Below are 288,358 nucleotides of genomic sequence, written 5' to 3' on the forward strand. Positions count from 1 at the left end.
GCATCACCCACGTCGTAAGGAATAGGTGTTACTGGTGTAAAGGAAAACTCACAAAACCAGGGTCAAGCTGCTGGACATGGTATGTTTTCTGTTTCTAGAGGAGAAAGCTTTCTGCCTCCTCCCTTAGACCTCCTCCCTGCAATGGATCTCCTTTCTTGTAGGGCAAGTGTGAGAAAGTGGCCTTGGCCCTGTTTGTAGTGACATAAGCATATTTCTTAATGCCAGGTAGTTTGGGAAGGGAGGGAGGATTGAGGGAGAGAGAGAGAGAGAGAGAGAGAGAGAGAGAGAGAGAGAGAGAGGTGAGAGAGACACATTGATTGGTTGCCTCCCGCACACACCCCTGAAGCAGGGGGTCCCTCGGGGGTGAGGACGACGGAGCCCCAATGCGCTAGGGCGTCTGCATGCACGACCCCGAGACCAGGTTCAGTGATGCAGATCCGTTTTACTGTGGAACTACAGGGGTATATATAGCATGAGGGGACCAATCAGAGGGAGACACGTTGCTACAGGCGACCAATGGCTGAAAGGCTGGGGTACTGTGCACGTGGCTCTAGGAGTTCGTTCAGGTGGGCGTTGCTACTTCCTGGTGTGTCGAGGAAGCATGTCATGGTGGAGTGTGCTCACACCATTGCATCAGCCGCAGCGCTGAGACATACTTCCCGAGCTCTACGTACACACCCCGACCAGGGACAGGGATCAAAACTGCAACCCAGGTACAAGCCCTTGATCAGGAGTCAGACCTGTGACCCTTCGATGCACAGGCTGGCACTGTAACCACTGAGCAACACCAGCCAGGCCTAGGGTGTTGATTCTTCATAGAGGTTGATCAGGAATGCCAGCTGCCCTATACCTGGGGGCCTTGGGGAGGTAAGGAAGGCTGAGAGGAAGTCACCAGTCCCTTGGGAATCTGAGTGTCTGTGCTGCTTCTGCTGAAAGAATGACAGGGCCGTGGGGTCCCAGACAGTGCCAGGTGAACACCCAGAGCAGTTCTTGGACAACAGAGAATGTTCTATGGCTGGTTATTCACTTCATTTTTTCTCTGGGGAAAAATGTGTTAGAACTTTCTAGAATTCTCTTACCATTACTGAAATTTTCAAAAGATTATATCCCTTTTTGTTGTTGTTAATCCTTACCTGAGAATGTTTTTCCATTGATTTTTAGGGAGCGTGGAAGAGAGAGGGAAAGACAAAGAGAAAGACATCGATTAGTTGTGCCCTTGACCAGAATCAAACCCAGGACTCTTTGGTCCGCAGGTCGATGCTCCATCCACTGAGCCAAACCAGCTAGGGCTGTCTGTCCTTGACAACCACCAATCAGTTTTATGTCTCCAAGGATTTACTTACTCTGGACATCTTACAATACGGGACCGTTTCTGTCTGTCTTCTTTCACTTAGCATACTATTTCCAAGTTCCATCCAAGTTGTAGCACGCATCAGTACTTCACTCCTTTCTATGGCTGTTTTATTGTATGTATACACCATATTTTGTTTTTTCATTCATGGGCTGATAGACATTTGGGTTGTTTCCATCTCTGGCTATTGTGAATAATATTGTTGTGAACGTTTGAGTACAAATATTTGTTTAAATATCTCTTTTCAGTCATTTTGTGTCTATACCTGGGAGTGGGATTTCTGGAAGGTAGGGTAAGTCTATGTGTAACTTTTTGAAGGCCGTGATTGCTATCTTCGTCTCTTCTGGTTTAATTACAAATGCTGCTCAAGCTAGTTGGCACTGCAATGGAAGCAATCACTTGTCATAAATATTCTGAAGTATTCTTCATTAAGGCTGAAAAGAGACAGTGTTTGTTGTTTATCAGAGAACTGGAAATGTTTCTAACCCAACAATTGTAAGATTAACTGAATACCTATCTTCTTTGAAGTTGGATCCACTTCAGGATAATCCTTTCAAAGAGGTTCAGGGCAGGAGGTCAGGGTGATTCGTGGCCAAGAGTCCTGTGGGCACTAAGTCAGAGGTGAGGTGCAGGTCTGATCTCACCCTTTCCACAGTCCACGCCTTCACCCCCAGCCCTAACCCTTGCCTCATTCCCAGCCATCTGCTCTTCACTCATGGCTGACAAGGATTCTCCTGACCCTCAGGCAGCTCTTCTTCATCATTCATTGCCCCTTCCTCCCCACCAGAGATAGATACCGAGTAAATTTGACCTTCTCATTTAAAGCAAACTCTACCCAAGCAAAATCATTAACGAATAACTGTAAGCTCTTATGTTGTTTAGTTAGCCCTGATTTCATAATGTGCAGGAATCATGATCTGCAGGAATCAGACTGCCCTGGTATTTCATAATACACTGTCGTTGCCACACTGAGTTAAATGGCTATCTAAACACTCTACTCAAGCCCTGGGCTCTGTGGCTCCATTGGTTGGACATCATCCTGCGCACCAGGAGGTTGCTGGTTTGATTCCAGGTCAAGGGCCTATGCCTGGGATGCAGGCTCAATCCTTGCTAGGGGCATGCAGGAGGCAGCCAATTGATGTTGTGCTCTCACATCGATGTCTCTCTCTCTCTCTCTCTCTCTCTCTCTCTCTCTCTCTCTCTCTCTCTAAAAATAGCAATAAACTATTTAAAAAAATAATAAACACTACTCAAGCTTCATTTGCTTCTAGAAAGTACCATCAAACTACCTCAAGTGAGAACAGACAAGAATACTGTTCATATCAGAGCATGCATTGGGAATTAAACTTTTAGCACCTTGAGGTGGAGGGGCACCTGCAGCTTATCTTATCCCTGGCTCACCATTCTAGTCCAAGATTAAGACCAGAAGTATCCCTTCTCTCAAACAACTAATGCCAATCCCACTGCCCTTCTTGGTCACCCATGTCACCAAGAATGTTGGTCCTGAACAGCTTTTCCATCAATGTTCACTCCTTTTTCCTTTTTTTTTTTTTTTAAAAAAAATATATTTTATTGATTTTTTTACAGAGAGGAAGGGAGAGAGATAGAGAGTTAGAAACATCGATGGGAGAGAAACATCGATCAGCCGCCTCCTGCACATCTCCCACTGGGGATGTGCCCGCAGCCCAGGTACATGCCCTTGACCGGAATCGAACCTGGGACCCCTCAGTCTGCAGGCCGACGCTCTATCCACTGAGCCAAACCGGTTTCAGCACTCCTTTTTCCTTTTGCTCTCAGAAAGCACAAGGCCAGAAGCCCGAAGAGGTGGTTGAGAGTCTGAACCTGGCTAAGTGTCTAATGGGCTTGGGTTTCTTTCAGTCCTAGCTTTCCTCCTCCTCCTCCTCCTCCTCCTCCTCCTCCTCCTCCTCCTCCTCCTCCTCCCTTTTTATTTTAATATTTTTATTGATTTCAGAGAGGAAGGGGGAGGGAGAGAGAGAGAGAAACATCAATGATGAGAGAGAATCATTGATTGGCTGCCTCCTGCACTCCCCCTACTGGGGATTGAGCCTGGGCATGTGCCCTTGACCAGAATTGAACCTGGGTCCTTACAGTCCGCAGGCCGATGCTCTATCCACTGAGCCAAACAGGCCAGGGCTAGCTTTGCTTCTTACTGGCCATGCGACTTTGGATTACTTTGTCAACCTCTGTGCCTCAGTTTCCTCATCCTTAAAACAGAGGTAGAGCCTCTACTCCAGAGGGCACTGCGAAGGTTAAGTGAAGTCATGTGGGTCCAGCGTCCAGCACAGTGTTGGGCACAGGTACCGGCAGCAGAGGATATTGTTGACACACTAACCACAGGGCCCACCATTTCTTCTCTCCTCCTTGCTCCTCTGTCTCCCCTCCCGCCTCCCCCTATTCTGTCAGTTAGAAGAGACTATGCTCATGGCTTCAGGGAAGGGAGAAGAAGAAGAAGAATAGGTTATTTCTTCCTACTTGTGTTTTAAAAGCTCTGCATCTTCAGAGGAACAAAAAGAGAGAAGGATTTGAAGAGAGGGTTCTCGTTTTCCTACAACCCCAACAAAATAAAACCAAAACCAACCACACTGATCATATATCCCCCTAGCTTGGGGTACAAAGATAATAACGGGGAAGCCATAGGGTTTCCTGGTTGGAGGAGGCAGGAGACAGGGTCACGGACAACGTCACAGCCTCCCTCTGCCCTGGCACGCTGGGAGTGTGGTATCATGTACATGAGAAAGAAGCTCTAGTCCAGAGAGCTGTAACTTGTGTCATGAAAAAGTTCTGTAAACGCAAGAAGTTTGGGGTGACTGGTAAGGTCAGAAGGGAGAAGACAGAAAGTTTTTCTTATGGATCCTGCATTGCTCAGGGTTAGGAATGCTCCACACACATTTAGAAATAACAAATATCAAGTCACTCGGGTGTGATGGTACCTTTTATAGATCACCTACAAACAATAGTACAAAAGCCAGGATATTTAGAAACCTCTTAGAGTCTGGCCGATCACAAAGTAAGCAAGACCCAGGCCACTTCCATTCATTTCTAGGCCCCTGGAATATTAAAATAATTAATAAATAACAAAACACCGTGTTTCGGTTCTCGATCCTGGTGTAACAAACCACTCCAAAACTTAGTCATGAATACACATTCATTCATTTGCTCCCAGTTCTTCAGTTGGGCGGGGCTCAGTAGGGAGGGCTTCTCATCTCTGTGCCATGAGCATATGAGCATATTCATCTGGGAGTTAGATGGGCTGTGACATCCTCCAGTTATCCTCTAACCAGTGGTGCAATCTGAGCTTCTACATGGCGGGATCCCAAGAAGGTAAAGGGAAAAGCTGCCAGGCCCCTTAAGGCCTCGCCCTGGAACTGGCCACTCCATCAGTTCCGTCACACTCTCTTGGTTGGAGCAGGGCACAGGGCCAGCCCAGACCTGAGGGGAGGAGGATGAACACCTCTGACTGGAGGCGCAGCCAGAGCCTGCAGAGATCGGAGGGGTTGCTGGCGGTCATACCTGGAGACTGCCTCCCACACAGGGTTGTAAAAATTGTGGTGTTTACGTTGAACACATGAACACTTTTAACATAAAAGTGCACTATGACTATATGATGAACCTTCTTTAAGTATAATATCAATATTCTACATGTAAGGTGGGGCCCAAAGAACCCTCTTGCTCCCCGCTGTCTTAGAGTCTGTGAAGGAAGGCCTCTCTCGGTCCGAGTCCTGTATGATTGTGTAATTGGTAACAGGCCCAACAGGCACTCATGCCTAAGGGCATGTACCCCTCACAGTCTTGTCCTTCTGATTGTAGGTATAGCGAAGCCATAGGCCAAGCATGTCAAACTCATGGCCCGCGGGCCGCATGCATCCCACAATGAATATTTTTGCAGCCCAGCCAATATAACAGCATGTAAGAAACGTTTTAATAAAAATGTCATAACTTAACTTTTACAATATCCTGTTATACATAATTATTAATAACGAACTACATCGTTCTCTAATGACTGATAACTATAATCATGTTGCGTTCATTTCCCTTACACACCTTATGTGCAGGCATACCACTTCCCTCCACTAATACTAGCAGCGAATATTTTAGCAGCCGATTGCCACGTCATTAGTCTTGGACTGACTTGTTTGGTGTGCGCAAAAGGAATTGGCAACAGTTCTCTGCTTTCTTAAGTGAACTAGACAGCGAATATTCCAGCTTGTCCTACTTTACTGAGGTGCGTTGGCTGTCCGGCTCCAAGGTTCTTAAACAATTCTGGGACTTGAAAGAAGAAATATGTCAGTTCTTAATAACTAAAAATCAAGACACAAGCCTGTTTTTTGACACAATATGGTTGCAAGATGTATCCTTCATGGTTGATATAACAAAACACTTCTACGATTTAAACTTAAAACTGCAAAAAAAAAAAAAAGATCAGATTATTACAAACATGTGTGACCAAGTCAACGCATTCAAATGTAAGCTCGTTCTTTGGGAAAAGCAGTTGAAAATGAAGATCTAATGTACTTTCTGACATGCAGCATGAACAAATCAAGTTTGGGTGAAACTGCATTGTATCAAAAATATGCAGAAAAAGTTTTAAGCCTTAGAACTGAATTTAAAACAAGGTTTGCAGATTTTAAATTTTTGGAAGGCAAGTTTTCTTCGACTTTTTCAATAAATATAGAATTAGTACCTAATCAAATGCAAATGGGGGTAATTGAGATCCAGTGTGATTCAGATTTGAAGGCAAAATTCAGTGAAGTTGGCGTGCCTGAATTTTACAAATATTTACCTGCCAGGTTTGAAAATACTCGAAAATTCGCATGTGAAATTATTTCCATGTTTGGAAGTACTTATCGGTGTGAGCAGTTGTTTACAATTATAGAAGGAAATAAGTCTCCTGTCAGATCCAGAATTACTGACATTCACCTTGGGTCAGTTTTGAAAGTAATCACTGTGAACAAGATTTCCCCCGAAGTAGGAAAGATAGAAGAGAAGAGATGCCAAGTGTCAGGAAGAAAACATTGATTTTATCATGGCTCGTGTTCTTTTTTTAAAAAAACTATATTTTTCTAAATCTACGTTTCTATGAAATTAAAGCTTTTGGGTTTTTTTGCGGCCCACATAAACTTAAATCTTGGTTATTTGGCCCGTGTTAGCCTTTGAGTTTGACATGCTTGCCATAGGCAAAGCTCCTGATTGCCTCCCTGCCAGGGTGTTAGCCTCCCCATCTACCTAGTAGAAGCACTAATCTCCTCCCACACAGCCCGCCCTGCAGAGTCATTAGTCTGTGCCTGCCATGCAGCAGCCACGCCCTGTATGGAGAGGTGGAGTGTCACCTGCAGGGTGAGCTGATCCTGTGGCATGCCAGCATGCACACACACACACATACACACACAGACACACACACATACACACAGAGAGACACACACAGACACACACACACATACACAACTTCATAGTCACACACAACTTCATAGTCAGTCTCACACACACACACACACACACACACACACACACACGACTTCATAGTGCCGTGTCCTGTGGATCAGAAATGAGGAGGGGCTTTGGGAAGCTTGTCTGAGAATTTGGGGGCTCAGGGTAAAGTCCCTGTCAGTAGCTGCCCTGGGGTCGGGGAGAAAATGGACAGGAAGACAGCCAGGCCAGGCCTGCTCCTCACAATGAGACAGAAGTTACTGTGGGATCACACAGACGGCTATTTTGGGGACATAAAGTTGTTGTGTATCAAGTTGTTTGGATTTTCTGTAATTAGGTCCTTTCTGTTCTCTCTTATTGTTTAATACGTTTTTAAAATGCTAGTCTGGTCAGCTGTGCTAAGAGGAACCAAGAAAGAGGTTTTTGTCGTTTGAACCAGAGTTTTAAAGGGGAAGCAGCTTCCCAGCTGCCTGACAGTGGGGTCGACAGAGTGGTGTTGCCCAAGTGAGGGAACCTCAGGGGGCAGGTAAACGGAGGGCCACTGGGTTGGAAACTCTCCCCACGCAGAGATGAGTTTAGTAAATCTGAGTCTCTCCCTCTATCCCAAGGTCTGTTACTCCCTCGTGGACCAGACAAGAGGCCAAAAGGGACCTCAATACTCAATGAGAAGGAAAACTGAACAGGGATTGGTGGTCCGGGGCTGGCGCAGGTGGGTAATGATGGAGTTTGCTCCCAAGAGTGGAGCCAGCAAACAGAAAACCTGGTCTTAGTTGGGAGAGGGGGTTCAACTGGAGCCTGAACTGCTAGGTGCTGCATACGCAGGCTGGCAGGTTACCAAATCATCCTTCTCCTCGTTAATGAAGGAGAGAGGACACACAGAGACTGCAGAGGACACCTAGGAAGGGGATGAGTGAGGATGAGTGGGCGAGCATGGCCGGTAGGCACACTGGGGCACAGGGCAGAGCTTAGCTAGATAGCCGGGACCTACAGCAGAGATGGGGCAGGGGCAGGGGTCAGGAAGGGCTGCCGCTTGTGGATATGAGAGGTCGGGGAACTACCCAGACACTGTGGCCATGACACTTGGAAGATTTGCGTCATTCCAGACCCCACCCAGGTCTGGTTCTCTGGGGCTGCTGCTCAGCTGGGCAGAGCTGGGAGTGGGCAGCCACTGTCCCTGTCAACGTCCCAGGCTCAGCCCTCCCCTCACAATCTGTTCCAATTACCTAAAACTGAGTAACCCACTACGCCAAAAACAACAATCCTTCATTTTGCATTTCAGGCAGGGCAAGGAGGGATCGCTCTGCTCCATGTGTCTACGGCCCATGACTCAAATGGCTGGGTCACTGGAGGGCCAACCAGGCATCTCTCCTCCTGCTGGCTGGAGGCATCTCTCTGCGGTCCTTCCCGGGTCCTCTCCAGCACGGAAGTCGCAGAGTACCTGACTTTGTAGTGGCTCAGAGCTCCAAGAGCAACAAGTTCCAGAGGCCCAGGCTAAAAGCTGCAGGACATTTGTCACCCAGCTTCAGAAGTGCCAGGATATGGTGATTTCAACCATATTCTATTGATTTAACAAATCACTAAATCCAGCACAAATTCCAAGGAAGAAGCTACAGATCTCACCTCTCCACAGGAGTGTCCAAGAACTTGCCACCATTTTTTAAAAAAATATATTTTATTGATTTTTTACAGAGAAGAAGGGAGAGGGATAGAGAGTTAGAAACATCGATGAGAGAGAAACATCGATCAGCTGCCTCCTGCACACCCCCTACTGGGGATGTGCCCGCAACCAAGGTACATACCCTTGACCGGAATCGAACCTGGGACCCTTCAGTCCGCAGGCCGATGCTCTATCCACTGAGCCAAACCGGTTAGGGCTTTGCCACCATTTTTAATGCATCACAGCATCTCACCGAGTCCTTAGCAGAGTCCCCCAGGTGAGTTCCCTGTCCCCAGACTCTCCTTGATGGCAGCTGGGAGGCAGCAATGCCCATGGGAGATGATGGGAGGGTTTCCGAGGCCACTAGGCCTGCATTCTGGTCCAGGCAGGATCCACCACTCAGCAACTGGTTGGGCTTGTCAGGCTACTACTTATCTGGTGGAGCTGTGGTTTCCTGGTGTGTAAAATGGGAATGCTACTACTATGGTGGCCAAGGAAATGCACTGCTCAGATTTTCCAGTGCAGAGCATAACTGCCCAGATGCTGAGCTCTGAAATCTGTCCTCTGATATTCATCGCTTGGTGCCCAGGCCAGTTTCCTAGGACTGCTCCTAGCCCACGACTAAGTACTAGAGGCCTGGAAAGTGCTGGGCTCCTGAGATAGGCCAGTTTGGCGCATGGACCCTCCAGGGCCTTGCTGAACTTTCTTAGAGTTGCACTGCCGTACAAGATGCTTCCTTCCATCCAGCCTTCCTTCCTTGCCTCTCTCCTTCACAAGGATCACATCTGCATCCCAGGTCCGGCTCTCTGTCCTTTGCCCTCCTAAGTCCCTTGCACAGTGCTCCTGGCTGGCACTGCTTTTGAGGGACGGGGACAAACAGCTACAAGTTCACAGGGCTGCTGTGGATATTAAATATGTGGGTGTATGTAAGCACCTAGCCAAGGCCTGGCATATAGTTGACATTCATTCCACTAATATTTATTGAGTCCCTGCAGTGTGCAGACTTTAGCCCAGGTGCCTGGGAGATAATGGTGAGCAAAGCTGATGTCAACGTCAGGGCCACCTGCTTGAAACTTCTTGCTGACTCCCACAGTTGAGAGATAAAGTCCCAACTCTTCTATGGGACACAAAGAGCCCTTCAAAGTCTGACCCCGAGGCTTCTCAACACCTCCCACGCCACCTGCTGCTCCCCTGGGCCTATCATCAAAAGGACCTTCTTTCTTTCCTCCTACAATCTTGCCCTTTCACCCTCAATGTCTTGGCACATCTTTTCCTTCTCATTGGAATGCCTCTTCCTTCGTTTGCACCCACCCCTCAGGTGACAACCCTGACACATCCCCAAACCCAGTTCAACTGTGGGGCCCCAGGTCACAGGACAGAACGTGCTTGTTGCACGGGCCTCAGCCCTCACCTGTGAAAGCACGGTTACACTGGGCCACAACGGTGTAACAGTGTCCCGCCACCCTGTGAGCTTGCCTAGAGCAGGGGCAAGGTTGTATCCATCCTGAATGCCCAGTGCTTGGCACTTGGTGGGCCTGCAGCACATATGCGCAGAGTGGGTGTGTGGATGAGCCCAGGAGGACTTTTAAAAAATATATATATATATTATTGATTTTAGAGAGGAAGAGAGAAAGAGAGAAACATCAATGATGAGAGAGAATCACGCCCCCTCCTGGGGTTCGAGCCCGCAACCCAGGCATGTGCCCTTGGCCAGAATCAAACCTGGGACCCTTCCGTCTGCAGACCCACGCTCTATCCATTGAGCCAAGCCAGCGAGGGCAGGACAGGCGACGTTTGGAGGACACCGCGGGGCCTGCAGCGAGCGGAGGGGGCGCGGCGGGGCCTGGAGGGGTCAGGGAGCCGCAGGCGCCGGGGGGCCGCCCGGGACAAGCGCGGGCCGAATCGCGGCCGGCGCCGCGGGGCACATGACTGTGGGCTCAGCCTCCGCCCCGCCCGCCGCCCGCTCGCCGCCCGCGCAGCTGCTGGCAGTGCTCTGCCGAGTGTGCGGCGAGCCGGCTGCTGAGCCACGGCCTGCGAGCTCCCTCTCCGGCTCCGGAGCAGCGCCGGGCGGCGCCGAGGCTGCCCCAGGGAGGGAAATCGAAACCGAAGCGGCTCATTCCCTCCCGGGCCGCCGGCATCCGAGGGTGCCCGGTCTCCCCTCCTTCCGGCGGGTCGCGGGCGTGCGCCGCCCGGCCCGTGAGCCGCGCGCAGAATGGGCAGGTGCTGCTTCTACGCGGTGGGGACGCTGTCCCTCCTCCTGCTGGTGACCAGCGTCACGCTGCTCGTGGCCCGGGTCTTCCAGAAGGCCGTGGACCAGGCGATCGAGAAGGTGAGGGGGGCTGCGTGTGTCCGCGCCGGGCGGAGGGCGGGGGGCCGCTTCCAGCCGACCCCCGACTGCTGAGCCTTGTGCAGGGAAGAGCTGCGCCTCTGCAAACCCTCCGATTACAGCCCTCCTTTCTTCCTTGTCTTCCCAGGGTTGGGAGGTAGGGCTTAAAGAAGGATGGAGAGGCATGGAAATGACTGTGTTCCCTTTATAACAATAAGTAAGACTGTGGATCTAGACGTTTAAAAAAGCTTTCACTTATATTCTATCATTTGCATCCCCCGCCCTGCCCTCCCTTCACCCTCATCTCTGTTGAGCCCAAACTCATTTCCCTCCCACTTGATGAAAAAAACAAAACAAAACTAAATGAAAGTCACCACAAAAGAGGCAAGTTTGTTGGCTGCCTGCGGTGGCCTTTGAAGTGGTGTGGGGCCGCGGTGAGAAGCGGGTGTGTAGCCATTGTGTTCTGGCCTCCTTGGGCCGGGCAGGGCAGCTGGTCGCCAGGCCAGGCCTCTGGGCTGGGTGACATTTCAGTCCATCCAAGTCTGTACTACCCACCTGCTTAGCAGCGCGGTGTCTCGTACGACAGTCTGTGTTGCTTTGTCTCATCATTGATTCTTGCTCTTCTCAAACAGCCGTAAGCTGCAGGCAAAGATGCATTTATTGATTCTTCAAAGAACCTGAATCTGTCTCTTCCCCTAGATGAGTGGACTGGAGAGAGTCATTTCAGAAGACTTCTCCAACATTTGACTTCTCCAGCGGTCATTTCTTCTGCCCTTCCACCCACACCCACCAATCTATGTGGAAAGAGGAACAAGAGAGAGTTACTGCGATCACTTTTTCCTTAAAAAAACACACACACAAAAAAAAATCGTTGGAGTGGCCTTTCTTGTTAGCACCCATAACTGCGTGCTTAATTTCCCCCACCGGTTGGCACTTGCTGCTGGCTGGATAAACATGCCAGGCACCATTTAGTTTGATCACTGCATTTACTCCCTCTTAGTAAAGTTGTCACATTTTAGGTGGCAAATCCTTTAATCGTGGATTCCAAAAGCCATCAATTACTTAAAATCTGGCAGTAAAGGGACACATAATTTAATTTTTTCTAGGTTCACATTGCCAAGGGGGGTAGGAAGCCCATGGTCTGAGCTTAAAGATCATTGTTTTCCTGAGCATCCAAGTTCCAGGGAAAAACTGAATGGAATGTTCTTCACTCCTGTCCACCTGAAAACCCATGGCCAGATTGTGTAAGGATGTACACTCTTGCTTGGGTGACTAGAGTTAAGCAATCCAATTATAGTCAATATATGAATTTTCTTATGTGGCTGTTTCAGGAGACCCTGTGAGACCAGTGACCTCCCCAGTGCCTCAGGTCACCAGCCCTCAGATGCTCTGTGGGTCTATACTTCATAGGGCCAGGGGTCGCTGTAAGGCATCTTGGCTAGGGCTTGAGTTTGCATTGCTATTTGGTGATTGGCTTTTTGCATGGTTTTTCTCCATGGGGATTGGGCTCTGATCCAACTAATAAATTATAGCACAGGGCAAGTGGGATTGCCCAACTCAATTAAGGAATACTGCACAATATGGTGTGTGAAACCAAACGACAGGGCTGGTTCAGGGGGTCAGATATGGAGATATTCTAAGTCAACCAGAGGTTTCATGTTCCCATTAATACCTTTCTGCTCTCCTGGATCACCTGTAGGGTGGTAGCATGGGATAGTGGGAAAGGGTAAGGAGTCTGCAGGTCAACATCCTGGGCATGAAGCCAGTGTTCGAGCTGACAATCTTCTGGTAGGTCGGTGCTTAACCTTTCTTGATTCTTGATGTCAGCATCTATAAATGGGGCTAGTAATGATCTGCCTAAATAGAAAGGTTATAATAATTCTTAAGGAGCATTAGTATAATTTTCATGGGCTAGAGTTAGTGCTTTGTGCATGATAACAGCTTTATCTTTTGTTGGCAGCTGCATAATGCAAAGAAAAAATACCTGAGATTTCAAGTCAGACACCTGTGTTCAAATCCTAGCCTTGCCACTTACAAGTTTTTTGTCTTTGGGCAAGTTACTTAACTTCCCTGAGCTTCAGTGTCGTTACTTGGAAAAGCAAAAGATGTTAGCTTTTCCTTAGGAAGGGCCTCCTCACATTGATAAGCTACCCACGGACCGTGGACCGGCCACTGTGCTTGCTGTGAGGCCGAGTGAGGCCATCTGTGCAGAGCACCCGGCAGAGTTTCTGGCACAGCACAGGTGCTCCGTTACGGCCGCGTCATTATTTCCAATAGTATTGCTATGGAACAGTTCATTCATAACTTGGCTTTAATGTAGTTGTAATATAATCCACCCTGACAGTCCCAACTCTTAATGGTTTCATTTGAAAACTCTCCATGCCTTGGCTTGTCTACATCAAAAGAGAAGAGAGGCAAGGGATGAAGTTCTAATAAGTAGGTTTGTTTGACTAATTGTGAGAAGCTGAGTAACATCATTCCTATCAGGAGAATTTGCCTTACGTGGTCATTTTCCTCCAGTCCTTTGGTGACCAGAGACTACTGAATGGGATTTTCACTTTGGCAGTGCATGGAATGGAAGGAACCAAAACTAGTTGACCTCATTGGCTTGTATTGGGCAAACCCTCTAGCTGTTTCTGCTTCACTTCTCTCATTTGCAGAAGAGGCAGACTGAGGCTTTCCTCCTTGTCTGCCCACTCTCGCTTCCTGGGGGATATTCTGAGCATTAAGCAGGCCTCTATCAAGCGTTTTTACCCCCCCCCCCCCCGAGACAGTTTTGCACACACCTGGCAATCTCTTTTCCTCTGTAGAACCTAGAAGGGCAGGGCGTTATGTAACATTTCATTTCATTTGCTAACCCCACTGATTGTCCTGGCACCCAACACAGTACCTGGTATAGGGTAGGTGCATAATGAATGCCTGTTGCCTCCCTATTGATTGTTTTAGTTGAAAGAACAGTGTCCCGAGAATCAGCAGAACATGGTTAAAATTCCTTTTTCTGTCACTAACAAACACTTGGATTAAATTGAACAAGCCAAAGTGTAAATGATCAACCCCTCAAAACCTCTGTTTCCTCATTTTGAACATTGGGGTAATAAGAATAGCTCCCTTAGGGTTGTTGTAAGAAGGAAATAAAGTAATTGATAGAAAGCATCTAGCATAGTCCCTTCCACAGTGCCTGAATATTAACAACTATTATTGTTTCTGGTTATTTTTTTCTCATCTAGAAACTGAAGCTTATATAGTAGATAAGGTTCCTTCTTGCTCCAAAACTCTGAGATTCTATGAGATGGGCATGTGACCTTTGCTTGATTGCAGCTCAGAATATTAAATTTGGCCTTGGACCGGCTGACCATTTAAACATTTCCTAGAAATGAGGGTGCAGAGCCAGCCAAAGTCAGGGCTGTCCAATAGGAGATGGTCTGGCAAGGAAACCAATGAGAGGCAAAGAGATGGTTCACGTTTTGCTTCCTACAGGCCAAGGAAGGAAGGCAGCATTAGGTCTCGGGGATAAGATGAGCAGGACAAATGCACTTACCCTTTGCCCAAACCTGAGTCTCTGGGCAAGTGAGTCACACCTGGCCTCTTGGGAACCATAGCAACTGTGGAGCTTCTGCTGATGGCAAACTGCAGCTCGTGAGCCACATGTGGCTCTTTGGCCCCTTGAATGTGGCTCTTCCACAAAATACCACGTGCAGGCGCGCACGTACAGTGCGACTGAAACTTCGTGGCCCATGTGCAGAAGTCGGTATTTTGTGGAAGAGCCAGTATTTTGTGGAAGAGCCACACTCAAGGGGCCAAAGAGCCGCATGTGGCTCGCGAGCCGTGGTTTGCCGAGCCGCAGTTTGCCAACCGCTGATTTAACCAAATAGCATCAACTGGTGAATACATACAGGTCTTCTTTTTAAAAGTCAAATTAGTAAAATAGCTTCATTGTTGTTTGTGTAAAGACAGTCAACTAAATGTAATCCTAAAGGGCTCTCGCATATCTACCGCATCACCCAAGTGGCCTTTTCACAGAGTTACACAGACTTAGAATCTTAGAATAAGAAAAAACCTTTAGATATCACTTAATCTGTTATGTTATAGTCAAAGAAACTGTGTTCATTTTTAAATGGATGGTAGTAGGCATCCAGTTGCCTTTACATTTATATGACACTAGAAACATAGAGAAATGACTTGTGGAAGGCCACATGGAACGGAAGGGGTAGGGTTAGGTGTGCAAGCTGGGTCTTCTAATTCACATTCCCCTTCCCGAGGATGACCACACACCTCACACCTCACTGCCAGCGACAGTCCTGGTTTATTTACACCTGTTGTCCTGGCGTGATTACCAGCACCTCTTTCCTTACAAAAGATTCCTGGTTTGGCCTGCTGGTGTGGCTCAGAGGTTGAGTGTTTCCCTATGAACCAGGAGGTCAAGTGCTGGGGTTCTTGTTCCAGCATCTGGAAGGGTTCAGGAATCTGGAGAAGGCTGTGCGTAGATTAAATAAGAGTCCGGAGACGAAGCATAATTTTGAAAGGCATTAGGGGGTGAGAGGGGAGCCTAGCTGAAGGAGCTAAGTTCTCAGATCAAAGGTCTTAAGGTCTAAGGTCTTCTTGTCCCAGGACCCCATGCTTTTTATTAACACAACTTGTCCTGAGGCGAGGCAGAGATATACACTTCAAAGAGTCAGGGTTTCCTACAGAGTCCATTGTCAGAATGGGGAGAATTAGCCTACAGCTGTTCGGGTATTTGGCCAGTAGGAGGCAATAACATGTAGATTAAGATGCCCTTTAGCTGTCTGGCAGCCAAGAAATCAATTTAATGTATCCTATTCAGGTTCGATTGCGGAGGGGGGGGGGGGGGTGAGCACATGCCCTGGTCACAGTGGGCTTGATCCCCAATGGGGGGCATGCAGGGGGCAGCCGATCAATGATTCTCATCATTGATGTTTCTATCTCTCCCTCTCCCTTCTTCTCTGAAATCAAAAATATATTTTTAAACTGATTCCTGGTGTGGACAATAAAGTCTGTCCTCACACACCACACTGTCCTGCACTTCTTGGCCTTAAAGAGGAGTGTGGTCTCTAAGGAGCTGAGGCCCACTCCAGCTAGCTCAGGAAAGACGGGATTTCTTCTCCTAAAGCTGCAAGAGGAGGCTCATAGACATCTAAGTGTGAGAAGCACAGCACAGTGAGGCTTCCGTGAGGACAGTCGAAGCTGGAAAGTCAGCAGGCCCAGGCACACTGTCCCCCTCTCCTGCCACTGCTTCCCACCGGCCCGCTTCCTCTGTTTACTTGTTGGGCCCAGGCTGTTTGCTCATCTGGCGCTTCCTCATCCTCAGCCCTTGTGACCTTCCAGCTGCTAAGCCCACATGAACATGCTTCATTTCTTAGTTTCTCTTCCCTCAATTTTTAAAAAATGTTTTTATTGATTTTTAGAGAGACAGGGATAGAAAGATAGAAATATCGATGAGAGAGAAACATCATTGATCAGCTAGCTGCCTCCTGCATGCCTCCTACTGGGGATCGAGCCCACAACCCGGGCATATGCCTTGATGGGGAATCAATCCGGTGACCTCTTGGTTCCTGGGTCGACGCTCAACACTGAGCAATACTGGCCTGGCTCTTTCCCAAATTTGTCACAGAGCGATGTGATTGGCTTAGCAGAAGCCATAGATTTATAAACAGGTAATGTTAGGTTAGGTGGCTCAGGAGGCGGCGCAAGAAATAGAGTCCAGTGAATCAGAAAAGAAAGGAAAGGAAAAGGTTTATTCTGCATCCCCGGGAGACCCACGTACCCCCAGGACAGGGCACATGGATTCACGCCAACAGGGAGGGGGGCGCTTTTTTTTATACTGCAGTTGGGTGAGGGGCGGGGACATGAGCTGAGGGATTCTCTGCTGCAGGGGATGGGCGGGGGTATGTGGATTAAGGGAGAAGAAGCCTGTATCTGTGTCTGGCACCTTGATCTGTGAGAAATTCCAGGGCAAGTCCATTATCTTGTCATGTCTGCATATATCCGATCCTGGGCTCTCTCCGACCTAACAGTAATATCCTTGCAAGATTCCTTAACTTCAAAGCAAAATTGTGCAACTCCTCCCTAGCATTAGAAATGTGATCTTGTGATATCAAAATCATAGTATGGTTCTTTCAACATCGTACTAATTCATGGTGACCATGAGTGCATTCATTATTAATGATTAAGACAGGGGAGTAAGCCAGTACTTCTCAGTGTAGTTCCTAGACTCTAAGAACTGCATCCAAATCACTTACGGAAATTTAAAAAATACAGACTCCACCACCCTGCTGAATCAGGCTCCTTAGGACTGCCACCCGGGATTCAGAGCTAAGCATGAGCCGGTGAATGGTTTGGTTGGTGACTGTGTTAGCCTGTGTCTTCAATCCTTAAGGTGGCAATTCCTTTTTCGCACCTTTGTATTTTATTCTTTATTTTTGTTTATTTTGCTGGTTAGAAAAGAAAAGCATGTCATTATAAAAAGTCAGATACAACAAAAATTAATAAAGCAGAGATAACTACTGTTAACATATTATTGGCATTCACCTTTTTATTTATGCACATATAGTAACACATTACAAAAATGGGGTGCTTCTATTCCTACTCTTCATTTATAATTTCAGCTTTGCTGAGTTATGATTGACATATAAAAGAGATAGCAATTCTAGTTGAGTACATTACTACTACTAGTTACTATTATCCTGCAAGTTTACATTAAAAGGGAAGATTGGGGGGCGGGGCGTGTCTTGCCTGTGGAAACTGTTTTTGCTTTCTTGTTTAATAAAGTGCAAGATTTCATTCTGTCAAGCCTGGCAACAAGGCCATCTGTTCTGCCAGACATTCGCTCGTTCCCAGGGAGGAATCAGCAGGTGGGATGATCAGATCATTAATGAAAACACAGGATGTTGACCAAGTAACTAGTCATTTATGGCCTATATCATAAAGCTATATACTATGTATATACGTGATATACTAATAAAGGGTCCCCTTTAATCAAAGCTAGTAGCAGAGGCATATTTGCTTGTATCTGACGCTCTTTACCAAAAAAAGGAAAATGAAAGATAACCTGAGAGGGTCTGGTGTTTAACAAAAATGAGCAAGGGCATATTTCTATAGAAAGTAGAAGTGAATACTATTGCTATGATTTCACATGCAGCAAATGTACAAGCTTATGCCCACTTCGCTCATTTACCTTGCCCGCTTCGCCCCTCCAGCATCTGAGTTTTGAGAGAGAGAGAGAGAGAGAGAGAGAGAGAGAGAGAGAGAGAGAGGCAGAATGCCATTGTGAGACTAATGTACTCATTTTGGCAAGTCCCATTTTAAGGATATTTGCTTTAAACATTGTACTTCTAATAATCAAGAGTAATGGAAGCCTCAGCTGGTTTGGCTCAGTGGATAGAGCATTGGCCTGGGGACTGAAGGGTTCCAGGTTCAATTCTGGTCAAGGGCATATGCTCGGGTTGTGGGCTCGATCCCCAGGAGGCAGCCAATCAATGATTCTCTTTCATCATTGGTGTTTCTATCTCTCTCGCTCTCTTCCTCTCTGAAATCAATAAACATATATTTTAAAACAGAGTAATGGAAGAAAGAGGAGACATAGATAAATAAGCAATGAAAACATCACTTATTTCATCTTTGAGAGATACAATCACAGCCAAACAGGTTGTTAAACAAGACTGGCTCCAAGAGTTGCACATGGAACTCAGGCATTGTTTTCATGGCCGCACTTCTTATTTATTCACATCTTAAAATTCCTTTCTCTTCCACTCTTCAACCACTCCACACACACACACACACACACACACACACACACACACACTTTCCCAATTTTCACCTGATCCTCATGATAAAGGGTCCATCTGGTGGCTGCTTTTTCTCCCTTTGGGCCAGCAATTCTCAACCGTGGTTTCACATTTGTAAACACCTGGAAGCTTTTTAAAAGTATCCAAATAGGTGTTTTATAGCAGTTCATTCCGGATAGCTGTTTCATCATATCGTCCTGTATGGAATTTATAGACAGAGTAGCAGCTTACATATGAGCTGACATTTGAACCTCAACTGTCAGAGCACATTAGCTGAAATTATTACAGTTCCAATGAAAGCAAAACGAGTTCAACAACAGTGACACACAAAATAAAATGCCAATGCATTTTCTCCTGAGTTAAAATAAGGTCAGAGAATAAGGGTAAAACATTAATAGCAGTTAATTTTCTTTATTTCAACAGAGAATTTAAAAAGGTAAGTAGTGCAAGTATAGTACTATGAGAGTCTAGAATGGGTTTGCTTAATTTTAGGAAGAAATTTAAAAACAAAACAAAACAAAGCAAACCAACCAGTGTTTTGGTATCAGGTGAGTTTTATTAACCTGGAGCCCAGGGAGAATCATCCGCATGCTATGAGGCCAGGTTCTCAAAGTCGGTCTGCATTCTCTCTGGGTGAATTTAGATCCTGTAGATGGCAACATGGGCACTGAAGTTGTGTTTAATTATTAAGTAGCACTCTGTTGAACTGAAAGAACAATCAGCAGCACTCTTGAGTCCTGAATGTTTCCTTAAAAGTGTTGTTTATATTCACCAAAGCCTAATGCAAGTCCCCGAGTGCTTATTTTTATCATCTGCCAGGACAGCTGGTTCAGCAACCCTCCTAGAGTTGCCTTCCCAAACGAGCTCTACCAGGTTAACCTGGATGAAGTGTGTCTTGTGACTCACATCATGTCAGCTCTTGGCAGAAGCAGGTAATCCAGGGAACAGTGGTTGGTTGAATGTTGCTAGTGTATCAAGTGCCTATTAGGAAATGGCAGAGGATGACAGGTGACAGGCTGCCTCACATAATGGCCGGGCTGGTCAGGGACCTCGGACTTTATCCTGTGAGCACTGGGGAGTGTCTGCTCACATGGGCACTTTTTTATTTGACAGAGAGAGAAAGAGAGAGGGAAGGAGAGAAATAGAGAGACAGGAACATTGATAAGAGAGAAACATCACTGATTGGCTGCCTCCTGCATGCCCCCTCCACTAGGGATTGAGCCTGCAATCCAGGCATGTGCCCTGACTGGGAGTTAAACCAGTGACCTCTTGGTTCCTGGGTCAAGCTCAACCACTGAGCCCCCAGGCAGGGCCAGAAGGGCACTTTTGGTAGAACTCTCTAGAGACTGAAGTAGATAATGGATTTGAAAAGAACAAGCCTGGAGAGGAGACCTGTTAGGAGACTACCCGCAGTATTGCCACAGTACAAGCTGATGATGCAGTGAGCACATGAATAGAAATGGAGAAGAGAAGGAGATAAAAACCAGTGTTGATTAGGGGAGAAAATCATGAGTCCATTTCTTTTATCCCATTGACTTTGGGCAGCCTGTGAGATGGCCGGATGGGGATTTTATAGTGGATCCACACAATTGAAATGATCTGAATAACTTCAGGCATAAGCCTTTGGGCTGAATTACTGGGCCTGGCACACAGCTGGACATGTTACACGCATGTCCGTTTTGTGTCCTTAGCTAAATTTCCTCTTGAGAACACGGCCTATGCCTGCTTGGCATATAGAAAGCACTCAATATATACATATTGGCTAATTCACTGAAAAAGAAGTTTTTCAGTCCAAATGATTGTTTTGGTTGACACTGCAGATTCACCACATAACTGGATGCTCTTTTCAATACTTCTTTTGGTGCTGGTGCCCACAGTATCAAGCCTGGAAAAATTCATCTTGTTCTGCTTGGCTAATATGAATGAGCAATATTTAACATCACGCTGTAGACCTGGTTTAGGACCTTACGTTGATTTTTAATTCAGCACAGCTAGAAACTCAGCTGATGCCAGGGTTTGTCTGGTGGCTGTCCCACTGCAGCAGAATCCTCAGTGAGGAGGATCTGTTGTTTTCAAGCCACGGCTTTCTGTTCTGACTGGGCAAAGGGCTCCTGTGGACCAGGGAACTGGCTCCTTATACCCTGACGAATGAAAGACTTCCGTCCTTCCCGGGCTTGAGGTTAGGTTACTACTTGCTAGTTTCTGAATCCTTCCTTTGCAGAGCAAGCCCCTGGGAGGATATAATTGGAAGCCTCCAGGATCTGGGGGCGGAAATGAGAAGTTGAGGGTCCAAATGCAGCCCTTTTCTGGTCTATCTCGCGGCAGGAGTTTGAGGTGCTGTCTGGGCAGAGCAGCCACCTGGTAACTGCAGAGCTCAGTCCTCCTTTGTCACTTCCTCATGTCGGTTTCAGCAGGGAGCTCACCATGACCTCACAGCTGCTCCAGTTTCTTTTCCTCTGGATCGAGGGGCCGACTCCCATTCATGGTCTCTCTGGGGTAGGGCTGCCAGATAAAAGACGTGATGCCCATTAAATTTGGATTTCAGATAAACAGTGAATACTATTTTAAGTGACTGTCTCACGCGATGTTTTGATTCACTCCAATTTATCAGTTGTTGACATCCGCCATATTTACGTTCTTTCTCATTCTGATGTAGACTTTTTCTTTGAATTGTTTGAATGCAAATGCAGACATTATAACACTCTGCCCCCAAACCCTTCAGCATGTCTCCTAAGAGTGGAAGCATTTTTGACATCGCCAACGCAGTGTTCGGGAGAAACTTGGGCATCCGTATCTTTATTAGCTCCGTCTGGCAGCTCTACTCTGAGGGTTCAGTGGGTTCGCAGCTGCTGGAGAGGCCCAGCATGAGCTTGCAAACCCACAGACCTGGACTTGGTCAGAGTCCGCATGACTTACCGGCTCTGTGAGCTTGGGAACACCAGTGCCACTGTTTCCTTGTCTGCAAAATGGGGCCTTGCAGGCTCTGAGCTTAGGGCGTTATGAAGCTGTAGACACCATCTGACTCCTGGATACTCGCAGTAAGCAGTGGGTGGCTTCGGTCGGAATGACACTTGTCCTTCTCTGAGCTAAACCACAGGTGAAAGAGAAAAATAAAGAAGCAACTGTTTTAGAAATGTTGGCAGCTGTATGTACGTATGAGCTTCCCTCTGTTCTTTCATTTCACACACACACACACACACACACACACACACACACACACACACACACACCATGGTCTCCTGCAAGATTTACAGAGGGTTCCTTGACTAATGTCTGGTAGGTGGTGTGAGATGTGTGTGGGCGTTGACTCTAGATCTAGAGTGGCCAGGGGAAGGACTGGGAGGGGGGTGGAGACAGACAGCGGGGACAAGCCTGGCTTGTAAGGACATCTGCTATCAGTGTGACTCTGGCAGACTGCCAAGGTTCATTTTTCGTTAGTTTTTCATTTGCTTTTTTTAAGTTAAGGACTCAAGTCTGCTTCAGGTTTGTTTTTATCCCCAAACTTCCTGAATCAACTTGGAGGAACAGGTTCAAGTCAGACTGTTGTAAAAACAGCCAGTTTCGCCCTGGCCGGCATGCTCAGTGGTTAGAGGGTTGGCCTGCACACTGAAAAGCTGAGAGTTTGATTCAGGTCAAGGGCAGCTACCTGGGTTGCAGGGTTAATCTCCTGCCACCAATCGATGTGCCTCTTTCACATTGATGTTTCTCTCTCCCTCTCTCTTCCCTCTCTCCCTCTCTCTCTACCTGCCCTCTTTTCCACTCTCCCTGGAAATCAATGGAAAACAAAAAACAAACAAAAAGCCCAGCCAGTTTTACCTTCCCTTCTGGAAAGAATTTTGCCCTCCTTCCTGGAAACTCCTCCATTTGTCTTGGACTTCTGGTTGCCTAAGAGCTGGAGACAAACCAGGCAAGGTAACTCGGGCAGTTAACTGTCCATTCACTCCCTTACTGGCTCTTCCAGGGTTTATAATTCTGAGGTGATTTTATTTCACTAATAAACAAGATGGCGAGTCCTTTCTCACTCTAGAGTTCTCCACACACTGTGATGCTTGTCAGGAAAAGCTAGCCAGGAATCCAGAATGCAAAATCCATCCTCCTGACAATAATGAGAAAAGAAATACTGTGAAGCGCTCTGTGGGGGGTGGGGACTCTGGCAGCTTTTGTGGGAGAGCTGACCACAGCTGCGGAGGCGTGAGCCTCGCCTTTGTTTTGCAGGAACAGAGGGAAAGCCTAGAAGTTGGTTCTCTTTGTATCCCTCCTCCTTTCCCTTAGGGGCTATTAATAACATTTTCTGGAATCAGAGTTTCTGTCCTAGATTTTCACTTTAAAAGAAGAAAAGTGATAATGGGAGAATTATTTTTTTTTTACTGCTTATAGAAGTTATTTCAAACTATATGGAGAAACTTAATAGAATGGAAGACTTCTCATAATCATATTCCATGGAGCTAAGTGCTATTAGAAAGTTAGTATGGAAGCTTAGAGATTTAAGGGTAACTAAAAGACTGAACTTCTTAAATTATCTACATTTCACCCCCCTGTTTTCATGCCTGTGTTTTAAATATATTTTTTTAGTGATTTCAGAGAGGAAAGGAGAGAGAGACAGAAACATCAATGATGAGAGAGAATCATTGATTGGCTACCTCCTGCACACCCTCTACTGGGGATCGAGCCCACAATCCCAGCATGTGCCTTGACCCGAAATCCAACTGTGACCTCCTGGTTCATAGGTCGAATGCTCAACCCAGCCGTGCCGACCAGGCTCATATTTGTATTTCATCTGCCAATCTTGGCCACACCTACACATATTTTACATTCCCTGCTTTTCCCATTTAACATAGATCATAAGCATGTTTCTTATTTCTTTGTAGTGTTTATAATTTTAATGGTTGCTTTCTACTCCAACCTGTGAATGATCATGATTTGCTAAGTCATTCTTTTCCTGTTCAACATTTTGGTTATTTCTAATTTTATGCTAAGTCCTTGTTATTTCCTGAATTATATATAGGGCTGAAAGAGAGGATCATGACTAAAGACTGTTTGTTTTTCTCTTTTATTGTTTAACATTTGCTGGGTGGTCTACATTTGAGCAAACTAATGAGAGTGACAAGATTCCTTTTTTAGTTCAAACCAAGCCCTAGACCAGTGATGGCGAACCTTTTGAGCTCGGCGTGTCAGCATTTTGAAAAACCCTAACTTAACTCTGGTGCCGTGTCACATATAGAAATTTTTTGATATTTGCAACCATAGTAAAACAAAGATTTATATTTTTGATATTTATTTTATATATTTAAATGCCATTTAACAAAGAAAAATCAACCAAAAAATGAGTTCGCGTGTCACCTCTTACACGCGTGTCATAGGTTCGCCATCACTGCCCTAGACGCCTCTCATCCCCAACCTGAAGATGGCAGTCATGGAAATCACAGTCCCCGTCTACGGAGCCCTCTGCCAGTGGCCAGAGAGAAACAGCTGAGACCTCTCTTCACCCGTACAATGATTCCAGTCAAGCCCTCTGGTCCACTGTGCCGCAGTAACCTTCTGAATCACCTCTTGCTGTGTCAGTTCAAGTTGCACAGTAGATAGGGGTGTCCAATGAAAACACATCTGACTTGGGCAAGGAGAGACTGTTGGAAAGGATTACTGCAAAGGAGAAGGACATTGCAATAGGAAGGGGAGGTTACAACAGGGAGATCAGCTGGCTGTAGGATCTGCAGGAGCCTCAAGGGCTTTTCTTTTATAGGGAGGAGTAAACAGGTCTGGGAAGGAGAGAAACTTAACCAAAGTTTGGCTAACGAGCACTCCTCCCCCCACCCCCCCAGCCCCAGCTTTATTGAAGTATGGTTGACAAATAAAAATTGTGTATGTTTAAGATGTACACCATGAAGTTTGATACGCATATACATTGTGAAATGATTATCACAGTCAAGCTAATTAACACCTCCATCACCTCACAGAGCATTGAGTGTTGTGTTGTGACATTCTCTGAGCAACTTTCAAGTATACAGTACATCATTCTTAACTAGTCACCATGCTGTACATTGACAAATATTTTGTTCCCATTGATTGGTGGGAACAAGCAGTTCCGCTGGCCAATTATGAAGCAAAGAATAGGAGTCTGGCCTGGCCGGCATGGCTCAATGGTTGAGCATCCATCTATGAACCAGGAGGTCATGGTTCCATTTCCAGTCAGGGCACGTGCCCGGGTTGTGGGCTCGGTCCCCAGGGGGGCATGTGCAAGAGGCAGATGGTCAATGATTCTCTCTCATCATTGATGTTTCTCTCTCTCTCCCTCTCTGAAATCAATAAAAAATATATTTTAGAAAGGAGTGAGAGTCTAGAGGTGTCTGTCCTTGTCTTAGATAAGAAAGGGGACATCTGTGAAACGTATCTAACGCTATGAGGAGGGGTATTTCGAACACAGAGAGCCTTCTGAGCCGCTGCTCTTCTCCAGGAGCGTGTGGCTCGGTGACATTCACCTTTACCAGGAGCACAGGTTTGCAGCGAGTCCTGGGGAGGGAGGCTGGCTCTACCCCTGCTCGCAAACTTCAGGCATTCTCCTAAGCTTTTTGAGATTTGGTCTGAAAGGTAAAACTGGGGAGATGATTTTCACCTTGTAGAACATTAGGGGGATTAAATGAGATAAAGTGATAGCACAGAGCCTGGCTCTTGATAATATTCTGCAGCTCAAAAACCTTCCATGGCCCCCCATTGTATATCAGACAAAATCTAGACTCCTGTGACCTCAGCCTCCTTCTCTAAATGAATCTCCCTACTCCCTAGAAAACTCGCACCGAATACTGTCCCATCTCTCCGTCTTTTATTGTCTCATTCTTCACAGCCACTGTCTTTCTGATTAAGCAGAGGGCTCCAGGAAAGACAGATGAACATGGAGCAGGCAGGGAGGAAGGGCTCACTCTGTCCAACCAGACAGGACAGTTGAATCAACCCTGGTTGTCCATCAGGCACCCACCCCTGTGACCTCCTTCTACTTTGCCAAATGTTTGTTCATTCTTCCTGGCTCACTTTAAGCACCACCATTTTTCATCTCGGTTCATAGAATCCATTGTGTGAACACTGCCGAGACCATACACTCCTTGGCCATTTATCACGTGCTGCTTTATGTTGATGATCTTGCACGTGTGTATCAACATTCCCGTAAATAGAGGGTAAGCTCCTGGAACACAGAAACCACATTGATGTTGCTGGGTATCCCCTACAATGCCTCGCACATACACTGTGTTTTCATGATCTACATGCATAGTTCTGTACTTGGCAAGAAAACCATGGGTAGAGCACTGCTTTAAACAGCTTTAAACAGTAAAAGGGGTCACAGAGAGACACAGATTTTTCTTTCCACCCACAAAAGGAACTGGCTGCACTCAGCCCTTGAGAGTGCTGGATTACTGAGTAGATGCACAGACAGGTGTTAGATCTGCATGTTTCAGGGCTTCTAATGAAGCTATTGCTTCCTTCTTACCTGAGTGTGACGAGGATGGTCAGCAAACAGCCACTTCCTCTGGGCACTTTAAAGGCTCCTTGGGCGTGTAGCTGTCCAGCGGCTGTTACAAGGCCTGGCCCCGTGGCTTTGCCTTTGACCATCTGGTTTTCTGCTGCTCTTCTCCTAATGTCTCATATCAAGTTCTCTCCCAGCATCTTCTAAGCAAAGTTGATGGAAGCCGGTACGTTAGTGTTCAAGTGCTATATTCTGTTCATTAAACAGATATTTCTTCAGGAACTGCATTGTTCAGACACTGTGGGGAGGATCAAAGAAAAAAAATCACAGCTCTCTATTTGTAGGTCATTATCTTCTGTTTTGAGAAGCCAACAGTTAACCTAATATATAACCATATTGAGTACCTATACATTCCTTTTCACTTTTGATTGCCAATATCACCTGCTTCGTGTTGATTACTATTAACTTATATTTTTAGATTTTTTTTTTGTTTGACCACTTTTTTTTTTAATGCTCACCCAAGGATATGTTTTTATTGATTTTTAGAGAGAGGGGAATAGAGAGCGAGAAACATTGATCAGTTGCCTCCTGTGTACAACGCAAGTGGGGATCGAACCGCAACCTAGGTATGTGCTCTGAATGGGAATCGAACCCCCAACCTTTTGGTATAGGGACGACCCTCCAACCAAGCCACCTGGCCAGGGCTGTTTGACCCCTTTTTTTCTTAAGAAATTCCTATATATATAATATATTACAAGGTCGAAACGATCCATCCAGTTGAAGGGATTCATGAAGGAGGAAAAAAATTTGCCCTATCCTTTTCTGAACATTTATGGACAAGAAATAGAGGTCCTTATTTTAATGAAATCAGACAACTTTTAAAATATCTATGGGTCTTCAAACTCCTCTAGGAGACAAATTATTATTCACATGTTATCTTTCTCATAGTTATCATATTTGTTTTAGGAAGGTTAAATGCATGTTACGGAGCTGTTTTTAGGTCCTACATGTATACTTTATGGTGGAGAAAGTCTACCATGTAACTTGTGTAACTAAAGTGTGTGAAATGTTTATACCCATTTTATTAAAATGTCATGAGGTAAGGTGGGAGAGTGAGGAAGAGCAGCGCTGCGTTCCCGACCCAGCTCTGATACTAAGTCAGTCCCTTACCTTCCTCCCAGGGCCTCTGAATGGCCTCCCCGCAGCCTGAGGGCTTCCCCAGTTCTAGTCCCTCACTCTCCACCTGACTCGCTCCCTCACTCCTCCTCTTGTTTAGGAAATAAGATGAGAGGCCGTGAAGCTCTTTTTAAAAACTGCCTAAAATGACTGATGAGGCTCCTGGGTGACTGGGGCAGGGAGAGATCAAGGAGTTGCGGGGACAGCGCTGGACAGGGAGGGCCTCTCCCAGGAGAGAGTCCGCGCTGGCTTCCGAGGTTGGAGGGGAGGGGTTTCACGGTTTGTCTTGAAAGTTTTCTGTCTCATCCATCTGAGCTCAAATCAGGAAATCAGTTCTGAGAGCAAAGGCCAAGAATATTTTAATAATGTGCTGTTTGGATAGAAATCTGGTGAGCAGACGTTCTGAACTGATGCCAAACCACCAGCCATCCCCAGCTCTCGGACGGGCCAGCACCCCTCCCAGCCCTGCAGACGCCCAGCTTTGCTTTGACAAGCTTAGGTTTTCTGCATTCAGTGATCCCGGAGCCCCTTTGTTTTGTCCCTGCCGAGATTCTTGGGATGTTTTCTGTTTAATCATAAAGCCATATTATTATTATTCCTTGCAGCCTTGTTTCCATTAAATCGCAGGCCTGGTCGGCTAACATGTGATATCCTGTATTGTGCTGTCGCAGCACATTTTAGCCTGTGGTTTCTTACACGCTTTGAAAGCCAGTCCCTTTGTTTACTGTCACTCAAGTCCTCACTGCCGGACGAATGGCAGGTGGCATCAGGGAAGCTTCCCTGGGAAGCTACTATTTTCACTCGGGGCCTCGCATCGTCTGTATTGGTAGATCCCATTTTCCTTTTTTGATTTTCTTTTTAAACTTTTCCTCAATGTTAATTATTTTATTCAGTATAAACGTTTGGAAAATACAAAGTCAAATCAAGGAGAAAATAGCAATGACCTAGAGTTGATCACTGTTCACATTTTGGTTTGTTTACTTGCAGTCTATGCTATTACCTCTCTTGTGTATGTCAGTAATTTTTACTGTGAAAAGGTAGTTTTTCTGCATTAACACGTTGAGGACTGTTAGGACTACTAGGTCTTAGGCTTCAGCCTGTTCCCCTTGGGTGTGGCATTGGTCAGGCTTCTGGTGCAGTGTGGAGAACAGCCCCCACCCTCCGTGGCTTGTAGCAGAGACATTTATTCCGTACTCTGGTGTGCAGGATGGCTGCCATGGGAGCCTGGCTGGCTCCGCTGAACTAGGCTAGAGTTCGGGCTGCATGTCTGGTGCACACATCACCCTTTTAGGTCCTTGGCTAGAGGGTCCACTGCTACCTGGGGCAGGCTCTTCTTGACACGCCTCTTAAGACCTTAGCTTAAAATGGAGGCATTGCCATTTCACCCTCGTTCTGTTGATCAAATCAAGCCACTTGGCCAAGCCTGAAGTCAGTAAGGTGAAAAGAATACTCCTCTCCTGGGGGGAAGAGGCCATGGTGAATAAGTTTGGGTTTGCTAGGGCGGCCATAAAAAGTACCGCAGGCTGGGGGCTTGGACAGCAGGCATTTGTTGTGCCATAATTCTGGGTGCTCGTCGGCTAAGGTCAAGGTGTCAGTGAGGCTGGTTTCTTTTGGGGCCTCTCTGTCTTTGGCTTGTAGACAGCTGTCATCTTCCTTTGTTTTTATTTGTTCTAATATCCTCTCATTCTAATGGGACATTGGTCATAGTGGATTATAGTCCTGACCTCATTTAACCGTACCTTTCTCTTTAAAAACTCTACTTCCAAATATAGTCTCATTCTGAGGTTAGGACTTTAGTATACGAATTTTGGGGGGGATACAATTCCGCTTATAACACATGGTAAGAGTGGAAAACGAAGGAAGGGTTGTAGACAAAAAATACCCCAGCACTTCACCTCAAGAGCTCAGCTTCCTCATCTTTAAAACGGGGTCAGCATCTCTGTGCTATGGGTTTGTTGGGGATTGAAAGACCCTGGTGGTGCCCACCCTGTGTGGCTCAGTGGTTGAGTGTCAACCCAAGAGGTCACCTGTTTGATTTCCCGTCAGGGCACATGGCCGTAGTGTGGGCTCAATCCCCAGTAGGGGGTGTGCAGGAGGCAGCCGATGGATGTTTCTCTCTCGTCAGTGTTTCTATCTCTCTCCCTCTCCCTTCTTCTCTCTATAAAATCAATAAAAATATTTTTTAAATCCCTGGTGGTGATGTCGGGGTGTGTGTGGTTCTCCCGCAAATGGAAGGACAGTTAGCCTTCCTGGGTCCGCCTCCCTGTTCTTGTCTTTCGTGGGGAGGCTGGGAGTACACGGGCTTCTCAGAACGGCCTGCCTGCCACCGCAGCTGCAGGAAAGGGGGAATCTTTTTAACCTAGCCAATAGGCCCTTTTGGGCACTTTCCTTAGCAGAGTTCAAGCTGGTGTTAATTAATTAAAGAGAGAAATTGCTTTTCTGTCCACTTCAGTTTTGTTTTATGCCCATCTCATATTGTTGTCTTGTCAGGGCCAGCCTGACAGGTTGAGCCGGGCTGAGGTAGGGAGGTGGGAATTGAGAAAAGAAAGACAGGAGAGAGGGATCGGGAGAACTACAGGTCAATCGAGAGACTGCAGTAAGTTTATTAACCACACAATGCCTTTTATACACAAAACACTGAATAGGAGGTCTGTCAAGAGGAATGTATTCTTTTTTTTTTTTAAATATATTTTATTGATTTTTTTACAGAGAGGAAGGGAGAGAGATAGAGAGTTAGAAACATCGATGAGAGAGAAACATCGATCAGCTGCCTCCTGCACATCTCCTACTGGGGATATGCCCGTAACCCAGGTACATGCCCTTGACCGGAATCGAACCTGGGACCTTTCAGTCCGCAGGCCGACGCTCTGTCCACTGAGCCAAACCGGTTTTGGCAGGAATGTATTCTTTGTTCCTCTTAATCTCTAAGGGAGACACAGCGCAGAAGGACAAATTCTCGGTACAGCAAATCTCAGTAAATAGTTACAGACTTCTTGGTAAGCCATAAAAGGCTGTTCTCATTCTACAAAGGTTGCTCTCATTCTACTGATAACCGCCATCCAAACAGTCTGGGAAAACTGTGTGGGTAAGGGTCCCAGCCTTGCTAGCCCCTTCAGGTGCAAGGACCGTGTCAGATTACACCCCGTCTCCAACATTGTCTGTGTTGTAATTCCTACTTTTTGATCCCATTTCCAATGTGTAAAATTGGTTATCTTGTAAATATCTTTTATGACGAATTCAATTATCAGAAACTGTTGTGGTTGTTGAAAATAAAATTATGGCCTTCGTAACACATCCATGAGCCATGGCTCCAGCAACCTTTCCCACCAATATTTTTGAAGACCTTTTATGCTTTCACAGGGCTCTGAGCCTCCTATGGGCGTAAGGCATGATCCTGCTCTCCAGGGACTGCCTTTGAATGCCTGTGAGAAAAACAAGCAAGTCAGGAGGTCAGCGCCGGAGGGTCCCTCGCTCTGCCTCTGCGTTCACAGCCAGCGGCCTTGCACGCTGTCAATCTCCTTTTGGGTTTCTCTCCTAGAATATTGTGCTGAGGAATGGGTCCGAGGCCTTCGACTCCTGGAAGCAGCCCCCTGTGCCTGTGTACATCCAGTTCTATTTCTTCAACGTCACCAATCCAGAGGAGATCCTCAGAGGGGAGATCCCGCGGTTGGAAGAAGTGGGGCCGTACACCTACAGGTGAGTCCCGGCCGCCTCCCTGCTGTACTGGCAACACGGAGCACCCCCACCATGGCCGAGTCCTCGGCTTCTCCCCAGTGACCTCTGGGTGCTGCGCGGGAGTGCGGGCTTTGACCCCATCTGAGTGTGTGAGCCCCCACCTGTGTGAGCCCCCACCTGTGTGAGCCCCCACCTGTGTGAGCCGGCTTTGTGGCCTGGAGCCGTCCCAGCCTGTTATGTTTAAATGCAGCTGCCTCTTCCTGGGGTGGCAGCAGGAGGCTATTGAGCCCCGCAGTGCTGCTCCTCACCCCCACCCTTTAAGGTCACCATGTGATTGTCTTTGGTCACCCCTGGAGCCTCCCCCTATTTCCCTCCCCGCTTGTAGACCAGTTCCTAAAATGCGTGGTTCTGCAGAAAAGCCTACTAGTCTCCCACTCGCCCCTTTCCCCGCCCTCCTGGGTCCGGGAGACAACAGTGGCAGTGTGGGTTAGAGTCTCTGGGGATTAGGAGAATTGCTTTAACGTGGTTTTTTTGTTTGTTTGTTTGTTTTAATATATTTTTTATTGATTTTACAGAGGAAGGAAGAGAGAGAGAGAGAGAGAGAGAGAGAGAGAGAGAGAGAGAGAGAGAGAGATACATCAATGATGAGAGAGAATCATTGATCGGCTGCCTCCTGCGCGTCCCACACTGGGATTGAGCTCACAACCCGGGCATGGGCCCTGACCGGGAATCAAACTGTGATCTCCTGGTTCATGGGTCTACACTCAACCACTGAACCACACGGGCCAGGCTTTCATTGTTGTTGTTTTTTCCCCAAAAGTTAGTAGAGGGAGGCACTCGGGGGCCTTATGGTCAGAGCGTTTTTCCTACTGCAGTATTCCTCCTCCTACAAGACAGTAGCCCTTCCCCTCCCTCCCCCACCCCACAGTAATCTTTCCTGTAAAGTTCCTCCTTAACAAGTTTTAAAACAAAATAGCAGAGGGAAGTAGATGGCAAGATCTTTCTTCTTCTGCAAAATGGTAAAAATTCCTCACAATTCTGTCGTAATCGATTGCACAATAAATGTTTGTGACTGATTCCCTTAGTCTGAATGAGTCAGTCGGATTCTCAAGTGCCGGAATTCACAGATGAAAATCTCTGAATTGCCTGCTTTGGATCCGGCCTCTGCCACTTACTAGCTCTCTGTGCCTGGGTTTCCTTATCTATAAAGTGGAGATAAAGCTGGACCTCCACCACAGGGTTGTTAGGGTTCCATGGGGTAATGAGTCAGTATTTACAAAATGCTTAGACTAGTGCCAGCCCATAATCGGAGTTTGCTGTTATTGTCTTGGTCTGTGTACGTCAATGTACAGAATTGTAAAGATGAGCTCTGTTGTTATATAAAACAATTAAAAAAAAATAGGTCTTTATTTTATTTCTTTTTTAAAATCCTCACCTGAGGATATGTTTTTATTGATTTTTAAGAGAGAGAGAGAGAGAGAGAGAGAGAGAGAGAGAGAGAGAGAGAGAGAGAGAGAGATGGGTCTGTTGCCTCCAGAATGCAACCCGGCCGGGGATCAAACCTGCAACCTAGGTATGTGCCTGACCAGAATCAAACCCGCAACCTTTTGGTGCACGGGAGGATGCTCCAACCAACGGTGCCACCCAGCCAGGGCACAGATCTTTATTTTAAAAAGCATTTTTTAATGTGTTTTTTATGCCTCTGGTGTTTCTCCCACCCTGGTCTCTGCCCCCCCCCCCCCACCTCCCCTCCCCTTCTTTTCCTTTCCCTGGGTCCTAGTGACTCTCCCTGTGCCATGTCCCGGCCTGAGCATCTGGCTTCTTCTGTATATTTAGCCCCTTGATTTGATTTTATTTGATTATTTAATTTTAATTTATTTTTGGCACTTTCAGCCTAGAATTTTTTGCTCTAACTAGAGCTACCCAAGAGAAATGTAACATGAGCCAAGTATATTGTTTAACATCTTCTAGTAGCCACACTTATAAAAGTAAAAAGAGGTAGGTGAAATTAATTTTAATATTTTATTTACCCCAATACCACCCACCATAGTATCATTTCAACATGTAATCAATAGTCAGAATTATTACTATACAGTACATGCTTTTTTTCCTGGTACGTGTATTTTATAGCAAACCTGATTTTGAACTAGCCGCATTCAGGTGTGCAGCAGCCACGTGTGGCTTGTGGCCACCATATTGGACCCCGAGTTCTAACCAGACTCCACGTACTGTAAGGCCCACGCTCCCGGCCAGTGTGCACTCTATTCTCTCTGTCAGGAATGAACTCATCACTGCACCTCTCCACGCCAACGCGGCTTCCCCCTGCGACTTGCCCTGCCTTTGGATGCACTCTCCCTGGTGTGCGTCTATTAGACACAGACTAGGTGCATTTTAACCACGGTTTGTCTATCTGTCTTTCTTCCCAATATACTGGAAGCTCCGTGAGGGGCAGGAACCAAGTCCTTTAACTGAACATCGAGTGTAGTGAACATTGGTGGAATACTGAATGAAACGCCCTCCTCCATGGTTTAAATCATAGGAAATACAAGAGGAGAAATTGTTTCAATCCATAGCACACAGACAGCTCATCTGGAACCACAGGACTGCGCCAGGGGAACCCAGGCGCCAAGAGTAGGCTCAGGAAAGGGTCGGTTTAAAAGGGTCCTGAAAATGACCCCCTTTCTTGGGGAACGGACGCTCACATGTTCAGTACAAACTACAGTGTTCCTGCAGGTGTTGAGTGGGTTGTGAGACCTGGGATTTGTAGAAAAGTGTGGCTTTTTAGGGAGACTTACAGTCCCTCTGGCAGGCCTTTTACACTCATCTAGTGCAGGGGTATGGAACCATTTTTCTGCCAAGGGCCATTCCAGGCCCAAACAAAATTATCAGCCTAAAGATCAGCCTGCTATATTTGGTCAAAGATCTAATTAGCTCACCCCTAATGCCTCGGCAGGACCAGGCCAAGTGACCAAATGATTTCAGGGGCCTTATACAGCCCATGGGGCCAGACATTCCCCACCCCTGATCTAGTGGGTGTGATTTTTCTCACCCATGATCGAATTGTGCTATTGTTCAGCTAGATAGATCACACACAGAGTATTCCAGTGGCTCCTGCCCAGTGTTTAATAGTTCCATGGTGTCCCTCCCAGCTGAGTCAGCTGACACTGTCCATTGTGTGCAAAGAGTCCTGGGGCACAAAGAAGGGCAAGGTGCGCTGGGCCCTAATTGGGTAGCCCAGTGGTTGGCAAACCGCGACTCACGAGCCACATGCGGCTCTTTGGCCCCTTGAGTGTGGCTCTTCCACAAAATACCATGTGCGGCACGCGCACGTACAGTGCGACTGAAACTTCGTGGCCCATGTGCAGAAGTCGGTTTTCAGAAAGGAGATAGACGAAACAAGTATACAAGACGAGTGTGGATGGGAGAGTTGGAAGGGGTCGACCTCAGTGAATGTACCTCAATCAGATTGAGGACGTTTTTAGCAAAGGCCAGCTTAGGAGTACCCTAATTAAGTTACTAGCAATGTACCTACCTATATAGTTTAAGTTTAAAAAATTTGGCTCTCAAAAGAAATTTCAGTCGTCATACTGTTGGTATTTGGCTCTGTTGACTAATGAGTTTGCCGACCACTGGGGTAGTGGGTGGGCCTGGGGGGAGGGGGTGCAGTTTCTGAGAGAAGGGGAGCCACGCAGGCTGTGGGGGGAATGATTAATTTGACACACAATGTACAGTGGCATGTTTTACATATGGATGAGTTCAGAATATTAATGTTTTGCAAAAAGATGGTGGGACTTCCACATGTAGATAAAAACCAGTCAATCTGATTTAAGTAATGCAGTGTATAGTAAAGGTTTTGTTTAAAAAAAATTTTTAATGAAAGTATAGTTGGCATACAATGTTAATTAGTTTCAGGTGTACAACATAGTGATTTGACATTTATATACCTTATGATCTTTTCATCACACTAAGTCTAGTTACCACCCATCACCGTGCAAAGTCATGAGAGTATTATTGACTATATTCCCTATACGATGTACATTACATTCTGTGCCTTATTTATCTTATAGCTGGAATTTTGTACCTCTTCTTCCACGTCAACTTTTTTACCTGTCCCCCACTCCCCCTCCTCTGACAGCCATCAATTTGTTCTCTGTTTCTATAAGTCTGTTTCTGTTTGTTTACTTGTTTTTTCAGATCCCACATACAAGTGAAATCATACAGTATTTGTCTTTTTCTGTTTGACATATTTCACTTAGCTTAATACCCCCTAGATCCATCCATGTTGTCACAAATGGAAAAGATTTCATTCTTTTTATGGCTAACTAGTATTCCATTGTATATATATACCACTACTTCTTTTTTTAAAAATATTTTTATTGATTTCAGAGAGGAAGGGAGAGGGATGGCAACATCAATGATGAGAGAGAATCACTGATTAGCTGCCTCCTGCACGTCCCTCACAGGGGATTGAGCCTGCAACCCAGGCATATGCCCTTGACTGGAATCGAACCTGGGACCCTTCAGTCCGCAGGCCAACACTCCATCCACTGAGCCAAACCAGCTAGGGCATGTATCACTACTTTATCCATTCATTTACCAAGGGACAATAAGGTTGCTTCCAAATCTTGGCTATTGTAAGTAACTAGAGGCCCAGTGTATGAAATTCGAGCACTGGGGGTGGGGGGTCCCCTCGGCCCAGCCTGTGCCCTCTCACAGTCCAGGAGCCCTCGGGGGATGTCTGACTGACAGCTTAGTACTGCCACTGCATTCGCCAGCCATGAACCCAGCTTCTGGCTGAGTGGCGCTCCCCCCTGTAGAAGCGTACTGATCACCAGGGGGCAGCTCCTGCATTGAGCATCTGCCCCCTGGTGGTCAGTGCATGTCATAGTGACTAGTCATTCCGCCGTTTGGTTGATTTGCATATTACTCTTTTATTATGTAGGATGCTGCAGTGAACATAAGGGTACACCTGTCTTTTCCAGTTAGTGTTTTTGTTTTTTCAGATAAATACCCAAAGGTGGAATTGCTGGGTCTAGTGAAAGCTGCATTGAGTAGCCCTGGAATAAGCTTGTTGACACGAAGCTAGTTTGTCTCATGTTACTGTTGCTTAGTGAGATATTTGCTAAAACATGTGTATCCAACTTAAGATATTACAAGACTTCTGCATCCTTTTTGAGATTTATTTTCTATTTTGTCAGGTTTCTTTTCCTATTATTGAACATTTCAATAATTTTAAAAAATCAACTTATCTAAGGGCTCTTTCAGCTATTTTCCTATTTCTAAGACATATTTGCTAAATTCAGAATATCCCATTAAACATCTCCGCTTTTTCAGTTTCTGAGTTTTGTTGTTGGGATTGTTCATTTCTCTTGTAGGCTCCTATTACTGCTTTGACAGTAAGGAAAAAGATGTGAGGGATAAATATCTCCTAGTGTTTTATTATTATTCATTGAGCATTAAGTAATACTGGATTATGAAATAATCAAAATATACAATATCATATATAGCATTATCTTTTAAAGAAACTTGAAAATGCAGTTAGAAAACTACTACTACTATCCCCAGTTTCATGGATACCAAGATAACCAATGCTAATATTTGAGTGGATCTCTTCTTAGCCATTTCTCCATGGATTTTATTTTTATATGGTCTTCATACTGTCTTTACATATATTATACATGCACATGTACATAACACGTATATTCTGTTCCCTTAATATTACATCTTAGGTATCTTCCCATGTATGTCTTGGTTTTATACTAATACTAGGAGCCCAGTGCACGAATTCGTGCACCTGGAAAGGAACCATGGGCCACGAGGCTGCGGTAGGCACAGTGGTGGCCCATCCTCTGTGACCCTGCCCAGCCCCTCCCACCACGGCCCCCTGTCCCCTGTCTGCCAGCAGCCTCACTCCCACCACTGCTGCTCCCACATGCTGATGGCGCTGGCCCCACTCGCACCCACTGACACCACAGAGCGATTGGGGCTGGCACCAGCAGCGGGTGCAAGTGGGGCTGGCGCCGTCAGTGGGTATGAGCAGCGGCTGCTGCCCCAATCACCCCCCTCAGAAGCAGGGGGAGGTGGCGATCAGGGCTGGTAGCCACTTGCATCCGCTGATGGTGCCAAGTGATTGGGACCAGTGCCAGGCATTGGCAGCGGGTGCGAACGGCAGCTCTGGCGCTGGCAGCGGGTGCGAGTGCCAGGTGGGATCGTGGCGCACGGGAGCAAAGAATTTTCAGTAACCACCAGAGGCTCACCCCAATGACAGTGACCGGTGCCCCGGCTTGGTCTGGTGCCCCCGCTCACCTGCTCCACCATACTGTCGCGGCCAATGCCCGCCATGTTCCTCACATGCCCCCTGGTGGTCAGTGCACGTCATAGTGACCAATTGTTCGGTTGTTTGGTTGTTCTGCTGTTCGGTCTATTTGCATATTAGCCTTTTATTATATAGGATATTTTTTTAATGATAATATTCAAGAGGTAGCAGGAATAGTGGTAAAACACTTTATTTAACCGTTCCCTTTTTCGACATGTACCAGTTCTCATTTCATTCTTTGATTATCACATGGATTGAATGTTCTCCTCATGTTTGCCAACTGATTGTGTTTCCACTCTGAGTTCTTGTCCTTTGCCCATGTGCCCTTTTGGATTCTGGTTTGTCTGTGCCAGTCTGTAAACCTTTATATGCAACAATGTTAACCCTTCGTTACAGTTGTGGCAACTGTTTTTCTATCCTTTGCCTGTTTTATGTTTAAAATTTACATATAGTGAAATCCATTCCTGTATGAACTTTTCTATCATTTCTGAGCTGAAAGAGTCCTATTCCCTTCAAAGGTTTGCTGTTCAAGTCTATTTTCTTGTAGATCTATTTTTTTGCATTTAATTTCTTAAGGATTTAATTGTCTCCTTGCAATTTAGCAAAGGTAGGAACTTTGTTCAATCTTCCAAATTCTGAACGTTAGCCCTTCGATCCTTTACTCGTCTCAGAGCCAAGCCGAATCAATTTTTTTAATATCAAAGAGATGATAGAAAATTTAGAAATTCTATCGTTATTGTTTCCACTATTAAGATATTTTCTAAACCTGGCTCACTCTTCTCTGATACCACTTCTTTTTCAAAACAGAAACAGTGTCTTTAGATAAGTTTCTAAAAAAATCTTTGAACTGCTCAAAAGTAAGAACAGTAGAAAAAGATTCCCCCCACCTTGCCCGGCACCAAAGGTGAGGGCCAGGTACTTGTGAGTTCCAAATGCACTGGTTGTCCTGAGTGAGTTGCGGGCGCTGAAGGACCGTTTCTGGCTTCCGGAGTGAAGATGCTTCTTGCCCACACCCAACAGATGTGGGCACACCCTCCCCGCCCCACCTGCGCTTTTTCTCAGCACCCAGCTCTGAGCTCTCGGTGTTCAGCCCCTCACGCAGTGGCCCAGGCAGTGGTAATGGGAAGTTAAACCCTGTGCTGCTCAGCGCCCTCCCTGAGGCCTGCCTCCCGCCTCTGCCCTTGCGTCCTGGTCATGCATCCACCCTGTGACTTCACCTCGCCATCCACTCTCGGGTCAGCTCAGCCGTGCCCCGCGCTGCAGGCTACTCATCCTCCCCCAGGACCAGTTTCCTCACCCTCCACTGCCCAGCGGGCCTGTGCTCTCTGCTGTGCTGCCTGCCTGGCAGCCCCTCCAGCCTCCCAACCGGGGGGAGCCTGTTCCTTCCAGAACCCGCCCCACCGTGTCCCTGCACAGCACCTTCCTCAGGACTCCCATCCCAGTGGCCCCTCCTCTCTCCTCTGGGTGTCCCGCCGGCACCTGGAGGGCAGCTGTGGAACACGGTTCAGGTGTGAGGTAGCTGTTCCAGGTGTGAGGTAGCTGCTCCAGGTGTGAGGTAGCTGCTCCAGGTGTGAGGTAGCTGCTCCAGGTGTGAGGTAGCTGTTCCAGGTGTGAGGTAGCTGCTCCAGGTGTGAGGGAGACATTCCAGGTGTGAGGTAGCTGTTCCAGGTGTGAGGTAGCTGTTCCAGGTGTGAGGTAGCTGCTCCAGGTGTGAGGTAGCTGTTCCAGGTGTGAGGTAGCTACTCCAGGTGTGAGGTAGCTGCTCCAGGTGTGAGGTAGACGTTCCAGGTGTGAGGTAGCTGCTCCAGGTGTGAAGTAGCTGTTCCAGGTGTGAGGTAGCTGTTCCAGGTGTGAGGTAGCTGCTCCAGGTGTGAGGTAGCTGTTCCAGGTGTGAGGTAGCTACTCCAGGTGTGAGGTAGCTGCTCCAGGTGTGAGGTAGACGTTCCAGGTGTGAGGTAGCTGCTCCAGGTGTGAAGTAGCTGTTCCAGGTGTGAGGTAGCTGCTCCAGGTGTGAGGTAGCTGCTCCAGGTGTGAGGTAGACATTCCAGGTGTGAGGTAGCTGCTCCAGGTGTGAGGTAGCTGCTCCAGGTGTGAGGTAGCTGCTCCAGGTGTGAGGTAGCTGGTTAGGTGGAAGTCTCTGTGCTGCACCAGGTTCTTTGAGGACAGGAACCAGGTCTTAACATCTCTCCATCTCCAGAGCTTAGTGCAAGCCCTCACACATAATGTTACTAGCTACTTGTTTCCTAAGCTCTTAGTACGTCCCAGGTAGTGTTCTAAATGGATGACAAGCTTATGCGAATTTAATTCTCACCACAATCCTATAAGGAAGGTACATTCTTATCTCCACTTGTCTACAAGGAGGCCCCTCCACCCTCCACAAGCCTACAAGGACGGTACGTTATTGCCCCAGGAAACTGAGGCATGGAAGCAATGAGTAACTTCTCCTTAGTCACAGAGCTGGTAACGGGTGAAGCCAGAATGGAATGTGGAGCCTGGCAGTCAGATCTTAACCCACACTTTGCACACTGTTGCCAGTCACTTCTGAGTGATTCTCAGCAGAGAGCACTGGGTGAATGAAGAACTACAGTGACGGAAGATAATATGATAGTACTAGAGGCCCAGTGCATGAATTCGTGCACCAGTGGGGTCCTTCGGCCTGGCCTGCAGGATCGGGCTGAAACTGGCTCTCCAACATCCCTCGAGGGGTCCAGGATTGTGAGAGGGCACAGGCCAGGCCAAGGGACCCACCGGTGCATGATTGGGGCTGGGGAGGGACCGTGGGAGGGCTCCAGGGCATGTCCGGCCCATCTCCCTCAGTCCCGATCGGCCGGACCCCAGTAGCAAGCTAACTTACCAGTCAGAGCATCTACTCCCTGGTTGTCAGTGCACATCATACCGAGCAGTTGGGCAGCCTTAGCATATCATTACCATATTATGCTGTGATTGGTTGAATGGCCGACCAGTCGACCGGACACTTAGCATATTAGGTTTTTATTATATAGGATTGTATATACCTAACTAATCCAAAATCTCCAATGTATTGCATAGTTAGACGTTAATTTTCCAACTAATTAAAATGATTACTCAGGCTATGGTTTTCCTTCTGGGCTGATGAGACCTTACTGAAACATTCAGGAGTTTTAAAAATAATTTTTTTATTTAAAAAAGTTAAAGAACTTTAAAAAAATGATTTAAAATGAAATATCTCTAACATCACCCAGGTCTTTTCCTGCCTGATGGAGTGTAACCCAACCTTTTCTTAGTGACTGGGGCCACCAGGGTGAATAACAAATATTAAGCTGTCATCTGAGCCTGGGGTGTCCTGGGCCTTCAACACCAGGATTTATTGGCATCTGCTAAGTACCAGGGACCATACCAGGCACTTCGAAATATGGTTTCTTAATTAATTGTCTAGGCCAGGGGTCCTCAAACTTTTTAAACAGGGGGCCAGTTCACTGTCCCTCAGACCGTTGGAGGGCCGGACTATAGTTTAAAAAAAAACTATGAACATATTCCTATGCACACTGCACATACCTTATTTTGAAGTAAAAAAACAAAACGGGAACAAATACAATATTTGTATTTGCATGTGGCCCGCGGGCCGTAGGTTGAGGACCCCTGGTCTAGGCCAAAGATTTGCTTTGCCTTAAAAAAAACCCAAAAATGCTCTTGTTTCTATTTCTAGAAGCTTCTTTGGTCTTGGCAGACACTGTCAAGCAGTGATTGTTCACTTCTTGCTCTCAGTCCGTTGTTCTCTAGAAGGCCGCCCTGCTCTGGTGGACTCTGGCTGACCAGCTGGGTACCCAGACTTGCCGGCACTGTGGCCTCCCGAGGGGGCTGCGGTGACGGGAGTGCTTGGGTTTCCTCGGATGGTGCTCCTTGGACTACATGACTACCTGTTGTTCTGAGAGGGAGGCCCCTCACCACCTCTCTCCTTTGCTTCCTCGGCCTCTGCCGAGGGGGGGGGCACCTCTGACCACCGGGCACCGTCTCCTTCGGTTAGAGTCCAGCCATGGGCAAACTACTGCCCGAGGGCCGGATCCGGCCCATTTGAAATGAATAAAACTAAAAAAAAAAAGACCCATACCCTTTTATGTAATGATGTTTACTTTGAATTTATATTAGTTCACACAAACACTCCATCCATGCTTTTGGTTGGCCCTCCGGTCCAGTTTAAGAACCCATTGTGGCCCTCGAGTCAAAAAGTTTGCCCACCCCTGGGTTAAACCCCTCTGCAAAAGCCGAGAGTCGGGCATGCCTTCGGTGGCTGGAGGTTGAGGGGAAGTCCTGTGGTTAGTTGTGAGTGACCTGTCATGTTCCCTTGGTGCCTGCCAAGTGAATTCAATATTTTTGTGGTTTGGGAATCCATGGCTTTGACTTTTTAAAATGTACTGAGAAACCCAGTGAATGACAGCAAGGTTTACAGTGACTGGAGCCCCCACACTCAGGTTCCCTTTAAAACATCAGGTTCTCACAGGGTGAGCTGTAAAGAAAACCTTTCAAAGTCCCCCCAGAGTCAGTGCACATAAACAAACAAATGATGCAGGCTCTAGGGTTGGAATTGCTCAGGCCATGAGGTTCATGACCCAGGGCTCAGTGAAAAAAAATAAAGGCTTTAGCAAGGTCATCAGTTTTCGTCATTAGTTAGAAAACTCTGCGGAGTTGATCCCTGGGGTTTTGGCCGGACGTTGAATCCCAGCTCTTTGCTCCCTGGCCTGGCTTTCTTTGTGTGCAAACTGGTGTTCACCCTGGGGCTATTTTTTCTCCGTCTAGCTTCTTCGTGGTCAGCCAGGCCGGTGTGGGGTCCTCGGCCCTGGTTATTAGTGGTTGCGAAGTGCTTCCCTCTTCCCCTTGGCTGCAGGGAGGCTCTGGGATGGGAAGGAGTGGAGAGGAATCCCCTCTGCAGGCACCAGCCTTGGCAGAGGCAGCGATTTGCCTTTGAAATTTCCTCTTCGCCTCCAGCTGCTAACCAGTCCCTTTGCATTAACTTCTCTGTAGAGTCAAGGAAACCTGGGATGTGAAGTCAGGGGATCAGGATTCTCAGCCTTGTTCTGCCACCTCCTGGTTAATCCTGGGCTAGTTACTTTATCCCAATCTCCCTTTTCTGATCTACAGAAAGACTGGGTTATGCTTTCTCTGGGAGGGGGCTTTGGTTGCAAGCGAGAGAAACTGACTCTGGCCAATTTAACTGAAAGGAGAACTTATTTGAAGGCTCTGTAAAGTGGGTTACAGTTTCCCCGCTGCGGCTGGGGAGAAAGGCAGGGTCCAGGGCAGCTTTAAAGACCCGAATCTCTGGAGCACAAGGACCTTCGCTCATGTGCGCCCCCTGGAGGAAGCCGGTATTAAGACCGTGTTTTCCATCTGGAGGTTCTGGGCTCAGGAGTCAGAGGCCAAAGGGAAAAGAATTGGTTGAGCTCGGGTCCCACACCGCCGCCCAGTGCAGGAGAGGAAAGAAAATCAGGGTCTGGCCAGAAAAAAAAAGGGGGCAGTGAATGTCTAGCAATCAAAATCCCACTTAGCTACCCCTTAAGTGCAAATTGCACAAGTGTTTTAACAGGACGGCCGCTATCAGATTTTGTATGTATTCCTCGTGAATATATTTTGGGAACAAACCATAACCCAGAGTTCATTGGCTTTGATGCCCTCGTCAAGGTGACCCTGACCATTGCGTTTTCCAATTTGTGGAGGAAAAGAATGGGAATGACAGACTTTGGAGAAGACTCGATCCTGGGCCTCACTTCCTCACTTTATAAAGCTGGAGCTTTCATCTCCAGTTTTCGCGGTGTCAGTCCTGGCATGCAGCCTCTCTCTGTAATGGTTATACTGGAAATAGCTTTGATACTGAAAGAAGGGGGACTCACTGCGTTTTAAAGTAGTGACTGTTTTCAAACAAAATCTATTTCTTTCTTTTAGGGAAATCAGAAACAAAGCGGATATTCAGTTTGGCGAAAATGGAACAACCATATCTGCTGTTAGCAACAAGGCCTATGTTTTTGTACAAAACCTGTCTGTTGGAGACGCTAAAAGTGACTTAATTAGGACACTTAATATTCCTGCAGTGGTAAGTTAGCATTTTAAGTACCATTATTATGGATTTTAGAAGAAAGGTAAAAGCTAACTTAGGCTATTATGGCTTTATGTTTAGGAGCTAAGTTATGTTAAAAAATATATACATATATAAAAAGAAAAATATGTTTCCCTTGCCCTTCTTTAAAGTTTATCTTAGACAGTTTTCTGAGGTCTTTCAAACAAGGTCTTTTCAAATAGTGACGGAAGGCAAATTTTAGGATTTCTTTTCACAATTTCTTGCTGTGTGTTCAGGATCAGCACTTATATAATTATGTCTCTAGGGTTTTTTTAAAGTAGCTAATAATTTTTTTAAATGTATTTATTGATTTCAGAGAGAGGAAGGGTGAGAAAGAGATAGAAACATCAGTGAGAGAGAATCATTGATTGGCTGCCTCCTGCACGCCCCCTACTGGGGGTTGAGCCTGCAACCGGGGCATGTGCCCTGACCTGGAATCAAACTGTGACCTCTTGGTTCACAGGTTGATGCTCAACCACTGAGCCATACCTGCCAGGCGAGTAGCTAATAATTTTCAAAATATTTATTTGCCCCTTGTTTTGGTTCAGAAACTCTAGCCATAGAATTTGCATACCACTTCTTAATTTAGATTTCTGCCTAGGATTTTTAAGTTCTCAAAATACCTATTGGCTGTTTTTCCCCATTCCAAAGAATAGGGACTGGGCTGTTGATTACAGCCTGGAGTGATTTCAATGGGCTCTGATTATAATGGCAATTCCATCTCATAACAATACAGTTGACATCCAGGAAACGTTCCTGTTCACCTACACTAACCCCCTCTGAGGCTCCCACACTAACTTCTAGGTGACCACTCATGGTGGACCCAGGGCCTAGAAAACTGCATCCCAGATCTGGCCCTGCCCTCCCCCTAGTGGAGTTTATAATGAGGGCCCCAGCCTTTGTGCCCGAGCAGGAGGAAGATGGCGCCACCTAGTGGCCAAAGATGCCAATGTACTTCAAGAGCTTTTCCCTTCCCTCCCACTGTGTGGGGATAAGAGGGTGGCCATGGGGATGTTGAGATCACAGTTAGAAATGTTAACCCTGAGAAAGGGTAGTAACTGAGGAGTTTTATTCTTGTACACAGAGCCAGAGAGGAGCCCATTGGCTAGTTTTCCAGCTATTTAATTCCAGCCTTTAAGTTTCCAGCTCCCTTTGCTGAAGGCTCAGTAGGACAGTGGGTGGGTATGCTGTTCTCTGAATTCGCCTGTGCTTCTCAGACTGCCATGGAATGGGCGCAGGAAGGCATCATCCAGAGGATCATCCACGCCCTGATAAAGGCCTACCAGCAGAAGTTCTTCGTGACGCACACGGTCCACGATTTGCTCTGGGGCTACAAAGATGAGCTCATGTCCCTCATCCACCCTTTCAAACCTGAAGTCCCTCCCTATTTTGGCTTGTACTATGGGGTAAGTGGAATTTTTTTTCTGAGCCTCTTTGTTCAGCTGAGGGGGTACCCCAAGCCAGATTTCATCCTCACTCTGAGTTTCTCCTAGGAGACCAAAATTGCCTGGAATTCTAGATGTCTTGTACAGTATGTAAAAAATAAGAACGTGTTTTAGTCAGGGTGGGGGTGGGGAGAGGCGGGGAGGAGTGCTGATTGTGAATGAGTATAACTATGAAAATATAGGGTGTCTCCCCCAAATGTATGCACACTTTGAATAATTATTAATTTCAATATTTCTTTCTTTTTAGATTTAACCCATTGGAATTAATAATTATTCAAAGTGTGTATGCATTTTTTGGGACACCCTGTACATAGTGCGGCTGAGCCATCAGTCAGGGGCAATCTTTCAACCCATCGCACAATTCAGTGTTCAATGCCAAGTCTCATTTTGATGGTTTGGGCCTCTACAAGCCCTCTACCATCACCCAGATTCCGTGGAGTTCCCACATTCAGAAAAACACACACACACACACAAAAACAACTTAGAATCAGAGGGCCTAGATTTGCATTTTGACTTCTTCATTTAATAGGTATGGGACTTTTCTGAGCCTCAGTTTCATCATTCCTAACTTGAGACTAGCCGTACCCACACTTCAAAGGTTGGTTTGAAATGGCTTAGTAAGAAATCCATAAAAGTGCTTTTCAAACTATGAGTTCATTGCAATACATACTTCAGGAATCATTTATTTATTTGTTAATCCTCACCTTAGGATATTTTTTCCATTGCTTTTTCAGAGAGAGAGGAAGAGAGGCAGGAAGGGGAGAGAGAGAGAAAGAAACATCGATGTGAGACACATCGACTGGTTGCCTCCCGCATGCACCCCGACTGGGGTTGAGGGGGAGGGCTGGGAATGAATTGCAACCCAGGTACGTGCTCTTGACCAGGAATCGAACCTGTGACCATTCGGTGAATGGGCCAACACTCTAACCATCGAACACACCAGCCATGGCAGGAACCATTATTCTTTTTCCCCTTCATGACTGGCTCAAAAAAATGGCCCTGAATTAATATGAATGACTGGTATATGTTTTTTTTTTTGGAGCCAAATAAACTCTCTGTAGTGTTGTTGGAAAAATAAGTGAAAGAAAAGAAGAAAAAAGGACAAGTTTTTCATCTGCTCTGGCCAAATACTGACTCTTTAGCCAAAAGCACAAAAGTTCATTCAGTGACCTGGATAGTCTGTGAAGTTCTGCATCCGCCCAGTCCTGGCCTCAAGCCTTTCCTCAATCCCACAGTTTCTGCCAACATTTGCCTCTGATACCCTAGGCCAGTGATGGCAAACCTATGACACGCGTGTCAGAGGTGACACGCAAACTCATTTTTTTGGTTGATTTTTCTTTATTAAATGGCATTTAAATATATAAAATAAATATCAAAAATATAAATCTTTGTTTTACTATGGTTGCAAATATCAAAATTTTCTATATGTGACATGGCACCAGAGTTAAGTTAGGGTTTTTCAAAATGCGGACACGCCGAGCTCAAAAGGTTCGCCATCACTGCCCTAGGCCTGTATGTCTGTTCACCTGCTCACCCTTAGTTAACACCATCACTTTTCCTTCAAAGACTTTAATGCGGAAACAACAAACAATTAGTGGGGGGAGGTCTGGGAAGGGGGCGGGGTGTGAAAATGAATAGGATAAGGTGATTCACAGAACTCCTGAGAAACAGGGAAATGCTTAACTATCAGATACTCTTGTTTGCTTATTGCAAGGCCAATCAGCATCTCTGTACCTGCTGATTTTAGGGTACCTCTGTTCTTCTTGATATAAGAGAGTTCAGGCACCTCCCACTGAGTGTGTACTCTCTGATGCACAAAATTCTAGTTGCTGGAAAGTATCTTTGAGAAGTCAGGCAGCCTAGCCAGTTCCACCGGGAGGATGGATGTTGCTGTGGCATGCTGGTGGCATGAATGCTGTAGTGATATCCTCAGACCATTTCTCAACCTCCTGCAGTCATGTGTTCCTGACATCCAACTCACACCCCTACCACAGTAACACAAAACCTAGCTGTCCTTGCTTGTCCTCAGATAAAAGCCCTAGTGAGAGACAGGGAAGCATCACATTCACTGTGTGATTCTTGGGCAGGTAACAGCTGGGGAGAACCCTTGGTGAGTTACTCTGAAACATTTGACCACTTAACCACTTAGCCACATCTGAGTTAGGTGGAGGAGTTCAAGACCCAACATACATGCATTTTTTAAATTGGTAGTTCAGCATTTTTTGTACATGGGGTGTTGGAATTTTCAACCAAGTTATAATGTTCACACCGCTGCTCTTAAAGAAGAGTCCCGCCTCATTTCTTAAAGTCACGTAAAATTTCATATATGGAACATGACATGGCCCGGATGTATATGGACCATGTTGATATATTAACATAGTTGGCAAAATACAGTTAAGTGACAAAAAAGACCCCAAGTAGGCAAAACAAAACAAAAAGAAAAAAACATGAAAGGAGAATTCACAAAGGGTGTGCATGCTTTCTAAAGTATATAGCTGAAGGATAGGAAAAAAGAGTTCAACCTCAGTGAATACAGAAATGCAGAAAGAAGCAAGAAACCGTGGGGTGGAGGGGGGTTGTTCCTCTAGTTAGCAAAGTTTAACAAAAGCCATTTGGGGAACTAAACTGATTTATGCTGCTACTTCCACCACTTTCCAGCTGGGTGACCTTGAGCAACTTGATAATAAGTATCAAAAGGCTTAAAAATGTTCCTGTTCTTTTATCTAGTAATTTCACTTTTAGCGGTCTGTTTAGAAAACTAAAGTACGGAAAATTTTGTTAGGCATAAATATATTCATACGACATTATTTATAGTTGCAAAAAACCTCAAAACTAAATATCCAATACTAGGAGAGTGGTTAAGTAAATTATTTTCACAAAATGTCATGGAGTCATTAAATTATATCTATAAAGAATTTTGATAACATGGGAAATAAGTTTTATGCTTAAGTAAAAATATGCATATATATGTACAATTTTAGATATGTATAAAATTCTGTAAATATAAATGTACATATTACATATAAATATATCTTAGTTCTATAAACATATCTTGTGTAGAAAAAAGACTGAAAACAGACCAAATACTAATTGCAGTGCCTATTGACAAATAATAGAAACTATTATTCAATTTTTTTTATTATTATTCAATTTTTATTTAAAGTTGAGAGGATGATGAATAATTGGTATATTTTTATACATCATTCTGTATTTCCTAATAAGAATTATTACTTTTATAACCAGAATAGTCTATTATGTTTATAATCAGAACAAAACCCCATTTTAAAAAGAAAGCAGGACACGAGTACTAGGCCTCAATTTATTAACCCCAAAACTATCTGTGTTAAGACCCTAAAAATATATCTATGACAAAACTTGAAACATAGCTTAGGGCAATGGAAATAGAATAGTCTCGTTATTTTATTATTCTTGGTATACAATAAAGTGCCTGCCACATAATGAGCATTTAATAGTAAAAATTTAAAAGAACAAAACAATTATAATAATAATTTTAGGAGACGTGTACCATGAGGGCAGCGACTTCTGTGTTTTATTCACTGATCCAGCTCAAGCGCCTAGAATACTTCTACCATTTAAAGTGTACAATTTAGTGGTTATTAGTATATTCACAAGATTTTGCCATCATCACCACTTTCTAATTCTAGAACATTTTTATCATCCTCTCCACAAAAACCACATTCCCATTAGCAGTCACTTCCACTTCCCCTCCTACTAGCCCCTAGCAACCACTTTCTGTCTTTCTGGATTTGGCTATGAATCCATAGATTTTTTTTTTTTTAGAAGTCCAATGGTTGGCATCGTTTCTTGTTTCCTTTTTTGGTTTTGTAAAGAAAAATAAAGTTTTGTGGGGTTTGTTTTTGAAACAAAACATAAGCCCCCTCCCTGCCCAGCCTGCCTCCTACCCCTGTGAGGTGCTGGATCGCCTGGTCCTGAGTGAAGGGCAGGCTGGCCTGGGCCACAGAGGAGAGGAGAGGAGAGGAAAGGAGAGAGGGGAGAGGGGAGAGGAGAGAGGGGAGAGGAGGCTGGAGGGGAGGGGAGGGGAGGGGAGGGGAGGGGAGGAGAGTAGGTTCTCCACGTGGGAGCCTCCTCAGAGCCAGAGAGGAAGGGGATTTGGGACTGCAATGTGGCTTTATTAGGCAAAAAATAAAATTAAAATCTTGACACTCGTGTGCACTATACAAATGGAGGCCAAGGGGCACCACTTCTGAGTTGGAACCATCTCTGGCAGTTAGACATTCATATGCAGGTTGGACATTCATATAAATGGAGTGATACAATATAGGATCTTTGCTCTGGCTTCTTTTATTTAGTACTAGAGGCCCGGTGCACAAAAATTTGTGCACTCGGGGGGGTCCCTCAGCCCGGCCTATGCCCTCTTGCAGTCTGGGACCCCTCAGAGGATGTCCATCTGCTGGCTTAGGCCCGATCCCTGGGGGATCCGGCCCAAGCTGGCAGTCAGACATCCCTCTGGCAGCCCGGCAGCCCTCAGGGGATGTCCACTTGCCAGCGGGGAGCAGGCCTAAGCTGCAGTCGGACATCCTTAGCGCTGCTGAGGAGGTGGGAGAGGCTCCTGCCACCACCGCTGTGCTGGCAGCCATCAGCCTGGCTTGTGGCTGGGCAGAGCTCCCCCTGTGGGAGCGCACTGACCAGCAGGGGACAGCTCCTGCATTGAGCATCTGCCCCCTGGTGGTCAGTGTGTGTCATAGTGACCAGTCATTCCCAGTCGTTCTGCTCTTAGGGTCAATTTGCATATTACCCTTTTATTATATAGGATAGAGACCTGGTGCACAGGTGGGGGCCGGCTGGTTTGCCCTGAAGGGTGTCCCGGATCAGGGTGAGGGTCCCGCTGGGGTGCCTGGCCAGGCTGGGTGAGGGGCTGATGGCTGTTTGCAGGCTGGTCACACCCCCTTTAGGGTGGGGGGTCCCCACTGGGGTACCTGGCCAGCCTGGGTGAGGGGCTGAGGGCCGTTTTCAGGTTGGCCAAGCCCCCCGGTGACGGAAGCTCCCAGCCTCTCCTTTTTTTTTTTATTCTGGGATTTATTTACCTTCTATAATTGAAACGTTGTAGTCTTGAGTGGAGATCAGAGCCGGCCAGGGCGGGCAGGAAGCGTGGCTTCCTCCATCGCCAGGGGCAACCCAAGCTGCCTGCTTGCTCCAGCTCCGTGGCCACGGCAGGCTGAAAGCAGGTATCTGGGGTTTATTTATCTTCTATAATTGAAACTTTGTTGCCTTGAGTGGAGCTCAGAGCCAGCTGCGGCAGGCGGGAAGCTTGGCTTCCTCCATCACTGGGCAACCAAGCCTCCTGCTCGCTCCAGCTGCTGGCCGCCATTGTGGTTGGTTTAATTTGCATATAGTCGCTCTGATTGGCTGGTGGGCTTGGCTTAAGGTGTAGCAAAGGTATGGTCAATTTGCGTGTTTGTCTTTTATTAGTGTAGATAAAGTTTACAAGATCCATCCATGTTGTAACACGTATCAGTACTTCATTCCTTTTTATGGCCAAGTAACATTCTATTGTATGGATATACCACACTTTGTTTATCCATTCAGCAGTTAATGGATATTTGGGTTATTTTTACTTTTTGGCTATTGTGAATTATGCTGCTATGAACATTTGTATACAAGTTTTTTATGAACATTGAATATGTATCTTGGGTATATACACAGGAGTGGGATTTGGGGGGTCGTATAGTAATTCTGTGTTCGGTAGTTCCTCACTCTATTCTCTAGTTCTGGTTCAGTCTCATGTAGCAATTAGGCTCAACTAGGGCAGTTTCATGAAGATTAAATTTGTTAGTTACTGTATCAGTCAGGGTTCTCCAGAGAAAGAGAATCAAAGGGAGATACATATCTATTTTTATATCTATATTTAGAGAGATTTATTAATCCTCACCCAATATTTTCCCACAGATTTTTAGAGAGAGTGGAAGGGAGAGGAGGGGGAGAGAGAGAGAGAGAAACATCTATGTGAGAGAGACACATCGATTGGTTGCCTCCCTCACTTGCCCAGACTGGGGCCAGGGATCAAACCTGCAACCTAGGTACATGCCCTTGACGGGGAATTGAACCTGTAATCCTTCATCAAGACTAATGTTTAACAAAACAGCTGGGCACCATAGCCCATCCAAGTTGACACAAAGTTAACCATCGCGTTACTTTAAATGATCATATTCACTTATTTTCAGAAAAATGGGACTAATGATGGAGACTATGTTTTTCTAACTGGAGAAGACAGTTACCTTAACTTTTCAAAGATTGTGGAATGGAATGGAAAAACGTAAGTCTAATGATTCATCAGCGTAATTATTTTTCAATTTTTATTTAAACTGAATGTCCACTTCCATATTATTTCAAAAAAAATATTTTAACACTGTCATTTTGGGGATGAAAAACCTATAAGTATGTAAAATATACTTACAATTATTATTTTAAAAATCAAGACTGGGATAATGCACTTGACAAATTGAATGTTGATGGTTGAAGATCACTCTTCCACTTGGGAGTCATGTGCAGCTGCAGCGCTGATACTTTTCAAACTTGTTTTGTGGGGAATGGAAGACATTCTCTTTTTAATTTAATTTAATGATTGTGGATTGTTTCTGTTATTTTTTAAATTTTTATTAATTTTTAAAATCCTCACCTGAGGATATATTTATTGGTTTTAGAGAGAGAGGAATGAGGAGGAAGGGAGGGGGAGGGGAGGGGAGAGAGAGAGAGAGAGAGAGAGATCCATGGGAGAGAAACACATCAATAGGTTGCCTCCTGTACCCGCCCTGAATGGGGAGGGAATCCATAACCTAGGTATGTGCCCTGACCAGGAATCAGACCCACCACCTTTTGGTATACGGGACAATGCTCCAACCAGCTGAGCCATCTGACCAGGGCTGTGTTATTTTTTTAAAAGATGAAATACATTTGAGTTCAGGATGATAGTATTTCAAAATTATGTTTATTTTAATATTTATAACATAAATTACTTCCAAAAAGGAGCTAAAGCTACCTATAAAACAAGATAATTGTTTAAAGTTAGAGAAATTAGAAACCTTTGAAAGAAAACAAGGCAATTCTTCAGGGACTGAGGTAAGAGGGTTTCTGTTCTTGAACTCTAAATTTATTTCTAAGCTTCCCAGAAATACAGGCAAAAAAACTGGTGTGGAATATAGGAAAACTCTCGGTAGTATCTTCATAACTTTTCTGTAAATATCAAACTGTTTTTAAATAAAAAGTTAATTTAAATTTAAAAAATCACGTACATAAACATATTTGTAAGCATGTGCGCGCGCGCACACACACAAATATACAAGACCCCTTAAAGAATATACAAGAAACTGGCAATAGTGACTTACCGAGGGGAACTGGGCTTGAAGGGAAATTTACTAGTAAACAGGATATAGCTGGTTTTTGTTTTAAACCCATTCTGTATTTTTTTCAGTCTTATAATAAAATAGTTTAATCCTTTTATATGTGTGTTTTAATTACGGATACATATATGGTATAATGCTATCTTATTTTATATATTTGGACTTATTTTTTCTTGTTTATGACTATCCTATCCTTAGATTTTTACGATTCAGATAACAATATTTTTCTAACAAAATCTAAAGCTATGTATTGCCTTTTTTCTCCTTCCAAATAGGACAATAACTTTACTCATTTCTTAAACACACACACACACACACACACATTTTATTATTCTTGTCTATGACTTATTTTACCTTCTTAAGAAGGCAAATATAATTAAAAAGTTCATTTTTATGGTAAATACATAATTAATTGCCAACATCTTTTATTTGCCTCATTTTTTTTTCCTTCTCAAATATTCCTCTGGGTTTAGTTTTCTTGCTGAAGAGTATCCATTCATACAGTGGTGCCCAACCAGAGGCAGTTTTGCCCCCTCCGGGGACATTTGGTGATGTCTGGACACATGTTTGGTTGTCACAACTGGGAGGTACTACTGGAATCTACTGGTAGAAACCTGGGATGTTGCTAAACATCCTACAATGTACAGGCTCAAAACATCAATAGGGTTAATAGGTTGAGAAACCCTGCATCAGTAGTTCTTTACGAAAGGATCTGTGGGTGGTAAACTTTCTTAGACTTCACATATTTTAAAATGTCTAAATTTCACTCTCAGTTTTAAATGACTAGTTAGGTATAGAATTCTAGCTCGACAGTTCAAAATTATGAAGATATTACTCCATTGACTTTTGATTTGTCTTTCCTTGGTCTTTGCACTTTTATTACAACATATCCAGATCTAAATTTATTTGTATTCATCCTGTTTGGCCCTTGGGATATACTTTCAATCCAAGGCCTCATATCTTTCTTTCTTTTTTAAAAAAAAATATATTTTTTATTAATTTTTTTTATTTTTTTACAGAGAGGAAGGGAGAGGGATAGAGAGTTAGAAACATCGATGAGAGAGAAACATCCATCAGCTGCCTCCTGCACACCCCCTACTGGGGATGTGCCCGCAACCAAGGTACATGCCCTTGACCGGAATCCAACCTGGGACCTTTCAGTCCACAGGCCAACGCTCTATCCACTGAGCCCCCACACCCCTTTCCCCCCCAAGAATAGTCAGTCCATTCCCTTTCTATGTCCCTGATTCTATTATAATCACCAGTTCATACTGTTCATCAGATTATTTATTCACTTGATTTTTAGATTCACTTGTTGATAGATGCATATTTGTTGTTCATAATTTGTATCTTTACCTTTTTCTTCTTCTTCCTCTTCTTAAAGGATACCTTTCAGCATTTCATATAATCCTGGTTTGGTGGTGATGAACTCCTTTAGCTTTTTCTTATCTGTGAAGCTCTTTATCTGACCTTCACTTCTGAATGATAGCTTTGCTGGATAAAGTAATCTTGGTTGTAGGTTCTTGGTATTCATCACTTTGAACATTTCTTGCCACTCCCTTCTGGCCTGCAAAGTTTCCATTGAGAAATCAGCTGACAGCCATATGGGTACTCCCTTGTAGGTAACTGACTTTCTTTCTCTTGCTGCTTTTAGGATACTCTCTTTGTCTTTTGCTCTTGGCATTTTAATTATGATGTGTCTTGGTGTGGCCCTCTTTGGATTCCTTTTGTTTGGGGTTCTCTGCACTTCCTGGACTTGTAAGTCTATTTTTTTCACCAGGTAGGGGAAGTTTTCTGTCATTATTTCTTCAAATAGGTTTTCAATATCTTGCTCTCTCTCTTCTTCTGGCACCCCTATAATTCAGATGTTGGTACGCTTGAAGCTGTCCCAGAGGCTCCTTACACTATCTTCGTATTTTGGGACTCTTTTTTTCATTTTGCTTTTCCGATTGGGTGTTTTTTTGCTTCTTCGTATTTCAAATCTTTGACTTGATTCTTGAGATCCTCTGGTCTGCTGTTGGGAGTCTGTATAATATTCTTTATTTCAGTCGGTGTATGCTTAATTTCTAGTTGGTCCTTTATCACAACAACGAGGGTCTCACTAGATTTCTTGAGGATCTCACTACATTTATCGGCGGTTTCTAGAAAATTCTTGAAAAACCGAAAAAGTGTGGTTTTGAACTCTATATCCAGTAGTTTGCTTTCCTCCATTTCTGTCATTTGTGTCCTGTTTCTTTGTCTCGGCATTTTTTATGCTTTGCTGTGTTGATAGAGTGGCTTTCTGTGCTAAGTGTCCCAGTTACCTGAGGTAGACACTCTTGGTGCACCCCCTTGTGGTCTTTGTGCACAGTCTTGTTGTAGGTAAGCCTTGATTGTTGTAGGTAAAACTGGGAGGATTTGACCTCCAGGCCAATTGGCTGTGAGAATCAGCTGTGTCTATGGTGGGAGAACTTCTGTGCTGAAGACACCCTATGGGGCAAGACTTGCTTCAGTGGGGCTTTGGTGTTCACAGAGTCTGCCCCCTGAGTGTGTCCCTTATAGATCTGAGGAGTTGTAATTGGATGGTCCCACTCTGACCACTGGATACACTGGCTCTTGGATCTAAGGAGGTGCTAATCTAGCCTTTGCCTGAGGCCACCCAGCAGAAGCCAGCTATAAAGCAATGCAAGTTGCCCTGGGGCCTTGGGGCAGCTGCAGTTTGTTAAGTAATTTTCAGATTACAAAGGGCCAGGCCGTTCATATGCAAAAGCCTCTGTGCAGGGCTTGGGTGGGGCGGGGTCCCAGGGGATCAACAGGGCAGGCCGAGTGAGCCAGCAGTATGGCTGCTCTCAGTCCTGCCTTCAGAGGTCCTGGCAATCGCCGCGAGTGCCTCTGAGAGAAAGCTGCCCTCGAGTTCCGACTGATGCCAGACAGTCCCGTTTCTCCTGTATGAGTCTGGGCCCCCAGAGACTCGCCCGGAACTGTAGCTCAGAGCCTGAGACTCCCTCCCGATTGAAAAAGACAATCGTGTCCTCAGCCGCCAGCCCTCTCCGCATGCACCTCCACACCTTTGTATTTACTTCAGCACAGCACCTCCTCTGAGTCTCGGTATGCTTTTCTCTTTCCTTTTAGTTGTAGAAATTCCACTCATCCAGCCTTCCTGTGGTTCTGGATGATGTCCGTTCTGTCTTTTAGTTGTATTTTTGAAGTGGTTGTGAGAGGCAGCAATCTCCGGTGTTTACCTATGCCGCCATCTTGGTTTCTCTCCCAAGGCCTCATATCTTTCTTAAATTTTGAAAAACTTTCAGAAATTATCTCTTCATTTACTGCTTCTCTGTAATTTGCTCTATTTTCTCCCTCCCCCCAAAAGAAAAAAAACAACTATTAAACATTTATTGGAGCTTCTCCATCTATTCTCTGTATCTTAATCCTCTCATTTTTAACTTTTCTGAGCTTATCTATATATATAAAAGGTTAAGTGACCGACCGTACATACATCCGTACGTCAACCAACCGACTGACCAACCGGCCGGTACATATGACACACACTGGCAATTTAAAAATAAATGTTGACTTGTGCATGCGTGATACATATAAAGCTTTTGCTGGCACCAATTGCACGTGTGTTTTAATTTAAAATACTATATTATATAATTTTTTTTTGCAGTAACCTAACTACCGCACGAATCTTTCTTCTAATTAATTTCCTTTCAATGTGCACGAATCCGTGCACCGGGCCACTAGTATTTGTATAAATTCCTTAGAACTATCTTCCAATTAACTAATTATCTCTTGACACCCAAGAGAAGCTCCCCATTAATTTGGGACAGACACCTGTTCTGAGGGGCGACAGAGTTAATGCTCTGTCATGAATATTAAGAGATGAACATATCTGTCCAGAGCTTGTCTGTCAGGCTATTAATAATGCTAAATTAGATCATTGTCAATTACAATAAGTCTATGGCAATTTCTAAACTTCCATGTAGAATACCCTTTTTCAAAAAAGAAAGAGGGATTTTGGCTTTTGCCTCTATCAAAATTGACCTGAGGGTCAGGAGCCTATTTTCCCCATCTTGATTCAGTCCCTAACCAATATCACCCTTGTGTCACATGTGAATGAGATTCTGTGGATAGCCTGCTCCTCCTAGTTGAGTCTCAAGAAGTCCTGATCATTTGGGGGAAAAAAAACAACCCATTAAAATCAAATTTGATCCTCTTGTCTCTTTCTTGTGCTTATTAATTACAGGTCACTTGGCTGGTGGACAACAGACAAATGCAATATGATTAATGGAACAGACGGTGATACTTTTCACCCACTAATAACGAAAGACGAAGTCCTTTATGTCTTTCCATCTGATTTTTGCAGGTAAGAACTTTAAAAATACCTTTGACTGCAAGACCACCCAAAGTGTGAGGAATCTATGTAGCTATACTTATGAGGCATGGATATTCATGGTTAGTCCCTGATAAATGATGATGGCATATTGAGAGACGGTGCGGAGCAGTGGTTTGCAGCATGGGCCTCAGAGCCTGACTGCATTGGTTCAAATACCAGCTCTACCACTTACAGCTGTGTGGCCTTGGGAACGTTACTGAATGACTCTGCCTCACTTTCCTCATTTGTAAATGAGGCTACAAATAGTTGCCTACCTTGAGAGTTGTTATGAGGACAAATGAATTGCTGTTAGCAAAATACTTAGCCCAGAGCTTGTCACCCAGCAAATAAAATTAAGTGCTAGCTATTAGTTAATATGATATTCAAGCATGAAATTTGACCTGATCTTTTTCCAGTCAACAGATAATCTCTACATAAAAGATAAATAAATCGTACTGGTTCTCCATAATTTAGAGTTTATAGGTATTTGCTTAGCTATAACCTTGCCATTGATCATATCTATTCTCACTCGCCCTGTAATCTCTCCCTCTCTACCGCCAGCTCCTTCTCGACAAATAAACATGATTATGTCTTTGTGGGAAGAGGGGCACCCTGCTCCACACCCTGATCCCCATCTCCCACTGTGCTTTCCCACCCATCACCCTTGAACTACAGCCTCCAGTTCCTCCCCCACTCACTCTTTCAAGGCTTTTTATGAAACTCCTCTAAATCAGATGACCGGGTCACGCTTGACACGGTTGATTCAATATTCTCAAGAATTGCTGTTCTTTGAGTGTTTCATAGCTCACAGAATTGCACCACCTACCCAGTCAGCCCTGCCAGACACACTGGGGACACTGTAAATATCCCTCCTCTCTTGCATTTAGTTGGTCACCAAATGCTATCTGTTCCTCCTCAGAAATAGCTCTTGCATTCACCCTCACCTCTCCACCCCGCTATCTGTGCCATGGTTGAGACCAGCAATTTTCCAACCCTTTTCATCTCATGACACAAACTAATTACTAAAATTCTATGACACACACAAAATATATTTTTTTTGCCCATCTGACCAAAAAAAGGAAAGGTATAATTTTGATTCTTTCAAACCAGACGGCTACTGTGGTGTTGGATGTTGTCATTTTTTTTATTTGACAATCTAAGGGAAAAGAGGTCAGTGCCCCTGACTAAATAGTCAGGTATTACATGTTTTATAAATTCTTTCAGCACACCGGTTGAAAAATCACTGGTTTAGACCCTTTCCAGCTGGCTGCTCCATTTAATAAATATTTGTGGAAGCACCAAAGGAATTGAAAACGCACTGGTGTGCAATGAATGGAACAAGGGAACCTAGAAGGGCAGTAGGAGGCTTCTTTTAAAAAGATTTGGCACACAGAGGAAACACATTCTTATCTGGAAAAACCACTTTGAAGAACCATTTGGCAGTGTTTAGTAAAGCCAAAGACATGTTAAGTCCCTAATTCTGCACTTCTGTCCTACAGAGATTCCCCAGCTTGAATATATATATATATATATATATATATATATATATATATATATATATATATATATACATACATACACACACACACACACATATGCACACACGCGCACGCACACACACACAAAGAGAAATAGACAGAAAATTCATTGCAACATTGTAGTGGTGAAAAATTGAAGCAATCTAAGTGCTTATAAAAGTGAAAGTATAAATAAATTCTAGTATATTTTAAATGCTATATGGTATGATAGGATACCATATAGGATTTAGCATATACAAATCAGAGCTATCTACATTAATGTAAAAAATCTTAAAAATATAATGTTGAATGAAGAAGCAAATTACAGAAAGAGAACATGGCATTCTGTATATAATACTTTAAAACAGCCAACAGTGCCACATACTGTTTATGAATATGTCCATATGGAAAAGCATAAAGATCTCATGGGAAGAGTAAACCCCAGATTCAGGATAGTGGTTTCTTCTGGGGATACCGAGAAGGACTAGAATCAGGAGTGTTATACAGAGAGCTGCAGTTGTACCCATAACATATTTTTTATTTATCTGAGTAATATTTGTTATAAAAGGTATTTATTATAGCATTTTCTCAATTCTGTTTGCCTAAAATATTTCATTTTTAAAAATACTATTGGGGTGGGGGGATGTGAGTGGAAGGCAATTTCCATGTTATTCATAACCCTGCCAGAGGTGTATCTCATCTCTGGTTCAAAGATGAAAAAGTGAGGCCCAGAGAGCACTTCCTCTCAAATGAAGGGCTAAAGGATAGATCAAGACAAAGTGCTTTGTCTGTTACAGGTTTCCCCCACTATCAACAGTAGAATATTCCTATGAAACCTTTTGTAAGCTGATTTGTCATAAAGCAAAGCACTTATCATTAATTTATATGGAAAATATTTTGAGCATTCCAAGACAAAACATAAGCTACCAATAAATACCAAATATGCTTAATTATGTCCAGTTTTATACTAAGCATAAAACCTTTATGAGCTCTCTTAGTCTTTTCTGATACCTTAGGACACATCTTGCTAACAGATGCACAACATGAAATCGAGGTAAAGCACAGATGCTCATAGATGCAGTTCAGAGCTATGGGGCTGGGTGCTGAGATGCTGGGTGACTCCTGGGGGAGAAGCTTGGTGGGGTCACTCTCATTGCTTCCAGTACTTGCTGCCACTATAATGAATGCCTTGCTACAAGACAAATCCAATTTTCTTTTTAAAAAAATATATTTTTATTGATGTCAGAGAGGAAGGGAGAGGGAGAGAGAGATAGAAACATCAATGATGAGAGAGAATCATTGATCAGCTGCCTCCTCCACGCCCCCTACGGGGGGAGCCACAAGGTGGGGCGGGGGGGGGGGGGCTGGGGGGGGGGGTGGCGGCATGTGCCCTGACTGGCTCATGGGTTGACATTCAACCACTGAGTCACGCTGGCCAGGCAAAACAAATGCTATTTTCGCTTTTCACCTTTTCCCATAAAAGCAAAAATCCTCTTCAGATTTCTTTTGGTTAGCAAAAACAAGTACTAATGTAGGCCTTTGGTAGAAGTAAAGTTGCATAAAGCCAACTTCTGAAATTCGGGGTTATACCTGTACTCAGGTGCTATGCAAACATGAGGGTGGTTAGTATTTCAGGGGACCACTGAAACTCCATTCACAACAGAAGGCAGAAATGTGTTGACCTCCATTGAAATCGATGATGGGCAAAATGTGAAACTATTTTCATTTGGGTGAAATGCATATAAAAGCATGTATTCTAGTCAGGAATCTGTCTCACGGGGCACTTGTCCAGGCCAGGCTTTGGCTTTGCTTCTCTCACCCTTGCTTCCTGTTCCTTGCTTCTGCTTCCCCCACACTGGCATGTGTCCCTGCTGGTCTAAACTACTCATTTCCATTCTAAATGTCATCTCTAAAAAAATGTTTTTATTAATTTTAGAGAGAGAGGGGGGAAAGGAGAGGGGGAGAGAGAAAGAGAAACATCGATATGAGAGAGAAACATCCATCACTTGTTTCCCACATACACCCTGACTGGAGATTAAACCCTCAACCTGGGCATGTGCCTTAACTGGGAATTGAACCAGCAACCTTTCCGTGCACAGGATGACACTCAACCAACTGAGCCACACCGGCCAGGGCCTAAATGTCATCTTCTTAATTTTCTACCACGGATTTCTTTTCATGGCCTTGTTTGGATATTCCCACTGTTGCTACCTCTTAAACATCGTTCTCTACAGTTCATCTCCTCCTTTATTACAGGTTGAGTGGGTGGAGCTCCTTTCCAGCTTCGTTTGCATCTTCCCCTTTCGCTTCCCCTAAGCCTTAGCTGTGCTGTCCCTGAGAACTGTCGCTAACGTATTGATTCAGGCCAGATTGTGCTGCCTGCAGCCCACACTGACTTTTTGTTCTTCCTCCCTAACAGGTCAGTGCATATAACTTTCAGTGACTATGAGAGTGTACAGGGACTGCCCGCCTTTCGGTTTACGGTGCCTTACGAAGCATTAGCCAATACCTCCGACAATGCCGGCTTCTGTATACCCGCAGGAAACTGCCTGGGCTCAGGAGTTCTGAATGTCAGCATCTGCAAGAACGGTAAGAGGTGACATGATTCCGAGCGTCTGGGATGGAGGATTGGTGTTCTCCCGCCAAGAGCGTTGTCAGCCCCACAGTAAGGACGATTCTGACCTTGCGAGAACAGCATTTCATAGCCTGGCTATCGAATGGAAAAAAGATAAAATGATTGGCTTTCCTGCAATGGTTTTTATTGGCAGCAGTTTAGAAGTCTTAATAATAGCTCATGTCTACTAGCACTGACTAGGCCAGTGGTCGGCAAACTGCGGCTCACGAGCCACAGGCGGCTCTTTGGCTCCGTGAGTGTGGCTCTTCCACAAAATACCGACTTTTGTGCATGGGCCACGAAGTTTAAATTGCACTGTACATGCACGCCCGCACATGGTATTTTGTGGAAGAGCCACACTCAAGGGACCAAAGAGCCGCATGTGGCTCGCGAGCTGCAGTTTGCCGACCACTGGACTAGGCCCAGTCACTGCTTTACGTACTTTATGTACTTACATATAGTTAATACATGAGAAGCATGACCTGATATCACATTCAAAACAATGCCAAAGGAGGGAGTGGAGAGCTCAGTAATGAAAAAGTACCGATGTTGGTAAAGAGTCTCAATGACTTCAAAGCAAATTTCTCCGTTTTTCTCAATGTCTGAGCTACTCCGCTCCTTTCCATGAACGAGGCAGAATTATCAGTGGTGCAACTGACACAGTAATTGTCTTCATCTTGAGGACTACCTTTAGCAATCATATGCTGCATAATTACTTACAATACCTCTGCTAGAGAGAGAGCCAATGGCCTCTTTTTATAACTGTGGCAACCAGGGATCAGAGCGGGAACTTGATTTTTATCAAATCCTGTCTCCCAGCCAGTCCTTGTTAGAACGAGGGTCTGATATTCATGCTGTGATTCTTCTTAGGCAACAGTTCCTCTTTACAGTTTCTCTTGAGAAATGTGGTAACCCCTTTCTCCCAAATAAAGTTGTCCTTTTCTCCTGGATAAAGGAACATGCTAACTTTTGTCCTCCTGTCCGTTAGTTTGAAAATCTCCTTTTGGGATAAGCCTGAGGTCAGCAGAATCCTCCCTATCCTTGTCTGAGGGGGCAGCGCTTCCCAACCCTGGCCTTGCACCAGGGTTATCTGGAGAACCATTAATCATATCTGTCCAGGGCCCCAGAATCTGTATTTTAACATGAGCTGCTGGTGATCCTTGTGAAGGTGATGCCTGCGTGTTCGGGGAGCACAGTGCCAGGGATCGCGGCTCCCCTCTTCTGGAGATAAGACTAAAGATGAATGGGAACGAGTTTCTGCTCTGACCTGTCCTACTGTCTCACTGGCTGAATAGTGCCCTGTCCACTCAGCCCATGTGCCTCTGGCTCCAGGCATAAGTGTGGATGTATTTTTGTTTTGTTAATGTTCTGCTACCTCAAGAAGTTGATAGCTGAATAAACAGGAATATTCTACTTTGCAACAGTCAATTTTTTCCCTCTTGCCTCTTGTGTATTAATTAGCAAATGTGGACGGAATGTTACGTCTCCAGGATTGCCCTCTAGTGTTTTGAATCCTCGAGTAACAATTTGGATGGTGGGATGAGTGAGTGTTCTGGAGTTGGAGAGATGTGGGGTTGCATCCTATCCTGCTTTCTTGCAAATTGGCCCAGTTGGTTGAGAAGGGCTCTAGACAAATTTCTTCATTCATATAAAAGGGGATAATTATAACTTCCTTAAGCTTGTGTGAAGGTTAGAGATAATAGAGGTAAAACACACAGGACAGTGTCCGGCCCTTAGTAAACCCTCAATAGAGTTTTAAAAATATATTTTAAAGGTGACTATAGGCCACAAAGAAGGAAATGATGGCTTTGTGAAACCAGTAGTAAAGAGCAAAACACTTGTGTGTGTGTGTGTGTGTGACAGATGATGTGTATGTTGAGCTATGGAACTGGTGGATGTGTAAACAGAATGAAATTACTAGCCAATACGCTAATTTCTTCAAAAATATATTTACTAGAAGTAATTATAGGGTCCCTCTCTCCTCCTCAATAGGAAAATCTAGAATAGGTTTTCTTTAATAATTGTTTCCCTACTTCTTTTGTAAAATGAATAGGAAAGGCAAAACACACACACACACACACACACACACACACACACACAACAAACAAACAAACAAAACACAATCAGAGTCTTCATGTGGGCAGACCTTGATCTAGTCTGAGGCTGGGCAGATGTCAGAACCAAGCACAGTCTTAAAACATTCTGCACCAACATATGCTGGAGAACAAAGCCTATCTTAGATAAAGTAAAAACAGAAAAGCAAGCAAAAAAAAAAAAGTCATTTGCTGGTAGAGAATTGTAGTTGAAACGGGGTTTGAAGTGCTTTGAGCTAAAATAAAGCATCCATTATTCAATTAGAATTCTACCTCTGTCACCTGATAGCTGGATGTCCCTGGCTAAATTTTGTCTCTTCTCTGAACCACACTGTCCTCAAATGCAAAATGAATATTTCTAACTTCATAGGGCTGCTGGGAACATTAATTAAAATAATGTGTATAAAGCATTTCCTTTTATAGGTTGAATGTTTGTTAAAGAATAGTTTAGCTGGGACTTCAGTACATATTGTGGAATAAAATATTGAAATGTCAGAAAACGGTGTACGAACCCTGCATGAGGAGGGGTAGAATGGAATTTTAGCCTGCCCTCTCCAACCCAAGTTTACTTATCTGTAGCCTTTTCCCCCTTAGGAACCAGGCTTGTGGTCAGAAACTTTATATTTATCGTCGCCTTTTCAGAACCACATCATTCATTTCTGTTTTCCTTAAAACGCAGGTGCACCTATTATTTTATCCTTCCCACACTTCTACCAAGCAGATCAGCGTTTTGTGTCTGCCATAGATGGCATGCACCCAAATAAGGACCATCATGAGACGTTTGTGGACATTAATCCTGTGAGTAAACACCTCTTTCTGGTAAAAGACCATATGTTTCATTTTGTCTATTCAGTGGTCATAGTTTTGTCCTTAGCTCTCTTAAGTCTACTGTCTCCCTTTCATATACACGCAAATGTAGAAAAAGCTCAGTGCAATGTAATGTATAGCCTCCTATTCTTCCATTTGGAAGGCTGAACTCTGTTGACTTAATGTACAGAAACACCAGCAAACCTGCTTTAACAAAACAGCAACAGTGAACATTCCATCACTGAAAACAAGTGAGATTGGACCCAGGTAACCTGGTCAATCTTCTGTCCCTAGCCTTGGACCTCAACATACATACATTTCTCCCATGGGGGCACAGATCAGCAAGATTGAAGACATTCCTGTTTACTGCCAAAAATGTTTTGGTTAAAATTTAAATACAGGTGTCCCCCCAAACTGTATATAGGTAATGATTAATTCCAGTGGGTTAAATCTGAAAAAGAAGCATTGATTGAGCTATCAGCTGTTAGAATGTGCGTACATTTTTGGGGGACACCTTGTGTATATATTAGCTTCAGTCACTTTTGGCAAACCTCTTCCTTTAAGAGTTTATTATATACTAATCATTTAAAAGGCATCAAGTATGCATACACTTTAATCCTATATTCATAGAAGAGAAAAAAGAAAACCATAAAAGGATATGAGTATCATTTCACAGTGTGACAGTGTCACCAAAAACGCAGTTTGGGCTGCCTGCTGTAATGAAAGCCAAACTTGTGAGACAGGTGCTGATGCGAAAGGAAAGAGATTTATTCAAGTGCCATGACCTGGGAGAATGGTGGACTCCTGTCTCAAAGACCTCTCTCCTTCCAGCTCAAGTCTGTGGTTCTTATAGGGAAGGGGAGGGGAGGGCTTTTTTTCCACCCAATTATCTTTCTAGTTTTTGGCGAGATGGGCCCTGTTCATGCATCTTTCTAGCTTGTGGCGTGTTCAGTGTGAGAACCTCCCCGCTGTGTTGTCTGGGGGAGACTCCCTGGAGCTCCCTGACTGTCTACAGCAGGAATGGGGGATGTCCATCCCATGGGCCGTATAAGACCCACAAAATCACTTGGTCTGGCCCTGCCAAGGCAGTAGGGGTGAGTTAATTAAATGTCTGACCAAATATAGCAGGCTCATGTTTAAGTTGATAATTTTATGTGATGTTATAAATATCCAAATGGCCCTTAGCAGAAAAAAGGTTCCCCACCCCTGGTATACAGTAACAACAGCCTCTCACTATAGGAACTGAATTAAAGGCCAGATGTCTTCATTCTTGGGCTTTTGAACACATGGCACAATATGAGAAAAGCAAAACATTCTCTTAGCACAGCAATTCAGGGGGACTTCACTCTTTGCTACACTCAGTTCACGTGTATCTGAGAAGTCAGTATTCTTATTTTTGTGATTAAGATCAGGTGTGGTTTTCTCCCTTTTCTCTCTTAGCCATCAGTAGGTTCCTTTTCATCAGCCAGACTGTTAGCAGGTGCTTGTTACGAAGGCCGAGGCACAGTCCCATAACCTTAGATGACGGCAGCGGCTGCTCTGCCTGGGTGGGCCTGACCACACCTGGGCACTGTTCTCTGGCAGCGACAACCATCCTTCAGACAGGGTGTCTGTTAAGTCTCCCTTCTGCCGGGGTCCTCTAGGGCTTTGCTGTTCAAAGAGGCAGCATCCTGGGCGCTGGTTAGAAATGCCCAATCTTAGGCCCCACCCCAGACCTACTGAGTCAGAACCTTCATTTTAACAAGAACTCAGGCGCATACTAAACTTGAGAAACACTGGTCTGCCAGGCACCTAAAAATAATCCACATCTATCATCTTGTTCTGGGGTCAGGGTTCCCTGTGCCCCACTGTGCCTATCAATCACGGCAGTGGGCACCTCGTTTATCAGAGCCGCACAGAAATGGTGCGCTATTGGAAACAATTGTGTTTGTGGTTTTAATCATGTTTTCTTTCTACTTCTGTGGTTTGCAGTTGACTGGATTTATCCTAAGAGCAGCCAAGAGGTTCCAAATCAACGTTTATGTCAAAAAAATAGATGGCTTTAGGTAAATTTTGCTTTTTTATACAGAAGCAAAGGGTCGTTTCCCTGCAGTGACTTTCTGGTGGGGTTGATGCTGGGTGGGAGGCAGCCCCCTTCTAAGTCCACTCACCCTTACCCCTCAGGGATGAGGGGTGGCCAGTCTTGGTTTTGTAATTTACTTGTTTTATTTAACCTAATGCATATACAGTGCTTTCCATAAATCAAGCATTGTTCTAAGTACTTTACATATATGGACTCATTTATTTCTCACAATAACCTTATGTTATCCCCATTTCATAGATGAGGAAAACAAGGCACAGAGAAGTTAAATAACTTGCTAGAACTCACACAGCTAGTAAGGCTACAGAATTAGCTCCTGCCACTCCACAAAGCATTCCCCTCGCTTTGACTCTGGTTGCCTCCTTCCTTCCTTCCCCACCGCTCCCGCCCAGGGCCAGCCACAAGCTCCACTCGGTTAGTTAAAATGGCCTCTTGTGTCCAGCCTTTCCTCCCAACTAAAAACCACTACTTAATTAGGATCCCTAAGTACAGTTTCCTGCTCCAACTTTTCAATGGGAATTTTTTTGATATGAGAAAATGCTTATGATTTAATGTTGAATGGAAGAAAGAGGATACAAAACTATGCATAATATCATATATTTATCCTATTCTTTCTGTTGATAAAACTTGGTTGGTTCCCCCATCAAATTTACTAGATTTAAGCCCACAATCACAGATATTTCTAGGAAGCAAATGTGGGTTGCATGAATGCATTTGTCACTTTGTCACCCGTGTGTATTTCTGAGGCAGTATAGTTTAGTAGCTAAGGTCTGGTGCTTTAGATTCAAAGTGGAATTACCATCCTGGCTCTACCGTTTGCTCTGGTGGTCCTGGACAAATTACTCTGAGCCATAATTTACTCTCTTCAACCTGGGACATGGGCTCCTGTGAGAAGTAAATGACATAACGTCCCTGAAAACACTGGTGCGGAGCTGGTAAATGCACACTAAGTGATTTTCCTGGGCTCTTGTGAAGATGACACCTGGCAGCCTGGTCACAAAACATTCTGAGGACTGGCAGCGCTGTTCTGCCAGCCGTAGCCGCCCCTCTGGCTCTTGGGAGAAGTGTAATCATTTTGAGGAATTTGCTTTCAGCATCTTGTGTTTTGATAAACAGTGTACATGAATGTGCAACACTTGGAATTGCTACACTGATAGACTGGAATCGAACTTCTGAACAAGATGTGTTCTCAAAGATCACTAACAAGTCTCTTTAAATTCTGAGTAATTTAATGAAATAAGTGTGCTGGCATCTGCCTGTAAGCGTGTCTCTCCAGACCAGTGTGCCCTCACCATCAGGATGTCTCTAAAAGATCTCATCTTTTGTCCCTGCAGTGAAACGGGCAACATCCGAACCATGGTTTTCCCAGTGATGTATGTCAATGAGGTGAGTCCTGGGAGAGGGCCTCGGGCTGGCTTTACCTGTGGAAGCTGGGGAACGTTCCATGTCGAAGTCTACTGTTGTAGCTGTGTGTCATGCTAGATGTGAGGGGAAAGGTGATTTTTAAAAACCTGTCTGTCCTCTGAAAATTTCTTTCTGTGTTCACACGAATGCACTTGATGTCTGAGATTTGAAAATGAATGGAAAGAAGTTTCCCTTCTTGAGCACGTTGTTTGGGTAAAACTTCCTCCTGGGAAGCTGGCGGTGCAAGAAACAAAATGGAAAGGTCCCTGAAGCAATGCCAGCCACTGTTGAAACAATAAAGTCAACACGCAGAGAGATGTTCCAGTGAACCCTTCTGTGTGTCTCCTCCTTTGAAACCCCACCAGTTTGTAAAATGTCGTCAGCTTACTGTGCATTAGCTGAGGAGGAGGGAAGAGGGAACAATTAAAATGATTGGCAACATTAATAAAAATTGTGTGTGAGGTGGTTAAAGAAATGGTTCCATTGCTCTGGTGGTGCCTCCAGTGGTTAGCGTGTCAGCTGGAGCACCCCTGTCAGGTACCTGGGTTGCAGGTTTGATCCCTGGCCCTGGTCAGGAGTGTGCGGTGGGCAACCAGTCGATGTGTCTCTCTCACACCAATCCCTCTCACATCTCTCTCTCTCTCTTTCTTCCTCTCTCTCTCTCTCCCTGTCCCCACCCCTTCCTCCTTTCCACTCTCTCTGAAAAAATCAATGGGAAAACACTTTCCAGTGAAGATTAACCAAAAAATAAAATAAAATAAGAAATGGTTAAACAAATGTGATATATGCCCATTAAATTTCAGTGATACATGGTTGCCTCAGCCTTCATCGTAGCATAGAGTTTCTTCTACGTTCTGGTAAACAAATATGTAAGAAACAGATCCTGTCTTAGTTCAAACGAAAGGAGTTTCCCTGAAAAATACTTCTTTTGCAGTATACCCACAGAAATATTACCGCTGGGCCCTGGCTGGGTAGCTCAGTGGGTTAGACCAGAATCCCAATAGGCCAAGGTTTTGATTTCTTCCCGGGTCAGGCCACATACGAGAAGCAACCAATGAATGCATAAATGAATAGAACAACAAATCTATTTTTCTCTCTCCCTTTCTCTCTAAATAAATAGTAAATAAATAAATGAAATATTATCCTAAATGTTAGGTGTAAATTGAAGTTTTGTTAATAAAAGCATATTATGAAAGCTCAGAAAACACCCATTTAAGACACAATGATAATATTTTTCTGAATCACACATCACATTGACTATAGTTCTGCCTCCTCAGTTTCCCTCTCTCTTCAACCTGGTTTCGAGAGGGGAAATTGTGGGTTTCCCCCTTAATAAATCTCAATTGACTGGCTTTTGTTGTAAATAGCAGCATTTTTAAAAGTGTTTATTATTTTTTTCTTTTCCTTAAAAATACTTGTTCTTTCCAGAAAATTTCGTAACACAGATTAAAGCAAGAAAAGGGGGAAAAAGTAAAATAACTTTTCACAAAACCTGAGTCAGACTGATATATTGTCTTTAATTTGCTTCATTTTCCTTGCCAATGTGTTGTAAAATGTTTGCTGATAACAACTTTGTAAAAAATAACTGAGTGGTTTACATTTTGTAAAACTAATGTGTGCTCTTTAAAGAAAGAAAAGAGAAAAAGAAAAAGGGAGAAGGAAGGAAGGAAGGAAGGAAGGAAGGGAGTTAATGAATAATGTCCCCTCTGGTTATACTAATTTATAAATGGATTTTCAGGATCTCTGGTTTGCTAACAGGAGAACGTACCCAAATTGCATTTAATGATTTGGAAGAAAGATAGCAAGAAGAAGTTATACCCTGGATGTTTGGTAATCAAGGCAATACCATTCTCTTGTTCCTAGAGTGTTGTCATTGACAAAGAGAATGCAAGCCGCCTGAAGTCTGTGATTAACACTACTTCCATCATCAGCAACGTACCCTACATGGTCATGGCGCTGGGTGTGTTCTTCGGTTTGATCTTCACCTGGCTTGCCTGCCGAGGACAGGGATTCATGGATGAGGTGAGCAGAGGCTGGAGGAACTTCTCACTGGATAACTTTAAAATTCAGCTGGGCTTCCCTGACGGGCTGCCAGCTGGCTCATTAGGGTGGATTCTGAGCCTTTATGCCGGGCACAGCGATTTCATGCTTATATTACTGCTGGACAAAACAAGAAGCAAGGAGGAGAGATAGAATGGGACTGTCCAGTGTTTGGGGCTCCTGTGGAGGGAATGGAACCCCTGGGAGTAAGCTTTCCGTGTTCGGAAGTAGCCTGAAGGAAAAGGAAGACTGTATACTATATCACCGCTGAGTGCCTGGCATTTGCTGTCAGACTGCCTAGGTTCAAATCCCAGTGCTGCCGCTTAGTCCCTGTGTGTCCCTAGAAGCGGTGCCTCAGTTTCTCCACCTATAAAATGAGAGACTGTGCGAGCCTCCTTTAGGAGTTTTCCGTGAGGATTCGGTGACTCAAACATAAAGCACTTGGCCCAGTGCTAGTGTTTAGTAAGAGCTTAGTAAACATTAGCTACAGGATCAAAGAAAAACAGCTCAAACGTCGCAGGGCAAGGCAACCAGGACCTGCTTGGGAAGAATCTGTGATATCATCAAAGACCCACCTCTGAGTCGTCATTGCCTCATAAACGATTAGCACAGGGGTGGTAGCTCCTTTCCTGGAGGGACGGGAGCAACCCCAATGGATGGGATCCCACAGCGGGGTGGGCTTCCCACTGACCAGCAGGCCAACCCAGGGTCTAAATACCTTCAGTGAGCCTGTCTGTAGGAGCCTTTCTCAGATTCTCAGCAGCTTCCCGTTTAGCCATAAAGGCTGTTTATTTTTCCCCCTAGCCGCCTCAGCTCATTGTCTGAGCCCCATGTGAAGCAGGAAATGATAGGTTGAAACCACCTGAATAATAGTAACACAGATTTCCCCTTCTTCCACGTCCTTCCATTATGTTTCTTAACCCGTGCCCATCATGTTACACTGAATTAGGTGTGAGGCCATTTCTTTTTTTTTTTCTTCCAGTTTTTTAAAATTTTATTTTTCAGTTATAGTTTGCATTCAATATTATTTTGTATGAGTTTCAGGTGTATAGGATAGTGGTTACACAATCATACACTTTAAAAAGTGCCCCCCCTCCCCCTTTCCAGTACCCACTGGCACCATACTTAGTTATCACAATATGGTTGCCTATATTCCCTGTGCTGTACTTCATATTTTGCCATTTCTACCTGTGGATCTCACTTCCAGCCTGACCTTTCCATAAGCACAGATGAAAGCCCATGTAGATGTTATCACTGCTCCTACAATTAACCATCTCCACGTATTCAACAAGCAAGCAATGACTGAGCGAGACTTTCTTCTCTGGAAGATTTCCAATCAGGAAGGAGGCAAATTCAATTGAGTGTGATGAGGGTTACAGTCCGAATCAGTACAGGGAACGGGACTGACTGCTCTGGGATCTGGGGTGGGGTGGTCAGGACAGGCCTCCTCAAGAGGGTTAGGCCTGAATGTTAAAGAAAAATCAGGCTGAGAGAAGAGAGAGGTGAGGGGGACGACCCATGACCTACAGCCTTCCAATCAGTCTTTCCTCCTTCCGTCTCCCCTTCCCCCGCCCCCTACTTTTCACGTGGAAACATGTTTCTGACCTGGAGGCCTAACTTTGCTGTCCTCTCCTTTCTGCGTCGCAGGGAACTGCAGATGAAAGAGCACCCCTCATACGAACCTAACCCTGGCCTGAGCTTCGCGAAGGAACCGTGGTGAGCTGTCCTCATCTGGATCAGACGTGGAAACCATCGCGTTCTCACAGGCTCTTTGCCTGTTGAGAGAAGGAAGGGGACCAGAACTGGCAAGTGATGAGAGCATTTGGCCGGAGCTCAAAGAACAGGTTGATTTAGCCACTGGGCTCTCTCAGATCCGTGGTCCCTGGCAAAGGGTTTTGTTTTTCATGTGTCTAGCAAGTATTTAATAAACTCTTGTATAGTAATTTTATTGTTGTTGGGTGCTGGTAGCTCCAGAATTTTGTGACCACTGTTGTGGTTATAATGTCTGCATCACTTGTTAATGCTACTTGGTCTAACCTTATTCAGTATGCTTCATTCACTAAACTTTGTACTCCAAATACATAAATACCATTTTCTTGTTGTATTCCTCCATTCCTGTCATCCCAAAACCAGAATTAGAGTTCGGAGCCCAGGGTAAAATGGTAGCCTTGTTGAGTACATCATTCAAATGCACCCAATTTCCTCTTTTAAAAAAAGTTATATATTGCATTCTGTGTTATTTGTCAATTCATCATTCCTCCAGGAAAATAATTTGGTCTTCTACTTTCATACCTGGTAAGAACCTAGTGAGGAAGGGGGTGGGTGGAGTGAGGCACCTAATGAGTCCATAGTGATAAATACCTGAGGATTTTTTACTTGTACTTTTGTGAACTGAAAGAATGCAGAGATAATGTTGGTGGGGACAGTGCAGATATTTCCATATAGAGTAGAACTAAATGCTAGTTCTGAGATTTGTGGATAGCTTGTTATTTTAGTTAAAATGATCTTGATGTGGAAAGGTGCTCCTGGAAGAATGTAATCAATAACTGACACCCCCCCAATCACCCTTGCCAAATAAAACACTATCAATTACAGTACTGTTGATTATTTGTAAAATTATTTATGAGTATAGGAAGTCCATGCATCTACAGCCTAAGTGGCACATAAATTTCAGGAGGTCTGACTACACCGAAGAGATGTTTCTTTTGGGACAGTGTTTTTGGTTACTTTGAAATCGTTTTTATAAGTTGTTCTTTCCTCAGTTTCGGTTCCTTTTGTTGTTTTGGGGCTCACTGTCACTTACTGAAGAGAGAAAAATGTGCCCTACACTTCCTGTGACAATCATCTTGCTGACAGAATGACACTATTTTAAAATATTGCACAGTAAGTACTTTATAAAGTTCTGTTGGGACCAGAGCGAAGTCACCTCTCTTGATAAGACCTTTTGGTTTCCGGTGTGACCTAAATCAGAGGACTGGGAACCATCCTATGTTACAGAATTCAAGCTTATTTAAGGGCAATTTTTTTTTAATTCTCAAAATTTAATATTTTTGATTGAGAAATCTACACAGTTATCTGGCAAAGTGCACAGAGAATTTCTTAACAACTGAATAATTCTATAGGAGTTGTTTAAAACTGGATTTCAGTGTAAGCAAATTAAGAAAAAAAAGCTGTGGATTTCACAAATACAGCCTCTGATCCCTGTATAGAGTAATAAATCGCTTTAGCTTATTTGCCCCAACTCTCCCTCTGTACACTAAAGCAACATGTAATATGTTTCCCTTCTTGAAGGGGCAATTTGTTAAAATCTTAACATCTCTATTAAAGTAAGATAGAACCTATAGTTACCCCAAATCAACAAAATGTGAAAAACTAATTTGAAAATGTTTTATCTTCAATAATGCCAAACATCTAGATTTTTTTAAGTTTATCAATATGTAACTAGATAACTGACATATCTTATTCTTTTCCACACTAATAAACCTGATAAGCCAGTGTTTACTCATTAGTTCATCCTATTATCGGGATATAATCATCTGTGCGGAGGAAATTTTTAGTGTGAATGTTAACAGTTAATGATATCTACCTTTAGACTGAATCCACAGACAGGAAGACCAAAACCATATTATTCCTATATGATTCTTAAGTTACTTGGCTTAACATCACATTTGATATTTGCCCTCTGAGAAGTCTGTGGCAAACCCATAAACTGCAGTCAAGATTACAGATTGGTTAAGAAGCATGAATGTACTCCCTACTTGGTTTTAGATGAAAATAACAAATTATTCCTCACGCCCACTCTCTTGGAGGCATTTTCCAGGAAAGACCTCCAAAGTCTTTATGATTGTCACAGTCACAGAACCCCGGCGTCGCTGTATTATGATACTCAGCTTAGGGAGGAGCCAAACCGAGAAAGGTTACCTCACTCTCACAAGGAAAACTGGGAGTTGAACACAGGGCAGGGGAAGTAGGCATGGCCACTTTTAGCTCCAGGTCCCCCCTCTCCGCTCCAGGCTTTATTTCCTCACTTCTAGAAAGATCACGAATGGTCAAGTGGAGCAAGTACCATACAACTAACCCCTATTGGGGCTTTTACGTAAGGGAGGCTAATTTTTTATTTACATTGCTCAAGATATGAGTTCTGCAAAAGGTGACCTTCATCCTTGGCCCCCTGGGTGTTATTACTGGAGTTAATTGCTTGTGGCTGACCTGAATGCTCTTCATGTAGCTTGTATAGTTGGTTCATTTCATGTGATTCTTGACATGTTTATCTCTACCCTTAATGCAATGAAGTATTTCACTAATAAAAAACCATTTATATGAAATTGCACTGGAAATTGTATGTTATGTCATCAGACATACAGTTGTCTATGGAATTCTGTTTGAAAGACACTCTTTGCCCTCTTGTCCGATGCAGGCCTGAGTCCCACCCCTTGGGCCACCTCTGATTTCATCTCAACTGTGGTGGACAGTTGGTTGGGGTTGGGGGGTTGGGGTTAGGGTTAGGGTCAGGGTCAGGGTTAGGGTCAGGGTCTCAGGAGCATGGGGAATTCATACTCCCAGGGACATGCTCAAGCAAAGGGGGCAGGAGTGAGCTGATCACTGTCCCAGTCCTCGGAGGGACAGTGCTCAGGCTCATTCTACAAGGTTCCCCAATATGACTGCCCACAGCGGGGACTGCTTCCTGTGACCACCTCTGCATTCCTCGCCTCACACTCCTGGGCCCCTCACTGCTGCTTCCTTCCAAGTAGTCTGCCTGCACTCACACCTGACGCAGGCCTGCTTCCAGGAAATCTCGGATTCTGCTCTGGTTCTTCTCCTATCTCCTGCCACTTCTGCAGTCTGTCTCTTCTCTATACTCCCTCCCTGACAATCCTATTGACTTGCTCTGTTAACCTTCCGCCTCGCATTTCCAAACCACCTGATGGATATCCTCACCCAGCTTGTCTTCAAGTCCAGCAAGTAAAGAAAGGAACTCGTTTTCCCTTGTCTTCTCCCCCAGTTCCCATTGCTGGGGAATGGCATCTCAATTCACCCAGCTGTACACGCCAGGAACCAGGGGCTCCAGCTACATTCTCCGTCTCCTTCCCGCTGCATCCCATCCGTCAAGCGCTTTGCGTGCTTCCCGGTCTCTGTTCCTACTGTTAAGGGTTCACTCAGCGAGATAGACCACCGACTCAGAATTTAAATTTAAGAGCCTTTATTAAGCTGGCCAGCTGACTGCAGTTACAGCACCCTGCCGAAGCAGAGGCTGAACTGCAGCCCTGATTTCCATGGCCAGTGACTACAGTTACAGCACCCTGCCGGAGCAGGGGCCGAACTGCAGTGCTGACTGCAAGAGTTACATTTTATTATCAAATTTTTTCTGTGGAGGCCCAGAGAAAAATGTGTCTTTTAAATTCTGGGCCCCCCAGTATGGAGGAAACTCTCTTTATACTTTTTCCAATCCTTTGTCTCCCAAATTTGGAATGAGACTTCCGGGCCTTCTGGGAAAGAAGGCCTGCATGCTGGGAAGGGGCCATGAGACCATATCTCAAGGCCTGGCCTGATGTCAGTACCTTCCTATCTGTGTGTTTTAGGAACAGACAGCATAGCATGACCCGTCTGGCCAAAGCACCAGATATGTGGCCCAGCACACTACTGTCCTCACCCTAACACAGCAGAGCTCTCACTGGGACTCCTGCAATTGCCACTAGAAGCATCATTTAATATTTTGCATAGGTCATCCATTTACATTTTCAAAGACACAGAAGGGATTTATAATGGAAAGTCTCCCTCCACCCATCTCCTAGCCACTCAATGCATCTTTCCAAAAGCCACCAGATACTCATTTTTAAAAATACACCTTCCCAGGAATATTTTATACCAGTATGTGTATTATGTATTCTAGCTCACCCCCCCCCCCACTAAATTGCAGCATACCAATGCAACGCTCTAAATTGTCTTTCCTGTACTTTCAGTTCCAGTTTCACATCTGAAGAGTATTCCTTTGTATAAATTTAACTATTTAAGCCAACCGCTTGTTTCCAATAATTTGGTTTTATAAAGGATGCCGTCCCGAGTAACCTCGTATTCCATAATCTTGCCAAATCGTTTACAAGATAACGTGTGGAGGTCCAAGGACATTTGCAATTTTGATAGCTACCATGGCTTTTTGCTATTTTCATTTTTATTAAAGTTATACAAGCGCACAGATTTAAGAATCAAGTCATTCTACAAGGGTTGTTACATTAAAAAAGCTAGAGAGACATCGTTCTCAGAGGCACCCCATTAGCCCCCTACTTTTAAAAATACCCACTCCCGGGACTCTGCCGGACACACAGCGTCCTGAGTTTCCAGTTTCCGCTTTACCCACTGGCTCCGCTACGGAGGAGGATTCGGCTCTCTCCTGCCCTGTCTTCCTGACACACCCCTCTCTGCACATCTTCGCTGGAGACCTCCCTCGGCAGTCTGCAAGGGCTCCCAGGCGGCGCGCCTCTGACGGATCGGCGGCAGCTCACCCTGCTTGTGACGCTCACGCCACCGGAAGTCACGAAGCCCCCGGAAGCTACCCGGGCGGGGCGTCCCCCCCCCCCTCCAGGGTCCACCCGCCACGCCTCTCCGAGTTCCGGCCCATAGGCTAGGGCCGAAAAGGGGCGGAACTCCGTGAGCCGGAGGAAGTTTCCCCGCCGGACCAAAAAGCGGCGTGCACCGAGTGTCGCGGGAGCTGCTTCTAGGTCCCTTGCTCCCGCGACATGGCCTTCAACTTTGGGGCTCCCTCGGGCACCTCGGGCACCGCTGCAGCCACCGCAGCTCCCACGGGTGAGTAATTCCCCCGGACCTTCTCCTGGAGAGGTCTCGCGTCCGCTTCGGTCCGAGACTCTCCGGCTCGGGGATCCCGGGGTTTCCTGTCGGGGCGGAGACTTTAGGGCTTCGGCAAAGGGCGGGCGGCGCGGAGCTGGCCGAGCAGGCTCCGGAGGAGGCCGCGGGAGGATGGAGACCCACCCCGGCGCTGGCACGCTGAGCGTGGGTCTCGCCGGACCCTGCGCTCCTAGGGTTCGCTTCCTGCCGCCGGGGAGTTGGACAGACCGGAGGCGGCTCCCGTCTTTCCCCGCCGGAGAACCGCCCTGCCTCCTCCCCCAGCTTCGCGTCCCGGCGGGAACCCTCGCTGGGCCCCGGCTGCCGGCCCGGAGAGCTTAGGCGGGGGCTCCGGCGCTGCCTGCGGCTCCTTTGGTCCCAGCCCCCGGGAGGCGGGAGCCTTTGCCCCAGCCCCTTTGCTCCTCTCTCCTGTCCCCACCTCCGCTTTCTTAATTTATTTGGAGCAAAGTCAAGGTTTGTCTTTCGTTCACTTCTGGGAAACTTCCTACTGACGCTTCTAATCCTATCTTGCTTTCTTTTCTTGTGTTTCTTCCCCTCTCCCCTTTTAAATTTGTGTTTCTTTGCCTACACGCCTATCAGGATTTGGTGGGCTTGAGACTGCCAACTCCACCGCCAGTGGGTTTAATTTTGGGGGTTTCGGATTAGCTGCTAACCCTGCAGTGAACTTTAATATTGGGAATTTCGGTGTTCCTACTACCTCGGCGACTCCGTTCAATTTTGGTAACAGTCTGGCGAGTGCAGGTAGATACTCGGGTCGTATGTGTAACGAATGCCGGGAGCTGGAGTCCAAGAATGTGCTGTGATTCCTGGAGTTGGGGAAAGAACAGTAACTTGTCTGAGGAAAGGACATTTATCTCCTGATGTCCAATCAGTAACATTTGTATCAAGATTTAGTTTTGGGAAGTCTTGCAAGTCATAATGTTCCTTTGTTAAATTGGTATTCAATTGGACAGAATATAATTTCCAAGTAGTTTGGAATTACTATTTTTGAGTAGAGTATATCTTCCAAATTATTACATATTCCTTCCAAAGTATAAGCTCAGCAGTCAGGCCCATTTTCCTGGGATTCTTGGACTCCTGCAGTCACTTTTTTCATTTTTCCTGCATCTTTCATTGGAATTTCATTTTATTGTCCTTGTGTTTCCCAAGAGGACATTGTCTTATACGAACAGCAGTAACCTGTTTTGTTTCTTAACCTGTATAATAATGCGTTTCTTTGTTCAACTCAGCATATTAATAAACGTTTCTGTAAGATCTGTAATTATAGAAGGAATCTTCAGTTTTTTCCTAGAAAATTGTAAGAAATGATCAGAGAGGCAGTTTAATTTATTGTCAGCATTGAGTTCTAAAAGATAGGCTAGACATCTTTGCATTCAAAATGGTAATTATGAAGATTTTATTATCTAGATGGATTGTTTAAAGTTCATTGAAAAATTTGCAAGGAACAAACTATGTGTGTATATGTGTATAAATTTAAAATAGGTCTATGTATACTTACAATGACCCTATAGAAAAGACTTGTTCCTCAGCTGCTCGTATATGAATCTGTTGTCCATATTTTCTTACATTATGCCACTTATGCCCATGCCAATTATATGCATTTGCTAAACTTTATTTCCTGAAACGTTTTAGTTCTCTAAAACTATTTGGGAAGTTCTGGTATTTTGTGCAGTAACTTGTCAATGTGAGTATCACTTTGGTATTTGATTTGAAACGTTTTGAAGAATACTTGAAAATTCCAAAAATAAAATGATCTATTATCATAAAGATATATTTAAAGATCACATATTACTGTCATTTGGTATGTTTATTTTTTCCGTGTTTGCTTAAAATTGGCACTGGGTAAAACAAACATTTTTTTCAAATTTGTGTTTCCGGACAAAACCACCCAGTTGTAATTCACCAACAATAAATACATCTTTTGTTATGTGCTTGATTTTGTGTTCCTTTGGAGTTATCATTGTTAAGTTTTGAGTTGTGATAATATAATTGTGTTTTAACTACTTTTATATACATTATTCATTAACTTTGCCTTTACCAAAGGGCTGATAGAAATTTTTGTCTACTTTTTAATTTTGTATCTTTGCAGATTGATGTTAATAATAAACATTTTTGGTATGATAAGACCTGACTGATATTTTTATCATGTAGTCAATTCAGAGTATATCTTGGTTTTTCTATGGAAGGGAGAAGTAAGAAAAAAGATTGTTTCCAGTTTTGCAGTATTGCCCTAGCATACAAGTAAATAGAGTGGTTGTGCCTGCATGCAACAGAGAGTCTATTCTTTTATTATTTGATTTTTGTTGAGAGAGAGAGAGAGAGGAAGGGAGAGGGAGAGAATCATCTATGTGAGAGCAAAACATAAATTGTCTGCCTCCTACACGCCCCCTCCTGGGGATCCAGCCCACAACCCAGGCATGTGCCCTGACCGGGAATCGAAACAGCAGCTTTTTGGTGCATGGTACAACACTCAACCAACTGAGCCAAACTGGCCAGGGTGACATGCAGTCCACTCTTGAGTAATTTTCCATATCAGAATTATATGGTGAATATCAAAGGGTTGGGGTTTTTTTCTTATTATTTTCTATGTTACAGTATTGATGAATATTTGTCTTAAAAGTCTTTTTGGCACAACATTAGTATCAGGTAAAAACTGACAATAAAGGAAATACATAAAACAATTTTAGATTGGCTAGTATCCCATTCCATTCATATGTCAAGTTAGCTATAGTTAAGATTGATTTGTCTCTACACTTACCCAAGTGTAATTTGCATATCTGTCAGATTTGCCAAACTCTGATAGCTATCACAGAGGCCTGTGATAGCTCTGTTCACTTTCCCTGCCACTGCCTTCCACTTGTTCTTTTTCTCCCTCACTTCTTCCTCAGAGAAACACATTTTTGTTGTATAGAGGTCAATGCATTGGTATGTTTTGTTTGAGAAGTTGCGTAGTCTCAGTGGAGACTAAGTAGAAATATGAGCTAGACTATAAATTAATTGACCAAGCCAAGGTTGAAAGCTATCAACACACTCTGCCATTATAATCTGTTTGCACACTATTTTTAAAAAAAAATTTGAATTAGTTGCAAAAATTAGGGTTTAAAATTCTATAAATTTCACATAGAAAATCTAGATCTTCTGTTGATTTGGGGGGGGCGGGGGGAATGGGAATATATAACACTGCTAAACTACCATTCTCCTGCAGCAATAGTCTGCTGGAATTTAGGAACTGCTGCTATTTTTTAAAACTGTTCACATTGAATAGTTCCACCACGCATTAATGTTATCAGCCTAAATCTTCTAGGTGTTTGAATTTGCATTCCCTACTCTAAAAGTACATACATAGTCATTTTAGTGTTTGTTAAACATAATGGCTTAACATGTTTTCTCAGCTATAACTGTTAATCATCCCTTTAGTTGAAAGGTATATATTGCATTGAGGTATTCTAGTTTAAATACTTCTGTGGCTTATTTCTTACAACATACTGATTTCTTGATTAGTAGAATAGTTTTTTTTTAAATGAACTTGAAAGTAGAGAAAGGAAAATTAGATCAATATATTTTGTCTTTATGCATAGCAATTACTTATAAAATAATTTGAAAAAGAAATTACCTCTTATGTATACAAAAGAGTCTTTCTTTCTATTTTATCCCCTTGTAATTAGGTGGGTTCGGAGGATTTGGGACAACATCTACAACAGCAGGTTCTGCATTCAGCTTTTCTGCTCCAACTAACACAGGCACTACTGGTAAGAGGACAATCTTAAGTCACTTGTAGAAGTGAACTAGAGCTCAGATTTTTTTAACTTAATGCAATTTCAATTTTTCATTAAAAGGACTCTTCGGTGGTACTCAGAACAAAGGTTTTGGATTTGGTACTGGTTTTGGCACAACTGGAACTAGTACTGGTTTGGGTACTGGTTTGGGAACTGGATTGGGATTTGGAGGATTTAATACACAGCAGCAACAACAAACTAGTAAGTATGAGGTTTTCATCTTACTTCCAATATAAAATTATAACAATACTAGAGGCCTGGTGCACAAAAATTTGTGCATTCAGGGGGGTCCCTCAGCCTGGCCTGTGCCCTCTTGCAGTCTGGGACCCCTTGGGGGATGACCACCAGCTGGTTTAGGCCCGCTCCCTAGGGAATTGGGCTTAAGCTGGCAGTCAGACATTACTCTGGCAGCCTGGGAGCCCTCGGGGGATGTCCACTTGCCAGCGGGGAGCAGGCCTAAGTTGCAGTCGGACATCCTTTGCGCTGCTGAGGAGGCCAAAGAGGCTCCTACCACCACTACTGTACTGGCAGCCGTCAGCCTGGCTTGTGGCTAAACAGAGCTCCACCTGTGGGAGCGCACTGACCACCAGGGGGCAGCTCCTGCATTGAGCGTCTGCGCCCTGGTGGTCAGTGTGTGTCATAGTGACCAGTCATTCCCAGTCTTTTTGCTGTTAGGGACCATTTGCATATTGCCCTTTTATTATATAGGATAAGAGGCCTGGTGCACGGGTGGGGGCCGGCTGGTTTGCCCTGAATGGTGTCCCAGATCAGGGTGGGGGTCCTGCTGGGGTGCCTGGCCAGCCTGGGTGAGGGGCTGATGGCTGTTTGCAGCTGGTCACACCCCTTTCAGGGTGGGGGTCCCCACTGGGGTGCCTGGCCAGCCTGGGTGAGGGGCTGGTGGCTGTTTGCAGGCTGGCCACACCCCCTTCAGGGTGGGGGACCCTCTGGGGTGCCTGGCCAGCCTGGGTGAGGGGCTGAGGTCCGTTTTCAGGCTGGCCAAGCCCCGCCGACGACAGAAGCTCCTAGCCTCTCCTTTTTTTCTTTCTATTTTTTTTATTCTGGGATTTATTTGCCTTCTATAATTGAAACTTTGTAGCCTTGAGAGGAGCTCAGAGCCAGCCAGGGCGGGCGGGAAGGAAGCTTCCTGCTCTCTCCAGCTCCGTGTGGCTGGCTGAAAGCAGGTATCTGGGGTTTATTTCCCTTCTATAATTGAAACTTTGTTGCTTTGAGTGGAGCTTAGAGCCCGACACGGCAAGTGGGAAGCTTGGCTTTCTCCATCATTGGGGCAACAAAGCCTCCTGCTTGCTCCAGCTCCGTGGCTGCCGGCCGCCATCTTGGTTGGGTTAATTTGCATATAGTTGCTCTAATTGGTGGGGCGTGGCTTAAGGCGTAGCAAAGGTATAGTCAGTTTGCATGTTTGTCTTTTATTAGAATAGATAGCTAACATTATTGAATGCACTGTTCAAAACACATTAGTGGTTAACTTTTAAAAAAATTATAAATATGGCACAGGATTCCAAAAGCTCCTTCTCATGTTTATATATAACTAGGGGCCCGGTGCACGAAATTCGTGCACTGGGTGTGTGTGTGTGTGTGTGTGTGTGTGTGTCCCTCAGCCCAGCCTGCCCCCTCTCACATACTGGGAGCCCTCAGGCGTTGACCCCCATCACCCTCCAATCGCAGGATCGGCCCCTTGCCCAGGCCTGACGCCTCTGACAGAGGTGTCAGGCCTGGGCAGGGGACCCTCATTTCCCCCCATCACTGGTTCTGCCCCCATCCCAGGCCTGATGCCTCTGGCCCAGGCGTCAGGCCTGGGCAGGGGACCCCCAGACCCCTCCAATTGCTGGCTCTGCCCCTTGCCCAGGCCTGATGCCTCGGCCAGAGGCGTAGACCCCCATCACCCTCCGATTGCCTGATCGACCCCTTGCCCAGGCCTGACGCCTCCGCCAGAGGTGTCAGGCTTGGACAGGGGACCCCCATCTCCCCCCGATCACTGGCTCTGACCCCCGCCCAGGCCTGAGGTCTCTGGCCCAGGAATCATGCCTGGGCAGGGGACCCCCATCTCCCTCTGATCGCTTGCTCCACCCCCTGCCCAAGCCTGACGCCTCTGACCCAGGCTTCAGGCCTGGGCAAGGGGACCATCATATCCCTCCAATCCCCAGCTCCGCCCCCACCCAGGCCTGATGCCTCTGGTCCAGGCATCAGGCCTGGGTGGGGGACCCCCAGTCCCCCGCCCAGGCCTGATTCCTCGGCCAGAGGAGTTGACCCTCATCACCCTCCGATCACCAATCACCGGATCGGCCCCTTGACCAGGCCTGAGGCCTCCGGCAGAGGTGTCAGGCCTGGGCAGGGGATCCCCAGCTCCCCGCGGTTGCAGGCTCTGCCCCTGCCCAGGCCTAATGCCTCTGGCCGAGGCATTAGGCCTGGGCAGGGGACCCCCAGCTCCCCGCGGTTGCAGGCGCTGCCCCTGTCCAGGCCTAACGCCTCTCGCCAAGGCATTAGGCCTGGGCAGGGGACTCCCAGCTCCCCGCGATCTCCTGCTCTGCCCCTGCCAGGCCTAGCGCCTCTGGCCAAGGCATTAGGCCTGGGCAGGGGACTCCCAGCTCCCCACAATCTCCCGCTCTGCCCCTGCCAGGCCTAACACCTCTGGCCGAAGCATTAGGCCTGGGCAGGGGACCCCCAGCTCCCCGCGGTTGCAGGCTCCGCCCCTGCCCAGGCCTAACGCCTCTGGCCTAGGCGTCCGGCCCGGGCAGCGGGGACCCGCAGTGGCAGCAGGGGGCGCCGCGATCGCGTGGGCTCCGCCCCTGCCCCTGCAGGACGCCTCTGGCTGAGGCGTCCAACTCGGGCAGTGGGGACCCGCAGCTGCAGGGGCCCCGCGATCGTGGGCTCCGCTTTAGGCCCAGGCAAGGGACCCCTAGCTCCCGGGACTGCCAGCTTCGACCATGCCCAGCTCCCATCGCTGGCTGCACCCCTACTTCCTGCTATCACTGGCCAGGGCGGCAAAGGCACCTGATTCTCCGATCATGGGGCCGCCTTTGCCCTGCCCCCAGCTCTTAGCTCCCCCCTGGGTTTCTGATCACTGTCAGTGGCAGGGGGCTTCTTCCTGCTTTCCCTTTCGCCTCCCTGCATTGTGCCTACATATGCAAATTAGCCGCCATCTTTGTTGGCAGTTAACTGCCATCTCAGTTGACAGTTAATTTGCATATAGCCCTGATTAGCCAATGAAAGGGGTAGCGCCGTACGCCAGTTACCATTTTTCTCTTTTATTAGTGTAGACTAGAGGCCCAGTGCACAGATTCGTGCATCAGTGGGGTCCCTTGGCCTGGCCTGTGGGAATTGGGCCGAAACCGGCTCTCCCAACATCCCCCAAGGGGTCCTGGATTGCGAGAGGGCAGTTCTCAAGTGACACAACCCGGAATTGGGCTCCCTTCTCTCTGGTTCCAGGTGCATCACCCGAGAACCGCAGCTGCCATGTCACCGCAGCTCCTGGCGGTCAGTGCACATCACAACTACCAGTTGAAGCATCTGCCCCCTGGTGGTGATTGTGCATCATAGCTACCGGTTGGATGGTTGCTTTGGCTTTTATATATAGAAATGATAACTTGGGAGAAATCTGATTGACATGATTAGGATGTAAGTTTTCTGGGTTTAGTATCATTTTAATTTTTTGTTGCTAAAAATAAATAACAAAAATATAGGAAACTGCACAAAAGTACAGCTTAATGAATTATATATACAGTGAACACTTTGGTAACCACTGCCCATGTCAGAAGATGGACCTGGCCAGTCTATTCAGAAGCCCTCCACATTCCCCTCCTAATCATTTCCCCATGAAAGGAACTTAATAGACCTGTCGTTTACTATATTCACTTCCTTTTATAGTTTTGTCACTCAAGTGTGTGAACAATATTGCTTTATTTGTCTTAAATCTCTTTAAGTTCCTCTTTTAGCTCTCTTTTTTATTTTTCAATTAATTAAAGAAATCAGCTAATTTGTCCTATGGAGTTTTTCAGTCAGGACTTTACTGATTGCATTCCTGTAGTATAATTTAACATATTCTTTTGTCCATCCTCTGTATTTCTTGCTATAAAAGGAAAACCAGTGTAGTTTGCTATAAAGAAGAAATAATCAAAATTTAAGTACCAAGAAAATATAATAGTGTTAAATTCTAGCCAGACACCTTTGTGCCTTAAGCTCTGAGCCTTAGACATCTTCAACCCTTTGTCAAAAAGTGAGATAAGCTCAGTCATGTGGCTCAGTTGGTTGAACATCACCCCATGCACCAGTAGGTCACCGATCCCTGGTCAGGGCACATGCCCGGGTTTCAGGCTCAATCCCTAGTAGGGGGTGCGTGGGAGGCAACTGATAGATGTTTCTCATTGATGTTTCTGTTTCTCACTTCCTTTTCCACTAAAATCAATAAAAACATTTTTTAAAAAGTGAGATAAGCAAGTCATGAAACATTAAAGGCATAGTGGCACCAACCAAACTTTTCTAGAAAATATAACCAAATAATTAATTAAAAGATATTTATTTATTTATTATTTATTTATTTATTTTGGTAGAAAAGCAAGCAAGAATTTATTGACAACAGCAAAAACACACTTAGGACAGTGAAATAGGGAGGGCATACAAGAAGCAACAGGAGAACCTAGGCTGGGCTGCTTTGGCTTACAGGGAAGTCAGAGAAAAGGGGGCCTTGGAGACAGGTTCATGGGGTTAGCCTGGGATGAGTTGCCACTGCCCATTGCTCCCCTGGTTGCAAGTCTTGTGGAGTCCCTTGGAGTTTAGGAAATAAGTGCCTGTGGGGGAAGGGAGAGTGCCTAAAGAGACTTTTTTTTAACCCTCACCCACGGATATTTTTCCATTGATTTTTAGTGAGAATGGGAGAGAGAGGGAAAGACAGAGAAATATTGATGTGAGAGAAACACATTGATTGGTTACCTCCTGCATGTGCCCTGACAAGGGCCCGGGCTAGGGAGGAGCTTACAACCAAGGTATGTGCCCTTAACTGGAATCAAACCCAGAACCCTTCGGTCCTCAGGCCAACACTATCCACTGAGCCAAATGAGCTAGGATGAGACGTTTTCTTATAGGAATGAGTCCATTTAGTAACTCAGCTGTTGCTTGACAGCTATATCATACCAGGGGTACTTATTTATCTTGCATTTTGAAAATATTGATCTGATCTAACATCTTTACCCTTTTTACTATTGGAAAGTTGTAGCACATAGAGGTTAAGTAACTTTCCCAAAGCTACACAGCCAGCTAAAGTTTTATCCTACAATATTGATGGTTAGTCCATTTGTTCTTTTCACTATATTTTTCTTGTTAACAAGAGAAGGAAAAGTGTTTATTAAGCTGTTATTGATAAACATTGATATAATGATTCTTATTGCTTATTTTTTTTAATCTTCCAATTTGTATTATACAAATATAACAACAATAAAGGTTGTTTAAAAGATAATTTTGCAACTTCGCAAAATTAACTTTTCCATATCTATGTCCTTTTTTATTTTTTTGTTGTGGGTCTAATATGGATCCAAGTTTGTGTGCTAGTAATAGTGTTAATTGAACAAGTTTAACATTATAAGGATTGTCCTAGTATATTAGTTTCTTTTCTTTTTTTTAATATATATTTTTCCTTTATTGATTAAGCTATTTTCTTTTTTAAAAAATAATTTTTTATTAATTTCAGAGAGGAAGAGAGAGGGATAGAGAAATAGAAACATCGATGAGAGAGAAACATCATCGATTGGCTGCTTCCTACATGCCTCCTACTGGGGATCAAGCCTACAACTTGGGCATGTACCCTGACCAGGAATCAGCCTGGGACCTCCTGGTTCATAGGTAGATAGATGCTCAACCACTGAGCTATGTAACTGCCAGCCTGGCTATATTAATTTTTTATTGTTGCCATAACAAAAGTGTCAAAAATTTAGTGTCTTAAAAAAAACCCCAAACAACTTACTATCTTATAGTTCTGTGGATTAGAAATTCAGAAGTGGGTTTCACTGGGTTAAAATCAGTGTGTCAGCAGGGCTGTGTTACTTCTGGAGATTCTAGGAGAGAATCAAGTCGTTTGCCTTGTCCAGCTTCTAGAGTCTTTCTGGATTTCGTGGCTTATAGCTCCTTTATATTCAGATTTTACTTTGATGCTGACTTCCCTCTTCCCTTTATGATTTATGTTGAGTTCCTTCTGGTAATACAGGATAATCCCAGCTTAATCTCATAATCACATCTTCAAAGTCCATTTGCTGTGTGAGGTAACATATTTACAAATTATGGGGATTAGGATATGGACATCTTTGTGTATAGGGGTCACTATGCTGCCTACCATACTTAGGCTCTTAATTTTTTTTTTTAATACTAATTTTGGGATATATTTTTAGCATTAGGTGGTCTCTTTGGTCAGCCTACACAGGCTCCTGCCCAGTCCAACCAACTGATAAATACTGCAAGTGCTCTTTCTGCTCCAACGCTATTAGGAGATGAGAGAGATGCTATTTTGGCAAAATGGAATCAACTGCAGGCCTTTTGGGGAACCGGAAAAGGTTATTTCAACAATAACATACCACCAGTGGAATTCACACAAGAAAATCCCTTTTGCCGATTTAAGGTATTAATAATGCTTTTGATCTTCACTTGAAGGGTGTGTATAAGACAGATTATGATATTTGGGTTAAAATAATACCAAGGAAACAGTTGCTTGTTTTTTTCAGTAGTCCTTGAACATGGTACAATTATATTTTTGTTTTAAAAATGTAAAAATTATAAGATAGAAGTGATTTCATACATGTGTGTTTGAAGGTGCCCAGAATATGATTGAAAGGTGTGACTAGAATGTAATTTATAACTGAGGGAAAAAATGTTAACAAAAAGGGAATGGTCTGCTTGGCATCTATTAAAGGGAGATGTAAACGTAGAATTTAGTGGTATTTATCTAACATTTGTCCTGGAAAGTATACCCTAACCATACAAGAGTGTCCTATTGTCACTATTAATTGCTCGATGTCAAGGCCATTAAACAATGTAGTCCATTTTCATTGTTGATTCAATGCCTATCAAGCAACGTGCTCATATGAATTTGACTTCTCAGATTCTGTTCATCAGCCAGTTAGAGTATATAGATCAATTTGTAGTGTATTTTTTATAACAAATTAATAAATTACAATCCAGTTTACTTTAGCCTCTCTTGAGTTTTGTTGGCGTATATCAATCTCTTAAACCTAATCAATGTGTACATAAGCCTAGTGTTTAGAGCTACAAAGCTTAGAATCAGACCCTTGGACAACAAAAAGGAAGTAGTTTCTTTTAGTATGTTGAAATTTTAATACCTTTTTTTAATGACTAAGATTTATGCAGTAGATATACATAGATTGAATATAACAATTTGACTTTTTCCCTTTTTTTAAGTTGATAAATAACATACATATGGTAAAATACATAATGTACTAGAGTGAATTTAAGTTTTTCAAAAAGTTGCATTATAATTTGTGACAAACAAGAAAAGGCTTCTATCTAAAAGAGTAATTCTCTAGAAAGATAGAGTTTATCATATCTAAAACCTAAGATTCTGTGAGTCTAATATATAGTAAAAAGACTTACATTTTGGTCCATGACTTTTGCAGTCATTTTTATGACATTCAGAGTTGTTTCAAGTGTGTAGAACAGTGGTGGGCAAACTTTTTGACTTGAGGGCCACAATGGGTTCTTAAACTGGACCGGAGGGCCGGAACAAAGGCATGAATGGAGTGTTTGTGTGAACTAATATAAATTCAAAGTAAACATCATTACATAAAAGGGTACGGTCTTTTTTTTTTTTTTAGTTTTATTCATTTCAAAGGGGCCGAAAAGCCGGGCCGTAGTTTGCCCACGGCTGGTGTAGAAGGACCCAACAACAATGGATATCAACGTTTTTCAGAGGCAAAAGCTACTTAGTTACTCTTTTGAAAAGGAATTTTTAATTTCATTCTACAAGTTTGTTATTCTGGGTTAAAATAATTTCTTTAAAATGTGTAATGTCCTAGGGCACAAGGAGGTAAGAATCATTTCCTTCACTACCAAACATTAAACTGTTTCCCCATTTTAGCAGATATGAAGCTATTAATATTAAATACTGGATTTAAGATTTGTACATATTTCTGATATTGTTTATTTTGTCATTCCACAGGCAGTAGGTTATAGTTGTATGCCCAATAATAAAGATGAAGATGGGCTTGTGGTTTTAGTTTTTAACAAAAAAGAAACAGATATTCGAAGCCAACAACAGCAATTGGTAGAATCATTGCATAAAGTTTTGGGAGGAAACCAGACCCTTACAGTAACTGTAGAGGGTATTAAAACATTGCCAGATGATCAGTAAGTATACAATAGGTATTCTCTTTTTATCTGCATGCCTTGGTCCAGGGAGTGATCAAGTGATTTTGTTGCTAAAACCCCAGTTAAATCTCGGAGCAGAATGTTATTTCTCAAATAGTGATTTTTCAGTATTTATACAAAAACATTTAAAAGCTTTTTTCTTAATCTTGGATTTTGTAACTTACTGGATGGTAATAATTTTTTAGATTTTTCACTTAGAAACAGGAATAAACATTAATCTTGACTGTGCATATCAAGGGCCACAAAAATGTTAATGGAAAGTTTTGACTGATTACTGTTCATGTTCATTTATGGATAAATATGATTGATTAACTTCCCTTGTCTGATAATTTTCATACTTAGTGTCAAAACATTACTTTAGAATATAACTGAAGTCAGATTTTACTTCCTGGTCTTACTTGCAGTAAAACAATCTATAAGCTTCAACAGAATCTCCAAAGTACTTCTCAAATCTAGAAAAAAAATAATAGAACTTTGCAGCTAAGCAAACCTTTGACAAATATCTTATTTGCCTGTCTCATTTTAACTTTATCACTTAAGTTAATTTATAAGTGAATAGAACATTAAGTAAGAGTATCTTATTTTTCAAGATTTAAGCCCTGGCCTTAGCTCAGTTGGTTAGAGCGTCATCCCGATATGCCAAGGCTGTGCGTTCAATCTCCGGTCAGGGCACATATAAGAAGCAGCCACTGAATACATGAATAAGTGGAACAACAAATGATGTTTCTCTTTCTCCTATCCCCCTACGCCCTCCCTCATTCTCTTTAAAATCAATAATTTTTTAAAAAGATTTAAGAAAAAAATAGTTTAATTCCCTTCTAAAATAGCCATTTCTTAATTAGACTAGTGCCCTTTTAGAAATCACATGCTGCGTTGATATTTGTGGCTGTGAGTTATGTGTTCCATATTTTACAACTTGGTTGTTTTTTTCCTAGGACAGAAGTTGTCATTTATGTTATTGAGCGTTCTCCAAATGGTACTTCAAGAAGAGTCCCAGCTACAACACTATATGCCCATTTTGAACAAACCAACATAAAAACACAGCTGCAGCAACTTGGTGTAACTCTCTCTATGACTAGAACAGAACTTTCTCCTGCACAGGTCAAACAGCTTTTACAGAATCCCCCTGCTGGTATGTTTCTATATCATAGAGTTGAGGAAATGAAAGACTTCGAGATATATGCTTCCTCTGTTTTGGGAGGTGTTGGTTGATTATTAATGTTAATGAAGCCATTGTCAGCTCATCACATGTCTACTTATTCATATAGATGGAAATTTTTTTATTTCATTTATTCATTTGCCTAGTTTTTTATTTTTATTATATAGCTAATATGTTTGTTAGAAATAGCGAACTAAAGAAAAATCGTCTATAATCCATCTACCCAAAGATAATTTACTATTTTATTTTTTTCTAGTTTATCTCTTGTTTTAACTGAGTTGTCAAGTAAAACCTGAATGTGTTCTTATCATAAAAGGTCCTTTCATGTTCTTTCCCCATTTTCTATTAGATTTTTTTGTCTTCCTTTGTGATTTATAAGAGCTCTGTAATGTATTATCTTATAGTTTATAGGTGTTTCCTGTCCATTTACACCTTTTGTTTAGCTTTATCTTACAAAATTTTTATTTTTGTAGTGGTCATATTTAACAGTCATTTCTCCTTACAGTTTATGGGTTTTGTGTTTTATGTTGGGAATGCCTTTCATACAAATACCATAAAAATGGAAAATAGTTCTTTTAGAAAAAAATACCATAAAAATGGAAAATAGTTCTTTTAGAAAAAATGTTTTTTCTTTGTGGTAGGTGTTGATCCTATTATCTGGGAACAAGCCAAGGTGGATAACCCTGATTCTGAAAAGTAAGTGTATCTTGTTTTCGTATAAGAACTAATTGCTACTAGAGAAGCAAACAAATGCAAACTATTATAATTATAATCCTTATATTTTAGGTGAGCTTACTTTTATTTCTATTGCTTTTCTAAAAATGTTTTATTGATTGATTTTAGAGAAAGGGAGGAAGAGGAAGGGAGACAGAGAGAAACATCAATTTGTTCCACTTATGCATTCATTGGTTGATTCTTATATGTGTTCTAACTGGAGATCGAACCCGCAACCTTGGCATATAGGTAGCTCTAATCAACTGAGCTACCCAGCCAGGGCGATTTCTCTTGCTTTTTAAAGAATGTTGACTATGGTAAGGCAGCATTTTGTGGTGAAAACATTGAAATCTGAGTACCATTACCCTAATAATGTTTGTATTTAATAATGTAACTTTTTCCTGAACTATATTTCCTCATTTGTAAAATAGGGAGATTGAATTAAGTTTCTGTGGTGTGACATTATTGATTTCATAGTTGTAGATCTGCCTTTAAACTCTAGAAATTTAATGTGAAATTATATGGGTGTTATTATGAAAACCCTTTTTGAATTTTGTAATAGTAGACTTAAGGTTTGAAAATTGACCACTTGATTTCTTCAGGTTAATTCCTGTACCAATGGTGGGTTTCAAAGAACTTCTTCGAAGACTGAAGGTTCAAGATCAGATGACTAAGCAGCATCAGACCAGATTAGATGTAAGCATTTACCTTCATTCTCTGGCCTTGGGATCATAGAAATTTCTTTTCACCATGTGTGTTACTTATTAACTAATTTTATCTTATAGGGAACAATATAATGTATACTGCAAATTAGCAATTATAGTGCTATACAACTTTCTTTATTATAGTCTCCAAAATCATGTCAGTCTGATTTGGTATATTTCAACGATGAATTTAAAATTGTTGGCCTAGCAAATTAGACTTTCATTTTCAATTCCAGCCAAAAAATGCATATAATTTGCTCTATTATAAACACTTATTTATGGGGCTTTATAAAAATGAAGGTTATAATTATGATGATGTTATCAGTATTTTATAATTGTTGGTTAATGAAGCAAATTTAAGTTACTGAATGCTTAAATCTACATAATATTTTGTTTTATAAAGTTGATTTTTGTAATCAAATACCTAAAGGTCGCCTTCAAATTCTCTAAATGGAATTTTTGATGAGCTGTTCATTCAGATTGTTTGAGTAATGAAAACCTGCTGTTTTATGAAGCAACCCATTTTACTGTCAGCTAGCTCTGATTGATACAAATTCTCTTTTTACATTGATCCAGTATCTGCCTTGTTATGATTTACACCCATTTTCTCTGGCATGGCTTTGTAGGTACTTACTGTGCTTCCTATGACAGCTCTACAAATATTTGAACATCATAATCATTCATCCTTTCTAGGATTAGCTTCTCTGGATGAAAATTCCAGCATAGTTTTGCACGTGGCATGATTTCTGGACTTTTCATTACCTTGATTTTATTGATTTTTCATTGACTTTTTTCTGGTTTTGTTTATGATTTCATTAATTTCTACTCTTAACCATTTTCTTTATTCTGCTTGCTTTGGATTTATTTTTCTCTTTTTCTAGTTTCTTAAGGTAGCAGCTTAAGTTATTTATTTGAGACCTTTATCTTTTCTAATATGAGCATTTAGTGCTATTAATTTCCTTCTAAGCACTTTTTTACCTAAGGCCCACAAATTTTGATAATGTCCTATTTTCATATTTGACCCAGTCAGAATATTCTCTAATTTCCCTTGAGGGTTCTATTTATTGGATTTTTTTTTTTACTAATGGATTATTTAAATTAAACTTTTGATTACATTTTTTTGGGTGACATTGGTTAATAGGATCATATGAGTTTCAGGTGTACATTTCTATGATACATGATCTGTATACTGCATTGTGTCCACTACCAAAGTCAAATCATCTTCCATCACCAGGTATTTGGCTCTCTTTACTCCCCCTCCCCACGCCATCACCTTCCCTCTGGTAACCACCATACTATTGTCTGTGTCTATGAGTTTCACTTTTACATCCCGCATATGAGTGAAATCATATGGTTCTTAGCTTTTTCTGACTGACTTATTTCACTTAGCACAATATTCTCAAAGTCTATTCACAGTGTCTCAAATGGCAGTATTTCATATTTTCTTATGGCTAAATAGTATTCTATTATATATATGTACCACATATTCTTTATCCAAGCCTGGATTATTTAGAAGTATTTTCATTTCCAAGTGTTTGGAGATTTTCCTGTTATTCTCTTGTTGATTTCTAGTCTGATTCTTGATATGGTCAGATAACTTTGTATGACTTAAGTTCTTTTAAATTTGTTATCGTTTTTAACAAATCGTATTCTGGTGTTCTTGGGTGTAGTTTTCTGTTATCATGAGTGACATCCAGTTAGTAGATAGTTCAGTTCTTATATAATCTTGTTGGTTTTGCTGTTTAAGTATTTCTGCTATGAGAGGAGAGTTGAAGTTCCCAGCTACAATTGTTTTATCTTTTTTCTCTTTTTCTACCATTGGAGTTGAAGAAACCTGACAGGATTTTAATCTTCTTAAATTTACTGAGACTTATTTTGCCATCTAACATGTGGTCTTTCCTGGAATAGCATATTGTTTTACAGCAAACTTTTATAAGTAGAAAGAGAATACTGTAAATAATGATAAAAAGCATAATGTGGTAAATTCATAAACCAGTAACATAGTTGTTTATTATCAAGTATCATGTACTGTACGTAAGTGATACTTTTATGTTACTGGCAGCACAATAGGTTTGTTTACACCAGCATCACCACAAGCACAAGTAATGCATGAGCTATGACCTAGGTTGTGGATTCAGTCCTCTGTTGGGAGGCAACCAGTCGATGTTTCTCTATCTTTCTCTCTCTCTTTCCCCCTCCTTCCCCCTCTCTCTAAAATCAGTAAACATATTCTCGGGTGAGGGTAAAAAACAAATTTTAGATGTACAAAGGGTTAGAAATATAAAGACAAATTTAAAAGAAGGAGTTTATATTTTGAGAGATGAATCTCAGAAATTACACTTTGTATATTATATAGGTGAACCTGATAAACAGTTGTGATATATATACTTGATTTACCTTAAATTTTTAAAAAATACAGATTATATCTGAAGATATTGGTGAATTACAGAAGAATCAAACTACAACTATGGCCAAAATTGCACAATACAAGAGGAAACTCATGGACCTTTCCCATAGAACCTTACAGGTAGTAATCTGGATATTTTTTCAACATTTATAAGACTATATATGTAATAGAAGTGCTAAACATGAATTTTTTTGCAATAGAAAAAAGGTAATAATAATAGTCTGAAACTAAAAGTAGCAAACTTTCTCAGTAAAACCTGTCAGTTGGAGGAGTAGCATCACAAGATTGGGTGAAGAAAGTTAAAAATAGTCTAAAATTCACATCTTACTGAGAGGTTCAGGGGAAGCAGTAAAGAAAGAAGTCATCTTGCCCTGGCTAGTGTGGCTTGGTTGGTTGGAGCATTGTCCCATACACACCAAGATCCCTGGTATGGGTGCATGCGGGAGTCAAATTATAGAATAAATTACGGAATGTGGAAAGATGGATATATATAAGATAAATACTATTAATGGAAACAGGAAAATATTCTTTTCACTGATGAATAAACTAAAATACTTAGGAATAAATTCATGAGGAAAATATAAAATCTGAATTAATGTTTACAAATAGAAAGTATGACAGTGGGGTTTTAATTTAGTAGGTATATTTAACTTAAATAATGGAATAACTGGCTATCCATCTGGAAAAAATTAAAATTAGACCACTGTATCACACCATACACAAAAATAAGGTAGATTAAAGACTTAACTCTTAAGAAATTTATGAAGCTAGGGATTAGAGAGACTTTTGGCCAGAAAGCCAGAAACTATAAAACAAAATTTGCTACATAAGAATTAGAAAATTTTGTATAGCAAAAGATACCAGAAAGAAGCTATTTGTCAATAATTTAGTGATTTCAGAAAAAAACAAACTTGAATTTGGAAATAGTATAGATTTTAGCTATAGTATAAATATCCATATTATACAAAGAGATCATATAAATTGACAAGAAGAAAAAACAATTGAAATATAGGCAAAATATGTGAAAAAGCACTTCATAATGTGGAAATGATTAAAGAAAAGATGTGAGTTCCCCTTAAACTCATCAGGTTGGGGAAAATTTAATCATTACAACCAATAGCTGACAGGAATGTGGGGAAAAGCATACTCTCATGTGCCTTGTGAATTTAAATTTGTAGGATCTTTTGAGAAAGCAATGTAGCAGCTTCTTTTAGACAGAAAACATAAACTTTTATTTATTTCTAAATATATTTTTATTGATTTCAGAGAGGAAGGGAGAGAGAGAGAGAAACATCAATGATAAGGGAGAATCATTGATCAGCTGCCTCCTGCACGCTCCCCACTGGGGATCGAGCCTGCAACCCAGGCATGTGCCCTTGACTGGAATTGAACCTGGGCGTCCCCCCCCCCCCCCCCCCCCATCCGCTGGCCGATGCTCTATCCACTGTGCCAAACCAGCCAGGGCTGAAAATACATATTTAAATCCTACACATTCTTGGGGTCTATATCAGTAAATAAAGATATATACATACATAAGTGTTTATTATAGCATTGTTAACAGTGTCAAATCTAGAAACAAAATATATGCTCCTCAGTAGGGGAATTAAATTAATTATTGGTTAATGCATGAAAAATTATGGCCATTGAAAACAGTGTACTAATGTAACTTGACTAATATATATGGACAAGCATGATTCAAATCTTGAACTAAGATTTACACTATATTGTTAATATATTATTTGGCTGATTTCTTCCAACAACTGATTGTAATAAAATTACTTGCATAACTGAAAAGAGATGATTCCATTGGTATTAGTGGGTTTTCTTTGTATAGGTCCTAATCAAACAGGAAATTCAGAGGAAGAGTGGATATGCCATCCAAGCTGATGAAGAGCAGTTGCGAGTTCAGCTAGATACAATTCAGTGTGAACTAAATGCACCTACTCAGTTTAAGGTAAGCACTTATACAACTACTAGAGTCCCGATGCACGAAATTTGTGCACGGTGGGGGGGGGGGGGGGATGGGGGGATTCCATCAGCCCGGCCTGCACCCTCTCCCAATCTGGGACCCCTCTCGCAATCCAGGACCCCTGGCTCCTAACCACTCGCCTGCCTGATCGCCCCTAACCACCTCTGCCTTGGCCCCTGCTGCCAAGGCTTCGTCCATTGGAAGGTTGGAAGGTCGTTTGGCTGTCCAGTCTGATAAGCATATTATGCTTTTATTACCCTATATAATAAAGAGCTAATATGCAAATGGTCGTCATGCCTCATGCCAGGGTTGGGGGACCTGAGGCCGCACCCCCTCCCCTGGCACCGGGGGTCCTGAGGCTGTGCCCCCCCCCCGCCCTGCGGGACTTGACAGGGGTGGGGCTGGCTGGGTCTGGGTCTCACGTGATTTCGAGGTGCATGCGGGTGGGCGGGGACTTGACTCTGGGTCCCACAGCACACCCCAGACTCTGACAGGAGGGAGATTTTCATCTCTGACACTTCTATTATAAAGAAAGGGCAAATAGCAATATTAAAATATTTCCTCTAATTCCCTTTTAATGTGCACAAATTTCGGGAACCGGGCCACTATTATAAAGGTAGAATTTGTTTCAGGTGGATCTACAGAAAAATACTATTGGTCTTCAAAAATAGGACTTTTGTATACTTGTTTTTTTAAAAGTATTTGATCTCTTTAATCAAAATTTTCTTTCTAGAATAGACACTTAATCATGGTGTTTTTGGCTTGTGTTAACATTTCAAATAGTGTACAGAGGAAAATTAGACACCTTTAATAGAGTAGTAACCATCCTTTTAAAAGGAAACATTCTCTTTTAAAAGCAGCTGCTGCCGAAACCGGTTTGGCTCAGTGGATAGAGCGTCGGCCTGCGGACTAAAAGGTCCTGGGTTCGATTCCGGTCAGGGGCATGTACCTGGGTTGTGGGCACTTCCCCAGTGGGGGATGTGCAGGAGGCAGCTGATCGATGTTTCTCTCTCATCGATGTTTCTAACTCTCTCTCTCTCTTCCTCTCTGTAAAAAATCAATAAAATATATTTTAAAAAAAAATTAAAAAAAATAAAAGCAGCTGCTGTTGTTAGCAGTTTAATTTGACTTGTCTTATTTTTAGGGCCGACTAAATGAACTGATGTCCCAAATCAGGATGCAGAATCATTTTGGAGCAGTCAAATCTGAGGAAAGATATTACATAGATGCAGATCTGTTACGAGAAATCAAGCAGGTAAGTGTCACATTAGTGTGCACTTTTCTTTTTTAATCCTCACCTAAGGATATGCTTATTGGTTTTAGAAAGAGGGAAAGGGAGAGTGTGAGAGAGAACATTGATTGGTTGTGGTTGTCTTCTGTATGCGCCTGACAGGATTAAACCTGCAACCTAGGTATGTGCCCTGACTGGGAATCAAACCTGAGACCTTCCTGTGCAGTTCATGGGACAATGCTCCAAACAACTGAGCCACACCAACCAGGGCTAGTGTGTACTTTTTAAAAAGGTGATCAGTCACTACTTCATATCCATTGAGGTGGCTATTATTAAAAAACAAAATAAAAACAGCACAGAAATTAGTGTTGATAAGGATGTAAAGTAAGTGGGAAACTTGTGCATTGCTGGTGGCAATGTAAAATGATACAACCACTGTAAAAAACAGTTCCTTAAAAAATTAAACATGGAATTACCATATTATCCAGCAATTCTACTTTTGGGTGTAAACCTTAAAGAATTGAAACCAGAAACTCAAATATATGTATACTCATGTTCATAGTAGCATTAGTCACAGTAGCCAAAATGTGAAAGCAGCCCAAGTGTCCATAGATGGATGAATAGTTAAAATGTGGTCTATACATACAGTGGAATATTCAACCTTTAAAAAAGGACTCTACAAATAGATCAACCTTGAAGATATTATGCCAAGTGAAACAAGCCAGTTTAAAAGGACAGATATTTTATGATTCTACTTCAGTGAAGTACCTAGAGTACTCCATCCAATTCATTAGAGTAGAATGTTGGTTGACAGGGGCTTAGAGAGGGGAAATGGGGAATTAGTGTTTATTAATAGGTACAGAATTTCAGAAAAAGTTCTAGAGGTAGATGGTAGTGATTGTTTCATAATGTGAATGCTACTGAATTGTTACTTAAAAATGGTTAAAACGGGCATATTTTTGTTATGTATATTTTACCATAATAAAAATTAAGTAAATCATTCACTTCCCCAACCCCCCAAAAAATGAACAAGAGGTAATAGAGGCATCAAAGTTCCCTAGACCCTGCTACTCAGTGTGTTGGCAGCAGCAGCACCTGAGAGGTTATTAAAAATACAGAATCTGTCCTTAACGCCAGAACTACTTAATACATTAAATGTATTTGTATGTACATTAAAGTTTAAGAAATAACTGCTCTGTATCATACTTTCCCAACTGTATGCCACATAGAAAATATAAATGTGTAGAGTTATTGATCCCCTCAGCCCTCAAGGATCCTCAGTGAAGGTTGGGTTGGCCAGGACCTCCGTTTACCTAAGGCATACATTGTATGAACAAGTTGAAAAGTACTGTTCTAGCTTATTTTCAGTATAAATACAGATTGATTTAATGAAAACTGTCCAACCATTGACTGTCTAAAGAAAATGTATTCAGGCGGTAAACTTTGTGAAACACTATGTAAGGCTGTTAGCATGGCCCAGAGGATTTTAGATGTTTTTAAATGTCATCAACAATTCTGATTTTATTATGTGCTTTAGAATGGATATTTCCTTTTTTTTTTTTATTGTTTTATTGCTTAAAGTATTACAAAGGGTATTACATATGTGTCCTTTCCCCCCCGCCCTTGACAGTCCCCTGGCCTCCCCTACCCCCCAATGTCTTATGTCCATTGGTTGGATATTTCCATTTTATGCAATTAAAAACTAGTTTGATTCCTAGGTTCCTGGACAGTGTGCATACATTTTAGTTATTCCATTGTAAATATTTGCAATAAAATTAACTGAAAGATTCCAGCATATTCAAATAAAGAACTATATTGAAGAGTTCATGTATGCAATAAAACGGGGAATAATACAACCACCTACCTAAAATGATGAAAGCAGTATATTGTTTTGGGATTGAATTATGATTCATCACTACTTTATGACCTTGAGCAGGTTACTTCCCTGCACCTCATTTTCTTTATTTGTAGAGAAGAGTAATAATTGTACCCGAAAAAGTGCTCAGAAAGATTTTAAATGACTTAATACTTATGAAACTCCTCAAATTGCCTTAACCACTTAGGAAAGACTCTTAAAAACGTTAGCAATTGTAGTTATCACCATTATCATCACTATATACTTTGTACTTAAAAAATGTGAAAATTGTCAATTTTCAGAATGATTACTTTATTAGTCATCTATATTTGAGTACCTTGCATTGTTTTAATATACGTTTATCAAAGGTTGATAAAAAGAATCAAAAAAATCTGCTTCTGTAATGTTTCTGTTGAAGATATTGTTCATTACATGTTTGACTTTATTGTTTACAGTATGTATTTTATTGTAGGTCATATAAAAAATATTAGTAGAAGATAAATGTGCATGCCCACTATATTTAGAGCATCTACAGAGTGCTGTATTGCTAGTAAAATCATCCTTTTTCCTGTGAGTAGCTTGCAGTTTAATAAAGTAATGTATTAATATTTTCCTTAATTTCTTCTAGCATTTGAAACAACAACAAGAAGGCCTTAGCCACTTGATTAGCATCATAAAAGATGATCTAGAAGATATAAAGTTAGTAGAACATGGATTGAATGAAACCATCCACATCAGAGGTGGTGTATTTAGTTGACAGATCACAAACTTGTGCTAAAGGTTCATGAACTATATCTTCTTGCTACATCAGGCCTTCCCTAAGAATGAAACTGACCACATGGAGGAAAAGGAAAGAAAATTCTCTGCTGGCTTGGTTTTTGAGAAGGTTACTGACAAATTATTATTCTTCAGATTTGAAATAAGTCACTTCACAGCTCTTCAAAGACAGCCTTCGGAAGGTTTATATCTAAAAGCTGTTACTTACTTTAAGAAGTACATGATTACCAAAAACGTACGATTGTACATTTTTACAACAGCATTTTCTTAAAAATAATCAGTGTTTAATGATTATTCTCCATTCAGCCTGTACTCTAACTTTCCATAGCAAGTAAATATGCAATATCTACTTTGCACATAAAATGTATGACTACTTGGCTGTTGGAGATTAGTACTTCAGAAAATAAATGTACATCAGTTTTTATATTTGTGAATTCATCTGTAGAAGGAGTAAAGAAAATCCAAGAGTATTTAATGATTAATGTGGTTTTCATTTCATTCTATAAAGATTTGAAAATATATTTTTATATTATTTTGCTTATTTGAAATTTACAGAACACCTACGCAATTAGGATATAACAAAATTACATTTTATCATTTTTGCAACTTTTGTTTCTTTAAACATTTTTATTTCTAAAAATGATGAAAAATAAATTCTTGATTGTAATTACTTTTCTATTATTCTGTTTGGTGCTTTATTTAGCTCTGGGAGAATGACCATTCATGTCTATCACAATTCAAGAATTTTAATCTTTGCTTGTTTTAAAGTCTGATTTTTCCCTCCTAAGAAAAATATATCACTGCTGCTTATTTGACTTGGCAAAAAAACTTCAGATATCATTTAGGATACAGAATTACCTAACATATTAGTATCTAAAAATCCTCGAAAATCTGAATTAAACATCATAATGTGAAACAGTGAATCTTTCATAACCAGGTAACTAACTTTAAACAATTTTTTTTACTACAAATTGCATACCTGGCTGCATCATGTTGGCCCCCTCTTGGAAATACTTTAACTTTCATTTCTGTGTGATCCTTTGGTATGAATCTTGCCATTGTGTTTGTTACAGGGATAGAGAGGGATAGAGAGGAATGTATACCAAGAAGCCATCCTCTGAAATCCCATGATAGGAATTTCAGTCCAGCTGCAGATTAGGGTAACAATTGTATAGGAGACTGAGAACTTTAAAACTGATCGTTTTATTTCCAAGTTAGTCACTAGTAGTCTGCAGCCACTTTGCCAAGATTATGGCACGCAAACTTGTTACACTCTATATACCACCCTCTTTCATCATACTTTCCTAACTTGTTACAATCCAACAATGTTAGGAAATAAATTTTTTTCTCCTTGGACCAGAAGATAGGTACTTCCATCCTTCTCGTCCACGTAGCCATGTCCTCCTCATTAGAAGGTATCTGTCCCTTTGCACACCCTCTTACTGTAGGAAGAGTTGTTGATCTGATTAGAGTTGTTCCTCACTGAGCCACATTCCATGAAGAACAAATCACTACTCACACACACCAAGCTTACTTCTCTAGTCTTTCATTTTTTTTTTAAAATATATTTTATTGATTTTTACAGAGAGGAAGGAAGAGGGATAGAGAGTTAGAGACATCGATGAGAGAAACATCGATCAGCTGCCTCCTGCACACCCCCTACTGGGAATGTGCCCACAACCAAGGTACATGCCCTTGACCAGAATCGAACCTGGCACCTTTCAGTCCGCAGGCGGACGCTCTATCCACTGAGCCATATCGGTCAGGGCTAGTCTTTCATTTTTTTCGTGTTCTGATAGTTGGGTTCCTAATTTTGCAAAATCAGTACCCCTAGATGGGGCCTAGAGCCTGCCTTTTAAAGACAGACACACACACACACACAAAGGCAATTGACTTACTGGTTACATGCATGTGTAAGGCTGACCTGTGGTCCTTGTTCATGTAGCTGGTTAGATATGACTTGATCTGTACATAACCAAGTTCTAGATTTAGGTGAGTAGGAGGAGACAAGGCCCACTTTGGCCTCTGCTTGAAGTTGTGTTTTCCAACGCAATTTACAGAAGTTCTGTGTTTAGTCTGCAACTGGCTAATGGTTCTTGTGGGTAGACTAAAAATTCTGAACAGGAAGAGAGTTACATGGTGGGATTAAAGCACATTGAACCCCTAACAGTTTAAATTTTATGTAGTGTTTTTTTCTTTTGTATCTTGAAATCCTTTTTGAAACATTGGCAACATGTAAATAACTGTCAGTTACCAAAGCCCCTGGCCTAAATCCGTCTCTAGTAAACCACCACAATATCCTGAGGAAAATGGTAGTATACTGTACAACCTCATTTTCCTTTGCTTATTTAGCATACATAAGAAGTACTGTCTACCTTCCTGTTTTAATGAGATTCAAATTAGGCACTATGTATGTGAAATACTTGGTAAACTTGTGTTTACAGAAATATAAAGTTCATATTTTGAGGGATCATACCATTTGAAGTCAAAAGTCTAATCCTTCAAGGATGAGTAGAACATCTTTAAAATTCAGTTTTGCAACAGCATGATGACCTACAGTGCATTATGCTAAGTGAAATAAGTCAGAGAAAGGCATACCATCTGATTTTATGTAAGGGGCCAGGTGGATACTTGAATATGGAGGGGACCACTTTTTAAAGTATACTATTGTCTAACCACTATGCTGTACACCTGAAACGAACTATATATTGAATATAAACTATAATTGAAAATAAGAAAAAATCCACCTCACCCCCCCCGAAAAAATTCTTATTAATGGATTAAATTCATGTTAACCACTAACATTGGATATTTTAGTATTGGCAATTCTGAAATTATATCTAATAATCTTAAGTCTTTTATTGAATTCAACCAGAAATAAGGTTTTTGCAATAGATTAATATACAAATAAGTGAAAATGATTCTACAACGTAACTGGACAAACTTTCTGAATTTGAAAAGTGAATAACATATACAGTTCTAATTTTATCAACTGACTTTGGCCAACAAGTGAAAAATATAACATTCCTTTTGATCATTTCCTGTGGGATCCCTGTAGTGTACTTAACATAATAAAGAATATAGCTGACTAAAGACTAACAAAGAGATATATAGAAGCACTGATTAAAATGATGAATGCCCCAAACGATGGAAGGAGCATTTTGCCAGAGGATGCAGAGGGATGGGTTTTGGGACCTGGAGCTGGAGCTGGAGCTGGAGCTGGAGCTGTTAACGAGAACACATAGTCATTGACACGTGCCATCAAGTTCACCCACCTATTTCATATATCCTGAATATGTAAACAGACATTCAAGTTGAGTTAGAAACTAAGTTGAAATACTTCCAACCAGGAACAATTTTCAAATAAATATCACTCATTACAGATTTCAGGCTATATTTTCATATAAAGGGTGGGGCAAAAGTAGGTTTACAGTTGTACATATAGAATAATACCATAATAAATATAATATTTATATAGACAAGATAATTTTTATTCAAGTTCTCTAGAATTAGCAATTTTCTATTTTCATTTTTTGCATACATAGGTAAAGTTAGGTTAATTTTGTGTCTTTTCTATTTCAAGTAAAGCATATTTTATACGCATATACTGACAGCTACCAATATAAAATTTAATAAAGTTGCATTTTAAAATACTAAGGCCTGCAAGCTCATTAAAAAATTAAAAATGTCCCCCTCATACATACCAGTACAGTTTTCTGCTTTGGAGAAAACTGCTTCCCGTTCATCTACACTAGTGGAGAGGAACAGTGGAGTCCACCCATCTTAGGATCTGTTTGATACTACCCTTAGCTCAGATACCTGACTTCTGGCTGTGTTTTGGCTTAGACTGTACAAGTGAGGATTGACTAGAAGTATCCAAATGGAATCACCACTCAGGTTTTGTAAGTGAGGCAAGAAACAGTAAATTTTATAAAAGCTTTCAACTCATTTTGTCAATTGCCATAATTACAGATAAGCAGTTATATGTACACAGATGGGGAAGTGGGCAGGCAGATGAATTCATGCATTAGTTTGTTACTATAGAGCAGTGGTTTTCAAGGGGGCAGTACTGCCCTCTAAGAGACAGTTAGAAATTTGTCAGGGTGTTGTGTTTTGTTTTGTTTAATGTTATTTATTTATTTCACAGAGAGGAAGGATGAGAGAGAGAGGGGGATAAAAACATCAATGATGAGAGAGAATCATTGATTTGCCTCCTGCATTACCCCTATGGGGATCAAGTCCGAAATACAGGTAAATGCCCTGATGGGAATAGAACCATGACCTGGTTCATGGGTAGACTCGACCATTGAGCCACACCGGCTGGGCTGTCAGGATATTTTTTGATTGTCACAAGGGTGGAGAAGTAAAGGGCTAGTTTTGCACCAAGAAAAATCGACCTATACAAATTTCAAATGCACTGTTAGAAATATACATTAGTTAAAAACCTATTTATAATTAATTAAAAACCTATTAGTTAAAAAACCAGAACTTAAAGTCAGTTTTACATATAAACAAAATATTTTTTTCATAAACAGATCTATCCAGGACCCACTGTATTTCTTCACTTTCATCTTCTTATAGTCACAGAGTAGCTTCAGTCTTCTCTTAAATCCAAATTTATTCGCATAAGGAAATACAATCATCTGTCTACTGCATAATGTCTTCTAATCTAGGCATTTACATATTAAAATGCACGTAATTTTGTTATAAATTATAGTTAGGATATTATTTTTTAATGGGTAAAGATAGGTCTCCTTATCAATGAATCTTATTTCAGGATAGTATAAGGGCTTTATAAAATATCTGTCAGAAAATGAGATAATTGAGTTGACAGGTTGAGAACAACTGCTCTAAACAATATAGTCTCTACACACAGTAAAAACTGCTTGAGAATCGTCAAGGTGCCCCACCATACACACACACATAAGCATTTGGACATGACATTATATTGTTATGATGCCTTAAGTTCTTGAAACTGTCCCTTTAAGAAAAAAATAAATTTCTCACTTTTTCTGTATTATAGATTAAACATTTATCAGCTGAGGAAATGAGATATTTCTTACTAGGATTGTTGATGTCTTCTTGACTTTTATATTCTAAAATATAAACAGATTTTGAGTTAATTGCATTGTAAACCTATTTATCAAGAGAGAAAAAGCTGATTAAATGATTAAGCAAACTTGCTTATTCCTGGGAATGGGCCTGAGGAGCAGGGTATTAGGTTTAGAGATTTGTGTGAGCCTGGGGGAAGGGTTTAATAGTTACTTGCACTCTGGATTTTTTTTTTTTTTTTTTTTTTTTACCAAGGAAGTGTTTCCATTAAAAAGATTAAATTTTGATTATAAAAAGTGCTTTTTTTAATATACTGAATTTCAATTCCCAAATGCAATATTAATATTATATGTCACTCATTGTACAAATGCTTTATGTATATTGCCACCTTTATTTCTTATAGACCTAGAAGATAGATATAGTTTTCCATGTTATACTGATGTTCCTCAAAACAAAATCAGAGGTAATCAGTGGTAGTAATTTCAAAGCCTCTACTCCTCTTTACTATGCTATACTACCTCTAAGTGTGTGCCTAGCACTTAAATATGAATATTGCCATATTCTGAAAACTTTGAAGCCAATTCTAGAAGCCCAGGATAGATGAATATTTTTTATAACTAAATCTGGGTGAAAGGCAAGTGTTGTGTGACAGAAAGTGAACAAAACTTGAAAAGTTTGAGTCCTGGTTGTCTCTACCCTTTAAACGATTCCTTAACCTTCCTATATTTCATGTCCTCATCTCTGAAATGGCAAAAACAGTATTTATCTTAGATTAAATGAGATTCAGTGTAAAGGTTTTAACAACAAAAAAGCATGCACTACACACAGTCTTCCAGTAGAGGGCACGATACAAAACAGTCCCTGCAAACCTATTCCTTGTAGACTGGCATGTCAGAAGCTATACAGCTCAGGTGTTCCCCCCAGACTCCTTAAGATTAACCTAACTAAATGCTTACAGTAAAGGACTCAAAACCCCGTTGCTCCACTCCCAATAAAAAATGTATTATTAGTTTTTATCTTGTTTTACCACTTTTATTCCTAAATGAGAAAAGATTTTCAGATAATAAAGACAGCTACCATTTACTACTATTTAAAACTATTCATTTGTCAGTACTTTGTCTCATTAGGACTTTAATCAATCCTGGGAGACAGAAGTTTTCTTCATTGTACCGATTGTGGCAGGAGAGGTGCAGAAAAGTGAAATTATATAAAGTTCCCTAGAAGAGACTTCCGGTCCAGATGGCAGCATAGGCAATAAACACAGTGCTTGAATCCTCCCACAACCACATCAAAATTAGGACAAAACTACAGAACAACCATTATTCAGAACCGCCTGAAATCTGGCTGAATGGAAGTCCTACAACTAGGGAATTAAAGAAGAAGCCACTTTGACACTGATTGAAGGAGTGATGTGGAACAGGCTGGTCCCACAACCACATGTGGCAGATAAAAATTGGGAGGGTTATCTCTGGGCCTCTGTTTGTACGTTAGGTAATTAACTATGAATATTCTGGTTCTGTACACAGCATGAAGTTTCCACAGACAGCAAATATTAGGCAAGGCAGAGTGTAGATGGTGGATGCAATTCAGTGAATGCCAAAAAAACTGTTTTTTTAAAAAAATCCTTAATGGGTAGGGACTTAAACCCTGAGATTTTGTGTTTTTATAGTCTTTTCAGATAGCCCCATAAGGTAAATATGGCAAGTGTTAGCCAGATTTGACAATTCTGAGGCATAGAGAAGTGTTATTACTGTCCACAGCTCTCTGGTTACATGTTATGTCCATTTATGCTATTTACTTGTCTCAGGAAAATTTACTTTTTTATTTTTGCCTTCCCTGTAAGCCTACATTCTGAAGCTCTTCTCGGGAACCTGACAGGAGTCACTGTTAATTTTCTCTGGCCACAGAAACTGAAGGCCCCTTAATGGCCTTGCCCTCAGTGGCAGCCTCATACATTTTAAATACCTATGAAATGGTTATGTCTTCATGATAGGTTCAATCTTCCATGGTAAATATACCGGAAAAATATACTTAAAAAACGGCAAATCTTATGGAATGTGTACTTGGTCATAAGTTAAGAGACTTGGGGCCTTCACTCATTTGTGTGATCCTGTGCAAAGTACTTGGGTTTCCCTGCATGTCTAATGTTGACAGTTATGTCATCCCCCCATACCCAAATTGGCACATTCCTCTCTGGCATGCCTACCATTGCTTACCAGGTAATGGAAAAGGTTCTGACATTTTTATTCCTAAATGAAAAAGAAATATTCATTCCTAAATAAAAAAGAAACTTGCAGTTTGCTCCAGTGAATACAATTTCCAAAGTCTTGTCCAATGAGATACAAGTGTCAATAGTCTCACTGCACTGTAGTTCCTGGCTTCTTATTTAAAAGTTTTGGCTACATGAACCCTCACTGTGCAAATCCACACTAAGCCTAGAGGAGCCTTCTTCCATGGCACCTCACTGAGTCTATGAAAGGAGAGTATAAACAATCAGCTTTTGTGTGAAGTTCCTATTGAGTAACTTTAGCTATAGAACCTGGAAAATGCTAGACTGCATGCATCCAAGTCCCTGCAGCCTTGCCCTCCAGCTATCCCCCCAAGGGAGCTAAGATTCCTGCTCCAGGAACAGGGATAAAGGTATTTCTCTACTCTCTTCCCCAGCTAAGTCTTTGTAGAATGACTGGCAGATAGCGGTAAAGGAAATATTAATAAATAAAAATAGTCTCATGACAATATTCTCTTTAATGCCAAGGGGAATCCTGTCAGCTCATACTTGGCTCAGAGAGTGAAATCTGTCTTACCAGGCATTTGGATGGGTTCATGGTTCTTCACACCTAAAAATATCAATGAATATTGGTTACTGTTAATCAATGATCTTGCATTGTTAATGCTTCCTTTTTTCTATACGTCCCCCATCTCCAGCCCTTTAAAAAAGGGAAAAGAAAACAGTAACAACAAAAACACCTTTCAATGGCTCTTCATTCTCTAACTGGACAAAGCCCAAACTCCTTAACTTGAACTTCAAGAACTTCATGATCTGACTCGTATCTCTCCAACTTATCTTCATAAGGCAGTCCTAGTACATCAGCTTTAAAATGAAACAGTACTAGGTGTAAGAGTCTCCTTGGTTTGGTTCTATTGTCATTATAGTTATTAGCTCTATGATTGCTCAGCCTTCTTAATCCCTCTGACTGCTGGGGTCCAACCCCAGCAGGTCCAGGGGTCCCCAAAGGTGTGGATGGAGTCGGTGAAGAATGAATGACACGGAGGCTGAGTTCAGTTGATCATCATAGCCGTGTTCCCTTGTCAGGGTCTGGTCAGGATCTCTAGCCGAGTTCTGGTCAGGATCTCCAGCGAAGTTCTGGTTAGGATCTCCAGCCAGGTTCTGTGTCCATGTTCTCTTGCTAGGTTCTCCAGCCAGGTTCTGTCCAGGTTCTCCAGCCAGGTTCAGTCACCAGGTTCTAGTCAGGTTCTCTTGCCAATTTCTGTAGTCAGGTTCAGTCCAGGATCTTTTGCCATGATCTCTCCAGTGAAGTTCTTCTGTCTCTAGGTTCTGTGTAGGTTCTGTCTTCTAAGTTCTGTCTTCTAAGTTCTGTGTCTTGCTGTCTTGTTACATCTGTATTTATACCAGTTGATTCAATCCTATCAATCTCTATTACAAAGGTTAGGGCATTTCTTATCTCCATTCCAGGGAGTAAAGATTATGTAGCTTAAGCATGATTGTTCATAGTTAAAGTGATTAATTACCCGCCTGGCACTTAGTTGAGGGGTTTTATTCCCTCCCTAACTTCAGGGGAAAATCCCTACCTGGGGAAACAACCTTTCTCAGAGAGGAGACCTTGGTTAAAACACATAGTGCCAAGAAGGTGAGCAAACATATTAAGAACAGTATGCCATATATGCCAGGTCCTTTGAAACAGCAAGGATGGACCGGCTCCCAGCATCTGACCTTTAATTCCTATTTACGAAAAGGAAATCTTTACCTTGCAGGTTTGTAGTAAGTGATGATTAAAGGAAATATAGTGCTTAGTACACTGCATGAAATATAATAAGCACTCAATAAATGGAGTACCTCTGTTCTGGCTTAACTCATTTTCCAAACTCTCCAAGTCCATAATGCTCTTAGTCCTAGGAGTTCTTATGTCCGTTCCCACCCTTGTAGCTAGCCTCAAAAAGTAAGTAAAAAGTTTACCTACCAGGTAAGACAGTGGACTCCTGGCTTTTCATTCCTGAAGATGAGAATGGGAACCATTTAGTGGAAATGCACTTGGTTTGAAAATTAATTTAGCTTATATTTACATGGCTATTTATGGAAAGCTCTAAAAGATTTGAGAGATGGCAGGGGACAGAGTAAAGGAGAGAAGATTTAACCCACTGGAATATGACTGACTTCTGATCAGCATAAGGGCCAGTAAACCCAGGATCTCTCCCAGATTAAGCTCCTGTTGATTTTTTTTTTTTTTTTTTTTTTTAGATTCAGGCCAAAGACTTTCAACCTACATTTGTCATGATGTATTTTTAAAAAATAAAATTTATTGCCGAAACCGGTTTGGCTCAGCGGATAGAGCGTCGGCCTGCGGACTGAAAGGTCCCAGGTTCGATTCCGGTCAAGGGCATGTACCTGGGTTGCGGGCACATCCCCAGTAGGAGATGTGCAGGAGGCAGCTGATCGATGTTTCTCTCTCATCGATGTTTCTAACTCTCTATCTCTCTCCCTTCCTCTCTGCAAAAAATCAATAAAATATATTTTAAAAAAAATAAAAATAAAAAAAATAATAAAATTTATTGATTTATATAAGTCACACATTATAATTACAGATCATTTATAAAATATTAAAAATTACTCTTACTCCTATATCTCAGAGTTATTCATTCTTAACATTTTTTGGTATATTTCCTTTCAGTCTTTTTGCTATGTATACATCCCCCATCTTCAGCCCTTTAAAAGTATATATTTTTAGCATATTTTCCAGTGTTGAGATGTAACTGACACACAGCATTATATAAGTTTAAGGTAACATCATGATTTAACTTACATATATTGTACAATGATTACCACAATAAGCTTAATTAACATCTGTCATCTCATACAGAAAAAGAAAAAATCAGATACAAAAAAAGAAAACTTTTTTTCCCTTGTGGTGAGAACTTTTAGGATCCACTCCCTTGGAAACTGTCAAATACAGGAGTTGGACATTATATCCCCAGTACTTATTTATCTTATAATTGGAAATTTGTACTTTTTCACATTTTTTAATAAAACTGATATTAGACTCTACATGCCATTTTATATCCTACTAAAGGCCCGATGCACGAAAATTTGTGCAAGAGTTGGCTTCCTTCCCCCGGCTGCTGGCACCGTCTTCCCTCCGGCACCCAGGACCCAGGCAGCTTCCCTCCAGCCACCAGCAGGCAGGCACCCGGGACCCAGGCTTTGCTCTGGCCCTGGCTTCATCCGGAAGGACGTCCAGAATGATGGCCAGAAGGACGTCCGGTCTAATTAGCATATTACCCTTTTATTATAGATTTTTATTTGTCACTGTATATAAGCACTTTTTCATATTCTTAAAATATGTTTAAAAAGCAATTTTTAAGGTTAGTGTTTCATAATATGGGTATAATTGTATTTAATATTTACCCATCTGTTGGACACTAAGGTTATTTATAAATTTTGACTACCATAACACTATGTAAATATTTTTGTACATATTTTATAGACAAATCTTTATGACGATTTCCTTGGGACAAATATCTAAAAGTGTTATAACTAGGTTAAAAGGTATGAACATTTTTAAAGCTAGTAATACATACTATCAAACTGTCTTCCAGAAAAGTTCCAATTTATAATCTCACCAGTAATTTATGAGAGTGTTCCTATCTCAGCACTCTTGAGGACATTTGAATACTATCACTTAAAAAAAAACTTGGGAATATACTATATAATCAAACAGATATAGCTAACAGCACCTGTTAGGTTGCTGGAAGCAGAAATAAATATACAAAATCATAATTTTTACTTTAGAAAAAAACGCCATTTTTAATGCCCCTGCCCAACATCCTAGGTCATAAAGAGTTTGTGGAATAATTAGTCACACCTTCCTCTATCCATGTAACTGCTAGCATAAAGCAGAAAATAATATGTTCTCAACTACTTCTTCAACTTCTCTACTGGGATGATCTAAAGACTATTAGATAAGAGACATAAAGAGAGCTGCTGTGTCATCTTTGTAAAGAAGCCTATCTGAAACTCAGGAAGGTCTCTGATATACCAAACCAGTAAGCTAAATTAGTTCTCTTCCTACTGTTCCTTACCATGCCATGCCCATCTGCTCCCATCCGCTCCCAACCATAAGGAGATGTCTTGCAAATGTAAAACCCAGAGTTTATGAAAATGTCTTACCAGGGTCTTCAAGCTTCTGTTTTTTATCACCTAAGTTACAAAAAGAAACTTTCCATTTTAACAATAGAATAAAATCATTGGAAGTTACTATAGTTATAACAAAATTATTTTCAGGTAATATGGCCATAAAGAACCATTTGGTAAATCCAGTAAAGTAATGCTACTAAATTTAAGTGTCAAATCAGATCTAAATGCACCTTGGCTAATTGGACTGGAACCTTCCTCTGGCACCTCAAGAAAAGCCATCACACCTGAATGGTGCGGCTCAGTGGTTGAGCATAGACCCATGAACCAGGAAGCCAGGGTTCAATTCCTGGTCAGGGCACATGCCCAGGTTGCGGGCTCAATCCCCAGTAGGGGGCGTGCAGGAGGCAGCTGATTGATGATTCTCTCTCATTGATGTTTCTATTTCTCTCTCCTCTCTGCCTTCCTCTCTTTGAAATCAATAACAATGTTTTTTTTGTTTGTTTTTTTTTAAAGAAAATCCTGGGGATCTCAATGAGCTAGAAAAATGTCTGTCTGGAAAAGTTAACTAACGTCCCTTTGAAGTGACTAGTAAAATTTTGGCTGCAATGGGCAAGTCCTCCGGTGCATGATATGCTTCATATCATTACAGGAAATTATTTTCCAAAACATCAAGTAAATTGCATACCTAAGGAAAGGCCAGATACCTTTTTCTCTTCAATAAAGAAAATCTTATTGTAGCTACATGGGCCAAACACATAACAAAAAACTTAAATGCACAGAAGTGATTTGGGCTATATCACTAGGAAGCTCAGGGAGAAAAACATTTAATCACCCAGATATTTTAGTCAAATGATACCAACATTAGCATATTTGAAAGGTGCAAATGACTGACTTTTCTACTTTCACCTAAATGGTATCACAGGTTAATTTCAATGACTGAATACAGACCCTCAGATCTCTCAAGACTGACTAGCTCTTCAGGTCTCACCAACCTTATCCCCTAGAACAGTGGTCGGCAAACTGCGGCTCGCGAGCCACATGCGGTTCCTTGGCCCCTAGAGTGTGGCTCTTCCTAAGCCTTAGGAGTACCCTAATTAAGTTAATAACAGTGTACCTACCTATATAGTTTAAGTTTAAAAAATTTGGCTCTCAAGAGAAATTTCAATCGTTGTACTGTTGATATTTGGCTCTGTTGACTAATGAGTTTGCCGACCACTGCCCTGGCTTATTAACATGTTTGATTTCAATTATCATATTGTTGATATTTTGCTCTGTTGACTAATGAGTTTGCCGACCACTGCCCTAGAATGTTTCCATATTGTTCAGCTCTCCAGAGTGCCAACCCTCTCATTTATAGAGAGGCAAATTTCCCCAGAATAGAGTCTTTCTCTCTCTCCCCGCGCCACCCCCCCCCTCCCCGCCCCCGCCTTATATCTGCCAAGTTACTCCTTCATATCTGCAAAATACTCTTTTTCTTCAGCTAAGAATTGAATTTGTTCAATAAGAGCTACTAAATATCCATATAAAGATTATTTTTAAACATGAGAGCATACTTACCAGGGCTGGCAACATAGATGGGTAGAAAATATTCTGAAATACAAACATGTTTTCATTATATAGTACTTTGCTCAGACATTAATGTCAGGTTTATTAATGATAAAAATCTGAGTTGACTTACATTTTAAGATACATACAAAATATGGTGAGATGAGAAATATAAAAGTATCAGTCTCAAAAACAAATGGATGTGGATTCATTTTAATTACATGAAGAAGAATTCATAGAAAAACTAGACAGGAAGACAGCTGAAAACTTTCTAATAAGGAAATTTTCAAAAAATTCTACCCAATGCATGCATCAGCCCAAGGTATTTTCTGGCAACTTTGATTCAAATCTGTTGGGCCTATCTGATAATGCTATTCTTGAATATTCTTAGAATTCCTGTTTACCTGCCCAAAGCTTTCCCATGATCCTCTAAAGAGGATTATCTTTTGTTACATCTTTCCCTCAGGAAGCGGAGACAGACTGCATTGACATTCTGACCCTCCAGCTCTCACCTTGAGCCACAGTCACTCTATTCTTTCATTAGTATCCCAAAAGTTATTTCCTAAAATATCACAACATAGGGTTATAAGTCTAGCTCTGTCAAGTAGGAGTCAAGTAGGGACATTCAGGAGTCCTTACACTCCTGTAAGGATAGATTAGGGTGAGAGTGGAATGGTACTACATGCCCAAGATAAATGAAGTTTGACAGAACAGCCCCAGGCAAGGCTGTGGGTGTGGATAGGGGAGGGATGCCACCAGCAGAGACTCCTGGACTCCCCACTGCTAAAAGGTAGTAGCAGTAGCACAATTTTGCCTTGAGAAATGAAAGATGGCTGACAGCATGACAGTTTGGTCAGATGGCTCTGACCCGTACCTGTGAGAAATAACACTGATAAAATTCCCATTACAGAGATAATACTTTGAAGCATATCTTACCTATGTTCTCAACACAATTTTCCATTTTTAGACCTGAAACATAAAGATAAAGCTTTATTAGTTAGACACAATTTACCCTACAGAGCCACTGGTCTGTGGCTATTAGTAATTAATCTGTCAGCTCCTAGTCCATCAGACCCACACCTTAGTGGAATGCAAACTGTAGAACAATTACATATTTATATTCATATTATAGTCATAAACAGCAGTATGATCTTTGATAAAACATCTAACATTTCTGGAATTCAGCTTCCTTATCTGGATCTTTTAGTGGGAGATTGCTTCAAATGACTTCCAAAGGCCCATCCAAAGCTAACACTTAATAATTCTATTCTATGATTTGTCTACAAAAGTTAGGAGAAAATTTAAGTATTTGTTTAACTAATCCTCTCTTCAGATATTAAATGTCCTCAACAGCAAACCTATCCTTTTACTGTGACAGTTCCTATCCATTGAAGAAAAAGAATTTCAATCAGAGCTTCAAGATCCTTGAATATATGAACAAAGAGCCTTCAAATGCATATGGAGACATCAAGTTGGTTTGCTCCAGAACACTGAACTGTATGCAAGGAGATCCACAGTTATTTGGAGAGCAGGAACATGGCATCTAATAGTATACTTTTATACCTTCTTGCCAGCGATGCCCTGCAAAAAATCATCAGTGCAGCAGTGATTCCGCCGAGACTTGACATAAAGGGGAATCTGCAGGCATGCCCAACAGCAGTTAAGGCAAGAATATCAGTGAGAGGATGTTCAGATTTGGTGCCAGCATGAGCCATTGAGGGTTTCTCAGATGTCACAAGAAGGTCTAGATGTCCTATGGTCTATTCCCCATGCCGGGCTAACTCACTGATCTAATCAAGTTCAGTTATCAGTGGAGAAACTTCTCCAGCTAAGATGGGGGAGTTCTCCAGAGTCCTGGTTTCACTATGAGATGTGGTCTTCTATAATCTGCTATCCAATCCTGCTACATTTGTGGAGTCTGAACCAAGAACCAAGGTGACTTGCTGATCCAGGAATTAGTACAGATTTGTTAAAATCTGATGGTGCCCTGAGGCTAACCTTGGGTGTTTGGCTAGACTAGAAATTTAAAAAACAATTCTAGAGACAATTTAAAATGTTGCCTCAGCAGAAGATAAGTGTGCAAGTCTTATGCAGAGGCTTAGTTGAGGGTTAGGTGAAGGTGAGGGGAATTGTGGATGACAAACCTACAGATATGATAGATTCGGCCTGGGGACTAGGCATTGGAAGATTTTAAAAGTCTTTACCTTTTGACTGTAGTATAAATTAGAACATGTTTCTCAAAGTGTAATTTTCCAATCACATACTTCAGAATCAGTTGGATGCTTATTAAAATTGAAAAATGCGGGACTCGAAACTACTGATATAGAACTTCTGGTGGTGGTGCCTTATAATCTGCATTTTAAACAAGCACTCCAAGTGATTTTTATGCACAAAATTTTTGAGAGCTTCGTCAGTAGTATAGACTGGGTATCTTTTCTTATGCTTATGTATTTTATTGGAATTTCTGATAATTAAATTTTTTAAGTTTAAGGAGTACGGCATGATGGTTTGATTTACATATATTGTGAAATAATACCACATAGGTTCAGTTAACACCCCAGGATGAGGATCTTTTAATGTTAACACAGTTCCATTTATTCAAGACTTCATTTTTCCTCCCTATTTGACTCTGGATTTAATTTTTCATTAGTGTTTTTAGCAGCAGGAAAGTAATCAAACTATTCTGAGTTTCTAAAGAAGTAATAGGATTAAAAATGGATGAAATTGATCCAGAAATAAACAAGAGAAGGCATAAATATTATATATAAGAATGATAAAAGAATATAAGCATAGATTCAATAGGTGTGAAAATATATGAGTTACTGTGAATCAATTTGAAATATAAGACAAATAAGCAAATTCCTAAAAAAATAAAAAATATCTCAGGAATAAACAGAAAGAAAAAACCAAGATGGCGGCATAGGTAAACACTGGAGATTGCTGCCTCGCACAACCACTTCAAAAATACAACTAAAAGACAGAACAGACATCATCCAGAACCACAGAAAGGCTGGCTGAGTGGAAATTCTACAACTAGAAGGAAAGAGAAAAGCATACCGAGACTCAGAGGAGGTGCGGTGTGGAAGTAAAATACAGAGGTACAGAGGTGCATGCGGAGAGGGTTGGCGGCTGAGGACACGGTTGTGTTTTTCAATCAGAGGGAGTCTCAAGCTCTGAGCTCCGGTTCCGGGCAAGTCTATGGGGACCCAGACTCATACAGGAGAAACTGGGCTCTCTGGCATTGGTTGGAATTCGATGGCAGCTTTCTCTCGGAGGTGCTTGCAGCGATTGCCAGGACACTGAGAAGCAGGGCCTCTGAGGGCAGGAGTGAGAGCAGCCATAACTACTCGCTCCACCCTGTTGATCCCCTGAGACCCCGCCCCACCCAAGCCATGCATAGAGGCTTTTGCATATGAAAGGCCTGGCCCTTTGCAATCTGATAATTACCTAACAAACTGCAGCTGGCCCAAGGCCCCAGGGCAACTTGCATTGTGTCACAGCTGGCTCCTGCTGGGTAGCCTCAGGCAGAGGCTACCCAGAGGCTAGATTAGCACCTCCTTAGAGATCCAGGAGTCAGTGTGCCTGGTGATCAGAGTGGGACCATCCAGATTGCAGCTCCATGGAACCATAAAGGACACACTCAGGGGGCAGACTCAGTGAGCACCAAAGCCCCATTGAAGCAAGTCTTGCCCCGGAGGGGTGTCTCCAGCACAGAAGTTCTCCCACTGCAGACACAGCTGATTCTCACAGCCAATTGGCCTGGAGGTCAATTCCTCCCAGTGATACCTACAACAATCAAGGCTTAACTACAACAAGACTGCACACAAAGACCACAAGGGGTGCACCAAAAGTGTCCACCTCAGGTAATTGGGGAGGCTGAGCCACTGGGCCCTATAGGACACCTAGCACACAAAGCCACTCTATCAACACAGGGAAGCATAAAAAAATACGGAGACAAAAAAACAGGACACAAATGACAGAAATGGAGGAAAGCAAACTACTGGATATAGAGTTCAAAACCACACTTTTATGGTTTTTCAAGAATTTTCTAGAAACTGCCGATAAACTTAATGAGACCCTCAAGAAATCTAATGAGACCCTCGAGGTTGTGATAAAGGACCAACTAGAAATTAAGCATACACTGACTGAAATAAAGAATATTATACAGACTCCCAACAGCAGACTAGAGGATCGCAAGAATCAAGTCAAAGATTTGAAATATGAAGAAGCAAAAACACCCAGCCGGAAAAGCAAAATGAAAAAAGAATCCAAAAATACGAAGATAGTGTAAGGAGCCTCTGGGACAGCTTCAAGTGTACCAATATCCGAATTATAGGGGTGCCAGAAGAAGAGAGAGAGCAAGATATTGAAAACCTATTTGAAGAAATAATGACAGAAAACTTGCCCTACCTGGTGAAAGAAATAGACTTACAAGTCCAGGAAGCACAGAGAACCCCAAACAAAAGGAATCCAAAGGGGACCACACCAAGACATATCATAATTAAAATGCCAAGGACAAAAGACAAAGAAAGAATCTTAAAAGCAGCAAGAGAAAGACAGTCAGTTACCTACAAGGGAGTACGCATACGAATGCCAGCTGATTTCTCAACAGAAACTTTGCAGGCCAGAAGGGAATGGCAAGAAATATTCAAAGTGATAAATGCCAAGAACCTACAACCAAGATTACTTTATCCAGCAAAGCTATCATTCAGAATTGAAGGTCAGATAAAGAGCTTCACAGATAAGAAAAAGCTAAAGGAGTTCATCACCACTAAACCAGTATTATATGAAATGCTGAAAGGTATCCTTTAAGAAGAGGAAGAAGAAGAAAAAGGTAAAGATACAAACTATGAACAACAAATACACATCTATCAACAAGTGAATCTAAGAATCAAGTGAATAAATAATCTGATGAACAGAATGAACTGGTGAATATAATAGAATCAGGGACATAGAAAGGGAATGGACTGACTATTCTTGGGGGTCAAAGGGGGGTGGGGGATGCAGGAAGAGACTGAACAAAAATCATGCACCTATGGATGAGGACAGTGGGGGTGTGAGGGCGGAGGGTGGGGTGGGAAACGGGTGGAGGGGAGCTATGGGGGGAAAAAGAGGAACAACTGTAAAAATCTGAATAAATATTTAATTTAAAAAAAAGAATAAACAGAAAAATCGAATGATACAAGTAGTTTAAATTTTTTTCTAAAAAGAAAATAGCATGGTAATTTGGTTATTACATAGTACTAAAGAAGGGAGCTATTCAGAGCCAGAACCCTGGAGATCTTCAAAGGATTTCCCTTTGAAGTATTTGGCAAAATACTGATCAGCTTATATGTGTGAGGAAATTACCCAAAGACAGGGAAAGACCCCACAGGATCAAGAATAGTGCCTTTTCCCACAAAACACACTGAAAAACCTGTAAGTTGACATTTTAGCAGGGAACACTACAGTAAGAAGCCTGAAAATCAATAGTAAATTAAACCCTCCCAAGAGTTCCCTATTTCCTTCAGATCCTAAGAAATTACAGATGTCTGTGACCTAACTCATAGCTAAACTACAGCAGTATTGCCCTGCTGTGTTTCTCAGTAGTTAGAGCGTTGGCCCCTGGACAAAAGGGCCCTGGGCTCAATTTCTGGTCAAGGGCATATACCTCAGCTGGTTCCCCAGCCCCAATAGAGGCATGTGTAGGAGGCAACCAATCAATGTGTCTCTCTCATGTCGATGTTCCTCTCTCTCTCTCTCTCTCTCTCTCTCTCTCTCTCTCTCTCTCCTTTCCACTCTCTAAAAATCAATAGAAAAAATATCCTCGGGTGAGGATTAAAACTAATAATAAATAAAAATATTTTTTTAAATGATCCCTTGTCACATTAAAATTTTACCTCCAACTAAGGGCCAAACCTGGTTCCTAAGGCCTTAGCCACTTTCACAAACAGGTGGCTGCCCATCTATCAGACCTGCAGTTTCTAAACAGTAGTAGAAGTGTCCCTGAATGCTAAATCAAATTCACAAGATACCAAAGGATACTTTAAAATTTCAAGATAAACATAGTCATCATTGATATCTGTCAGATACTGCATGAACTGCTAGCTTGAGGTAGAATGCAGTTTCAAAGTTATACCATGTTACATTCTGTTTGATGATACATTTGCAAAGCTGGTTTTCTGTTTGATGATATATTTGCAAAGCTGGTTTTCAGCAATTGTTGTGATAAAAAGCAAATATATGTAAAAATTAACATGTATCAGGAAATAAGGTAGTGTCTAATCTAATTCCAAGGTTTAAGAAGCTGTGCAGTATCCAATAGGCATATACATCCCATTAGCAAATTATGATGGTTAGGAATGAAAGAATAGTAGTTTAAAAAAATTGTGTGGAGGTGGGCAAAGAGGAGAAAATGGGGATATCTGTAATAGTTTCTACAATAAAGATAAAGTTTAAAAATTTCTGTGTATTCTTTTTCAAACAGCTACTAAGATGTTAGGAAATAAATGCTTATTGAGTTGTTTGACTTTACCTAGTAAGTGGAACCTTACCCTAAAAAGAAAATAGCTCCCTTCTTTAGTACTAAGGACACTGAAATAAATTATGATAATACTAAGGAAAGGACCATGAACTGAGAAAGTCTGAAAACCTCTGCATTAGCCATTACAAAAGCCTTACCTACTACTTTACCCAAACTACTGGCCCATACATGACTGTAGGGGCCATACCTACAAGACTTCACAACTGAAAAGACAGCACAGTTCTCTAACAAAACAGCTTGTCCCCATGTTGGACAAATCCAATAGGAGGCTGCATCCATCCTATATAATAAAGAGGTAATATGCAAATTGACCATCACACCCTCACACAAGATGGCCACCCCCATGTGGTCAAAGGTGGCCACCCCCATGTGGTCACAAGATGGCTGGCAGGGGAGGGCAGTTGGGGGTGACTGAGCCTGCAGGGGAGGAAGGACAGTTAGGGGAGGCCAGGCCTGCAGGGGAGGGCAGTTAGGGGTGACTAGGCTGGCAGGGGAGGGCAGTTGGGGGCAACCCTGTGGGGTCGGGCCTAAACCGGCAGTTGGACATCCCCCAAGGGGTCCCAGATTGGAGAGGGTGCAGGCTGGGCTGAGGGACATTCCCCCCCCCCCGCCCCCCCCCCCAGTGCATGAATTTCGTGCACCGGGTCTCTAGACCATTATAATGATGGTAACTTGCCTTGGATGCTCTACGTGAAGAGCTGAACTTCAAATGATGACCCAGGCAAGGCGAACATCTACGTTTATTTACACTCATGTGCCAACACTACTGCCCTAGCTGTATGATCAGGCCATTGAGACACCCAGGATTCAATTACTAAAGATAAAGCCAATGCAGTCCTCTCTGTGGAAATAAATGCAACAAATACAACTCATGAACTCAACCTTTATGTTACACACAAATATACTCATATGAAGTGACTCCTTATAAAGAAAAGCCTCTGGAGACCAAAAAACAAATCAAGCATGTGCCTCCATTGTCTATAATCTACTACAGTAAGGGAATCATTATAAAGGACCAGGACTTCAAATGAAAAATTCTACCAGCCTCCCCAATGAAGATCTTACAGGACTGACAGGTCTGGCTGTCTTCAGCTATTTACAAATTGCCTATAATCTTGCTAACCTCTGTCTTGACTGAGTTCCCAAACACCAACAAATTAGGGGCTGGAGAATGAGAGGAATTGGAGGAAGAATATATTCCTCTCCTTTTTGCATGGGTGTGCTTATTCTGACTCATGTGGGTAGATATTCATAAAATACCAGCTTTTATTTTATATAAATGAACATATATTTCATATGACCTCAGTAAACAGACTGATCATATTAATCAGATAAAAAACACCAGTATATGAAACTGGTAGCTGATTTTGCTTCTAGTGGTTATGCAGCTACTCTCCTCTGTCTGCAGAAGTCACCATAGAACTCATCATTATGAAAAGGAGAGCTGATTTGGATCATTCCCTGGGGGAGGTGACAGACTATAATGGGCTGGGATTATGGCTCCCAAAGATCCTGTCTCCTGATATTCACACCTTTATGTAATCCTCTCCTCTTGAGACGTCACTTCCATGGTTAGGTTGCAAAAGACTGACTTGCTGGCACTGTTTCCTGCTTTCTTTTGCTCACTCTGGGGAAGCAAGCTGCGTCATGTTTAATGATAAAGAATGTAGCCTAATTACACAGCTACCACTCCACCTTTATCAATATTCTAGAAGAACAGTATAGAACAGTGGTCACCAACCGGAGGTCCTCAGACCACTGGTGGTCCATGAGGTCTGAAAGGTTGGTGACCGCTGGTTTAAGGAAACCTTTGGAGCAGTGGTCGCCAACTGGTGTTCTGCGGACTAGTGGTGGTCTGTAAGGTCTGAAAGGTTGACAACCGCTGGTATAGAAAATTAACCTGTGATGATTCTCATTCTCCTATGAGGAAGGATAAAGGCTTTTGTTACCACAATTCACTCCCTTAATTTTGAATGAATACCAAGTTTAGTATCTTTGACCACCAGGAATTGTATTATTTAGTGGGACATTGGTATTCTCTCCTCTTCCTAACCAACAGAACTAATTTTTTATTTTATTTTATTTATTTTTTAGCTAACTAGTTTCTGTAAGGCCCACAGCACATTTTTATCTTGGAAATCATAAGCAAGTTCAGAACAGTAACACAGGACTGTGTTAGCACTAAATTTAGTACAGTATAATTTTTTAATTCCTTTTAGAAATATTGTCTTTTTTCATCCAAAATTATAGTTAGTCACAATGGAACAAGGTTCTGATTATATCCTCCTGGCTTATTTCTAAGAAAGCTCTGGTGTCCTAGCTGGTTTGGCTCCATGGTTAGAGCATTGGCCTGCGGACTAAAGGGTCTTGGGTTCAATTCCAGTCAAGGGCACATACCTCTGTTGCACTCTCCAACCCCTGCCCTGGGTCAGGGTCCATGCAGGAGGCAATCAACCCAATGTACGTGTCTCTCTCACATCAATGTTTCTCTCTCCTCTCCTCTCCTCTCCTCTCCTCTCCTCTCCTCTCCTCTCCTCTCCTCTCCTCTCCTCTCCTCTCCCTCCTCCCTTCCTCCCTCCCTCTCTCCCTCCTTCCCTTCCACTCTCTCTAAAAATCAATGGAAAAAATATCCTTGGGTGAGGATTATTAACAAACAAACAAAAGCTCTGGTTATTGTCCTTCACAGTGTTTCAAAAAGCTTTGCTTCAATGATCTAGATTTGAGCCTAGGTTCCCAGTAGTTATCTCTTGATGGCAGCAGAAGACATTGGTTAGACTTCAGTTTGGAATTAAATCAACACAGTCAAGTGCAGTGGCCTGACTTTGTCAGAGCTCTCCAAATAGTACATGTGAGCCTCCACAAAGGTCTCCCCTTGTGGCTGGTTTGAACATTAACCTGCTGTGTAGCCTCTGCCTGAACTTGTGGGCTGGCCCACAGAGGTGTGCCCTCCACTTTCCCCTTCCTTACATGGAGCTCATAACCCACTAGCCCATGCAGGTCTGAGCCCTGGCTCATTCTGAATCCACCCAATGGTTCCACCCTTTTTGTTCATCATAATCCTATTCGCAAACATGGATTCTGTGGGCTTCATTGCCCACCTCTGTTAATCAACCAAATACCAGTGATTTATTTGGCCTGTAGCTACTGCAGCCAGGGTTTCTGTAGAACCAATGCCTCTACAAATGGCATGTGGCTAAATGCATCAGGAGCACCAAGAGTGGCATTGTTTTGACAGCCCAGATGCAACTGGATTTCTGGCTGTGATGTGCTGGTAAAGTTGAACAAGTTCTGCAGTGGGGGTAAGGGGGTCCTGATTTGTAGTATTTGTTGATTTCTATGGTATAACTCTCAACCATGGCCAATTTCAAGCTACTGTGATGTATGAGGAAATGGGAAGACATATATGCCCACAATCAGTTCCCATAAGCTGGTATGAGCTGTCTTCAACCTACTTGGCTTTTGGTCAGGTCTAATGTAGGGTTGATAAGGAGAATGAGCATCTTTCCTTTCTACACAAATTTACTCCAATCACCATCTGCCCTTCCAGGTGAACAATTAGTCTCATTTACTTGCAACTAAGGGCCAGGACTAGGGTGAGGCAAATGAGATACTGAGCGCAAACTTTAAGAGACACTCACTTTTAGGGTCATGAAAATGCAGATGCTGCAAGTGTACGACCCTCAAACTGAGGATCTCCTTAAATTTTGTGTCTCAGGCACCTCAATGGCTACATAGCTTCTGTCATTAAATCGTAAGTGGATCAGCCCTCCAACCAGGCAAGATGTCTCATTGGCACTTCCCCATCCTATTCTTTTTTATCTCATAGTGCTTTGGTCACGTGGAGTCAAATCTAAATGTCCATCCCACTTCTGAGGTCCTACTGAAATACTCACTCTGCATGACCAGCAGCCATGGTTTTGGGTTCAGAAAAATAATCACACTCTTAAGACCCCAAAAGGCCATCACCTCACCAGCTTTGCAGAAGAATGCAAGGCAAGGAACATGGCATACTGTTTAGCAACAGGACATCATGATATACATCTCTTCAATGCAAGTCCTTACAGAAGTCCAGGGAGATTAGCCCCCAGAATGATGCTCAGTTACAAGGAAGCAAGAGTACACAAATGGGTGCAGGAACTATCCTAACTTCATAGCCTCATGCCACAGATCTGTCACAGAAGACAGTATCTCTTATATCAGTCTATGAATGTACTTCCACAACTCAGCAAGAACACCTGGGTACGTCACAATACATTCAGGAATGCCCAATACTATAGCCTTCCCCAAAGTTTTTACAGTTCATTCATAATCCCAGCAGATAAGATTATGTTTACAATTAGGCAGTTTACCATTAGTCATTTCCACCTTTAGTAGATTTCAGAGAAAAAGTGCTAGAAGATCAACTGGAGGCCATTTTCATAGAAAAAAGTAGGAAGAGTTTTGTTAATCCTTTACTCACATACACCAAGGCACAACATCATAAAATTTCAGAATGTTATGGATATAGAAAACATCATAAAACCTTCCAGAGAAAAAAAGCAGGTCTCATTCAGATTTAGTACTCAGAATGGCTTCATACTTTCAATAGCAGCACCAGAAACTAGAAGCCAATGGAGGAAGATCTTTAAAATTCCTAGGAAAACAATTTCTGAAACAGAAATACCAATATACACATACTTTTATTCAAGCCTAAAAGTAGATTTTTCAGACATGCAGTCTTAGAACATTTGCCTCAATGTCCCTTTTCTCAGAAAATTTCCAGAGAACCCTTACCCCACTAAACAAAGGAGGCTTCAAGGAAGAAGAAGAAATCCAAGATATAGGCCACAGTGGTTCTCAACCTTCCTAATGCCGCGACCCTTTAATACAGTTCCTCATGTTGTGGTGACCCTCAACCATAAAATTATTTTCGTTGCTACTTCGTAACTGTAATTTTGCTACTGTTATGAATCATAATGTAAATATCTGATATGCAGGATGTATTTTCATTGTTCGCGACCCACAGGTTGAGAACTGCTGAAGGGGGTTCTTCATAGGGGAGAAGTAAAAGAAAGTCTCAGAATAGTAGTGAAGAGAGATGCCAGGATATTCAATAAGCCTAGAGAGCACAGCATATAGCAAGATGATGGAGGAATACAGACGAAGTATGTCCAGAAAAGAAAGAAAAAGAGAGTATCTGAATGTATTAAGAAGAGACTTATATTTCTAAGGATTTGGAGGTAAACTATTGATGGGATATAAAAAACTAAGGAAACAAAAAAAAAATCATACTACTAATAACCCTAGGGTAAAGAGGTACTTAAAAAGGTACCAGTCTTTACTACACAGAGAGAATGGGAAAAGGGAAATGCACGGATACTGAAGATGAAGGTGGTGATTATCACAAACTTTTAGTTTACTGACCTACCAGCTATTTCTAATTCCCTTCTCCCTTACCTCCCTGTAGTATAGAGGCTGGAAATGCTAATTAGCCCCTTTCCAAGCTTTTCTTATAAGTGGCTGTTACAGTCAATGATAATCAGAAATCTAAGAGTTTCTGGGAAAATGTTTACATTCCTGATTAAATAGGCAGATTTGGCTGCCATCCCTCTTCCCCTTCATTTTGTCTTGAACATGAATGGATGTCTACAGTTACAACAGTCACACTGTAAATATGAATCAACAAACCAACATGCTAAGATTGGTGGAATAGAAAGAGCCTAAGTTACTGATGAAATAGTTGAGACACTGTACCAACTCTGGACAGCCTACTGTAGACTTCTTATTAAAAGAGAGCTATCAGGTAGGTTCTCTGTTAAAGATGAATACAATAAAGAATTCCTAACTAATGTATGGAATATGAGAGCTAAATATTCATTCTCTATACTGTGAAGCAAACAGATAAAAATCAAGAATTAACATGCTGAAGCATTTTATTTACTTAGAACCATAACAATAAGTACCTGAAAAAAAATAGCTAAAAAACCAAAGAAATGGAGGCCACCAAGGAGTGGCAAATGGAAGTGGGAATGGGTGGGAAGGGGGCTGCTACTTTTCATTGTAAGCCTTATAGTAGTATTTTGGCCCAGGTACTTCTTTGTTGTGGGGGGCTGTTCAATGCAGTTTAGTGTGTCCTTGGACTCTACTCAGTAGATAGTAGTAGCAACTAGGGATAGTGTGACAACTAAAAATGTTTCCAGCCTTTGCCAAATGACCCTGAAGGGCACACTGCTCCTATTTGAAAATGATGGCCTCATAGTACTATTTTATTTTTTTAACTTTCAATAATACTGCAAATGTATTAGTTTGATAAAACTAATTTTGGGGGGGAACTGGGGGGTTGAAACTAACAGTATGAAAAGAGCTAGCCTAGAGACCACCAATGTCATTTCTTCTTTCAAACACCTCTTAATTTCCTCCCTAATCTCTCCCTGGTCCTAAGAATGCTTCTCCTCCCCTCCCAGACAAGCACAGACAGAACAGACACACATACCTCCTAGAAATGCACACTCGTAATGGCTGCAGGTCTTGTTTGTGCTTCGAAGGATAAGATTAATGCTAGCCCCATCCTGTGACACATAAAAAATCTCATTCAGAGGTATAATAATAATTCTTCCACTTTCATTTTCTTTATCAACAAATTTTCCAATGGCAACTCCAAAGCATGTGTGAATGGTTAACAGAATGTGTTGATCACTTGCTGCTTGAGGTTTGGCTGAATGTGCCAAGGTGAAATGGCCAAATCTGGCTCGGTTTAGCCCTCCCAAGGTAAACGAAGTACCCTGGCTTGTGCTATACACCACATTTTTATAGCTATCCTCACAAGGTCTTCTCAGCAATTGCAGGGCTTTGGTCAGGTAAAAATGAAAAGCTTTGAATTGGAAGCCATAGATATAATCTTTTCGAGATTGGCCAGCCATCTTCACAGCTTCATTGAACAGATGGTAAAAGGAAGTTTGTTCTTGAGCTTCAGAAATATATGCCATCAGGGCTATTCCATGGTTATCCTTAAAACTCATAGGGAGAGAGAGATGAGTCTTCCGAGCTTCCCATTTGGCTTTTGCATTTTCCCACACATCCTCAAAAAGCTGATGGCTTGCTTTTTCTTCCTTGAGCAGTTGGGGAACATATTTGATTTCCATCCTGTCAGTACATTTCTGGTATTCGTCATCAAATGCATTATCTGCCATGTCTAACATATTAGCCTTCACCTTCAAAAGAAAAGGAAATTAATATTCTTGAAACAAGATATTTGGCATGTCTTTTTCTCTCACATTACTACCTCCACACTCTCATACCCTGCCAAGAATCTATCCCTTGCTTACAACCAAATTTGGATTTTTTTTCTTTAAAAAAATGTTTTAAATTGATTTCAGAGAGAAAGGGAGAGGGAGAGAGAAATAGAAACATCAAAGATGAGAGAGAATCATTGATTGGCTGCCTCCTGCACGCCCCCTACTGGGGATCAAGCTCACAACCTGGGCATGTGCCCTGATGGGAAATTGAACTTTGATCTCCTGGTTCATAGGTCAGCACTCAACTACTGAGCCACACTGGCTGGGCTGGATATGTTTTTATGTAGAAAGTATATTCCATTGCTATTGATAACTTTTCTCAGCTATTACCTATTTGTGTGAAAGAGTAAATGTTAGTGGGTAAGATATGGGTATGATTATGCCTGTAACTCATTTATTTGAACCTTGTGGTACAGAGGGAAAAACCAGTGAGTATAAAGTTGAAGAAATGGGTGGCAATCCTGGCTTTGAAAATATTCTTAGCCAATTTCCTCAACCCCTCAAAACTGTTGAGTGAATATAAAATTATCATGCATGAAATACTATATATGATAAATACATAATAGTAAATATCACCCCTCTTCTTTTTAGGACACTCCCTTGTCTATGTGGTTTGGGTAGGACTGATTCGGCACACAGTAATAAGCAATAAATCAGGCTTAAAAACCAGAGCACTCTTTCTTTCTCTACAATCACAAGCTGTAAGGATAATATTGACTTGGGGAAGCCAATAGTTATCCTTTTAGTTCCATGGAAAGTCCTGTCTGTAAATAAAACCAATAAAGAAAGGCTTGCAGAGCCGAGGTGGAAAGAAAGGGATGAAGCCCGGATAACATTATGTAAGGCCCTGGGTCTAGCTACCTGAAGACTGTATTTTACCTTAATCATAAGAAGCAACAAATGCCCTATATGCTTGAGCACGTTTGCATTGTTTCTGCTATGTATAACTGAAAAAAGGCCTAATTCAACTTTAGATGATACATAAGAGAAACAGGGTGGTGTAATGTAATTAACACTAGCTTAGGGTCAGAAAGGTGTGAGTTTAAATTCCATTTCTGTTACTAACGAGGTACTAATTAAGTATGGGAAAGTTATTTGGCATTTTTGAGCTTCAATCTTTTCATCTAAACATGAGGCTAATGTAAGGAAACGTGTTAATTGTAATTCTTTTGTAAGGATTAAGTGATATAATGAATAAATGCAAAGTCTTAGCTCCATGCCTGACACATGTCAAGCCTTCAACAAACTGTGATTATTTTTAATTTCATTATAAAAATATATTTATTATACTGTAAATTAATCAATAGGATATGCATTATATTTATTTTTTGAAGTCCAAGCATCTACATACTGAAGTGAATTAAATAAAACCCTGTACTCTGACCTACTGATCAAAAAATAGGATGAGCGAATGCTGTAGAAGAGAACCAAGATGCGGAATAGGTAAACACCTGAACTTGCTGCCCGCTCAACCACATCAAAACTACAACTAACAGACAAAATGGATATCATCCAGAACCACGGGAAGGCTGGCTGAGTGGAAGTTATACAACTAGAAGGAAAGAGAAAAGCACACTGAGACTGGGAGGAGGTGTGGAGGTACGGAGGCGTGCAGAAACGGGCTGGCAACTGGGTGCGCTGTTGTCTTTTTCAATCGGAGGGAGATACAAGCTCCTGACTGCTCTGAATTCATTCCAGGCAAGACTCTGGGGACCCAGACTCATATGGGGAGAAACTGGATTGTCTGGCATCAGGCTGGAACACGAGGGCGGCTTTCTCTCAGAGGTACTTGCAGTGATCATTGTTCCTGCACAGTGCTGAGGGACACAGAGACCTGGGGACCTCTTCGGGGCAGGGCTGACAGGCAGCCATTGCTGTTTGTTCTGCCCTGGTGATTCCCTGAGACCCCACCCCACCCAATTTACAACCCCACTAAAGCTGTGCGCAGAGGCTTTTGCATATGAATGGCCTGGCCTTTTGCAATCTAAAACCTAACAAACTGCAGCTGGGTCAGAGAACCCCAGAGCTTCCAAAAGAAGGCCTAAGGCTTGGCAGAAGCCTGCATTGCTTCACAGCTGGGCCTCATCTGGGCACCTCCAAACCCCAAACAAAGAGGAGGGATATGGAGATCTCTCTGTAGCTCCTGCTGGGTAGCCTCAGGCAGTGGTTGACTTTGCACTTCCTTGGAGATCCAAGAGCCAATGTACCCAGTGGTCAGAGTGAGACCATATCAGAGTACAACTCTTTTTTTTTTTTAAATTAAATCTTTATTGTTCAGATTATTACATTTGTTCCTCTTTCCCCCCCCCATAACTCCCCTCCTCCCAGTTCCCGCCCCACCCTCCGCCCTCACTCCCCATCCACTGTCCTCATCCATAGGTGCACGATTTTTGTCCAGTCTCTTCCTGCATCTCCCACACCCCTTCCCCCCCCAAGAATAGTCAGTCCATTCCCTTTCTATGTCCCTGATTCTATTATAATCACCAGTTCATTCTGTTCATCGGATTATTTATTCACTTGATTCTTAGATTCACTTGTTGATAGATGCATATTTGTTGTTCATAATTTGTATCTTTACCTTTTTCTTCCTCTTCCTCTTCTTAAAGGATACCTTTCAGCATTTCATATAATCCTGGTTTGGTGGTGATGAACTCCTTTAGCTTTTCCTTATCTGTGAAGCTCTTTATCTGACCTTCAATTCTGAATGATAGCTTTGCTGGATAAAGTAATCTTGGTTGTAGGTTCTTGGTATTCATCACTTTGAATATTTCTTGCCACTCCCTTCTGGCGTGCAAAGTTTCTGTTGAGAAATCAGCTGACAGTCGTATGGGTATTCCCTTGTAGGTAACTGAGTTTCTTTCTCTTGCTGTTTTTAAGATTCTCTCTTTATCTTTTGCTCTTTGCATTTTAATTATGATGTGTCTTGGTGTGGTCCTCTTTGGATTCCTTTTGTTTGGGGTTCTCTGCGCTTCTTGGACCTGTAAGTCCATTTCTTTCACCAGGTGAGGGAAGTTTTCTGTCATTATTTCTTCAAATAGGTTTTCAATATCTTGCTCTCTCTCATCTTCTGGCACCCCTATAATTCTGATGTTGGTACACTTGAAGCTGTCCCAGAGGCTCCTTACACTATCCTCGCATTTTTGGATTCTTTTTTCATTTTGCTTTTCCGGCTGGGTGTTTTTTGCTTCCTCGCATTTCAAATCTTTGACTTGATTCTTGCGCTCCTCTGGTCTGCTGTCGGGAGTCTGTATAATATTCGTTATTTCAGTCCGTGTATGCTTAATTTCTAGTTGGTTCCCCAATATAACATCGAGGGTCTCATTAGTTTTCTTGTAGATCTCATTAAGTTTATCGGCAGCTTCTAAACAGTTCTTGAGAGACCTTAAAAGTGTGGTTCTGAACTCTATATCTTCCATTGACAATTTTGTCCTGTTTCTTTGTCTCTGCATTTTGTTATGCTTTCTTGGTGCACCCCCTAGTGGTCTTTGTGTGCAGTCTTGTAGTTAAGCCTTGATTGTTGTAGCTAATACCAGGGGAGGTTTGACCTCCAGGCCAAGTGGCTGTGAGAATCAGCTGTGTCTGCAGTGAGAGAACTTCTGTCCTCTAGGGCGGTGCTAATCTAGCCTTTGCCTGAGGCTATCCGGCAAATGCCTCTGTGCAGGGCTTGGGCAGGGCGGGTCACACAGGATCAACAGGGTGGGCCGGAGAGAACAGTTATGGCGGCTCTCAGTCCTGTCCCCAAGGGCTCTGCCTCTCTGAGTCCCAGCACCCGCTGCAAAGCTTGGAGTGAAAGCTGCACTTGCTCTGACCGAAGCCAGACAGTCCAGCTTCTCCCGTTTGAGTCTGGGTCCCTAAAGACTCGCCTGTATCTGGAGCTCAGAGTCTGTGACTCCCTCCCGATTGAAAACGCCAACCGCGCCTTCCGCCGCCAGCCTGCTCCGCGCACTCCGCACCTCAGAATTTGACTTCATCACTGCGCCTCCTCTGAGTGTCTGTATGCGTTTCTCTTTCCTCCTAGTTGTAGGACTTCCACTCAGCCAGCGTTCCTGTGGTTCTGGGTGATGTCCCTTCCGTCTTTTAGTTTCACTTTTGAAGTAGTTGTTCAAAGCAGCAAACTCCGGCGTTAACCTATGCCGCCATCTTGGTTCTCCTCCGGAGTACAACTCTTCACATCCATAAGAGACAAACTCAGGGGGCAGACTCAGTGAGCGCCAAAGCCCCACTGAAGCAAGTCCTGTCCCATAAGGGTGTCTCCAGCACAGAAGATCTCCCATTGTAGACACAACTGGTCCTCACAGCAAATTGGCCTGGAGGTCAATTCCTCCCAGTGATACCAATAGCAATCAAGGCTTAATTACAACAAGACTGTGCACACAGCCCACAAGGAGGTGCACCAAGACTGTCCAACTCAGGTAATTAGGGAGGCTGAGCCACTGGGCCCTATAGGACACTTAGCACACAAAACCACTCTATCTCCACAGGGAAGCAGTCAAAATTTGGAGACAAAGAAACACGTCACAAATGAAAGATATGGAGGAAAGCAAACTACTGCATATAGAGTTCAAAACCACAGTTATAAGGTTACTCAAGAATCTTCTAGAAACCTCTGAGAAATTTAGTGAGACCCTCAAGGATATGAAAAAGGACCAATTAGAATTAAGCATACACTGACTGAAATAAAGAAGAATATACAAAGATCCAACAGCAGACTAGAGGATCCCAAGAATCAAGTCAAAGATTTGAAATACGAAGAAGCAAAAACATCCAACCAGAATAGCAAAAAGAAAAAAGAATCCAAAAATATGAAGATAGTGTAAGGAGCTTCTGGGACAACTTCAGGCATACCAAAATCCGAATTATGGGGGTGCCAGAAGAAGAGAGAGAACAAGATATTGAAAACCTATTTGAAGAAATAATGACAGAAAACTTCCCCTACCTGGTGAAAGAAATAGACTTACAAGTCCAGGAAGTGCAGAGAACCCCAAACAAAAGGAATCCAAAGAGGACCACACCAAAACATATCATAATTAAAGTGCCAAGGGCAAAAGACAAAGAGAGAATCTTAAAAGCACAAGAGAAAGACAGTTAGTTACCTACAAGGGAGTACCCATACAATTGTCAGCTGATTTCTCAGTAGAAACTATGCAGGCCAGAAGGGAGTGGCAAGAAATATTCAAAGTGATAAATAGTAAGAACCTACAACCAAGATTACTCTACCCAGCAGAGCTATCATTCAGAATTGAAGGTCAGATAAAGAGCTTCACAGAGCTTGCACAACCACTTCAAAAATACAACTAAAAGACGGAACGGACATCATCCAAAACCACAGGAAGGCTGGCTGAGTGGAAATTCAACAACTAGAAGGAAAGAGAAAAGCATACTGAGACTCAGAGGAGGTGCGGTGCGGAAGTAAAATACAGAGGTACAGAGGCGCATGCGGAGAGGGCTGGCGGCTGAGGACACGGTTGTGTTTTTCAATCAGGAGGGAGTCTCAAGCTCTGAGCTCCAGTTTCAGGCGAGGGGACCCAGACTCATACAGGAGAAACTGTGCTCTTTGGCATCAGTCGGAACTCGAAGGCAGCTTTCTATCGGAGGTGCTTTCAGCGATTGCCAGAACACTGAGAAGCAGGGCCTCTGAGGGCAGGAGTGAGAGCAGCCATAACTGCTTGCTCCGCCCTGTTGATCCCTTGGGACCCCGCCCCGCCCAAGCCATGCATGGAGGCTTTTGCATATGAAAGGCCTGGCCCTTTGCAATCTGATAATTACCTAACAAACTGCAGCTGACCAAGGCCCCAGGGCAACTTGCATTGTGTCACAGCTGGCTCCTGCTGGGTAGCCTCAGGCAGAGGCTAGATTAGCACCTCCTTAGAGATCCAGGAGCCAGTGTGCCTGGTGGTTGGAGTAGGACCATCCAGATTGCAACTCCTCGGATCCATAAAGGACACACTCAGGGGGCAGACTCAGTGAGCACCAAAGCCCCATTGAAGCAAGTCTTGCCCCGGAGGGGTGTCTCCAGCACAGAAGTTCTCCCACTGCAGACACAGCTGATTCTCACAGCCAATTGGCCTGGAGGTCAATCCCTCCCAGAGTTACCTACGACAATCAAGGCTTAACTACAACAAGACTGTACATAAAGCCCACAAGGGGGTGCACCAAGAGTGTCTATAATTGGGGAGGCTGAGCCACTGGGTCCTATAGGAACCTAGCACAGAGAGCCACTCTATCGACACAGCGAAGCATAAAAAAAATGCGGAGACAAAGAAACAGGACACAAATGACAGAAATGGAGGAAAGAAAACTACTGGATATAGAGTTTAAAACCACACTTTTAAGGTTTTTCAAGAATTTTCTAGAAACTGCCGATAAACTTAATGAGACCCTCAAGAAATCTAATGAGACCCTTGAGGTTGTGATAAAGGACCAACTAGAAATTAAGCATACACTGACTGAAATAAAGAATATTATACAGACTCCCAACAGCAGACTAGAGGATCACAAGAAACAAGTCAAAGATTTGAAATATGAAGAAGCAAAAAACACCCAACCGGAAAAGCAAAATGAAAAAAAAATCCAAAAATACGAAGATAGTGTAAGGAGCCTCTGGGACAGCTTCAAGTGTACCAACATCCGGATTATAGGGGTGCCAGAAGAAGAGAGACAGCAAGATATTGAAAACCTATTTGAAGAAATAATGACAGAAAACTTGCCCTACCTGGTGAAAGAAATAGACTTACAAGTCCAGGAAACGCAGAGAACCCCAAACAAAAGGAATCCAAAGAGGACCACACCAAGACACATCATAATTAAAATGCCAAGAGCAAAAGACAAAGAGAGAATCTTAAAAGCAGCAAGAGAAAGACAGTTAGTTACCTACAAGGGAATACCCATACGACTGTCAGCTGACTTCTCAACAGAAACTTTGCTGGCCAGAAGGGAGTGGCAAAAAATATTCAAAGTAATGAATGCCAAGAACCTACAACCAAGATTACTTTATCCAGCAAAGCTATCACTCAGAATTGAAGGTCAGATAAAGAGCTTCACAGATAAGGAAAAGCTAAAGGAGTTCATCACCACCAAACCAGGATTATATGAAATGCTGAAAGGTATCCTTTAAGAAGAGGAAGAAGAAGAAAAAGGTAAAGATACAAACTATGAACAACAAATACACATCTATCAACAAGTAAATCTAAAAATCAAGTGAATAAATAATCTGATGAACAGAATAAACTGGTGATTATAATAGAAAAAAAAATTTAAAAAGAGGTTCACAGATAAGAAAACGCTAAAGGAGTTCATCACCACCAAACCAGCATTATATGAAATGCTGAAGGGTATTCTTTAAGAGGAGGAAGAATAAAAAGGTAAAGATAAAAATTATGAACAACTAAGTGACAACCAATACCTATCTATCAACAAGTGAATCTAAAAATCAAGTGAATAAAAAATCTGATAAACAGAATAAACTGGTGAATATAATAGAATCAGGGACATAGAAAGGGCGTGGACTGACAATTCTCAGGGGAAGGGAGTTTGGGGGGTGTGGGAAGAGACTGGACAAAAATCATACACCTATGGATAAGGACAGTAGGGGTGGTGGTAAGGGCATGGGGTGGGAACCAGGTGGAGGGGAGTTATGGGGTGAAGAATAGGAACAACTGTAATAATCTGAACAATAAAGATTTCTTTTAAAAAAAATAAGATGAGCAAATCTGCCCAGGGATACCATTTAAGGGTTTCTACAAATGAAAGGATAATGCCCTCCACATCATTCTCTCTTCCCACTATTCTATACTACTTTTATGGCACACTGGTTGCATAAGCTATACTCTCAGTTGGAGATCTTAGTTGGAGACTTTATAGACACAGATTGAGTAACTTGTCTGGAACTGAAATTTGAACCTGAGCAATCTAGTTCCAGAGTCTGTCCCTTAATTAAAATGTTATTTCCAGTGATGAAGACCATTGGAATTTATGTAGCACTTCTAAAAGGGTTTAATTTTGTTCTCATAACAACCCACATGAAGGGCTGAAAGGTCAATTCATAACATCATTTTACAAATGAAGCAATTATACCGGCATCAGAAACTATTTTTCTTTTTTTAAAAAAATATATTTTATTGATTTTTTACTGAGAGGAAAGGAGAGAGATAGAGAGTTAGAAACATCAATGAGAGAGAAACATCGATCAGCTGCCTCCTGCACACCTCCTACTAGGGATGTGCCCACAACCAAGGTACATGCCCTTGACCGGAATCGAACCTGGGACCTTTCAGTCCACAGGCTGACGCTCTATCCTCTGAGCCAAACCAGTCAGGGCAGAAACTATTTTTCTTGATTACCGGCCACAGAATATTCTTCTGTGAAAACCCCCTGTACTCCTGGTCTGTAGGTCAGTTTCTTGAAGTGAGAATTTGAGCTTCAGGAGACTAAATCACTGCTGTCTCCTAGCCAAGAAATTCACTTTCCTCTGCAGCACAGAATGTACCAGAGGATATCCTGGGCACCAATGCCTGATTTATCTTTAAGACTTCAACATATTACGAGACATCATACCCTGAAACTACCACCTCCCACATTCCTCGGTATCACATCAGAGTTGATCCAATGTGTTCCTGTCTGTTCTATGCCTCTAACCAGTCTCCACCAGTCTAATTTTAGACATCAACTCTTTCTGGACCAAGGCCACAGTTGATTGTGTGTTCTGTACAGTGAGTGCCTGGAACAGTGAAAAAGTTCACAAATGCCACCACTGTTCAAGGACCACTGGATGGACATTAAAGGGACAGGTACAAAAGGCTAGGTGAACACACTGCTTATATATTTTCTTCCTCTGATTTATCAATTGGAACAAAGGCCAATACTGATGAAATTAAATTACCAAAAATTTATTACAAAAATGTAGAAATGATCTAAGTGTTCAGAAAAGAAATTATAGAAATGCATAGAAAAACACTTTAAACTTTTGTTGCAAAAGAATATTAAAAATGTAAATCAAAACCACAGTGAGATACTACTTCATATAACTTAGGGTGGCTATTTTAATAAGAAAAAAAGGAAATTAAGTGTTGGCAAGGATATAGAGAAATTGAGGCCTCATACACTGCTGATGGGAATGTAAGATGCAGCCACTGTGGAAAACAGTTAAGCAGTTCCTCAAAATGTTACACAAAGAGTTACCATATGACCCAGCAATGCTACTCCTAGGTATATACACAAGATAATTAAAAATATATGTTCACACAAAAACACATACATGAAAGTTCATAGCAGCAGTACTCATTCATAGGAACAAAAAGTGGGAACAACCCAAATGTCCATAAATTGATTCACATGGATAAACAAAATGTGGAATAACCATACAATGGAATATTATTTAGCTATGAGAAGAATGCAGTACTAACATATGCTACAACATAGATGAACCTTAAAAACATTATGCTCAATGAAAGAGGCCATACAAAAGGATGGGTATTGCTTGATTCCATTCAGATGAAATGTCCAGAATGTCAAGAATAGGTAAATCCATAGACACAGAAAGCAGACAGGTGGGATAGCCAGGGGATGCAGGGAAGCAGGAATTAGAACTGACTGCTAATAGCCATAGGGCTTCTTTTTAGGTTGATGGAAGGTCTATAATGAGACAATAGTGAAACTATGCACAACATGGTGAATCTACAAAAACCACTGAATTGCGAATTTTTATATATGAATTATATCTCAATTAAAAGTCACACTACAGTACAGGCAACAGAATACATAATCGTTCTATAGAAAATGGATCAGAATATTAAATTAAAAAATAGATAATTTTTTAAGAATTCAAGATATTTTAAAGGAGGTACCTCAAGTCAATGGAAAAATAATCAGTGGTGACATGACAGCTAACAATGTGGGGGGAGGGGATTAAGTGAGATACCTGGCTCAAATTTTACATAAAAATATGTTATAGAGCCCTAGCTGGTTTAGCTCAGTAGATAGAGCATCGGCCCGGGGTCTGAAGGGTCCCAGGTTCGATTCCAGTCAAGGACACATGCCCGGGTTGTGGACTCAATCCCCAGTAGGGGGCGTGCAGGAGGCAGCCAATCAATGATTTTCTCTCATCGCTGATGTTTCTCTCTCTCCCTCTCCCTTCATCTCTGAAATCAATAAAGATATATTAAAAAATATGTTACAGAATGTGTAAAGATTCAACTTCAAAAAATAAAATGATAAAAGTTCTACCAGAAAAAAAAAATAATGCATGTGAGAAAATGGTCATTATATAGTAATTTAATAGAAAACATGTAACCAAATACTGCAGTGTCATCTTATTTGAATTTTAATTTTTTCAAACTTCTATAATTAACATGTATCAAGTATGTAAAATGAAAATATGAAAGCTTCTTGAAAAACTGATTTATATATTCTATCTGCTCTCATTTGCATTATGAACCACACAGATGCCTTAGGTAATGTTAAATCAAGAGTTCCTAGCCCAATGACCACGTACTTCCCGTTTCCAATATTACCTGGAAGATATTCATTAGAATCATAGCTGACAGCAGCATGGTGACCATTTTAAAATGTCCTGTCTTCATTTTTCTCTTCTAAATTAAAATGAAGAAATTCCAAATTAACAGACTTTAAAAAAAGAGACTTACCAAAGTAGAGCACTATCCACTATATACATTTTCATTTGGGTAGAAGTAGGTATCATGATGGTCAGGAAGTGATTACCAATAAATTCCAATGGCTGGAAGGGCCTGGATTTTGTCTGCTCGTCTAACACCCGCACTCTATAGATGAGGAAACAAAAACTCAGAGAACTTCAGCAATTTGCTCAAGATTAAATCTATCCATTTCCATTCTTCTCTAGATATGTGGTCTCTCCCACCATAGTCACTGGTGCTCATATTTTCTTGCTATCAATACATCTCTCCTCAGCATACTCAGGAAATTAACACCAACTAAAACAAAAACAAAAACGTTTCAAAATTGGTCTCCCAACTCCCAGTTTCTAAGAATTCTCCAGGAGTTAGAGACCATGCACATCATCCACTCTTCTATCCTCTTTGCAAGTCAAGTCACCCCCATTTGGGGATAATGGAGATGATAAAGCCAGTAGTGGTACAAAGCAGAAGGTTACCCTAGGGTACCTCCTTCTCCCCAATATTCACATTCAAGAGAAGCCCACGGATAAAGTGTCTTGCATAACTTTCTGAAGGCAGGAATGAGAATAGGAAGGAACTGGGTAGGCAGCAATTCTAATAAGATTATACAACTCTGCTGGCTGAATGCCCAATATTCATCACAGTGTTTACAAGACTAAAGGGGTAAGTAGGAGGGCAAGTGCCCTAAGGGCTGAAGCTGTCCCAGAGTCAATAAATGACCCATTAAAGGTGGTCTACAGTTCCTGCCACATACTTACAATACACTTAACATTACAGAACTGAACTAAAGTCTCTATTTTATTGTACCCATCACCATATCCTGGCATCTGAATATGGGGATGAAGGCAGAGAAAAGAAGATAGTCTTCCCTTTGGCCCTAGGTCCCTGCCTTTATTTAGGAGCTATCTGTTTCACTAAAGATATTAAAATATAATATCAAACATGCCACTTTTGTGTTAAACTTCCCTTTCCAAAAAAGATTCGGTCTGTAAGAGTTGGCAAATAACTGTCACAAAGCAGTATGTGCCAAGAAAGCTAGGAAACCAGGTTTTGTTTTAGTTTTAAATTCTTCACTGTTGTAATCTGAGTGTAAATAAGTAAAAATGTTTACCTGGCTTTTCTGCTTGTGGAGATATAAATGATGCTAGGTCTCAAACTGTTTCCCCACTCTCTGTTGTGAGCGTGTCTTCAGAATGGGAGGTTGTTGACAGTGAGAGCTGAGAAGGGAATGCTTTTCTTTTTATAAACACCCCCAGCAGTAGCTTGGCAGTGGCACATTACCCCATTTGTGTTCTGCTATTTATATCTGGCCCCCACACTATCCCTTGGAATCACTGCTGTTAACACATGAAATCTCCAAGAGGCTTGTAAAGCCACAGCAATTCCCTCTAACCACACAGCGTGTTCAGTTCTGAGCCCTTAGTGTTGGGCTTCTCAGAGAGTGATCACTTCCCATTCCTAACCCTTTGACCCTGAGATGTCAAACTAAAGCAAGACTTTACCCGAGCTAGATGGTTCACATAACTAAGGGGACTTGCTGTGTTAACTGCTGGCAATGACCATGGTTATCACCATTCATTCAACCAGCTTACTGCATTTCAGGTGCTGTACCAGATGCTGGGATACACAAGCAAGCAAAACAAAGTACTGAGAAGCATTCACAATCTAATAAAAGATGTGAGTATGTATACTTAATCAGAATACAAGTTAAGAATCTTAAGTATAGACAAAGTCTAGTGACAGCACTAAGAAGGGAAGGATTTGTAACAATACCTGCAACTGTAACTCTCATCTGAGTGAAGTACACATAGTGAATATATTGACAACATGCTGAAGAATATCAGAGTTCACTGACTGGATAAAAAAAAATCTGAGTGTCCTAGGAAAATCATGCATATATACATCAAAATACATTAATCGAATGTATTAGATAGTAGCTCTATTCATAACAGCCCCAAACTGTAAGTCATCCAGTCACCTATCAAAAGTAGAATGGATAAATTGTGGTATATTATACAACGGATTTTTTTTATAATATTAAAAGCAATAACCTCTAAGGATACATAACAAATGTGGATAAATCTCATAAAATTATGATTAAAAGACACACATGTGCATATACTACATGATTTAATTTACATGGAGTACAAAACCAGACAAACACATCTATGGCCTTAGATGTCAGAACAGTGGTTATTCTTAATGGGACGTAGTAACTGGAAGAGAAGAGGCACAAGGAAGAACCTGGGATGCTACTTAGGTTCTGTTTTTGGTTCTGGATATTGATTACATTGATATTCAGTTTGTGAAAATTCACTAACCTATATACTTATGTGTATTTTTCTGTGTGTGTGTGTGTGTATACACATATATATTACTCAATGAAACATTTTAAATTATCATAAAGTGCATCCACTTTTATAAAAACCCATCTCATCTCTACTCTTTAGACTCTTCAAAACCTCTAACCTCTTCTCACCTCACTGGCTAAGCAATTTAAAAGATTAAATACACTAAATAAAATCCCAGAAATAGTATCATTTTTTTAAAAATGGAGTTTGGTTAGAAGGAAAAAGAATGTATGCACAGGTTTTCAGGCCTATGCTCATGCTGACTTGCTTGTAAGTCCCAGGCATGTGGGCCTACAGGAAATGCGGTGGTGGGATTTCCCCATCTTTGGCCTTCTCAAATCTACTAGATTCATCTATCACCCAAAAGACTGAGTTCACCCGAAAGAACATAATAAACACTGTGTGAAGTTCAAAGCAAGTTTTGCCTTGTTTATTCCCAGTATGTCTTTGTTCCATTCCTGTTTTCTTCCATTTTAAAACTCTTGATATCATTCATTCAACAAATATTTGAGTCCTCCCAATGTTCCCAGCACTGTTTTTCCCAGGTACTGGGGGTATAACAGTGAACAAAATAAACATCTTCCCTTGTCAAATTTATATTCTCGTGGGAGGAGGCAGTCAAATAACAACTAAAATAAATAAGTAAATTACATAAGTATGTTAAAATATAGTAAGTACTCCTTTAAAAAAAATAGTAGTACAAGGAAGATTAGGAGTGCATGGGGAGTTTGCAATTTAAATTGGATGGTTAGGGATAACTCACTGAAAAGGTTACATTTTAGCAAAGTCTTGAAAGAAATGGGGGAGATCAGCCATGAAGACCGTGGTGGAAGAGTGGTCAGGCAGAGGGAATTCAAGCAGGCCAATATGGATGGAACAAATAGGTAAGAGAAGAATAGTAGGAGATATAGTCAGAGGGGTGTTGTAAGATGTCTTTGCAGGCCACTGGAAGAATGTTGGATTTTATTCTAAGAAAAAGGGAGCAAATTATAAGGTTCGAGTAGAGGAATGGCAGGATCTGACTTCTTTTTTAAGAGGATCATCCTGGATGTTATGCTGAGAATAATCTGTAGGGTAAAAGTAGGAAGACCAGTTTACAGGTTATTATAATAATGCTAGTAGAAATTGTGGTGGCTCAAACAATGATGGTAGCAGTAAAGGTGAGGAGGGTATATGTATGTGTGTGGTTGTCTTTGAGTTTGTTAAAAAATACTCCTTTTGAAGATTAAATTAACCATATTTTCAAATATGGTAAGGAAAAGTATTTGTGGGTTCTAAAAAGCTAATATATTTTTAAAAAGATAATTTATTAAAAAGTAAATGGAAATGACCAATAGTGATACCAATTTCTTACATAATGAAAATGTTTGGACTTAAATTCAGAATATAATTTTAATATGGAAGCGTTAGGATGCACTGACAGAGTGGATGTGGGCTGCAAGAGAGAGAGAGGTAAAGAATAATTCCAAGATTTTTAGCTTGAATAACTAGAAGGATAAAGATGTCAATGACTAAAATAGGGAAGACTCTGTGTAACGGATGTCCTAGAAGTCAGGTGAAGAAAACCCTTCCAAGAGAAAGAAAAGATCAAAAGTGTCAAATGCTTCTGCTAGGTCAAATAAGATCAGGACAGGGAAATGATAAGTGGATTTAACAATGTGGAAGATATTAACAGCCTTGATAAGAGCAATTTTAATGGAATGGTGGGAATGAAAGCCTGGTTGAAATGGCCTGAGAATAGAAAGAAAAGGAATTGGAGAAATACTGAACTCTTCCAAAAAGTGTTTCTTAAAGGAGAGAAAAACAATGTGGCAGTAGCTTAATGGAAGGGTTAGAGGAAAAAATAAAGAAGAGGACACAAGAGAAAACATTTTAAAGATGGTAAATAATAGCATGTTTGAATAATGATTAGGTGGAGAGGATGAAAATTGGTAATTTAGGAGAAGGAGGGGAGAATTGATAATGTAGGAAAGACAATAGAGAAATACTGGATCAATGTCCTTGACTAGGCAAAAGGGTGTAGGACCTAGAATACAAGTAGATAAGATGGCCTTAGATCAGAATAAGAGGGAAGGCACAGCATATTGACTGATGTTGGAAAGTAGTGATTGTGATAGTGAGGATTCTTTTCTAATTGTATCAAATTTCTCAGAAAAAAATTCAGAATAGCCTGGCCAATGGTTGGTTGAGCTCACGGTTTGATTCCTGGTCAAGGCACATGCCTCTGATTGTGGGCTCAGTCCCCAGTAGGGGGCATGCAGGAGGCAGCTGATTGATGATTCTCTCTCATCACTGATGTTTCTATCTCTCTCTCCCTCTCTCTTCTTCTCTGAAATCAATAAAATATATTTTAAAAATTAATAACAAAAGATGATAGTTAAACTGGTAGAGATTTGATATTGGAGAAGAATCAATTCTAGATTGATTCTGTTCTAGAATCGTCATCTAGAAAAGCAGAAGAGTAAATGAAGTATAATTGCTGGGCTACATTGAGGGCCTACTTGAGTTCAAAATGAAGCCAATGTATTTTTCTCCAGCTACATATAGTTCCATGAGTAAATGTGGCATAGGTAAAATTGAATTGAATCAACACTGTAGCGTTTCCAAGCAAGGGAAAGACTGATTTTTTAAAATATATTTTTACTGATTTCAGACAGGAAGGGAGAGGGAGAGAGAGATAGAAATATCAATGATGAGAGAGAAATTGATCAGCTGCCTTCTGCATGCCCCACACTGGGAATCGGCCCTCAACTGGGAATCAAACCATGATCTCCTGGTTCATAGGTGAATCGTTCAACCACTAAGCCATGCTGGCAGGGCTGGAAAAGACTGATTTTAATGACTGGTGTGGGCAAAAGATTTGACTTGACATTTCACCAAGGAAAATGTATGAGTGACAAAGCAAGAAAAGATGTTTAACATCATTAGGCATCCGTAAATGTAAATTAAAACCATGATATACCCATTAAAATGGCTACAATCTAAAAGACTGACAACATCAAATGCTGATGTGGATGTGAATGGAGCAACTGAAACTCTCACACACTGCTAGTGGAAGTGCAAAATAGTACAGTTACTTTTGAAAACAATTTGACAATTTTTATTGAGTTAAACATATATTTACAATAAGACCCAGCAATTCTACTCCTATATATTTACCCAAGAGAAATTAAAGCATATGCTCACACAGACTTATACTCAAATGTTCATAACAGTTTGATTCATAATAATCAAGATAGAAATAACTCAAATTTCCATCAACTGGTCAATGGAAAAACAAATAGAATCCTACTTAGCAATAAAAAGAAACAAACTTCCTTTTTTAGATCAGAAGTTCTAAAACTGACCGTAGTGGTTATTGCATAATTCAATAAGTATGCTAAAAAACACTAACTCATACACTTTAAATGGGTGAATCTTATGGTATCTGAATTATATCTCAATAATGCCATGTTTAGAAAGGAATGAACTACTGATACATGCAACATCATGGATGAATCTCAAAAGCATTATGCTAAAAATTCAGTCACAACAGGTTATATATTGTATGATAATATTTAAATTATATTTTAGTGACAGCAGATCAGTGATGGCCATGGCCTTGGGTTGAGGGAGGAGATTGACTACAAAGAGCATGAAGGAACTTTTTGGAATGTGATGTAATGCTTTATATCATAACTGTATGGTGGTTACATGATGTACGTTTGTCAAAAGTTACACTTAATTGTACACTTAAAATTGGTCGACTTTATTTATATAAATTATACCTAAAAACATATGATTTAAAGTAATAAAAAACAACAACCTTGTCCACATACTCCTTGGAATGTCTTGGTGTACCCCCAGAGTTATTTATATCTCAATTTAAAGACCACTACTGTAAGCATCTGAAATGTTGCAATGGCCCATGGAAGAGGCTGAAGGAGACATGAAAGAGCCAAAGGAGCTTATAGTTGTGATAAGGTAATGCAAAGTACATGTATCATGTATCACAGAGACAGAGGCTAAAGTAAGATATGACAGCAGTGAATATAAATTACCATCTTCCAAAGACCAAGCAGGTCCCTGGCTGGTTTGGCTCAGTGGTTAGAGTGGTTAGAGTGCTGGCCCCCAGACATGCACCTCGGTTTCTGTGTGCAGGAGGCAACCAATCAATGTCTGTCTATCTGTCTCTCTCTCTCTTCTGTTCTCCCTCTCCCCCTCCCTCCCTCCCTCATCCATTCTCTGAAAATCAATGGAAAAAATATCATCTGGTGAAGATTAAAAAAAAGATCAGGCAGAATCAGACATTTCACTGAAGGCAGTGGCCACTAGAGGTCAGCACCAGAACATGATACCTCTACAGATTGCTCTTTGGAAGGACAGAAGGGGGGAAAATGGAGAAAAGAATTATGCATTTAAATATTTACTTAGCTCTGGCCAGTGTGGCTCAGTTGGTTGAGCACCGACACCAAAAGGTTGCCAGTTTGATTCCCAATCAGGGTGCATGCCCAGGAATGGGTTCAAACAGGGAAGCAACAGATAGATGTTTCTCTCTCTGCCTCCCTTCCTCTCTCTCTAAAATCAATAAAAACATTTTTTTTAATTACTTAAAGAAGGCTGTTTCAACTCATAAGTGACTAAATTTTAATTGGCAAGATTAATGTATCTACCTTTAGTGCACATGAGGGTTTGTGAACTAAACTGATTTCCAATATAGAGAATTACAGTTTCCTTTTTGCATGTGGTTCTTCATCTACATTGTGGTATTCTGCTATTGGGGAAAATTGTGGTCTGTTTTCTGCTAGCTCTAGCTGTTAGTCTGGTCTCCAGCAATGGTGACATTTAATTACTGGTTCAGTAATTTAGTGTTCTCTACAGATTTTGAATGCTCAATTGGTAAATTCCCCCACCACAGTCTCCTGGCATAGGGTATTCTAAAGGATAATTTCTATGTCCTCCCCCCTTAGTAGGTGGCCCTCCCACAAATCCTAGATGAGCTTCCTTGGCCTTGCTGAACATCTTATAGATTAACTGGTTTGTACCCAGTTACCTTCATTAGGCCCAAAGCAAAACCTAGGAATTCCACCGCAACAACCTTGATTTTACAGAAAATTTTCTTGATTTTACAGAAAACTGGAGAGGGACCTATGTCTAGTCCCAGCTCATTCTGCTATTTTGCTATTTCCAACTTATTGCCTAGGTGGTCCCACACTAGACATGTTGCTTTTCTAAGAGACCTTGAATATGGTCCAAGGAGAGGCAAGAAAACAATTTCCACTGCTCAAGGATTTCCTGAAATATATTGGGTTGTTTCTAAACTGCTACATCAATTTTTTCCAGGGTTTCAGTCTATGGGAACCAGGACACAGGAGTCTAATCTTTCCCCCTTCTCCTTTTCTTTCTGTTCTGGAATCAATTCTTCTACTCCAAGTTCTTGTTTGGGGTACTTCCTGTATGTTATTTCCTTCTCCTCTATCCTATGGACCAACTTTCTCTGGCATAATCTAATTTTTCCTGCCCTTGGATTTACTCTGAAAAGTGATCAGCATAAAGACAGAACAGACTTTATAGCTGGGAATGAAAAGCATATCTATGAAGTACTTATACAGAATATTAGCCCTATAACATTCAATATATAATAAATGTAAGGTAATATATTATCATGCTTGTGAACATGTTTTTGTTGGTAGATTTTTAAAGCTCTAGGCTTTAATTCTCAACCTCTTTTTCTGTTGCAGTGAAAGAGACAAATACATTCTTATCAAGGAAAATGGGTCTCTATGGCAATGATTTCAAAGTGTAGATGTATATTTGTGGAGTGGGTTTATTAAAGTGTGGGAGGTATGGTATTTCAAAATATACTCCTTTAGAAATTTCTCATATGTCACTCATGATATATGTTACCATACTGTCACATCTCCTAGCATCATTAGTATGTCTTTCACACTATAGGCACTTCATAAATGTTTAGGAAAGAAGGAGAGGGGTGAAGAGAGGGAGGGAAGAAAGAAAGTCAGTAGCATTATTAAGCTTAAGGTTTCCTGGATAAACATTAGCAGGAACAGTATCAGCATGCTCAGGACCTAAGGGCAACAACTTGACATTTTAAGATCTAATGTCCACTTCCTTAGGAAGAAGCTTTACTTATAGGGACTTTCCAGTGACAGATAAGGTGTCCTGTTTCAGGGCACTGGAAATTATAATTTGGGCCTCACTGAACACTTAGAGGAACTATTACTTAAAAGTATACTAGCATACCTCTAGGTCTTAGCAAAAATGTAACAAACAGATCCTGTTACAAACAGATACACTCAGTCACAAGCTCACATACAACACGATGTGCCAGACCATAGTATTCAATGCCAATGCTTTAATATTTGTACATTAGCTTTATTTTCATCACCATGGTGACAGGATCACCTGTAAGTGGGAAGCACTAAGTTATCCAATCACTGTTTTCCTGTGTGCGATGGAAGCTAAAGCCAAGTGAATTGCAACCGTTCTTAGGTAACCTGCTATTGTCTTATAAATCTGTTTTGCAGCTCTAAATTTCACTCCAGAAAATTTTTTACTACATTGAAATCTGTAGTCAGCCTTTATGTTTGTTATTATTTAAATCAGATAACTTGATTGGTTCTCAAGAAATCTAAAGCAAAGCATCAGAGTCCAACCCACAAATATTCACCTCAGAAATAAAGTAACTGAGTCTACTGTGGAACAATTTTTTTAAAACTATTTAGAGAATCATTTTATTGAGCACCTAAAACGCTCTAGGCCAGTGATTTTCAATCTTTTTCATCTCAAGGCATTCATAAACTAAGTACTAAGAATCTGCAGCATACCAAAAATGTATTTTTTGGCTTATCTGACAAAAAATAGGTATAATTTTTATCCATTCCCATCAGACGGCTATTGTTGTGTTGGCTGTTTTTTATTTGACCATCTGGGAAAAGAGGTCAGTGCCCCTGACTAAACAGTCAGGTATTGCATGTTTCAAAAGTGTTTGTGGCACACCATTTGAAAATCGCTGTATGGTTTAAATCATTAAACCAAGTATGAATGACCCATGGAAAGTGCTGAAGATTTGGTTTCTCATACACTAGTCATTGATTTTGGATAATAAACCACCTCTGAAGAAAAGCAATCAGGGCATATTACATTCTATCCTTTCAGGAGACTTCCAAAACATGCAAAGCAAGATTTTGGTTCAGTGGATTACAAATAGAATTTCTGACTGAGAATAATGTTGACACCAATTAAGGTAGAAAACCAAGAACTGAAATATGGCATTAGTAAAATTAAAGGCCCCCTTGTGTTCATGAAGCACTTCAGAAGAAAAAAGCTATTTATTAATCTAGAAAAGATACTTTAAAGATATTCTCTAGAAAAAAGAGATACAAGAACCCAGCATACAGGAGTCAACAACCCCAGAATTCTCCGCAAAGGCCATTCTTGAATGACGGATTATACAGGTTACTCCAGATGTTAGATTTTTGTGGGATTCTCTGTATCCATATGATTCTGCAAAGGTAGTAATTCATTCATTCACTCAAATATTTACTCAAAAAAGTACTCGGGTTGTCCACTATGTGCCAGACCATAGAGTTTAATGTCAAATGCTCTGATATTTATAAGTTAACTTTATTCCTTCACCATTGTGAGAGGAACACTTGCAAGTGGGAAGCACTGTTATCAGTGGGTATTTTCCTAGGTGCTGGATGGAAACTAAAGCCAAGTGAATGTGATCTATACTTCATTCATCCTCTGGATATGGTAACCTGCACACAAGGTTTACACAAACAAGTAATTCACAAATATTGGCTGCTATGTGTTCCATGAGGTGAAAGACATTAAAATTTTTTAAGACAGAATTGTTAGCCTCAAGATACTGTCTGGTGATGGTAACAAATTTAAAATGAGAAAGCTGGGAATCATGATATTGCATTTCCCTGAGGACATATAATGTAGGGAATTTTTTTCATATACTTTATTTGCCATATGTATATCTTCTTCAGTGATGTGTCTGTTAAGGATATGGTCCATTTTAAATCAGGTTTTCTTTTGTTTCCTTATTGTTGATTTTTAAGAGTTCTTTGTATATTTTGGATAATAGTCCTTTATCAGATGTGCCTTTTCTCTCAGTCTGTGGCTTTTCTTTCTCATTCTCCTAATATTGTTTTCTTGCGGAGAAGTTTTTAATATTAGTGAAGTGCATCTTATCAATTATTTCTTTCATGGATAGTGCCTTTAGTATTATATCTAAGAAATCATAACCGCCCTGGCCACATAGCTCAGTTAGTTAGAGTCTAGTCCTCATATGCCAAGATTGAAGGTTCAATCCTCAGTCAGGGCACATGCAAGATCAACCAATGAATGCATAAATAAGTGGAATAACAAATCTCTCTCAATCTCTCTCTCTCTCTCTTTCATCAATAAGTAAAAAATAAAATAAAAAATCATAACCATACCCAAGGTCATGTAGGTTTTGTCTCATATTATCTTTTAGGAGTTTTATAGTTTTGCATTTTACTTTTAGGTCTATGATCCAATTTGAGTTAATTTTTGAAAAAGGTGTAAGGTCTATGACTAGATCCATGCTTTTGCATGTGGATGTCCACTTGTTCCACCACCATTTCTTAAAAAGACCATCTTAGCTAAATTTAATTTTTAGAACTGAAATGATTCTCCTTCATTGTAACTATTTTCAACTAGCTTTCCTTTTTTCATTCTTGTCACTATTATAGATGTCCCCATTTCCTCCCCACCTTTTGCCTACCTCCATCCAGATCACACCCTTCCCTCCCTCTAGCCCTCACCACACTGCTGTCTGTCCATGGGATATACATATTATGTTCCTTGCCTAATCTCTTTACCTTATTTCATCCAGTCTACCCCTTCCCCTCCCCTCTGACCTCTGTCAATATTTTCAGTTGTTTTTTTTTGTTCATTAGATTCCATATATCAACTAGTTTTCAATTATAGGTTTATAATACTATTAGTTTTCCTATTTCTCATGTTCCTCAAGTCTCTAGCAAATAGTTAATGATATATAAATACATAAGTACTTATTGGAAATTCTCAAAGGAATGCATGTAGTACAAGCAGAGGTACTATATTTTAAGCCAATTTTCTAGTTTTGCAACAGAATGCAACATTTTTTCATATTTTCTCTTTTTGTGAATCTTGCCTTCCTACCTAGCTTATAAGCTTCTTTTGTACTCATTTCTTTCTCCCTACTTCCACCTTAAAATAGCGTAAAGTACAAAAATATATCCAAGATGCATTTAACAAGCATTGGTTAATGATACTTTTAACTCTGAATTATATTAGAATCTAGTATGTAGATGTATACATATATTAATATTTTCAACAAGTTTTAATGATTCATTCATTTAATAACTTTTTGGTCAATCCTCATCCAAAGAGTTTTTCTATTGATTTTTTTTTTTTTAGAAAAAGAGTGGAAGGGTGAGGAGGGAGGGAGGGAAGGAGGAAAAGAGAGGGAGGGAGAGAGAGAGAGATACATCAATAGGTTGCCTCCCACACACGCCCAGGGCCAGGGATCAAATGGGCAACCCAGGTATATGTTCTTGACAGGGAGTTGAACCCAAAACCCTTTGGTCTGGGGACAGAAACAGGGCAGGAACTCAATATTTAATTGTACTTTATTTCATTTCATTTACATTTAAAAACTGTTATCTTGACTTATTTTTAAAAATTTAAGTATGTTTGGATCAACTCAGGTACATGAATCTACATCACAACTATGAATTTTGTAAAATCTAAATAAAGATCAAGTTACCTCTGATAAAATTCAGTGTCCAAATGTGATGTGCTGTCAGTGTAATACAGATTTCAAACCCCATAGTAAGGAGCAAAAAAGTAAAACATCTTCTTTAAATATATTGGGTTAAATACAATATATTAATAAAGTTAATTTCATTTGCTTCTTTTATCTTTTTAAATGTGGATACCAGAAATTTTAAAATTACATGTGTGGCTTAATGAGCTAGATAGAACACGGAGCCTTCCTATCATGTCTGAGGAAAACCAGGATGGCTCAGAGGTAAATGTGATTAAGGGTAAGTGAGTGAGTGAAGAGTATAGTAGCTAATGACGTCAGAGAGGTAAAAAGTCCTTCAAATACCATTTAAACCTTTCTGTGATAACAATGACAATGACTAAAATTGCAAGATTGGAGGTAGGATTAATACCTGAAACCTCTACCTTTTTTGTCAGAAATTTCTAGGAAAGCATTTGGCTATATATTTGTGTCCTTACCATGCTGATGTACTATAACATGCCACAAGGTACAGTGGAGGTAAGAAAGGATTTATAGCTAAGCTTCATTAAAGTCTTGGCAGTGAAAGGACTGGACAACATGTAGAGAGCAGGCTGATCTAATTCCTACGCTAGGCCCACAGATAGAGACTCTAATAGTGTCAAGCCAGAACCAGTCCACCACTCCTTCATTCATTTATTCTCCACACCCTTCTAGTTCATTACTTCCTTCCACCCAAGCTTGTTTCTCTTCAAGTAGTAAAAAAAAGCAGCTCTATGTATTTCCTTTTTTATACAATGGATAATTTAATTATCTTCATTATTTCTATATAATGGCCATATACATTTTTATTAAGATTTTATTTTTAAGAGTAGTTGAAGCAATAGCTATATTTTCATCTGCATTTTTTCTCCATACAACATAAAATTGATTAATCAATGTAGATTTAGGAAGAAAAAGGGCATTTAAAGGAGACAGAAAATAAGCAATTTTCATTTACTTAGCAGCTGTAAGATATCCAAAATTGCATGGACCTTGTGGATTAAGGACACTAAACAAGGGTAGAAAGGATCTGATAGGAAAGGCCCTGTGGAAGGGATGCCTTCCTAAGAAAGAGGGGAATAAAAGGAAGAATAATTTTTACTTGTAGCCCTGAACATTTCTTTTTTAAATACATAGAAGAACACTATGAAAAAGGTGAAATTTTGATATAACAAAATTCCCTGGGCATGGCCAATATAATCAAGAGTTTAGTTATTAACTCTTCCCAAAGCTGGAAACCCCCATGAAGTAACTATTGTTGGAACATCATTCAAACTTAAAAGGAAACTGAAGATAACTTCATGCCTTTTAATTTAATCCTACTCCCTTCTGGAACAGGAAATCTTTGCTTTTAAAAAAAAGGGAAGCAAAACTAGAAGGGGTAGTCCCTCTTATATGTAAGAAGAGCTGATTACATAAATGGGTCTGACACCTTTTTTTAATGCTTTGTTTTGCTATCTTCTTTTCTTTTAATTGAGGTAAATTTGTCTATAACATTATATTAGTTTCATGTGTACAACATAATGATTTGATATTTGTATACTCTACAAAGTGATCACCACCACAAGTCCAGTTAACCTCTTTCACCATACAGTGAATCCCCTTGACCCATTTGCCCACGTCCAATGCCCTTCCCCTTTGGTAACCACCAATCTGTTCTGTCTATGAGTCTGGTTTTGTCTTCTTTGTCTATTTGTTTCTTTTTTTATATTCCACTCATAAGTGAAATCATACAGTATTCATTTTCTCTGACTTATTTCACTGATAACAACAATAGCCACTGTTAACATTTACTGAATATGTACCAAGCACAGTTCTAAGCACATATATTGTCATTTGATCCTCAAAGCAACCTTATAAAGAATTATTTCCCTCACTTTATCATTTTAAGAGCTGAAGCAAGGTCATACATCCAGAAGTGACAGAGCTGGACCTTGAATCCTGGTCTTTTGGCTTGAGCCCATGTTCCCAAACACTAATCTATCTCTACTTTTTCAATAGCTGTAATGGAAAGGAAACAAGTAAGATAGCACCCATGTGAGAATGTAGAGATGAGAAAAGTATTTTGGTTTTGCTCTTTTTGTGTGTATCTTTTTTTTGTATAAGTCCAAAGGTAGAAATGGCCTGAACAAGTTAATACCTTAAATGGAAAAAAGTTCTCTGAGAGAGACTGAAAATTGATTCTATTGTTCCACTTTCAGCTTTTGCACTGATCTTGATGAAAACGGAAACAAGCTGCATTACACAGCTATTTCAGTCATTCTCTCTACAAATAATTCTTAACTACCTATTATGTGACAGGCACCATACAAGAAACTTATAATATGACAGAGAGCAAAAACCAGAAACTATCCTTGCCCTTATAAGACTATCTAGTGGGGGGTGGCAGCTATTAACTAAATAATCACAAAGGAGTACATAATAATAAACTGAGATGAGTTCTATGAAAGAAAAGAACACACGTCTATGAAAACATTTAATAAAGAAACCTGATCTAGATTGGAGGGGGTCAGGGAAAGCTACTCTAAAACAAAGATACTGCTGAGCTCAGAGCGGAAGTATGTACAATGGGAAGGGGACAGGAAATGTTCTAGGACTGGGAAGAACAAACCAAAGGCCTGTGGGATGTATTGGAGAAGTGAAAGGTTAGCATGTACTGATAATAAGACACAGAGTGGTGGAAGATGAAGCTCAAGAGACAAGAAGAACCACAATAATAAATTTGGTCTTTATCTTCTGAAAGGCTACTGGCATATTTTAAGAGTACCACAGAGACACAAGATTGGAGCTGTCTTTTAAAAAAGATACCTCTGGCTGTGTCCTTTTGTTTCGTTTTTTTTAGATTCCACTTATAAGTGAAATCCTACAGTATTCATTTTCCTCTGTTGCCCTGTGGAGACTAGATTAAAGGGAAAAACAGAATGGAGGCAGGGTGGTTAGTTAAGAGACTACTGCAGACTCCCAGGTTTCTGGCTTGCACAACTGGCTGAAACTGGTGGGTGATAGTACCAATACTCAGATTAAGTACACTGTACAGTGAAACATTTTGAGTTTTGTTTTAAATATGTTGAGTCTGAGGTGCCTCTTAAATACCCAAATGGAGACGTAGAGTAGGAAGTTATATATATGGGTCTAGAACTCAGAAAAGAGATTTGGGAATCACCAATGCTCCAAATTACTGAAGCATCATCATTAACTGACTACAGTGCCTCAAATATAGCTAGTGATATAGGATAGAAGATAGAGGATATAAAGTGATATAAAACTGCCTAGGTCTGAATCCTAAAGATATATGGAGATAGAGATAGAGATAGAGATAGAGATAGAGATAGAGATAGAGATAGAGATAGAGATAGAGATAGAGATAGAGATAGAAACAGAGATAGAGATAGAGATAGAGATGATAGAGATAGAGATAGAGACAGAGATAGAGACAGAGATAGAGATAGAGATAGAGATGATAGAGATAGAGATATACAGATACAGATATTTATTTATTTTAATTGACATGGAGGGGAAGATGGGCCTGCAAAGGAGCAGCAGCCATGGGCAGGAGGAAAACCATGAGTACAATATGACAGAAACCCAAGGACAAGAATTTCAAGGAGAGGTTTAACAGTCTGAATGACTGCCAATAGACACCAATGCACAGACTACTAGAATTTAAAGGGACCATAGAAATCATCTGATCCAGTGCCCTTTTATTCCCCAAAGTATGAAATTAAGATTCAGAGAATACCCTAGTTAGCTAGTAGAAATGAGATTAAACCCATAATTCCTAATGCATAGACCAATAAAGATTCTTTTTATAAACTCTTTTGCCTGATGACTAGTACTTAGCTAGACCTTTCCTTTTTAAATTAAATCAGCTCTATTCCTTTCGTTTTTCACAGCATTTCACCAAACCTCTGGCTATTTTAATGCCATACTCCTGAAGTTTCTCCAAGTCATAAATCATAATCCAACCTAAAAGAAACCTTCACCAAACTCTAAATTAGGATGCTAACTGATCTGAAGCTGCAGGAAATTAAGTTGCCACCTACTCACACACAATCTCACCATCCCCAACCAAAGCTGTAACACAATTACACATCAGGGTCTCAGAATAGCATCCTACACTTTCTGTATTCAAATGAAAGACTGCTTCACTGGGAAATAATTGGAAGAGAGACCTGGAACTTACTGTAAAGTTGGCATATTCAGTCATCCTCTCTTGCCAGGGTAAAATTAAAAGTTCAGCCCCAGGGAGAGATAAAGGAAGGGGAAGGTGGTAGGAAGGTAAAAACACGGGACAGTTTCTTTTCTTCTTCTATTCAGCGATGTTACATGGCAGAGTTAATTAGGGTAATTATTATGAGTACACTTTAGTCAATTCTAAAATTATCTTTTGAATGGTGGGCAACGTATTCCATAGTTAATCTAATGGTAGGCAATTTAAAAAATCATTTGTCTTTAGAATATATTTTAATTGTTAGGGTAGTCGTGGTGTTTTGAAAGTAATCTTATCTGAATTTGGTTTATGACTGATAATCTAGGAAGCCATAATATTTTAAAAATAAGGATTATCCTGTCAAGACATAGGCTGGAAAGATCTCTGTAGTCTCAGTCCCAAACCCTGCTCCTTACTCTGTGCTCCCAAAGAAAAACATCACTTTATTACACTGAACACTGGAAGGATGCCGAAAGACATGCTTTTTTGAAAAACTCAATATTGGAGCTGTGTCTACAATTAAAAGTGAAACATTTGGCATGTTTGTTATTCTAGTTTCATTTAATAACTTTTTAAAAATATATTTTATTGATTTTTTACAGAGAGGAAGGGAGATAGAGAGTCAGAAACATCGATGAGAGAGAAACATCGATCAGCTGCCTCCTGCACATCTCCCACTGGGGATGTGCCCGCAACCCAGGTACATGCCCTTGACCGGAATCGAACCTGGGACCTTTCAGTCCGCAGGCAGAGGCTCTATCCACTGAGCCAAACCGGTTTCGGCATCTTTTAATAACTTTTAAAGCAGTGATGGCGAACCTATGACACGCGTGTCAGAGGTGACACGCGAACTCATTTTTTTTGGTTAATTTTTCTTTGTTAAATGGCATTTAAATATATAAAATAAATATAAAAAATACACATCTTTGTTTTACTATGGTTGCAAATATCAAAAAATTTCTATATGTGACACGGCACCAGAGTTAAGTTAGGGTTTTTCAAAATGCTGGCATGTCGAGCTCAAAAGGTTCGCCATCACTGTTCTAAAGCATGTAAGTCTAAGTTTTTTGTTTTTTGGTGTGTTTTTTTAGTTAATAGGAAAAATTTGAGATGCAATACCAATACTTTAGGATTTTGGTCTTGGTGTTTATATGAAATTCTGAGGCCTTGACTTAAATCTTTCATTGTATTATGATTTCCTTTTAGGTGTATTGCACTAAGTGAAACTTGTTAAATAAACCTTCCTTTTAAAAAGGGAAACACTACCTTTCAAACGGATGCATTGTCTCAACACAGCTGCTTGGTGTGTTTGTTTTTACATTGATAGACATTCTAGCTGTTTCACACTGTCTATAGCAGTCTCTGGGGAAGATAGTTAATTAAGATTTTTTATTTAAGAGGCTTCCTTCCTAAACTTCTGTAGAATTAGAATGAGTGAAGACTTCTTATTTATCAATGAAAGTCTTAAGAAGACTATATGACAATACTAATTAAATTTGGAATTAAATATTTGACTCTATAACTCAAATTTCCTCCCTGATTTAATCCTACTGCACCATTTAGCATACTGATTATTATATACTAGTGTCCTGGTGCACGGATTCATGCACATTGAATTTTAGAGAGAATGGAAGGGAGGAGGAGAGACAGAAAAAGAGACACATTGATTGGTTGCCTCCTGCAGGCACCCCGACCAGGTCGAGCCTGCAACCCAGGTACACCTTGACTGGAATCGAACCCAAGATTCTTCAGTCTGCAGGTGGATGGCTCTATCCACTGAGCCAAACTGGCCAGAGCTAATGACAACAGTTTCTATTTGTGCCACTCTAAGCAAGTGACCCATGTCTGAGCTTCAGTGTCTTCATGTGTAAACGGATATCGGCCCTGCCTATTTCACAAAACTGTATTTTGAACATCAGATTGTATGATACATTGTAACCCATAAAGTCAAGGTGCTAAACCAGTGGTTGGCAAACTGCAGCTTGCGAGCCACATGCGGCTCTTTGGCCCCTTGAGTGTGGCCACAAAGTTTCAATCGCACTGTACGTGCGCGCCTACACATGGTATTTTGTGGAAGAGCCACACTCAAGGGGCCGCAGTTTGCCGACCACTGTGCTAAACAAATGTCAGGGACTGTTAATAAATCACTTCGTCTTTTTGTACCTGTTTTCTTTTTTCTTTCAAATTAGGATAATTAACTACTCAGTAATCACTTTGTGGCCTGTAGTAAGGATTGTAAAATAACCTAATTTGCTTCAAGCCTATGATTCTCCAAAACTTTAGAAGCACCTGAGAAGTGTTACAGAGAATGGAGAGCTTGGGATTGGAGGAAATAATGTGATGAATGACATTTCCAGAAAGGAAAAAGCAATGGCTAGAGTAGTTTTAGGAATGACTAATGGCTCTGAAGAAATCTTCAGGGTAACCTCAGATAATTATGCCCCTGATTGCCATGCCCAGAGTCACAGTTCAGAAGAACCAGGCTCTATTACACAGATTTTGTATCATACACTTGAAATCTAAATGATCCTATTACCAATGTCACCCCAATAAATTTAATAAAATTAAAAAATAATAATAATAAAAGAAAACCAGGCTCAGTATGTCCTTCTCCTTTAGTGTGAAGATAAATAAGTACTAAGAATAATGACAGTAAGTGAAGTAAAAAGAATATATTGCAGTTACAAATGCTAAAATTTTCTTAATGGATTTAACTATTATTGGGTGTTATTTGTTCTTTGATAAATGATTGCATTATGGGAGGATACAATTTAACCATAAATTTTAGTCAGTTGTAGCTTGAGATTTGTTTCAAACTACATACTTAATTGAAAATAGTCCATCAACATTTGGTTAAAATATTTTTAATTACTTGAAAGTAGTTTGTTCTTATTTACATTTGTATTTGTAAGTGAAAATTATGATATGTAGGGTAAATGCAACATTAATAAAGCATCAATAAAAGGAATGAAAGAAAAGGATGGAGAGAGAGAGAAAAAATAATAATAAAGAAAAAAAAAGCAAGAGAAAGGGAAGGGAAGACAGTAAGAAAACTAAAAGAACTTATGCCTTTGGACTTTCCAAAGCAAATACCTGTCTTTAGGTTCTTCCCCTGCACCATGAGTACAAAGGCAACAGAAAGAAAGCCACTTACAAATTTACAAATTTAAATCAAAACATAGGGGGAAATGCCCTAACTACAGAAAAAGACAAACATAAGTTTCTTTGGCAAAAAGACAACATGCTTACTGTGATTGTAGTGTGTGTGTGTGTGTGTGTGTGTGTGTGTGTAGGAGATTCCTGTTCTTTTTCTCACCTTTTAAATAATTAGTTTCTTTTCCTTTTTTCTCTTTTCTTGCCCAAGGTAAGAGAAAGATAGAAATGAATTTCTCTATATAAATTCATCAGCAATGATTGATTCCTAGAATTATAAAGTTTACTGAGTCATTAACTGTTAATACATGCATTTTATCAACTTTCTATATCACTCAAAGACGGAATCTTTCTTTAGAGCGACATAAATCTGGTGACAGTTATAGGAAGCTCAGGTTCAGTCTCTACATTATCTGGAAACTCATTCAGACTCCCAAAGCTCCTATCCACAGTATTTCACACATCATATCTTTCTTCAATTTTAAAGAATAACAAACCCAAATAATATTTAAACAATACAAAGCCATTGTTATAATGGCTATCAATTTGGGTTTTAAAAAATAAACAAACAGGTAATCTTGATAGTAAGATGAAAAAGGCATTCATGGTAATCAAAACATTCATGAAAGTGACCGCAGAACTTCTTGGTTAAATTCTAAATGAAGTCTGATTCTATTTAATCTTATTGTACAAACTGCACCTGGCAGTCATGAGCAATTAGCACTTCATAAAGAAAGGTTTCTTCTCTGACCAACTCAGTTGGGACTCCCTAGTTTCCAGCACAGCTATCTACAGCAGTCAGCGGGCCAAAAAATAAAAAATAAAAAAAAAAATGCGGCAGCAGAGCCTCGAATATTACGGATAAAAATCAAACTGGGTTGCTATCAATGTTCAAGAGTAAATTCTTTTTTAATGAATATCTGTAAGCCATGATAAGATCCCAAAGTTTGGCCAACTTTTATTCTAATTTACAGGTATTTCTCCACATATCAATGGGACCTAATTCAAAAGTTCATTTAAAGACCCATTATTTTCTACCAAGATGATCTTTTTCATGACAAAGCCTATAGTTCGAGCTCTCTCTGAGTTAACTCTATTTTAGCAGGCTAGCCTAGAAATTTAACCTAATACATATATATTTTCTATGGAGAAATGTATTATGGACCTCAACTTGAGATGTCAGAAATACATCTCTTTCGCTTATTGACTCTGTGCCCAACCAGACAGGAACTTTGCCTCTTTCCTGGTCTATTTAAACACATCCAACACCCCATTACTTTGTTAAACCATAATGTTGGTTCCTGTCAATTCCCAGGCCCACTCCCGTCTTACTCTAAAACTGCTTCTCTTGTCTTTTTCCCTAACTCCTGAATCCCTGACAATTTGAGAAGTGTTTATTTCTAAAGTCCCCACTTTTGATAATACATTTACATGTCTCTCTGGATTTCCTGACTCAGCTCTGGACTCAACACATTCTTCAGAATTTGGGAAGACATCACAGGTATAAGTAAAAGTCTCTCTCCACTAGCTTAACTCTCAGACTCCATCTACTAACTGGGCTGATCCCTGACATCCTCCCAAATATGTAAAATCAAATTTCAAGGGTTCTGGAAGGGAAGGGGCTTGGGATGAAGAGAGAGGAAGCAAGTAGGGCTACTGTTTATTTGTTTTGTTAATGTTCACCTAAGGATATTTTTTCTATTGCTTTTCAGAGAGTGGATAGGAGGAAGGGATGGAGGGAGGGAAGGTGAGAGAGGGTGATTGATGTGTCTTGAGAGAGACACATGGACCGGTTGCCTCTCACACGTGCCCCGATAGGGGGTAGGGAGCAAACCCACAAACCCAAGTATGTGCCCTTGCCCAGGAATCAAATTCGTGACCCTTTGGTGCACAGGTCAATGCTCTAGCCACTTAGAAACACCATCCAGGGCTAGGGCTATTGTTTAGAATGTAGAATGTACTGATTTAGATAGAATACAAACTAGAGAAAAGGAGGAGGCAGTAGGATGGAGGGATGGGAATAAGGGAGCAGGTGGAGGATGGGAATAAGGGAGCAGCACTGTCACTGATGTCCTCCAGCGGTTGCCTTTCCTCCTCCTCTATCCTTCCCAGTTTCCTCTGGGAGGACCACCCCTTATCCTATATAATAAAAGCCTAATATGCTAAGTGCCCAACTATTCGTTCAACCATTTGATCAGTTGCTATCATGCACACTGACCACCAGGGGGCCGAAACTCCAATCAGTAGGTTAGCTTGCTGCTGGGGTCCGGCTGATTGGGACTGGGCGAGATGGGCCAGACATGCCCTGGAGCCTTCCCATGGTCCGTTCCTGGCCCCGATCGTGCACCAGTGGGGTCCCTCAGCCTGGCCTGTGCCCTCTCACAATCTGGGACCCCTCGGGGAATATCAGAGAGCTGGTTCCAGCCCGATCCCCACAGTCAGGCCGAGGGACCCCACTGATGCATGAATCTGTGCACCAGGCCTCTAGTCTGGTATAAATTCCCAGGGACAGGATCAATGTGCTGGCTGCCTACTGTTGCCTCAGACCAAAGTTTCTGTCCACCCCACCGAATTGTAGAATTCTATCACTGGAATAAGCATCAGTTGTTCTTAAGTTTTCTATGGTTTGCTACGGTTAGTCATGATGGAAAACTAGAGGGTAAACGTTACTAAAAAAAGATTAAGTTTTAAGAAGTCTCACATTCATCATTCTCCTGATATTCAATGACATATAAATTAAACCGGGCTCTGGACTTTCTCAAGCTTTCCTAATTGCTTTCTCACCAGGACCCTCAGATTCTATTTATTCCAAGTTACTCCAATCTTTTTTTGAGTTTTCTATTTTCCAGGGAGCCATGGGTCTGGGCGTTATACAGTCAGACCTCTGAGGTGGCCTTCAGCCTACCATTTTCATCACAAAAAAACAGGAACGCCAGTGTGCTTTTTCTGCTGCTGTCCCCTGACTCTGCTACTTTACTAAATGATTTGGGGGAAGAGTTACATAATCTCTTAAAGCCCCATGCTCTTCTTTAAAAAGAGAACAGTGGTTCTCTTACTTACAGAATTATTATGAGAACCCGTGAGACACTATGCACAACACCTGGCACATGGCAAGCTTCCAAACAAACTATGACAATTACTATGGTCCTCATCACCCTTCCGGTTACCACGGTACACCCAGCCCCCACTGGTAAAGATGCAAGGTGAGAGATAGGAAACCAGAGCTGAGGAGCGAGCCACACGTTTCCCTGACCACACCTCTTACTGCTTACCTAGCCACACATTAAAGGCAGAATAAGGAAGCAAGAAATAGAGAAAGTAAGCTAGGTTTTATATGATTCTAAGGTGGAATCAGGAAGTTAGGAAAATCTTAGAAATAGGAAAATGAGAAGGATGTTTTGTTGGCTTTTTATTAATAATGAAAATAGCATTTATCATAATGTCCAAAATAATATACAGCCTATCTAAATATTCTTGTTTTGAATCCAAGAGAAAGTCATTATAAGTATCTAGATAATATTTGTAACCAAAAAATGTCTTTCCAATCCTATTTTTTCACATTCCTAATTATATCTCCTATTTAAAACATAGCATTTAGTTAACCCTTAGTTCATACTGGCAAGCCATGGGACTGAAATGTTCCATATAACTGGATGTTTTACTCATTCTATTAAAAAAAACATACAATGCAATGTAGCTTCATACCTTACATACATAGCTCCTCTAACAGTCATATGCAGCACACATCTCTCCAGGCAAGATCCTTTTGTGAATTACTCTTTCTCATTAGCCCTGAAATAATATCAGCCAGATCTATTTTCCCTTGTTTTCCAGCTTGAATAGCACTGGTAATAAACTAATAAATGAATCTAGCACACAATTTTCCCTCTTATTGAATCAAGCTTCCTTCAATTAGCTGTTTATAAAGTTGCTCACTGCTAATCTCTCACATGTTTTTATCCCCTAACAATAGGCATGCTGTTTCCCAACTTGGAAATTAACATTAACATCCACATTGACGGGGCAGTTGTCGATGGCAGTCATTTTCCGGGCGGCCAACTTAAGGCCATGCACAGAGCTGCCTTTGTTGTGAGAAAAAAGATTTCTCTGAAGTTTATGGTGATGTTGAAGCTGTTTTGTACAACCCACTGCTCCTGGCTCAAATACATGCAAATCACAGCAAATGTTCTGTGAAGAGCAGTCTAGAGAGCACTGAAAAGATGGTTAATCTAATCAAAGAGATAACAGACTTGATAGTTTCTTCTTCTGAGTTCTAAATTTTAACATGAAATTTTAAAATTTTACCAAAAATTCCAAAGGAAAGCAATTCATTTTCAAACCCAAGTTCTTTTCTTCCCCTCTGAATTATTGTGAAAAGAAATCAAGTAGCTTCTCTTTGACATTTGTTAATTGTACTTTTATAAAATCAACTTGGCAGTATTCACTTGGCAAACTGTAACATCCCAAGGCAAGCAAATTTAGTTCTAGATAAAAGAAATAGTATTTACATACTGTGTTTGTCCAACTTAAAGAAAGCATATGATGATTATTTGATAACACTCCTTCCAAAAAGGTAGCATTAAGTTTTCTTTTAAGAAAGCATAAATGATTTTCAAGAAAATTACGATAAAGAGTTGTAGTTCATACTTACCTGGCAGGGGAGATACCATGATCATAAAGAGTTGTAGTTCAGGAAATCACTGGCAGCTTAGCTTAGCTGCCCCAGAAAACCCTCTCCTTTGCAATAAATTAAGGCAACGGAAAGCTATCCAACTCCAGGAACAAGATACAGCCAGCCTGTATCTAATCAGCATGAACAGGCACAGTTTAAAAGACAAGTAAATTGAATCTTCAATCACTGGACACTAAAACCTTATTTCTTCTCTTTGTCTCATCTTTCAGAGTACAGATATCTATCTTTCCTTTAACATCAGAAATTTGGTACAGAGTTCAGTAATCATTCATCCAAGTGTGCCAAGGTTCTGATTTCATTCCTTCTGGCATTTTGACAAGGGGAGGAAAGGTAGATGGCTGGCAGTGGCTCTCTCAAGCATGGAAAGGTCAGTATAGTGATGGTGGCCACTGAAAATTGGCCTTTCTTTTGTGCATCCACTTGAGACTACAATGTTTGGAGTAGCACATAACAAGGATGAAATCATCCTTATGAAATGTGAGCTCTGGTACATCTCATTCTCAAGTACCAAATTGCATTAACAGGGTACAGCTTTCACAAATGTCTTCTTATGTTAAAGTACAAGAAACAGATCCAAGTATAGACTCAAACATCTTTATTCAAAATGCACTCGCTCTTTGGAGTGCTTTCAAATAGCAATGAAATATGCACAATTAATTAATGCCTTAATGGTTTTTTAAAATTGTTTTTACAACTTTTTCCAAGACTTTCTGGTGCCTAATGGCTTCCTTGTATATATCCTGCAGGATTTGTCTGATTTGGGAGAAGAGTATTTAAATAATGTTGTAAAAAAATCACAGAAATAGTATTCCATTAAAGGCTCCTAAAAATTTCCACTGGCAGCTCCCCAAATGTACTAATCTCTTTATGACAGAGCCTCAGGTACTATATTACTGCACTTTTAAGAGTTAAGGATTCTACCTCAATCTGTTCAGTCTATTTACATTATTTTAGGTGCTTATCACATGTATGACAACCTCTTCCCTAGGAGTGAGTCATCAGCCTTCTATAATAACAAAACAATAGGATTCTGTTAAGTAATAGTAATTTATAATAAATAGGAATGTTAGTTTCCATTTCTAACCCACTTTTTACTACTTTAACTAAACAAAATATCCTTGATATTACTTATTATTCTTGTAATAAATATATTTTATAGTCTTAGTGAATGGTGGGTTGGGAATTAAAACTTTAAATGTTTTGCATTAATCTCTTCCCACTTGAAAATATTTTAAACACTTGAAACATTTGAAAAGTCTATATTAATTGAATAACTTGAGATTATAACTAAAAGTTCAGATGATTCACAGAGTAGACGGTATTTAAGCTAGAAGAGTCTGTTGATTAATTATAGAAACTAGATTAGTTTCTTGAGATTCTCCTTTAAATTCAAGGGAAAAATTGGTTGAGTCTTTGAACCTGAAACAGTCCAACTCCAGAAACAACAAGAGATCTTGCAAATGCTACTAAAAAGACAGAGCAGTTTAATCTTTGTCCTGCTGAATCAGAGAAAGAACAATGAAGTATATATAATGACTTAGTGAAAAGAACAAAAGGATTAGGGAGACTTAGAAAAGTTTCTAAAGCAAAACAAAAAGCACAGTATCTCTCCTCTCCATCCCTTCTTTATTTAAAATTAAGTGTCAAGGCAGTATAATATGCTAAATGCCAAATGAATAACTAGACCTACACTATCCAATATGGTAGCCACTAACCATGTGACTACTGAGCATTTGAACATTTTTTCTTTTTTTTAATCCTCGCCCGAAGATAATTTTTTCTATAGATTTTCAGGGAGAGTGGAAAAAAGAAGGAAAGACAGAAATATCGATGTGAAAAAAACACATCAATTGCTTACCTTCTGCAAGCACCCTGACCAGGGAAGGAACCTGCAACCAAGGTATGTGTCCTTGACCAGAATCAAACCTGGGACCCTCTGGCCCGCAGACTGATGCTATATCCACTGAGCCATACCGGCTAGAGTGACACTGAGCATTTAAAATGTTGCTTGTCTAATTTGAAGACTTAAAACTAAAATAATCTTATTTAATATTTTTATATTGATTACACATTGGAATACTTTTTTCATGCTTTGGATTAAATAAAATATATTATCAAAATTAATTTCACCTGTTTCTTTTTAGTTTTTAAATGTGGATACTAGAATATTTAAAATTAAATATGTGGCTCACATTAGGCTCACATTATATTTTCTACTGGATAAAGCTATACGACAATAAGTGCTATGAAGCCAGGAGAAGAAATCTTTATGTCTTGAAGAAGGCTTCCTGAAGATATCACAACTTAAAGCAGCCGTGGGCAAACTATACGGCCCACGGGCCGAATCCGGCCCGTTTGAAATGAATAAAACTAAAAAAAAAAAAAAAAAAAAAGACCGTACCCTTTTATGTAATGATGTTTACTTTGAATTTATATTAGTTCACACAAACACTCCATCCATGCTTTTGTTCCGGCCCTCCGGTCCAGTTTAAGAACCCATTGTGGCCCTCGAGTCAAAAAGTTTGCCCAGCCCTCACTTAAAGGAATAGAAAACTAGAGGAACCAGATTATATGAACAGGAGGAAGAAGGATCCTCAAGTTCACTGGATGAGGGGATATTCTGAAAGAAGTTATTTCTTTGTACATGATATTAGAAAGTATTTAGTCCAGAACAACTCATAGTCCTGAAAACACACATCTACAGAAACAGCAAAAATCAGGCAGACTATCTTCTACAATGAGTTAGTTAGAAAGCTGCAAAATTTGCAAGACACAAAAAGGAAGCTCTATCTTCAATACTCAAGAGTGCCAAGCATGTAAGAGACACCTAAAATAAATATTTGTTAAGTGAATGAATGAGCAAATTACCTACTGTGGAAAAGAGTGGTGCTTTCCAGTAAACTTGAAGGCAGGACACGGGAGAAGACATTAAAGAAGGGGAGTGTTAAGGAAGAACAGAGCATCTGGCCATATTAGCAGCTGCCAGAGCCTAATTAGGCTCACTTTTTGTATTGTTCAAGAAAATGAGGTGAGCCTAACCAGTTTGGCTCAGTGGATAGAGCACTGGCCCACGATTGAAGAAGCGTCCTGGGTCCAATTCCAGTTAAGGGCACGTACCTCGGTTGCAGGCTCTATCCCCAATAGGGGACATGCAGGAGGCAGCTGATTGATGTTTCTAACTATCTATCCCTTTCTCTTCCTCTGTGTAAAAATCAATAAAATATATTTTTTTAAAAAGAAAATGAGATGAAAAGATTAAAATTCAAAACCAGTTCCTCTCCCAACTCTGCATAATTTTGGATCTATTACCTGAGGACTTGAAGTGAAGAACTAAATAAACCTTCCTCAGCATCCAAACTGCAATTCAGCTCTGAGGAAAAGCAGACGAGGCTGCATCCACATGGGTACAAAGAGCCGTCTTCTGGGGTCATACACAAGAAGCAGCAGCACCCTCCCTACAGACTGCTGGTGGTCTTCCTCACAGGAAGAAGAAGGACTTTTTCTTCTCCCTGTCTTCTCCCCTATTCCCTCCTAGAATATTTAGAAACACAGAAAAATTAGAGACCGCGAAGAGTCTGATATGGGAATGATTAGGTGAAAAATGTCTGTGTATGTCCAAAGGAGCCGGGGTGGGGAGGAACTAGTTTCTGATGTTTTAAAATATTATGTACCATATTATATACATGTACAATATTATGTAGTAATGGTTAGCAATAAAACAACATACTCAGAGTTCTGAAGGAGAAAATTATGGCCCACAAGTTTTCTACCCAGCCAAATAGTAATTCATGAAAGCAAAAGGAAGTCTGTTCATGTTTTATAAAATTTGAAGTAAGCCTACTTACTTATTTATGTATGTATTTATTTATTGTTTTTAATCCTCACCAGAGGATACTTTTTTGTTTCTTACTAATTTTAGAGAGCGGGGAAAGGAAGGAGGGAGGGAGGGAAGGAAGGAAAGAGGGAGGGAAGGAAGGAGGGAGAGAAAAGGGGGGAGAGAGAGAGAGAGAGAGAGAAACATCAATGTATGAGAGAAACACTGATTGGTTGCCTCTTGTATGTGCCTCCACTTGGAATTGAACCTGCAACCTACTAGTAGATATGTATCCTGATCGAGAATTGAACTGACAATCTTTCTGTGCATGGGAAAATGCTCTAACCCAGCCACCCCAGCTAAGTGAATTATGCCTATTTAAAACAGTATGACATAGAATCAAGTCCTAGTTTATACATAAAAAAATTAAAGATTACTAGCAAAACACAAAATTATGTATTTCTTTCAAATCACATAAAAATGTAAAAGGGAATATATTTAACATTAGTAAGAAAACATAAAGACAGAAAATAGCAATAAAGCATTTTAAAATCTTCTAATTATACAGTAAATACATTTACCTATTAAAATCCCTTGATTTGATTTTTTTTAAGTGTCTACAAGTGACACACTTAAATAGATTTAGAAAGCTTGAGAGGAAAAGGTAAAGATAAAAAGCAGGGGTTACATCAAAGTAGAACACAAGCCATAAAAACATTACATAAGAAAATAAGATGGGGTTTATTTTTAAATCCACAACTCATACAACTTTATGTGCTAAATAGCTGTGCTAAAATATATATAAAATAAAAACTGTTAAATATGCAAAAATAATAAATATCACTGGTATGTTCAGTGATTAGAGCATTGGCCAATGCGCCAAAGGGCTTCGGGTTCAATTCCCAGTCAAGGGCACATGCCTGGGTTGCAGGTTCACTCCCCAACTCTGGTCTGGGTAAGTGTGGGAGGCAACCAATCCATGCATCTCTCTCACATCAATGTTTCTCTCTCTTCCCCCGCCTCTCCCCCTCCCTCCCTCTCTCCCTGATTGGCCCTGCTCTGTGGGTGATAGAGAGCAGTGCCCCAACCCCCTGATGGGCCCTGCTCTGTGCATGACAGGGGGGAGCGCCCCAACTCCCCAATCGGCCCTGCTCTGACCCAGACCAGGGGCTGCACCTAGGGATTGGGCCTGCCCTCTGCCACCCGGGAGCAGGCCTAAACCAGCAGGTCGTTATCTCCTGAAGGGTCCCAGACTGCGAGAGGGCACAGGCCGGGCTGAGGGGCCCCCCTGCCCCCCAAGTCCACAAAGTTTTGTGCACCGGGCCTCTAGTATATATATATGTTTGTGTGTGTGTGTGTGTGTGTGTGTGTACATATATATATTTTTTTTTAAAATAGAGGAAGAAATAAACAAATGGAAGAATATACCATTTTCATGGATTGATAGAATCAACATTATTAAAATGGCCATACTACCCAAAGCAATCTACAAATGCAATCCCATTGAAATTCCAATGGCATACTTCAAAGACCTAGAACAAACTCTCCAAAAATTCATCTGGAATAAAAAAAGAGTCTGAATAGCTGTAGCAATCTTGAGAAAGAAGAACAAAGTTGGAGGGTTCACAATACCAGATATCAAACTATAGTACAAAGCCATTGTACTGGTACTGGCACAAGAACAGGCATATAGACCAGTGCAACAGAACAGAGAACCCAGAAGTCAACACAAGCCATTTTGCTCAATTAATATTTGATAAAGGAGGCAAAAATATACAATGGAGTCAAGACAGTCTCTTCAATAAATGGTGTTGGGAACATTGGACAGATACACGCAAAAAAAATGAAACTAGACTACCAACTTACACCATACACAAAAATAAACTCAAAATGGATAAAGGACTTTAAACAATAAAAAATAAATAAATGGGATACATTTAAACAGGAAAAAAGAAAGAAATGGCTATAAATTCAGAAGTATATAGGCAGACTTCTTTAGACATGCAATGATAGTTGACAAAAATATAAATAAGGTTAAATAAAAGTCATTTCATGTTAAATAATGTAGGATTTGTATAAATGATAAGAGTTTGGACTTAAAAGGAAAAGTAAAATGCTAAAAATTGTTTTTTTTAAAAAGATATTCTTTTGTATAGTTATATGAAGAATGAGAGTGAAAGAACTGAAAACAGGAAGACAATCTTCCTGAATTAAAAAAAAAAAAAAAGAATGGCAATCAGAATTCCACTGCCCAGGGATAATCCAATAATTAAATACATTTCTAGGAAATGACACCTTAAGAAGGCTGTTTCCTATCTGGATACACAGCTGTTTACTCTTTATAGTAAAAAGTGCTTTCATGCTAGTATTACTTTTGACACTGTAACAACTAGGAAGGGAGAGTGATATTTAGATGAGAACAAAACAGAAACTCTTGGAAGCAAGAAAGGAGCATGACTCAAGGAGGGAAATTCCTGTTGCCATTAAGGATTGCTAGTATATAAAATGCCCTCTCTATGTCAACTAAGAACTCCCTTCTATGTTCAGCTTTTCTACTCCCTCCAAGAAGAGATCAAATCTGAAGCAGCAGCAACAAACATGAATGTGAAGGGCATGGCTATAGTCTTGGCTGTGATAATCTGTGCTACAATTGCTCAAGGTATACAATACTTTTTATTTCTCAGCCTATAAATTTCTTTTCTAATTTTTCAAATGTTCTTTTCTTCCACTTTTATCCTAAAAGATATACTAAATTTTTACTTAACTTCACACATTAGAAATTATTACAGCTTTGACAGAGAATGTAAGAAATGTTTGAGGCATTAGAGATGATTATTGAAACTAGAGATGATAAATTTCACGAAATGTATTTGGCTACAAAATCTGACAAGAGCCTTCAGCAATAGTTTTAAATGTCTGTTAAAAAGATTTTTGTGAAATAATGTTACTAGCATCCTGGAAAAACTCTTGAGCATAAAAGCAAAAGGCAAATAAGCTTGATCTCCAAGATTTCTTTTATGCTTTCATCTATTCTTTAATGATTTGGTTACAAATTTAAAGAGAAAATCATTAATATATTACTTAAGCTCCTTTCCTAGTAACAGCAGTGTCAAGTGCTATTTGACAAATGACCATCTTTATCCTTAATGAAAACTTGGCTCACATTCTTCACCAGAATTATAAACCATAGTCCTCTTTTGCAATCAGATCCATTAGTAACTGATGCTATGATCTGTTTTAGGTTTCCCAATGTTCAAAGGAGGACGCTGTCTCTGCATCGGCCCTGGGGTAAAGGCAGTGAAAGTGGCAGATATTGAGAAAATCTCTGTAATTTACCCAAGTAACAACTGTGACAAAGTAGAAGTGATGTAAGTAATGGACTTGCTAAAGATGACAATGATAGAGGCATTTTGGGCTTTTATTTTGCTTATGCTTTTCCATTTAAAATTTAAGACTGTTTTGTATATTCCTTTAACAGTATCACCTTAAAAGCACATAAAGGACAAAGATGCCTAAATCCCAGATCAAAGCAAGCAAACATTATAATAAAGGTAGGTTACCAGATTACTTCCGTTTTATGTTTTATCCAAGACAGATCTCTTGGGGGGGGAAAATAAAGTAGACAACTTCAGAAAAGATTCTATGATCCTGTATGAAGTGTTTTGATAAGGGGTCTTTGGTTATAGTTACTTTTCTTTTTTGCTCTATGTTTTTGCATGTCAACTATCACTGGGAAACAAGAACAGCCCAAATTTATAAAACTCTCATTTTCTAATTACAGAAAGTTGAAAGAAGGAATTTTTCAAAACATCAAAACATCTGAAGTCCTGGAAAAAAAGGATATAAAAACTCAGAACAATTTTAACTGTGATGATGAAATGATAAGCATTCTGTAATAGGGAAATGACTTTCTGCTGCCTATTGCAATGTGCATTCATGCATTTGGAGAATTTGTAAGTTTGGAACCTTCTAGAAGACTGAATGTTTATAACTATTCTGCTGTGATGATGAAAACATTTCTAAGTTATCTGTCTGTACTTGATCTACATTCCATATTACAATCTGCAGTTAAAATGGAGACATTAATATTATTACTGGAGTCAAGATCTTATGAGTCAAAAGCATCCATGTATATAATAAACATCCCCCCCCAAATTTTTTAATGTAAATCCACATTTCTTTTCCCAAAAATCATATAGCACATATATACCTAGGAAAAAAGTTCTTACATGTCATCTTGTTTACAAAAAGGCAATAATTAATGAAATGTACTATGAAAAAATTATATGCTAAGGAAAACTGGTAAGAATGCAAATATTTCATAACTGAATTAGCAGCTCTGATCTTAATTTGATTTAAGCAACTTTTTCATTGATATGTTTTGAAACATTTAGGGCATGTGGGTTTACTGTGCGTTTTGGTTGTATCTATTTTTATAAATTATAGCAACATTTTGGACACATTTTAAATATAAAATGTTTTTTGTCTACCAAAGAAAATGTTGAAAATAAATATATATACATATCCGGCAATCACCTTTACTTTCTGTGATTCTTTTTCTTTGGAAAATATATAATCTTACCTTTGTAAGTCATGCCTATACTATACAATTTAGGGATATCTAAGATAGTTTTACTTTAAAAAGAATCAAAACCATTTTTCTCTAATAAAGTACCATAACTTCATTTATATTGGTAGGTATAGGATAGTTAACAATTAACTAATACAGCACACAGAGATGGTATCTGGACAATAAAATAATGAGGGGTTCATGGCGGTCTTGTGCTCTGGTGGGAGATTGTGACCTGAGGAGTCTGGAAAAGAAGATTACTCTGACATTCTAACAGTAGGTTACAAAAGGACAACAGAGAGGCTCCATTATGGTAAAGATTGTCAAGGAAGATTCAGTCCTAGGACATGACTACCTACCATGACATACTTTTAGTTAGGAAGTTTCAATCTCTGAGCATTCTATGTGGTTTAGTTTAGGTCTCCGAGTTTGTAAGGCCCTCTATGCAGGCCTCCCCTGAGCTTGTCAGATTTAGTATGTGGCCCCTTTTTTGTCCACACTTTGTAAAACAGAGACATTCATTTGTCTTCCAAAAATATGATATGCCTTTAACAATTTCACCTTGTATTTAAAAAAGCATAAAGCTACCTGTCAACACACAGAATTTTTTAGAAATATATTTTAATAGGTAGTTGTGAAGGAAAATTTGTCTCTCTTTTTAAGGGGTCTTCCTAAGTCCAAACCCCCTTTTTACTTGGGGGCAAATCCCTTCTTATGAGAGTTTTGGTGAGAGACCAAAAAGGAGAAGCCAAAGGAAGGAGATCCTTCCCTTCTTGGCAGCCAGAACAAGATCTCAGCCAAGCCACACCTACCCTAGACTTTGAACTCCAACTAGCACCTGTCAAATAAGCTACCAGTAAGTAAATTATTTAAACTGGCAGTAGAAACAGTGTAAGTCCTAACACATGTTTGTGCGGCATGGCTGGGTAGTATTCCTTGCCACCAAGCTCCCTTAGGTTTTTGTCAATTTTCCAAGAATCAAGCCTGATTCTTCAGTCTTCCTTTGGATTCTTCAATTAAATTCCTTTTCTGCTGAAGCTAGCCAGAGTTGATTTCTCTATCATGTAACAAAAAACCTTAGCTAATACAGCATTCTTTATATAGACACCTATACATCTGAAAAATAAAAATATTTGTTACAGAATTACCAAAATAGGACATTTCTGCTTATCTGAACAAAAGGACAATTTTACAATATAGACCAATCTTGAAAACATTATACTAAGCAAAAAAGGCAATTACAAAAGACATATTTATGATTCCATTAAACAAAATGTCCAGAATAGGCAAATCTATAGAGACAGACAGTAGGTTAATTATTGCCAAGGATAAGAGGTAACAAGAAGTGACTCTAACAGATACGGGGTTTCTTTTGGAGGTGATAAAAATGTTCTAGCTTTGGCCAAGTGGTTCAGTTGGTTGGAGCATCGTCCCGCCACCAAAAGGTTGCCAATTTAATTCCCAGTCAGGGTACATACCTAGGTTGTGGGTTGGATCCCCGATCAGGGTGCCTACAGGAGGCAACTAATCAATGTCTTTCTCTTTTATCAATGATTCTCTCTCGTGCTCTCTTTCTTTCTCCCTCTCTCTCTAAAAATCAATAAAAACATAAGATGAACATTAAAGAAACATATTTAAAATTGATTGTGGTAAAGGCTGTACAACTCTTTCAATCTACTGTACTAAAAACTATTGAATTGTATACCTTACACTGGTGAATAGTATAGTATATTAATTATATCTCAATAAAAAATTCAGAATGAAAAGAGAGAACAATTTTAATGTGTCCTTCCATTGATATCAAAGAGCCAACCATAAAGCTGATCAAAAAACTGACAAAAAAGTAAATAGCAAAGGAGGATGCCTAAAACCTAATATGCCTTCTTACTGACTGGCTTCTTGATGGGTGCCTACAAGCAATAATGAGAAGCCAAAATGTTACCCAGGGAATTTGTATATAAATCTATATAACCTGTATCATATATTTATACTGTGATATATAATATAGGTATATATTATAAGCATGATATATAATAGTATAAGTTTATAATAAAAAGTATAAATACATATTAAATATGTAGTATAAACACATCCTATCTAATAAAGAGGTAATATGCAAATTGACCATCACTCCAACACACAAGATGGCCGCCCCCATGTGGACACAAGATGGCCAGCAAGGGAGGGCAGTTGGAGGGACTAGGCCTGCAGGGGAGGGCAGTTGGGGGCGACCAGGCCTGCAGGGGAAGGGAGTTGGGGGGAACCCAGGCCTGCAGGGGAGGGCAGTTGGGGGTGACCAGGCCTGCAGGGGAGGAGAGTTGGGGGGGACCCAGGCCTGCAGGGGAGGGCAGTTGGTGGGGGGGGGGGACTAGGCCTGCAGGGGAAGGTAGTTGGGGGGACCAGGCCTGCAGGCGAGGCAGTTAGGGATTACCAGGCCTGCAGGGGAGGGCAGTTAAGGGCAATCAGTCCGGCAGGGGAGGGCAGTTAGGGGTGACCAGGCCAGCAGGGGAGGACAGTTAGGGGCAACCATGCTGGCAGGGGAGGGCAGTTAGGGGCAATTGGGCCAGCAGGGGAGCAGTTAGGCATTGATCAGGCTGGCAGGGGAGTGGTTAGGGGGTGATCAGGCTGGCAGGCAGAAGTGGTTAGGGGCAATGAGGCAGGCAGGTGAGCAGTTGGGTGACAGTGGTCCTGGATTGTGAGAGGGATCCCAGATTGGAGAGGGCGCAGGCTGGGCTAGGGGTCACACACCCCCGGTGCATGAATTTCATGCACCGGGCCTCTAGTATATCATAAATCTACATAAATTTCTATATAGAAACTAGAGGCGTGGTGCACAAAATCCATGCATGGGTGGGATCCCTAGGCCTGGCCAGCAATTAGGGCCAATCTACAGGGTGACCAGTGGGGAGATTGGGGGTCCCCTGCTAGCACCTGCCTTAGCCCTCCTGGCACCACCTGCTTGCCGGCCCCATCCCCTGCTGCCACTGCCGCTGGTCACCTCTCTCTGTGGGGCGACTAGTGGGGTGATCAGGGGGCCCCACTGGCAACTGCCTAGGCTGGCCTGGGGCCTGCAGGAAGGGGGCAGCTTCTGTATTCAGCATCTAACCCCTGGTGGTCAGTGTGCATCATAGTGACCAGTTGTTCTGCTGGTCATTCCACCGTTCAGTCAATTTGCATATTAGGCTTTTATTATATAGGATGGGACTTCTATATAAGTTCCCAAGATAGTTTCAAGACTTGGATCTAATACTTGACTAGTTACAGTGATTTTTTAAGTGTATCTTTAAAAATAAAAATTCTTTGAGTTAGGGCTACATGATAAAATTTTTAAAGTAATATAGTATAGACCAGGACATTATTATTGAGAAAACACCATATACTTAAATTTCTCCAGGCAAAATAAACATATTAAATAATTAACATAATACTTAAGCCATGATCCTTTTTACCTCAGTACTTTTGCACATTACTACTCCCTCTGTCCATTTCTTCACTAAGCTAATACCTACTAGTAACTTAGATCTCAGCTTAAATGATGTTTTCAACAAGAGGTCGTCTTTGAAACCATCCTTAAATCTCAACTAAAATAGGTGTCCTATTTGTTTTCCTAACACTCTACTTTTCCATCACACTATTTCAGTTGTCACTAAAGAATTATGCCTGTGCTTAATCTATGCTCTCCCATAAGTATAATCTCAATAAGTAAACCACTGCAGTAGTTCTAGCCCACAGTACAGTGCCTAGCACATATCAGAACTTCAATAAATATGTGAAAATAGAATGACTAAATGGCAATATAAACTAAGGAGAAAGGAACTTACTTATAGCAATGGCATGAGAATGCACAATGTTAGGAAAGTATAAGGTTAGTTAAAAATAATAATTAGACTGGTTTGGTTGGAGTAAATAATGAAGGACATCAAATGTCTAGCTAAACAACCTTGAATTTTACTCTATCCAATGGGGATTAAATGTTCAAGAATAAGAGAATGACCCTATCCAAGTTATTATAAATTATTCTAATAATGCCATAGAAAGTTAATTGGAAATGGCAAAGACTGAGAAGGGATATGTTTCCATAGCTCAAGTCTCTATTTCCCAAACTTGAAGTCATTTTCATATCACCTTTACGCATTTTTACCATATTTCTGATCAATCTTCATTATATTTTGCAAATTCTGTGTATCACTGTACTTTACATACATTTACATAAAAAGCAAACTTTCACTACTATACATGTGAAATCAGTTATCACTTGCTATAGAAATAAAATGTAACAATAAAGGAAATATAATGAAAAGTACTAAATTTCAACTATGCCAAAGGTTTGAAGCAATAGGCCTGCTCTGTATTTGTTAAAAGGGAAATTAACATAGTGAGATGTCTGAAAGTCATCTTGAGACTTTCCATGATTTAATCAGAAGGACTGAATGTAAACAGAAAATAACTGATATTAAATGTTTTATCAGTGAGCCCCCTAGCATTGTCCCACACTTTGGGAAATACTGATCTGAAAAGTAGTAAGGGCAGTATGTTAAAAGAATTACAAAATGACCCAGCAATTCCACTCCTAGATAAATACAATCCCAAAGAATTGAAAACAGTTGTCCAAAAAAATATGTACACAAATGTTTATACAACACTATTTTCAACAGCCAAAAGGTAGAAACAACCAAATGCCCACCAATAAATGAATGGATAAAGAAAATGTGGTATATATACTAATGGAATATTATTCAGCCTTAAAAAGGAATGAGCCCTGGCCAGTGTGGCTCAGTTGATTAGAGCACCATCCCGTATACCAAACGATTGTGGGTTCAATTCCTGGTCAGGGCACATACCTAGGTTGTTGGTTTGATACCTAATCAGGGCCTAACCAATCGATGTTTCTCTCTGTCTCTCACTCTCTCTCTCTTCCCCTCTAAAATCAATAAGCATAGTAATACCAATACATGCTATAACATAGATGAGTTTGGAAAACATTACACTAAGTAAAAAAGCCAGACACAAAAGGCAACATATTGTATAATTCCACTTACATGACATATCCAAAATAAGAAAACCCATAGAAACAGAAAGCAGATTAGTAGTTGTCAAGGGCTCTAGGGATGAGGTAATGAGGAGTGACTGCTTAATGATTACAAAATTTCTGTTCAGGATAGTGAACAAGTTCTGGAACTAGATAATGGTGATGATTATACAGCACTGTCAATGTGCTTGATGCCACTGAATTGTACACTTTTAAGTAGTTATAATGATAACTTTTATGTTATGTGTATTTTAGCACAACATAAAGTAACTGGAGGCCTGGTGCATGGATTCGTGCACCGGTGGGGTCCCTTGACCTGACCTGCAGGGATCGGGCTGAAACCAGCCCAGTGCACAGATTCATCCAGAGCGTGTCTGGCCCATCTCACCCAGTTCCGATCAGCCGGACAACAGCAGCAAGCTAACCTACTGGTCGGAGCATCTGACCCCTGGTGGTCAGTGTGCATCATAGCAACTGGTCAAATGGTCGAAGGAATGGTCGGACACTTAGCATATTAGGCTTTTATTATATAGGATAAGGACAGTGTGCCATGTCTCTCATAGCACAGTGATGGCTGCCTGGTATTTCCATTCCAGGAGGAAGGAGGAGGAAGGAACAAGAAGAGCTGCAGTCCACCATACCCAAAGCATTCCTGCTGCTGTATGCTGCCCTGGTGCTACTTGGGCCTATACATGGAGCCACACTGAGAAACAAAGAGAAATGGAAGCCACTCAGCAACCCCAGAAACCAAAACCTGTCAGAGCTCATCTCCTCTGCCTTTGCCAAGTATGAAGAGCAGAGAAACCCCTTTCCTGGTGACCTCAAAGGCTGAAGGCTTCTCCTGAGAACAGGTATCTGGCTATTTTTAAACTACAGATGAAGCTGCTCATTAGAAAAAGTCAATCATGGTCATTGTTAAACTCCCCCCCCCCGCCTCCACTTTTGTCAATTTGTAATGATATTATTCTATATTTCCAGATTTACATATAAACAGCTTGACTTGTGGTACCTATGTGCATACTTTTTGCTGTTTTTCCCACTTTATAACCATAAATATCAATGTAGAGCACTGCATATAATTGCAAGTTATCAAAACACTATAAAGTCAAGAGAAACGACTAAATTAAGTTTCCTTTCAGCTTATCTTATATGTATATATTGCTTTTAACAATCAAGACTTTCATTTGAAAGGGATGTTACTCATTTTTACTTTAGTTCACTATATGTACTAGGGATTTGGGTTTAAAATAGGTATTTTTCTGGGAGGAAGACACACTTGCACTTTCATCACATGTTGTTGAAAGACCTCCCAGTCTTAGTTTCATACCAAGGAAGATCAGTGATATCCACAATTAAGTTGAAATAGAAAGCAAAAGATAATGGGATTCTAGAATTGCTGGGGTTCCTGGGAGAGGCTCTCTGCCACTGTGCTTAGAGGCAGACATTGTGCTACACCAAGTATCCTAGCCCACCTCTGCCTCTCCTGCACACACCCCCTAAAGAAGGGAGGGCAGCAGGCCAGAAGGAAAGGGGGTGGGGTAGGTGGACATGGGCAAAGGGGGGGTAGAGTGAAAGAGACTGCTTAGGGTGATGGGCGCACCATGCTGTGTGCAGATGATGTTTTATTGAGTTGTACACTTGAAACCTGTTCTGTCTTGCAAACCAATAAACTCAATTTAAAAAATAACTAAATAAAGTAATAAGGACTAAACTAAGGTGGTAATGGTGAAAATAGAAATATAACAAGATTACACTGCAAAAAGATAATCAATAGACTTAGTGACAGATTGTATGTGAAAGTTGAACCTGAGGAAATGAATCATGAAAAATGCTAAGGATTTAAATCTGAAGTGGAGGCAGAGAAGGGAATCAAGAAAAGAAACTTAAGCTTTAAGGTTTAAAAGAATAGTACTGGGGCGGGCAAGAAGGGGTCAATGGGAGAAAAAGAGGACATATGTAATACTTTCAACAATAAAGATTTTTTAAAAATAAAAGAATAGTACTGCCACTAACAGATTCGAATAAGGAGATGGGGAAGATGTAGTTTAGCAAAACAAAACAAAAACAGAGCAAAAAAAAAAAAACCACATACAGAACCTGAGATGCCAAATATTCACGATGATTTAGAAATTCAGAGCTGTTTGTTCTAATTAACCAAGAGAAGCCTTCAAACAGGTGGAGGAGTTTTGGATAATATTACTAGAAAAGGAAAGATTTTGCTTAGCATAATGCTCTCTGGGTCCATCCATGCTGTTGCAAATGGTAAGAGTTCCTTCTTTTTTATATCAGCATAGTATTCCATTGTGTAGATGTAGCACAGTTTTTTAACCCACTCATCTGTTGATGGGCTCTTAGATTGTTTCCAAATCTTAGCTATTGTAAATTGGGCTGCTATGAACATAGGGGTGCACATATCCTTTTGGAGAAATATAAATATCACATGATCTCACTCATTTGTGGAATATAATGAACAACATAAACTGATGAACAAAAAGAGAGCCAGAGGAAAAAATATCTATAAATAATAATAGCCTAAACGACCAGATGGATGACTGGTCACCAGGAAGTACATGGAGGGACCGAGAGAGCAAGGCTTGTGACAAGTGGGTGGGCACGGTGGTGGTGGTGGGGGGGGGGGGGTGCGAGTGGGGCAAGGTAGGCGCAGCTAGGTCGTTAGGCTCTGGCCCAGGACAGGGCTGGGCCAGAGGCCTAATGATCTCGCCACTGCCGTGGCAGCTGTGGATCAGGCCCAGAGAGAGAGGTCAGGAGAGAGAGGCAGGGCCTGATCAGCAGCCTCCACAGCTGCTGGTGAGCCCGGGGAGAGAGAGAGGCAGGGCCTGATCCACAGCCACTGCGGAGATAGGTCAGGAGATAGGCCTGGAGAGAGAGACAGCTGTCAGCAGGGCCATTCTGGATTTCCCAGAAGAGTCAATGGCTGTCCAGGAGGCAGAGCTTTTGACGCTGACTGGCATAGATACTGACCAATCAGAACCAAATCTGGGTGAACTGTGAGGAGCCAATGGCTGCCTAGGAGGCAGAGCTTTTGACGCTGACTGGCATAGAAACCAACCAATCAGAACCTAATCTGAGTGAACTGCGAAGGCAGAACCTAAGGTGGGGGCTGAGGAGGGGTTTTAAGGGCAACAGCTCTTTGGTGTAAGGTGTAAGAAAGCGGTTCAATTTTTTAACACATTGTTTGCAGGTAGTTTTTATCGCGCACTAACAGGTGGCGCGGGCCATTTTTGCTAATTTTTTGCACAAATGGCAACGTTCAGTAAAATTATGATAACTTTAGTTTACGTATTTATATGTTACCCGCATTCTACCGCTGGTCTATAAAAAACGTACTAATACGTGTCCTGCGCTCTACTACCTCCAGTCAACGTAAAACGTATAAATACGTTTCCCGCATACAATGTGTTAATAACCAGTTTGGCAGTATAGCGCCTATGGCTGGCCATCAGTCCAGATATAGGGATTATGTATTTTTGTCTGCAAAGAGCATCTCCTCCTGCTGAAAAAGGCTTTTCCTCCCCATTTAAGCAATCCTATCCTATATAATCTATCTATACTCATAAAAGGGTAATATGCTAATTAAACCGGGTCAACCGGCCATCTTCCAGATGTCCAACTTTCTTCTAAACAAAGCCATGGTGGTGGGGGCCAAGGCAGAGGCAGTTAGGGAAAATCAGGCCGGCAGGGGAGGGCAGTTGGGGGCGAGATCAGGCCTGCAGGGGAGGGCAGCTGGGTGTGAGATCAGGCCTGCAGGGGAGGGCAGCTGAGGGGCGAGATCAGGCCTGCAGAGGAGGGCAGTTGGGGGTGAGATCAGGCCAGCAAGGGAGGGCAGTTGGGGGTGAGATCAGGCCGGCAAGGGAGGGCAGTTGGGAGTGATCAGGCAGGCAGAGGTGGTTAGGGGCAATCAGGCAGGCAGGCAGAGGCAGTTAGGGGTGATCATGCAGGCAAGCAGAGAGGTTAGGGGTGATCAGGCAAGCAGGCAGAGGGGTTAGGGGCAATCAAGCAGGCAGGCAGGTGAGCGGTTAGAAGCCAGCAGTCCCAGATTGCGAATGGGATGTCCGACTGCCGGTTTAGGCCCGTTCCCACAGGAATCGGGCCTAAACCGGTAGTTGGACACCCCCAAGGGGCCCCCAATTGGAGAGGGTACACGCTGGGCTGAGGGACACCCCCCATTCACGAATTTCATGCACTGGGCCACTAGTTTTAGAATATAATAGATGTAATCCTGTTATTTTCAGTTTTTTAATATCACCTACAACTTTTGTGATATTATACTATGTTAGTACAGTTTTGATAATATTATATTTAAAATCTTTTTTCTTGAAATATTAATGTTTATTGCATGTAAATGGCTAATTATTTTGTACCTACAATCTGGTAATAGATTTATATATTATAAAAATAAAATAAAGAGAAAAAAACCAAAAAGAAAAAAAAGGAAAGACTAAAATATTTAATTACTTTTGGCTGATGAGTATGGTACTTAATATATTTAATATACCCATACAAAATTAATATACCACTTCAGTATCTGTTTCTTTCTTTTTTTTCACTTTTTAAAAATTTTTCAGTGGCTCCCATGGCAGAGGCAGTGCACGCCTGCAGACCCACGCCTGCAGTCACCCGTGCCAAACCCTTAGCGCAAGCTGAAACCAGGGCCGCAGCCAAGGCCTATGGCACCAAAGGAAGAGGATAGTATCTGTTTCTTAAAGATTTCCAGAGCCAACAAATATATTTATGATGCAGTCAAATCATTCTGTGGATAATTAATAGTACACTCACACCCACAACTTTTGTATTATTGGGAGATAGATTGCGGGTGGGGAGTGTCAGGGCAATGTGAGTAGTTTCTCCTTGCCTTGTTTGCAAACTTTATTAGAGACTGACATCATTATGTACACTGCAACTATAAAACTATAAAACTTAAGTACCACAGAAGAATAACTACACTTCCTGGAAATCCTGGCACTAGGAATGCAGATGTAGTTGCTTGCTACAGCTCAGTAAACTGGTAGGATATAGGAAATAGCCTGAGGTGAGTTACTATAGACTTTACATAATTTTTTTCACTAATTTCTTTTGTTATTACTGTTCTTTTTTTATTTTGCATTAAGGGTTCCAATAAATATAACCACTGAATATCATTCACATGCTTTCTAGTAGTAGTCTTAAGTGTTCAGTATGTAACAAGTATGAAAGGATTGACTGTGCACAGAATACACTATATTAAATTATAGAACAGCAGTTCTCCAAGGGTGACACTTCTTCCTCCTCCCTCCTGTCCCCCGAGACTGAGGCATCTGGGTGCAGGTTCAGACGGGACAGAGATGCCTCCTCCGTGTGCCTCAGGGATGGCACAGGAGACCCCTCTGCCTGCCCTACCTGCCTCCTTCTGGGGCCACGGAGACTCTTTCTGGAAGGTTCCCAGGCTGCCCACCCCACCCCCCTGAGTCCATCCGACTCAGGGAGAAGCACTGATTCCCTGCAGAACTGGAGCAGTGAGGACATGTGCTAGGGGGTCGGTGAGGCCAGGGGAAGGTCAACGGAGGAAAAAGGGAGTCATATGTACTACTATTTGTAATACTTTAAACAATAAAATAAAATTCAAAGAAAAAGAAGAGAGAGAGAGAGAGAGAGAGAGAGAGAGAGAGAGAGAGAGAGAATGTGTGTGTGTGTGTGTGTGTGTGTGTGTGTGTGTGTGTGTGTGTGTGTAGGAAAGGAAACCAATTCCCACCTTCTTCCCTCTTCTCTGCCTATCTTCTGGCTTTATCTCCTACCACCTCATCTATTCAATTTAATTTACTAACCATAATCTTCCCATCTCTTTCTCCTTTCAGTTATTTGATCTCTGGATTAACAACTCAGTGACCCTCTCTGAAGAGTAGGCTGATTTAAACTTACCAATCACTCTGTTAAGCCAAAATATTGCTACAATTTAACAGAGATTTTGGAAACATCCAATATTTCTTATTAAAATAAAAACTGACTCAGAAAAGTAGAGGCATAATTATGCCACATTTCTTTGGCACCTCTCCAAGGAGAAAACAGGAAACTAAAACTAACTTTTTCTCAGAAGTGAGGATTTTATGGTAAATTAATTTTTAATGGACCTCAGGTGTACAGATTTGAGTTAATCATTATTTTAGTTGGTGATATATACACTGTAATCTCTGATACATTCATGCATATATTTATATATTTGTAATATAATGAAGACCCATGAACTCACCACCCAAAAAAATCAAGAACTGGAACATTAACAGTAATTTAAGATATAGCTATGTTCCTTCCCGATCCCATTTCATTGATCCTCCAACCCCAAGATAATTGTTATCCTGAATTCTGTGCTTATTATTTCCTTGCTTTTGTAAAATACACATAACCTAACATCTTACTATCTAAAATATTTTTTTATTTATTGATTTTAGAAAGAGAGAGGAGGGAGGGAGGGTGGGAGGGAAGGAGAGAAAGAGAGAGAACAAATTAATTTGTTGTTCCACTTATTTGTGCATTCATTGGTTGATTCTTGTATGTGTCCTGATTAGGGATCAAACTTGCAACCTAGGCATATTAGGACAACATTCTAACCAACTTAGCTACCCTGCAGGACCTATCTTAGCCATTTTTAAGTGTACAGTTCAGTGGCATTAAGTGCATTCACATTGTTGTGCAACCATCACTCCCTTGCTTCTTAAAAATAGTTTTATTTACATATACATACCTAAACAAAATATTTACCTTTCTGAGTTTTATCAAAGGGTTATCATTCTGTATTTAATCTGAACATTATTTTACTTGACATTAGTTTAGAAAAATTCATCTACATTTTCTGCAAACAAGCCTTGCTTGCCTTTTGTTACTTTTATTCCTAAGTATTTACATTTTTAAGTATTTGTCATTGCTATTGTAAAGATAATTTATATTTGTTACCGAGTAGAAAGTGTAATACATTAACCTTCTATCATTCCACTTTGATAAATTCTGCTATTATTTCTAAAACTTAGTAAATTCTTTTGGGTTTTCGATGCAACCTTTTCTGCAAAATTTTCTTTCTTTCCAATTCTTATGGCTTTAATTTCCTCTTTTTGTTTTATTTTTCCCTCTACAACCTACAGTACAATGGAAAGAAGTAAAAAATAGGTATCCTTGTCTTGTTTTATAAATTCACAGTCCAATTTGATTTATTGTAGACTAGAGGCCTGGTGCACGAAATTCATGCACAGAGGAGGAGGTGTCCGTCAACCCAGCCTACACCTTCTCCAATCTGGGATCCCTTTGGGGATCAGGCCTAAGCCAGCAGTCAGACATCCCTCTCACAACCTGGGACTGCTAGCTCCTAACCGCTCACATGCCTGCCTGCCTAACTGCCCCTAACTGCTTCTGCCTGCCAGCCTGATCACCCCCTAACCGCTCCCCTTCCGGCCTGATTGCCCCCAACTGCCCTCCCCTGCTGGCCTGATGGCCCACAACTGTCCTCCCCTGCCGCAACCTGCCTCCTCAGCCAGGACCTGCCTCCTCCACACAAGGCTGTGGAGATGCCAGGACCAGCCTCCTCCTTGCTACACAGAGCCACGGGACCCCAGGCCTCACCGCGTGGAGCAGCTGCCAGGCCCCACCTCTGCTGTGCATGTGGCCATCTTGTGGTGGCCATCTAATGACGTCGCATGAGGGCGCTGCGCGAGGATGTGATGCCAACTAGGCTTTTATTATATAGGATAAGCCAGGCTACTTAAATAAGTCCTTTCCTAAGAGTGAAAGCTGCATTCAATATTATTTTGTATTAGTTTCAGATGTACAGCATAGTGGTTAGACAATCATACACTTTACAAAGTAGTCCCACTGATATTTCAAGTACCCACCTGGCACCAAACATAGTAATTACAATATTATTGACTATATTCCCTGTGTTGTATTTTACATCCTCATGACTATTTTGTAACTACTAATTTGTACTTCTTTTTTTTTAATCCTCACCTAAGGATATGTTTTTATTTTATTTTATTGACTTTAGAGAGAGAAAGGGAGAGAGAAACATCAATGTGAGAGGGAAACACTGATCAGTTGCTTTCCATTTGCTCCCCAACAGGGGATTGAACCCAAAATCCTTTGGTGTAAAGGATGATGCTCTAACCAACTGAGCCACCCAGCCGGGGACCAATTTGTACTTCTTAATCCCATAACCTTGTTCACCCAGATTCCTAATCACTTACCTCTGGCAACCATCAGTCTGTTTTCTGTATCTATGAGTCTATTCCTATTTTATTTGTTTGTTTTGTTCTTTAGATTCCACTGTAATTAAAAAATTTGTTTTTAATTAAAAACATTTTAAGAGTAAATGCTGCATGATTCAACCCACAGTTCTGAGAGTCATGCCTTAGCTAGTGACTGCTATAAAATAAGAGATACATCTTACTACATGAATAACTGCATCATCTAGAATGAAAATATTATTTGTTGCACCTAGAAAATTAGCTGACGCTTGATCAGAAAGCTGGCTATATTTGTGAAATGTTAGCTAGTGGAAAATTCATTTAGACTTGTTAAAACACATTTTTATTGATTTCAGAGAGGAAGGGAGAGGGAGAGATAGAAACATCAATGGTGAGAGAGAATCACTGATTGGCTGTCTCCTGCACGCCCCCCACTGGGGATCGAGCCTGCAACTCAGGCATGTGTCCTTGACCAGAATTGAACCCGGGACCCTTCAGTATGCAGGTTAATGCTCTATCCACTGAGCCAAACCGGCTAGGGCTTAAACATATTTTTAATCTCCTGTTATCTTTAGATCAACCCAGCAGGTGGATGGGTTAGGCTTCATGATGCACATTTGCAAAGAAAAAAAAAATTGAAGCATAAACAGGCCAAAAAATATGTCCAAAATCACAGAGCAAGTAAGAGACAGAACTATCCTATCTAATAAAAGAGAAACATGGTAATTAGCGTACGACCGCTACCCTTCCCATTGGCTAATCAGGGTGATATGCAAATTAACTGCCAGCCAAGATGGCGGCCGGCAGCCAGGCAGCTTGAAACTAACATGAGGCTTGCTTGCTTCAGTGACAAGGAAACCAACGTTCCCCACCTGCCTTGCAGTCCTCTGAGCCTGCAGTTTGAAACATTGTAACAAATATAGAAGCTAAACAAAACCCCAGAAACCTGCTTTCAGTGAGCCGGGAACTCAGAGCTGGAGTTATACATTGTTTCGATTATAGAACCTCAACAAACCAGATACCTACTTTCAGCAGCAGAGGACACAGAGCTGGAGCCAGAGCTAAAGCTGGCCCAGAATAAAAGAAAAAGAAAAAAAGGAGCAATTGGGAGCTTCAGCCCTCAGCCCCTCACCCAGACTGGCCAGGCACCCCAGTGGGGACCCCTACCCTGAAGGGTGTGTGACCAGCTGCAAACAGCCATCATCCCCTCATCCAGGTTGGCCAGGCACCCCAGTGGGGACCCCCCACCCTGAAGGGTGTGTGACCAGCTGCAAACAGCCATCATCCCCTCATCCAGGCTGGCCAGGCACCCCAGTGGGGACCCCCACCCTGATCCAGGACACCCTTCAGGGCAAACCAGCTAGCCCTACCCATGCACCAGGCCTCTATCCTATATAGTAAAAGGGTAATATGCCTCCCAGCACCGGGATCAGCGGAGCCGCGAGGCCTCCCGGCACTGGGATCAGTGGAGCCGAGAGGCCTCCCGGCATTGGGATCAGCGTGACAGGGGGCAGCGCCCAAACCCCCTGATCGCCTTGCGGCTGTGTGTGACAGGGGCCGGGGCCACAACCTCCCTATCGGCCCTGCTCTGTTTGTGACAGGGGAAGGCGCCCCAACCTCCTGATCAGCCCTGCTCTGTGCCTGATACGGGGGAGCTCCCCAACCCCCTGATCACCCTGCGGCTCTGTGTGTGACAGGGTGCGGCGCCCCAACCCCCCCACCCCCACCACCACAGGCCCTGCTCTGTGTGTGAGAGGGGAGAGCTCCCCAAACCCCTGATCGACCCTGCTCTGTGCATGACAGGGTAAGGAGCCCCAACCCCCCTGATGGGCCCTGCTCTGTGCATGACAGGGGACAGCGCCCCAACCCCCAGATTGGCCCTGCTCTGTGCGTGACAGGGGGCAGTGCCCCAACCCCCCAATCAGCCCTACCCTGAGTGTGACTGAGGGTGGCATCGCAACCTCCCAATCCGCCCTGCTCTGTGCATGACGGGGCGGCGCCCCAACTCCCCAATCGGCCCTGCTCTGAGCCCGACCAGGGGCTGCACCTAGGGATTGGCCTGCCTTCTGCCACCCAGGAGCAGGCCTAAGCCAGCAGGTCGTTATCTCCCGAGGGGTCCCAGACTGCGAGAGGGCACAGGCCGGGCTGAAGGACCCCCCCCCTCCCCCCCAGGTACACAAATTTTTGTGCACTGGGCCTCTAGTATATATATAAAAGCCTAATATGCAAAGTGTCCCTCGGGAGTTCGACCAACTGGGAGTTCAATCGCTTGCTATGATGTGCACTGACCACCGGGGGGTGGGGGCACAGAATGAAGGCCCCAGCCAGCAGCCAGCAGCCATTAGGGACCCTACTCATGCATGAATTTTGTGCACTGGGCCTCTAGTATACTATATCTCTAGATTCCCAACCCATTTCATCATCCCCTCAAGTGTAAGGAAAACAAAGCATTGCAGGATCTAAAATCAGAAGCTAATCTCAGCTCTGCCAAGAATGACAACTGTAAGGGCCCATCTGCACTTTGGCTTTTGCTCAGGCTGGCTATGAAGGGTTAATTCAAAAGTATGTAACCAGTATTATAGGCATTGTGAGCTTAGGGAATCTTGTGGGAGCTCAGTGAAAACTATGAAAGGGAAAACTTTGCTCTCCTCTCCCATACTTTCTAAGGAGTATTATTGTATATTAGCTGAGGGGATTCCCAGTCTACGGAAATCATTGAATTCCTCCTACTGCTTTTTAGGAAATTTCTTCTAAGCACATTAGTTTCTCGGAAAGCATTTTTTTTTTTCTGGGTCTATAAGAAGTCTGCCGGAGCAGACTTTTTCTTTTGGACTGATGCCATAATGAAAAGCTTAATTATGGCATTGGAAACTGAAACTAAGATGGGATACTTCCTTAACTTCTATTTCCTTTCAAAACTAGACTCAGATCAGTGAATACTAAGAAACTTGTCAAAAGCAATATGTCTACTGATACATATCCTAGGACAAAGGAAACTAAGGAGAAAATAAACAAATGGGACTACATCAAAATAAAATGCTTCTGAACAGCAAAAGAAACCACCAACAAAATAAAAAGAGAGCCAACTAGGTGGGAGAACATATTTGCCAATGAACATCTGATAAGGGGTTAATTTAGAAAATATATAAGGCACTCATACAACTTAACAAAAGGATGACAAAGCAGACATCTATACTTTCAACAATAAATTTTTTTAAAAATGAGAGAGCCCTAACCAGTTTGGCTCAGTGGATAGAGCGTCGGCTTACGGACTGAAAGGTCCCAGGTTTGATTCTGGTCAAGGGCATGTACCTTGGTTGCGGGCACATCCCCAGTAGGGGGTGGGCAGGAGGCAGCTGATTGATGTTTTTAACTCTCTATCCCTCTTCTTCTCTGTAAAGAAATCAATAAAATATATTTTTTTAAAAAATGAGAGAGAAAAAATAAGCCTAGATCATCAGTACAGAGAACCACATGGGTAAATAGAAAAAATAGTATAATTGTATCTTTTAAGTCTTATTTGAAAGATAATTATATCCTATATAATAAAAGCCTAATATGCAAATTGGCCGAACGGCAGAACAACTGGCAGAATGACCAGTCACTATGATGCGCACTGACCACCAGGGGGCAGATGCTCAACACAGGAGCTGCCCCCTGATGGTCAGTGCGCTCCCACAGGAGGAGCACTGCTCATCCACAAACCGGGCTGATGGCTGGGGAGCAAAGCAGCAGTGGTGGGAGCCTCTCCCGCCTCCATGGCAGAGCTAAGGATGTCCAACTGTGGCTTAGGCACATCCCCTGAGGGCTCCCAGACTGCTAAAGGGCACAGGCCAGCACTAATGTCATGCACCAGGCCTCTAGCGTTTAATAAAAATCAACTAAATAAAAAAACTTTTCTCATTAATAACAGATATTTAGTCCACTTAGCCTCAACTTTCCTCTTTGCTTATACAGACAACATCTTAACTGAGAACTTAGATACTAAGAAAAGCAAAATTATCACCATGTATCTATTTTATTGTTCAATGTTGAACTGTTCAGAGCCTCTTTCATCCATGAGGTCAGACATTTCTCTGAATATTTTTGGCATTTTTACTCATAGTCCAACTTTTATTCTGCACAAGCAGCTAGTGGAATGGCTTGTCCATGTCACTGTTTCTTATAAGCTTTTCCCTCGTCAAAAGAAAGCCTCTTTGCTGGGTGAAAATCTTCTGGGTTGTATTAGTCACTGACTCATTTCCTTTCCTTTTGTCTTTTTAGTTTCCCACAGCTAAATTCACTGATTTACCCATTTAAAAGCTTAGTTTTGTTCCAACCCTTGGAACAAACTGACCTGGAATTCAGCAGTCTAGCAATTTCTGCCTGCCCTAAGCAATAATTCATTCACTGTTCTGATGACAGAGTTCCTGCATTTGAGGTTCCAAGTCTTATGTGTGCCCAGTTTGCAGATATGGGGTTTTATCTTGGCCTCTTCACCAAGTTTTGGGCCAGAACATGACAGATACATTTGCCTTATCCTACAGTAGCCTAAGCATTGCCTTTCCCTGGCCTAGCTCTACATTGTTTCGGCCTAGCTAACTATGAAAAGACCTCCCAGATATTTTCTGAGGTTCCAAGTATCACCTGCATCAGATTTCCCTGTAGAGTAATGCCTGCATTTGGAACAGTGTTTTTCATCTTGCATCTCCTGTTACCAATCCCTTGCAAAGAACACAACCAGACTTGGATACTGCTGAACATCGCTATCAGGCCCAACAAATTTTACTATATTGGTATCACCTGCTTCCTGCTGATATTATCTGCAGTGAATAATCAGACAAGTACTAATGCTAAGATAAGACACAAAGTTTTGCCCTGATCTGTCATCCAGTGGGAATAGTGCTAATTTCAGTTGTCACTGTTATCAGTTTAATGGTTAATACTTTTCCCCCTTTGCTTTGCACTTGACAGTCTTCTTAGAGATGTACCCACCTTAAATCAACCTCTGTTTCCATCCTGTTCTCCCAAGGTCTTTCTCTACTAATGCCCCTTTTATTTTTAAATATATTTTTATTGATTTCAGAGAGGAAGGGAGAGGGAGAGAGAAACATCAATGATGAGAGAGAATCATTTATCAGCTGCCACCTGCACGCTCCCCAGTGGGGAGGGAGCCCATAATCTGGGCATATGCCTTTGACCAGAATCCAGCCTGGGACCCTTCAGTCTGCAGGCCAATGCTCTATCCACTAAGTCAAATTGCTAGGGTATATTCCCCTCTTTTATATGTATTTCTTCAAAAAGCATCCTTTGTTTTTGCAACAATCCTATTGTAGCTATGAATCCTTTTCTTACTCCATTCTTAATGTTATGTTTTTATTCAAGGATTGACTGTAATACATGAAATTTTTTTACTAACACATCAGAAATCAATTATCCAAATGAGTATTGTTTTCCATCAAAATAGTTATGTTAGAGGCCATTCATTTATTTTAATGATGTTATGAATGGCCAAAACATTTCTGGAATTCTTCGACACTTGAGAGTTTCATATCTTTAACCTTCTTCAAGAAGACCAAACCTATTACTTTATATATTTTATCATAGAGGAATGCCTGGCTAACTTACTATCTCCAAATATTAGATTTACCTACAAAAGATGAAAAATTGCTATTACTGAGGAATTTTTAAAAGTTGATTAGAGTCATTTTTTAAAAATCACTTAGCCTTTGAAAGTAATTATAGAAGTTTAAAATAAATGTTGAGAAAAAACATCATAGTTAGAATAAATAGATGGCAACCTTTGTATGACTTAACACAATTATCTAACCTCTAAAATTATTCTTCCATATATAAAGTGAAGATAACTTCTTACAGGGTTATTATAGGAATAAAATGAGAAAATAAATGATATCTCTGAAATACATATAAGTGTATTTCAGTGAATAAATATAAAGTATTCCTAATCAGGCCTTATAACTACAAATTAAGATGGACTCAAAACACAATATTAAACCCTCCTACAAAGGAATGTCTGTGGTTTCCTATCTTTGGACACGTAAGAATTGGAGGCAAAGAAATGTGGACTTGGAGAAGTCTGGAACCAGCTTGCTCCCTGCAGGCTCAAGATCAACCATCCCACATAGAAAAAAAAAAAAAAAAAAAAGGAAACATCAATGATGAGAGAGAATCATTGGTTGGCTGCCTCCTGCACACCCCCCACTGGGGATCAAGCTCCCCAACCCAGGCATATGCCCTGACTGGGAATCAAATGGTGACCTCCTGGTTCACAGGTCAATACAACCACTGAGGCTGGCTGGGCAGGTTGTCATTTTTTAATTTGAAAAGTTAAGAAAAAAGAGGTCAGTGCTCCTGACTAAACAGTCAGGAATTGCATGTTTTAAAAATGCTTGTGGCACACCCTTTGAAAATCACTGTCATAGAACAAAGACCAAGTTTTTTTCATCTTCACATTCCAGGTGTAAAAATGGGACTAGATCAGAAGACTCCAGTTCTAGTTGTGGCTCTGCCACTTGGTAGCAAATTATGTAAATTTAAATTCTCCCATCTTCACTTAGCCTGTCTGTTAAAATGGAGTTAATAATGTTGATTGATACCTATGCCATATGAAAAAAGAAAAAAAGAAAAAGAAAAAAAAACACAAAAAAATCATGGTAAGACATTCATCCTAAAACTATATTCAGGCCTTTGACTTGAGGATTAAGTTGACATTTTTATTTTTCAGGAGGTTCAAGATGAAAATCAAAGATCCATTTAAAAATTACTTCTACATTCAATGAAGTTCTGTTTTTCCAGAAATAGTTCATGATTTGGAAAGTGAAACCTAACTCGCTTTCATGGAAAAGAGGGGATGGAGGGAAATTCCATAACTCAGAAGCCACAATCAATATAAATAAACTTTCAATTCTTTAACATGGGACTTCCCCAAGGAACAGAAGGCAGGTTTAGCTGAGTAAACAGTAATGTTATCCAATCAGAGTTAGGGAGGAAATGTGCCTGTACGAATAAATACTGCATCCTAGCCCCGTGTTTTCTGAGACATTCCTCAACTGCACAGACATTCTGAGCCTACTGCAGAGGAACCTCCAGTCACAGCACCATGAACCAAAGAGCTGTTCTCATTTTCTGCCTCATCCTTCTGACTCTGAGTGAAACTCAAGGTAAGGAACACCAAGGGATATTTAAAACAAAGTCAGAAATAGAACTAGTTGTAAATTCTACAAATATAGAAATAGTGTATTTGCAGTTTTACAGCCTGCCTATGAATGAAGGGTAAATGAACCGAGATTCCCTCTGGTCACAGAGTTAATAATCAGAGAAGCAAGTGGAATAAATGAAAGGAGGAGGAGGTGGGAGCAAAAGGGGAAGGGGAAAATAAAGATAGAAAATGTGAAGGAGTGAGGAGAAAGAAAATGACACAGATACCCCCTTAGTTAGCTTAATTAATCATATGAACTATGCTCAATGATATGATCTTAAAATCAATAAGTTGCAATTACATTCTTTCAGATAATTAACTAATTAATCATTCAGAGCTGTTTTATAATGGAATAACCCCTTCTCAGGTTGACTATGTGATGACAGGGGATTATAGTTTCTGCTAAGCACAACATCAGATGCCTAAGATGAAAGCTGTGCTAACCTCCCCTGCTGTACCTGTCTCTTTTTCTGCAGGAATACCGCTCAATAGAACTACACGCTGTAGCTGCATCAAGATTAGTAATCAGCCTGTTAATCGAAGGTCCTTAGAAAAACTTGAAATGATCCCTGCAAGTCCATCTTGTCCACGTGTTGAGATCATGTGAGTAGAATATCCCTGATGATAATTTCCCTGGCTGTAACCACATAAAAATATTTATTGATCACAAAAGCAGTAAAGGGTTTGTGATGATTCTAACACTTCTTTCTATATAGCAAAGGGGAACATATAGAGTGAAACTTAAATATCTTAAAAACTGTATATTCCATCTGTTTATTGGCCCAACATATTTTATATATTTTCACTCCTATTCACTTCCATAGTGCCACAATGAAAAAGAATGGGGAGAAAATATGTCTGAATCCAGAGTCTAAGATCATCAAGAATATACTGAAAGCAATTAACAAGAAAAGGTAGGTTTGCTGTTGCTTGCAGCATAACTGTCCTTTAAGAAATTTCAAATCCTGGGAAGTTAGAAATATTTGCACTGAGCTTTTCGGTGGGATCCTTGGCTTAAAAGTGTGTTATTATCATGCCCCCTCCTCTACCTCCAGTTATTTATATACCAAGGTGCCATCTCTGTGGTATCAAAAGTTACCCTGACTACCTGTCTAAAAGTGTCAAGACACTTCACCTTGAGGCAGAGCTATAACTATCCAAGCAAAGCTGCCAAACTTCCCCCAAGCCTTTCCTGGCCTTAAAAAGGAACACCTGAAATCCACAGAGATTGTGTAGCAGCAGGAAAGCTCACCACACACTTCACCTGAGGACTTGGGGTTATCTATGAAATCAGTAAGTTTCAAGTAGAACACAGATTGAAGCCAGAGTTAAGAGTGTCAAACTTTTACACCTTCTTTCTTTTCTTCCAGGTCTAAAAGATCTCAAACACAGAGAGAAGCGTAATCACTGCACTACTGATAAGGATGGACCATCAGTTCCTTACATACAGTATACATCAAGCCCAATTTGTCCCTGGATTGCAGTTCTCCTAAAAGGTGGCAAACCAGTCACCAAATTAGCTGCTATTATTCCTGCAGGGAGGTGGACGGTTCATCATCCTGAGCTGTTCAGTAGTAACTCTGCGCTGGTACTATATTATAAGCTATGCTTAGGTGCTACGTTCTTAGTGAATGTGCCAAATCCTAGCCCTGCTTTCTTCACCTTTCATACCTTTTAAATGTTATTAAGGGATCTTTCTGCCTCTGGGTTATCAAAGGTCTTAGAATCTCAAATAACTAAGAAGAATGCAATTGAAATGATAATTCAATATGCTTTTTAAAGAAAGATCTTCACTCCTTGGGCTTCTACTGCCATCCTTCAAAGGGGCTCAGATTCTTCTGGTGGTTGTATGCTCCTATATGTGTGTGTGTGTGTGTGTATGTATGTATGTACATATATAACAAAATACATAGAAACTAGAAATGTCTGAAAATGTATGTGGAAACAGTATTATTTAATGAAAGACTATACAAAGTAGAATTCTTAGATGTATATGTTTCTTACATTGTTTTCAGTGTTTATAAAATAACTTGTATAAATTCTACACATGAATGAGCAAAGGAAGAAATTTTAAAATCTAGGTATTTTCTTTGCATATTATGTAAGACAAATATGCTGGTTGTTTTTCAAAATAAAAATGATGTGCTCTCTGGAGAGACCAAAAAGGTAATAAACTAATTATAACTATGATGAAGTGTCTGGTGGGTCATTTGACTGGGACATTTATTTCATGAGATGCTGAAATTGGAGAATCCATAGCCTAGAGAAGCTGGGATGGGTAGAGGACAAATGAGTTTGAAAATTACCATATTCCTAAAAGAGAGAAAACATGGGCAACAGTGTGGTGACTGCGGGAGGGCAAGGATGGAAAAAGGCATACAGGGTATAAATGGTGATGGAAAAAAAAAATAATATTAAATAAATTTTTTAAATGAAATTACCATATTCCTAACTGTACTCTCCTGAAAGGCCCATCATACAAGGTTCCTTCAGAATTGATATGGCATAACTGACACGTCCTGAGCTTCAGACCTTTAAAGCCAACTTTCTATGAGACATCTCCACCAGGAGATCCCATAGGAACATCAAACTCCAAAATAAATTAAATTAATTCCCTTCTCCCCAAGATCTATTTCCCCTCCTCTATTACAGTCCCTAGTTTACTAGCACCATCATCCACTTAAAGTAGAGACTCCTTCTTTCCCTCCACCTCCCATATCCACTTAGTCACTAAGAAGATATTAAAATTCATTTAATTGGCAAATTATTAGTATCAAGAATATATTTTAAAAGCCCTATGAATAAAAGAGAAAAAGATAGATAGCATTTGAAAAATGAAAAACAGAAGTGAAACAGAAGGTTTGGGCTTCGATTCTGTTCAAGAGCACATGCCCAGGTTTTGGGCTCGATCCCCAGTAGGGAGAGTGCAGAAGGCAGCCACTCAATGATTCTCTCTCATCATTGATGTTTCTATCTCTCTCTCCCTCTCCCTTTCTCTCTGAAGTGAATAAAATATATTTAAAAAAAATATGTCCAACCTCATTAATAATTAGAGACACGTCCATTCAAATCATTATGGGATACCATTTCATATCACCAGCCTGGCAAAATTTTTTAAGTTGAATAATACCAAGTGTTAAGAAGGACTCAGAGCAATGAGGAATGGCCCCCTACACACACATACATACGCTATTGGTGAAAGAGAAAATAGCTATGACAACTTTGCAAAACAGTTTGGTATACCCTATAAAATTTCACATGTGTGCACGCTATGTCCTAGTTATTCTACTGCTATGTATCTACACAGATAAATTCTTGCACAGAACATATGTGAGAATGTTACAGCAGCACTGTTTATAACAGCAAACTCTTGACACAAGCCAAATGCCCATAAATAGAATGAATAAATAAATTACAGTGTGTTAATTCAATGGAATATTATGCAGCAGTGGAAATAAATGAAGTAAAACTGTACACCACATAGATGAATTTCAAAAATGATCTTGCACAAAACAAGCATGTCACAGAAAGGTACATGCAATATGACTCCATTTACTATAAAGTTTTAAAACAGACACACTTAACAAGGTAGTGTGGAGTTAAGACATATATGATGAAAACAAACAAAAAACAAAGGAATGATTTCCATAAAATTCAGGATGGCGATTACTTTAGGAGGTGATATGGTAATTCTATCAGGGAAGGGCACATAAGGGGCTTCTGGACTATGACAAAGTTCTATTATTGACCTAGGTAGTTGGTACATAAAAATTTGTTCTTTAATCTGTATCTACACATTTTAATTTTTTCTAACACAAAACAAACTAAGAAACAAAAAACTCTTGAAGACACCAACTGTGAGGTGTCTTCATGAATATCAAGCAACTTCACATAGAAAACTGGAGGAATAGGACTATTACTGGAGGTGTAATGTATAACATGGTGACTACAGTTAATAATGCTATATTTAATATTTAAAAGTCCCTAAGACAGTAGATCTTATAAGTTCTCCTCACACTCTGGCTGGGTGGCTCAGTTGATTGAAGTATCGTGCTGTACACCAAAACTTTGCAGTTTTGATTCCTGGTCAGGACACATACCTATATTGTGAATTCAATCCCCAGATAGGGCACGTATGGGAGGCAAATGATGAATGTTTCTCTCACATAGATATCCCCCCCCCCCCCATCCCGCTTCTTCTCTCTCTAAAAATATCAATAAAAACATATCCTCGGGCCCAGCTGGTGTGGCTCAATGGTTGAACGTCAACATATGAATCAGAGATCACAGTTAGATTCCTGGCGGGGTGCATGTCGGGTTATAGACTCGATCCCCAGTAGAAGGTGTGCAGGAGGCAGCTGATCAATGATTCTCTTTCATCATTGATGTTTCTATCTCTCTCTCCCTCTCCCTTCCTCTATGAAATCAATAAAAAATGTACATATTAAAAACATAGCCTTGGGTGAGGATTTTTAAAAAGTTCTCATCAGAAGGAGAAAACTTGTTACTATGCATGGTGACAGAGATTAATGAGTTACTGTGGTAATCATTTCACAATATATACAAATATTAAATCATTATGTTGTACACCTAAAACTAATACAATGTCATATATCAATTATATCTTAATGGGGGAAACTGGAAAAAATCTAATACAATATCAGAAGGAAAAAAAAGAGTGCAATATAACATTCTGGTATATGATAAACGAATACAGAATATGACTATTACTATGGAAGCCCTAACTGGATCACAGCAAAACTGTGACAGAATTTCTCTTTCCCATGTTCTCATTTTTTCTTCTTAACCTCCTAAATCTATACAGAAGGTCACCTATCTTACTCTCAGTTGACTATCAACTAATTTTCAGGACAGTATTAACCAATAAAGATTTAAACAGTTCTGTGTTAAAAAATAGGGGCATGGGTAGGGGCTGGGAGAAGGAAAGAAAAGGGGGGAGGGGAATGGGAGATACCAGTAATACTATCAACAATAAGAATATATACATTTAAAAATAGGGCATTCATTTAACAAATATTTACTTATATCCCCTATATACCGGGTTATAAGAAATAGCTATATTGCAAGTTTATAATTTACCATTAATGGCAGAAATAAAGCTAAATAAATTTGAACTGAAAAATTCCAAATGTATAAAGAAAATAGAGAAAATCAGGAAAACATTTCCTGGGAAAGTGATGGCAATTGGGAATTTGAAAGATGCACATCCTATATAAAACCCCAGTATGCAAATTGACCTAGTGGCAGAATGACCAGTCACTATGATGCACACTGACCACCAGGGGGCAGACACTCAATGCAGGAGCTGCCCCCAGAGGCCACCACCGGTGGCAATCGGGGTGGGGCAGGCCAGTGGGCAGTGCCAGGCTGCCAGCCAAGGCAGGTGACAGCGGGGGTCCCCCAATCGCCCTACCCACTGGTCACCCCACAGATTGGCCCTGATCGCTGGCCAGACCTAGGGGCCCTACCCTATATATTGGGAACAGCCCCTTAGATTTAAAAATTGAAACCTGGCAAGGCTACTCTTAACACTGAAGAAACACGATGATGCAGCGATGGCATGCATGGACTCTGGCTTGCACATTTTGTGGTCAGCCCTGATTCTGACACTTAAAACTGTGTGACAAAGCCAATTACTTAACTTCTCTCTGCTTCAGTTTTTCTACCCATAAGATGGGGAAAATGGTACTACTGCCTCAGAAGGATCATGTTATGTACTACTTTTTATAATCAGGGCAAAAAAAATGTAGCTATCCATACAAGATGCCTTTCACCTGTATGAAAAGTATGGTTCACTGGTGGATGCAGCGTCCCGGATTGCGAGAGGGATGTCCAAATGCCGATTTAGGTCTGACATCCCCCAAGGGGTCCCAGATTGCGAGAGGATGCAGGCCAGGCTGAGGGACCCCTCCATGCACTAATTTCATGCACTGGGCCTCTAGTGTATCTGATAAGTAGAAGGAGAAAAGTGAATTCAAGTGCAAAGACATAGGTGTGAGACAGCGTGTTGTGTTCAACCTGGAAAAATGTGAGTATAAAGTTAGAGATATGAATATTGTGGGAAATAATGTTGGACAGATAGGAATTAGATCATGAAAGCCTTTCTATGCTATGCTAAGTATGCTATCGCCACCATTATATAATTACTAAAGGCCCAGTGCACAACATTTGTGGGGGTCCCTCAGCCCGACCTGCACCCTCTCCAATCTGGGAGCCCTCAGGGAAGCCCTCTCCAATCCGGGAGTTTCTGTCTGTCTTTGCAATCATATAAGTGAATTGTCTGAGACCCCCAACCCAGTTTGGTTTGTTGCTCACAGAATAATAGAGGCATTTTTTTTTCTTTGCTTCATTGGTGGAGATTTCCTGGAAGTTTTAGGATATCTTCCCTTTAATTTTTCCTAGACACTCTGATTTTACTTATGTCTCTCACCTTTGTTTTCCCTCCATCCCCCACCACAACAGTAACTTGCTCCAGGCTCACTTTGCTCTAGTGCAGGGGTGGGCAAACTTTTTGACTCGAGGGCCACAATGGGTTCTTAAACTGGACCGGAGGGCTGGAACAAAAGCATGGATGGAGTGTTTGTGTGAACTAATATAAATTCAAAGTAAACATCATTACATAAAAGGGTACGGTCTTTTTTTTTTCAATAGTTTTATTCATTTCAAACGGGCCGGATCTGGCCCACGGGCTGTAGTTTGCCCACGGCTGCTCTAGTGTCTAAGAGAGCCATCTGCCACTAGAACTACGATTCCCACCATTCCTGGTGCTCCCCGCATTCTGGGCTTCTGCTTCTGGTCCTGGGGCTGCCATAAGAACTACTATTCCCAGAATTCCTGGTGCTCCCCGCACTGCTGGGAGTGACCAAGGGAGCCACGGCTCCCCAAGCCTCCAGCTCTCCTGCTCTGCTCTCCACCCAGCAGCTTGGGGGAGAGCGACTGAGGGAGCCACATCCCCCCAAGCTGCCGGCTCACCCACTCTTCTCTCCGCCTGGTGCCTATGTATGCAAATTAACCCACCATCTTTGTTGGTCAATTTGCATACTCACTCCTGATTGGCTGGTGAAAGTAACGGGGGGACAGTCAATTTACATGTTTCTCTTTTATTATAAAGGATAAGCTATATACATGTTATAAAATATACATAAAAAATAATGTAGAAGATTGGTAGACTATGCTATAGTAACAAAGCTCCCAAAAATATTAAAGACTTAACACAATAAAAGTTTACTTCTTTTTTAGTGTGTTTTTATTGATTTCAGAGAGGAAGGAAGAGGGAGAGATAGAAACATCAATGATGAGAAAGAATCATTGATCAGCTGCCTCCTGCACGCCCCCTACTGGGGATCAAGCCTGCAACCCAGGCATGTGCCCTTGACTGGAATTGAACCTGAGACCTTTCAGTTTGCAGGCTGAAGCTCTATCCATTGAGCCAAACCAGCTAGGACAAATAAGTTTACTTCTTGCTCACACAAAGTTCCATGTAAATTGGCAGGGCCTCTATGCTAACTCAGGAATATAGTCTCCCTCTACCTCAACTGAGGGCTGCCATGTCAGGAATGAGGAGGGTGGAAGTGGCTCTTAAATGCTTCTGTCCACATTACCTGGTCCAGAACAAAGTATTGTCTTATTTCATTATAATGCAGGATAGACACTGTAAAGTGTATTTGTCTCTACCACAAGTAGAAAAATTATAAAATGGTATTTTAAAAAATTAAAATAAAGCCAGAAAACAAGGTTCATACAGAAATCTAGCTCAGAAAAATAAGTCTAGGCAGATATTTAAAAAAATAAAAGATTATCTTCTTAGGGAAGTCAGATCAGAGGTGAAGAATTATTCCTTTTCTGGGCAGAAAGTTTACCATGTTCTATGTAAATAAAACTTGATGCCCACAGTGCTAAATGGAAACATCTACTGTTGTATGATTTGTTATAAATCTCAGGGGAATAATCTCTTTTCCTGGGTAAATATATGGCCCACAATGATCAAAATGTTGCAACCTGACCTAAGAACTCTGGCCTACAAAGAATGGAAAGGGGGAAAAGATTATATTTCTGTCTTGAAATTTTCTCTGTCATGCCATATTTAGTTAATTAACTGTTCTACGTCTGGAGCTTGATAATTATCAGACAATATTCTCCCTCTCTTTAAGGGCTGGCTGAAAACCTCAATAGAGCTGTAAGAATAGGACAATAACTACTCTGGTGATTCTCAACAAGTCATTAAAGTCCACTTGGGTCTCTGTCCTCATTTATAAACGAAAAGTAGAAATAGCAATCTTCCAGAAATGTTGCTAAGATAAATAACTGTCAAGAGTTAATTTTAAAAATATTTCTAATCCACTCATCTGCTGATGGGCATTTAGGCTGTTTCCAAATTTTAGCTATGGTAAATTGTGCTGCTATGAACATAGGGGTGCATATATCCATTCTGATGGGTGTTTCTAGTTTCTTGGGATATATTCCTAGAAGTGGGATCACTGGGTCAAATGGGAGATCCATTTTTATTTTTTGAGGAAACGCCATACTGTTCTCCACAGTGGCTGCACCAGACTGCATTCCCACCAGCAGTGTACAGGGTTCCTTTTCCTCCGCATCCTCACCAGCACTTGTCATTTGTTGATTTGTTGATGATAGCCATTCTGACAGGTGTGAGGTGGTACCTCATTGTTGTTTTGATTTGCATCTCTCGGATGATTAGTGACAGCATGTTTTCATATGTCTCTTGGCCTTCCTTATGTCCTCTTTTGAAAAGTATCTATTTAGATCCGTTGCCCATTTTTTGATTGGGTTGGTTATCTTTCTTTTGTTAAGCTGTCTGAGTTCCCTGTAAATGTTGGAGATTAAACCCTTATCGGTGGTAACATTGGCAAATATATTCTCCCATGCAGTGGGCTTTCTTGTTGTTTTGTTGATGGTTTCTTTTGCTGTACAGAAGCTTATTTTGATATAGTCCCATTTGTTTATTTTCTCTTTAGTTTCCATTGCCCTAGGAGCTGTATCGGTGAAGATATTGCTTCAGCATGTATCTGAGATTTTGCTGCCTGTGGATTCCTCTAATATTTTTATGGTTTCTCATCTTACATTTAAGTCCTTTACCCATTTTGAGTTTATGAGTGGATTAAAAAACTGTGGTACAGCTACACAATGGAATACTATGCTGTGGTAAAAAAGAAGGAATTCTTACCATTTGCAACAGCATGGATGGAACTGGAGAGCATTACGCTAAGCAAAATAAGCCAGAGAAAGATAAACATCACATGATCTCACTCATTTGTGGAATATAATGAACATAAACTGATGAACAAAAGCAGATCCAGAGACAGAGAAACATCAATCAGACAGTCAAATCTCAGAGGGAATGTAGGGGAGGGGAGGGGTCAGGGGGAGAGATCAACCAAAGGACTTGTATGCATGCATATAAGCCTAACCAATGGACACAGACACCAGGAGGGTGAGGGCATGAGGGGGGGGGCAAAAGGGGGATAAGGACCCATACATATGTAATACCTTAATCAACAAAGAAAAAAAATTTAAAAAAGAAAACTTAAAATGCCAGAAAACAAATTTCTGTATCATAGGATTATAAATGATTTTATTTCTTTTTTCTTCTCTTTATTTTCCAAATTTTCTACAAAGAACATTTTTACTCTTTTTAATCAGAAGGAAAAATTTTAAGCAAATGGAAAACAATTTTCAAAGACACTAAATTATGTTAATCTTAAAAAGCTACGACTTATGTTTTCACTGACCTTCATTAAATTATTCATCTCTGGGAAAGATTTATATACATACCAGACCTTCTCCATGCTAAGCTAAAAATGAGTGGCTTGTGTTAAACATCATTAAACTATTACTGGATATATTTCAAGTCATCAGATGATAGTGTTTGCTTTTACTAGTCTTCCTGCTTACCCTCTTGCTGGCTACCATTTATTCCATACACAACAGCCAAGATAATACTTCTAAAAATAAGATTGTGGCTATCTCCTGGTCTCATCCTTCCAATAATATACCATCACACTTTAAATAAAATCCAAAATCTTCCTCATAGTCTGTAAACCTCTATATAACTCTCCTACCTCACCCCTGCTACTCTCCCCCTCCACCTTTCTACTCTAGCCAAACTGGCCTCCTATTACTTCTCAAGCACAGCAAACATAATTTCCATAGCTCACTCCATATTATTCAGGTCTCTACTCAAATTACCTTCTTAGAGAATACTTTCCTCACCAATATGTTAAAAATAGCACCATTTCTGTTACTCAATCTCTTTACCCTCTTTTAATTTTTTTATAGCCTTTATCACTATCTGTAAATATATATATTTCTTTCCTTACTAGAGGCTCAGTGCATGGGATTCATGTACTGGTGGGGGGCGTGGCCTGCAGGGATTGGACTGCTGTGGTAGCACTGCTCATCCCGGTCAGCTGAGTGGCTGTGGACCCACCCTCTGAGCGGCTGAAGCAGCCACTCATACCAGTCAGACACTCCCACTGTGGGAGTGTCTGACCACCAGGAGGCAGCTCCTACGTTAAGCGTCTGCCCCCTGGTGGTCAGTGCGCATTATAGTGACTGGGTGACCAGTCGTTCTGCCATTTGGTTGCTGGGCTTTTATATATATAAATCTTTGTCTTCTCTATCCCCCACAAAGTTCTATAAGAGCAGTAACTACACCTGTCTTATTTACCACTGTATCCTTGGTATGTACAAGAGTAGTGGGTGCACAGTAATGCTCAATAAATACTTACTCAGTAAATGAATAAATGAGTTACTGACATTTGCCATAATTATATTCCTTTGGAAATTGGTGTTCCCTCCAAGGACAGACCTAAGATAGCCCTTCAACCTTAGGAGAAAGTAAACTTTAAAATAGAGAAGCTAATAAGTTTTGTTGAATCATCAGACAGGCAACAGAGGAATAGTGAGCTTCTCCCATTAAAATATCTAATATGAGTATTAGCAAACAGTTTACTAGATTACGAAAGCCCCTGTGTGAATTAAGGTTTTAGGCAGGAGCTTATATGATTTTCAAAAATAAAGCCTGTTTCAAATGAAATTTAATGCTTTAATAGCAGCAGCTGTTAAGAGGAGGGGAAATCCACAACCTCCAGGGTGCATCCCAAGAGACACTTTGTTCCAAAAAATGAAAAAATTGTCTCATTTTCACTTGTGAGAGACAAGTATGTTGTTTACATATTACCCAACATTTTCCCAGGGCACTCACATCTAACTAGTGACTGAATGGCTTGGCCATTTCATTTCCTAAACTCAGTGTAAGAAAGAAACTCCCTCAGTTAACTTCAGAATGGAAGGGTGGGGAAAATAAAAATAAATTGAAAAAGGTTAAAAATCAAACTGAACTTGAAAGTTAAAGATTCTCTGCAATTCCATCATTAGCAGAGCAGAAGGTATTATCCTGGGATGTGTGATTTTTTTAGGGTTCAATAACTTCCCTAAAACTATATGCAAAATGTGTAAATGTACATATATCAGGTTTTACCAGATTCTCACAGTTCTATAACCTCCAAATGTTAAAAGCCATGAATGTCTCTGTCCTAATTCATCACAGACCTTGAAAAGACCATATCGATTTGCAGAGCATTCACTTCAGGCCATAGGAACACCAATATACATGCTTTATGTCTGGGTAATCTCACATGCAAATGACACTAGACATAAATACCCGGCTAGTTTGGGCATTTATTTAAGAAACTTGGGCTGACTTCATGATCAGGGCCTCAAAGGAGATATTACTTGTTCTTATTTCCAAGGTATTTATACAATTTCAAGGACTACCTAGGCTATTTTATTAACCATAATAACACATTTTTTTTAACCTCTAGGCACAAACTTTCTCTGTTCTTAGAAATTAAAGACCTCCTTTACATTATTATATAAGATCAAAGAGAAAGATTTCTGGAATATTCTCAATTCAAATTCAACTTAATAAGTATTTACTGTACATCTATTATCTTTAAGATTCAATAAAGCAAACAAAAACAATCAATGCATGATACCTGACCTCAAAATTATTATAATCTAGCTGAGGAAGGAAAGCACATATATAAACTAAAGGTCACCAACAATTAAAGGTAGGCAATACTAATATTCAGATAAAATGGTGTTTGTAAGTAATGCTGATCAAAAAAGAAATCTATTATGTTGGAAGTGATAAATGTTTTAGATACATTTAGTAGAAGTATAATGTGTTAAATCAAGGGAACATGTAAATATCACTAACATGCTGTAGAGATACAAACAAGATAAAAATTTCAAACATAAAACAAAATATTCTCTGTATTCAGGGTAATGTGGGGATAAGGGCACATATGTAATAACTTAATCAATAAAGAAATTTTAAAAAATTATCTGTATTCTTGCAATAATGAGAGAAGAACAGAGATCAAAGTTATAATTTGTCTAGATGGAATCTACACTAATAAAAGAGAAAAATGGTAATTGGCGTATGGCGCTACCCTTTTCATTGGCTAATCAGGGCTATATGCAAATAAACTGCCAACTGAGATGGCAGTTAACTGCCAACAAAGATGGCGGCTAATTTGCATATGTAGGCACAATGCAGGGAGGCGAAAAAGAAAGCAGGAAGAAGCCCCCTGCCACTGACAGTGATCGGACACCCAGGGGGGAGCTAAGAGCTGGGGGGCCGCCTTTGCCCTGCCCCCCAGCCATGATCGGAGAATCAGGCGCCTTTGCCACCCTGGCCAGTGATAGCAGGAAGTAGGGGTAGAGCCAGCGATGGGAGCTGGGCACGGTCGAAGCTGGCAGTCCCAGGAGCTAGGGTTCTCTTGCCTGGGCCTAAAGCGGAGCCCACGATCGCGGGGCCGCTGCAGCTGCGGGTCCCCGCTGCCTGGGCCGGATGCCTAGGCCAGAGGCGTTAGGCCTGGGCTGAGGCGGAGCCTGCAACCGGGGGGAGCTGGGGGTCCCCTGCCCAGGCCTGACACCTCTGCCGGAGGCCTCAGGCCTGGTCAAGGGGCCGATCCGGTGATTGGTGATCGGAGGGTGATGAGGGTCAACTCCTATGGTCGAGGCGCCTGATGCCTGGGCCAGAGGCATCAGGCCTGGGTGGGGGGCGGAGCCGGGGATTGGAGGGATATGATGGTCCCCTTGCCCAGGCCTGAAGCCTGGGTCAGAGGCGTCAGGCTTGGGCGGGGGGTGGAGCAAGTGATCAGAGGGAGATGGGGGTCCCCTGCCCAGGCATGATTCCTGGGCCAGAGGCCTCAGGCCTGGGCGGGGGTCAGAGCCAGTGATCGGGGGGAGATGGGGGTCCCCTGTCCAAGCCTGACACCTCTGGTGTCAGGCCTGGGCAAGGGGCCGATCAGGCGATGGGAGGGTGATGGGGGTCTATGCCTCTGGCAGAGGCATCAGGCCTGGGCAAGGGGAAGAGCCAGCAATAGGAGGGGTCTGGGGGTCCCCTGCCCAGCCCTGACACCTGGGCCAGAGGCATCAGGCCTGGGCTGGGGGCAGAACCAGTGATGGGGGGAAATGAGGGTCCCCTGCCCAGGCCTGACGCCTCTGGCAGAGGCGTCAGGCCTGGGCAAGGGGCCGATCCTGCGATTGGAGGGTGATGGGGTCAACACCTGAGGGCTCCCAGTATGTGAGAGGGGGCAGGCTGGGCTGAGGGACACTCCCCCCCACACACACCCAGTGCACGAATTTCATGCACCGGGCCCCTAGTAAAGGATAAATTGAGACTAAACCATGAATGTGTCACTCTAAATTGTGTGGTAATAGGACTTCTCATCTTAAAGATGTTTTATTAAGAAAAGCTCATGTACTAACGAAGCAAAAAAATTAAAAATGGAACTGCCTTATGATCCTGCAACTCCACTTCTTAGAATATATCCAAAGAAACCTGAAACATTGATTCAAAAGAATATATGCACCCCTATGTACATTGCAGAACTATGTACAACAGCCAAGATTTGGAAGCAACCCAAGTGCCCTTCAATGAATAAGTGGATAAAAAAAGCTATGGTACATTTACCTAATGGAATACTACTCAGCCATAAAAAAGAAATCTTATCTTTTGTGACATCCTGGAAGGACCTGGAGAGTATTATGCTAAGTGAAATAAGCCAGTCAAAGAAAGACAAATACCATATGATTGCACTTATATGTGGAATCTAACAAGCCAAATAGACAAACAAGAAATGAACAGACTGGTAGATACAGAAAATAGACTGATAGCTACGGGGTAAGGGTGTTGGGAGCTAAGTAAAATATGTGAAGATATTAAGCAAAGCAAACAAACCCATAGACACAAACATCAGGATGATGATTATCAGAGGGAAAAGGTGGTGGAGACAGGTAGAAGAGGGTAAATAAGAGAAAAATGAGGACAGAAGGGGACTAGACTTTGGGTGGTGACCACATAATACAGTATACAGATAATGTATTATAGAATTGTACGTTTGAAATCTATATAATTTTATTAACCAATGTAGCCCCAATAAATTCAATTTAACAAAAAGGCAATTGGGAAAATGATATATAAACAAAATGAGAATATCAATAAAGAGAAATTAATAAAAGGAGCCAAAGAAATTCTGGAGCTTAAAAGTAAAAAAACAACAACAACAACAACAAAAAACCACTGAAATGAAACATTCATTAGAAGCCTTTACTAGCATTTTGGGGCCAAGAAGAAAGTATCACCAAATTTGAAGATAAGACCATTGAAATTATTGAGTCTGAGCTGAGGAGCAGAAAGAAATAATGAAGTGAATAAAGCCTTAAGGGACTTATGAGAAAGCACCAAGTAATAGTACTCATAATGTGAGCCCCAGAAGGAGAACAAAAAGAAAGGGGAAGAAAGAATATTCATAAAAATAATGGCCCCAAACTTCCAAAATCTGATGGAATATATGAATCTATACATTCAAGAAGCTCAATAAACTCCAAGCAAAATAAATTCAAAAAAGATCTACACTGAAATACATAGTAGTCAAACTGTGAAAACTCAGAGACAAAGAGAGAATCTTGAAAGCATCAAGAGAAAAGTGTCTCATCACATATACGGGATCCTCAATAAGCTTAACAGCCAATGTCCCATCAGAAACCATGGAGGCAAGAGGACAGCAGGATGATATATTTAAGATACTAAAAGGAAAAAAAAAATCTGTCAACCAAAAATTTCATTTTTTGGCAAAACTATCTTTCAAGAATATCCTTCTTGAAATTAAGACATTTCCAGATAAACAGAAGCTTCAGTACCATTAGAACTGCCCTACAAGAAATGTTAAAGGGAGTTCTTCAGACTAAAATGAAAGAACACTATCCAGTAAAAAGTGGACAGGCTAAAATAAAGTCAATAGAAACTGTATGAAGAAATAAGAGACAATGGTAAAGGTAACTACATAGTAAAGAAGGAATGGGAGGAGAAAAGGAAAAGGAGAAATCATGGAGGGGAAAGAAGTGAAGGAAGTGGAAGAGGAGGAAGTACAGGAGGAGCAAAAGCAGCAGTGGCAGCAGCAGAAGTTGCTTCTGCCACTGCCTAGGCTATATTGCTAGAGAGGCCACATAGAGTAGTGTTCAAAAGCCATTTAATAACCTGGGTTATAATGCTGGAGAAAGAAGCCACATGAGGAGGCCTGTGATTCCATTTCAGGTGTCCAGATGACTCTATCCCTAGTCACTACCTAATTGCAACTGGAGAAAAATCATAATTCAACAAACTTTGGTTGGGACAGTTAGATATTGTTGGGAGATCAAATAACCTAAATCAACACTTTATACAAAATCAGGCAATAGTTCATTGTTTAAAACAATCAACTATGGCAATATCTACATCATATAGAAATAAACAGAAACCAGTATTAGATATAGAAATAAACAGAAATCAGTATTATATAAAAACTAGAGGCCCTGTGCACAAAATTCATGCATGGGTGCAGTCCGTAGGCCTGGCTGGCGATCAAAGTGTGAGCATCTGGCATGGAAGGGCAGATCCCAGCTGACCTCTAGGTCCTGGGCAGCACCTGGGTCCCAGAGCCTCTGTGTGCCCCCCTCCACCTGAGACACTGCACCCCATATGGAGATGCGGTGAGCACGGCCAGATGCTACAAGCCGGGGTGCAGCATGGGCCTCTGGGCCACCCAGCAGCGCTGCACAGAAGCCAGGCAGGCAGCATGCTCTCTCCCAGCCAGCCTTGCAGACCAGCTCAGCGTGAACCCATGGGGAGCCCAACCAGCCCGCATGGTCCCAGCAGCTGCGGCCCAGCACCTGAGCATGGGGGCTTCCCCAGAGTGTGAGCCCTGGCATCCTGGGGGAGGGTAGCAGGGGGAGTGAAAGCGAGCTTGGGACACCCTGCTTCTCACCATACCTCCGTCCCATCACCCCTGCCCCCAGGTAGCTGGCGAGAGATTGTAGTGCATCACTGATGCCCACCATGTTCCACGCCGCCCCTGGTGGTCAGCGCACATCATAACAAGTGGCCAAACTCCTGGTCCTCCAGTTGAACTCCTGGTTGAACGACCACCCAAGGGGACAATTTGCATATTAGGCTTTTATTTTATAGGATGAAAAAATGCCTAAGAAATTTAAAGCAAAATCTATATATATAAAAGCCTAATATGCAAATTGTCCCCTCGGAAGTTCAACTGGGACATTGGGAGTTCAATCGCTTGCTATGATGTGCGCTGACCATCAGGGGGTGGTGAGGAATGAATGAAGGCCCCAGACGGCAGCCAGAAGGCCCCGATCGGCACTGATCGCCAGCCAGACCTAGGGCTTCTACCGTGCATGAATTTTGTACACTGGAACTCTAGTATTCACATAAAAAGAAAGCAATAAGCCAGATGATATTAAATATAAGTGAGAATGTATGATTAATAAAACTCTCATTCACGGCCCTGACTAGGTAACTCAGTTGGTTAGAGTGTCATCCTAATACGCCAAGATTACAGATTAGATCTCTAGTCAGGGCACATACAAGGATCTACCAATGAATGCATAAATAAGTGGAAAGCAAGTTGCTATTTCTCTCTCTTTCTCTCTCCCCGTCTCCATCCCTCTCCCTTGCCTCTCTAAAATAAATAAATTTTTAAAGATTATTTTTAAAAGAATAAAAGAAAAAACCCCCACCTCTCATTCACTGTCGGTGGAAGCAGTAATTGCACTCCTAGTAATACACTCAACAGAAATGCATATATAGGGTTTCCCCCAAAAATGTATACATACTTTGAATAATTACAAAGGCAGTATTTATTAAAAGACATTTCATTTTCAAAATTGAGTTATCAGCTGTTAAAGTGTGTATTTTTTGGGGGGATACTATCTACACCAATAAAAGACAAAGATGCTAATTGACCGTACCTTCGCTATGCCCTAAGCCACACCCACCAGCCAATCAGAGTGACTATATGCAAATTAACCCAACCAAGATGGTGGCCGGCAGCCACGGAGCTGGAGCAAGCAGGAGGCTTGGTTGCCTGGGCAATGGAGGAAGCCAGGCTTCCTGCCTGCGCTGAGCCGGCTGGGGCCTCCACTCATGACAACAAAGTTTCAATTATAGAAGACAAATAAATCCCAGATACCTGCTTCCAGTCAGCCTCCACTGGGAGCTTGGGTGGCTTGGGGTTGTGGCCAGCCTGCAAATAGCCATCAGCCCCTCACCTAGGCTGGCGATACCATCATGGGGTGATGGTCCCCGCTGGGGGGCTTAGCCAGCCTGAAAACGGCCCTCAGCCCCTCACCCAGACTGGCCAGGCACCCCAGCAGGACCCCCCACCCTGAAGGGGCTGTGGCCAGCCTGCAAATGGCCCTCAGCCCCTCACCCAGGATGGCCAGGCACCCCATTGGGGACCCCACACTGAAGGGGCTGTGGCCAGCCTGCAAACAGCCATCAGCACCTCACCCAGGCTGGCCAGGCACTCCTATATAATAAAAGGGTAATATGCAAATTGACCCTAACAGCAGAATGACTGGGAATGACTGGTCACTATGACACACACTGACCACCAGGAGGCAGATGCTCAATGCAGGAGCTGCCACAGGGGAAACTCTGCTCAGCCACAAGCCAGGCTGACGGCTGCCAGTACAGTGGTGGTGGTGGGAGCCTCTCCCGCCTCCTCAGTAGCGCTAAGGATCTGCAGCTTAGGCCTGCTCCCCACTGACAAGTGGACATACCCCAAGGGCTCCCGGGCTTCCAGAGGGATGTCTGACTGCCAGCTTAGGCCCAATCCCCCAGAAGTGGGCCTAAGCCAGCAGGTAGTCATCCCCTGAGGGGTCCCAGACTGCGAGAGGGCACAGGCCAGGCTGAGGGACCCCACCGAGTGCACAAATTTTTGTGCACTGGGCCCCTAGTGTGTGTGTGTGTGTGTGTGTGTGTGTGTATTTAGTAAAAGTTATGCACAAGAATATTCATAACAGCAACATTAATTTTAGCCCATCAATTGGATATATACATTCAGGTATAGTCATACAACGGGATACTATAGAGTAATTAAAATGAATCACTTTCTATCCATGACATGGATGAATCTCACAAATATTTAGTGAAAGGAATGAGACATTAAATTGGACATAATATATAATGACATTTTATAGTTCAAATACAGGTAAAACTCATCTATGACATGAGTTACCTTTGGGGAAAAAGGGAAGGGTACCATTGTGCCACTAATACTTGGTGAAAATTCACTAAGCCATACTAGAGCACTTTTCTATACACAAACACACTTTTTTCCTGTATATAGATTGCATCAATCAGTTAGGGCTGTCATAACAAAATACCACAGTTTAGGTAGTTTAAGCAACAGAAATTATTATCTCATAATTCAGGAGATTAGCTGTCCAAGATCAAGGAGCTGGCAGTTGGTTTCTTCTGAGACATCTCTCCTCGGCCTGCTGATGGCCATCTTCTCCCTGGGTCTCCACATATTAAATGAATAAAATTACAAATGACAAGAGAGTTGGGAAACTGTTACATCTACATAACGATGGGAGCATTATAAAATTAGTCTAGTCTTTCTGGAAAGTAATGTGTCAAAATATTAAAAAAGATATAAAATGTTTTTAATCTGTATCTTTATATTTCCAAAGGAGGAAAATATCCCAACAAAGTAAAATTTCTGAAAAAAAATTGTAAGAGTATTTGCTGTATTACTGAAATAATAAAAAACAACTCATGCCTAGCACTCGGAGCATGAACAAACTACAAATATAAAGAACCATATTTAAAATATATAAACTATGTAGACACAAACAAATGTTTACTAAAATATGATTAATTAAAAGATACTGTTGCCCTGCCCAGTTTGGGTCAGTGGTTAGAGTGTCGGCCCTTGGAATGAAAGATCCTGGGTTCAATTCCAGTCAAGAGCATGTACAGGCTCGATTCCTAGCCCGAGTTGTGGGTTCAATCCCCAGGAGGCAGCCAATAAATGACTCTCATCATTGATGTTTCTATCTCTCCCTCTGTTCCTCTCTGAAATTAATTAAAAAAAAATTTTTAATCCTTAAATGTCTCCTCACTACATAGAAATTTTCCTGCTCCATTTCTAGATTCATTTCTCACCCCTCTCCCATTATTGCTCTGCCCTTTAGATGATTTTTCCTCATCTCTTTGCCAAAGATCTTGCAGTTTCTGAAATTTGGCCAGAGTTTTGTGGCCTTCTCTGCATCTCCAATAACTGTACCATCCTTTGTCATACCATTTCTTCTACTATAATTGCTAATTTACATGCAGCTTTCACCCACTAAACTGTGGGGGCAGAGATTATTGTTCATATTGGTGTCCTCAGTTTAACTCATAATAATAAAAGCTTAATGAATAAAATAAATGTTCAATAAACCATAAATGGTTTCAAGAATATGGATTTTTTTCTTATAGTTCTTTAGATAAGAGATTTTAGTATAAATGGCTTTAAATAAATATGGATATTTGAAACTATTATTTTTCTCCCTTTTCAGAATAATTTTCTTCAAGTTAGGCAGCAGCTTCTTAATGAGTATGGTTACATGTCATCAAACTGTAAGCTAACTTGCCAAAAGTCAGAGAGCAAAAATACTGTGCCATGGCCAACATTTAGCCACAGCTGTCCTCTAAATGATGCCCCGACATTCCCTTTCAGGATCGTTTATTCACAGATTTAATCCAATCCTTAAGCTTTACATAAAAAACATAAACCAGCCAGGCCAGCTATTAAGGTCAGCAAAGGAAGACTTGTTCCCTTCTGTTACCTGAGAGGCACACAGGACATGAAACCCCACAGCTATGATTTGCTTGCAGCCAGTGTGTGTGTGTGTGTGTGTGTGTGTGCGTGTATGGTTAAGTGACCAACCCAACTGATCAGCCGGTACATATGATGCACACTGGCAATTTAGTCCTTTGAGAATGCCGTGTCATAAATTAAATGAAAGTAGGTGCAATCATCATGCTACTGAAAAACCTTAATAATAAATGGGGTCTTTGTAATGGTGCTAGATTTATTATCAAAAGATTACAATATAACATAATCAAAGCTGAAGTATTAACAGGATCTGTGGAAGGAGAGGTTGTTCTGATTCCAATACTTGATTTTTCCTCATCTGACATTGGCCTCCCATTTAAATTAATTCAAAGACAGTTTCCCATGATGCCAGCATTTGCGATGACTATTAATAAATCACAAGGACAAACTCTAGACAGAGTAGGAATATTCCTACCTGAACCCGTTTTCAGACATGGTCAGTTATATGTTGCTTTCTCTCAAGTTCGAAGAGCATGTGGCGTTTAAGTTGTAAATACTTCATCAGAAGGGAAATTAGTCAAGCACTCTTAAAGTGTTTTTACTCTTAATGTGGTATAAAGGGAGATACTAGAATAAGTTTAATCACTTTATCAGTCACTGTTTTTATCAATGTTGTTTTTATAACATGTTTTTGCTGTTATATCATGTTGTTATTGTTTATTTATTAACCAACTAGTAGCCCTGCACAAGAATCCGTGCACCAGTAGGTCATTGTCACCCTCCTGTAGCTCTCCGCCCGCTGCCGCCCTCCTGTAGCTCCCTTCCCGCCCCATAGCTTGCTGCCCTGCCCCCTCCTGTGGCTCTCCACAGCCTGCTTGTACCTCGCTGGCCCACCCTCCTGCTGATCCGTGATCTGGTCATGACGCTCTTGGTCGTTAAGCCACAGGAAGTAATGGCTAATTAGCACATTCCCCTCTTATTATATGGGATTTATATATTATTTTCATATACATTTTACTAATTTTCTTTCATCTCTGACACTTCCACTATAGAGGAAGGGTGAATAGCAATATTAAAATACTAGAGGTGCAGTGCAAGAAATTCTTGAGGGGACAATTTGCATATTAGCTTTTATTATATAGGATTTCTGCTAATTAATTTCCTTTCAATGTGCACGAATCTGTGAGCTGGGCCACTAGTTATCCTTATCTAATAAAAGAGAAACATGGTAATTGGCATACGACCGCTACCCTTCCCATTGGCTAATCAGGGCGATATGCAAATTAACTGCCAGCCAAGATGGCGGCCGGCAGCCAGGCAGCTTAAACTGAACATGAGGCTTGCTTGCTTCAGTGACAGAGGACTCCAACATTCCCCGCCTGCCTTGCCAGCCTCTGAGCCTGCAGTTTGAACATTGTAACAAATATAGAAGCTAAACAAAACCCCAGAAACCTGCTTTCAGCGAGCCGGGATCTCAGAGCTGGAGTTGATACAGAGTTTCAATTATAGAACCTAAACAAACCAGACACCTACTTTCAGCAGCTGAGTCCTCAGAGCTGGAGCCAAGCCTCAGAGCTAAAGCTGGCCCAGAATTAAAAAAAGAAAAAAGAAAAAAGGAGCGGTTGGGAACTTCAGTCCCAGCCTGAAAACAGCCCTCAGCCCCTCACCCAGACTGGCCAGGCACCCCAGTGGGGACCCCCACCCTGATCCAGGACACCCTTCAGGGCAAACCAGCCAGCCCCCACCCATGCACAAGGCCTCTATCCTATATAGTAAAAGGGTAATATGCCTCCCAGCACTGGGATCAGCGGAGCCACAAGGCCTCCCGGCTCCGGGATCAGTGTGACAGGGGGCAGCGCCCAAACCCCCTGATTGCCCTATGGCTCTGTGTGTTACAGGGGGCAGGGCCACAACCTCCCTATCTGCTCTGCTCTGTTCGTGACAGGGGAAGGCACCACAACACCCTGATCAGCCCTGCTCTGTGCCTGATAGGGGGGAGCTCCCCAAACCCCTGATCGCTCTGTGTGTTACAGGGTGCGGCGCCCCAACCCCCCCACTCCACGGGCCCTACTCTGTGTGTGACAGGGTAGAGCCATAACCTCCCCATTGGCCCTGCCCTGTGTGTGAGAGTGGCAGTGCCCCAACCCCCTGATCGGCCCTGCTCTGTGGGTGATAGAGGGCAGCGCCCCAACCCCCCCACCCCACGGGCCCTGCTCTGTGTGTGATGGGGTAGAGCCATAACCTCCCCATTGGCCCTGCCCTGAGTGTGACAGTGGCGGTGCCCCAACCCCCTGATCGGCCCTGCTCTGTGGGTGATAGAGGGTGGCGCCCCAACCCCGATGGGCCCTGCTCTGTGCGTGACAGGGGGTGGCGCCGCCAACTCCCCATCGACCCTGCTTTGAGTGTGACAGGGGGTGTTACCCCAACCCCCCAATTGGCCCTACCCTGAGCGTGACTAGGGGTGGCATCACAACCTCCAGATCCGCCCTGCTCTGTGCATGACAGGGGGCGGTGCCCCAACCCCACAATCGGCCCTACCCTGAGCGTGACTAAGGGTGGCATCACAACCTCCAGATCCGCCCTGCTCTGTGCATGACAGGGGGCGGTGCCCCAACTCCCCAATTGGCCCTGCTCTGAGCCCGACCAGGGGCTGCACCTAGGGATTGGGCCTGCCCTCTGCCACCCGGGAGCAGGCCTAAGCCAGCAGGTCGTTATCTCCCGAGGGGTCCCAGACTGCGAGAGGGCACAGGCTGGGCTGATGGACTCCGCCCTCCCCCCCCCCCCCCCCAGGGCACAAATTTTTGTGCACCGGGCCTCTAGTACTATAATATTTTTGAAGAAAGGAATGACTCCCTGAATGGGGAGAAAAAGAGGAAGAAAGAAAAGTCAGAATGCTAAGCAGGGGCCCTGAGACTTTCAAGAAATAAGCCCTTTTCAAATCAGCACCCTTCAGGCTGGTCCTAGCAGCAGCTGGGGGAGGAGGGGAAGTCCCCCTGGCAGGAGGTTCAAACACGCCTGGGGATTTCACAAGTGAAAGGAAGGCTCTGGCTTTTGCTTTGACAGTGAGTCAAGCTCTGTTCCCATCTGAACAGACCACACTGGCTCCCCAGCCCCAAGGGCGGAAGCGGGAGGCGGGAGCACATGGACAGCCCGGCTGCTCCCAATGGCTGCTGCGCTCACGTCAGCGCGGGCTCCCGGAGCGGGGCGGCTCCCGGCTCCCTCCAGGGAACCCGACCAGCATCTGACGCAACAGCCTGAGAGCCCTGGCGCTGTTCCCAGGACTGTGAGAAACGCCTGCAAAGTCTCACCCCGGGTTTCCATTTCTCCTAAAAGCCCTGTCTATCCATAAATGCCTTTCGCTGGGAGTTTTCTCTGTCCTTCTGCCCCGTCAGCATTGTACTTTCTCTCGTCTTCGGGACAACTTCCAAGAGGAGGCCTGGGCCACACGGCCTGCCCAGCGGCCATGGCCTCCGTTTCCCCGGGCAGGGCCGCCCCGGGGCTTCACAGGGAGCAGCTTACGACTGGACGGGGTCCCCCGCCCCGCCCCTCTTAAGCCCCCCATCTGCTTGTCGAACATCAGCCCCTTGTGCAGTAGAAGGTCAGGCCTCGAGTGACGCCTAACTGACCCCAACACCTCCTTCCTTGTCCAAAAGGCCCTTGTCGCTGTCGCCGCAGCCCAGGGTCGCAGGGCCCTCCCAAGCCTCGCGTGGCGGCCTCCTCCCCAGTGACCAGGCCCTTCTGCAGCCATCGTGCCCTTCGGCCTCCACCCAGGCTGGTGTGGAAACTGCAAAATGGGCCCCGCTCCCGGCGTTCCCCAAGGAAGCACAGCCTTCTCTGGTTGGAGGCTGCGGGACCCGCAGGAGAGGGGAGGAGGGACCCCCAGGGGTAGAGCCACTACCTTTCCCACGATGGGCTTCTCCCCGAGGGATCCGTGCAGGCAGCAGGGACACCAGCAGCTGCCAGAGAGCGGACGACGTGGGCCAGCGGCCAGTGGCTTCCCCACTGAAAGTTCTGGAAGTTGGTTGGCTGGGCATGCTCAGTGCGTGCCTCGGCCCCCATTGGTTGGCTGGGCATGCTCAGTGCGTGCCTCGGCCCCATTGGCTGGCTGGGCATGCTCAGTGCGTGCCTCGGCCCCATTGGCTGGCTGGGCATGCTCAGTGTGTGCCTCGGCCCCCAGGGAGCCTGGCAGCGCTTTGCAGGCGCAGTGCGAAGCCAGGCTGGGATCCTTGGTTCGTTGGCTCCTTCTCTCACTCCTGTCTGCATGTCTACTGAGCACCTACTGTGTGCCAGGCCCTGTGCTCAGCGTAGATTCTCCAACGCCTCCCACCTTGTGGCAGAAAGAGATGTTAACCATCGGATTCCAGATAAACTTAACATGGCCTCGGAAGTGGGCTGAACCAGGACAGGCGCGAGGTGGCATGAGAGCATATGGAAGAGGACCTGACCAAGTCTGAGGATCAAGGAAGTCTTCCCAGGGGACATGCCATCCTGGATATCTAAGGTGGGTAAGACTGCTAGGCAGTAGGGTAGGGAGACGGAGCAGGCACAGCATTGCAAGCAGGAAAACAGCATGAGCAGGAGCCCTGCGACGGGAAAGAGCTTTGTCGCTTTAAGGATCGGAGGAAATAAGGGTGATAGAGCAGTTACGCAAAAAGAGGCTGGAAAAGTGGGCAAGGGCAGACAGTGCTGGGCCTTCGTCTTTATTCTAAGAAGTTTTTGTCTTTCTTTCTTTGCTCAGAAAGAATGCCACTAACTCTATGATGCTTTGCAGTTGGTAATGCACCGTTGCCATCATTTTAACAACCTGTGAGGTCAGTAATAGTTCTCCCAGCTGAGAGAACTGAGGCTTTAAAAAGTTAAGTATTTTGCACTGTCATTAGGTAGCAAAGCTGGACTTGAACCCCCCTCCACCTTATGCATAGTCACAGTCATTACCAAAATTAAGCATAACCAAATGAATAAGCTGTATCACCACAGGCTTTCTTCAAAAAGATTTCAGTAATGTTGTATTTAAGCATTAATACTAGAAACTAGTCCAAAAATGTGCACCGCATAACAGAAAATGCTAATATTTGTTCCCCCCCTTACTTTATAGCATGCATTCTCAATTGGGGATGTGGGGAATGTTGTCCTCAAGGGGACAAAATTGGTTCTTAGGGGGAGTAAGAAAAAAATCTTGGATATTAACAATGATTAGTGGCACACCAAAGTTCAACCCCACCCAACAAAATTTTACTTATTTCTTCATACTGTCATGTGTTGCTTAATGTGTTATTAGGCAATTTCATCATTGTTCAAACATCATAGTGCACTAAATACAAACCTAGATGATACTAGTACAGCCTCGTATACACCTACGCCACAGGAGCACCTGGGAGATATTGCAGGTTCGGCTCCAGACCGCCACAAAACAGCAATAACACAGGCGAGTCATAATCTTTTTGCCAGTGAGGGGCTTGCCTTCAGTTTGTAAAAAAATGCAACACCTGTTAGGTACAACAAAGCAAAGCCCAGCCCTGACCGGTTTGGCTCAGTGGATAGAGCGTTGGCCTGTGGACTGAAAGGTCCCAGGTTCGATTCCAGCCAAGGGCATGTACCTTGGTTGCGGGCACATCCCTAGTAGGAGGTGTGCTGAAGGCAGCTGATTGATGTTTCTCTCTCGTCGATGTTTCTAACTCTCTATCCCTCTCCCTTCCTCTCTGTGAAAAATCAATAAAGGGAAAGTGTTCAGGGGCAATAACACACATGGAGCTATCATCTCCTAGGACAACAGTGCCTTTTTTGGAACACCTTCTGGAGGGCCTGCCTGAGGCTCTTGAGGAGGTGTCACTCTTCAGAAATATGTCTATGTGGTTTGCTGGTTTGCTAGGTTTGTTGTTCACCACAAATTTGCTTGTAAGCAAACACTGCACCATGAACATTCCTCATGTCAACAAAAAGAAGACTTGAACCTTTGTAGATTAAAAAACAGAGAGAGTTTTTTTATTTTGACGTATTTGAGGACATATCCAAGAGCAGAGTTCCAAGATGCCTTTAAATAGTGCTCCAACTTTAGGAAAGTGATAAGATGCTTATATAGAAGCAGGAGGACAAAGAAAAAAATAGCTATACATCAGCCATTTTAGTTGCATGCATTCAAGGATTAACAGTTTTCTATTAGGTGAAGAGAATATGCAGACAAGGTAGGGTCATCAAGCACCTGGAGTTGGGGGTCATGGGAAGAAGTCTGGAAGCAATTATTTCTACATTTTTATCAGGATACAGAAAGAATAGGCACTGCCTTCTATAATCATTTATCTTTTTAATTGGAGCTGTTGGAAAGTGTACATGGCTGGTCTTTTGGATGGCCTTGGTTAGGAACTTACTATATTCCTTTGGTTATTTATCAAGTTGGAACTGCTGCTTAAACACCCTTTCCTTTCTCGCTCTTTATTAATGAAAACCTTTTGGTGTTGAGGTCCATGTTTTCAAACGTTTTAAGGAGCTTGCTAAGGTCTGCAAAAGCTTCTGCTAAACACTTCACTGAGTTTTCTTCTTTTTCTTTTTTCCTGTATTTTAATACAGGAAAATTATTAAATACAGGCAAAGAACTATGTACATCTTGCTGTAAAATGCTGCCCACAGCTATGGAAAAGGTGTCTGCCCCACTCTCTTTACTGTCCAGGTCCTAGAAAACTCTTGTTTATGAATTGTCTCTTCACAGAGCAAGTCCACCACTTGCTGGGTTTCTCATTCTGAGGCTCAAAAACTTACAAAGTCTCAATCCAGCCTCTTGCCTTAACTGCTGCCAATAGGCCTCCATCACTTTGTCTTCCTGTTTGTTTGCAGGTTTGGCGTAAATTGTGTTAAGTGGAAAACTTGGCTCTCTGGGAATGGGAAAATTAGTGATTCCTAGTTTATACATTTCTTTCTCGCCTTGCTTTTAGAATTGCACTTTTGGAGTTCCTTTAGACACTCAGAAATGTAGAGAGTTGTGTATATCAAGGGCCTATCAGCTTTATTCTTAATCTCATGGTTTTTGAAGAAGTCATTGGCCTTGAAATAATAGATGGCTTCATCCACAAAATCTGTGTCTTTTGTCTTTCTAAGGGCAGGTCCTTTGAACTGACTTCTGATGGGCAACAGTGCCATGTTTCCCAATGAGTTTGGTGTCAGAGTCCATGAGAGAAGAATGGTAAGCCGGCATCTTGATGTCTCCGAGTTTTCTGAGGTTTCTTTATTTCTTCTTCAGCAGTTTTCTTGGCTCTTGCCTCCTTTGCTCAGCTAGGCTATCCAACAACTCTTCCTTCATCAGTTCCTCAGGAACAACTTCTTTTTGTGTGTGTGTGTGGGGGGGGGGGTAGCATTTATTATTATTTTTTTAATACATTTTATTGATTTTTTACAGAGAGGAAGGGAGAGGGATAGAGAGTTAGAAACATCGATGAGAGAGAAACATTGATCAGCTGCCTTCTGCACACCCCCAACTGGGGATTTGCCTGCAACCAAGGTACATGCCCTTGACCTTTCAGTCCGCAGGCCAACGCTCTATCCACTGAGCCAAACCAGTTAGGGCAGGAACAACTTCTAAGAGATCCTCGGTGTGATCCTCATCCACACCCAGGTTAAAGTGGTTTACAGTCTCAACCACAGCCATGTTGACTTTTGCAATCTTTACACTACGATGTTACAACAGCTACAGCACTAGGTTATAGGAATTTTTCAGCTCCATTATAATTTTATTATAACATTATGTCATTATTATAACATATATGAAGGGACCACCTTCATATATGCGGTTCATCCTTGACCAAAAAAGCATTATGCAGTGCATGACTATTTAATTTTTTTCTTTAGGAAAAATTTAATTTACGAAGTAATTTTTTTCCTCACCCAAAGAAATGTTTATTGATTTAAGAGAGAGAGTAAGAGCCCAGCTGGTTTGGCTCAGTGGTTGAGCGTCGACCATGAACCAGAAATCATGGTTTGATTCCCGGTCAGCGGGTTGTGGCTTTGATCCCCAGTGTGGGGTGTGCAGGAGGCAGCCAATCAGTGAGAATCATTGATGTTTCTATCTCTCTCTCCCTCTCTCTTCTTCTCTGAGATCAATTAAAAACATATTTTTAAAAGAGAGAGAGAGAAAGAGAGAGAAAGAGAGAGAGAGAGAGAGAGAGAGAGAGAGAGAGGAAAAGAGAGAGAAAAACATTGATTGGTTGCCTCCTGTATGTGCCCCAAATGGGAATTGAACCTGCAACGTAGGTATGTGCCCTGACCAGGAATCAAACCCACAACCTTTTTGGTGTATGGGACAATGCTCTAACCAATTGAGCAACCTGGCCTGGGCATAATTTAATTTAAATTTAAGTTAATTTAAATTTAATTAATCTCAGGAGAGGCACTAATTTAAAAAAAAGTTGAGAAACATTGTTCTATAGTAATGAACCTCCAAACTTTAGTGGATCACCAGAATAAAGGTCACATTTCTTAACCTGCCCTGCAGATAGATATGGCAGTGTGACTAAGTTCTGGCTTATGGGAGATGATGGAAAATGATGAGTACTGTGGGAAGAGCTCAGGAGATTTATCTCAGTGCAGTGGCAGATGCAATGGCGTGAGCGCACTCCGCCTCTACAAGCTTCCTCGGCACACCAGGAAGTGGCAGCGCCCGCCTGAGCAAGCCCCCTAGAGCCCCTACATAGTACCCTGATCTTTCCTACCATTGGTTGCCCTAAGGATGGTATAAACTTCTGATTGGTCCAAAAAGTTATATATGTTGCTGCACTTACACAATAAAGTCAGATCTGCGTCTTTGAACCTGGTCTCCTGAGTCGGGCATGCTTCGTTAGGACTCCGTCGGCCTCACTCCCGCGGGACCCCGTGCCTCAGAGTACAATCCCAGGATGGGTCTAAAAATGAGGAACAATCCCTTTTCTGCCTTCCCACCATCCTGTACTTGGAAAGCAGACATGGTGTCAAAGCCCCTTGGGCCATATGCAAGAGGGCAGCAACCTGGAGATGGCAGTGAATCAATGAGATAGAACCTAGGAGACCTCATGGAGCAGAACCACCATACACACTCTAATCAACCTGCCTCTTTCAAGGAGAAATGCATATATCTTAATTAGCCACTATTAATTTGGGTCTCCATTAGATGCAACTGATCCCTTACTCTTTTTTTTTTTTTTTTTTGAGAGAGAGAAAGGAAGAGAGAGAAACATCGATATTAGAGAGAAACATCAATTGGTTGCCTCCTGTACACACCCCCAGATGGGATCAAACCAGAAACCTGGGTATATGTCCTAACTGGGAATTGAACCTACAACCTTTCAGTGTACAGGGACAATGCTTCAAGCAACTGAGACACACCAGCCAGAGCATTACTCTATTTTTGCTTTTTAATTATTATGGTAAAAAAATGCATAACATGAAATTTACAATTTTAACCATTTCTAAGTGTACAGTTCAGTAGTCTTAAGTATATTCACATTATACAAGAGATCTCTAGAACTTTTTCATTTTTCAACACTGAAACTCTAAAACCTACTAAAGACTAATTTCACCTCACCCTCTTCCCAATCCCTTGGCAGCAGCCTTCCTATCTTCTGCTTCTAGATTTGACTTTAAATACTTCAGATGAGTATTTCTCCTTTTGTGACTGGCTTATTCCACTTAGCATAATCTCTTCAAAGTCCATCCATGTTGTAGCATGGGACAAGATTTCCTTCTTTCTTAAAGCTGCTTAAAGTTTCATTGCTTGTTCTTATACCACATGTTCTTCATCCATTCATCTGTCAGTAGACATTTGGGTCACTTCACCTTTGCAAATAAGGCTGTTGTGAATAATGCTACCATGAATATGGGTTAGCAAATTTCTCTTTGAGATCCTTCTTTGAATTCTTTTGGGCCTATTCCCAGAAGTGGAATTGCTGCATCATATGGTCATTCTATTTTTAATGTTTTGAGGAGCCTCCCTATTCTTTTTCATAATGGAAGCACTATTTTACATTCCCACCAATAGTGCACAAGGGTTCCACCTTCTCCAACAGTTGTTATTTTCTAATTTTTGATAGTGGCATCCTGATGAATATGAGGTATATCATTGTGGTTTTGATTTGCATTTCCCTGTCTTTTGTAATTATGATGTTGAACATTTCATGTGCTTATTGGCCATTTCTATATCTTCTTTAGAGAAATGTCTATTCAAATTTCTCTCCCTTTTTAAAATCAGGTTTGTTGTTGTTGCTGCTGTTGCTATGTTGTAGAATTTTCTTATAAATTCTAGGCCAGTGATGGCGAACCTTTTGAGCTCGGCATGTCAGCATTTTGAAAAACCCTAACTTAACTCTGGTGCCGTGTCACATATAGAAATTTTTTGATATTTGCAACCATAGTAAAACAAAGATTTATATTTTTGATATTTATTTTATATATTTAAATGCCATTTAACAAAGAAAAATCAAACAAAAAAATGAGTTCACATGTCACCTCTAACTCGTGTGTCATAGGTTCGCCATCACTGTTAGGCATTAACTCCTAATCAGATATATGTTTTGCAATTATTTTCTCCCATTCCATAGGTTGTTTTTTCACTCTGTTGATTGTTTTCTTTGATACAAGCAAAGAAGTTTTTAAGTTTGATGTAGTCCCATTTGTCTATTTTCAACTGATCCCTTATTCTATAACTAATTCAACCATTAAAAATAACAATAGCCCTAACCGGTTTGGCTCAGTGGATAGAGAGTCAGCCTGCAGACTCAAGGGTCCCAGGTTCGATTCCGGTCAAGGGCATGTACCTCGGTTGCAGGCACATCCCCAGTAGGGAGTGTGCAGGAGGCAGCTGATCCATGTTTCTCTCTCATCGATATTCCTAAACTCTCTATCCCTCTCCCTTCCACTCTGTAAAAAAAAAATCAATAAAATATATTTTTTAAAAAATAACAATAAACTGTAGCAGCAATGGCATAAAAAACAAAGGAAGCTTATCACAGTAGGAAATGACCTGGTCCTGGAGGAAATTATCATAGGTTAAGAAAAAATAAGTCAGCCATATATTATATAAATAGTAAGGAAATTTGAAGAGTGTTTTACTTATCTGGACGTCAGTATTTCCCATCTGGAAACCACATTTCCAACTCTTGTTGTATGATATCATTATATAACCTATTCTTCATCCTAGGTGAGCAGCTGTGAGTGTACTAAAGGCTGCCAGTGATACTGGTTTCACATCCCTTACTATAAACCACCCATTTATGTGAAATGGACATAAATCATGCAGAAATTCCCTTGGATCTGAGAGTAGGGTTTCCCCTAGAACAATTGTTTGTGGGCAGTTTAGCTAGATCAGCTAAGAATACTAGCCAATCAGAGTTTCGGAGGGAAAATGTTTTCCTATATAAATACGATTTTCAATAGCATGTTCTCTAAAGAATTTCCCAGGCTTGAATTCCAATAGAGGAGTGACTCAGTAGAACTCCATTCTACCGCTATGAAGAAAAGTGGTGTTTCTCTCCTTTTGGGTATCATCTTCCTGACTCTGATTGAAGTTCAAGGTAAGGGGTTCTGATTCACATTAGGTTAATAAACTCAGAGATGTAAATGGCTATAGAAAGCCTCTTGAATTGCCCAGTAGAGGTGATTGCATGCATCAGAAAGTGATGAGTCACTCATAAAAGCTCATTGATGTCGTTGATTATCCCAAGTTCCTATCTTAGACGTGCCAAATCAAAAAAGTCTTCTCAGTCTTGGTGTTTGAACTCCTGGCATGTTGTAAATGTTCAATAAATGTTTATTGAACTGTAGATAATGAGATTAAAGACTCTCGAGTTATTTTTTTTACCCTAATATTTTTTTCTTGATAAGTATTATTGTGCTTAATCAATTAAAGATCCAATAATCAGAGACATTGTTTTTAACTTGTTTCCTGTTGGCCTTTGTTACCTTAAGCAAATTAGTGAACTTTTCTAGACTTCAGTTTCCTCAGCTGAAAATGGATATTTTATAGTTATGATTTTTCTACCTCATGATGTATGGCATATAGTAAGCACTAAGTAAATATATGATATATGTTGAATAAATAAAAGAATTAAGGAATGAAGATAGTGTATTTTAAAGAATTTCCAAAAGTTTAAAGCACTATTGAAAAGCAAGGCAGTGAGGAGGAGGAGGATGGTGGTGGTAACTGGTTATTATATGTAGGGCTTTCTGTCTAAACCAACACCAACTGCAAGGTCATGTAATAAAATGGCTTTGGAAATTGCTTAGGAAACTGTGGCCCACATAGCACCCATGAAGTAGGTATCCATGTGTCTGACCTGCAATAGGCATTTATTAAATATTGTGAAAATCTTTTTTCCTAAGGTTGTAGAATATGGTAGTTAAGAGCAATGCCTTTAGATTCAAACTCTTTCCCTGCCCCCTAAAAGCTGAATGCCTTTGTTCTTTACTTCTTTGAACTTGAGCTTCTTTGTCTATAAAATGAAAGTGATACCTACTTCAAAGTTTGTGGTAATAATTATTAGAAACTCAGGAAATGATAGTAATAACCATGATTAAGTCAAATGTATCATTTTGATGGATCACCTAAATTGAGACATTGCCCTAAACCAGTGTGTGCTAACCATTCCCTTTCTCTTAGGAGTCCCAATAATGAAGAAAGGACGCTGTTTCTGCATCAACACCAACCAAGGGATGATCCACCTAAAATCCTTAAAGGACCTTAAACAGTTTTCCCCAAGTCCTTCTTGTGAGAAAACTGAAATCATGTAAGTAAAATCTCATCCAACATGCATGCATCTTATTGGCAGGAACATTAAATTTAGTGTGAGTATTACCCTTGGAATGCTTGCCTATACAGACACTTAAAATTCAGATTGTTGCTCCTCTGCAAATCTTGCCTACTTCTTGCTTTTCTAAAAAACAAACAAATCCCAAAACAAGCCAACAACCAACAAGTAATTTCTGGTGGGGGTTAGGAACAAAGACATATCACAAAAGTAATATATGTTCATTGGAGAAAATGTTTAATGCCGATAACCCAAAAGAAAAAAAATAAATATTATTTATAATGCTACCATCCAGTGACAAATGCTGTTAATCTCTTGGTATGTGGTTTTCCAGATCTCTCTCATTTGCTTTGTGTGTACATATATAGACATGAAAAATATATACATATATTTATAAATATAATATATATGCACACAAAAATAAAATCATACCCTACATACTGTTTTTTCATTAATATTATATCATGAACGTTTCTTCATGTCAGTACATCTTCTGTCATAATACCATCTTTTTCTGATAATGTCATTTTTAATGGTCAAATTATATTCCCATCATATGCATGTATCATAATCTGTATAACCAATGCTAATTGTAGGTTATTTTCTATTTTTTCCTATTGAAATCAAACTCTTATTATGGCAATATTGTGTCTTGAATTCTTTCCTACTAATAATACCTTTCTAGAGATTAGAATTGATAAGTTAAAGTACATGTATACTTAAGTCTTTTGAAGCCTAAATCGAGAATGATATATAGACTGGCTATTCTTATTCTCAGATTATATTGATAAAGAAAAAAAATCTTTGAATTATTCAAGGAGAGTATGCTGTAATTTATCAAAATTCAAACAGTCTGTTAATCTTAGGATAACATTTTATTATGTTTTAAGTAGTTTCATTAGAAAATTTGGCAAAATTTATGCTGATTTTCATTGTTTCTGGGGGGAAAAAGTAGGTATATTGACAACATTTATATTTTTCTTCTTCAGTTAAGCTTAAATAGCTATTTCTAGGACAAAATAATATCATCTTTAGATATGTTTCTCTCACTGCATATACCTGTGGGGTTTTTAAATTTATGGTTATGTGCTATCCTAGAAATTTATCTAAGTCTCTCATTCGATTAAAAAGGAAAAAAGACTGGGATTCTCAGATGCTTATAGTGATGACACAAGTACACTCTAATTGGGAAATTGAATTCTGAGGATAAGATGAAGCATTTAAATTATTAAAAGTTAAAATATTTTTTAAAAAGTTAAAATCTTGTTGCTATTACCTTGGCAGCGCTACAATGAAGAATGGGACTCAAACATGTCTAAACCCAGATTCAACAAATGTGAAAAAATTGATGAAAGAGTGGGAGAAACAGGTTGGTGAAAAGAAGGAACAATTTTTTTTTTCCCCTTAGAAATTAACTTTGGAAGACAAAGAATCTATGTAGTTCCTTTAAAGGTACATTTTTAAAAATTCTTATTATTGTATTCCTGTTTTGTTACTAGAATGATGTCCTCACTTTGATATCCTATCTGATAAAGAGGGGATATGCTAATTGACCCTTGTGTCATCACAAATATGGTGGCACCCACAGCCAATAAGGAGGGAATATGCTAATTGACTGCCCTGCCCTCAAAGATGACAGCACCCACAGCCAATAAGGAGGGGATATACTAATTGCCTACACTGCCCTCAAAGGTGGTGGCATCCACAGTCAATAAGGAGGGAATATGCTGATTGACTGCCATGCCCTCAAAGATGGCGATGCCCATTCCCTTTAGCCCCGCAGGGCAGCAGGTGTGCAGCAAGGTCGGGCCCAGGCAGGCCCAGCCTTGCCGTGAGCCTGCCTCTGGAGTCCCCCAGTCCCCTCAGCCACCCAGCTGCCCAGGGCCGTCCCAAGGTGCAGGCAAGCCTTGGATGGCAGCTGCCCAGCCACCCAGGGCCACCAGCAGCTCAGGTAACCAGAGCTGGCTGAGGCTTGCGCTGCCAGCAGTGGCAGCCTCAAAGGTGTGATGGGGTGTCGCCTTCTCCTAGTCGCCAGGTCGCCTCCCGCCCCTGAAGGCTCCTGGACTGTGAGAGGGGGCAGGCCAGGCTGAGGGACACCCCCCCCCCCCGCTCCAGTGCATGAATTTTCATGCACTGGGCCTCTAGTATAGTTATATTCCTGCATAGAGTATCACTTGTCTATCGCACCACTAGAATGTGGGTTCCATGAGCAAAGGGAGCTTATCTTTCTTATATAACACAATGAATGTGTATTTAAATGAATAGTAGACACTGAGAATAGAAAGGTAATAAGATAGTACCATCCTGCTATAGCAAATATTCTAACAATAAATTAAAGCACAATTTCAAATATTAAATAAAAATATGTACAAGAATCTTAAAGAAAGAGTAAGTAATTTTGCTGAAGGGAGGGGCAGGGAGAAACTATTAAGGAAGACTTTTCATAAAAGGTGACATTTGATTTAGGTCTTGAAGGATAAGTAGTTCACCACGAGGGCAAGGACATCATGAAAGACAGAATCATGAGAGAGCTTGCTGTGTTCAGGGAGCCTCTAGTAATGTGGGTGGAGTTTGTATGGAGGGAATTAAGGGATTAGGTAAAAGAGTAGACCAGGACAGAGTGGGAAGAAACCTGTATGACATGCTAAGGAATTATGTCTGAAGAGGGACACAGAATATGTAGTTGGGAGTGTAGCTTTTGGAGTCTGATAGACAGTGGTTCTGCCACATACTAGCTATGCAACTTTAGGCAAGTCGCACTCTCTGAGCCTCAGTCTCCCCATAGGTAAGAAGTAGATGATACTTAAGTAGAAGATTTAAGTATATATGTACTTTAACTTAGCAATTCTATCCTCCAACATCAGGAAGTTGTACTTGGGACATAAGCAAGATTGGAGTGAGGGTAGTAATGAGCCAGGAGAATGGACAAAAGAAGACCAATTAGAAGGCTGTTGCCTCCTCCTCAAAGTGGATGAAGTAGAAAGAATTAAAAAGAGCCCCTTTGAGAGTAAAGCACTTTAAACCTGTTTTGAGGATGAAGAAGGACCACAGTGTAGAGCAGCCATGGGCAAACTATGGCCCGCGGGCCAGACCGGCCCGTCTGAAATGAATAAAACTAAAAAAAAAAAAGACCGTACCCTTTTATGTAATGATGTTTACTTTGAATTTATATTAGTTCACACAAACACTCCATCCATGCTTTTGTTCCGGCCCTCTGGTCCAGTTTAAGAACCCATTGTGGCCCTCGAGTCAAAAAGTTTGCCCACCCCTGGTCTAGAGAGTTCAATTATAATATAAGAAAGGGAAAATGGTAAGATGAAGAAACGATGTCTTCCCCCCCCCCCCCCCCCTCTCTTTGCAGGTCAGCCAAAAGAAAAAGCAAAAGAAAGAGAAAAAAAACATCAAGAAAGCAGGGAATTCAAAAAGTTGAACGATCTCCATGTCCTCATCAAAAGAAGACTATATAATTGACAGCTTTACCGACAAATATTTTCTGTTTAAAAGGTTCTTCTTAATTATACTGAAATAATTCCAGCACCTTAATCCATAAGCTTGTTGATCTGACTAGAAATTATAAAGCATCATTATGAAATTGTAATTGAAGCTAAAAAGTAGCTTTCAAAATCCAAATGTTAAGAATTGTTAGAGGCTATAGTTTGTCTTATTCTTCCACCTATAGCCAGCTGAATTTCATCATGTTTAAGAGCAGGATCTTAGTAACACCCACATGTGGACAGATGGCCACACAACAGCTCATACACAACAGCTGCCTGGGAGAGCAGCCTCAGGCTTCCAAGACCACAGCCTGCAGCTTTCAGAGCGTATTCTGAAGCACATGTCGGCAAGTGCCAGCTTGTCAGCTTGCTGATAAGCCAAGCAGTTTGGAATTGAGCTGGACCTCACTAAGCTGCCATGGCCATCAGCATCTGTATTTGAATCCGCCTACGGGCCTCACATGCAATGTATCTGAGAGGTAAATGCTGGTAGTTTCTGGGAACCAACACTGGAGAACACAGGCGCTTAGCTTTCAGAACCTTCGATCTCACTTTTGAGGCCGTGTGACTCCATCTTACCTGCCCAGGCTGTCCCCTTTGCCTCAGTCAAGCCAGTCCCTCACTGTCCTACCACAGTTCAGTGCCTGCCTCCTCTACTGTGCTGACCTCGCTTCTCATTATTTCCCCAACACCCCACAGGAATGCCTTCTTCTCCCCACCCATCTTCACTTTACCCAGGCTTCAAGATTCAATTCAATCCTGCCTCTTAAATAAAACCTCTGGACACTCAGATTATCTTAAAACCCTATTTCACATGTGCTCCACACCACACAGGTGAGCACTTAATTATTTTCTAATTTTTTTGTGTGTTTTTTCTATCTCTCCAGCTCCTTAAGGGCAGGAGCCAAGTTTATTTCCCTGAATCTGCCACCAATGCCTCATATACTCTGGGACTAGATTTTGAATGATTTCTTAATTGCAGTTGTTACACGTAGGAGGGAAGCCAGGCCATCCCCTCAGAGCAGGAGCTGGCTATCTATAGCAAGATTCAATATTGAGTAACCCCTGGGTAAATTCATTATCTTCAGGCCATTATCCCTGAAAGCACCCGGGGTGATGCAACATCCTTGTCTTATGACAGGATGTTAACTTGGCCTCTTGAGCAGATAAGAAGGAAATGTTTAACCATTTATGGAAGTTCTGAACTGTTTTCATAAAATATACAGGGTACCTAGAATCACAGAATCTTACAATGGGAATCTTACAAGGAGCTTTAGAAATCAACCAGTGTCAAAACCTTCTTCACCCCATGCAAATTCCTTCAGTACAATTCCTGACAAGCCTCGCTTTTCTATGATATGACAAGAAAGCCGCCAACATCCTTTTGAAAACTCATTTTATGCCGAAACCGGTTTGGTTCAGCGGATAGAGCGTCGGCCTGCGGACTGAAAGGTCCCAGGTTCGATTCCGGTCAAGGGCATGTACCTGGGTTGCGGGCATATCCCCAGTAGGAGATGTGCAGGAGGCAGCTGATCGATGTTTCTAACTCTCTATCTCTCTCCCTTCCTCTCTGTAAAAAATCAATAAAATATATTTTTAAAAAAACAAAACTCATTTTAGGTAAATATGAATGTCCTTGTCATTAAACTTTTCTCAGAGTTGGTAAAATATTGTGATTACTGATTATTTCACCAGGTCTTGTGAAGAAAGGTGATATTAAGATACCAAGAGCTGGAGGGAGCAGCAAATTCTGTTAGAGGAGACAAGACTGGTGCTCACATAGCTTCCGTGGGGCTTGGAAACTCTCTTAAAGAGGAGGCTTGGTGAACTGTGTAGGACAGGATGTCTTTTGCCAGAATTTAAACAAATGCCTTCCTGCAAATTTTGTTACTCTTTACCCAACAGATGATTTTCAGTGCTGCCCAGTGGTGATCCCACCCAAGCAATATCTGATCTAATCATGAAACTCTAGCTCCTTCCATGTACATCCTTGAAAAACCTAAATGTTCCCTAATTTGAGAGTTTGTGAACCAATTACTACACAACTCACAGGTAAAGTGTAGTGTATAACTAATAATCAGAAACCACATTTTATAACATATAAGTGCATGATATTCATCATTTACATATACATGTATACTCTCTAAGCAAATAAGTTCAAAGCAGTATTAGCATATATACCTTATACTCTGAAATAATTTGTTAAAAGATGGTATCAATAAATGAACCATTAATCAGAAAACAAGTCTTGATTGTTTTAATGTCTTGAACATACACTTCAACTATTGCATGCTTAACAGTAGTTCTCACATGTCTTTATTGATTTGCTTTCATCTCAGATAAAGGATAATGGAGATAAAGACTTGGAAGCCCTTTAAAGGGCTCTTTGGGGACAGAAAAAAAAAATATGGAAAATGTGACAACAATGCCTTATTATAACAACATTGACGGATAAGAGTTACGTGAAATGAAATTTATTGTCTAATTCTGAAGGATAGTCCTAGCCCAATCAGATGTATCCTGAGGAAACAAAAAAAGTCCTTTTTACATATTCTGAAAGCACATATGTTTAAATATTATAAAGTCATAAGTAGCTATGGTGGATATCTAAATAAGCATAAGATACTTACGAGTGCAGAAAATTTGGGCTGGAGATATTATGTAGTGTGGACTCTAAGAAGGTTGAATGTGGACAAAAAATATCAGTAAGGTACACTGAGAGGCCAGACAGGTGTGACATTAGGGCAGCTGCGGACATGACTACCTACAAGGGCCTTAACCTGAAAGACAGGATTCTAGATTCTGAGATACCTGGTTTAAGCTCAAAAGCCCACCACTTACTGGCTGTGTGACCTTGGCTCACCCATACGATTTAACCTCCCGTGCACCAGTGTCCTCACTCAGGGCTGTTGTGAGGAATAGGCCCAGCATAGATCTTGGTGCTGAGGAAGCACTTAGTGTCAGTTCCACCCTTCTCTATTTACTTCTGCCGCGCCTTCTTCACAACAAAGGGTGTTCCACATCTCACACTCGGGGATGCTTCCAGGACTAAAAAATATGTTGGAGAAGAGATTAAAAGCCTGCCTGACCAGTTTTTCATATCTATATTTTTATACTCAAAGTCCAGGCTATCCTTGTCTCTTTCCTGGGCTACCATAATAGTTTCCCTGCTGCCCCTTTTCTTCAAGTTTAATTTTCCTTCCTTACCTCCATGCCAGCCAGAATGATATTCAGTCATTCTCTCTCTCTCTCTCTCTCTCTCTCTCTCTCTCTCTCTCTCTCATATTTTTATTTATTTCAGAGAGGAAGGGAGAGGGAGAGAGAGAGCTAGAGACACTGTACAGTCCTAACCGGTTTGGCTCAGTGGATAGAGTGTCGGCCTGCAGACTGAAGGGTCCCAGGTTCGATTCTGGTCAAGGACATGTACCTTGGTTGCGGGCACAACCCCAGTAAGGAGGTGTGCAGGAGGCAGCTTATCGATGTTTCTCTCTCATCGATGTTTCTAACTCTCTATCCCTCTCCCTTCCTCTCTGTAAAAAATCAATAATATATATATATATATATATATATATATATATTTTTTAAAGAAACACTGTACACCCCACACTGGGGATTGAGCCCACAACCCAGGCATGTGCCCTTGGCCAGAATCGAACCTGGAACCCTATCCACTGAGCCAAACCGGCTAGGGCCAGAATGAGCCTCTCAAAGAATAACTCACAGAATACTACCACCTTGCTTAAAATCCATCAATTTTGAATTAAATCAACCATACCTCAGCCTACCAAGCCATATGTGAGTTAAGTTCTACCTGCTTCTCTTACCAGGCTCCCCCTATTCTCATTTATTGAGCCCAGCCTCACCTTCTTTCTGTCTCTCAAGCACACTGAGTTTACTTCCTTCTCGGGGCCTTTGCCTACACTGTTCCCTGTTGTGCTATATCAGTGGTTAAGCTGGGAACTCTGTTTCCCAGAATCCCCTTCCCTGTGTAGTTCTAATGTAAGAATTAGCCAAAGAAACACTTGTGTGAGATTTTTAAAAGAGAAGTGAAGGAATAGCCATTACTCTTGATTAGATAGAACGACAGACACCTTGGTATCCAAGGATCCCAGCTTGCCCTTGCTCTCCTCTGAGTTCACCTTGTCTTCATGACTGCTGGCCTCTCGATCAACAGTGGTCCCAACCAGATCTTGGAAGTGCACTCACAGAGACTGTAGTTGCACAGAAGCTACAGCGTCCCACAGGCCCCCAGAGTGGCAGCTGGACAGGCTTGGCTTCTTGGATTTTTCTCATGAGCTCTTTGTCCAACTGTACCAGTGCTTCTGATGGCTTCATCAGTGAATCTTTCTCCAATACCTGACTATCGTCCCAGACTTTCCCTTCTTGAGATCCTCCATCATCTGTGGAAAATCTGATTCCTGTAGGAATTCCTTTATTTCCACAATGTCAAAGTCAGCCATATAATACAGAGAAAAAACTGCGTTGTTACTGAAAATGAAAAATACCAGTAATGACTTCTACAATATTAAAAGCAGCAGAATTAAAAGCAGGTCTCTCTCTCTCTCTCTCTCTCTCTCTCTCTCTCTCTCTCTCTCTCCCCCCCCCCCCCCCCCCGCATTAGTTGATTCTGGTATGTGCCCAGGGATTGAACCCACAACTTCGGCCCATCTGGACGATGCTCTAACCCAGTGGTCGGCAAACTCATTAGTCAACAGAGCCAAATATCAACAGTACAACGATTGAAATTTCTCTTGAGAGCCAAATTTTTTAAACTTAAACTATATAGGTAGGTACACTGTTATTAACTTAATTAGGGTACTCCTAAGGCTTAGGAAGAGCCACACTCAAGGGGCCAAAGAGCCGCATGTGGCTTGCGAGCCGCAGTTTGCTGACCATGGCTCTAACCAACTGAACTACCCAACCAGGGCCAGGCAAGTGTCTCTTGTTTGGGTCCTTTGATTAGGGCCAGACTGGCTAGGAGTTTTTATGGACTGGAACTCAAAGCAAAAGTGAGCTGCAAATGGGAACTAAATGTCGCTGAATAATAAGGGAACAGGAATTACCTCTGGCAGCTGGGGAGTATGCTGGGGATCCTGAAACAGCAAAAAGAGAAGGCAGTGAAGTAGGACTGTAAAAATGAAGTAAAGGCAAAGGAGACCAGTGAGAAATTGTCTGTGGTAAGATGCCAGCTTTAAAACACTGCTGTGTAGCATTCATTTTGGATATTGCAAGTAAGTCCAGAATGCTAGAAAACTCTGGGGCCAGCTGGGTTATGTGGCAGCTGTAAAGGTGTGCTGCTTGGATCACCCTTCAACAAAGAACTTACTTTCAGCCACAAGGAGAGAGAGCAGTTAGCTGACACCCTCTAGCTGCTGCACTGGAGAGGAGACTCACCTCAGGTTTCAAGCCAAGGCCGAATCCAAGCAGTCTCCAGCCAATGACTGAGTATTGAAGGCATACTAAGGACTGACCATTCCTCCCAACTCAGGACTCCTCTGATGGGCAATCTTTAGTCAGGTGCTCCCCCTTGGGTTCACTAAGACTTTCTCAGACCTCCATCACAGTCGGGGGCAATCTTTCTGCTTTTTTCCCACTTTTATTTTCATAAGGGTTACCTCCAATAAACTTCTTGTGCATCTGATTCTGTCTCAGTGCCTACTTCTCAGAGAACCCAAATGACACAGACTACATGTGATAAACTTTATATTTTGAGCAATAAGTGTTAGCTGCTATTATCTTTTTTTTAAATATTTTTTTATTAAGATATTACATATGTGTACCCTCTACCCCCCCCCCCCCCCCCCGCTCATCCCCTCACCCCCCCCGTTGTCCGTGTCCATTGGTTAGGCCTATATGCTTGCATATAAGTCCTTTGGTTGATCCTTCCCCCTTGCCCCCACCCTCCCCTACCTTCCCTCCAAGGCCCGACAGTCCAATCAAAGCCTCTCCGTCTCTGGATCAGTCCTTGTTCATCAGTTTATGTTGTTCATTATATTCCACAAATAAGTGAGATCTTGTGGTATTTATCTGCTCTCCAGTTCCATCGATGCTGTGGCAAATGGTAAGAGTTCCTTTTTCTTCTTCCTCTTCTTAAAGAATACCTTTCAGCATTTCATATAATGCTGGTTTGGTGGTGATGAACTCCTTTAGCTTTTTCTTATCTCTGAAGCTCTTTATCTGACCTTCAATTCTGAATGATAGCTTTGCTGGATAAAGTAATCTTGGTTGCAGGTTCTTGCTATTCATCTCTTTGAATATTTCTTGCCACTCTCTTCTGGCCTGCATGGTTTCTGTTGAGAAATCAGCTGACAGTCGGATGGGTACTCCCTTGTAGGTAACTGACTGTCTTTCTCTTGCTGCTTTTAAGATTCTCTCTTTGTCTTTTGCTCTTGGCATTTTAATTATGATGTATCTTGGTGTGGTCCTCTTTGGATTCCTTTTGTTTGGGGTTCTCTGCGCTTCCTGGACTTGTAAGTCCATTTCTTTCACCAGGTGGGGGAAGTTTTCTGTCATTATTTCTTCAAAAAGGTTTTCAATATCTTGCCCTCTCTCTCCTTCTGGTACCCCTATAATTCTGATGTTGGTACGCTTGAAGTTGTCCCAGAGGTTCCTTACACTATCTTCATATTTTTTGAATCTCTTTTCTTTTTTCTTTTTCGGTTGGGTATTTTTTGTTTCTTTGTATTTCAAATCTTTGACTTGATTCTTGGGATCCTCTTGTCTGCTGTTGGATCTCTGTAAATTATTCTTTATTTCAGTCAGTGTATGCTTAATGTCTAGTTGGTCCTTTTTCATGTCCTCCATGGTCTCACTATACTCATTGAGGGATTCATTAAATTTATTGGCGGTTTCCATAAAATTCTTGACAAACCTTATAAACGTGGCCTTGAACTCTATATCCAGTCATCTGCCCTCCTTCGTTTCTGCCAATTGTGACCTGTTTCTTTGTCTCCGCATTTTGGCTGCTTCCCTGTGTTGATAGAGTGGCCCTGCGCGCCAGGTGTCCTGTAGGGCCCAGTGGCTCAGCCTCCCCAGTTACCTGGGGTGGACACTCTTGGTGCACTCTTGGTGCACTCTTGGTGCCTTGGTTGTTGTAGGATCACTGGGAGGAATTGACCTCCAGGCCAATTGGCTGTGGGAAGCAGCTGTGTCTGAAGTGGGAGAATGGTCCCCCTCTGACCACTGGGTACAGTGGCTCCTGGATCTAAGGAGGTGCTAATTCAGCCCCTGCCTGAGGCCACACAGCCGGAGCCGCCACGAAGAGGCTCAGCTGTGAAGCAATGAAAGCCGCTGCGGGGCCTTGGGCCTTCTCTTGGAAGTTCTGGGTCTGCTTGGCTGGGCTGTAGTTAGGTACATTCACATGCAAAAGCCTCTGCTGCAGCATGGGTGGGGCGGGGTCTCAGGGAGTCAAAAGGGCGGAGAAAGAAGCTATGGCTGATTCTCCGCGCCCGGAGTCGTGCGTCTCAGTGTCCCGGTAACGGCTGCAAGCACCTCTGAGGGAAATCCGCCCTCAAGTTCACCCGCAGCCGCCTGACAGAGCAGCCTCTCCCCGTATGAGTCCTGGGTCCCCAGAGACTTCCCAGAACCGGAGTTCAGAGCAGTCGGGAGCTTGTGATTCAAAAAGACAGCCGCGTCCTCAGATGCCACCCCCTTTCCGCACGCGCGAGCAGCCGCCGTACCTCTGCACTCAGCCTCCGCAGCTCCTCTGGCTCTCAGCGTGCTTTTCTTTTCTTCTAGTTGTAGAAATTACACTCAGCCAGCCTTCCTGTTGTTCTGGACGATGTTTGCTCCGTCCTTTGGGATATTTCTCAATTGTTGTGGGAGGCGACTATTTCCCGGTGTTTATCTATGCCGCCATCTTAGTTTCCAGCTGCTATTATCTTTATTATTATTTCATACAGCCTCAGAGGCTCTTAACACTGGAAGAAACCTTTTAGATGGACATACAAACAGGAGCCTGGAAATCAAGAGACTGGAGTCTGTTTCTGGTCCTGCCACTCATTGGCTAAGTAGCCTTGACAAGTCTTATGACCTCTCTGAATAGCAATTTCTTCATCTGCAAACTGAGAAATGAGAGATTATGATCTCTAAGGTTTCTCTAAGTTTTCTCCCAAAACATTATCCCCTTTCATGCTCCGTCTTGTACACTATAGCTTTTGATTAATAGCTACCTAATACCCACCTTTTTATAGTGGTGCTCCCTGTACTCATGTAAGTATGTTTATATTTTAAAATAGCTGCCATGTGGAAGGAACTCCTACCATTTGCAACAGCATGGATGGAGCTGGAGAGTATTATGCCAAGTGAAATAAGTCAGTCAGAGAAAGATAAATATCACATGATCTCACTCATTTATGGAATATAATGAACAACATAAACCGATGAACAAAAATAGATCTAGAGACAGAGAAGCATCGATCAGAGGGAACCTCAGAGGGAAGGCAGGGGAAGGTGGGGCTAAGGGGGAGAGATCAACCAAAGGACTTGTATGAATGCATATAAGCATAACCAATGGATACAGACACCAGGAAACGGGGGAGGGGGTGAGGTCATAAGTGGGGGAGTGGGGGGGGGGGACAATGGGGGGATAAGGACACGTTTGTAATACCTTAATCAATAAAGGGGAAAAAATTTAATAAATAAAAAATAAAATAACTGCCATGTGGAACTAGTTTAGGACTGCCAGAATGGGAAAAGGCCACTTCTCTAGGCTTAAATTATGTTGTTAACAATTATATGAAAATCAGAAGACTCCAAATGGGTTTCATTCTTTCTTTATTCTCTATCAAATGCAATGCCAAATAGTATCCAGGTAGTCCCCACACTGCTCCATTCCTCTGCTTGAAAGTAAGATTCTCTAATCACCCAGTGACCCCTGTGGGTCTCACAGGTTGGGGGCAGACAACAGAAGAGGGGCTGTTCCTTTTGTAACTAAGTCCCTGAGGGTAGTATAACCAGGAGCACATTCCGGGGGAGAGGAGAGAGGTATTCCCACCACTTTTGTTTTCTAAAATAAATAGAATCCTTGAGGACATCTCACCACAACTTTCATATTTTCTAGAAATAGAAAAGCAAGCAAGAATGATTTACAAGCAAAGAAAGAAATGGGGAATTTATACACATGGTATGTTCTCTTTCCCTATTGTAGCTAGCCTTGAAAAGAACTAAAATTTCTTCTGGTACCAGTTTCCTGATGAGTTTGTATGAGGTCATATTGTAAACTTGGTGTAATTTTCTTGTTAAAAAGAAAAGCGTGAGCTCCCTCCAGTGGCTAACATTAACAATTTTTTAAAACAATATATTTTTATTAGAAAAGTACCAAAACCTTCCTGGCTTTTCCGAACATAGCCAATATCACTGGTTTCCAGTGAGAGAGACCATAACTAGAATTCACATGTTAGTTACTTACTGATTTTGAGGTAAATTTCCATTGTGGATATCTAAGACATTATAATTTCTTACTAAATAAGTCACACAATTGAAGAATTGAATGAGACTAGAGATTGTTCATTCAACAAATATTACCTGATTACCTACTATTTGCCATGAGTTGCTCCAAATGCAGAGGATAGGGAAGTGAACAAAACAAAATCCTCGTTAAACTCATAATTGAATGCAGAAAGGCAATGAAGCATCCATCTTATATAAAAACTGCTGTTTGAAATTTTAACCCTGCTATTTCTGGCTTCTGTAGATGCTTGCTGGCTTAAATAATAAGGAAAATAAGACTACTCCCATTTCAGAGAGGCCATTAAACCTTCTCCAGACGAAGTTATCAGTGCTGGCACCAGGCCACGCCTTTGGTCGAGGTCTCAAAGCCCCAGCACATAGGGCCCTTTAAGAACTTGCAAAGGGGAGCCCCATTGAAGCAAGTCTTGCCCCGGAGGGGTGTCTCCAGCACAGAAGTTCTCCCACTGCAGACACAGCTGATTCTCACAGCCAAGTGGCCTGGAGGTCAATTCCTCCCAGTGATACCTACAACAATCAAGGCTTAACTACAACAAGACTGTGCACAAAGACCACAAGGGGGTGCACCAAGAGTGTCCTCCTCAGGTAACTGGGGAGGCTGAGCCACTGGGCCCTAGAGGACACTTAGCACAGAAAACCACTTTATCAACACAGGGAAGCATAAAAAATGCGGAGACAAAGAAAAAGGACACAAATGACAGAAATGGAGGAAAGCAAACTACTGGATATAGAGTTCAAAACCACACTTTTAAGGTTTTTCAAGAATTTTCTAGAAACTGCCGATAAACTTAATGAGACCTACAAGAAATCTAATGAGACCCTCGAGGTTGGGATAAAGGACCAACTAGAAATTAAGCATACACTGACTGAAATAAAGAATATTATACAGACTCCCAACAGCAGACTAGAGGATCACAAGAATCAAGTCAACGATTTGAAATACGAAGAAGCAAAAAACACCCAACCGGAAAAGCAAAATGAAAAAGAGAATCCAAAAATACGAAGATAGTGTAAGGAGCCTCTGGGACAGCTTCAAGTGTACCAACATCCGAATTATAGGGGTGCCAGAAGAAGAGAGAGAGCAAGATATCAAAAACCTATTTGAAGAAATAATGACAGAAAACTTCCCCCACCTGGTGAAAGAAATGGACTTACAAGTCCAGGAAGCGCAGAGAACCCCAAACAAAAGGAATCCAAAGAGGACCACACCAAGACACATCATAATTAAAATGCCAAGAGCAAAAGACAAAGAGAGAATCTTAAAAGCAGCAAGAGAAAGACAGTCAGTTACCTACAAGGGAGTACCCATCCGACTGTCAGCTGACTTCTCAACAGAAACTTTGCAGGCCAGAAGGGAGTGGCAAGAAATATTCAAAGTGATGAATGCCAAGAACCTACAACCAAGATTACTTTACCCAGCAAAGCTATCATTCAGAATTGAAGGTCAGATAAAGAGCTTCAGAGATAAGAAAAAGCTAAAGGAGTTCATCACCACCAAACCAGTATTATATGAAATGCTGAAAGGTATCCTTTAAGAAGAGGAAGAAGATGAAAAAGGTAAAGATACAAATTATGAACAACAAATACACATCTATCAACAAGTGAATCTGAAAATCAAGTGAATAATCTGATGAACAGAATGAACTGGTGATTATAATAGAATCTGGGGCATAGAAAGGGAGTGGACTGACTATTCTTGGGGGGGGGGGAAAGGGATGAGGGGGATGCGGGGAGAGACTGGACAAAAATCATGCACCTATGGATGAGGACAGTAGGTGGGGAGTGAGGGAGGAGGGTGGGGTGGGAACTGGGTGGAGGGGAGTTATGGGGGGAAAAAAGAGGAACAAATGTAATAATCTGAACAATAAAGATTTAATTAATAGGAAAAAAAAGAATTCAAGTAAAAAAAAAAAAAGAACTTGCAAAGGGAACCGGAAAAAACCCATATTTGGGAGACAAAGAGGGTAAGATCGTATAAATATGAGAAACTTCGTGTGTGAAGACACCCAGATTTTGAGAGACATTTTCCTCTGGGCCCGCGTATAAAAAATGTAACTCCATCTCTCTAAGCATTGCTTGGTTCTTCTCCGGTTTTTCTGTAACAGCAAAAAACAATCCCTCTCGTCTAGGCTCCTTCAATAAATAAATTTTTAATCCATTTGAATTCAGAATTTACAATTATAATAGGGTCTCCTGTGCAAAGGATATTTTCTTTTCTAGAATAATTTACTTCAGTTTAAAAATAATTTGTGGATCAGAAAAAGATAGAAATTTCCTTTGCCCACTCAAGACTAAATATAGAAATGAATATGGCATTGGTCTGGCTAATATACATTAAAAATATCACATTACACATAATATAACCATTACTTATAATTTTAAAAATGCATATTCAGTTAGTCACTCTAAATACATACATTTGTCCCTCGGTATCTGTAGGGGACTGGCATAGTATTTGCATATAACCTACACACATCCTCCTGTATACTTTAAATCATCTCTTTAGTATTCATAATAACTAATACCATGTAAATTGTTATATAGCATTGCTTAGGGAATGATGACAAGAAAAAAGTCTGTACATGTCACTACAGATGGAACCATCATATGTAGTTAGCTACACAGTGCATATCAACAACAATGCAACATTTTTTTTTTTCAAGTATTTTTCACCTTTGGTTGGTTGAATCCAAGGATAAGGAACCCATGAATATGGGAGGCTGACTGTATTCAGCCACTCTCAGCCTTAATTTTTTCATCTATCAAAAAGAAAAAAAATCCTGCTTTCATGGTGTTTTGGGGTAAAATGGGCTCCTTAGATTAGCAGGTAAAGCCTTTCATCACCCACATGCATAACCTCACCCAACTCAATTTCCTCATCTTTTCTGCTGCACACTCCCTTTCCAACTTTTAGTCGCACCAAATTTCTGGTTGTCCCTTAAAGCCACTACAACAGTGGTTCTCAACCTTCTGGCCCTTTAAATACAGTTCCTCATGTGACCCAACCATGAAATTATTTTCGTTGCTACTTCATAACTGTAATGTTGCTACTGTTATGAATTGTAATGTAAATATCTGATATGCAGGATGGTCTTAGGCGACCCTGTGAAAGGGTCGTTTGACCGCCAAAGGGGTCGCGACCCACAGGTTGAGAACCACTGCACTAGACTTTTTCAAGTCTTTGTACCTTTCTACAGGCTATTTTCTTTATTTAGAAAGCCTTCCTTCCCCTCCTGCAGAACAACTCATCTTTCGGGATTTCAATCAAATACTACCAAAAACTGTGAGACATTCTGATTCCTCGGCTGTTTGTCCTTTCTAATGCTTCCACTGAGCTATTATAAAAACACGTTTATTCACTTTAAATGTATTTATCTATTCATCTCCCTTATTAATCTGTGACTTTCTTGAGGGCAAATGCCCATGTTTTATTTATTTTTGTATTCCTAGCACCTACCTTAGTGCCTGACATATGGATTGTGACTAAAAGCTGTGACATAGCCTGAGTATTTTATTCACAAGTCACATTTTGGGGACTCAGGATGAATATGCATAGTACATAAGCTTATAATTTTGACAGGAATTTTAAATTAAATCTATGAATGGTTTTGCAAATAAAATATGGATTGCATACATTTCTTAACTACACAATACTCAATTCAGTGATTAATAACTAGAAGCCATTCTCCAAATGCAACTGAAAAACTAATCCTAGTTTGCACAGCGTTCTTGATTCTGTGTGTGCTCAGATGTGATTAGAGTTTGTGGTTTTGGCTCAGTCACAGATGACCTTGATAAGTTGGTGTTCTGTGAAATTGCTTATTTTAAGCAAGAGAACACCAAGTTCTCTATTAATGCCGAATTTATTACCAGGTGACAGCTGTCAGGCTACATTGTTTCTTTCTTATCTAGTTACAATCTTGACTGCCTGGATTGAAATCCCAGCTTCCTCACCAGCTGACTTTGGGCAGTTAACTTGTCTGAGGCTGTTTCCTCATCTATAAAGTGAAGATAATCATAGAACCTTCTTTAGAGGGCTATTCTGAGGATTAAATGAGTTGGTACACTTGAAATGCTGGAAACAGTGTCTGGCATAGGGTGAGTGATCAATTGTATTGTATTAACAGCACCCTATCGCATACATCCATTCTCTGTATACTTATTTTTGCACTGTGAGATTGTATAAATGTATTCTCTTGGGATTGCTGGGATCTGAATTTAAAGCCCTGGCTGAGGAGTACTGACAAATGTTCTAACAGTGGTTGACATTTCAGTACAAATTCATTTTCATTTTAAAGTAATCAATATACAACTTTTTATCCAGTCCACACCCTTTTCCCTTACCTGGGTCACGTTGAGATGAAACAACGCCAAACAAAACAAAATCGTATTAAAATTATACCGCCCCCCCCCACCCCGCCCCAATTTACGCCTCTCGTTGCTCTTTTATGCCCCTTTATAAAAATAAGCTAGTGCTATCTACTCCCCATGGGTATTTTTAGCTTCTAACTTTAGGCTGTGGGATTAAAACACCAAACAAACTAATAATCCTCATCTGTTTCCCAAGAGTGTGTCGGGACGATGAAATAAATTAACGTGTGTGGAAAAACAAAACAAAACTGCGTTTCATAATGTCTCAGAAACGATTGATAGTAGCAGCGGTTGGCCGAGGAATAAAAGTGTCGCAAAAGCCACCGCAGAGCGTGAAGGCCGTGAAGGTAATTTGACCCTCGGAGGCTCCCGTAGTCTAGCTCCTGGCTGCGCGTCCCACGTGCTGCTTCCGGTCCTACTGTGCTGCACGATTCCCGGCAGGATCTGGGACGGGTGGTAATTGCCATCGGTGTAGGGTGTTTTGTTTTTTTTTCTTTCTTTCTTCAAAACTGCCCGCCGTGGAGTTCGTCAGCAGCCAAAATGTCCAGCAGAAACAACAACAAACTGCCCAGCAACCTGCCGCAGTTACAGAACCTGATCAAGCGGGACCCGCCGGCCTACGTGGAGGAGGTGGGACTGCGCCGCGGCGACGCTAGAGGCCGAGGCGCGCCTGGTTGACACGAGTGGGGTTGGGGAGGCGTGGAGTGGAGTTGGGGATCCTGGCTGGCCGCGTGTGCTACCGTTAGGTTCTGGGGTCTGTCGGGAAGGGAGAAGGGGCTGGGAAAGGGACATGCCTTAAGGCGCGTGGTCCACCCCTTGGAACTCTGTCCCTTCGGATTTTTCTACCTGCTCCGTAGACCTTTAAATACCGCATTTTGCTTTAGGGAGACAGATGGCGCGCTTCCAGCCTCCAACTTCCATGTAGGTTCCTCTGCCTTGTCTTTTCAGAAACTCCTAACTTGAATTCATTGGTAACACTTGACGTGTCGTTTCTCAGGATGCGTGCGACCGACGTCTGTTTGCCCCGCGCTCTGCGGTGGGTTGTGTCAGGAAGGAGGCGAATCCTCACGTATAAGGGATAGACAGGGGCTTAGTCTAGTTTGTGAAATCAGGATTCAGTCGCATCGGAAGCGGGCATGACCTGGACGTCAGAATTTGCTTCGGGGAAAGATGAGGTTAAAAATTAGGTTAGGTTCAGATTGCGAGGGACTTTGTATGCTGATTTCATACAAATTGTGAACAATAAGGGTGTTTGAGCCAAGAAGCGACAAAATGAAAGTGGTGATTTTGGTACTGTATTAATTTGGCAGTTGTGTTCCTCAGGCACCCGTTTTCTGCGGGCGTTAATGAGAGATCTGCTAAGCATCTGCTGCCATTGTTTGTGCTGCTTCCTCACTAGATGGTGGTTTGTTCAATGGCTAACAGTTACTCATCTTTTGCCCTTCTCATTTTCCTCCTGCCCCAGCTTTTCACTTAGAAATGTTTAATTGAACGCTTTTTACCAAATAGCAGTTCCAGTGGTTTAGGTCACCAGTGTAGAAAGCCTTTCCAAGGAAAATAAAGAGTAAGAAACAAATACAAGAAATTAAGTAATAGGTGAGACGCTAACGATGTGTAAAGCTGTGTACACAACCATTGACAAAGTAATAGTTGTAGCTGTACAGTGCTGTGTTTAAGGACATTGTTTTCACAGCTAACTAATCCTGACCCTGCTGTTGACCAGTTGTGTTAGTTGGAAGCATTAATCACTGAGCCTTTTTAATATGTAAGAAAGACATAATTCTTACTTCAGAGAATTGCTCTTTCATTCACTTGGTGAATGCATATGCAAATCCACACATACTATACCTACTGTGTGTCAGTACAGTTCTAGGCACTGGGGATACAGTGATCAATAAGACAGATCTGAGAGTCTTCTTCTTGGACTTTTGTTCTAGATGGTAGACATACAGTGAGTGGTAAGGACTATGAAGAAAGTAAATTTGTATATGAATATGCCTTGATAGTGGTGGCTGGGCTGGGGTGGGATTGGGGAAGAAGAAGTGGGAAAAGAATCTTGCTGGAAGCACACTGAGTTCTGGGGTGCTCTCCTCACTCTTGCCAATGGCAGTAGGGAGTCAAGAGGAGATGGGGTCTTACCTGAAGCATGTAGGGGCTGCATGCTATCTGAAGTCCTATTCTTGGAGAAAGCTGAAGGCCTACCAGTTTTGTTGGGGAAATCAAGAGTTATGTTTTTTAACCATGCTAAGTTTAAAATGTCTGGTAGACATCCAAACAGAGACATCAGACAGTTAATTGGATATATGGATTTGGAGGTCACTAACCGTTTAGGGCTTGCAGTATTAAGAAATATTCATTCTCCTAGTGTCTGTCTGTCTCTTACTCTCTCACTCTCTGGTACACACACACTCAAAGCTGTGGTCTATGGATGAAGAATAGATACATGGAACTAATTGATGTCTGGTGTTTCAACATTCTTAAGTTGTTAAGATTAAACATAATTAAATGAGATAATGGACACAGTGAGCTTGGCATATAGCAAGTGATGAACAAATGGAAGCTATTATCATTATTTCTGTGTCTGTTGTTTTTGGCTGTTAATACATCCTATCTATAACTCCAGGGTAGAATCTAAATCGGTATTTAAAAGAAGAAGGGAATTTTGACTGGAGTGCTTCATGTACATAAGAAAAACATAATTTACATTTTCTGACATGGTGTTTTTCTGCTGATATAAGTGCTCTGTATGCGCAGACTATGTAGTAAGAGTCATTTAGATAGTAAATGTCAGAATAGGGCCAGAACCTGAGTTTTTGATGCTTGGCTTTACTGTTCTTTACACCACACCACCTAAATTTCTAACGATAAAGGAAAGGATCTTTAGATTACTGTGATGTACATAGTTTCCAACACTTATTTTTGGAAGTGCAGGTAAGGAAAGAGTTTCTGCATACTTTTGCCACATCATTTTCTCCATGTCACTAACCAAGACTTAAATATACTGAGCAAGTCATATAATAAAAGGTGGCCAACTTAAATTTTATTTTTCTACAGTTTCTACAGCAGTATAATCACTACAAATCCAATGTGGAGATTTTCCGATTACAACCAAATAAACCCAGCAAAGAACTGGCAGAGCTGGTGATGTTTATGGCACAGGTAAGAAGATAATTTCTGTGTAAAACAAAGACCAGTTATTGCACATAGTTTGCAGAATGTTTTTCCAGTAATATCCAACCTCATTCCATTCAGGAATGAAAGCTTCATTTAAAAAAAATTTTTCCCCCTTTTAAAAAAAATGTTTTTATTATTTTTTTAATTTTTATTTTTTTAATATATATTTTTATTGATTTCAGAGAGGAAGGGCTGAGGAAGAGAGAGAAAAGTATCAATGATGAGAGAAAATCATTGATCAGCTGCCTCCCACACACCCTACATGGGGGATCAGTCCCACAACCTGGGCATGTGCCCTGACTGGAAATCGAATGGTGATCTTCTGGTTCATAGGTCGAGGCTCAACCATTGAGCCAGCACGACCAGGCAGTTTTCCCTCTTTGCAAATTTACTTTCTCTGTGTGGTGAGTTGGAAGATTTTGCTAGAGCTTTTCACAGAACCATCAGAGCAAACTTTCAGACTGTTTGTTTTCTTCAAATTCATTATAAAATCAGATTCTAAATCATGTCACACATATTTTAATAAGACTAAGAGGAAATATGAAAGGAGTCAGAGAAATTTACCTGTAGAAGAAAAAGATATGGTTTGGAACCATCTACCTCTATGAAATAGCCTTTATTCCCCTTTTGCAGAATTTTGCAGAAAATCCGAAATATATGCACATGAATCATAGGAGAGAAAGACAGACTTCAGAAGAGTCTTTGTTTTGTTACAGATTGGCCACTGCTACCCGGAACATTTAAGTAACTTTCCTCAAGAGTTGAAAGATCTTCTTTCCTACAATCACACTGTCTTGGATCCAGATCTTCGAATGGTAGAGCCAGTATTTGGATTGATAACTTGTGCTGTGTTCATGTGTATTCTTATGTGTTTAAATGAAAATAACCTCTCGGCTAAACATCTTTCTAAATTGTGTAACAAAATGTGTCACCCCTTAAAATCCTTCTGTGGCTTCTTATTTAAACTTAGAATTAGATGCCCGATGCACAAAATTCATGCAAGGGCCTTGGCCCTAACCCCCGCCCGCCACTGCCACCACAGCCGGTGGCCTCTGTGCCTGCCTCCGCCAGGGGGGCCTCTGCCGCCTCTGCCTCAGCCCCCATCCGCTTCGGTTTTGTCTGGAAGGAAGGCTGTCCAGAAGGATGTCCAGTCTAATTAGCATATTATGCTTTTATTATTATAGATTATTATAGATAAAACTCAAATGCATTATCGTAGCCTGTAAGTTCTTACATGATCTGCTTCCTGCCTGTATGTGCATGTGTGTGTGAGTGTATAATCTCATTGTCTTTTCAATTATACTCTTCTTTCTGATCTTTCAGCATGCTAACCCTCCCAGGATGTTCTTTTCCCTCTTGAATAGGTGATGCCTTCTAGTCATTCAAATATCATATGCCTGAAGAACTTTAATTTCACCTTATGGCTTGTATAATGCTTAATTTAATAAATTTATCCATTAAATAGCCAGTTTGAACATTTAAATATTCTTACTCTCGTGGTTGACATTGGGTCCTGGCCAAGATCCCTTTACCAAGCCAGTGCATCCATTTCCCCGGCCTAATGGCCTCCAGTTGCCCGTTCTCTGGAGCATTGTTCTCAGCTAAATGGGAGGCCTAGTACCTGAGAGGTTGACCTTGCAGCTCACAGTTGGTACCTGACCAACCCAGTGCTATAAAAAACCCTGACCCTGTCCCTCAAGGTGGGTCCCACTCTCTGTTGCAGTTTGTACTTCAGGGCTTGTGATTTGACTAGAGCTAGTCTCAGCCAGGGACACATCCTTGCTCAGCTTTTCTCTGCCTTATTTTACTGCCCTACTTCCCTTCTAGACAAACCACTGTAATGAATTGGGCTCTACTTCTAGGGAACTCAGCCTTAGGCATTTTAAAATTGTATACATCAGCTTTCCAAACACCTTTATAGCAAGTAGAACTTACATAAATATTATGATTACAAAACATTGATATCTTATACAAAAATTTGTAAAAATGCTAAGTCTATGTTTAACTCTGTTTATACTTCTCTAAGATTTTATTAATTTGATTAGGTCCAAACAAAAAAGAATGTCATCTCAGACAAACCAAGATTGCAGGTTTAGGGTTTTCAACTGGTTAACCCTCAGGGTCATAGGACCTGATAGCACAGGAGGCTTCAAACTCCAACCATTAGTCAGAAGCCTTTTACTTAAGTCATGGAGCTTTTCAAGTTCCTCTGGGTTGTACAGACCTGAGATTTTGAGCATGGAGACTCAGTGTCTGTCCAAGTAATTAGGTTTTCTTTCTTTAAGTTTTGTGTGGCTAATAGTACCAAACCAAACTGGTCTGCAAGCATCCTATGTAATAAAAGGCTAATATGCAAATTGTCCCCTCGACTGAGAGTTCAACCAGGGGGCAAGGCCGGCCGGCCAACTGCCTGCGGTCCCTCCCCCCAGCCCCATTGGGATGGGCCAGCTGGACCCCATCAGTGCACGAATTTGTGCACCGGGCCTCTAGTTATTAAATAAACAAATGTATGTGTATGTTTCTTTATAGTATTTTATGATGACTAGTAGGTTTTTAAAACACTAATTAAAATTTTTCTTTGCTAAGAAACAAGGGATTGAATCTGTGTAATTAGCATTCCTTTTTAGAAGAATCATTTAGAACATACTGATGGATCCTCTTTTTACTTGGCTATTGTGATGGCCACCTTCAAACTGTCACCACCTGTCCGGTGGGAGCTTCTTCTTTCAGCAATAGCCCTGATTTTTTAAAGCATCCTTGCATTCTGGCAGAAATAGTTCCAAACCCTTTCTTACTGTTTGTCCTGCCCCAAGACTTAGAGTTAGTTATTTTCCAAGGATTATTTGTTCCATCCAATGGAGAAGAGAATTAGAGGAAAAATTTGAGTGATAAGGGTACTCATAAAAGTTGGTGGTAAGCAAGAGTACTGCAACTTTTGTTGTAGTACTAACAATACTTCAAAAGAATGCCTTGTAAGGTCACAAATTCAGATTGATTATTCCAGTTTAGTGTATGATGTTATTGTTGTTAACCCACCTTTCTTATCTTTGTGGATTCATTGATTACTGGGGTTTTGTCAGATGCTGACCTCCCTGTGTAAAGTAGCCACAATGTATCAATTATATATATTACCTTGTTTTACTTCCTTTGTGACATTTATTATCTGAGATACTCCTGTTTATGTGCTTCATGCTTCTTTGTCTGTCCTCTCTTCTGCTACACCCCCCAGTGTGTAAGGCCCATGAGGGCAGAGACTCTCTGTTCTGATGCCTGATTAATAGGCTCTTTTGTGATTTACATGCTCCATTTTCTTAACTTTATCATTATCTTATAGTATATTTTCTTTTCCTTCCTGAGACATTTTGCAAAGCTTTGATCTTGCTGAGAAATAAGAATCTCATCAATCCATCAAGTTTACTAGAACTGTTCTTTGAACTTCTGCGTTGCCATGATAAGCTTCTGCGAAAGGTAAAGAGCAAAATTGCTTTTTTCATATATCTCATTTTTCCTTGCAGTAACATAAAACTTGTAGAGTGAAGTCTTGATGCTTCACATTATTGGATATAGTTAAGAATAATTTTAATAGGAAAAAAATCGACCATTTTTTGCATGCAATATGGTGGTAATAGCTAAACATTTATTGAATGCTTACTTTTTGTTTCTACACTTGATCTTAGCCAAAAGGCCGAGAAGCAATGAATGCTTACTTTTTGTCAGGTACCATTCTCAGAGCTTTTTAGATATTTATTTGTTTACTCGGTTAATGATACAGGATTTATTAGTAGTAGTAGTGATAGTAGTAATAGTATTTTATAGATGAAAAGGCTGAGACAGAGTAACATGCCGAGAGTCACACAGATTCTGAGTGGTGGAGCAGGAATATAAACCCAGGCAGTCTGGCTCCAGAACCCAAGCCCTTTACACTATACTGACTAAATCAGAGCGTGGACTGAACACGCATAGCCATAACTGCCCCAACCTCAGCCCCCAAGAAACTCACTTTTTTTGTTATTACTGTTTTCCTATGACTTTGAATTTGCTTACATAAGTAAGATCAGAAGCTGAAGGTTTATAAAAAAGTTTAAGCAAAAAAAATTTAAGTTCACATTCATTAACTTAATAAATTTTTTCAAAGGGTTTAGAAACTGCCACCATTTGATGTTAACAATTGTACTTCTTGGTCTAACTTGTGGGATAAAAGTTGTTTATAGGAGCATGTTTTGGGCACCAATGATACTTGTTTTGCCAACATGATCTTGCATGGAGTTAGGGGCTCAGAAAACGGAGCAACTATAATTCATACACAATTCATCCATTTAAATGGACTATTCGGTGGTTTTTAGTATACTCACAGATTTTGCAAGTATCACAACAATCAATTTTAGAACATTTTTATCACCCTCAAAAGAAATCCCATTCCCATGAGCAATTATTCCCCATGCCCCCATCTCTCCCAATCCCTAGGCAACCACCCATATATTTTTGGTCTTTTTGATTTGCCTACTCTGGATATTTCATATAAATGGAATCAGACAGTATGTAGCTTTTTGTGTCTGGCTTCTTAGCATAATGTTTACAAGGTTTATCCATGTTGTAGCATATATTAGTATTTCTTCATTTTTTTTTTGTTGCCAAATACTATTCCATTGTATGATTATACCACATTCATAGGTTATTGGACATTTGGGTTGTTTTCACTTTTTGACTACTTAAGAGTGGAATTATTGAGTGATATGGTAACTCCATGATTAACCTTTTCAGGGCAGTTTTCCTTTTGCATTTTAGCTGTTGCTTTTTATTTTGTCTTTGGTCTCTTTTGTGATAAAATGTAAAGTAGATAATATTAAATCCTCTTGTACATTTGTACTTTTCTCCAAATTAAACAAAGTTTGAAATTTTGGTTAATATATATATGTTTTTGTTTCTTTTTCTCAGACTTTATACACGCATATTGTGACTGATATCAAGAATATAAATGCAAAACACAAGAACAATAAAGTGAATGTAGTAAGTATCCTTTTGTTTTCCATGTTGCAGGATTGTACCATCAGTGTATTAAGGCTTCTTTCTCCTCTTTTTCTTTAGGTGTTGCAGAATTTCATGTACACCATGCTGAGAGACAGCAATGCAACTGCAGCTAAGATATCCTTGGATGTGATGATTGAACTCTACAGAAGAAACATCTGGTAATATATATGTATTTGTCACTTGAGAAATAGAATCGTTTGTTCATGTGTAATTACTACAGAGCACATGCACAATTATTTTTCTTGATCTTGAGTAAGAATGGAAGTAAATATGCAGAGACAGCAACACTGGTTACCATTTGTTGAGCACACACACCTTATATTACACTAGGGATCCAGTGCACGAATTCATGCACCTTGAAAGGCACTCTAGGCTGCGAGGCTGCGGTGGGCACAGGGGCGGGTCTCAGCCCATCCTCCATGCCCCCGCCCAGCCTCCCACCGCGGTCCCGGTACTCTGTCTGCTGGCAGCCCCGCTCCCACTGCCTGACAGTGCTGGCCCTGCTCACACCTGCTGATGGCACAGAGCGATTGGGTGCGAGCAGCTGCTGCTGCCCCAATAGCTCCTCAGGAGGAGGGGGAAGTGGAAAAGCCCTCAAAGGTGATCAGGGCCGGCAGCTGCTGCTCACACCTGCTGATGGCGCAGAGCGATTGGGGCCGGCGCTGGTAGCGTGTGTGAGTGGCAACTCTGGTGCCAGCAGCGGGCGCAAGCGGGGCCGGCGCTGGCAGCAGGTGTAAGCGCCTAGCGGGACAGTGGTGCACGGGAACAAAGAATTTTCAGTAACCATCAGAGGCTCGCCCTGATGACAGTGACCAGCGCCCCACCTTGGTCTGGCATCCCCACTCATCTGCTCCACCATCCCACCGTAGCCAACACCCACCATGTTCTGCATGCGCCCTCCTGGTGGTCAGCACATGTCATAGCAACTGGTTGTTTGGTTGTTCCGCCATTCAGTCTATTTGCATATTAGGGTTATATATATATAGATTGTTCTCCCTTCAGAACAAAGTAATGCAGCTTATCTGGAATTATTCACATTTGATAAGTATTGACACTAAAGTTCATAGAGTTTAATTTTAGTAACTAATAAAGGACAGAGCTAAAATTCAAACCCAGATCTGTCTTGACTCTGAAATCTGTGCTCTTTCTTCTTTGCCACTCTGGCAATTTTCAAGTCAATTTATCCTATTTTTATAAAATGTCATGTTTTATGAACTTTGGTTTATTGATAGAGTGCCTCCAACTCATGTGTTTTGCTTTTCTTATTTATTTACTTACTATAAAAGTAGTAATATTCATTGCAACAGAAAATTTGAAGAAGCCAGAAAAGTCTTTTTAAAACATTATTGATAGTCTCACCACCCAGAGACAATCACTATTAATAATTTGTAATTCCTCCTGCCTTTTCTTTAGCATGAATTTTTACTGTTAGAATTTTGCTACATTAATAGTTTTTTATTTGTTTCACTTCTCTTCAATGGGCTCCCATTCCATTGAAGTTTTCCTAAGGGCATCTTTTTGTGTGTGTGTGTTTTTTTGTTTGTTTTTTTAGAGAGGAAGGGGAAGAGAGAGAAGCATCGATTTGTTGTTTCACTTTTTATGCTTTCATTAGTTGATTCTTGTATGTCAAGCATGTCAAACTCAAAGGCTAACCTGGGCCAAATAAACAAGGTTTAAGTTTATGTGAGCTGCAAAAAAAAACAAAAGCTTCAATTTTCATAGAAATGTAGGTTTATTTCAGTAGAGACATGCTAAATACAAAGGGCTGAAATAAATGAGTAATTGTTAACATAAAATAATAGAACATTTTAATAAAAATTAATTTTCTCTTGAACATTAACTTACCAGACATTGAATAACTGCACAGATTAATAAGCGTAATGCAAATAAACCTATTTTTCTTGTTCGCTGAAAGTGAAATATTTCCTGTTGCACACACCAAACAAGTCAGTCCAAGACTAATGACGTGGCAGTCAGCTGCTAAAATATTCGCTGCTAGAATTAGTGGAGAGAAATGGTGCGCCTGTGCATAAGGTGCGTAAGGGAAGTGAATGCAACGCGATTATAGTAATCAGTCATTAGAGAACGTTGTAGTTCGTTATTAATAATTATGTATAACAGCAGTGATGGCGAACCTTGAGCTCGGCGTGTCAGCATTTTAAAAAACCCTAACTTAACTCTGGTGCCATGTCACATATAGAAATTTTTTGATATTTGCAACCATAGTAAAACAAAGATTTGTATTTTTGATATTTATTTTATATATTTAAATGCCATTTAACAAAGAAAAATCAACCAAAAAAATGAGTTCACGTGTCACCTCTGACACGCATGTCAGGTTCGCCATCACTGTATAACAGGATATTGTAAAAATTAAGTTACGGAATTTTTATTAAATGTTTCTTACATACCGTTATATTGGCTGGGCTGCAAAAATATGCACTGTGGGCCACATGCGGCCTGCCGGCCATGAGTTTGACATGCTTATTGTATGTGCCCTGCTCAGGGATCAAATTCGCAATCTTGGTGTATCGGGATATTGCTCAAACCAACTGAGCTACCCAGCCAGGGCCATGAGTGCGTCTTAATGACTGCATAATTTTCTGAAGTAAGACTGAGCTTAAGTTTAATTAGTATTAAATTAAGTAATCAAACTGTGGTTGACTAGCAACTTATGACTTTTTAAAATTATTATAGCTATGAATTCTGACAAGTCAGAAATGTTTATTATATTATTTATTTTGTACCTTTGTGCTGTCAAATACAATAGAATGAAAACTTACTTTATAACATTCATTTGTCTTTCCCCAGGAACGATGCCAAAACTGTCAATGTTATAACAACTGCGTGTTTCTCTAAGGTCACCAAGGTGAGCACCTGTGTGGCTGTGTGAAGGCACTGTTTGTGAGTGGTCTGCTTCTCCATAGAGAGTAAACGAGAATGGTATACGAGGAAGAGGGAGTATGTAGTTCATTTTACTGGTGCTCTGTGTATACGCCATTTCCTGCTTCATCAACCTGTGCTTTAGAAGAGTCAAAATTATCATGAAGGTCCCCCCCCCCCCATTTTTTTTTCTTTTAATATATTTTTATTGATTTCAGAGAGGAAGGGAGAGGGCGAGAGAGATAGAAACATCAATGATGAGAGAGAATCATTGATTGGCTGCTTCCCGCAAGCCCCCCATTGGGGATTGAGCCCACAACCTGGGCATGTTCCCTTGATCGGAATCGAACCTGGGACCTTTCAGTTCACAGGCCAACGCTCTTTCCATGGAGCCAAACTGGCTAAGGCTCCCCCTTTTTATTGAAATTATTGGGATGACACTGATTAATAAAATTATAATGGTTTCAGGTGCACAATTCTACATATGAGTGTTGTAAAATGCTGTGTATTAAACAGTAGTGTTGATTTTATGTTTTTACTATAATGTTGACTATTTTATTGGGCTCAGACACAGATGAATGATAATTAAGGATATGTTTGACTTTCTATTAAAAGGACTGTAATGTCACTTTTTTGTAGGGGGGAAGTAGGAATTCTTTTTTTTATTGATTTTTTTATTTTTAGTGAGAGAGAGAGAAACATTGATTTGTTGTTCCTCTTATTATGCATTCATTGGTTGATTCTTGTATGTGCCCTGACCAAGAATCAAACCCACAACTGTTATGTATCAGGATGAGGCTCTAACCAACTGATCTACCAAGCCATGGCATGGAAATTCTTGACAGTCTACTTGAACGATAACTATGTAGAGCCTAGATATTTTTATCTAAGATTTTTTTAAATTACATATTTTTTAGGACAAGTAATGTTATAAAAGCATTATGTTTTAATTGAGAAAATTAGCTCAAATCCCATTTTTAATTTTTTCTTTAGATCCTTTTGTGTACACTTATATAAAGAGTAGACAGAAGTATTTATTCTTTGTTGTATGGTGGGATGAGTAATTTTTTGTTCTGATTGATCTTTAGATATTAGTTGCTGCTTTAACATTCTTCCTTGGGAAAGATGAAGAGGAAAAACAAGACAGCGACTCAGAATCGGAGGTTAGTTTAACCATAAATGCTTCTGAATTTTACAGCTTATGAGATTTCATTATTGCTTTCAGGGTAAATGGCAAAATCCATAACTGCTTACATTAGAAAGGAACTTACTTGTTACATTTATCCTTTATTGAGTTCTGCCATGTGGAGATTTTATAGTTTAGAATTTGTCACTTAAGTTTAGTAAGATTGGTTAAGTAACTAATAAAACTTAGATTTATTCACCCTTGTTATTAGTTCTAAAGCAGTTACTATACCTCACTATATAAACTTAGAATGAAAATTGCTGCCAACACATTTTTTTTTAAATATATTTTATTGATTTTTCACAGAGAGGAAGGGAGAGAGATAGAGAGTTAGAAACATCGATGAGAGAAAAACATTGATCAGCTGGCTCCTGCACACTCCCCACTGGGGACATACCCGCAACCGAGGCACATGCCCTTGACCGGAATCAAACCTGGGACCCTTGAGTCTGCAGGCTGACGCTCTATCCACTGAGCCAAACCAGTTAGGGCGATGCTGCCAACACATTTTTGAGGTGAGTATCGACATCATAGAAGTTCAAAGTGGGGGAATGGAGAGGAGTAATATCATGGCATCTTTAAAAGGAAAAATCAAGATATATTATATGAAATTTTGTTAATTAAAAAATACTTTTAATTGAATTTAAAAGGAGAAAAATTTCCCTTCCTATTTTAGCATTTTTATAAGAATACTGGAATCCTATATAATAAAAGGCTAACATGCAAATTGTCCCCTTGGGAGTTTGACCAACTGGGAATTCAACCACTCACTATGATGTGCACTGACCACCGGGAGCAGCACGGAAGGAAGGAAGGAAGGAAGGAAGGAAGGAAGGAAGGAAGGAGAGGGGAGGGGAGGGGGGAGGGGGAGGGGGGAAGGAAGGAAGGAAGGAAGGCCCCTATCATCCCTGATCATGGGCCTCTAGTCTATATACATAAAACGCTAATATGCAGTGTCTGACCATTTGCTATGATGCCCACTGACCACCAGGGGGCAGCTCAACACAGGAGCTTCCATGATGCACACAGAGAAACCTGGTGCCCACAAAGCAACACTTGGCTTCCCCCAAGTGGGACACAGGCCCTGCCACCACCCTGGAGTGACACCCCACCAAATCGCAGCCAATGCTGCCGAGACTCTGTGGCACAAAATGCGGCCCACAGCCCAAACCAGTCCGGAAACGGTAGCTGTGGGCGCTGGGTAACGACGTCATATAGCATGCCTGGCTTACTCTCCCTAGCCTCTTTGCGTTTTTTCAGCCCAGGAACGCGCCTTGCCTTATAGCCAGGTGCAAACATTTCACAATTTAACCAAATGTTTGTGAAGGGTTTTCATGTGCCTCATCTCATTTGATCCTCACAGAAGTCCTGGAGTAGGTAGATAGGAGACTTGGTGGAATCCTATTTTATTTTCATTAACTGGAAAATGGAGATTTAGAAAGTTTAGAAACTTGACACAACTGAAAAGAAGTAAGAAATGGTGGACCTTGAAAATGACTTCAGGTTTTCTCACTGCACAGAATATAGTCAAACACTGCTACAGTTAAATATTTTACCCTTTGTTCTCCCTGTGTGATCTACAATAATAATCTGCTTTATGTTGACATTTACTGCTGTGTTACTGACAATTACCTGAAAGAGAAGTTGGGGTGCTTCACTGGGCTGGAAAAAGTTTAGCTACATCAGAAAGCAGGTCTAATTAAGCAAGTTTATTCTGTACATATAAAACACTAAGCTGACTTGCACATGCACGATACATATAAAGCTCTCGCTGGCGCCAGTTGTATGTGTGTGTTTTGATCTGTTATTGTTGATCGTGAATTTGGTTGACACTTCTATTATAGAGAAAGGGTGAATAGCAATATTAAAATATTTCTTCTAATTAATTTTCTTTCAATGTGTACAAATCTGTGCACTGGGACACTAGTATATAATAATATTTTGTAATTCATTTTATCTTATTAAATGGTGTATGAGTAATACACTTTTATTGTAAAAAGTTCCAGATACTATAGATAAAATAGAAATTTGCTTGACCCTGTGTTATTTCCACTTCCTCATCCCTTCTTCACAGATAACCATTTTGTTTTCCCTTGCAGTTATATATGTAGGTGTGTATATGATTGTCTTATATGCACAGTAGGTTTTTATTTTCTTATTTTATTTTTAACTAGAGGCCCAGTGCACAAAAATTTGTGCACTCGGTGGGGATGGGGGGGTCCCTCAGCCCGGCCTGTGCCCTCTCGCAGTCTGGGACCCCTCAGGAGATAACGACCTGCTGGCTTAGGCCTGCTCCTGGGTGGCAGAGGGTAGGCCCAATCCCTAGGTGCAGCCCCTGGTCGGGCTCAGAGCAGGGCTGATTGGGGAGTTGGGGCGCCTTCCCCTGTCATGCACAGAGCAGGGCATATTGGGAGGTTGCGATGCCACCCTCAGTCACTCTCAGGGTAGGGCTGATTGGGGGGTTGGGGCACCGCCCCCTGTCACACTCAAGGCAGGGTCGATGTGGAGGTTGCAGCGCCACCCCCTGTCACGCACAGAGCAGGCCCCATCAGGGGGGTTGGGGCTCCGTACCCTGTCATGCACAGAGCAGGGTCAATCAAGGGGTTGGGGAGCTCCCCCCTGTCATGCACAGAGCACGGCCGATAGGGGAGTTGGGGCACCGCCCCCTGTCACACTCAGGGCAGGGTGCATCAAGGAGTTGGGGCGCCGCCCTCTATCACCCACAGAGCAGGGCCGATCAGGGGGTTGGGGCGCCGCCACTGTCACACTCAGGGCAGGGCCGATGGGGAGGTTATGGCTCTACCCCATCACACACAGAGCAGGGCCCGTGGTGGGGGGGGGGGGGTTGGGGTGCCTCCCTCTATCACCCACAGAGCAGGGCCGATCAGGTGGTTGGGGCGCCGCCACTCTCACACTCAGGGCAGGGCCGATCAGGGTGTTGAAGCGCTGCACCCTGTCACACACAGCCGCAGGGCGATCAGGGGGTTCGAGAGCTCCCCCCTATCAGGCACAGAGCAGGGCTGATCAGGGTGTTGGGGTGCCTTCCGCTGTCAGGAACAGAGCAGGGCGGATAGGGAGGTTGTGGCCCCGCCCCCTGTCACACACAGAGCCGCAGGGCGATCAGGGGGTTTGGGTGCTGCCCCCTGTCACGCTGATCCCAGTGCCGGGAGGCCTTTCGGCTCCACTGATCCCGGTGCTGGGAGGCATATTACCCTTTTACTATATAGGATAGAGGCCTGGTGCATGGGTGGGGCTGGCTGGTTTGCCCTGAAGGGTGTCCTGGATCAGGGTGGGGGTCCCCACTGGGGTGCCTGGCCAGCCTGGGTGTGGGGATGATGGCTGTTTGCAGCTGGTCACACACCCTTCAGGGTGGGGGTCCCCACTGGGGTGCCTGGCCAGTCTGGGTGAGGGGCTGAGGGCTATTTTCAGGCCGACTGAAGCTCCCAACTGCTCCTTTTTTTCTTTTTTCTTTTTTTATTCTGGGCCAGCTTTAGCTCTGGCTCCAGCTCTGAGGCTTCTGCTGCTGAAAGAAGGTATCTGGTTTGTTTCGGTTCTATAATCGAAACAATGTATAACTCCAGCTCTAAGATCCCGGCCTCGCTGAAAGCAGGTTTCTGGGGTTTTGTTTAGCTTCTATATTTGTTACAGTGTTTCTTAAACTGCAGGCTCAGAGGCCGGCAAAGCAGGCGGGGGAACGTTGGTTTCCTCTGCCACTGAAGCAAGCAAGCCTCATGTTAGTTTCAAGCTGCCTGGCTGCCGGCTGCCATCTTGGCTGGCAGTTAATTTGCATACCTCGCTGATTAGCCAATGGGAAGGGTAGCGGTCGTACTCCAATTACCATGTTTCTCTTTTATTAGATAGGATATTTTTTATTGATTTCAGAGAGGAAGGGAGAGGAATACAGAGATAGAAGCATCAATGATGAGAATCATTGATTGCCTGCCTCCTATACACCCCACACTGGGGACTGAGCCCGCAATCCAGGCATGTGCCCTGACCGGGAATGGAACCGTGACCTCTTGGTTCATAGGTTGATGCTCAACCACAGAGCTATGCCAGCCAAGCCACAGTAGGTTTTTAAAATATGTAAATAATACACATATTATACTGTAGATTGCTTTCTTTGTGTCAATATATACTTACCAATTCATTTAGAGCTTATTCTGTTAGTAAATGTAAATCTGCCCTATGCTTTTTAAAAAAAATTGTTGACACTATTACAGAGGTCCAACATTTACCCCTCCCCTTTGCCTGTTCCACCCAGCCCCCGCCTCCCCGTCCCTCTGGCTATCACCATACTGTTGTCTATGTCTGTGGGTTATGCATCTATGTTCTTTTGCTATCTCTTCAACCTTCTTTCCAGTCCCCCCACCTCCACCTCCACCCCCTTCTCCTCTGGCCTTTGTCAGTCTGTTCCATGTATCCATTCCTCTGTTTCTATTTTGTTCCTCTCTGCCATATGCTTTTACCCTACATGTCATATTTCTGAATATAAATGGATTATAGTTAAAAATTTTCCTGTTCATAAATACTTGTTTCCAGTTTGTTTTTCAAATTAGAGGAAAGTTGCAGTCAATATATTATACTTTAATAAAAATTAAAAGGAAAATTAAAAAAGAAGGATCTCTTATGCTTTGAGACATCATAGAGGGACCTGGAGAGTATTATGCTAAGTGAAATAAGTCAAAGAAAGACAAGTATCACATGATCTCATTCATATGTGGAATCTAATGAACAAAATAAACTGATGAACAAAATAGATCCAGAGACATAGAAGCATGAAACAGACTGATGAATCTCAGAGGGAATGCAGGGGTGGGTGGGGAGAGATTAACCAAAAAATTGCCAAAACCGGTTTGGCTCAGTGGATGGAGCGTCGGCCTGCGGACTGAAGGGTCCCAGGTTCGATTCCGGTCAAGGGCATGTGCCTGGGTTGCGGGCACATCCCCGGTGGGAGATGTGCAGGAGGCAGCTGATCGATGTTTCTCTCTCATCAATGTTTCTCACTCTCTGTCTCTCTCCCTTCCTCTCTGTGAAAAATCAATAAAATATATTTTTAAAAAAATTATATGCATATATGCATAACCCATGGACACACACAGTAGTGTGATGAAGTCTGGGCAGGGGAGAGGTACTGGGTGGAGGAGGTCAATGGGGAAAAAGAGGGACATCTGTAATACTTCCAACAATAAAGATAAATTTTAAAAATATTGATATTTTTAAAAAAAGAAAATACAAAGGTAAAAATCAATGCTGCAGTCAAAGTCTTTGTTTATGCCTGTTTGTGCACATGGGAAAATATTTTTTATTGACTTTTAGAAATCCTGTTCTTTTTTTTTATTGATTTTTTACAGAGAGGAAGAGAGAGGGATAGAGAGTTAGAAACATCGATGAGAGAGAAACATCGATCAGCTGCCTCCCGCACACCTCCTACTGGGGATGTGCCCGCAACCAAGGTACATGCCCTTGGCCGGAATCCAACCTGGGACCCTTCAGTCCACAGGCTGACGCTCTGTCCACTGAGCCAAACCCGTTAGGGCTCCTGTTCATTTTTAATGGCTGTGTTCAAAGAGTGTAAGTGTGAAGAAGTGGTTGAAAGGATTACTCTTAGCTTCTATGCAGACTTTCCTTATTTACAGTTTTACAAAGTAGGTGTTTTTTTTTTAGGATGAAGGACCAACAGCAAGAGACCTGCTAGTGCAGTATGCCACAGGGAAGAAAAGCTCCAAGCACAAGAAGAGGTTGGAAAAGGCTATGAAAGTGCTCAAGGTGAGATTTGTACCTGTGAAATGAGGGTAGGAATCATTAGAATGTAGAAAAGGTTTTTAGCAAAAGCTTTTAAGAATTTAAAATAAAGCACATTTCTAAAAGACTTATAGAAGAAATGTGTAATGAGTTTTTAAGCACTAATTTTGGGATGAATTTAATTTTCAGCTCTAGCAAAATCTGTGACTTGAATAAATTAGATTAAATTTACTTTTCACTTCTGATTGAGATGATCTATATTAGGATCTCTTTGGTAGGCATATCTTCTCAGAAGAGTACATGAATAAAATACATTTTATATTTTGTAATGATTATTCTGAAAATCATTAATTTGGCCCTTATGTGGTTAATTTTTATATTGCCAAATTCCTTTAAGTTTTACTAGTGAATCTTAAAAGACAAAAACCATCTATACTCTTGTTATGAAAGAAAGGTTTTTGGAACAAAAATTTTTGTCTTCTTTTTAAACTGTGTGGTGGACTTGATCACAGCTTTTAGCACATTAGCACATTTAACCCCAAGGGCCTCATTACTGTAATTCAGAAGGTAAATGTTTTTTCTTTCCCTTTGTTTCAGAAACAAAAGAAGAAGAAAAAACCAGAGGTGTTTAACTTTTCAGCTATTCACTTGATTCATGATCCTCAAGGTACTATAATTATGACTTTGCAATTTCTTATTGGCTTGATCTCTGCCTAGTTAGTTTCCTACCTTCAGAGTTACCAGGGAATATAAGATCCCTGGGGCTTAATAGACAATCAGTAAATACTTACTTGTTACTAGTTGGTGGTAGCTGTTACTAGTTTATGTTCTGAAACAGTGATTCTCAGTCATAGCAAAATAAGAAAAACATGAAAGAACAGCTCTCTCTAAAATTTTTATTTTAACAACACAATAATGGTAGGACAACATTGTGCTTGACTAAGTGAAAAACTGATAATCTTTTGTCCTTTTTTTAAAGAAAAAACAAAAAACTGGTCTGTGGAAACCAAAAGTTTGAGAAACCATATTCTAGAACACCAGTTCTCAAACTGGAATGCAAATTGGACTCACTTAGAGAATTTGTAAACTATACTGGTGCTTGGGTCCTGTTATCCCCAGAGACTGATTAGTTGGTATTGGGTGCAGTTGGACATTGGGGCTTTTATTTTTATTTTTTTATTGGTATTGATTTCATAGAGGAAGGGAGAAGGAGAGAGAGAGACAGAAACATCAATGATGAGAGAGAATCATTGATCAGTTGCCTCCTACACACCCCACACTGGGGATTGAACCGGCAACCTGGGCATATGCCCTGACCAGGAATCACACCATGATCTCCTGGTGCATAGGCTGATGCTCAACCACTGAGCCACACTGGCTGGGCGACATTCGGGCTTTTAAATGCTCTGTACAGTAGTGCTTGCTGGCCCCTCCTCTAGGTCAGTGTTTCTCAAACTTTAAGGTGCATATAGAATCACCTGGGGATCCTGTTAAAGTGCAGATTGACTCAGTAGGTCTGGCTTGGGACCTGAGATTCTGTATTTCTGCAAAAGTACCGTGTGGACCAGCTGCTGGTGGTCTGTGGACCACATGTTGAGAAACTGAAGTTGAAGAACAACTGTTAAATGGAGCACCTATTAAACAGTCACTCAGCATGTTGATGCTAAAAACCTTGAGCATCCTTAAGACCTAACTTGCGGCATTATTGAAGCTGTATTGACCCGTGTGCGAATCTTTTCCCCTTCTGTCATACTGCTGTCATACTGCTGTTTATACCATCCTGGTTCAACAGAGTGATTTCAGGTACAGCCATACCAGAGTCGCCGATCTAACTCCTGCCTTTCTCTACATGTGTAAGGTAATGTTGTACAGACCATGGACCCATAGTGTACTTTTCTGATACTTTCTTTTAGATTTTGCAGAAAAACTACTAAAGCAGCTAGAGAGCTCTAAGGAGAGGTTTGAAGTGAAGATGATGCTCATGAACCTCATTTCCAGATTGGTGGGAATTCACGAGGTTTGAATTACATTGTTTCTCTTGGTGGATATTGGAAATAGAATTATTTTTGCTAAAAGAAAGCCTCTAAAGTAGTAGAGTGGCTTAATTTTATCCCCCAAATCATTTAAATTTATACAATTTAGAGAAGAATAAAATCTTTTACTCTGAAAATACTATTTTTATAATTTTTTTTTATATATATTTTATTGATTTTTTACAGAGAGGAAGGGAGAGAGATAGAGAGTTAGAAACGTCGATGAGAGAGAAACATCGATCAGCTGCCTCCTGCACATCTCCCACTGGGGACGTGCCCGCAACCCAGGTATATGCCCTTGACCGGAATTGAACCTGGGACCCTTCAGTCCGCAAGCCGACGCTCTATCCACTGAGCCAAACCGGTTTTGGCGTATTTTTATAATTTTTTTTCTTATTAGTAAGTATGAATGTTAAATTGTATATATATTTATGGACAGACATTTTGTGTTCTATTTTTCTTTTTTTTTTTTTTTTTTTTTTTAATATATTTTATTGACTTTTTACAGAGAGGAAGGGAGAGAGAGAGAGAGTTAGAAACATCGATGAGAGATAAACATCGATCAGCTGCCTCCTGCACATCCCCCGCTGGGGATATGCCCGCAACCCAGGTACATGCCCTTGACCGGAATCGAACCTGGGACCTTTCAGTCCGCAGGCCGACGCTCTATCCACTGAGCCAAACCGGTTTCGGCTATTTTTCTTATTTAACTTTGTTTCACATATATTTTTCTGAGCCAACACAACCTACATATTTTTATTGCCTATTACTACATTTCACAGTTTATTCCTTCATAGCTTTCCTAAGTTCCAGACCCCTCTAGTAGGAGATTGTCATGTTTGCAAAGCTGAATTCTGTGCTCATTTATTTTATATTAAATTAGACTGCAAGAGCTCCTTGGTGATATAATGTATATATATTTGTATATACATATGGAAACTTCACACACACTCTTGGACCAAATGGCATTGTAGAAGAGATTCCCAAAAATTTAGGCCGTGAAGAAATGACCATTGAGGTTGTTCCCCATCGTTTTGCTCTTGTGACTAGTGCTGCTATTCTGAAAATCATTGAATAGGTTGCTTTCTTCAAAAAAAAATTTTTAATTAAAAAAGTAAAACAGGTTTGGCTTATTTACTGAAAATTAAACAGTATAGACATAGATCAACTTAAAAATGAAAGCACTCATTCTCTTTCTCTAAGAAAAACAACACTTTAGTGAACAAATTGCCTTTTCTCTATGGTCTACAGATCAAAGGCAGGATCACCAAGTCAATTCTTGATATATTTGTGTGGTAATTTTATGTCCAACCTGAATTTGAGCTTGATAACCAAAAGCGACTTGTAATTTAAGCATGGTTGATGGAAATGATACAGAGTTTCACAACTGACTACAATTGGACATCCATCTTTATATTGAACCCAAACCTTCCCTGTTACTTTGGCCATGGTTTTATTCTGTGGCTAAAATAGAAAAAATTAATTTATTTTCACATAATGAACTTTGATAAAGACTAGTCCATCTCCAAATTTCCTTTTCTTAAAGTTAAAAATTGCAACTGCTTGCCCTGGCCGGTGTGGCTCAGTTGGTTGGAGCATTGTCCTATACCCCAAAAGGCGGCAGGTTCAACTTCCAGTCAGGGCACATACCCAGGTTGTTGGTTCAACCCCAGATGGGAGGCAACCAATGCATGTTTGTCACATCGATGTTTTTCTCCCTCCTTCTCTCTCTCCCCCTCTCCCTTTCTCTAAAATCAGTTTTAAAAATGGCAATTGCTTTAATAACTGGCCCCATGTCACCTTGATTAGGTATACTCCAGAGTGGTAGTGTTTTTTCTCTAAAATAGAGCTCTGGTATTTAATAATAAAACCAGAATTGTGGTGTTTTGGGTGATCAGATTATACTAGATGCTATTTAGATTTGAACTTAGTGATATAATTGGGTTTGGAAAAGTGAACTTATAGTTTAGCTTTAGTTACAGAAATTTTAAAGTTTGCGTTTTTCCCCCCACAGCTTTTTCTTTTCAACTTCTATCCCTTTGTGCAAAGGTTTCTGCAGCCCCACCAAAGAGGTAAGCCGCCCACTCATATGTTCCTTTGGTCATCTAGGTCATCTAGGGGTTAAAATAACCATCCAGAATTTTTTCTTCTGTAATTTGTAAAGATAAAGAGTTAGGAGTGAGATGTGTTGTTTCAGAGAAGGGGAGAGAAACTCATGTTTTCTTTCCAGAATCTTCCCTGGGTTAATTGTTCTGCTCATCAACTTTAAAAAACAATTATGGGTGGTGGGGGTGGAAAGACCAATAAATTGGTTTCTCAAAGCAAGTCTTTTTTTAAAGTAGTCCTTCATCTGCAGTTTTGCTTTTATAGCTTCAGTTACCCAAGGTCCAAAAAAAAAAAAAAAAAATTTAAATGGAAAATTCCAGAAATAAACAGTTCATAAGTTTATATTGCACACCATTTTGAATAGCTCCTTCAAAAGTGTAACATTAGCACAATATAGCCAATTTCTTCCTTGAAACTTAGGGTGGTCACAAGGGAATAAAGTAGTCAGATCCTATATATGTCCAGGTGAAAATAAGAGTTTTAAGGAAAGAGGAAGCAAAATAAGGACAGTAGGGAGTGCTGGGGCAGGTTTATTTTAGATTATTTGATTAGAAAAGACATTTTGATAAGGCAGCAGTTGAGTGGGTGCTTGAAGGAAGCAAGGGGGTGGAGTGTTCATGTGGAGTAAGCAGCAGCATTAGGGCCAGAATGTCCTTGCCATGTTTGCTATAGTTCAGAGAACAGCAGTAAACCAACTATGACCTTTCTAACCTCTTACATTTTTAGAAGTAACAAAGATCCTTCTGTTTGCTGCACAAGCATCTCATCACCTAGTACCCCCAGAGGTGAGAAGTCTTAAACCTTACTTCTGTCTGGATCTAGTGCATCGCAGTGTTACCATTAAGTATATCATGTGGCTTTTCCCACAGGGATTACTGTCCCTCCCACCCTTATTTATTTATTTATTTATTTATTGAGTAGAAGCGACTTTAACTCTTAGGGAGATATATACAGAAGTTTACTTACAGAAACTGAAAAAAAATTTACTATAGGAAGTAAACTGTTTTGAACAAGTTGTTGAGAATTCTTATTTTAATTGCCAAGTTTTATGATGGGAGGTCAAGAATATGAGTAAGTTTGTCCTTACTTTTGGTTAAATGTGATTACTTTTCAAAGCTGATAATGCCTTTCTTTGATTTAAACAGTATTGGGATTGGATTATCCTGGGTCAAAGCAATTTCTTTAATCCATATTGAAAACTAACCTTAAAGGAGAGCAAAATTTAATCTGAAGTTCGCCACAGAGACGAAAACCCAAAGTGGAGTATTTTTATCTGTCTTCCTCAGTCTTAATTCCGTCACACTCCCAAACTGGAGGTGGAATGCTGTTTCCTACTGTGAATAATCTGTTGTGCTTCATCCTCAAATATTTGGGTAGGTGCAGATATCTTACCAGCACTCTTCTTTTATTCCCAATTCAGGTCATTCAATCCTTGCTCATGACTGTGGCCAACAATTTTGTTACCGACAAGAACTCTGGGGAAGTCATGACAGTAGGGTATGTAGAATGTGGCTGGAGGCACTGGATGTTTTTAATGTACTAGGTTAGCTTTACATGACCAGGATGGAAGTTTCAGCTGGGAGTGTGGCCTCAAAATATACTTTAGTCTTCTCAGGAGGCTTCATATTTTTACTTTATTGGTCAGAATTTTGAGAAGGGAGTCAGAGAAAAGATATTTGTCTTTCTAATCAACACTTTGTTTTTTTACTAGCTTCACTTTTTCAAATGAATGATTGTTTGGCGATCAGCATTTTTCTCCTGTCTCTACCCTGAATTCATATCTTCCCCTGGAACAAATGATGTATTGCTGAATCACTCCTTAATTCCTAGACAGTACAGTAGCCCTTAGTTATCTGTCCTGATAACTAAGCAGTATGTTGAGAGCTACTTTTTATGGACTTATTGCTAGGATAACAGCTCTAAAGACCTTTAGCTTTTCTTATTTGACCTAGTCCCGTTTCCCCTTAGAGTTAGCGAGTGAATGCTACCATTATTTACTTTGTAAAGAAGATACTATTTCTTATACCACTGGTAGGGGAAATGGTAGTAAGCTCTCTGGAACAAAGCCCTCTAAGGCTGCCCACTCTCACATTCTCTCCTGGGTTGCAGTTTTAGAGACCTAAGCTCTATAAGACCCAACTTCTTCTATCCCTTTTTAGTCTTTTTAGGACACCTTCTTAAATTGAACCATATGAAATTGCTTTTTGGGTTCTTTTAAATGTTTTTTCCTTTTCTAGAATTAATGCTATAAAGGAGATAACAGCTCGATGTCCTCTAGCCATGACTGAAGAACTTCTCCAAGACCTGGCTCAGTATAAAACACACAAAGATAAGAGTAAGTTGCATGTTAGTCTCTGTAGACCAAAGAATATAGGATGATTCATTTTTATCTCAAAAGACACTTAGCTCTGGAGTTTCTAAATTAAAGGTATTATTTTACAGATGTAATGATGTCTGCTAGAACTTTGATTCAGCTCTTCCGAACACTGAATCCTCAGATGTTACAGAAGAAATTCCGGGTAGGTGAAGTGTGCATATGTTGATCTAAAGGGTATGGTCTCAGAAGGTGAGAGTGATCCTACAGTTTGAGTTTAAGTGTTTGTGAAGCTTACTTACATTATGAGTATTGGTGATATGCCTGGTTTATTCTTTAAGCTCAGAATACAATTGATTGAATACCATTGCCTTAAATATTTGATGACAACTGAGTCTTATAGATCAGTCAGGCTGTTTAATCATTAATCTATTGGAATCCCAAAGATTAATCAGTAGCTGATGCCAGTATTGAATGGGCAATCCCCAGACAGATACCACCTCTTTGGAGTTGCAAGGGAAGAGAGATGGGTGTATGTGACAGAAAAAGAGATGGTGATCTCAAGACTTAAAGAATCAGAACGGAGCCCTGGCCAGTGTTGCTAAGTGGTTAGAGCATCGGCCTGCGGGTCTTGGGTCTGATTCTGGTCAAGCTTGCGGACCTGGTTGCAGGTTTGATCCTGTCCTCGGTCAGGGTGTATGCAGGAGGCAACCAATCAATCTATGTCTCTTTCTCACATTGATGTCTCTCTCCCCATCTCTCTCTCTTTCTCAACAACAACAACAAAAAAGGAATCCTAATGGATATTCTCTAATAACTTCCAGTTTCCTGATCTGGATCAGAAGAGAGCGGGAAAATAGTGGACAGAGTTCTCACTGGGAAATTTACATTGACCCAAGGCATATGTGGATTGATCTTTGTCATTTGATTACTTCATTTTTGTGTGATTCTCCCTTCTAAATTCATAATCCTAGGAAATCCTTTTCATGAATAATGATTTACAATCTAAGAACCATATTAAAAACAATTTCCTTTCCTTTAGGGTAAGCCTACAGAGGCCTCTGTAGAAGCAAGAGTACAAGAATATGGAGAACTAGATGCTAAAGATTACATCCCAGGAGCAGAAATTCTAGAAATTGAAAAAGGAGAAGAGAATGTGGAAAACGATGAAGGTTCATTTTTATTTCACCATTATTTGGGATATAGTCACTCCTATATCTGTATTGACCTTGAAATCTTTACGCTATTGAACATTCAGCAGTGACTTTATGCCAGGCACTGTTACAAGCCTTGGGGATCAAATGGGCATGGTTCCTGCTATTAGGGAACTTAAAATCGAGTGTAGATGTCTTTTCATGTTCTTCAGGGTGGCAGCCCCTTACCAATGGTATGCTTGTCACTTGGGAAAGATAATGGTTTTATGTTTGTTGCCTGGAAAAAAAAATGATGAGGTATTTATTAGTCCTTAGCAATCTTCCAAAATTCTCCTGTTGAAAAAGGCTTGTTGAATTTGTTGAAGAATGCTTGAGAATCTCCATTCTGGCTCCATTCTGACTTTCTTATATTGGTTGCTAAAGTCCTATCTTTTTCCTGTTCATTCATTCATGATTTCAGCAAAGCTTTTTTAAGCATTAGCTGTGGACTGGCCACTTTCAATACAAAGATGAATGATATGGTTCCTGCCCTGCAGGCATGAAGAAAAGAGCTGAGAATAAAGTGTTACTAGGATTTATAATTGGAGTGAGGCATAAGGGCAGGAGAGAGGTCAGGTCAACCTCCAAGGTTCAAAAAAGTCCTCAAGGAGATGGTAGCCCATAAGCTGTATTTTGAATTATAAGTGAGGAATGGTAGAACAATGGAGACTTTCCAGGCAAACTGTGAGCAAAGTCCTAAAGGATTTGGGCAACTTACAGTACAGAATATAAAGTAGACAATAGTCAAATAGTAGACTAGAGTCTGAGTTGGGCCTTATCATGATTGGTTGTGTATATGCCATACCAAAGAGCTGGGACACTATTATATAGAACACTAGAAGCCCGGTGCACGAATTTGTGCGCTAGTGGGATCCCTTGGCCTGGCCTGTGGGATCGGGCCAAAACCGGCTCCCTGATGTCCCCCGAGAGGTCCCAGATTGCGAGAGGGCACAGGCTAGGCTGAGGGCCCCCACCGGTGCATGATTGGGGCCAGGGAGGAACCATGGGAGGGCTCCGGGGCATGTCTAGCCCGTCTCAGTCCCAATTGGCTGAACCCCAGCAGCAAGCTAACCTACCGGTCGGAGTGTCTGCCCCCGGTGGTCAGTGCACGTCATAGCGAGCGGTTGAGCGGCCTTAGATATCGTTAGCATATTACACTTTGATTGGTCGAATGGACGACTGGACACTTAGCATATTAGGCTTTTATTATATAGGATGAGGAACCACTGAGATTGTAAGTAGCTGATTTTGAAAGCGTACTATGGTGGCTCCATTAAGAACACTAATACCCCTTTATTGTGGTGTCTGCAAGGTGTTTTTTATTTGTTTGCTTTTAATATGTTTTTTATTGATTTTCTAGAGCAAAAGGAAGGGAAAGGGAGAGAGAGAGAAACACACTGATAGGCTGCCTCCTGCATGCACCCTACTGGGGATCTGGATCACAACCTGGCATGGTCCCTGACTGGGAAACCAGTGACCTTTTGGTGCACAGGATGATGCCCAACCAACTGAGCCACACTAGCCAGGGCTGCCAGGTTTTTTAACATCCAAAATCTTCTACCTCAGTTCTCTGAATGACTGTTCTAACTAGTTTCTAAAAACATTTCTTAATGTGCTTAGAAGAGTTGGGTACTTCCTGTGTAGCCAAGACAGCTGTACTGTACTAGTGCAGTTTTGATGTTCATGGTTTGGTGGGAAGAACGTGGCCTCTGGAGTCAAACATGATTTCAGAATTTCAGTGTAGGCTGCATTTTCTGACTGGCCTGGAACAGGTGCCTTAACGCAATGTCCTGTTCCTCTTCTATTGAGTCTTGAGGGTTAGAGAAAGTGTAAGAATTCGGCCGAGGGTAGATACTTGGTCAGTGTTTAAGTCCCATTCCTACAATGAATTAAATTGATGTGGCTTATTTAACAATAAATAGTGATCAGTGTTTGGTTTGTAGAGCATCTCTTTGAGGTTCATAACCTTACTTTCACTTGATTTATCTCCACTTGCCATGAATACTCAGCACAAAGCGATAGCCTACCTGTCCTCTCTTTCACACAGACGGGTGGGAAAGTGCCAGTCTCAGTGAGGAGTCAGATGACGACGGGGAGTGGGTTGACGTGCACCACTCTTCTGATGAAGAACAGCAAGAAATCGTAAGTTTCAACATTTCCTTCTATCAGTGCATCACTCCAGTGTTCATTAGGACTTAATTCATGCTGAGCCTTGCTGGGGGACTGAGCTCTCACCTGAGCTTGTAGCCTTGAAAGCCTTTGTTGTGTCCTTAAAGGCCAAGAAGCTGAGCAGCATGCCTGCGGAGGAGCGGAAAGCCAAAGCTGCAGCCGTCAGCACCAGCCGAGTTTTAACTCAGGAAGACTTCCAGAAAATCCGCCTGGCCCAGATGAGGAAGGAACTCGACGCTGCCCCTGGGAAAGCCCAGAAGAGGAAGTATGTCGAAATAGACAGTGATGAAGATTCCAGGTACAGCAGCACATGCCCTAGGTCTTTAGGCAGCTCCCATGGTAATGAACGTATTAGAGAGAGGAATTCCACCCTTGTTTCATGTTACATTTTTTCCTTCATCTCAGGGGCGAGTTGCTTTCTCTTCGGGACATTGAACGCCTTCATAAAAAGCCGAAGTCTGACAAGGAGACAAGACTAGCAACAGCAATGGTGAGTGAGGCATACTGTTCCCTAGTCCTGTAAACAGAAGACAAAGAAATGAAACATGACCCAGAACTTGGATAGGCACAGAATGGTAGTATTTTACTTTAATGTTTTGACTAAAGCTGTACTGAACATAGAATAAAATGCACAGGTATGAGGCGTTCAGTTAGATGAGCTCAACAAGTAGGCAGCCATGTAACTGCCATCCAAAACATGTTGTAGATAACGGGAAGCACCATTACATGTTCATGGTATCGGGGAGGCTCAGAACACTTACCAGAGCTGATAGAAAAGCAGGGGAGTGTTTGCAGTCATTAAGGAAAAGGCAGACAGTTGGAGTCTGCCTCTGGCAAGTACGGTGTGATTGCACCCTGCCGACATTTCCACCTTTATTTTCTGTGCCTTTGCTTGTCTTAGGCATCAGGCCATCCTGGCTCCACATCACCCTCTGCATTTCGTTTGTAATAAAATCTGTTCAGATAAGTTAAAAAAACCTATGTTCTTTCTCCACACCTTTCCATATGCTATTATTCCTATTTCCTGAAATGCTCTACCCCTTTTTCTCCTTTCCCCTTACCATGAATGCCTTCATCCTGCAAAAAAAAGCTCACAGGTCTCCCTTTCTAGGAGGTTCCTCGGACCACACCAAGCTGAATTATTATGACTTTTTTTTGCCTCCACTTTTTTTTCCCTCTTTTTATTGATTAAGGTTTTACATATGTGTCCTTATCCCCCCATTGCTCCCCCAGCCCCCTGCTCATGCCCTCACCCCCCTGGTGTCTGTGTCCATTGGTTATGCTTATATGCATGCATACAGGTCCTTTGTTGATCTCTCCTCCTTACCCCCACCCTCCCCTACCTTCCCTCTGAGGTTTGAGCATCTGATCAATGCTTCTCTGTCTCTGTTTTTGTTCATCAGTTTACGTTGTTCAATTATGACCTTTTTTTCCCATTGAGCTCCTTGCCCCATTACAGTTGATCATGGTCCATTTCCCCTGGACTGAGTCACTGGGGAGCAAGGACTGTGTTCCCTTCATCTTTGTGTCCTTGGCATCCAGTAGAGCACCTGGCACAGAAGAGATGTGTATATTGATTAGGTAACTTATGAAATGTTTTTTGTATGTGTGCTGATAGGCTGGAAAGACAGACCGAAAAGAATTTATGAGGAAGAAAACCAAAATGAATCCATTTTCCAGTTCGACAAATAAAGAGAAGAAAAAACAGAAGAACTTCATGATGATGCGGTATAGCCATAATGTCCGCTCAAAAAATAAGCGTTCCTTCCGAGAAAAGCAGGTGAGTTCAACTTGAAGCTTGTGATTGTCATTCTAAGACACCTTTACTTTTGGGATGGACTTGTGCCTCTAAAGACCTTGCATTGTGTGTGTCTTAGGATTAATGGGAGTATTATTGGAGAGGTGGAAGATAGGGTGTGTCAGTCCTAGACCTGACTTGGTTGGGACTCATCTGTCCAAAGGGGACTCTGTTTTTCTCCTCTAAGTAAAAGGGTGCAGTTCATTCTCTTGCTAAAATTCTCTGACATTTATGTGAACTATAGTGTAAAAATTGAGTAAGAATTTTTGAGTGCTTATTATATGTCTGGTACTTTTTTAGAAGCAATAATTATATGTGGTAACAGCTCAGAAACAGTTTTAGTGAAGCACACAAACGAAATGGCTCCCCAATGGTATGTGCCCTTTTGCACAGCCTTTACGCTCACAGGCCTTTGGGATTACATTTTATCTATGTTTGATCTTTCATGGTTAGTTTTTTTCAGTAATTCACTGTAGTAAAACAAATTTATATTTTAATGTCTTTTTGTACTGGGGTTACACCAGAGTGTATCAAACTATTCTGAAGAATCTCCAGGGTATCCAGTCAAGGGTAAACTAGTTCAAGGGTAAACTAGTCTCACATTCTGAACCAGTGTTCCAAAATGCTCAGCCTGAATGCAATGGCCAGCTCTCCAGGGCAGTGTTCTGTCTGGGAACCAAGCCAGTACTAACTTAATTGAGGTACCATTTAAAGTCTACTGTCTGTTTACTTAATCTTCCTGGTTCTAAACTGTGTTATGTAAATAGTAAAGTGACAGTATTTTTAATAGAAGTTGTTGAAATTGAGGTAAAAGGAAAGCTGCCATTTAATATTTAAAATTCCCCAGTTCAATTTAAATTCATAGTTGAATTTATTAATTTCATTAGTTTATCCTTCACCTGCCCTTTGTAAGAGTTTAGGGTTGAGGAAATAGTAATAGTTTATAGACCTTGCTTCATTACGAGGTTTTCGTGGCTTTGTTACATTTTAGCTACTTCCTCTCAATTTTAGCATGCCTTTTTTGGCTTGATACAGAAGCTTGGCCTGTTCCTTGTCAGCATGTTTGTTTAATCAGCATACAGCAATATGAGCATGTACTGTGATTAAACCAATTTTACAGATGAGAAAATAATTCATAAATGGATGAGTCTGAGAAATACCTTCTTAGCCATGGAAATTAGGTTAAAATGAACTTGATTTTTTTTCTGCCTCAAGTGTGCTAGCTATTCTGCCTAACAAAGAAATACCAACACGCAGATAAGAGCTAAAGGCAAGGAGCCAATAACTTAAAATCATAAAATTTAAAAACTTAGAACATTTAGATGTAGAGCCTGGCAGCTTCCTCTTCTCCCTCCCCCCAAATGAACACGTGTCCTTTAAAATTCAAAAACTACAGATCTTTAAAAGTTTCTAGGAATCCAAGAATAGTACTTGTGAATTAATGGGATAGTATTCATTACACACTTAAGATGTGTACATTGACCTTGGTTGTCTTTTTTTAACGTTGGGCTTATTCTTAATGCTCCATGTCTGCATTCTGTAGCTGCTCCTGTTTTGAGCTTTTGTCCCATGGCGTGGGAACAGTATTCAAGAGCTTTGCCTATTTCCTAGCAGTAAGGAGGCCCTAGCCTGGTTACAGATCTGATCTGTTATGGACTATTTCACTATTTGTAGTTTAGGGGGATGACTTATTGACTAGTGATTCCATTTTGGTACACTTTCCTATAACCACATGAGCATACTTGGGTGCCCAAGACTTTCCATGTTTAGTTGTCCTTTTCTTATCTTCCAGTTGGCACTACGAGATGCGCTTTTGAAAAAGAGAAAAAGAATGAAGTAACCTGGACAAGCAAGTTTAGCACTCCAAAGAGAATGCTCAATTTGTGTCATTACTCTGAAAATTAATAAACTGAGAATGTTTACATTAAAAAGTCCAGAAACACTATACTGTGAAAACCAAAGTAAATTTGGTAGCATTTTGGTGTTTTTATTTTGGAGGTGGATAATGGTGGGAATATCTGAAATGTAAACAGTCATGATGTTGTAAAATCATTTTCATTTAGCAGTCATGTGAGAATAAACTATTCAGTGTCTATTATCACTATCAATGTAAAAATGACCATAATCCCTCATTAAAGGCATCCAGAGCCTATTTGGAGGATGCGGGGGACAGACGTGTGTATATGTGTATCCGTGTGCAGTGTAAATAGTTCTCTGGTAGAGATAGGTCCATCTTCCTGTGGGGTCATGGAGATCTTGTAGACGAGCTCTGCAGGGGGCGGGGTTACATATTCTCTTCAAATGAAACAGGACAATGTTACAAGAGTAAGAGGTTCTTACTTGTAAATAGGCTTACCTGCTGAGAACAGGTCCCTGCTGTACAGATTTTGGGTAGACTATTTAGCTCTTTTCGTCCATCCAAAAGATTTAAATATTTTTTGAATGCCAGGTTAAAACCTTGCTTTTTATATTGCCTTAAGTATAAATAGTAATCTTGGAGTGTCTTTATCATTTGGGCTGCTCACGTCCCCATAGAGAAAAAAAAAAAATCAAATTAGTTTCCTTAGCCTTTTTTCACCTTTAATATTTTCAGCCTTGTGTCCAAAGAAAGGTTTCTAATATCGAATAGGTCTTCTTGTGTGTGTTGAGCGGCTGCACTGGTCTCCCTTCCCTAGGTGTGCTTGGGTAGATTTCAGGGGCCATGAAAGCAGGTCAGTCTCTCTGTTTGCAAGTTGTTGCATTTGGAAAGTTTGTTGCCTTTTACCTCAGATTTCTTAGATAATATTGTAGATGATAAAATTACTCTATATTGCTTTCAAGTAAAAAGCAATTTTCTGCTTACTCTGAATTAGAAAGCAGCTTCTAAAACTACTTTTCTCCTTCCCTTTCAGTATCTTCTGTTCACTTTCTAAGTTCAACTTGAGTTTTATTTGAAGGAAACTGTGTGACTTTCCCCAAAATACTGGGGATTAGTTGTAAAGACCTTGAGGTTTAATGACTCAGTTGCACTGGCCTAGTGAGGGGAGCTCTCAGAGTCAACCTTGGCAACTTCAGTATTTCACAGAATGTGCCCCATGCAAATTTGAATGGTTCAGACTAGAAACTGCTCTCTTTGCACATTTGAACTGTCTCATGTATCTAGCTTGAGAGAGGGGTAAATAAAATCAAAATGACATAGCAGCCAGGATCCACAGCTTTGCTGCCTGAATTGTGACGGTACCTGAAAATTTCATCCTTTCGCTAGACTTTCACACCCACCTAGGTGCCAAGACACCAAAGTCCATGTGTTCTGCCTTCTGTTCTAATGTGGCTTCACCCTGCTCTTAACTGAAATTTATATGCAAGATAGAAAACTAGCTGGCTTACAAGGGTGCAGTCTTAACTCTCTTTTATTTCTTCACTCCCATAGTATCTTATCTTGCTAAGGTCCCTTTTATTATTTTATAAATCTCAAGAATATTTTATGTTTGTTTACTATAAATTTGAAGATCAGGCCCTCACAAGGGTGGCTGCTGCCAGCAAAGGCAGAGTAGCCTTTCAGGGTGAAATTTACCTTGAAGAAGCCACCAGGGTCTCCGTCTCAGCTTTTCAGACTCACTTTTTTGTCCGCACTGGGAATGGATCCATTTCTGGGATGAACTCATATTGTCCAAGCTCGTATATAGTTACATAAAGTGATGTATAAATCTGAAATGGTAATGCATTATGTATGTGATCTTAGCAAATTCCATCGGGAATAAGCACCACGAAAGGCAGAGGCTGTTCCCTGCTCTACCCCAGGCTCAGTAAATATTTGAAACATGACCTACCCACGGAGTGTTTTGAGGTTCTGAGAACTAATAGCCGTTTATAAGAACTTAGCATGGTATTGGCCACAAAGCACGCATTCAGTACATTTCTCATCAAAGGTTAGATATCGATTAAGTTTTTATTTTATCTTTTACTTAATTTACTCTTGAAATGACAATTGCAGTTGCTACAAGTATTTGTTTTATCCCTCATCCATTTTGGGGGGAACTAGTTTGAAATACAAAAATATATATCGAATGCTCACTGTATGCAAAGCAGCCTGCTAGATGCTGAGTGGGTTGCAAACACAATGTTTGTGTCATACAGAAACTTTGAAACCCATGAAGGAAATAGACTTTAAAAATAACTATGTAATACAGAGCCACTTACAGAGCTATCAAAAAAGGCACACAGCTTAGGGCAGGGCATCCTGACGAAGGGGCAGGTCAGCTGGCAGGAGGGTTTGCTGACAAACATGCTTAGGATGAACAGGGCAGCAGTAGGAAATGGATTCTTGAGTCATCATAAAAAAGTTAGGGTTTAAACATTGGTACAACTTTTTAAAGGTTATTGTTAATTAAATTTTGTTTTTGTTACTTCATATTCTAATCCTTTGAAAATTTATAATGTATATAGAGTGTTGTATGGCAGCTCTGTATTAACCAGAATGTTAAATCAGTTGGAATGCTCTGTTCTTCAAACTCTATTAAAACTGTTTTAAACTATTTTAAACACTTTAAACCTGTTGTACTAAGTGACATCCTTTCATTGTATAAAAAATAAAACTAAAATTAACTGTTGCTTAAAAATTTTTAGGATGTATAATGAGATTTTTAGAAGGTATTGAATCGGAATAGGAAGGTAAATTGCTGACATGGATCGTTTTCTCTTAGTACAGTTTTTGGTCTGTACATGTTTAAAACGAAACAAGAATGGAAAGCACAGATCATTCTGTACTATTTAATACCATATATATCAGGGCACTCCTATGTGATCATTTTATTTTCTCCTGCAGATTCTGCTTTCATTTATTTGTCAATTTGATCTCAATATGGAAATGGTTAAACTATGATTTATCCATGTGGTGGAATATTATGTAGCCTTTAAAATGTTTACAATAGGAAATGCTTATAAATGAAGTGAACAAAACACAAAGTGTTTATAGTATAATCCAATTACAGCGAATAGGGACTAATAAAAGCCCAAGAAACATGCCAAATATTAAACATGGTTTTCTTTTATGTTGGTTGGAATCATGTGAGGGGCTTTTTCTTTCTACTTTACTTTCTGAATCTTTTACAGTGTACATGTTTTTACTTATGTCGTTGTATGAGAAACAACTTTATTTGAGGCCAGAGAATAAAGTTGCTTTACGACACTCCTGTGTTTTTTGTTGTTTTTTTGGTGTTGTTTTTTTTTTTTTTTTGGACTATTTGGAGGGGAATGTACTTAAACCAAGGCAAGGATTAATGTGCAGATACGCCAGAGGAATTGTGATCTCCCCTTCTTAGCCACTCTCTCCTCTTGTTTACTGATAGGGTGCTAGATGGGACCCTTTTTCTCTACTCAGCAATCCCCAGTGTTAGCTAAAGTGCTATCCTATATAATAAAAGCCTAATATGCAAATTGACTAAACGGCAGAATGACCGGTCGCTATGATGCGCATTGACCACCAGGGGGCAGACACTTAACACAGGAGCTGCCCACAGGCCCCAGGCCAGCCAAGGAGGGTACTAGCAAAAGGCCTCCCCTCCCCACCCCCCCACCTCCCGCCAGTTGCCCCACAGAGGGAGGTGACCGGTGGCAGTGGGGGGTGGGGCCAGCGAGCAGGTGGTGCCAGGCCGGCCAAGGTGGGTGCCAGTGGGGGCCCCCGGTCACCCCACAAATGGTCCCTGATTGCCTGCCAGGCCTAGGAACTCTACCTGTGCACGAATTTTGTGCACTGGGCCTCTAGTGTTAGTATAATTCTTAGGGAAAATAATTTGTAGTATGTGCTAAGACCTAAAAAATAGTCATAACCATTGTCTCAAACCTACATCTGAAAGTCTAATCTAAGAAAATGGTCCGAAATATGGCAAGAGTTGTGTTTGGGGCTGTTCTGCTGCAAGTAACTGAATACACATCTAAAAATAGTATAACCAAATATTGGAGAATCACATGAGAAGTCTGGAGGTGGACAGCTGCTGGTCTGAGCTGTCATGCCCTCAGGATCTTGGGCTCTGCTTTGTCATTCTTAGTGTGTTGAAGCCAAACTCTGGATTCAAATGCTGACTGATGTAGCTTTATGACCACATTTTAATCAACATTTCTGTGCTGCAGTTTCCTTATCTGTAAAAATGGAGATAATGATAATACCTTTACCTTCATAGATATTTCTGTGTTTAAGGCAACAAGAAAGGGCGTTCTTAAGATGTATTCCCTTAAGTGGAATCACTGGGTCATAAGGCATTTTTAATTTTTGAAGAATCTCCATACTGTTTTCCAGAGTGGCTGCACCAGTCTACAATTTAACAATTTTATAAATATAGTATGCATATGAAAATAGTTGCTGGGTTTGTATGGTAGTACTATAGCTGATTAGGTTTTCTCTTTCTGTACATATTAAGCATGTATAACAGTTCTCCAGAAAAACAGGACCAGCAGGAGGGAAACGGAGAAATAGATATAAAATAGGAATTGACTCATGAGATTATGGAGGCTGAGGAATCCCATGATCTGCTATCACAAGCTGGAGAACCAGGAGAAGTGGTGCCATTCAGTCTTAGCCTGAAGGCCCGAGAACCAGGACTGCCAACGTCCCAGGCAAGAGAAGATGAATGTCCCAGCTCAAGTTCAAAGAGCATATTTGCCCTTCTGCTGCCTTTTCTGTTCAGGCCCTCAAAGGGTTGGATGATGCCCACTGCATTAGTGAGAGTGACCTTCCTTACTCAGTCTGTCCAAATTCTTTCTCTTTTGGAAAGTCCCTCACACACACATTGGAGGCTGAGATAGCCCGTGATCTGCTGTCAGGAGCAGGTCCTTTAGCTGGGCATTTCTTAGCCCTGTCACTCTGACACATAAAATTAACCATCATAAAACATTTTGTAATGTTGCTGTAAAACATTTATAATAAACATTTTAAAAAAATAATCTAAAACATTACTTCTAGTTCCATCCTTAGCAAGATCCAATTTTGGAGTACCTGCTATACCTAATACCTAAGTTAACATCAGATCCAGGAATACTTTAAAAGGAAATTTGGCCCTAACTGGTTTGGCTCGGTGGATAGAGCATCAGCCTGCGGACTGAAGGGTCCCAGGTTCGATTCCAGCCAAAGGCATGTACCTTGGTTGTGGGCACATCCCCAGTAGAGGGTGTGCAGGAGGCAGCTGATCGATGTTTTTCATCGATGTTTCTAGCTCTCTATCCCTCTCCCTTCCTCTCTGTAAAAAATCAATAAAATATATTTTTTTAAAAATGGAATTTGACCAAGTGGCAAGGTAAATTGTGGACAAAATGGGAACCTGATTCTAGAAAATGTTACAAAAGAGGAAGTTTAAAATAATTAAATGGAAACTAAACTAAGAATAAATTGTATTTCACAACTTCTTGCTTTAAGGATACTTGAATCTTTCCCTTTTGAAAAATTTTATAAACATTTTACCATTTCATTGTGATTCAGAAAAATATAGAATATAAACATCAATCTCCCAGATTTATTCAATTTTAACTTTTGCCATAGTCATTTTTAAAGAAATAGAACATTAAGAGTACCATAACTAACACCCCACTCAGCCATTTTCCTCCTTTCTCAGGACTAACCGCTATCTTCTCCATGCCTGTTATTCCTTTAGTTATGTTTTACTATATTTGTGCATGTATTTGTATATGTATGTATATAGCAGACAGTATCATTTAGTATCTTTTAAAATTTAACAAATATAATTGTTTATATTATTTTGCTATGTAACAACATTAGATGCTTTCATTTTAACTGTTGTAAAGTTTTCTATCTGTTCATTACCGTACTGCAGAGCAGTTAGATTGTGTCCACCTTTTCACTATTTAAAAAGTCTTGCCCCATAATGTCTTTGTAAATATCTCCTTGGGCATATGTCTTAGAGTCTTTTTAAAAAAATTTTTTTTAATCCTTACCAGAGGATATGCTCATTGATTTTAGAGAGAGGAGAAGGGAGAAAGGGAGAGAGAAACATTGATGTGAGAGAGAACATCTATCGGTTGACTTCTGTATGTGCCCCAACCAGGGATTGAACCCACAACCTAGGTATGTGCCCAGACTGAGAATCGAACCCACAACCTTTTGGTATAAGGATGACACTCCAACCAACTGAGCTACACCGGCCAGGGTTAGAATCTTTTCTTTATCCAGTTTACATAGAAACTTAGAAATGGAATTCTGGGTTGTAGGGTCCATGATTCTCCAACTTCCCTAGGTATTACTAAAATGCACATTCCTGCCAATAACTCATGAGTTCTTATATTAGCACATCCTTGTCAACACTTGGTGTTATTAGACTAAAACTCTAGACAATCTGTTGTTGATGAAATGGTATCATTGTTTTAAGATGGATTTTAGTGATTAACAGTGAGGTTGAGATTGCTTCACATGGATTTTTACCATTTGATTTCCCTATTTTTATATCTACTTAATTTTCTTTTTTCTTATTGATACATAAGGGTCTTTATATATTCTGGATACAAATTCTTTATCAATTACTTATATTGCAAGTATCTCCACAGACAGGAAATGCCATCTCTGTGATAAACTAAGTTCCCATGTATACTTTGGATCTGGGAACTTTCAAAACAAGTTCTAGATCCTTTTAAAAATATAGACGTTTTTACAGCAGTTTTAAGTTCACAGCAAAATTGAGCATAATGTAGAGAGTTCCCATATACGGCACCCCCTGCTCCCCCCACTTCTGTATAGCCTCCCCTATTATCAATATCTCCTACCAGAATGTTACATTTGTTACAATTGATAAACCTACATTGACACATTATCACCCAAAGTCCATTATTTACATTGGGGTTCACTCTTGGTACTGTACATCCCCTGGGTTTGGACAAATGTATAATGACATGTATCTACCATTGTAGTAGCATCCAGGGAGTTTCACTGCCCTAAACATCCTCTTTACTCTGCCCATTTCCCTCTCTTTCCCCTGACAAGTTCTGATCTTTTTACTTTTTAGAAAGTTTTACCTTTTCCAGAATGTCATAGAGTTGGAATCATCACAGTATGTAGCCTTTTCAGATTGGCTCCTTTCACTTAGTAATATGCATATAAGTTTCCTTCATGTGTTTTCATGGTGGGACCACTCATTTCTTTTTAATGCTGAATAATATTCCATTGTCTGGACAAAATCACCAAACTCATTTCTCAAAAGGTATCCCCAACGTTAAGCGGTGCATGATTGTATGAGTAAGAAGACTCGTTCCTCTCTGGCTCTTGGTAGAGGTCTCAGTTCCTCACGCTAGGAACTTTTTCATAGGACTTCTTTAGTGTGGCTTCCTTCAGGGTGAGCCATCCAGGAGCAAGTGCAAGGAGGAAGCTGCAATATCTTTTGTGACCTCATGTTGGAAGTCAGACATCGCCACGTCGGCTTTAGTCTATTCATTACAACTAAGTGTAGCCCATAGTTAGGAGTGGTGGTGTTTCTTAACTACCGCACTGCTTCTAAACTGAACAGAATGAGATGCCAGGTATAAAAAAGCTGTTATATTCCATGTTTCTGATACAATCAGCTACCTTCTTTCATTACCCACAGAAGCATTTTTTAAACTGTAGGCTCCATAGATAAGCCATGAGCAATGCCCAGCATTTCTGAAATCTGCACAGCACAGAAACAGCAGAAAGGAGAAGGCTCAGAGTTTTGCAATTCCAGATCTCCCCTTTTTTTTTTTCCTGAATTAAAGAGTCACATTTATTGCAATCTCGGACTATGAGGGGCCATTCCCCAAATCTCATAGTGATAAGATGGTGGCAAAACCAGACTTATATAGACAAAGATCACAAAGGTATTGATTACATCTCAAGGTTTGGAATGAGGAACCTGGTTTGCAAAAAAAGCAGCTTACAAAAGCAGCATGTTAATTACAGTTTTGGGTCTCACTGAATTGACAGAAACACATTGTCTAGAGCCCTTGGGTCTGGAATGAGGAACCTGGGTTAAACTGAGGCATGTTATCTAAATCACATTTTGGGTCTCTGGAATACCGAGTCAACAAGGACACGTTAACTGGAGCCTCTGACCTTGGGGTAACTGTGCTGTCCTTCCCAGGTAAGGGAAAATGTGCTAAGACCAGTATGACAACCCATGGGAATTCACATAATCAATAGGCCAGATCTCCCTTTTAATCTTTGTTTTAAATTGTCCTATAGCATATCTATACATTTTAAAATATATGTATATTTTATTGATTTCAGAGAGGAAGGGAGAGGGATAGAGAGATAGAAATATCAATGATGAGAGAGAATCATTGATCAGCATAATTGATCAGCTGCCTTCTGCAAGTCCTCTACCGGGGTTCGAGCCCACAACCAGGACATGTGCTCTGACCTGGAATCAAACCATGGCCTCCTGATTCATAGGTTCATGCTCAACTACTGGGCCACACCAGCCAAGGCCATATCTATAACTTTTTAATAGTAGAGGAGTAGATTATATAAAACTAGAGGCCTGGTGCAAGAAATTCATGCACGGGTGGGGTCCTTAAGCATGGCCGACAATCAGGGCCATTTGGGGCCTTCCTGCCAGATGGGGGAGGGACTGCAGGAGGTTGTCTGGCTACTAAAGGTTGGCTGTGGGAGCACACTGACTATCCGGGGGCAGCTCTGCATTGAGCATCTGCCCCCTGGTGGTCAGTGCATAATAGCGACTGGTTATTCCGGCATTCTGGTCCTTTAGGCTTTTATATATATATACACTAGGGGGCCGGTGCACGAAATTCGTGCACTGGGTGTGTGTGTGTGAAGTGTCCCTCAGCCCAGCCTGCCCCCTTTCACATACTGGGAGCCCTCAGGCGTTGACCTCCATCACCCTCCAATTGCAGGATCGGCCCCTTGCCCAGGCCTGACGCCTCTGACCCAGGCTTCAGGTCTGGGCAAGGGGACCATCATATCCCTCCAATCCCCAGCTCTGCCCCCCACCCAGGCCTGATGCCTCTGGCCCAGGCATCAGGCCTGGGCAGGGGACCCCCAGACCCCTCCGATTGCTGGCTCTGCCCCTTGCCCAGGCCTGATGCCTTGGCCAGAGGCGTAGACCCCCATCACCCTCCGATCACCTGATTGGCCCCTTGCCCAGGCCTGACGCCTCTGCCAGAGGTGTCAGGCTTGGACAGGGGACCCCCATCTCCCCCCCGATCACTGGCTCTGACCCCCACCCAGGCCTGAGGCCTCTGGCCCAGGAATCATGCCTGGGCAGGGGACTCCCATCTCCCTCTGATCGCTTGCTCCACCCCCATCCCAAGCCTGACGCCTCTGACCCAGGCTTCAGGTCTGGGCAAGGGGACCATCATATCCCTCCAATCCCCAGCTCTGCCCCCCACCCAGGCCTGATGCCTCTGGCCCAGGCATCAGGCCTGGGCAGGGGACCCCCAGCCCCCCGCCCAGGCCTGATGCCTCGGCCAGAGGAGTTGACCCTCATCACCCTCCGATCACCAATCACCGGATCGGCCCCTTGACCAGGCCTGAGGCCTCCGGCAGAGGTGTCAGGCCTGGGCAGGGGACCCCCAGCTCCCCGCGGTTGCAGGCTCCACCCCTGCCCAGGCCTAACGCCTCTGGCCTAGGTGTCTGGCCCGGGTAGCGGGGACCCGCAGTGGCAGCGGCCCCGCGATTGTGGGCTCCGCTTTAGGCCCAGGCAAGGGACCCCTAGCTCCCGGGACTGCCAGCTTCGACCGTGCCCAGCTCCCATCGCTGGCTCCACCCCTACTTCCTGCTATCACTGGCCAGGGCGGCAAAGGCGCCTGATTCTCCGATCATGGCTGGGGGGCAGGGCAAAGGCGGCCCTGGGGCCGCCTTTGCCCTGCCCCCCAGCTCTTAGCTCCCCCCTGGGTTTCTGATCACTGTCAGTGGCATGGGGCTTCTTCCTGCTTTCCCTTTCGCCTCCCTGCATTGTGCCTACATATGCAAATTAGCCGCCATCCTTGTTGGCATTTAACTGCCATCTTAGTTGGCAGTTAATTTGCATATAGCCCTGATTAGCCAATGAAAAGGGTAGCGCCATACGCCAATTACCATTTTTCTCTTTTATTAGTGTAGATTATATTTAGCTCAGCTTAATTGTGAATAACACTTTTTTTATTATGCTGTAGATTTGTTTACTCAATGCATTTTATCATGTCTTTTTTTCTCAAAATCTTCTATTTGTTTTTAATTTTTATTTAAAATTAACCCTTTGCGGTCATATTAAATTTGGACATGGGTGTCGTACTGGTCGGAATTAATTTCCATTGAAAGAGCAGTGATACATAACATGCAAGATTATGAAGGATAAACAAGATTTATTAATTCTTTTTTGGAAGTACATCACTACTAGTAGAATCACTACAAACGTTATCACTTTCTAAGTCAGAGTCAGTATTCAAGGTGCCAAAATAAAACTCTTCATTGTTACTTTCAGATTCGCATACACTTCTTTAGGTAACTTTTTTTTTTGCCATTTTGGAGTATTATTTTGAATTATCTTAACAAGCAAGAATGCCTAATTACAGTTAAGTGTAATTTGTAAAGCTTTATTTGAAATTCTGCGAAGTATCTCTGAAGCTTGTCGATTTCTTCACTCTCAAAAAGCGACTGACTGGCCACGGTGTTTTGCATGGCGAGTGTGGAACGACCGCGTTTGTTTATATTGAATTTCGATATCTCCGATTTGTCGGAGCAATGTTTTGGTTTGTGACAAGTTCGCTTAGACACTTAAGAGCTTTCAGAGAAATTATGAACTGATACATGAATGAACAGAGTTAAGATTCGTACGGTTCCTTGCTGTGGTGGCTGAGAGCAGACATACGACCGGAACGGTAAAAAAGCTTTGGTGGCTGAGAGTAGACAAACGACCGCAAAGGGTTAAAGTCTGGCAGTGATTGGAAGTCTTTTTTTTGTTGTTTTTTTTTTAATGCAAGCACACTTCTTTGAACTCAGCTAATTTGCTCCCTTAGTGATTCTCTCAATGCAGTTACTCAGGTGCAAATAAACAAATTAAGACCTGGGTCTTGGCTTAGATTTTAAGCAAAGACTGGGAAGAAGCAGGAACAAAGATGTGAAACTTTAGCCCAGGGACATGCAAGCCATAAAAATAGGAAGAAAATCAGTGGTGATGTGTTCTATTTGACGGGGGAGAAAAACCCTGAAAAAAAATTTCTTTCCTAGTTTTCTCTACACCAGTGGTTCCCAACCTTGGCTGCACATTAGAATCACCTCGGAATATTTTTAAAATCCTGATTTCTGGGCCTCATCCTCCGGAAATTCTGTTTCTTTGTTACTAATGTTGTGGCCCCAACCCATAACAAAGAAACAGAATTTCTGGAAGGTGAGGCCCAGAAATCAGGATTTTAAAAAGATTCCCAGGTGATTCTAATGTGCAGCTAAGGTTGAGAACCACTGCTCTACACATTTACTCTATTTTACTCACAGATGATCCTGCTAACCATTAAAATTGGCGTGGTCAGTGGTTATAGAGAGTCAGCCTGTACACCGAAGGGTTGCGGGTTTGATTATGGTCAGGAAGGTCAAGGGCATGCACCTGGGTTGCAGGTTCGATCCCAGGGGCATGGCGTGGCCTGCAGAAGCTTTTCACATGGATATTTCTCTCTCTCTCTCTCTCTCTCTCTCTCTCTCTCTCTCTCTCTCTCTCTCTCTCTCTCTCTCCTCTCTTCCTCCCTTCCTCCCTTCCTCCCTTCCCTCCTCTGAAAAATCAACAGAAAAAATATCCTCGGGTAAGGATTTAAGAAAAAAGCCCCAGCCTTACTAAGTCAGGTGATTTCCCGAGACTAGTTTTCTGTCTCCCAGATACTGGAGTGCAGAGTGGTGAGGACCTTCAGGCTCAAGACTAGGAAGGTGAGTTTGGATTCTGACAGCCTGGCTCCCTGCGCAAAGGCTCCCCAGTCGTGTGACCTTGAGCAAATTACTGAACCACTACAAGCCTCAAATTCCTCACCAGAAAAGCGGGGGTGGGTTGGCAGAACCTGTGTTTGGGCTTATTTTGATGGTGAAATGAGAGAGAGTCGGCAAAAATACTTGGCACATAAATATTGGCAACTTTTTAGCTCTTTTTTTTTTTTTTAAATAAAGCTAAAGGAGGAGGGCCTGTTGAACAGAAAAGGCTCTCCTCCCCCTTATAAAATCCACATAAACCTTTTTAGAATTTAAACGTGAGCAAAAGAGGCGGAGGGAGGGACGGATCCCTTTCTACCCGTTCGGGCTCTCCTGCTGCCCTCCGCTACCGAGAATCATTTCCTCACTCCTCTCGCGGGCGCAGCGTGCACTCTCCGCACCCACGTGAGCGCGATGGGTGGGGAGCGGAGGGGGGAGTAGCCTCCGGCCGCAACACTCAGCGCCCCCGCGGGAGGGAGCGCGCAGCGGGACCGTGGTGGGAGCGGCCCCGGTGGGAGCGACCGACTTCGCTGTTCCGGGTCCCGCGTGACCCAGGGGGCGGGTCGCTCGCGGGCTCCGCCTCCAGCCCTCCAGGCTCCTCCTCCGCCTCCTCCTCCTCCTTCAGCGCTTCCCCGGGCTCCGGCCGTGACAGCTGCGATCAGGCTGTGGCAGTCCCAGCCCGAGCCATGCACACTGCGCGCCCGGGTGCGCGCCCGGCGCCGGCGCTGGCGCTGCTGCTACTTTGGGCCGGGACCGGGGTGCCTGCCGCCGCCGCGCCCCCAGCCCCGCCGCTCTTCAACGTGAGCCTGGACGCGGCGCCCGAGCTGCGCTGGCTGCCGGTGCTGCAGCACTTCGACCTGGACTTCGTGCGCAGCGCCATGGCGCACATCCTCGGGTGAGCGCGGCGCCCGACCGGGTCTGCGGGGACGGGCTGCCCGGCGCGGGTGCGGGAAAGCCCACAGGCGCGTGTGTGAGCCGAGACTCAGCACCTTCCCTCCCTCTGCCACGGCCTGGTCGCCCACCCCTCCCCCGCACCCTGGCCCCTGGAATGCGAAGGGGTTGGCGGGGACCAGAACTGGTATTTGCTGCTGCTCTCGGCGGCGTCGAGCTCGGGGATGACCCGGCGCGGCTGGTTCGGCTTTCAGGTTCGGTGTCAGCAGCGGCACGCCCGTCCTCGAACATTCCAGGTCGGGGTGGTGCTGGAGATGTTGCCCCGGCCGCTCAGCTACTGAGCCGGGGACGCAGCCCACGCCCGCCTGCGGACCCTCCCAGCCCGCCCCTTTGGGGACCGGGCTCGCGCGCCCTCCCTCCCGTGGAGGTTTCCTTTTTCTCTCCTGGAGGCTGCGGCTCGGGTGATGCGTAACCCGAACTGTCAGCTCCCTGGGGAAGGGGGGGCAACAGCATGGCTCCTAAGAATGAGAGCTGTAGGTCCCCCCAACTCCCCAGACACACACTCGCACCCCTGCAGCCTCTGAGCGCAAACACCCTCGTGGCTTTTCTTTTCCAGGGATAAGGTCCCCAAGTGGGTCCACGCAGTGATGCGAGTGGCGGTGGGGGAGCTGGAAGGCTCCCTGCCCCAGCCCTACGCCGATGAGATCCGCGGCATGTGCGACGCCCTGGGCTTCAGCCTGGCGGACTGCATCCTCATCAACTTGGCCTACGAGTCCACCGCGTGAGTGCCCGGCTGGCCAGCGACTCTGGCCACGCGAGTGGGAGCGGGCTTGTTTCCAGGGAGACAAAAGCGGGGTGGTGTCTGGGCCGTCCAGAAACCCGCAGCACTTCGTCTCTGCTTCTCTGGTTAAATCTGAGCAGCATGCCTGGGCTTCCCGCAGGCAAGCGGCTTCTCTGACCTCCACCCTGAGCTTTCCCTCTACCTGAGGCCCCCTTTCTCCCACCACCAGTCTAGGTGGCACCCCGCTTCGGAAACTCTGCGCAACGTGTACTTTCCAAGAAGTTTTTGGAACTCACCCCACTCTCACCTGGACCCTCTAGTTAACCTGGTGACCCTCGGGCCCCCTAGCACTGACTTGTCCCTGCAGTCCTCCCTCCCCCATGTCTGTCATAGCTGGTGATCCGGATTCCTCTTTCCCGGTCTGTTCCCTCCAGGGCTGGGCCACAGGCCAGCCAATATTTGGTGTGCTGAGCGGGGATGATAAAATGCGGGGCACAGACCTGGAAGCAATATGGAGTGCCTGGTGGATCCCAGGCAAAGGGCAGGGAAGCCTAAAGTCTCCATGGGCTCAGTAACAGGTCCTAGAATTAAGAGGTTTCTGCCTTCAGGACTTAATTGTTTTGCTACCAGACCAGCCTCATCTAGTAACATCTTGCATTTACTTAAACACTTTGCAGACCAGTAGTTTATTGCTAGCTTTACCCAGTGGCCAGGTAAGTCTATTGAACGAGTACAAAAACATTTTACATAAATGTTAAAGGCATGCTTTAAAATTAAATACCCATTGCATTTTGAAGTTATTTATTACATGTTCTTACAAGCTAATATCTTTTTAAAGTATGGTACTTTGTAAAACACTGTAATATGAAGCGACAATTCTCGTGATTCATCCGCAATGTGGTAACAGCTTCTGGCTACCAAAAGATTGATGAAAAAAGTTATTGGGATAATGAAACTTTACTGCCACTACCCCCCGCCCCTCCTCCCCTGGCATCTTCCAAGAACAACTAGGCAGAGCAGGTTAACATGCATTGCGACTGCATTTCTCCTCAGGAAAATGTTTTAAGACACAAACTTGTTAAAGTGCTTTGCAATTGAACTAATTTTGCCACTCTTTATCTCCCATTGTTTCCTTGTTCTGGCATGTGTCTTTCTCACTGAAAAGAAAAATTGATTTTCATATACACTTTCACCGTCTTTTGTTGGAGTCACTGATTGAAACAAAAGTTCCAGGAAGAATATTATAACTTTGGGATGTGATGTTAAGGTACATATTGAATTGCCTAACAACACAAAACACAGGCAGACTCCACTAACCTTAACAAAGGAAATGTTTTATTCTCATATCTGATGTAAGTTTAAAGGCTTTTTGAATCAGGATAAGACTAGCTACCCCATATTGAGCCCGCTGGGTGCCAGGCACTGAAGATGGTATTACCTTCTGTGATGTGGAAACCAAGCCGCTGCTACTGAAAGCACGTATGTCTCTGTTGTGCCACAGGGCCTTTCCCGAAGCAGAGCCCGCCCCCAAGACCCCTGTGCTGATGGGCTACCTCATTTGGGCATGACATGGAAGTAGTGTTGTCTTGCCAATTTTGAAAAACAAACTTTGCTTTAGCCACTTGCAATGTTTTATCAGTCCCCTCCTTGACATGAATTCTTTGAAGTTAAGATCGGAAACCTTGGGAAAAGCTTCCTTCTTTAAACAAACATAAAAATTAAGTAACATTTCTTTTCTCCTAACTATAAAAATAATATGTAATCATTCTAGAAAATTAATAAATACAGAGAAGTGAAAAGAAATTAATGATATCCTATTACTCAGAAATGGCCATCAGTTCTTCAAGGTGTTTCCTCTCAGTTTTGTGCGGATAAACATATTTTCTTCCCCATTCTCCAGAACTGGACATGCTGTATGTAAATATCTTTTTTCACATAACATTTCATATCCTCAAAGAATTTACATACCTTACCACACCCCTTCCTTCTTCCTCAAACGACTTCTCTCTGGCTCCTTCCTGTTAGCTCTGTGCAAAGAGTTCTAAAGGGGAGAGGAAAAAATGCAAGCGCCTAAAGAGGTGACCATTCTTCCAAGGAGAGAAAATGAAACGTTTGTGGAACAGAGCGGTTTAGTGCCAATCTACTTGCTCTGAGAAGTTCATGGGATAGAGAGGTGACCTTGAGCAAGCTTTGAACAATGTATTGAATAGGCTACACTCTGCCATGCAGAGGAATAAGCAAAGTCCAGTTCTAGTGGAGCCCAGATGGGTCAATTCCAGATTTAGATTTAGGATGGAATTCTCTTTCCATATGTTTTCAATGCCGTGTGTGCTGAGGGCAAAGGTCTAGGAACACTGAACGCTGGTGCGCTGTGTCCAGTGTGTTTTCCCCTGGAATTGTGAGCCCATAGTTTTGTACAAGGATTATATAGTGTATGTGTCCATTGTAATGAGTAATAATTGTGTTTTACTTTAACGATTTATCTTAAAAATGAAAACCTCATTTTCCTTTTTCTTATTTTTTTCTTTCATTCCTGTTGAACTTTCCCCCTTTTCTCAGATTCTGCACCAGTATTGTGGCTCAAGACTCCAAAGGCCACATTTACCATGGCCGGAATCTGGATTATCCATTTGGGGATTTCTTACGCAAAATGACTATGGATGTACAATTCTTAAAGAACGGGCAGGTATAGTCCATACAGCATAAGATTCAGAAATCTGAGACTTGATAACCCAAGTTAGCAATCATGGCCTGCTACTTAAATGTGTTATCAGTTTAAGATATAAAAAACATCAAACTCCTGGAAAAGCAAAACCAGAAGAGAGATTTACATCAATTATGCTTATAGAAAGAAGAGTCATCTGTTATTATTAGCATAAAGAGGTCAATCCATATTCCTTGGGGAAATCTCTATGAAGGTATGGTCTATTGTCCACTTATGACGCCAAGCCAGCTCTTTCCTCTGCTTGCCCTTGTTCAGGGGGGAGGAGGGCCTGTGTAGTGTAATGGCTAGAAACACCCAACTTTGGGGTCTGACAGTCCTGACTTTGAATCCTGCTTTTGTCACTTATTTCCTTTATGAACCTGGGAAATCACTTAAACCCATTTTGCAGACTATAGCTCAGAGAGGTTGATAATTACTTTATGGTGATAATTATTTTCATCATAGTACGGTCCAGTAACATTGAAAAGAAAACCACTGCTGAGCTGTATTCTATGGTGTTACTTATTTAAAAGTATAGTCTAATAGGTACTATTGTCACATTTCTGTATAAACTTTTAGGGAGACGGCATTCATCAGTATTCATTGATTATACATAGCAGGCTATTGCTATGAAACAGAGCAGAGCATGCCAAAGCCAGGTTTTGGCTTTGAGGGACATTGTTTAAGGACAAGGACTACATTTTGTTTGTTCTTTGCATTTAGAGGTTGAGTCACAGATATGAAAAACTCATTTACTCATTTGGTCATCTGCTTTTACAAACAGAATCTCTTATTAAAAGTTCGAACAGCACCGGGTTTCCCACATGCGGCCACTTGTAGGATGGAGCTGCT

At 41.6% G+C, this 288,358-nt stretch overlaps 8 protein-coding genes and 1 pseudogene across 11 annotated transcripts in view; 7 read left to right on the top strand and 2 right to left on the bottom strand.

Annotated features, from left to right (window-relative positions):
* The first annotated feature begins 10,428 nt into the window (after positions 1–10,428).
* Positions 10,429–70,965, top strand: SCARB2 (scavenger receptor class B member 2). The gene is made up of 12 exons (XM_081095235.1): positions 10,429–10,782; positions 30,749–30,906; positions 43,115–43,262; positions 44,504–44,692; positions 50,935–51,026; positions 56,336–56,455; positions 60,401–60,570; positions 63,368–63,486; positions 65,467–65,540; positions 66,910–66,961; positions 68,843–69,001; positions 70,667–70,965. Exons 1-12 carry the CDS (start codon positions 10,666–10,668, stop codon positions 70,703–70,705), a joined length of 1,437 nt encoding a protein of 478 aa, XP_080951361.1. The 5' UTR covers positions 10,429–10,665; the 3' UTR covers positions 70,706–70,965.
* A 4,724-nt stretch (positions 70,966–75,689) lies between these two features.
* NUP54 (nucleoporin 54) lies at positions 75,690–99,530 on the top strand. The gene is made up of 13 exons (XM_081098273.1): positions 75,690–75,820; positions 76,457–76,618; positions 79,543–79,626; positions 79,714–79,854; positions 86,046–86,272; positions 87,827–88,014; positions 88,971–89,167; positions 89,836–89,890; positions 90,511–90,604; positions 93,032–93,139; positions 94,854–94,973; positions 96,133–96,243; positions 98,703–99,530. Exons 1-13 carry the CDS (start codon positions 75,754–75,756, stop codon positions 98,829–98,831), a joined length of 1,683 nt encoding a protein of 560 aa, XP_080954399.1. The 5' UTR covers positions 75,690–75,753; the 3' UTR covers positions 98,832–99,530.
* Positions 99,531–100,410: 880 nt separating this feature from the next.
* On the bottom strand, positions 100,411–160,904 carry ART3 (ADP-ribosyltransferase 3 (inactive)). Of its 2 annotated transcripts, XM_081090620.1 has the most exons (11): positions 137,376–137,479; positions 136,332–136,561; positions 136,124–136,201; positions 124,814–125,531; positions 112,755–112,787; positions 111,831–111,863; positions 110,307–110,336; positions 108,103–108,135; positions 106,708–106,740; positions 103,915–103,947; positions 100,411–102,076 (listed from the first exon to the last, which is right to left on the bottom strand). In XM_081090620.1, exons 3-11 carry the CDS (start codon positions 136,190–136,192, stop codon positions 101,940–101,942), a joined length of 1,119 nt encoding a protein of 372 aa, XP_080946746.1. In that variant the 5' UTR covers positions 136,193–136,201; positions 136,332–136,561; positions 137,376–137,479; the 3' UTR covers positions 100,411–101,939. The 2 variants fall into 2 exon arrangements, with proteins under 2 accessions (XP_080946746.1, XP_080946747.1); XM_081090621.1 differs by lacking the exons at positions 136,332–136,561; positions 137,376–137,479 and adding an exon at positions 160,435–160,904.
* A 5,984-nt stretch (positions 160,905–166,888) lies between these two features.
* On the top strand, positions 166,889–168,113 carry CXCL11 (C-X-C motif chemokine ligand 11; the record flags this gene model as incomplete). The annotated part of the gene is made up of 4 exons (XM_081100267.1): positions 166,889–166,949; positions 167,532–167,658; positions 167,769–167,841; positions 168,072–168,113. 4 exons carry the CDS (start codon positions 166,889–166,891, stop codon positions 168,111–168,113), a joined length of 303 nt encoding a protein of 100 aa, XP_080956393.1.
* A 21,036-nt stretch (positions 168,114–189,149) lies between these two features.
* Positions 189,150–191,501, top strand: CXCL10 (C-X-C motif chemokine ligand 10). The gene is made up of 4 exons (XM_081100082.1): positions 189,150–189,274; positions 189,789–189,915; positions 190,137–190,226; positions 190,683–191,501. The coding sequence occupies exons 1-4, from the start codon at positions 189,214–189,216 to the stop codon at positions 190,714–190,716; spliced, it is 312 nt and encodes a 103-aa protein (XP_080956208.1). The 5' UTR covers positions 189,150–189,213; the 3' UTR covers positions 190,717–191,501.
* A 24,677-nt stretch (positions 191,502–216,178) lies between these two features.
* On the bottom strand, positions 216,179–216,711 carry LOC308535520 (actin-related protein 2/3 complex subunit 3-like; annotated as a pseudogene). The gene has a single exon. The product of its transcript is annotated as an actin-related protein 2/3 complex subunit 3-like (transcript).
* A 4,278-nt stretch (positions 216,712–220,989) lies between these two features.
* Positions 220,990–228,158, top strand: CXCL9 (C-X-C motif chemokine ligand 9; the record flags this gene model as incomplete). The annotated part of the gene is made up of 4 exons (XM_081113122.1): positions 220,990–221,053; positions 222,139–222,265; positions 223,571–223,655; positions 228,120–228,158. 4 exons carry the CDS (start codon positions 220,990–220,992, stop codon positions 228,156–228,158), a joined length of 315 nt encoding a protein of 104 aa, XP_080969248.1.
* Positions 228,159–239,815: 11,657 nt separating this feature from the next.
* Positions 239,816–271,785, top strand: SDAD1 (SDA1 domain containing 1). Its single transcript, XM_081089662.1, has 22 exons — positions 239,816–240,249; positions 242,674–242,778; positions 243,510–243,608; positions 246,151–246,261; positions 247,729–247,800; positions 247,879–247,979; positions 250,633–250,690; positions 251,793–251,867; positions 257,558–257,659; positions 258,233–258,302; positions 259,549–259,652; positions 261,683–261,740; positions 262,501–262,559; positions 263,195–263,271; positions 264,012–264,109; positions 264,217–264,293; positions 265,131–265,260; positions 267,329–267,423; positions 267,558–267,748; positions 267,856–267,940; positions 269,069–269,230; positions 271,041–271,785. The coding sequence occupies exons 1-22, from the start codon at positions 240,160–240,162 to the stop codon at positions 271,086–271,088; spliced, it is 2,067 nt and encodes a 688-aa protein (XP_080945788.1). The 5' UTR covers positions 239,816–240,159; the 3' UTR covers positions 271,089–271,785.
* An 11,985-nt stretch (positions 271,786–283,770) lies between these two features.
* The window catches only part of NAAA (N-acylethanolamine acid amidase), a 20,590-nt gene continuing 16,002 nt past the window's right edge, over positions 283,771–288,358 (top strand). The window contains exons 1-3 of one of the 2 annotated variants that reach the window (XM_081090639.1): positions 283,771–284,025; positions 284,638–284,802; positions 287,362–287,488. In XM_081090639.1, the coding sequence (XP_080946765.1) occupies positions 283,817–284,025; positions 284,638–284,802; positions 287,362–287,488 (501 nt within the window). In that variant the 5' untranslated portion in view covers positions 283,771–283,816. The remainder of the gene's footprint in view (positions 284,026–284,637; positions 284,803–287,361; positions 287,489–288,358) is intronic. The other variant, XM_081090640.1, reaches the window with a different exon arrangement.

Source organism: Myotis nattereri (genome assembly GCF_964212035.1).
Source record: "Myotis nattereri genome assembly, chromosome: 1".
NCBI classification, from domain to species: Eukaryota; Metazoa; Chordata; class Mammalia; order Chiroptera; family Vespertilionidae; genus Myotis; species Myotis nattereri.

Excerpts from the sequence above, each read along its gene's own strand:
- SCARB2 (XM_081095235.1), top strand. The coding sequence starts at position 10,666 with ATGGGCAGGTGCTGCTTCTACGCGGTGGGGACGCTGTCCCTCCTCCTG. Across the intron at positions 10,783-30,748 it reads TGGACCAGGCGATCGAGAAG|AATATTGTGCTGAGGAATGG; the intron begins GTGAGGGGGGCT and ends TTTCTCTCCTAG. Across the intron at positions 60,571-63,367 it reads TGTCAGCATCTGCAAGAACG|GTGCACCTATTATTTTATCC; the intron begins GTAAGAGGTGAC and ends CTTAAAACGCAG.
- NUP54 (XM_081098273.1), top strand. The coding sequence starts at position 75,754 with ATGGCCTTCAACTTTGGGGCTCCCTCGGGCACCTCGGGCACCGCTGCA. Across the intron at positions 79,855-86,045 it reads ACAGCAGCAACAACAAACTA|CATTAGGTGGTCTCTTTGGT; the intron begins GTAAGTATGAGG and ends ATATATTTTTAG. Across the intron at positions 90,605-93,031 it reads AGCATCAGACCAGATTAGAT|ATTATATCTGAAGATATTGG; the intron begins GTAAGCATTTAC and ends TAAAAAATACAG.
- ART3 (XM_081090621.1), bottom strand. The coding sequence starts at position 136,192 with ATGAAGACAGGACATTTTAAAATGGTCACCATGCTGCTGTCAGCTATG. Across the intron at positions 112,788-124,813 it reads CGAGTGTGCATTTCTAGGAG|GTCTAAAAATGGAAAATTGT; the intron begins GTATGTGTGTCT and ends TTTATGTTTCAG. Across the intron at positions 106,741-108,102 it reads GGAGTCCACTGTCTTACCTG|GTGTGAAGAACCATGAACCC; the intron begins GTAGGTAAACTT and ends TGATATTTTTAG.
- CXCL10 (XM_081100082.1), top strand. The coding sequence starts at position 189,214 with ATGAACCAAAGAGCTGTTCTCATTTTCTGCCTCATCCTTCTGACTCTG. Across the intron at positions 189,275-189,788 it reads GACTCTGAGTGAAACTCAAG|GAATACCGCTCAATAGAACT; the intron begins GTAAGGAACACC and ends CTTTTTCTGCAG. Across the intron at positions 189,916-190,136 it reads TGTCCACGTGTTGAGATCAT|TGCCACAATGAAAAAGAATG; the intron begins GTGAGTAGAATA and ends TCACTTCCATAG.
- SDAD1 (XM_081089662.1), top strand. The coding sequence starts at position 240,160 with ATGTCCAGCAGAAACAACAACAAACTGCCCAGCAACCTGCCGCAGTTA. Across the intron at positions 240,250-242,673 it reads CGCCGGCCTACGTGGAGGAG|TTTCTACAGCAGTATAATCA; the intron begins GTGGGACTGCGC and ends ATTTTTCTACAG. Across the intron at positions 246,262-247,728 it reads ATGATAAGCTTCTGCGAAAG|ACTTTATACACGCATATTGT; the intron begins GTAAAGAGCAAA and ends TCTTTTTCTCAG.